The sequence below is a fragment of the Chelonia mydas genome, chromosome 5, assembly GCF_015237465.2.
Source record: "Chelonia mydas isolate rCheMyd1 chromosome 5, rCheMyd1.pri.v2, whole genome shotgun sequence".
In the NCBI taxonomy this organism is placed as follows: Eukaryota; Metazoa; Chordata; order Testudines; family Cheloniidae; genus Chelonia; species Chelonia mydas.
Genome location: NC_051245.2, coordinates 53704184 through 53992541, shown reverse-complemented (window position 1 = coordinate 53992541; position 288358 = coordinate 53704184). Strand labels below are relative to the sequence as shown.

Sequence of the window (288358 nt, the reverse complement as noted above, 5' to 3'; positions counted from 1 at the left end):
CAGTATAACATTTACTTCTGTCCTATCAGCATTAAAAAAAACCCTTTTGAATGTTGCCTTATGTATGAAGTTAGAAAATTTTCATTCAAAGGTGAATATCACAACAATTTATATGTCAATTCTGCTGCCAAAGTAATTGCATTGTATTTAATATTTCACTGAGTGTCCAGAATATCTCAGGTTAGTAACGGAAACAATGATACTAGGGCCTGGTCTACACTAAAATATTAGGTTGATGCAGCTATATCACTCAGCGGTGTGATAAAGCCATCCCCTAACCACCATAGATAAGTCGATCTAACCCTCAGTGTACATAGGACTAGGTTGTTGGAAGAATTGTTCCAACAACCTAGCTACCACCTCTTGTGGAGGTGGGTTATCTACTCTGATGGGAGAAGCCCTCCCGTCAGAGTAGTTAGTGTCCTCACTGAAGCGCTAAAGTGCCACAGCTACAGATGTGCCTTTGCAGTGTTTCAGGTATAGACAAGCCCTAAGTAGACAGAATAGAGTCTCTTTTGGGCATATCCAATGATACCTTTAATTGTCACTTGGCATTAGGGCTTGTCTGCATGAGGATTTCAGAGTGAAGCTAGAGTGTGAATTTAAAGCACAATTGCTATTCTGCACTACCTTCCTTAGTGGAGACTCCTATTCCACACTAAATGTCTTTTTGCAAGCTAGGTTAATTTACTCCAAAAGTGCATTAGCCTAACCTGCACAAAAGCACAATGTGGAATAAGTGTCCATATGGGGAGCTAATGCAGAATAGCTACATCTGAGTAGGTATTCCACATTAGCTATTCTAGGGTTTTTCGCTGTATAGACAAGCTCTTGGATATTACAGTTACAGGAGCCTTAGAAATACTGATAGTGGTTTTTTGCCCCAGTTTAGTGTCTGAGACATTTCAGACTCTTATATGATTTATAGACACACTGTAGTGGCTGCAGAAGTAAAGACGTGGTCTTCAATGTTGATTTTTGACCACCTATCCCAATTCACTAAAACAACCATTCTGCCTGCAAATTGAGAGTTCTCTGTCGGGGTAGAAATTTTCTGAAAAGCGTAGAGCAAGTCAGACAAGGAGTTTCCAAATATGAAGATTTTAATAAAAGGACTTCCTTTGTGAAAAGTATTTTTTGTTTGTGTTTGTTTTCCTCCCTCAGTGTTAATATGGCTTGAGCTAGAAACCTCAGTTGTTTTGCTGTGCTAGCCTTGCTAAGAATTGTCTTTTGCAATTTTTTTTTTTGTGGTGGTGAATTCTATTTTTTTAAGTGGGCTAATAAATAATTCAGAGTACACATATGGACTCCAGCCCAGCTTCAAGCTTGACCAACCTCTAGAGCAACCCAGTCTGAGCCACCATATCATGGACAATTTAGGATATCCACATCCAACCCCACCTGGAATTTTCCATGCCAGTAATCTCTTTGGGGCAGGAATGTCTGTTTGGTTTGTGTTTTATACAGTGGGACCTTATGGATAAATGGTAGTGCCTAGGCACTACTACAATTCAAATAATTATAATACACGCCTTAAGATATTTGCAGCTACAGGCATCAAAGTTTCACAATAATGGTCCTCCATATTAATTGTTTATTCTCTTATGTTCTGTTAACTAATTCTAATTTATTCTGACACCATTGGTGCACAGTTGTCCAGATCAAAAAGCCACATGCATTCTTGCAAAACTTATTTAAAAATGTAAGGAAATTTTCTGGCAAATAACTTTATTACACCAGAGTTAAGGTGGAACATATTTGTTAGTTTGCAAGAGAAAATACACTCAAGAAATTTCTCAAAATACCAATATTAGAATGTCTGTAAACACAAAGGTAGGATTACACAAAATCACAAACATTAGACAGAACAAAAATCACAATTAATGGTACCCAAACAACCTTCACTCAGTTCCTGTATCATTAAGATCAATTCCTCAAAATTTAGGAAATATCAAGAGTTAAGGTTGCTCCAGTAACAGTATTCGGACTCTTTCCATTGACTTCAGTGGGTGTTGGCTCAGGACATTGGGGTTTGTCAATGATTTTATGATTACTGATGCAGTATTTTCTGTTTCAAGTTTACAGTTAAATGTAAAGATTTGTTTTCATTGTGTGTTTATAGTTAGTATAGTATAAATATATATGGATATATGTGTATAAACACTGAAAAGTGAATGTTCATGATCCCTGCTGTCTTATTGGTTAAAATGTACCAGGTAAATCAGTGATATATTGTTGTAACAACTATAAATAGTAGCTCAAAATGACAAAACTAATATTTACTAATAAAATTCCTTTTACTTTGGTCATATAGTGGACCACAATATCTGTTAACAATTGGAGATAGCACATATTGCATAAAAGCCATGGCATGCTTTTTTAAAAGAACAAATACATGATTTTGACAGACTACAGGTATGTTAAAATTACTGAGTGTATTTGTTTTAACTATACACTTTTAGTCATACATCTGGCAATGTTAAAGTGCAAACTTCACTTTGCCAAATCGTGGATAGACAGCTCTTTAAAATAGCTACACAGTTATTACCCTTTCATAATAACTAATTCTAGTCTAACATTTTAATGAGATAAAAAAGGAATATTGACCCAAACTGGCTAGACCAATGCAGTTACTGTGAGATGATGGATTGCTTTCCCTTTGTTATTACATTTGTATGTGTTGTGTGTGTTATTTCAGATGGACTAATGTGGCAGATAAAAAGTAAATCCTTGTTTTGAAGAGACAAATGAAGTACATATAAAATATAAAGCTGATCAGCTCAACATTGTACTTGAATGTACTTCATATGGCAGTTTAGTTCAATCAGAGCTTCAATAAATGGTGATAGAGGCCCTACCTTCAAAATGTCAGGAAGGGAGTTACCTACCTGTTCCCAGCTCTGCACCCACACAGGTAGAATTCTCTGGGATAAAGAGACAATGACTGACCGCAAGCGGGAGCTATAGGTCTACACCAGGAAGTCCTATAAGAATTTCTCATTTGGTAGATGGGAAGAGAACTGAAGATACTAGAGAGCAGCCTAATATGCAAGGAATTATGGGGACACAAACTGTTATGTTCAGTTATAGGTGACTTATTTTTCTTGTCGACTGTGAATGATCTTTTTTAGTTAGTGGTTATTTAAAGCTTCTTGTGGCTGAGGGTTTTTTGACAATTCATGGTCTTGACCATAAAGGCTTGGGAGAAAATCTTTCTTAAAGATTTTTACTGTTAGTTAATGGTCAATGTTTAAAGCAGGGGGTTTTTATATGCTTCACAAGGCTTTATATTTGAGTCCAGTAATTAAAAAGTTATCAGTTTGCAGACATGGAATAGTTATGTTGAAATCCATGCTAGCTGTTGTCCTAAAAATGTACCTGGAATGGTAAGGTGATACTTATAGTTTAAAGTAATGTGGTATAGATCAAGATAATATAATGATTACAATGGCATGAGTAAGTGAAATGAATCCACTATCCTAGAGGGAATGATAGACAAAGGAGAAACTCACTGTCTCCTCAAATTAAGTTTAACTACACCACCATACAATAACAAAAATCTCAAATCCATTTAACTCCAATCCTTTGAATATGTAAACTATTGTAGCACTTGAGTGGTGTTTTTTCTATCCTCTACTGACTTTCCACTGGAAGACCAGAAATATTGATTATCTCTGCATTTAATATAATCTGATTTAATTTCCCTAGTACTACTATATATTTTGAAAGAGAGTAAATAATTGAAACATGGGGGAAATATTTTTTTTCACTTTTTTCTTGTATCAAAAGTAATTTTTTCTACAAATTTTATAGAAACCTTATAAATTGCAATAATACAGGTAAGTCCTCTAATAGCGTCAAGCTGGTTGAAGCTCCCTGTTGGTAAGATTGTGCTAGCTTCATTTGCATTTTTGTTACTCACGGTTCCACATAAAGTCTTTGTTTCGGTACAATTTGATTAAGTTTTGAATGTGGGGGAAACACTAAACAATTATCCTTGCCGTATAACAGAATCATAGAAATGTAGGGCTGGAAGGGACCTTGGTCATCAAGTCCAGCCCCCCTGTGCTATGGCAGGACCAAGTGAACATAGACCATCCCTGACACGTCTGTCCAACTTATTTTTTAAAAGTTTCTAATGATGGGGACTTCATGACCCCCCTTGGAAGTCTATTCCAGAGCTTAACTACCCTTATAGTTGGAAAGATTTTCCTAATATTAACCTAAACCTCAATTGCTGCAGATTAAGCCCATGACTTCTTGTCCTACCTTCAGTGAACATGGAGAACAATTGATCATCGTCCTCTTTGTAACAGCCCTGGAAGACCCTTTATCAGGTCACCCATCACTCATCTTTTCTCAAGAATAAACTTTCCCAGTTTTTTCAACCTTTCCTCATAGTCAAGGTCATGTTTTCTATACCTTTTATCATTTTTGTTGCTCTCCTCTGGACTCTTTCTAATTTGTCCACATCTTTCCTAAATTGTGGTGCCCACAATTGGACAAAATACTCCAGCTGGGTCCTCCAGCTGAGTAGAGGACAGTTACCTCCTTTTTAACATACAACCTTCCTATTAATCTTTTTTTGCAGCTGCATCCCATTGAAAACTCATATTCAGTTTGTGATTCACTATATTCGCCAGATCCTTTTCAGCAGTACTACAACCTAGACAGTTCCCCATTTTGTAGTCGTGCATTTGATTTTTTTTTCCTTCCTAAGTGAAATACTCTGTACTTGTCTTTATATAATTTCATCTTATCAAATTCAGACCAATTCTCCAATCTCTCAAGATCATTTTGAATTTGTAACTTGTCCTCTAAAGTGTTTGCAATCCCTCCCAGGTTGGTATCATCTGCAATTTTTATAGGCATACTGTCTACTCCATTATCCAAGTCATTAATGAAAATATTGAAGAGTACAAAACCCAGGACTGACCCCAGCAAGACTCCCACTAGATAAATGCTCCCAATTTGACAGAAAAACATTGATATCTACTCTTTCAGTATTGTCTTTCAACCAGTTGTGCACCCATCTTATAGTAAATTCATCTAGACAATAATTTCCTAGTTTGCTTATAAGAATGTCATGCGGAACTGTGTCAAAAACCTTACTAAAATGAAGGTATATCACATCTACTGCTTCCTCCCCCACCTACTAGGTCAGCAAGCCTATCAAAGAAGGAAATTAAGTTGGTTTGGTGTGATTTGTTCTTGACAAACCCATGGTGACTTTTCCTTATAACCTTATTATCCTCCAGGTGCTTATAAATTGATTGTTAACTTGTTCCACTATCTTTACAGGTGTTGAAGTTAGGCTGACTAGTCTCTAATTCCATGGGTCCTCCTTGTTCCGATTTATAAAGATAGGTACTATGTTTGCCTTCTCAAGTCTTCTAGGACCTCTCCCATCCTTCAGGAGTTCTCAAAGATAGTTGCTAATGATTCCGAGATTGCTTCAGCTATTTAGTTAAGTACCCTGGGATGAATTTCTGCTAACTTGAAAACATCTAACTTATCTAAATATTCTTAACCTGTCCTTTTCCTGTTTTGGCTTGCATTCCTTCCCTTTGGTTGCCAATATTAATTGTGTTGAGTATCTGGTCATCATTATCCTTTTTAGTGAAGACTGAAGCAAAATAAGCATTAAGCACCTCAACTTTATTGATGTAATCAGTTATTAGCTCTCCTTCCTAAGAAGAGGACCTACACTTTACTTCATGTTTCTTTTGCTCCTACTATATTTAAAGAACCTCTTCTTATTGCCTTTTATATCCATTGCCAGGTGTAATTCATTTTATGCCTTAGCTTTTCTGATTTTGTCCCTATATACTCATGCTCTTCTTTCATACTCCTCCTTAGCAATTTGACAATCTTTCCACTTTTTTGTAGGATTTCCTTTTGATTTTTTTTCAGGTTATTAAACAGCTTCTGATGGAGCCATATTGGCCTCTTACTGTTCTTCCTATCTTTCCTTTGCATTGGAATAGTTTGCAATTGTGCCTTTAATATTGTCTCCTTGAAGAATTGCCAGCTCTCCTGAACTCGTTTTTTCCCTTAGTTTTTCTTCCCATGGGATCTTACCTACCAGTTCTCTGGGTTTGTTAAAGTCTGCTTTGTTTGAAGTCTGTTATCCTTATTCTGCTGCTCTCACTCCTTCCTTTTGTTAGAATAATGAAATAATCATTTCATGAACATTGTCACCCAAACTACTTGAAGCCATGGGGCTTAAGAACTGTGTTAAATATTCCCTGGGTGTAGATCACCCTAACCAAGATTTCTGTCTTGTATGGCTAATAAATTTATCAACTTTGATAAAATGTGTAGTCCAATTGCTTGACCAATTTTGATTAATTATGAAATATACTTAAGAGACCAAATAGCCAATATCAGTGAGGTTTATTGTTATAAGCCAATAATAATACAGTACAGGGAAAAAGGTCCTATACAATACCAGTTTCCGGAAGCAGTCTCATGCAGCATTGTTATAGTCACTTATGTTATAGTCACCTTATTCTCCCAAAGTTATACGTCAGTTATATTATTTATATGATGATGTTACTAGTTACACATCTCTTTACACATCACAAAAATCCTGTTTATCCCAAACTTGTTCTGTTCCTTCCTTACCTTGTTCTGGATACTAGCTTTTCAGGTACTGGTCTGTGATGGTACTTCCCTACTTTGTACTAAGATATAGAATAAATATATCTTGATTTTTGACACGTTTCTTGTCTACTTATGTCAAAGCTTACTTCCTATAATGCAAGGTTCTATAAGATACTTAGCACAAGAAAACAGCATTATAGTAAAGGTATAAGCCAATTTAGCCTCTATAACTGCTATATTATTTTTGATTAATGCATACTAATGTGTATATATGGTGCAAATAATACAAATTATTAATCTGATAGCAATATGATAGCCAGCACATATTGGTTTTCAAGGTATTCTCTTCCCCTCCTCCTGCCAATTTAAAAGCGATGGGGGCTGGTGGTTAAAGCATTCTATGAGGATCTGTTGGTTCTTAAAAAGGCTTCCCCATCTGCCTGAAATAGCTTAAGTTATCACTCTTCGGGGCAGGTTGCAAGGGTATCTTGTTCACCATAGGCTACCACCGAGGTAGGGGTTGAGGAAATAGGATTTGGGGGACAAAGAGGAGCCTGGTGTTCTGTGAGTGGCTTGACAATGATATTGAGACTTATACCAAGGGCACCTAGACTCTTAAATGCACCATTTTATTCCAGAATAGTATTTATATAAATCTAAATAAAGCAAATGGGGTTCCACTTACTTACACCATCTGATAATTTGGACCATTTATATCTGTTTGAGCACAATTTTCCAGAGATTAACTCAACATAAAACTAGTGTGGTATCTACATAAATTCATACATACTGTACAACAGAGCAGAGAGAAAGTCTTAATGTACAGGAAATAAATAAGTTGATAGAGAGAGATTGCTGTATAACATTTGTCTAACATGGTTGAAAGCATATAGAGTTGCAGTTTCAAAAAGCAAAATATACTCAACTCTGATACCCCATGGAACAGCCACATCTCCCTGTCGCAGCTCTCGTGATAGGTCCATGTGCCTTCAGGTGTCTTCAGATGGAACTGTGTCATGTTTGAGTGGCTGATGAAATCTTTGCATACCCACTGACCTGTCTCCTCCCTTTCCTAGAAAGAGTTATGAGAATTTTACTGACCTCTTGGCTAGCTCAAACTTGCTGGTCACTTCAGAATAAATCACCTTCCAGGTTAAGTCAGATTGACGTCAACCGGTGCCCTTTTACGATACTCTTGCTCTCTGTGTGAAGATGACACCACAGTGACATCTCACAAGGAGAGGGGAGTCTTTCCCCATATGCTGACATGAATTGCTGCCGGCCAGTCAGAATATTAGTTGTCTCTTGCTGTTTGTTGGGAAAAGATTTCTATTCTGTCATTCCCCTCTGTGTATTTGCCTAAATTCCTGCCCAATTAGAGGTGAAAATGAATTTTTTTAGTTTGAGAAAGTGGAATGTATATTTCTATATCTGTAAATGATGTGCAAGCAGTATGACATTTTTGAAGTGATTTCTTTTCTCTTCCTCTCCCCCCTTAAGAATAGACAGCTTTTTCACCAACCTCTCCACCTTAGCCCATAAATCTGTGATCAAATAATGAATTGCTTGTCAAAAAAAGGTACAGAGTGGAGGGAGGGGGGAGAATAGAATTCATTCATCCACAACTACAATGTGTGTGTCTGTTCACGATATAGTTCAGTAAACTCTTCTGGTGGAAAAAATTATTCACTTTACATGTGGAACCAATATGATCTGAAGTGCAAATTGAAGGACAAAAGTGTCATTTGAAATGTTCTGCGTGGCTTGGATAATCAGACGAGAATGGTACCACTGCAGTGTGTGTGTGATATATACTTTCTAATTAGGACGTAGCACATCAAGCAATTACTAGTATTACATTATGAAAAGATAGGATAAAACTACAGAGTAGGCCCACTTAAACATTTGTGGCTAGATCCTTTAGTAAGTTTTGGACCCTTTGCACCACTCAATAGTTCAAAGTCGGTATAAACTTGGCTTAAATAATCAGCAGAGAACTCTTCTGTCAAAGGAGAACTTGCGGGAACATATATGCTGGATCCAGGTGCTGTGCTTCTGTCTGCTCCATGCCTGGTGAGGAGGGTGTCTGGGGTGTACTGAGGGCAGGGAAGGGGCCTGAAGATGGTGTTCCACTTTGCTATGTTTATCTGCCATTGGTATAGTGTCCATTAAAGGACCTTACAACAGTGAGATATCTCAAACAGCCCAGCTACTGCTTCAATCACAAAGTCACATCCAGGTTAGGACTGGGCTCAGGATCAGGGCAGACACCAACATGTGCTCACACACTTCCTGTACTGAGTAATGCTCTGACAGGAGAAAATCTTGGCTTTATTCTTCAGCAGTACAATTTCCATGGAAATGTATAAATCTTTGTCTCTCTGCTCTAATCAATTAAACCCTTTCCCTGCTAATATGCAACCATGCATATATCTGTAGGGGAAAGCATGCACAAGCCTCAGATGTCTAAAGACTATCTACAGCACAGCCAAAAGGGTTGTGAGGAGACTTGACACTATGTAGAGACAGTTACAAAGGGCATATCTAGACTAGCCAGAATGGCTTTTTTCAGATGTGATCAAAAGTTTATGTTGAAAAAAAAAGTTTCAGTGGAAAATGACTCTCAAAAAAATTGCAGGAAAATGTTTACTAATCCAAAAAATATTTCAAGGGACAGTCAGAAAAAAAAGTGTTTGAAAATTCCCCCATGAAAAAGACCTCTTCCATCCTGTCCTAATTGTGTCCACACTAGACACCATGTCCTGTTGAAAATCGTGTTATCTAAAACATGTTGGCTAACAAAAAGAAAAGAAGTACTTGTGGCACCTTAGAGACTAACAAATTTGTTTGAGCATAAGCTTTCGTGAGCTACAGCTCACTTCATCGGATGCATAAACATGGGGAAATGGTTTTACTTTGTGTAATGACAAAGACATGTCATTACACAAAGTAACACTATCTCCCCATGTTTATTTCCCCCCCACCACTGTTCCTCACACTTTCTTGTCAACTGCTGGAAATGGCCCACCTTGATTATCACTACAAAAGGGTTTTTTTCTCTCCTGCTGGTAATGGCTCACCTTACCTGATCACTCTCCTTACAGTGTGTATGGTAACACCCATTGTTTCATGTTCTCTGTGTATATAAAATCTCCCCACTGTATTTTCCACTGCGTGCATCCGATGAAGTGAGCTGTAGCTCACAAAAGCTTATGCCCAAATAAATTTGTTAGTCTCTAAGGTGCCACAAGTCCTCCTTTTCTTTTTGTGGACACAGACTAACCCGGCTGCTACTCTGAAACCTGTCATGTTGGCTAACATAAATCATTGTTTCCAGTCTAAATATTGTCTAAGTCAGTCCTGAATGGACATGATCAAATTATTGCTGGAAGATTGGACTGTCTGAGAAAAGATTCTTGCTTTTCAAATGAAGATATAACTCTTGCTGTAATGTTTGTGCTCTGAATCAGGAATGAAAAAAAAACCCTCCACACATTTTGAACTAGCATTTGCAAGGCAGCTAATGATCCTTTTGTGGTCTTGCTAGGCATACTTAGTGAGAAGAGGAGAGAGAGAGAGAGCGAGCTGTAAGGTCTGAATTGATTCAGCATTAACTGAGGCCTCTTTATTATACAGCTGTTATCACTGCGGGGGGGAGGGGGGACACACGGCATCACTGCTACATAAAAAGGACTCTGTCCTCTGACTGTGGCTAAGAGAAGGATGCATACCCAACAGAGACCTGAGTTCTGTGCAGATGCTCTGCTGGGGATAAAAGATCCTAGAAGTCTGTATTCATTCCACTGAAAGGACCTTTTTAGTGATAAGAAGAGCCACAAAGGCTCTGTTGGAGCATCAGGGTCTTAGCTGTTCATAGGCCTTTATAGCACCATTTATTTTTACTAATAATCCACCATAGAACTCTACAAGGTGACTTATGGATCTGATCAGTGTTCCTGCAATCAGTTCCTTTTATTTCATGTGTGCTGCAACTGTCCAAATGTAATTCTTCATCTGGTGCCTCAAAAATTCGGTCAAATCTGGAAACTGCAAGAACAAAAGACATGTACTATCCATCATAGCAGCAACATAATCTGCCAGTTTAATGTGTTGAAGGGAACGGTGTACCTAGGGTGGAGTCTGAAGCTTAAAAAATATTAGGAGTTCTGTGGTTGGGGGTCATTGTATGGGGGAAAATGATCATTAACTAATCTGTAATATGACTGAGGCATCAAATTAATATATTCTAGTGTCAACTAATTATTGACTTTGCCAACCTCAGAAAAATCTATGGCTTAAAAACCTTATGTCTGTATCACTTTAGCCTCAAAAGGCAGCATCTCATGAAATGAATGATCCATATTTTGAAACAAAAAGTGTGTTAGTACAAGTTTCAGGATTACATTCACATATATGAAAATAGAGACTTTTTAAAAACCTTCATCTATTACTATGGGACAGATCTTATGATTGGTATACAGACCCCAAACATGAAGCTTCAAAGAGACCTTTAGCCATGCCAAAATCCCTTTCACCCTATTGGAGAAATGACTTGATTGCTTTACATGGGCTTATTGTTTTCAGTGCATGTATATGCTGGATATGTCTAAAGATAGTATATGAAGAATTTACTGAGGGAAGGCTAAATTGAAGGGATGAGTTTTGCAGTAGCTTGTGAATTCTTATTCTGCCCGCGAATACCATAATCTTGGTCTAGCTGCTGTGAAATCTCCTTCTCCTCTGCTCAGGGTCATGCCCTGTTGGTAAACACTTTCATGCTGTTCATACACACAGTGAAATATAGCTGTCATGGATGGTTATGGTTCCAGAGGGAGAAGTAATCTCTCACACAGCTTGGAGCAGTTCCACAGTGGGCTTTGAATATCATAGCAGAGACATCAAATAGGACTCTATATTCACTGGGAAAATCAGTACAGAGAGCGGAGCACAGGGATCATGGGTTCACAGCAGTCTGTGTTTTTAAGAAAAGGATACCGCACTTTGGGTATGTCTACACTACAAAATTAGGTTGATTTTATAGAAGTCAATTTTTAGAAATTGATTTTATACAGTCGATTGAGTATGTCCCCACTAGGCGCATTAAGTCTGCGGAGTGCATCCTCACTACCATGGCTAGCATCGACTTACAGAGCAGTGCACTGTGGGTAGCTATCCCAAAGTTCCCACAGTCTGTGCCGCCCACTGGAATTCTGGGTTAAGCTCCCAATGCCTGATGGGGCAAAAACATTGTCATGGGTGGTTTTGGGGACATGTTGTCAGTTGCCCCTCCCTCTGTGAAAGCAACGGCAGACAATCGTTTTGTGCCTTTTTTCTGTGCAGACACCATACAATGGCAAGCATGGAGCCCGCTCAGCTCAGCTCAGCTCACCGTCACTGCTGCTGTTGTGTCCTGGGTACTGCTGTCAGCAGACGGTGCAGTAGGACTGCTAACCATCATCATCCACTGCAACTCTGCTCTCCTCCACTTGTAAATGAGTTCAGTCTCAATAGCAAATTTCTCCATGTTGTCATCATCCACCACTTCCGCTGCAACTTTGCTCTCCTGCTGCCATGGATCCACCTCGCAGATCCTCTCGTCGTTCTGTATAGATATCTATTCTCATGGCATCCATCGTCATCCACCGCTTCCACTGTAACTCTGCTCTCCTGCAGACGCCATACCACGGCAAGCATGGAGCCCGCTCAGCTCACCGCTGCTGTTGTGAGCATTGTAAACACCCTGCGCATTATCCTGCAGTATGTGCAGAACCTGCAAAAAGCAGGCGAGGAGGCGACGACAGCGTGATCACGATAGTGATGAGGACATGGACACAGACTTCTCTCAAAGCACAGGCCCTGGCAGTTTGGACATCATGGTGGTAACGGGGCAGGTTCCTGCCATCGAACACTGATTCTGGGCCTGGGAAACAAGCACAGACTGGTGGGACCGCACAGTGTTGCAGGTCTGGGATGATTCCCAGTGGCTGCAAAACTTTCCCATGCATAAGGGCACTTTCATGGAACTTTGTGACTTGCTTTCCCCTGCCCTGAAGCACAAGAATACCAAGATGAGAGCAGCCCTCACAGTTCACAAGCAAGTGGCAATAGCCCTGTGGAAGCTTGCAATGCCAGACAGCTACCAGTCAGTCAGGAATCAATTTGGAGTGGGTAAATCTACTGTGGGAGCTTCTGTGATCCAAGTAGCCAACGCAATCACTGAGCTGCTGCTATCAAGGGTACTGACCCTGGGAAATGTGCAGGTCACAGTGGATGGCTTTGCTGCAATGGGGTTCCCTAACTGCGGTGGGGCAATAGACAGAACGCATATCCCTATCTTGGGATCGGACCACCTTGGCAGCCAATACGTAAATCGCAAGGGGTACTTTTCAATGGTGCTGCAAGCACTGGTGGATCACAAGGGATGTTTCACCAACATCAACGTGGGATGGCCGGGAAAGGTGCATGACGCTCGCATCTTCAGGAACTCTGGTCTGTTTGAACAGCTGCAGGAAGGAACTTACTTCCTAGAGCAGAAAATTACCATTGCGGATGTTGAAATGCCTACAGTTATCCTTGGGGACTCAGCCTACCCCTTAATGCCATAGCTCATGAAGCCATACACAGGCACCCTGGACAGTAGTAAGGAGCAGTTCAATTATAGGCTGAGCAAGTGCAGAATGATGGTAGAATGTGCATTTGAACATTTAAAAGCTCGCTGGTGCTGTCCCTGTATGCCAGTGCAGTAGTATAAAAGGGCCATAGTTAGAGAGAAATTCTCCAAGTCTAACTAGTGACTCTATTCCTGGATATGATGAGTTGTAATGATCAAGCCTGTAGGACATGACCAAAGTGATTCATACGTTCCCTTTAGTATCTGAAAGGATGGGGCACAATTCTATAACAGTTTGTAGATAGTGAGTACTTTTTGCTACTGTGGTTTTCTAGTTGAATTGAGGAGTCCAAAAGGAGCTATATATGCAATCTCTCCCTAGAACCATCCAATTCAGGCACTGAAGAGAATTGACTTTTGAAGTGTAATACACTCCAGGAAGCTAACTCTGATAAAATATACAAGGAGAAAAGAGATCTGCCTCCTTTTATATGTCTGAGGAAAAACTAGTCATCCCTTCGTGTAAGGTCATTCCACTGAGTCTTATTAAACAACTGTGCATACATACAAAATTTTACCACATCCTTTCCTGTGCTTGTGAAGAACTTTGAATGCTGGGTAAACAGAATAATGTAGAGAATGTTCTGGAGTCTGAATGCAGTATAATACTTAAATACCATATCAGAGGGTGCTCATAATTGCTTTAAAACCTCTTCACTAGCCATGTTTGAAAAGAATGTGCCATTTAGAGGTAGTTATTACCGATGGCTTCTTGAGTCTCATTCTACAACAGTGATTCAAATCTGATGTGACATGATAAATAGAGTCATCTAACTTTTTAATATTTGCTGCAAAGGCCAAGATTCTGTTAGATGTGTATGGGAAACAGGATTATTTGTTCAGCTATATAGCAGACTGCCTGTTGAGAGAGCTAAGATTTTATTATTTGAACAGATCCTTTATATTTAGAACAATGCCAAATTTGGTTCCTTTGTGAGTGAAATGACATTGAAGCATTCTGTAGGTAATGTATACTTGTATTTTGTGACTTTCTTTGCAGCATATTCCTTCTGTCCATTCCGATTTGGAGATTTTTTTTTCCAGAGGCTTCTCAGTTAAATCTTCTTAATGAAAAGAAAGGGGGGAAACGTAGAGAGAAAGTATGTTGTAATGACTAGTAATCACATATTGCAAGCTTTGGCAAATAGTTGGTTGTTTATAGATTTTTCTGGCAATTCTTTTTTAAAGCAGATGGATTGGGGCTCAACGTCCTTTTTTCTTAGGTTTAATGTATCATCATAAAACCTAATGGAACAAAGTTACATATAAAATATAGGTTACTAAAATAGCTAGTGTGCAAGAGTCAATGTCACAGCGTCTCTTTAGGACAAATCATATAAAACCCAAAATAGTTAAAATGTTGTAGTAGTCGAAGTATGGTAGCATGTAGAGATCCAACAGAGATTAGGGTCCCATTGTGCAATATGCACAAAATAAGACACTCACTGCCTCAATAGCTTTCAATCTTAATAGACAAGGAAAAGTGTGGGAGGGGAAACAGCGGCACAGAGGTGAAATGCCCAATGTCACAGCAAGTCAGAGGCAAGGCCACGTAGCGGAGTTGCCCTGGAGATGCAAACCCTGTGAATCTGTCCCAGAACCTCCAGGCTTCCACCTCTGCATCAGTGAGCCTGGTAGCCCGTGAAGCCCTGGCTTAGCAGGGATGATTCAGAGCTGCAGTCAGTGGAAGCACAAGGGGTCCCCTGCCCCTAAGCTGCAGAGCAGGGAACCTACCAGCTCTGCAGGCACAGCTTCAGGGCCTGCAGGATGTATGCTATGGAGCTGGGACCCAACCAGTCCTTAGAAACCCATGATTAGCCAGTGTCTGGAGGGTGTCTGGCTCCCTGCTATGGCGCTGTGGACTTTAGAATGCCACTAGGTTTCCAATGAAAATCTGCCTGTGTTCTGGCAAAAGTTTTGTCAAATCTACAATAAAATTGGCGAAACACCTCGGTCCAGTGAATTGGCATTTTTTGACAAAACTAAGGGTTTTTTTTCAGAAAACTTCCAACCAGCTCTATATGTTTTCTTTCTATGCATTCAATTAGCATGATTGCTCAAGCAAATAATAAGTTAATTAGCCATTTGCTTATACAGTTAGCTCTTCCCACAGCAAGTAGGCACATGGTCACACGTTTTGCGCACACACACTTCCCATATTGGACTCTTCACAGTCAAAATCAACAACACAAATTGGCTTCTATTCAAATTATGATTCAGCAAAATGACATCAAGCTGAATCAAAGGAAGCTAAAGAGTGAGGTTTATTACTCTGTTCTTTAGCACATAACATATTAGTGATTATAGTAATACACATTGCAGAATAACATATAGGATAAATAGGAACCTTGTATTAACCATATTTGATAGGCCTTTCATCCTAAAACGTGACAGTAGGGGTGCTGGAACAATTTCTATAGTGGGGGTGCTAAGAGCCATTGAACCAAACTGTAAACCTTGTATATAATGGAAACCACTTCAAGCCAGGGGGTGCGGCAGCACCCCTAGTTCCAGCACCAAACCATGAAAGTTATTACTGATGAGATTGCTTAGAAGAATAGTTATACAGAGAGATCTTATTGCTATTAGAACTTGAGTTAAATGCATATTTTTCATCCAGGACTGACTTTTCCATTTCTTCTTCTAGTTACAGGGGCGCTCCCTATACATAGTTGATTAGATGCCAGTGAAAAATATTTACCATAATTCCTGGGTTTTACAGGACTAAAAATTTCCTGTGCACTGCAAATGGCTTCTTGTGTACAACTTTTTGCACGCACTATAACTTGACACTTCCTGTCTCTTGCATTCTACATGAATATCTTCCTGTGTCAAAGAGCCGAAAAAGGTTTTCATGTAAAATACTTTGTCATAATATTTACGACAAGATGGCTGCAAAAATACACTGAAATCCACTGAAGAGAATCTTTCCATTTAAAGCTAGCAGATGTTTCATTAAAAAAAAATCTGGATTTTTTTTTAAATCCCAATCCTATGTCTTTTTGGGTCCAGCAAACACCAGAAGCCAGAACAGGAGCAAAAAAGCTGGCAAAGTTTAGACAGAATATGTACAACTGGACTCGTGGAACACTGTTAGCAATAGATAAGCAAGTCTATTCCCCACCAGGAGCCCACAGAGAACCCAAAACATTCTTATGACCTCTACACTGCACAGAGCCAGTCATAGAAGTGATGATGATCCATAAAGGATATAATAAAATAAACTCAGCAGGAACAGCCGTCAGACCTTCTGTCCTGATCCCTGACTGGAATCCTTTCCCTTTCTTGTTAATGTGTAGCAAAAGCATTACTGAATCTGAACTGTAAACCTACAGATAGTCATTACTTGCACTGAGCACACTTTCTGAGTATACACAAGGGATCCAGGAAGCTCACGTACTGTACTCCACACAGCCACTGTGTTAATGCTAGCTTCAACTCTCCCCTATTCACCTATGAATTCCAAATTGAAGGCATAATCTCACTGTCCTTTTAATAATAGTTGCCTTGCTTTTAGTATTAAGAGAGAAAATAAAACATGCATATCATATTAACTGCAGTGTGTAAGGTTATATCAGTCTTGGCTATGCGGCTTCTAGTTTTCTGAGGCAAGGAGTGCAATAATCCTTCATTAAAAGGTTTATTTTTAAGAGAGAACTAAAAAGTGGCAGATGCTGCATTCGGTATCCATAAAGTGTTCCAGTCCTTGTATCAGAAACATTAAAGGCAAGAGCAGAGCACTGGTTAACATCATATCAAGGGTACTAAAAATAGAAAATGACTAGTGTAATCATGCACTGTCATTATTAAAATTAGGGGGGATAGCTGCAGCAATGCACTAATAGCACCAAAAGCAGCTATATAGTTACTGCAGTTTCTTTATTATCCAACAGCTAATTCTTCTGTCTCAGTGTTCTCAGAATCCAGTCCTTCTGCTAGCCTGAGCATAGGCAGTTATTTTGGAGCAAGTACATTAAGGTTGTATTTATGTATGTCTCTGCCTTGAAGAGTGGTTTTGTAAACGTGTCATGACAGGATTTCATATTACTAGATTTTAAGACAAGAAGAGACCACTGATCATGTAGTCTGACCTCCTGTAAACCAGAAGCCATAGGACGTTTCTGAATTAATGCTTTTAGAAAGACATCCAATCTTGATCAAAACACTTTCAGTGATGGACAGTCCCGCACAGCCCTTTGTATGATGTCCCCATGATTAATTACAATCACTGTTTGAAAATTTGCACCTTTATTTCTCATTTGAATTAGTCTAATTTCAATTTCCACCCTTGGATCTTGTTATACCTCTGTCTCCTAGACTGAGTGTAGACCCGACACTATTCCAATTTCTATTCCCCATGTAGGTGTCTCAGTGCCGGGGAACTGCATCTGCATTTTCCCGCATTGTGGCCCAGCAAGGGAAACCCATTTAGGATCCCGTCTCGTCAGCAGTCTCCTCTCTTGGGGAAGACTTATGTCTTTCTCCCTCCCAATCAGGATATTTCCAGACTGCACAGTTGTCTGCCTACACTGTGACCTTCCAGCAAAGTCAGGCTGCCTAAACTGGCCTGCTTTAAATTACATTTCTCCTAAGTGAGAGGAAATCAGTGTAATTGCCATAGTTAAGTTATCACACAGCTTTTTCTAAACAAGCATATTTCTTTTTAAGGTAAAAGCATTACAAAAATACTAAAAAACAACCTCCCGACCCCCCCCCCCCCACATGCTAATAAGCTTATAAGAGTTCAACAAGGGCTCTGACTAGTGAATGTTCCTTTGAACCCCACCCATGGGTTTTCCTGTGGTTTCCATTTCATCACTCCTTTGATTCAAAACATGAACACTCATAAGTAAGCCAGTTACTCCTTTTATACAGTTTTTCTGAACTGTCCTCATGAACAGGTGATCAGGAGACAAAAAGTCCCGCCTCCCCTTCAGGGCAAAGCTTCAAAGGTTGAGTCCATGGATGGGAATTTCACTTCAGTCATTGTCCCAAAAATTCATTCATGTCTGTTGTGTTGTTCAGTGCAGTCTTTTGAAACTCACAGTACCTCCTAGAGGTTGCATTAATCCTCTCTTCCTCTTAAAGAAATTTTATCCAATCCCAAACATTTGCATAAGGTTTGTCCAGGAAATTGCCATAACTGTCAGCTCATTACAGAATCAGGACCTCAGTCATACTTCTGTTGACATTTGCAATGTAGACATATAAAAAGGGGCTAACATTGGAGAGAAGACAGAAATGATTAATTCACCCTTGCTGCACTAAATTATAAAGGCATAAAAAGGAGATGAATTATAGGTCCCATATTGTGAATCAGCATCTTCAATAGAATAGCAAGAAGTTTGTTTGTTTTGTAGCAGAAGTCAGGGTGGTGATTACTTACTGAACTAAACAGGCAATTAAAGTGTGTAAAGCGAAAAAGTCCAATTTCTATTTAATGGAAATGAGACAAAGAGATCAGGACCCATATGATTATGCATTTGCAGACTTGCCCCCCTCCCCCCCCCAAAAAAACACAAAAAAACGTGAAACCTACTATGTTAGGTACTAAATCTACACTAGGGCTGTGGCTGTGGGCAAAAAATATTAATGAGATGAAAAAATGCTAAACATTCCAGTGCTCTGAGACAACTCCAAACTCCCAAAGCAGATGGGTCATCAATGTAAAGATTAAAGTCTTGGACTATCAAACAGTTCTCAAAAGACCATCTCAAAGTTGTCAAGAGATCAGAGAATTCTGTACTAAATGATCCAAGTGACTTCAGGGTATAATAAACATTAAGTAGTAAAACAGAAACATCAGTCATTCACACTGCAATCAAGATGCCCAGACATTTAAAAAAGTGACAGGGCACTGATTGACCAAACAGGTGTAAAATAAACATATTATAAGACAAGCTTATATAAAAATATAAAAACCAACAATCCTTACATTCAAAGCTAGGGTTAATAGGCACAAGTCAAGATTTCAAATCCTTACATCACATCTACCTCCTGCATGCAGTACGGGAGGGAAAAATATCGCAGGAATAATTGTTACATTTCTCTGCCGCCCCTCCTTCCTGCTATGCTGAAGTTATTTTAATTTAATTATGAATTAAACAATTACTTTGAACAATTACTGGATTTGACATGCAGGACTCATCTGCTCACACTGAAATCTATGTATTTAATTTATTTAATTGACTTAATTTTAATGTTAAAAGCTTCAATAAGTATTGATTCCTTATTCTAGGCACCTTTATGTAATTTTAAAATTCAGACTAACATACCCATCATATTATAAAGTACTCATTGTCCTTTAAGAAATACCTGCATCACAGACCAAACACTGCACCATAATGACAAGTCATAACACTAACTAATAACAATAATATTCCTCTCTTCACACTCCTGCTCCAAGTGGCTAAGAGAAGACTTCATCTTATATCTGGAATGTTAATAACTCTGGGTTCTAGTGGATCAGTTGGAGAGCCTTTTACACCTTGGATACCTGTATGGGAAGCCATCCTAATTACCAGTATTTCAGCACTCATTGTCAGGATTATGTAAATCTAGTAATGCCTCTTGTGCTAGATACCCCAGGGAAGGCAGATGTTAGGGATTTGTGTCCATCCCCATTGTGTACTGGCCAGCACAGATGTTTGTCACCATGGGGAGAATATAGCCCCTTGTCAAATGTCACTATACATCTCCTGGGAGTCAATAAGAGTGAGCAAGGAGTCCATAAGAGTGGCTTCAGGGAATCCCACTGTTGTGACTCCCAGTTCCTCCCATCATGGGCTATATAGCACCCAAATGTAAATTCTTTATGTATATGTGTGTGTTACAACCTTCAATGGCTATGCATAATCCAAATGTTTGGAGTGGATCTGATAACAAGGAAGGCCATATTACACAATGAATAGGACATTGTGCTGGGAATCAGAAGTCCTATTCCCAATTCTGCCACTGACCTTGTCAAGGTTCCTTCCCCACTCTGAACTCTAGGATACGGATTTGGGGACCTGCATGAAAGATTCCCTAAGCTTATTCTTACCAGCTTAGGTTAAAAGCTGCCACAACCAAAGTGTGACACAAGGAACAGGGGAAGTGCCCACTTGGAAACATCTCCCCCCCAAAATATCTCCCCAAGCCCTACACCCCCTTTCCTGGGGAAGTCTTGATAAAAATCCTCACCAATTTGCACAGGTGAACACAGACCCAAACTCTTGGATCTTAAGAACAATGAAAAAAGCAATCAGGTTCTTAAAAGAAGAATTTTAATTAAAGAAAAAGTAAAAGAATCACCTCTGTAAAATCAGGGTGGTAAATACCTTAAAGGGTAATCAGATTCAAAACATAGAGAATCCCTCTAGGCAAAACCTTAAGTTACAAAAAGACACAAAAACAGGAATATACATTCAATCCAGCACAGCTTATTTTATCAGCCATTTAAACAAAACAGAATCTAATGCATATCTAACTAAATTGCTTACTAACTCTTTACAGGAGTTCTGACCTGCATGCCTGCTCTGGTCCCGGCAAAACCATCACAAAGACAGAGAGGACCCTTTGTTTCCCCACCCCCTCCAGCTTTGAAAGTATCTTGTCTCCTCATTGGTCATTTTGGTCAGGTGCCAGCGAGATTATCTTAGCTTCTTAACCCTTTACAGGTGAAAGGGTTTTTCCTCTGGCCAGGAGAGACTTAAAAGTGTTTACCCTTCCCTTTATATTTATGACAGACCTGTTGGGTGACCATTGGGGGAAAAATATGATAGTCTCATCCTCACTTCACAGCAAAAATTCCTATTGGCCTCAATGATGCAATTTCTAACCCTCAAACACAGAAGATTCCAACCTGTAAGGTGCTGTGTGGAGCTGATTCAAGTATTTCTTTTCTTTTTTTCACTGAAAAATGCCTTTTGCTACCAAAAATAAAATAAAATAAAATAAATTCCCAACCTTTTTGCTGGAAAAAAAAATCCTCCTTTCACTCTTTAACTCTGCCCCTCAACCCTGCTTTCACTTCCCCACTGCCAAAAGAGGGAAACAAATGTAAGAGGTGGGGTGAGGGGGAAGCTTTCTCTCACTTTTTGACTTTTTCCACTTGGACAAGGAGGAGCGAATAGAAAATAAGTTCACTGTCACTTTTTACTCCCCCTCTCCCTGTTTCTCCAGTGGGATGGAAAGAAAATAGGAAGAGAATTTTTTTCTTGTGCCCCACCAAATGCAGGTCAAAAATTCATGAGACATTTTAATCAAATTGAAAAGGGGTGGGGTATTCTTCCGCTGACCCCGAAAAGCACCAAAGTCAAAGGAATTACTCACATGCTTACATTCAAGCACAAGTTTAAGTGTTTTGCAGGATTGAGGCCAGAGTGCTCAGGCCCTTGCTGGATGAAGTCCAGAATGATACATTACAGTGTAGTTACCGGTATACAACTAACTGGTGGCATAAATCATTAAAAATAACCAAACTATACTCTTGAAAATAAATGAACAAAGTAGTATGGGGAATTACAAGATTCTCAGTTATACTAATCAGGAGCATTTTTAAAATCTTGTTAATTCATGTAGGGTCATATTTTAAAGATCTCTAGTTGCCTAAAGATGTATATACATACCTAGTCAGATTATGTAAAGTATCTAGGTGCTAACTCCTGTAAATCAGTGGGAGTTAGGCATGTAGGTGCTTTCAAAAATCCCACTGGAAGTCAGATTTACAAAGGTGTTTAGTCAAGCTGGTCAGAGAATTTTTGACTAAACCGTTTTCTGCTGGAAAATTAAGTTTTGACAAAATTGAAGTTTCTCAAAGGCACACTGGTTTGGATCAAATTTTCAACAGAAATGTTTCAGGGGAAAAAAGAGGGTTTTTTTGTTTGTTTTTTGGCTTCACTGTTTTGTTTCATTCCAACTTTAGAATTTCATTTCAAGTTTCCTCTTCCATTTTGACTTAATGCTAAAAAATTTGATTCACCATAATGTGTCAGTCACTCTTGTTACACGTTGTCCTGGGTGCTGTTTCACTGGATGAGTGCATGTTGCTTCAGAATGGTTCAGTTTACCCCTGTGAGGTGACAGTGTGACCTGCTGCAGCCTCTGGTCTCTTTGTCTCTGCATGATTGAGGGTGTGTTTGCTCGAACCAGCCAATTTAGGCATCTTATTGTTTGTTTGATCACAAAATGTAGCTGGGTCAGGAGAGGATATCTACAGCATAACAGCTACTGTCTGCCCCCCCTCTTCACCCTGTACTGCTGGTTTCTCTGCCTCCATGCACTCTCTTACCTTCTGCAAGATGAAAAGGGACTTGAAGACAACAGCTGTCTGAAGGATGGAGGGGAGGAAATTCTGAGGCTGTGCCTAAGACAAGAAGCAACAAACTTGCTGCATTCCACCCAGAGCCCAATGAGCATTCTTCCATGGGGAAATTTAGAGTGGAAAAATGAGACCATCTCTGGATTGCACAGTGGATAATCAGGTGTGGAAACTCTGCAGCGTGAGCCCCTGGAAGAGAAGGGAGAGGAATCAGAATTGCACAGTAAGGAAAGGATCAGGCAGCATCTACTTTGCCTAAGGATGGCAGCCAGAGATGACTCACATCTGCTGATAGTGAGGGGAGCGGTTTCAGATTTTACTGTGCATACTCAGTCCATGTGTGCATTCTTAATACAAGTCAAGCAGCAACTCTGAGGGGACACATGCACACTTCCCCTCCCATCCTCCCATGCATCACCTCTGAAACAGCTCCTCTGGGAAGGACTGTTTTCCTGGGGCACAATCAACCAGTCAGTGTGCTGGAGGAGGAGATCGTTAGTGCAGCTCAAGTTTCTCTAGCGCCACGTGAAGTTGCTTTTGTTCTTCAAAGGGTCACTGTGACCTAGTCTGAGCTGCTATGTAATACAACTTCAGCAAAATAATTGCTAGAGCTTATCTCTTAGAAAAACATCTGTTTATTTAAACATTGACAATGATGGAGAATCCACTACAACTCTAGGCACATTGTTCCAAATAGTTAGTTACCCTCACTGTCAAAAAATTACACCTTATTTCCAGCCTACACTTGTCTAGCTTACACTTCCAACCATTAGATCATGTTATACCTTTCTCTGCTAGATTGAAAAGCCCATTATTAAATATTTGTCCCCCATGTAAGAGGAACTGTATAGACTATAATCAAAGAGCTTAACAAGGAGGTTAAACTACGTAGCTTGAACTTGTTGAGTCTACCACTATACTGCATGCCTTCTAATCCTTTAGTCATTTCATGGTTCTTTTCCTAATCCAATTTATCCATACCCTTTTTGAACTGTGGACACCAGAACTGGACACAGTATCCAGCAGTGGTCACACCAGTGCCAAATACAGAGGTAAAATAACCTGCCTACTCCTTCTTGAGATTCCCCTATTTATGCATCCCAGGATCACAGTAGCTCTCTTGACCAGCATCATATCGGTAGCTCATATTCAGATGATTATCTACCATGACCCTCAAATCTTTTCAGAGTCACTCCTTCCCAGGATAGTGTCCTATCCTGTAAATATGACCTATGTTCTTTATTCCTACACGTATATATGTTCATTTAGCTGTATTAAAACACATTGTTTGCTTGTACCCAGTTTTCTAAGTGATCCAGATTGCTCTGAATCAGTGACCTGTCCCCTTCCTTATTTACCATTCCCGCAATTTTGGGGTTATTTTCAAACTTTATCAGTGATTTTATGTTTTCTTCAAGGTCTATGATTAAAAATTGTTAGGTCCAAGAACCAATCCCTATGGTATCACACAGGAAACAGACTTGCTTGATTCCACATTTACAATTACATTTTGAAACCTATCATTCAGTTTTAAATCCATTAATGTGTGGCATGTTAATATCATTTAATTTTTTCAATCCAAATGTCATGCTGACCCTAGCAGGCTAATGTCCAGAGAAAATCAGCTACCATTCCCTCTCAAATTTTCCTCCATTATTACTTCAGTTTTGGAAAGGAAATGGTTGTTAGTCACTTCACGCTCCAAGGTCATGGGGATGGGGTGGGGAGAGGTCCCTGCCTTTTCATCTCTGATGGACATGGTTTTGATAAAACCAAGTGGGAGAAAGCAATGCTCCCACACTGCATTTAACTCAGCAGCAACTGTCACCAGTTAAGTCTCCCAACCCTGTCTTGCAAAATGCAAACAGGCAGACCTCTGGGTTTGGAACCATTTCAGTCTTGATGCTAGGGATAATAGCACTGCCATTTGCCTGCCTCACAGATGTAGAGTCAATCTGTGCCAGGACTCTAAATAGCATGCTAAAAAGACAGGAAATGCAATCACAGCACAAAAGTGCCAGAATAGGTTAGTTCAAAAGATAAGCAAATAGACAAGTGGTCTACTTCAGAGCGGAGCTTACCACCACCAATGCTCTCCACAATTTGCCAGCTCAGTCCAGCATCATCAATCAACAGACCCTACCATAGTCGTTATCAGAAGGGGGGCAAAAATATGATCAGACACCTGAGTGCTGTGAAGCTGGTCACAGAATGTACAAAGATTCTGGCTGTGGATATACTTCCTTTCTCCCTGGTGGAGGGTTACGGCTTCAAATCATTTGTGGCAACAGCTGCTCACAGATGACAGATAAGTAGCTGGTCCTATTTTGCAAAAAAGGCAGTGCTATATTTGTGTGATCTTGTGGGATTTTTTCAGTACAGGATGACCTGAGTAACTGAGAATATTAGAGGGTGCCCTTAACCCTGACATGTGAATTAATGGTCAGACAATACATAACATGTCCTTTTCAGCCCACCTGGAAAGCAGCAGAATGACTAGCAGCAGCACTGGCCACATGTACGCCCTCACGGCACACCTTACTGTCTGTGTGGATCTGAAAAAAGAGCACACCTCCACAGACATCTTAGAGAAACTGTATGTTGCCATGGAGGACATTGCTGCTAAATAGTATATTTAATTGCTTGAGCACTCCCTTGGTTCAGTATGAAATATATTCAAGAGACCAAATAACCACTGTCAGGTTTATTGCTAAAAGTAAATAACATAGTGCAGGAAGAAAGGTTCAATATACAGTACCAGTTTTTGAGATGCCATCTTGTGCAGCGGTAAATTCACCTTACACAGAAGGTGTGCTCCCGAAGTTACACTCCTAAAGCTATTCTTTTTATGTCCATCCTCTTTACAAGCAAAAAGGTACCGCGTGCATCATTTTGAAACTAGATTTAACCAAGTTTTCTACCTTGTTTTTCTGGTACCATGGTGTACCCTTTATCTCTTGACATCTGGAATACATGTGTTCAGAAAAAAGGGGCATGAAAGCATCTCCTTTGTTTGTACTAGGGAAGAACGATCATATCTCTTTGATTAGGACATTCCAATTTTCACCTCTGAGGGTCACTCCCTATCTGTTGCTCTCGCCCCTACTTCCATGTCCTGAAATACGTTCCTATCTACTTAAGCCAAAGCTTAGTGCAGCTCATGCAAGGTGTTATGGGCCATTTGACATGGGTGAACAGAATTCTGGGGAGAATAAAATGACCTCCTGCACAACGCAGGCCACAGAATCTCACCTACCCACTCCTGCGAAAAACCTCTCACCTATGTCTGTGCTATTGAAGTCCTCAAATCGTGGTTTAAAGACTTCAAGGAGCAGAGAATCCTCCAGCAAGTGACCTGTGCCCCATGCTACAGAGGAAGGCAAAAAACCTCCAGGGCCTCTTCCAATCTGCCCTGGAGGAAAATTCCTTCCCAACCCCAAATATGGCGATTAGCTAAACCCTGAGCATATGGGCAAGATTCACCAGCCAGATACTACAGAAAATTCTTTCCTGGGTAACTCAGATCCCACCCCATCTAACATCCCATCACAGGCCATTAGGCCTATTTACCATGACTATTTAAAGATCAATTAATTACCAAAATCATGTTATCCCATCATACCACCTCCTCCATAAACTTATCGAGTTTAATCTCAAAGCCAGATAGATCTTTTGCCCCACTGCTTCCTTTAGAAGGCTATTCCAAAACTTCACTCCTCTGATGGTTAGAAACCTTCGTCTAATTTCAAGTCTAAACTTCCCAATGACCAGTTTATATCCATTTGTTCTTGTGTCCACATTGGTACTGAGCTTAAATAATTCCTCTCCCTCTTCGGAACTTATCCCTCTGATATATTTATAGAGAGTAATCATATCTCCCCTCAACCTTCTTTTAGTTAGGCTAAACAAGCCAAGCTCCTTCAGTCTCCTTTCATAAGACAAGTTTTCCATTCCTCGGATCATCCTAGTAGCCCTTCTCTGTACCTGTTCCAGTTTGAATTCATCCTTCTTAAACATGGGAGACCAGAACTGCACACAGTATTCCAGGTGAGGTCTCACCAGTGCCTTGTATAACGGTACTAAAACCTCCTTATCCTACTGGAAATTCCTCTCCTGATGCATTCCAAGACCGCATTAGCTTTTTTCACGGCCATATCACATTGGCGGCTCATAGTCATCCTATGATCAACCAATACTCCAAGGTCCTTTTCCTCTTCCGTTACTTCTAATTGATGCGTCCCTAGCTTATAACTAAAATTCTTGTTATTAATCCCTAAATGCATGACCTTACACTTCTCACTATTAAATTTCATCCTATTACTATTACTCCAGTTTACAAGGTCATCCAGATCCTCCTGTATGATATCTCGGTCCTTCTCTAAATTGGCAATACCTCCCAGCTTTGTATCATCGGCAAATTTTATTAGCACACTCCCACTTTTTGTGCCGAGGTCAGTAATAAAAAGATTAAATAAGATTGGTCCCAAAACTGATCCTTGAGGAACTCCACTGGTAACCTCCCTCCAGCCTGACAGCCTGACAATTCACCTTTCAGTAGGACCCGTTGTAGTCTCCCCTTTAACCAATTCCTTATCCACCTTTCAATTTTCATATTGATCCCCATCTTTTCCAATTTAACTAATAATTTTCCATGTGGCACGGTATCAAACGCCTTACTGAAATCTAGGTAAATTAGATCCACTGCGTTTCCTTTGTCTAAAAAATCTGTTACTTTCTCAAAGAAGGAGATCAGGTTGGTTTGGCACGATCTACCTTTTGTAAAACCATGTTGTATTTTGTCCCATTTACCGTTGACTTCAATGTCCTTAACTACTTTCTCCTTCAAAATTTTTTCTAAGACCTTGCATACTACAGATGTCAAACTAACAGGCCTGTAGTTACCCGGATCACTTTTTCCCCTTCTTAAACATAGGAACTATGTTAGCAAAGAGTGTCTGTCCATCTGGGTGTATTGTTTAGATTATCGAAAAGTACAAAATCTGATTTAAAAGTCACAAAATACTTATCGTACATAATCTGCAATAACTCAAATTTAGGTGAATAAATTTACCAATACAATTTAAATATTACAATCCAAATACTCGGGTACATCACACATGAAAAGTTATACAGAGGGTTGGTTGTAGAAAGTAAATATAGGAATGAGTGTAGATTATCCCTCAGTAATTGAGCATTTAGGATAGGTTGTCTTTTAGTGGGTATAATCCATCAGAGAAATATTTCAGTTACTTTCCGATTTCAGTTCTCATCAGCATTCCAGCTCATCTCTCCTGGTATTGCCAATGTCCGGTGATGTGTTCTAAGTAGCTGTCCCTCAACCACCTGATGGCATCTGACACCATGAGTTGCCACATGACCCTAGTGTAATGCTGACCAATTCTGCATTCTCACAACAGTGTATCGTTACTGGGGTCCCATGCACCGAGGGCAGTGACAATCAGAGTGTGAGTTTGAACCTGGTAACTCCTAGCTCTCAGTGTGTTGGCCAGAGGGATGTATTTCTCCAGCTTTTGAGATTGGGTGTCACGGAAGGCCGGGGTCCTGTTTTCAAAGGGAACTGTGACATCACTCAGATCACCCATACAAGGGATGTTGGTGCCGCCTCGCCTGTGCGAGATTTACATCAGTTCATTGCTGGCTCTCTCAGGAAGAAACATCAATTTCTTCATTATCTGACTGATTATGTTGTCTACCTTCTTAAGAGGTACCTTTGCAATAGAAGATTCGCTCAGGATGAAAGAAATATGGGGGATCAGGAAGATGTTAAAGGCATTGATCTTCTACCATGGTGCCAGTAGGGCGGAGTCGATCCTGGCCACATCTTGTAGGATCTCCACAATGGTATCCTCAGCTGTCTGCTGGATGTGGAAACCCGTGGGCATGCTGAGATGTTGGTAAGCTTGCCTATCCTCAAGGAAGATCATGGGTTCACCCTGGATCTGAAATGGTGTCACCTGGACCAAGTCCCTTCAACTGGTATTGATATGCAGGGATGTACACTTTCTGGCATTGAAGCGGAGTCCCATCCAGTTGGCAGCCTGGCTCATAACATCGAGTATTTGTTGGTGACTTAGGGCTGTCTGCAATCAGGACCCGATTGTCTGCGTAGGCCAGGATATTCACTCTGTTGCCAAACAGATCAAAACTGCCCAGACTGTTGGAGATCAGGGCTCGGGGGCAGCTTTGCTTCAAGCTGCTACAGATAGGAATTTCAGGCGTCTCTCCTTCCATGGAGTGGATGGTGATAGTGCAGCCTTCATAAAGGTCCCGGACCAGTTGGAGAAAGTTTTCAGCCATCCTGAACTCTCACAGCCTGGCAAAAATGTGCTGGTGGGGCATTGATCCAAAAGCATTAGCCAGGTAACCATGCTATGGTACATTGCCTCCATGCCCTCCTGACCATGTGGATCGCAGTCTGAAGGACAAAATTGGGTTCATAACAGCCTTCACATGACATGAAGCCTTTCTGGATGGAGCTGATGGCTCTTCCGTTCATCGACCAGTCTGTGATCCTAGCGAGGCAGCTGACATACAGTTTCTACATGGTGGAACAGAGAGAGATGGGTCTCCAGTTGCTGGGGTTGTCTCACTCACCTTTCTTGTAGATGAGCATTGTCATAGTCTTCTTTCAGAAACTGGAGTACAGCAGAACTGTTTGCATTTGTTGAAAATGGCAGTTCATAGAATCATAAAATATTAGGGTTGGAAGGGACCTCAGGTGGTCATCTAATCCAACCCCCTACTTAAAGCAGGACGAATCCTCAATTTTTGCCCCAGATCCCTAAATGGCCCCCTCAAGGATTGAGCTCATAACCCTGGGTTTAGCAGGCCAAAGCTCAAACAACTGAGCTATCCCTCCCCCTCTGATATCAGTTAATACCAGGCAACCGGGGTCTTATTGTTTCAGGAAGTTATAGCGAATGCCACCACCAGAAAACATTTCCACGAGTGACAGCAGTGCCTGGAACTGCAAGGGGTTCCTGCTTCCTCCTCCACCTCATCAGCCATATATAAATATATATATATATATATATATATATATATATATATATATATATATATATATAAACTGTTTTAGCCCCTCTCTCTCACTTTTCCATGTCCTGACTAACCCACACCATGATAATTCAAATCAAAATGGCCACCAATGCATTTCCTCCTGTGGGTCAAAAATGTTGACACTCTTCAATTATTTCAAAACAAGCATTTTTTGGCATTCCAAACCTTTAAATTTTTTCAAAATTTTGCTGTTTTGTCCTGATTAGGGTTGAAAAACTATTTCAAAATCCCAGGGTTTTTTTTTTTTTTTTTTTGGAAAGAAATTCCATTTTCCAGCTAGCGCTAGCATTTGGGTACCAAACGAGTCATATGGGCACCTAGTGCAATTTAAAAAAAGTGTCTAAGCAGGTTAGTGATGTAACTCCCAAAGAAATCAGTGGAATTTAAGCATTTTTGATAATCCCATCATCTGCATCTTTGGGCACCTAAATACCTTACTCACTAATTCCAAAAGAATAAAGTAGCCAAATAGAGGAGTGATAATAGGTTATCTGCATTATTGGTTAAAATGTTACATTAAGTTTGACTATGTTCTAGTTTATAAGTTCTTGTTCACTTGAAATCTAACTTTGTTTCAAATAACCAATGCTGAATCTAATCAATCTTTTCCACTATGAAAACTGTAGTCACAAGCTAAAGTGATTAATAGCCTGTATGAGAGAGAACAAGCTTTTATCTGAAAGGCTTTTGCTGGGAAGCATTTTGAGATACTTCTAACAAATAAATACAACTAATTTTCCATGAGCCGCAGTCTTTAAATCCCCACAGAGAGTAGCTTTTGACATCTGCAAAATGTAGACAAGCTGACCTAGAGTCTTATTTAAATTAAATTGTTCTGAAAGGACTTTCAAGGCCACCAGTACAAGTGCAGCCTCCAGGAAAATCCATATATTTGTCACACGTGAAAATGATAATATTTGAGGTGATTTTTGCCAGCTTATGTAATGTAGTCTTATTTTATTAAAAGTTAGTGATATTTTTTCAGAGTGATCTGTAAAATCCACTTCTGCTTCAATATTTTGAGCTTTCACAGTTTAACGGTGATAGAGTATGTACCCCACATAGACTTTGAAAAGGTTAATGTGGGCCTTAAAAGGCAATTATGCTACTTTGCTGCACCGAGAGGATGGGCCTGGCTTAATTAAAATGAGTCCCAGCAGGGAGAGTAGCTGTGTGTTCGTAGTTTAAACAAAGGAAGTTAGTTTAAACAAAGGAAACTTAGAGCAGAAAGGGGCTGCAGGGAGAGAATTAGGAACTAACTCTGCAGTCATGATGTAGGACTAGAAATTGGAGAGTCTGGGTTGGTCAAGGATGCAGCACAGAGAGAGAATTGGGCCCGGGATTTTCTGGAGTAGGGAAAAGCCTCTTTGAAGTAGGTGAGAGGCTAAGACTGCTTATAGCCACAAGGGTAGAACAGGTTCTGATGTCAAGCCTTGAGAATAGGGAGGATCTGGACTTCCAGAGAGACAACTGGGGGAGGCATTCAGTTGGGAATGAAAGGTCAAGTCTGAGGAGGGCAGAAGTTGTTTTTAAGTTTATGCTTTTGGTCTGAGATTTTGTTGAGGGATTCTAAGCCCTGGTCTACACTAGGACTTTAGGTCGAATTTAGCAGCTTTAAATCGATGTAAACCTGCACCTGTCCACACGATGAAGCTCTTTATTTCGACTTAAAGGGCTCTTAAAATCGATTTCCTTACTCCACCCCTGACAAGTGGATTAGCGCTTAAATCGGCCCTGCCGGGTCGAATTTGGGGTACTGTGGACACAATTCAACGGTATTGGCCTCCGGGAGCTATCCCAGAGTGCTCCATTGTGACTGCTCTGGACAGCACTCTCAACTCAGATGCACGATTGTTTGCCGTTGCTCTGACGCAGGGAGGGGCGACTGACGACACGGCTTACAGGGCTGGCTTACAGGGAGCTAAAATCAACAAAGGGGGTGGTTTTACATCAAGGAGTATTTCAGGCAGGACTTCACGGAGGGTTCCAATAAGAAATGGTGCACCTAAGTTATTGTTCTTATTGGAACAAGGAGGTTAGTCTGGCCTCTGATTGATACATGGCTAGATTCACCTCGCTGCACCTTCTCTGTGAGTGACTGCAGTGTGACCTAGAGGAATGAGTCCCCTAGACGGGGGGCGGGGTTTGCAAATGAGTACAAAACAAATCTGGTCTATTTCTTGTTTTGATACACTCCATCTATCTTTTACATCTTTGGCTGGCAGCAGACGGTGCAGAAGGACTGCATGCCATCCACATCTCATGGCTGCTCGGCAGAAGATGGTACAATAGGACTGCTAGCCATCCTCATCTCTTGCCTGCCTGGCAGAAGATGATGCAATAGGACTGCTAGCAATCTGTATCACCTGCCTGCTCACCATAAGATGGTTCAATAGGACTGACTGCAGGACTAAAGAGAATGACTTGATCAAGTCACTCCAAATTTAGTCCCTGCGCCCATGTCTGCCCAGGCGCTCCTGATCGACCTCACACAGGCGACCAGGAGCACCTCGGACATGACAATGACGGCTACCAGTCCTATTGCACCGTCTGCTGCCACAAGGCAATGGGTTGCTGCTGCTGTGTAGCAATGCAGAACCGCGTCTTCCAGCACCCAGGAGACATACGGTGACAGTGAGCTGAGCGGGCTCAGTGCTTGCCGTGGTATGGCGTCTGCACAGGTAACTCAGGAAAAAAGGCGCGAAACGATTGTCTGCTGCTGCTTTCACGGAGGGAGGGAGGGAACGGAGGCCTGACGATATGTACCCAGAACCACCCGCGACAATGTTTTAGCCCCATCAGGCATTGGGATCTCAACCCAGAATTCCAATGGGCAGTGGACACTGCGGGAACTGTGGGATAGCTACCTACAGTGCAACGCTCCAGAAGTCGACTCTAGCCTCGGTACTGTGGAAGCACTCCGCCGAGTTAATGCACTTAATGCACTGAGAGCATTTTCTGTGGGGACACACACACTCGAATATATAAAACCGATTTCTAAAAAACCGACTTCTATAAATTCGACCTAATTTCGTAGTGTAGACATACCCTAAGGGAGAGACCCGAGTCTTGTCCCTGAGACAAGGGTGAACATAGAGTGGTTGAGGGGAGAAAGCGTGGAAAAAAGGCCATGTTAGGAAGAAGCAAAGGGAGATAGCCGTGGCAGTTCTGAATAGACCTTGCCTGCTCACTATAGGGTTCCTGGACTGGAACTTAGGAGTGGGAAGGTGTTCCCCTGCCAACTGCCAAGAAAGGTGACATGAAGCCCCCTGATAAAGAAAATAATACTGCAAAGCCTTTAGCCAAGGGCTATTGGGCCCAGAGTTGGGGCCAAAGACTTGACGTAAAGACACTTTATTTTATTTGTTGGGACTCTGAAACTCTGGTAGAGGTGAACTAAAATGTGTCGTGGCTGGAGGGCTGAGAAGAAAGAGCCAGAGTGACCAGTTGTAGGGGGTATGACCGGGGAAATAGCTTGCTATATCATACCTAGCTGCAAGGGGACACTTTAGCAATGAGTCCACTCTTCTACATTAACAAATTTGAATATTTAATCGGAAATATCATGTCAGCCATCTTTCTTATTTTAGGCTCATGAAGGAAACCAGAGAGGAATATAATTAAGAGAGCAGTCACAGCTATAGCCATAATATTAAATAGGACACTCAGTAGGTCAGATGGGAGATGAATCATACATGCTTTATTCATTCCAGTTCTGCCTCCAAAAGTACCACACACATTTATAACAGGATCTCCACCTCAAAATCTCACAATGTGTCAGGTTTCATGGTGCTGAAGTAAGAGAAAACTGAACTGAATGGTTTTAGATCCAACTAACTTCACAAAAAAGTAGGACTGGAAGAGACCTCATTCATTAAATCCAGCCCTGTGACCAGAGGCAGGAGCAAGTAAACCTAGACCATTACTGACAGATGTTTGTTTAACATACTTTTTTTTCAAAGGAAACCTCCAATGATGGGGATTCCACAGCCTCCTTGGAAACCTATTCCAGAGCTTAGCTATCCTTATAGTTAGAAAGTTTTTCTTAAATCTTACCTAAATCTCCCTTGTTGCAGTTTAAGCCCTTAGTTGTTGAAGACTTATCAGGTTCCCCCATCATTTGTATTTTCTCAAGACTAAACACGTCCAGTTGTTTAAAAACATTTCCTCATAGGTCAGGTTTTCTAAACCTGTATTCATTTCTGTTGCTGTTCTCTGGACTATCTCCAATTTATCCACATCTTTCCTAAAGTTTAGAGCCCAAAACTGGACACACTACTCCAGCTGAGAACAAACTAGTGTCAAGTAGAATGGGACAATTTCATTCCTGTGTCTTATTTATAAACAATCCTAACTAAACGATATTAGCCTTTTTCACAACTGCATCATTGTTGACTCATTCAGTTTGTGATCCACTATGACCCCGAGATCCTTTTCTGCATTACTACTGCCTAGCCAGTTATTCCCCATTTTTTAATTGTGCATCTGATTTTTTTTTCCCCTCCAAAGTGCAAAGTACTTCACTTATCTGTATTGAATTTTGTCTTGTTGAATTCAGACCAACTCTCCAGCACGTCAAGGGCACTTTGCATTCTAATCCTGTCTTCCAAACTACTTGTAAATCCTCCCATCTGCAAATTTTGAGTATACTCCCAACTCTGTTATCCAAGTCGTTAATGAAAATATTGACTAGTACTGGATCGAGGACTAACCCTTGTGGGACCCCAGTAGATACACCTTCGTGGTTTGAGTGTGAACCATTGATAACTATTCTGAATATGGTCTTTCAACCATTGTGTGCCCACTTTATGGTAATTTCATCTAGACTACATTTCCCTTGTTTGCTTATGATAATGTCATATTGAACTGCGTCAAAAGCCTTACTGAAATCACGGTATATCATGTCTACTTCCCCCCTATCCAGTAGGCTAGTAACTCTGCCAAATTAAAAAATAGGTTGGTTTGGCATAATTTATTCTTATGGCATAAATCCATTCTGGCTATTCCTTTATAACCTTATTATTCTCTAGGTTTACAAATTGATTGTTTTATATTTTGTTCCAGAGTCTTTCCAGGTATTGAAGTTAGGCTGACTGCTCTATAATTCCCCAGGACCTCTGTTCCCATTTTTAAAGATAGGTATTGTATTTGCCATTCTTCAGTCCTCTGGGACCTCCTCACCCATTCTGACTGTTGCTAATGGTTATGAGATTCATTCCTTAATTTCCCTAGGATGAGTTTCATCAGGACCTGTAACTTGAATATACCTCGTTTATCTAAACATTCTTTAACCTGTTCTATCTCTTTTTGGCTTGCATTCCTTCCCCTTTGTTAATATTAATTATGTATCTTGTCACCATTAACCTTTTGACTGAAGCAAAATAGGCATTAAACACCTCAGCCTTCCTGATGTTGTCAACTATTAGCCCTCCTTTGCTAAGTAGAATACTTACTCTTTAAATACACTAGAAGCAAGAGATACAAATTAAAGAAACTCTTCTTATTGTCTTTTATGTCCATTGCTAGGTATAACTCATTTTGTGCCTTAGCCTTTCTGATTTTTGTCCTTACATGCATGTACTGTTTTGGTACTCCTTCTTAGCAATTTGTCAATGTTGCCACTTTTTGTAGGATTCCTTTTTGATTTTCAGATTAAAGAGCTCCTGATGGAGCCATATTGGCTTCATATTAGTCTTCCTCTTTTTCCTTTGCATCAGGGACAGTTTGTGGTTGTGTTTTTAATATTGTCTGTTAGAGAATAGCCTCTTCTATCCTTAGGTAAGGTCCCAGGAGAAGAAAAATTACCAGTTCTCTGAGCTCACTCTTTCCTTTCCTCAGAATAATGATCAATTTCATGATCAATTTCACCCAGATTGCCTTCCCCCTTCAGATTTTCTACCAATTCCTCCCTGTTACTACCAAGTCTAAAATGATGTCCTCCTGGCTACTTCCTCCACTTTCTGAAAGAAAACGTTGTTCCCAAAAGATTCCAAGAACTTATTGGAATATTTTGTGTTTTGCCATATTACTTTTCCTCTCACATCCTCAGAACAAGTGTGTGTAAACTTGATGTATGATGCAATACTGCCTTTTTATCCTGCCTGTCTTTCCTGACCAATATTCCCATCATGAGACTTATCCCACAATGTCTCTGTGATGTCATTCAAGTCATAATTTATCTTATGGACTAATACTTCCAGTTATTCCTGTTGATTCCCCATACTCCCTCTATTTTTGTATAGACATGTAAGATGTTGAGCAGATTTTACCTACAGATTTCCATCTTGTTGCTCCTATGACCCCACTGAAATTTTTCATGTCCTCCCCCACCCCATCTAGTTCTCTGTTCTATGGGAGTTGCAAAGATACTCAACACTTCTAAATATCAGGCCATTTATTTTGAAGCCTAAATACAGATGTAGCAGCCTAACTTCAGTTACCCAGTTTTTAAAATATTGGCCTAAGTTTGCACACTGTAACTAATTATCAACTGAGACATTCACAAAATGCTGTGCACAGCTTAGTAAGAGTATTAGGCAAAAAAGCAGAACTGGACTGTGATGTAACACTTGAGAGCTAGACCATGTACAGTATTGATTATTGCCCCAGGGATCATGGATATCTTGACAGTGTGGTCAGGCTCATTAGCAGCCCTTACTGAAAGTAAGCAGGTGGGACATAGTGACAGTTTTAGAGAAGCCATAAGGTAGGTCTTATGTGTTTCTTCAACATACCACAGCAGGAATTACTTGGAACTCACTGAAGAGTCAGCACTACTGTTGGTCAGGAATTTTATTTTATTTTTTCATTGAAAAATAGAAGATTTGTCATAACTGAAGCTTCTTGTTGGAACATGTTGGTTTCAACAAACTGTTTGGTGAGAAATGTCAAAATGCGATGGTTCAACATTTTTGGAACAAAATGCTCCAATTTTTTATTCCAGGTGACTTTCAGAACTTTAACGTTTAGATTCTTTTAAATATTAAATGTTCAAAATTGAAACAAATCCAAAGTTTATTGAAATGTTTTGATTGACTCAAGCGAATTATTTTGGGATTTCTGTTCACAAACAGTGGAGGCTTTTAGACTTATTGCATGAACTGGGATGGCAAACTTTTTTGAACTTTCAGAGTCCCATGGGATGCTGGCCTAGTTCAAGCCAGCTCCCTATGCTATAACAGAAATTGGTTCTGGAGTATCTGAAGCAAGACAGGCCTCTTCTCCATGCCCCACAGCCAAAGAAAACAGTTTAGTTTAAAAAATGGTAAGTCTCTCCATTTTTATTAGACATCATGCACAATTTAGACTTTTGTATGATATGTAGGCATGGGTCATTAGTAATGTGCATTTTCTTGCTAAAATTGATTTTTAATTAATTATTTTCTTTAGATTTGTACAAATGCTAAAAAGTTTGTCTGTCAACATACTTTCAATGACATTGGCACAACTCATTAGTACATCAAATTCTCCAAGAGCAGGCTTTGCAAATATGGTTATCTTTGGCCCAGGTAGGCCAATACTGAACATTAGATCTGAGAAAAAAATAATAAAAAGAAGAATACTGAACACAGCACAGGACAATTCTGGTTATCCTGACTTGACTTGTGGTTCTTGACTTTAAATATGCTACCAATCACTGATTCCAGGACTGGAAAAAGGTATTGCAATGGAGAATAACTTCTAAATGGTGGTACTGGTTGATGGGGACATAAAAATAAGACTTTTGGAATAGACTGATATTTATTTTTTTTTTCTGTTCTGAATGAAAAAATTACTACTTAAGTTAACTTTGTATCTGCAGCAGATAAAATTCAGATGACATGGACGTAAATAATCTGTGAATAAACATACATTGTGGCAAATATAAGCCTGAACTTTCACCTCCCAAAATACTGAGCTAATCTTTTGCCATAAATCATTAGTGGTTTTATACTCTAATCAAATCACAAGATCACTTTTGTGAATTTCTACCAAAAATATAAATCCTCAGATTCCAACGTTTTCAAATGTGGTTGTAATCACTTCACCAGTCTGTTGCTAAATTAATTGTCCTGATGTTTAACTTGAAGTGTTCTTACCTTTCTTAGGTCCTGATCTTGCAAACTTATTCTATTTGTTCTTAACTTTCCTAACAGGAAATTTTATTAAATTGAAGTTAAGCACTTAAGTAAGCGTCTATCTACAAGTTTGGGGCCTTAGTTTTAAATCAGGTATCTCAGGTGAATGAATTCAGAAATGTCAATAGTGGATCTCTAAGCAGAAAACTGAACATCCATTCTGTTAATTATTCAGTAGCTGAAAATACTTCATGAAAGCAGGAGACAGAGAAATATTTCCTGGGCTCAAGATTATCCCATAATTTGTAAATGTACCAAAATTATTGATGATTATGATATGGGGTAGCCAGGCTTAAAAACAGGCACAAATAGAATTATACTCATCTAAAATGGTACAATCTTCTGGACTTTTTTCATTCGATGGCTTTTCAAAAAATGAAAAATTTCATGGAAAACTATTGTCTTTAAAAGTTTCATTTTTCCTTGAATTTTGTGACTCTTATTTAAACTTTTATCAGAACTGCTATTGAAGATTTTTGCTTACCCAAACTTGATTTTCAGTAAACCAATATCTATTCTGATAACTGATAAAATCTTCTATAAACTTTTTGATTAAACAGTTTTAAGAAAATGAAAAATGGGTTCATTTCAAATGCAAAGAAAAGCAAACAATATTTAAAAATTTCAATTGTTTACAAAATGTTTAGAAATAGCTTTATCAGCTCTGCATACACCTGTTAGACTTTCATTCAAAGAAAACCCAAAATAAACACCCCTTGCATTTTTTGCAAAATATCGGTTAATATTATTTATACATTTGTTTTAGGGGGGTGGAGAGTTATGATTCTTCATATAACTGTCTAAAGCCACAAGTAAAAACTTTAAGGCTGGGTTTTATAAAACATTCAGCAGTGGCCTAATACTTCTCTCATCCATTGACTGTAATGGGAGCAGAGTTAGGGACTGTGAAAATCCTACTCTAAAGCTACAACTGAAGCCCTAATCCTGCAAACACTTATACATGTGCTTACTTTTACCAAGAGTAGTGCCATGGATATCAGTGCCTGGCACACTGATTCTGTAATCTGATACCTGTGATTCATCCCCTACACCCATAAGGAATATAACTCTTTTCATTGGGACTTTGCATAGGCATAAGAGAACACCCATGCGGATCAGACTGTAGAATCGGGGTTGATCTTTAATAAATCACTTTGGAATCACATAATATGTACCTCTTTAACTTGTGATCATATAAATCTTTCTATATAGCATGAGTTTTTTCCAGCTATTTTGTACTACAGTAAATGCTAACCTTATTTCTAAGAACTTAAAATGCTCCCAAAACAATTATTTTGCTGTCACCCTTTTATAGAAGGAGAAAACCTAGTAATAAAAAAGTCTATAAAAAACATGTATCTCTGGTCCTATGAAAGAATTCACTAATTGAAGATGTATGCAGATATATGTAGCAGTGTATCCCAGAATATTAGAGAAACAAGGTGGGTGAGGTAATATTTTATTGGACCAACTTCTGGGGAGCTTGAAAGCTTGCCTCTCTCACCAACAGAAGTTGAGCCAATAAAAGATATTGGCTCACCCACCTTGTCTCTAACTGAAGCTGTGGTAGACAGTTTTGCAAGTCACAGAGCTTTTATTGCTTTTTGTGCTACGATAAACAGTATTAAATGAGATCTTTTGTTATTTGAAACTTCTCTCCTGGAATATTTTTCACCAGATTATTATAATCTGTCATCCAGAGGAATGGACAATAGTTTGTACATTTAACTAATAATTAGTGTACAGTTATCTGTAAAGCATAGGCAAAACTGACATTTCACAGGTTAATCACAAAGAGGAAAAATATCCAGTAAAGTCTCTTACCAAAGTCTAATACAAAGTTTATGTTACAATTGCATAAGGTGGGTGTGGGACAGCTCTCAGCTGGTATAAATAATCATAGTTCTATTGACTTCAATGAAGCTACGCCAGTTTATACCAGCTGAGGAGCTGCCCCTCTCTTCAGTTATTGAATGAATGAAAAGCAAGGATCAGTATACATTTTGCAAAATGTAGGACGTTTGAATACTATCCTGGAACCTGTACTATCTTAATTCTTGATACCAGTAAAAACAGTCATGCTGAAAAAAATCTTCACACTATGCCAAACATTATAAAACCTTCAAATGTTGAATGATCCTTCTTTATATATACACGTTCTGGAACTATGATCAAAATGGCGTTTTATTGTTAAGGTAAATACAAAATACAAATGAAACCCAGGTGTCCATTTGTGTGAAGTAGTTAACTATTTTTTTTTTTTACACTGTCACACTGGAGCCACACTTCAATCCAATACTCAAATAGCAGAGAAGACTGTGTACGTGTAAACTGTTGAGTTTTCTCAATCCCCATTCATAGTTTAGTGATGAGGTATACATGCTCATCCTCACGAAAATCCATGTATCATCAGTGGACTCACGGACTCCTTACCTGAAAATAAAGGCAAGTGGATCTTTCTGACGTACATTGACGTAACCATTGTAAGTTTCATTAGAGTGTCTGCTGGTTGCGGTCATTGTTGTTTGTTTATATTGCAAACAACATTCAGGCCCAAGTTAAAGATCATGACCCCTCAGTAGAAAGGATTTCGGATCCTGCAATGTGTAGCACATGAGTACCCATGCTACATATTGCAAGAGCGAGGCCTTAGTTAATTATAAGACACAATAGGCATACGAAACAATGGGTTTTATTGGTGTGGGGGCAGTGATGATATCAATAGGAGTCCATTTGTTTGAGTGATACCACTTTACTCTGTTAATGCTACATGAAAATATGCAATTGAGCTATAGAATGGAGAAATAATAGCAGTCATCAACTGGAGCTCAGAGTATAATAGATGCATTTTGTAGAGTTACAACTTTACATACATAGAGTTACAACTTTAGTAGGGAAAGCATTCAAGAGACACTAATTTTTGAAGTGACACTATAATTAGATAAAGAAAATGAAGAAACTTTTAGAGAACAAATGACTTGTGGTTCACATAATTTTACATAAACATCCTTTTTGATTTTTACTGTAATGGGTTTTATCATTATAAGCAAAACTATATAATTTCATTTTGATCTCTAATTGCTTTTGGCAGCTTCTCTGGTTATTGCTAAGAGAGCAGAGCTGAATCTTAATGTAAATTGTCACAAAGGTCTGGAAATCCAGGTCATAAATACCTGCTGACTACACTCTATAAGAATGAGCATATGTTAGGTGTCTGATAATGAGAGAAAGTGTGCTCAAATTTGACTACAACTTACGTTCAGAAAAATGCTTTCTTAACTTAGGTGCACTTGTGTGAAATCTGAGGAAAAGGCATACAAGATGATGATGAGGATGAGGGGAAAGCAGTGGACGTGTTATTCCTTGACTTTAGCAAAGCTTTTGACACAGTCTCCCACAGTATTCTTGCCAGCAAGTTAAAGAAGTATGGGCTGGATGAATGGACTATAAGGTGAATAGAAAGCTGGCTAGATTGTTGGGCTCAACGGGTAGTGATCAATGGCTCCATGTCTAGTTGGCAGCCGGTATCAAACAGAGTGCCCTAAGGGTCGGTCCTCGGGCCAGTTTTGTTCAATATCTTCATTAATGATCTGGAGGATGGCATGGATTGCACCCTCAGCAAGTTTGCAGATGACACTAAACTGGGAGGAGAGGTAAATACGCTGGAGGGTAGGGATAGGATACAGAGGGACCTAGACAAATTAGAGGATTGGGCCAAAAGAAACCTGATGAGGTTCAACAAGGACAAGTGCAGAGTCCTGCACTTAGGATGGAAGAATCCTATGCACCGCTACAGACTTGGGACCGAATGGCTCGGCAGCAGTTCTGCAGAAAAGGACCTAGGGGTTACAGTGGATGAGAAGTTGGATATGAGTCAAAAGTGTGCCCTTGTTGCCAAGAAGGCCAATGGGATGTATAAGTGGGGGCATTGCCAACCGATTGAGGGACGTGATCATTCCCCTCTATTTGACATTGCTGAGGCCTCATCTGGAGTACTGTGTCCAGTTTTGGGCCCCACACTACAAGAAGGATGTGAAAAAATTGGAAAACATCCAGCGGAGGGCAAAAAAAATGATTAGGGGACTGGAACACATGACTTATGCGGAGAGGCTGAGGAAACTGGGATTGTTTAGTCTGCGGAAGAGAAGAATGAGGGGGGATTTGATAGCTGCTTTCAACTACCTGAAAGGAGGTTCCAAAGAGGATGGATCTACACTGTTCTCAGTGGTAGCAGATGACAGACGAGGAGTAATGGACTCAAGTTGCAGTGGGGGAGGTTTAGGTTGGATATTAGGAAAAACTTTTTCACTAGGAGGGTGGTGAAACACTGGAATGCGTTACCTAGGGAGGTGGTGGAATCTCCTTCCTTAGAAGTTTTTAAGGTCAGGCTTGACAAAGCCCTGGCTGGGATGATTTAATTGGGGATCGGTCCTTCTTTGAGCAGGAGGTTGGACTAGATGACCTCCTGAGGTCCCTTCCAACCCTGATTCTATGATTCTAAGATCTTTGTCAGAAAAAGTTCTCACTAGTAATGACCCTTCTTCATATCTGTAGCTATCTAAGCCAGTCTCTTAAAGGCACAAGTGAGCACTGATTTGGGAGTAAATTTAAGTATATGTAAAGCTCATGGTCTTAAGACAGTCTCCATCTGGATCAGAACTTTATTAGGGCTTTAATATATTATAGAGATTACTTTAATACATTATGTAGCTGCAGAGTTCAAATTTGACTCTGGCATAATGCAAAATAAAGGTTCTCAGGGCAAAGACATTGTTTATATGCTTGTAAAGCATCATGATCATCTATGCATCTGTGCATGGAAATGTAATGACCTATTCTAAGTCTACTCTTATTAGCACTTTTAGCAACAGTTTTTATATTAATGGCTATACTGGGATCAGGATATGTCATGTCGTATAATGTTTTCCCACACTTCACAGTGTGGTTACTGGAAGAGCAAGTAGATATATTGCTACTAGTACTATGGACCTTTTTATCTCAGGATTTCAAATCAGTTTACTAAGATGGTAAGTATTAATATCCATATTTGACATATGGGGAAAATACCAGACTTTAAGGCTCTGATCCAGCAAAGTACTTAAGCACATGCATAACTCTAATATGTAAATAGCCCCATTGAAGTCAATAAGAGAATTTGTGTGATTAAGAAAAGGAGTACTTGTGGCACCTTAGAGACTACCCAATTTATTTATTTATCACTTCGAAAGCTCATGCTCAAATAAATTGGTTAGTCTCTAAGGTGCCACAAGTACTCCTTTTCTTTTTGCGAATACAGACTAACACGGCTGTTACTCTGAAACCTGTGTGATTAAGGTTTCGTACTTAAGATGCTCCAAGTGGGTTGGGGCCTAAGTAACTTACCATAATCAAGGTCATACCATAAGTAGGTGGCAAAATTGGGAATACAGATGCTGATTCAGGAAAGCACTTAAACATGTGCTTAAGTCCATCCTAAAAGCACAGACTGAAGTGCTTTTTCTGAAAAGGGATGCTTTTCTTCATTGGGCCATATGTTTAGAGCACTAGACCACTCTGACACACATCTTTATCCCACATTCCAGGAAAAAAAGGGAGATGAAAGCACGTCTTTTTGCTTAACAGTAGAAAATGACTGCCATGTTAAGACGCTTGGATATATTAACCAAACATGCATCTCTCAATAGTCTTTTTTTCTTTTAAACTTGTTGAATGTCTGACATTTTACTACTTTATAGACTTAGGCAGTAAAGTGAAAACATATCCACTGAAAGGGCTCTTCAGTCAAGTCAGAGGAAAGGGCATAGGTTCGGTTTTGTTAATTAGTATTGTCAAAACCAAACAAAGCAAAACACCTTGGCAGATTTGTCTGCTTACTAATAGAATGGTTATTTGTTAATTCCACACCCAGTGAAGGAATGATGGTCAGGAAAGGTGTTTGTTTATAAAATGTCATGAACATTTATTAAAATTCCTGAAAAAGCATATTACCATATATCGAAAATGGGACTTGCAGTGTTCATAAGCAGCTCATGAATACTGAAAAAGTCTTCAGAAATATTTCATACCATATACAGAAAATTAATGATTATGAATAGTTCATAAACTTCCAAAAATTGTTAAAAGAACACACACTTGCACAAAGGGCTGGATATTTCAGAAATACTGAGTACCCTGCTGCTCTGATTGACTTCCATCTAACAGCAGATGTATATTCAATTACGATCACAATCTAATTCATATTATTGTTAGTTACACAAGTAACTTTTTTTTTCCTGACTGGCTGACCTATGCAACCAATAATGGAAGTTTCCAGTTGTATAGGATGGAAATATTTGCAATGTATGATTTGCATTTTGCAGTTTTATTAATTGTATAAATCCTGTAATCAGAGTAAACAATATTAACTTATTTACCTAATCACCAATTGCAAATATTCAAGAATGAGCCACAGATCAAGTATTATATGCTGAAGAAATACCTGATTAATAGATCACAAGATTCTCTAAATTATATGTGCATGATCTGTAATATGCTACCAAAGAAGACGTAGGGTCTTTTGCTATCTAGGGACATAATCCATAAAAAAAAAAAGGATTTAAGTTTCTCATTTTAAAACTCACATGATTGAAAATTGGGCCATTTACAATTAGTTTTATAAAACCAAATTTCAGTGTCAATCCTCATGCATTTATTTGACATATGATAACTGTGGGGCAGATTTCTTTTTCTTCCTCAGCTAGACATGGATGTGAAAAAGTCACAAAAGCTATGTTACTATATAAGCCATAGTAGGTAAAGTTTAAGGTATGTTCACATGTGGTGATCAGGAGAGAAGGTAGCTAGAGAGTCTAGTGATGAAGAGGAAGAGCCTGGCCGCAAAGAAACTTCCAGGATTAGAACTCTCATTAAAAAAACAGAACCACCAAAATAGCTATAGGAGCTATTGTTCAGGAGCATGAAAAGGTCCAAAAGAGTGCAGTCAAGGAGAAGGAGACATCAGCACCAGAAAATCTCATTAACTAGAGGGGACCAATTTTCATATCACCAGGACAAAACCCCAATAAAAATTACTCAAGGGTATTCTTTTGTGAGAAGTGATTTCAGAGAAAATAAAACACTAGTTTCTCAAGCAGACTGCTGAGAAAGGGCGTGTGAGAGATGGAACAGCAAGATAAATTGTCTACAAGGTCAAGAGAGCTTTTTGCAAAAGAATTGCAATTCTGTAAGTTGTATCTCACTCCATTCTTTCCTCTTTTATCACTTTTATAACATCAAAATATCCAAAATGGAAAAAGCAGGTGAATCATGGAAAATATTACTGTTAGGAAAAAAGAGACGAAAAATAGCTGTTAACAATGGTGGTAATGTAGGGAGAAAGGTCAAACATGGAAGGGGAAAGGTGTTGGAGAGAGAGTTTTCTTAGGAAACTGGACAATGTCAGGAAGATCCAGAGGATGTGAGTGTGAAGGGAGGCATTGGATTGGAGGTGCTGTTGCAGCAAAGTAGGAAAATGTTAGAAGTAAGTTCATTCCTCATGTCCGAGTTGGAAAATACAAGGGGGTGAAGAGAAGGATGATAGTAGGGAGAAGGCTGCAAAGATGTTACTATTATTGATCCCTTGGGCTACAAGACAGAAGAACAGGGAAAGTATGACAATGCAGGGTTAAAAGTAAATGAAATATTAATAAACACTTAATAGATTCATATAATATGTTTGGGGATGTGTGAATCCAGGTATTTCTCCAAAGACAAGAGTAAGTGGCTGCATTCAAACTGCAGGGTTACTATGGAGGAAATGATTAAAAGAATACAATCTGCTGAGCTCTGAGGCAACCATCTTGGGAACAAGAGAGATTAGAGGACATTAGTGAAGGATTATAAATATCTAATAATACTAAACTAGACTGTAATTACCACTATGGGAGTTAAAGAATTAGTAAGGATAAAATAAATAAAATACCACCTTCTTTTCATATATAAGCAGCTCAGAAAAATAAACCCAGAGGTAAACATATTTGTTTGTTTGGCTTTAATACAATTTCTGTTATAAATTGTTTCCCTTCAGGCTATTTCACTAGCTTGTTTTTCTAATTCAACTACTTTTTAGTTAAAACTTTATATGGAGAGAGCTGACAATTCATATAGTTGGTAAATCGCTGAGTCACTTTTGAATCTTACCTCCTCACTTGAGGCCTAATTGTCCAATCAGTCTGAAAGAAGATAATGTGACTATTTAAGTAAGAATTGCTGATTTAAGCATTTGTCTTTCATCTGTCAAATTGATTTTATTTTGATTTCCTTAGCCACAGGAATGGCAGATACAGGATCCAATACGATACTCTGTCTGTTCTTGAGTCTACGCCAGGGTCACAAACCTGACACAACATACAGGATACAAGACAGTTTACTTGAACGTCAGAAAAGTAATGTCTCCTGGAGAAAAAACAAACAAACAAACCCTACAGCTAGTTGGCATTCTACCTGGTACAAATTTAAAAAAAAACAACCTATCCAGAGGTATTTGTCTTTTGACCTAAGTGGCTTGTAAAGTCTGCGGTCCTGTGGGTTTTCCAGTTGGGAGTGGAAAGTGGTGGTAGTCCATGCATGTCTTTGATACAGCGTTGGCTGTTTACTAAGAGTTTACAAAGTCCTGTGTTTCTGAATGCAGAAGGAATCAAACAGCAAGAAACAGCTTCTTTTACTCACAGCACCAAGAGCACTCTAATCAGCTTGCACCCCTGACCCCAAAACCTCTCCCCAGGGTCAGCCTCATGCTTTCAGCTATTCTTCATGTTCATATCTCTCACTCAGACCTTGTCTATGCTACAGGTTACTTCACTATAATTTATGTCACTCAGGGGTGTGAATAATATACACCCGCGTGATGTAAATTATACCAACCTAAGCGCTGTTGGCTTAGAGAGTATCCACTACAAGCATTACAGTGGTGCAGCTGTGCCACTGTTAAGTTCTGTAATGTAGATGTAGCCCCAGTCATTTTTGTCTGTCCTCAGTTTCTTTGTGTTCTGCCTTCGTGTACACCACCCATACTCAAAACAATACCCAGTAAAAAGTCCTACTCCTTTCATATTGGGTGGGGCTTAAACTTGCTGTTGGGTGTGAACTCACCTTTCAATTAATATATCAATTTCAATCCCTAACTAGGTTTCACTCTGCTCCTAATGCCACCATCTGTAAGTGGAGCTTTTGCTTCCAGATGATAAATATTTATACTAAGTTAAGGTCTCAGGGAAATTTGAAAGGAACAAATAATTTAGTCCCCATATTTAGGTTGCTTATTAAAGATTTTGCCAAAGCTAATATCAATAGATATATTTATAAAATAATAAAACAACCTCTGAAAAATGGTATTTAAGCTTTGTACATTATAAGAATGTGCTCAGCACAGCTGAACATGGTCAGGCTTTGTCAGGTCAACAGGGAAAAGGGAACAGGTTCCATTATGAGGCAGGGGCTTACCTGAGCAGAGCTAAGGGGGAACAGGACATGGACAAGAGGTAAAAGTACTAACCCACCATGTATCATGAGGGCTGGAATTTATACCTCAGGAATTTCAGGCAGAGCATACACCTCTCCCTCTCTCACACATATATCTCAATCAGCAGCACCCACCTATGGGGTCAGAGTAGGACTGGGTTTTATGATCTGCACTGTGTTTTCACAACTCACCCTTTTTCTTTTGGGGCAGGAAAGGAATTTTCCCTCACCTTCAGATTGGCCAACATGGGGTGTGTTTTCTGCCTTCCCCACAGCAGGTTGTGGAGCTGCTGAGGTAGGTAAAGAGGTTAGGTCAAGCTGTCACAGCCTAGTCGGCATCAAGTGTGGTAGGTGTCCAGTGCGGGTACTTATTACAGAGGGTCTATGGTTCCCTGATAAACAGAAGTTTAAAGTGGATTTAAAGGAAGACATCTCCTAAGGAAAAGGAGAGGCTTGGGGCTCCTAATCTCAAGTATGACAGGGAGACACCCCACTCTAACAGGCCACACACCCTCCAGGCAAGCCAGGAAGGGGTTAGTGAGCTACTAAAGGCCCAATTAGTCCAAGTTGAGTCACCTGGAGCAGAAAGCAGGCTTCTAGGGAAGGGCTTAAAAAGAAGAGACCTGCTTACATAAAGCCCTGTAGGAAGAAAGAGTAGACAGGGGCTTTTGATATGGACTGGATGGTCAGGAATTAGGGAGAATTCAACCTAGCAGATTTCCTGGAGGAAAGAGAAGAGTAAGTTTATGTTGCTACATACTTATTTTGGGCCCTGAGTGCTCCGTAAGGAACTAGCAGGAGGTCTAAGTCTTTGTAACCCAGAAAGCTTTGGGGGCTTGGGAAGAGTAGCAGAAGAACAGATGGGGAAACTGACTGAGGCTGCTACAATTCATAGTGCTACAAGGAGGCGCCCTTGTCAGGTCCTCTTTCTTTTCTATCCCCCTCAGCATCAGGCTGGGACCATGTTAAGAAGGGGAGAGAGGTGATAGCAGCTGTCCCATAGGTGGAAAAGATTAAGGAAAGAATTGACCTGCACTATAGGATTTATTGCTGGGTATTTCTAAAGACCTTAAGTCAGTAGTGTTCAATCTTATTACACAGGAGGGCCACATTAAACCTAAGTACAACCTTGTATGGGCCAAAAAGATTCTACATATTTTAATAAGATTTAAAGTCACCAGTATTGATCTATATTTTAAATTCAGCTTGTTTTGTATGTACTTAGGTTGTTTCTCTTTACACATTTGTGTAAACTAAAATGATGTAAACTTGATTAAAAAAAGTGCTAATGAATCAGCTGTTAGTATATTGTGTTGAAGCAGGCCACAGACCTCATAAAATGTTTTGGTGTGCTGTGTGGGCTGTAGGTTGGGCACCCTTGCATTAAGTGAATAAGATTGTGGCCTAACGAGACTACATCCATTGTTTGTTGTCTGTCTTCCTGGTGGCAAGGCCAAACAATAATAACATTATGCTAGTGCAGGAAACTAGAAAACCGAGTGAAACTGTCTAATCTAGTTTTGTTCTCAGACCTGAGTAAAATGCTGACACTGAGATGTGTGGGAGTTTATCATGTCAGATGACTAGGTCCAAGCTGAAAGGGAACTTTTTTTTTTTTATTATTGAGTTATTGTTAGCATTTGGTTTAGGACACTTCATTCAAATATATGATTTCTGTCTTTATGGTCTCCTTTGAAACATAGATTCTTTCAATTTTTTATGCTCTACTTTCAGTGCATTGAGTTCACTAATATTCTCCATCATAAAATAGTTCTTTTTTTTTAAACCTGATAGAGAATCTTCGTTCAAAATTTTTGCTAAATTGCGTATTGCTTTTGCAGCAAGATCCTTTTTCAAGAAAAGTAAAATGGAGGCTGATGTGATGTTTGCAGGAGATAGTCGGAGGTAGTTGAAAATTAGAACACATTGCGCTAAATTCTCTGTTGGTGCAACTCTCCTGGATTCTTATGTTGTTCCAGGGATGGAAACGGGGCACAAGTTAAATATGTGCTCTTGACTCAAAGAACCAGACTACGTTTTAAGTTATTTATTTTAGTTTAGGATCTAAAGAACAACTTTCCTACTTTAACGTACTTACATGTCTCCCATTACCATAGTTTGAGAGTCCCATAATCTTTATTCGTAACTTCCCCAAGAGGCAGAGTAGCACTATTATCCCCATGTTACAAATGCAGAACTGAATTACAGAGCTGCTCAGTAACTTGCCCAAGATGTCACAGGATCTCTGTGGCAGAGCTGTGAACTGAACCTAGCTTTCCAGAGTCCCAAGTATTGCACCCTAACCACTAGATCAGTGGTTCTCAACCTGTGTCCCATGGGCCACTTGCGGTCCAATCAGCACACAGCTGCAGCCCATGTGATCTCCTCAGGACCATAAAGGATAGAGAGATATAGATATATAATATGTGGCTGCAGCCCACATAACACAGGGAGAGCTGCATATGCTCCCCACAATGGTAAATAGGTTGAGAACCATTGCACTAGACCATACTTTCTCTAACTTCACTCTTTGTTTGGGTCTATGATTTTATTCCTTGAATACAAAACTAAAATTCACACACACATGCCAGATGATCAGATAATAGTAATGGGTGAACCATTAGTAGGTGTGGCCTTACCCAGCATTGAGCTAAACCTCTTAAACTAGACCAAAGGTCCCCAATCTGTGGGGCTCACCCCAAGACGGGGGAATGGAGGAATGTTCAGGGGGGCATGGCTGGGGCATGGGCCAGCCCTCACAGGGGCAGGGAGGGAGTGCGATCCAGCTCTGTTCCTGGCCAGGGGATCTGGCTGCCAGCCCTGCATCTGAGAATCTGGCTGTGGCTGCCAGCTGTGCATACAGGGTCCCGGCTGCCAGACCTGCTTCCAGTGCTTTGCTCCCAGTTCCACTCCTGCCCCCAGCTATGGCACCAGCCTCATCCCCCTTACCCTTGTCTGCATTCTCCTCTGCTCCCAGACCCCTGGCCCGGGCTCCAGGGAGTGAGTGTGAGTGTGAGTGTGTGTGTGTGTGTGCGCGCGCGCAAGGTGGGGAGAGTAAAAAGTTTGGGGACCACTGAACTAGACATTCAGAATAGGCTTTCTATTTGTGATTTGCAAAACTTCTTGTTTTTATATGCCTGTATTGCTTTATTTCTACATATTTGTCTCCACTTTATTCCCCCTGAAATCATTAGGAAAACTGATTCATTTCTGTAGAAGGATGTGATAATTATAATGATGTACAGTGAGTACAGTAAAAATAGCAATCAATGATTACAGGAGAATTTTAAACTCTTTGAGGCAGGAATCTGAACATCCTTTGCCTTTATCATGTCCAGCATAAAGGTGCACAGATCCTGATTGGGGCTTGGGGATACTAACATAAAGATATTACTCCTAATAAAACTCTGTCCAAAAATGAATGGCTGTAACTATTGATTTAAAGTCTTCTGTTCTATTAGAAATGAAGTGGGAATGAAACATCAATGAACTGTCAAAACAAAAGCAAAGAAAAATCAGTATACAATTTAAAAGCTTCATTAAGTCCTAATTTTATATTCACTGGCTCGCTGTGTTAAATGAGCTATTTCATTTTATCAGCAAAGCGTGATGTTAAAATTATTTACCTGTTAAAAGCACTTTTTGGTTTTTGTAATTAAGATAATGAGGCTCCTACATTATGTTCCCTTAGAGGAAATTGCTAAGTTTTTTATTGTGAGCTTCATGGCACAGTATCAACACATAAATTGTGAGCAGGCCATGCTTCCCACTTCCTCCAGTTTATTTCCTCCGTAAAAAGAGAGCAATATTCAAACGGTACTTTTATGTTTGGATATAGTCACACACAGAGGTGGGAAGAAAGCAATTGTAAACCTATTTGAAAACTCAAGGGTTTTAATAGAATGAAGTTACCACTGCTCTCCTATATTGCACACTCAAATTACAATCCTGGAAGTAAGGAGCAAATCTTGCACACAAAGGTTTTGCTTGCATGGAACTGTACTAAAACACAGCAATGCTGAGTGACATCCTCTTAGGAATTGCTTTTTAGGCAGTGGCTACATGTGAAGTTTGCCAACTACTGCCTGGTATTCAAGGGCGCCTTCTGCTCCCCTCCTGCGTTGGCTTTATGAATTCACTGTGTGCAGACCCAATAGCTTAGCACAATGCATCCGAGAGTGCTAAAGGAGTTGACGGATGTGATTGCAGAGCCACTGGCCATTATCTTTGAAAACTCATGGCGATCGGGGGAGGTCCCGGACGACTGGAAAAAGGCTAATGTAGTGCCCATCTTTAAAAAAGGGGAGGAGGAGGATCCTGGGAACTACAGGCCAGTCAGCCTCACCTCAGTCCCTGGAAAAATCATGGAGCAGGTCCTCAAGGAATCAATTCTGAAGCACTTAGAGGAGAAGAAAGTGATCAGGAACAGTCAGCATGGGTTCACCAAGGGGAAGTCATGCCTGACTAATCTAATTGCCTTCTATGACGAGATAACTGGCACTGTGGATGAGGGGAAAGCAGTGGACGTGTTGTTCCTTGACTTTTAGCAAAGCTTTTGACCTGGTCTCCCACAGTATTCTTGCCAGCAAGTTAAAGAAGTATGAGCTGGATGAATGGACTATAAGGTGGATAGAGAGTTGGCTAGATTGTTGGGCTCAACAGGTAGTGATCAATGGCTCCATGTCTAGTTGGCAGCCGGTATCAAGTGGAGTGCCAAGAAGTTGGTCCTGGGGCCAGTTTTGTTCAATATCTTCATTAATGATCTGGAGGATGGCGCGGATTGCACCCTCAGCAAGTTTGCAGATGACACTAAACTGGGAGGAGAAGTAAATACACTGGAGGGTAGGAATAAGATACAGAAGGACCTAGACAAATTAGAGAATTGGGCCAAAAGAAATCTGATGACGTTCAACAAGGACAAGTGCAGAGTCCTGCACTTAGGACGGAAGAATCCTGTGCACCACTACAGACTAGGGACCGAATGGCTAGGCAGCAGTTCTGCAGAAAAGGACCTGGGGGTTACAGTGGATGAGAAGCTGGATATGAGTCAAGAGTGTGCCCTTGTTGCCAAGAAGGCCAATGGCATTTTGGGATGTATAAGTAGGGGCATTGCCAGCAGATCGAGGGACGTGATCATTCCCCTCTATTCAACATTGGTGAGGCCTCATCTGGAGTACATCCAGCGGAGGGCAACAAAAATGATTAGGGGACTGGAACACATGACTTATGAGGAGAGGCTGAGGGAACTGGGATTGTTTAGTCTGCAGAAGAGAAGAATGAGGGGGGATTTGATAGCTGCTTTCAACTACCTGAAAGGGGATTCCAAAGAGGATGGATCTCGACTGTTCTCAGTGGTAGCAGATGACAGAACAAGGAGTGATGGTCTCAAGTTGCAGTGGGGGAGGTTTAGGTTGGATATTAGGAAAAACTTTTTCACTAGGAGGGTGGTGAAACACTGGAATGCATTACCTAGGGAGGTGGTGGAATCTCCTTCCTTAGAAGTTTTTAAGGTCAGGCTTGACAAAGCCCTGGCTGGGATGATTTATTTGGGGATTGGCCCTGCTTTGAGCAGGGGGTTGGACTAGATGACCTCCCGAGGTCCCTTCCAACCCTGATATTCTATGATTCTAATGCCAAATACAGCTGGGACGAAATCTTGTTGAGGTTTCCTGGCACTATTGGAATACAAATAATAGACACAGACTGGTCATAGCCCTCTTTGCGGGTGACCTACCCACTATGCCACACCATCTTTTCCTGTTACTGGGACCACCTGAAGCCAGTATGTGAGTGGCCTGAATAGGGGTAGTGTCTACCTTCATTATATTCCATTCCATTTCCCACCACTTCCACAGTTTGGGGCCTTTGCTTAAACCTTAGCAAGATTTGGCCTCATTTTGAAAGTGAATGTTAGATTGTTTGCTGTTTTAAAAGTTCAACATAGTGCCTAACAGTGAGCATTTTTCTGTTGTACCATTCAGAAACCTCGCTTGAGCCTCGATCTGGCTGTTAGTGCTATATGCATCTGTCAGTCAGAGTGCCAGTTATAGGGGAGGCAACGAAGAGAAGGCCATGAGTGCTAAGGAAAAAAAGTAACATTTAAAAGGTCTTTTGGCCCAAGTTCTTCCTCTGACATAAGGACACTGCTCTTATAAATGGCAGTTGGGGAGATGCTCACTGCAGACTTAATAGGTTTGTGCTCAGAAGATGGAATGACTCCCTCAGCATTGTTCCCTTCCCTGGGAACCTTAGAATTCTCTCCTTTAGTGTACTATGAAAGACAGGAACCACAAATGTGAGGCACTGTAGTGTGGGAGATAACAGGCGTCAGTCATTCTCAGTGGTATTTTGCCTGGCTGGCCCAGTGGCTATTCAGTCTAGATTTAATGCGGACTTAAGCAGAATCTATTCTGGCAGGTGCTACTGGGCAGCAGTGAAAGATTCTCATGCCTGCAACCTCTGGAGGAGCAACCAGTTGGAGGGCAGAGTAGCATTGCCTAGAGCGCCATATTCTTGCCTCCATACATAGGCAGATTCTGTTCTCTGTGAATCCCAAAATCTGTGGTTGGAAGACCACAACTTTTGCCCATTGGCATTTAGGCTCAAACAACTTCATAAAGACTAATTGAGTTGTTGTAACTGGAAAACCAGCACCGATAGCCAATTAATGTGTGGGAGGGTGAAGAAGCTACATTTAGCATCTCCTTGAAAAAAGAAATGGGACAGGCTATTAAGAATGCTAAAGTCACCACCTTTTCTTCATTGTGAGCATCTTTTGCAAAAGATCTAATTTTAACAAGCTTTTTGCAGCCACTTTGTGTTCTAAATTCTTTTAAATATGGGTCAGAAATTTTTCATGTTCTCTCTCTCATCCTTAAGAGCATAACCAGACCCAAAACAGATACTGCAGTACTTGCTTGTATGATCCAAATTGTAGGATTTGTTGTTCATTCTTCCTCCCAGTTGCCAAAGGCTTTCAGTGTTTGCCTTGTTCAATTCTGGTGGCAAAACCAAAAATGTTCACCCAACTCTCTCATACACATAAACAGAGCTGTGATGAAGGAATGACTGAGAACTCTGAGACTGAAATTCTTACTGACATGTTGCATTTTATGGGATGATAATCCAGTTCACCTGGCGCCTCTCAGGTTCTAATGGGTATTTGTCCAAAGTGATTGTTAACACTTATGATGGATTATTCACAATGAGTTTGTCTGCAGCTAATTAACCATATTGTATAAAACCTAGATCTATTTTAAATACAAAAATTTGAATTATGTTTTTTTGTAAAAATGGATGGGGAGTGTGAGTGGAATATAGAAATGAAGAAACCAGAAGAAAACTACTGAAAGTGACTTGGATGGGCCAAAGAGTGGAAGAAGTGAAAGTGTCTCACTGAGGTACAGGGAAAAACAATGGGAGTCTTCATTCACAAACAACTTATTTTCTTGGGAGGAGGGTACTCAATACCAAGAGAAATGACAAAATAAACTTAAAGGATGGCTTCAGTTTATACAACATCTGAAAAGAAATATTGACAGGCTTGTTCATGCTTATCATTAGCCAATTAAAAGGTAATAACAGGAAGAAGTCACAGTGCTCACTTGAGCGGTGGTGTGTGTGTGCGGTGCACATGCATGTGCACGCACATTTTTTTAGAAAATTAATGACCTTAAAGCACCATTCTTGTGACTGATTATTAAGTAACCAGCAGGCATATTGCAGCTTTTTACCTTCACAGATCTGATTGCCATTTAGAGAAGGCTTTGTTATATCATCTTTTTGGTTCCATTTGCATTATCAGTGGGAAAACTGGGTTAGAAAACATCTTGGATTTGTGTGATGGCTTATATGTGCACTATTATTTATGGCTTTTCTGTGTCAATGAGCTCAGAGCCATCTTAAATGTCAAAAAGACACAGTGGAATTCTGATGCTTTTTCTACCCCAAACTACCTCTCATTGTGGCTGCAGTATAAATAGCTGCCATTTTATTTAATGCTTTGCAGCGAGGCACAGTAATGACATGCAACTACATAGACTGAATTTTTGCAGTCATTAAAGTATTATCTTCGGCTATCTGCCTGGGTCTTGTTGGCTTTTTTGCCACTTGAAAATTTTAGTAGACAAGAAAAGTCACAAATGTTCTTTATAAATGGCCACTAGCACCACAAACAATGGTTAAGCAGCCAGTGTTCTTTGAATTATGCTGAGAGCTACAGCAAATGATTGAAAAGAGCAACTTTCTGAAAAGAACTGTTAAATGCCTTACCCACAGAGTGCTCAAATGATTTCCTGCTGTTCTTTCCTGAGACTTATTTTAGCAAAGCTTTTAATACAGTCTCCCACAGTATTCTGTCCAGCAAGTTTAAAAAAGTATGGATTGGATGAATGAACTATAAAGTGGATAGAAAGCTGGCTAGATCGTCAGGCTCAATGGGTAGTGATCAAAGCTCAAGGTCTAGTTGGCAGCTGGTATCAAGCGGAGTGCCTCATTGGTCAGTCCCGGGGATGGTTTTGTTCAACATCTTCATTAAGGATCTGGATGATGGGATGGTTTGCACCCTCAGCAAGTTCGCAGATGACATTAAGCTGGGGGGAGATGTAGATACACTGGAAGGTAGGGATAGGGTCCAGAGTGACCTAAACAAATTGGAGAATTGGGCTAAAAGAAATCTGATGAGGCTCTACAAGGACAAGTGCAGAGTCCTGCACTTAGGATGGAAGAATCCCTTGTACTGCTACAGGCTGAGGACCAACTGCCTAAGTGGCAGTTCTGCAGAAAAGCATGTGGGGATAACAGGGGACAAGAAGCTGGATATGAGTCAGCAGTGTGCCCTTGTTGCCAAGAAGGCTAATGGCATATTAGGCTGCATTAGTAGGAGCATTGCCAGCAGATTGACAGAAATGATTATTCTCCTCTATGCAGCACTGGTGGGGCCACATCTGGAGTACTGTGTCCAGTTTGCGCGCCCCCCCCCCACTAGAAAAAGGATGTGGACAAATTGGAGCGAGTCCAGCAGAGGGCAATGGAAATCATTAGGGGGCTGGGGCACATGACTTACAACAAGAGGCTGAGAGAACTGGGCTTATTTAGTCTGCAGAAGAGAAGAGTGAGGGCGGATTTGATGATAGCCTTCAACTACCTGAAGAGGGTTTCCAAAGAGGATGGAACTAGGCTGTTCAGTGGTGGCAGATGACAGAACAAGAAGTAATGGTCTCAAGTTGCAGTCGGGGAGGTGTAGGTTGGATATTAGGAAACACTATTTCACTAGGAGGGTGGTGAAGCACTGGAATGGGTTACCTAGGGAGGTGGTGAAATCTCCAACTTCAGAGGTTTTTAAGGCTGAGCTTGACAAAACTCTGGCTGGGATGATTTACTTGGTGTTGGTCCCGCTTTGAGCAGGCGGTTAGACTAGGTGACCTCCTGCAGTCTCTTCCAACCCTAATCTTCTATGATTCTATGAAAAATTCAGACACACACAATATAAAAATATTGCATTTGTATTTTGTTTGTGCCTTGATCAACAGGCTAGTCTCCTCTCCCTCCCCCCAATTACTTTTCAGACTTGTTGGCTGCCTTTCAGAAGCCTGTTCCTGAGGGCAATGCTGTTGCTGATTTGCAGCAGGGTTGTTACTAGCCTCTTTCCTGCCCCCCCAGAGATCCCTCTACTGCCTGCCTAGACTTAATGCAGCTCAAGTTAGTGGGGCCACCTCTGAATGTAGATCTGCTCTTTTGGCAGAGGTGTGGCAATGCATCACTCTTGCCAGAAACAATTATTCTGATGGCACATGGCACCAGCATATTTCCACATATTCTGACCAACTGATGTTTAGTCCATTTCCTCTATTATTTCTCTTTCCAATTACTGTATATCTACTTCTATTTATCTAATAGAATCGGACTGAGTACAGCGTGTGGTACTGACCCTTATTTTATGATGATTCCTTCACTATATCCCAGTGGTAAGGGTGATTTGTTTCCATTAACATCCTTAATGTGCTAGACTGAGAGGCATTTTTAGCAACCAGCCAGGTGCTCAAGTCCCTGCCAATTATTGGGATGGAATATCGATTATTTTGCTCATTGCCAAGAGGCACCTTCGTACCAGTCTTAGCATCACTAAGGTAAAAGCTGGGAGGGAGGGGTGATCATGAGGAGTGAGCCCAATTCTATGTCCTCTCTGATATGCTGGAGTAAGCATCTGTGAAAAACAGGAAGTCTATCTCTATTTGACTTCTGGTGTATGTGTCGGGGCCCATGAGACTGCAGACTCTGCAAAAACACATCTGTATAACTAATGGCTTAAAAAGTGCTTGTGTCATAAATATAAAGGGAAGGATAAACACCTTTAAAATCCCTCCTGGCCAGAGGAAAAATCCTTTCACCTGTAAAGGGTTAAGAAGCTAGAATAACCTCACTGGCACCTGACCAAAATGACCAGTGAGGAGACAAGATACTTTCAAAAGCTGGGAGGAGGGAGAAAACCAAAGCGTCTGTGTGATGCTTTTGCCAGGGACAGAACAGGAATGGAGTCTTAGAACTTAGTAAGTAATCTAGCTAGATATGTGTTAAATAATGATTTCTTTAAATGGCTGAGAAATTAAGTTGTGCTGAATAGGATGAATATTCCTGTCCGTGTGTCTTTTTGTAACTTAAGGTTTTGCCTAGAGGGATTCTCTGTTTTGAATCTAATTACCCTGTAAGGTATTTACCATCCTGATTTTACAGGGGTGATTCTTTTTTACTTTTTACTTCTTCTATTAAAATCCTTCTTTTCAAGAACCTGATTGCTTTTTCATTGTTCTTAAGATCCAAGGGTTTGGGTTTGTGGTTACCTATGCAAATTGGTGAGGATTTTTACCAAACCTTCCCCAGGAAGTGGGGTGCAAGGGTTGGGAGGATTTTTGGGGGGAAAGCCGTTTCCAAACAATGCTTTCCTAATAAAAATAAACCCAGATAAACGTTTGGTGGTGGCAGTGGAAGTCCAAGGGCAAAGGGTAAACTAGTCTGTACCTTCGGGAAGTTTTAATATAAGCTGGTAAAAGTAAGCTTAGGAGGTTTTCATGCAGGTCCCCACATCTGTACCCTAGAGTTCAGAGTGGGGAAGGAACCTTGACAGCTTGTTTAATGATTTTTCTTTGACATGTTTGTAATTGTAGCAGTTACTAACAGAAATGGGGTGAACAGATCTGAGGAATTTGGATTTGACCTTCTGGACACCACTTGAAATCCCCAGCCAGAGGCGCATAGCTGTCCACTTGAACTTTATCGTTTGACCACTCGAGACTCCTTCATGCTGTGGGTAACTGTTGTTTGGGGGCGTTTGTGTGTGCTTGAAACTAAATAAAGCAGAGACTTTGAGAAAAGGCATTCTTGTGAGTGCTGGAGACTAATCAAGTGAAGGCTTTAAGTAAAAGCACTTGATTTTGTGTATGCTAGATGGTTGCCATAAATCAGATGGATGTGCTGTGTCTCCATGGATTTATTTCCTGATACTGCATTGCAGAGAGTAAAGTGTCTGTCTGAGAGCACTGGGTTTCAGGTAACAAGGGACTCTGAAAGCACTAAAGGCCACTGCCTTCTTGGGCTAATCTTTTGGCTCTGATCCTGCAATAAGCTTCTCATGAACAGACTTCTGTTCCCACCTAGAATTTCAATAAAAACAGGAGAGCTCCATGCAAGTGCAGGGATCTGCTCACATATTACCTATTGCAGAAACTGGGCCATTGGCCTCCTCTACATTATATTAAAAAAAATAAATCTATATTCTATCAACTACCACCAAGATACAATGGTAACAATGCCAGAGTCCTGTCTACTCTGAGCATTCTTTGCAGTGATTGTGGAAGTTGCTATAATTGGAGCTCATTCTGGTGCAGAGAAGGCCTTATATTTTAGCAAAGTATATTACTCCTTAATTTTATCTTAGTTTTGTCATGTGAGGAAGAAAAATGAACACGGTCCATAGTTAGAAGGCTCTGAATAGTGTGTTCATACTGCGCATGAACTGTGTGGAATTTCCTATAGTGCCCTTATTCTGCAGAAGAATGGCCATTAATGTTCTCAGCTAGAATGTTGAAAGTCATGAGTATGAGTCTCACTTAATCTCACCCTGAAACACCATTTCTAGTTTCCCCCAGCTGCAGAACCATTACCTTATCAATTGGGTTAGGGATGTCAAAGGTGATAGGACATGATGCTGGCGACGTCACTCCCACGTGTACTATTAGCTATGAAACTAATGTGCCTTAAGCCCATCAATCTGATGAGCCATTGCTTGGTGGCACTTTGACATGCTTGTGATGTTTAGTAATCACTTCAAACTTCATGTCCCTGCAAGAACTATGCTTGATTCAGTGTCTGGTTCCAAGTGGCTATGTGTAACAACAAGAGCTTCATAATACACTGCCCAGACTCTCTCTGTGGCTTCTGATACCACAATGCTAAATATTGACATTAGTAAGCTTTGCTGGCTCTTTAAAACAAGAAATGGGCTAAACCGGATCAGATCACTTTGGGTACCTCCAGAAGGGCTTGGCCTGAGCATTTTTTATTTATTTATTTATTTATTTTGTGCCACACCTGCAAGACATTATGCCAGCAGACTGGCCAACAGAAGTAGATGTTGGTCAAATGAATTGGTGATCCTTGGATGGAAGCTGCTAAATAAAGGATTTGTATAAGTAGTATTAATCAGGTAACAATCTAATAAAGAAAAGGGCATGGGTCCTAAATAGAAGCTTGTATGGCCTATAAAGCTTTTTGGTTCAATCAAAATATTTTTCTCTCTTGAAGGCTATTTCCCCCTCATCATGCTATATTAATGGTGCTGTTTTTTGTTTTTAAACTACTTTTGAGCTTTTGATTAGTTATAACCTAGTGAGTCAAGTCAGAACCAATTACTCAGGTAAATACATCCTTAAGTTTCAGTTCTCACCCACTCTGAGTTAAAATGGAAATACCACCAAAAGTGAATAGAAGTTGTGATATGAAAGCAATATATTCTGGAAGATTTCATTTTCAAGCTATTCTTAATATGTTACTGTTATGCTGTCTTAGAAATGGTTTTTTAAATTGTTCATATCACTTATCAAATGACTTTACAGCTGCTGACTATATTAAAGAAACAGTCTAACACCATGCCTCTGCATAAAACCGTGCAGTAAAATGTTATTGAACATTTCACAGATGAAAATAAAACTTAAAATCTACATGAAAATTGTGATCTTTGTAGACATAAAATATAGAGATCGTATTTTTAAATTACAATTTGTGTATTTAATCTGAAAAATGTTATCTGGTGGAATTCAGGTATCTGCATCTGTATCTAAGTATTGGTGTATATAATGCCTAGTAAAATATTACTATTAATATCTGTGGCAGAAGGTTAGAATAATGTCTGAGCTCATATATGCACAGCATTTTTGTTTCTAGATTTCATACCATCAGTCAGATTCCATCAATTTTGTTCCTAATGTTACCCGTGAACATGCAGTGCTTGGAGTTCAATCATTCCCTCTCAGGTTAATGGCCTTTTAGGAGGAAATTTGCATGAGGATTCTCTTGGGGTGGGAGGTTCCCACACATCTTCCTGGCTTAAGAGATGGTTGTTCTGGTGGACAGGGATGCAGAGCCCTCTATCTTTGAACTGATCCTGGTGTTGCCCTGGTTCCCTGGCAGCTTGGCTCCACTGGAGTCATGCTAACATGATTTCTCCCCCACCCCCAGCCATAGAGGCTCCCAGGATCTCAGGTAGCTGTGCAGAAAAGGTGGTGGTGGTTGTTTTGTTTTTTTGCAGGCAAAATCTGCATCAACATAAAAAGGCTGTTTTCTATTCTGGCTCCATTGTGGGCCCACCTACTCATCTCTTGTATATCTTCCTGAATAGACCCTGGGTATTTTAGAGAAGGACCTGCCAGGTCTAGAAAGACAGGTGGAGGGTACCAAGGAGATGACTGAACCTCTCATCTGAGGGGGATGTATATCCATGAATGCAATAGAGGGGTATACAGTCCAGTCTAACAGATGGGACAATTACATGATCCTACAGGATAAATGTACCACATTCCTAGAGATTTTGGGCCCCAATGTAATCAGGAGTAGCTCTACTGAAGTTAAAGGAGTTACACCACAAACAGTGAGATAAGAATCAGACCCTTTAAGTTCATCTTTTTAAAAAAAACCTGCACAGAAATGCAGTATTTGTGTGTCTCAGACTAATGCATGGTAGCTAAATCAGGTTTATTATTATAAGCATTTATATTACACTATAATCCAAGCATTCACTGGGTGATGAGGTGGAGGGGGGCCCATTATGGTAGGCACTGTACAAATAGTCAGTCACTACCCTAGAGCACATAATCCAAAGGACACAAGATGCCCATGAGCTAATGTTAATGTTGATTTATAGTAATATTTTCACAAGTCATAGTCGTAACTCAGATCTATTCATATATTCTAGTACAAAGCTTACCTTACTGACAATACCTATGACTTCTTTTCTCATGTTTACTTCAACTGTAAATATCTCAAATGGGAAATAGACTAGCTGGAAAAAGTGACCATTTCATTTCCCCTGGAGATTGTGTACGCTGTTCTTTATAACCAAAGAAAAAGGCTTCAACTGTGTAGAACCTTTCATGACACAAATCCCAAGGCACAACAAGCTGAGAGCTTGTTTGTAGTGAATATGGCCATTTCAAAAAATGGGAGAAATAAGCAGAAATTTGCAAACTATGGTAGTAGCACATCTCAGAACAGGAAGTGGATTCAAAAGCTAAATAGCATATAGCTAAAAAGCTATCTACCTGTACAAGTACAGGTGTTCCCCTCTCATCGCCATCACTTAGTATTTGAGTGCTGGTAGCTTCTGGCTTTTTGTTTTATTAAAAGCAAACTCCTAATGCTCTAAAGCATGATCTGTGTAAGACAATAAGAACAGCCAAGTGGTACATCTACTGCAGTCTCCCGTGGCTGACAGTGACCAAGGTGAGACGCTTCAGAAAAAGGCACAAGAAACTCAAACTCCATATCTCAAAATGCAATTATGGCATAACTTGATCACAGGTGGAAACTCAACACCTGTGAGTTACTGGCTGCCTTATGCCCTGAAGTATAGTGTATAAGGGTGCAGTCCAAAGCCTACTGAAGTGAGTGAGTCAATTGATTGCAATAGATTTTGGATTAGGTCTTAAAAGCATTATGTTTGTTATAAAAATAGATATTTATATGTTTTTGCCTCCTCCTAAGCTCTTGGCCTTCATGATATCTTGTGATAATTGGTTCCACAGGTTAATTATGCATCGTTTAAAAAGAAGTCAGTTTTAAATTATTGCCTTCCAATTTTTGTAGAATTTCTATTTGTTCTTTTACTAGGAGAAGGTCCCTGTATATTCCAGAATTCTGCAGGATTTACTGTAGAATGCACTTCCTTATGGCAAAACTGTGCTCCAAAAATCTGACCTTTTTGTTCAATGTAGTCCCTACTCCTTATTGTTGCAGAAAACTTTCATGTGAAAAGAGAGTAAGTCAATGTAGTATCATCTGCCTGTGTGTGAAGAACACCTGAAATGATAGCTCTGAGAAATGTAACCTGTCTTATTCATCTCAGTCAGGGGCCAGGGCTTCCATTACACTGCAGCTGCATAATTTTGCATTTTCACAGGATGCCATGGAATCCAGTTTTTTTGCAACAGATGATGAGACAGCACAAATTAGGACTTTAAAATACCATACATTATTTTGTAAAGTGTTGCACTCAAGTTCCTTTGCTGATGAAATACAGAGTGCCTACGCCACTCCAGAGAATCAGGCCCAAGAAATCTAAAGATAATGGAGAGAAACCAAGTCAGGTTAATGGAAGCCTGACAAGTTAGAACTACAATAATATAAAATATATTTGGAAATTTTAATTGGGAACTAGTGCAAAGACAATGGGCCAGAGCCTAGCTGATTTTAAAATATTGCATAACTCCATTAAAACGTTAATCTATTGAAAGCTCAATAAGAGGAACTACCCTTTCCTTAGTAAAAACAAAAATGATATTTATTGTCAAAGTATTTCACAGGAAAGCAGACTGTTAAATGATGTGCCAAACTGATAGTTTGAAACCCATGACAACTCCTCTGCCTTTAAATCCCATGAATCATTACCAGCCAATCAACATTCTCTATGCTCATAAGTACAGATTGCAATTAAGGGCATATTGACTAGCTAAAAGTAGAATTTAGCTGAATATAACATTAGTGGAACTGGCGTTCGCCTAAAAACAACTTAGAAATCAAACAGTGGATACAGAAATAAATGTTAGTCTCTTGAATTATATCTGAGCACCTGCTGCAGCTGAGTTACTATTGAGAATCTACACAATGTTAGCTTCATAACTTCAAAAAACAGAAATTGGTAAGAAATAATGTATATACTTTTTTGTAAAGTGGTTTGGTAAGCATTTTCTATAAAACTTCAAAAGAAACAAAATTCCATTTTAAATGTATACCTTTTTTAACAGTAAAAATTGTTTTTCCATTGTTTAGGTTTAATTTTCTCAGGGAAGAAAAAACTAAAATTGGACAATTTTTCTGTAAAAGGTCTTTTCATTTAAAAATAAGACATTTTCACCAGATCTAGTATTTTGTTAGTGTATCCGTACAGCGATTGTAATGGTTAAGGAACTGGGACAAGGGATGTATGTAAATCTGAACTAATGCTGTAGAAACTTTTGTGAGATTAAACAAGTGTTCAGGGATTTCAAAACCATATTCTTACACATACCTATATTGTGAATGTTCACTGGCTTATAGCATTAGGGGTGTGTGTGTGTGTGTAACATAGGATATTTTATAGCAATTGAATGAACTATAGCTTCTAGGTGATTAAAGGTCAGAGTTTGACATACTTTAAGTACTTGTAGTAATATACTCTGTAAATCGTTTCATTGGTTTCAGTGATGTACTAATGGAGTAAGATATTTAATGTGACTTATGATCATAAAATCTGTCCTTTCGTCTACATCAAGCTTGATCATTCTTCATCCTCCACACCCACCCCACAGTGATAGGACTAAGGAAAAATTTACTTGCCCTGAGCATGGATTACTCAGATTTTAGATCTGGATATACAGGAATTAACTAGGCACTTTGTGCCTGCTACTTAACCAAAGAAGGTGGATGGGGCAGGAAAATGGGAAGGCTTTGGCTTCACCTATTCTCTTGTTGCCCCACCACCACCAAATGACCAGACAGTGGTCTCTGGGCAACTGCAATCAGGCACATTTTCTGGTAGCACAATTCTAATGGTTCTGAGCTGCCAGGATTGAATGGCCTTAGGAACTGGGGCTAGTGCAGAGGCACATGACCTCCATATGGGGGAGGGGGGGTAACTGGCCTCCCATTGGTCACCCATAATCCAAATGGATCCCTAGGGATCTACCAATTTTATGCTAGGACTTGGGGTCTCTTCTGTTAGAGGGTTTAGCTCCAGTCCTTCAATAAAATCTTTATGAAAGGGTCCACATAGAGATTTCCTCCCCCTAAGCTTCCTGTCATGAATTTTACCATGGGCAGGGATGATCCAGCCACATGAGATCAACAGCAGTCACCTTCATGGTACTTGGACGGGAAGGAATCTTAAGCAGGTATATAGGACAATACACCAAGGAAGATTATGAATGTTCAGTGAAAGTGGCAAAATCCTTACGTGGAATTCTGCTTTGGAAATAACTGCAGGATAGTGACCTTTTGGTACCATGCCTTCTGCAACTGCAAAGCTATCTGAAGGTCTGAAATCTTTGACTGCCCCTTCTGGAATAGAGGATGTTTTAATATGTTCTTCTAATAGCCCTTACGTTGCAGTATTTTAATTATATTTTAGAAATATATTTTGATATCTTATTGTAGTTTTACAGGCTGCACCCACATAGTACAGAACCCTAAATTGATTATAGCATTCTAATTGTCATAAAATATATAGCTTCAACAGTTAGTGATTTTACATTATCTATTTAACTGCAGTTTTATTATCATAACTCAGCTATATTTGCAGTTCACCCAAAGCTGCCACACACCCCAAAAAAAAAAAATAAAAATAAAAACAGTTGCTTTAGTCAGATTCCATTCTTTTCACTTCTAGATGAACCATATTAACCAGCTCTGGAAAATCTGTAGAAGGAGTAGTAAATATATAGTGGACACTCTTAGTTTTCATTCTAGTTCTAGGTATATCTGTTATAGCAGTATTCCTTATTTTAAATATAAGGAATATATCTAAAATTTTTATCTCTAAAATGACAATTAACATTAATTGAATCCACTGTACACATTTATATAGCAAATCAGTGGAGTAGACCTGATCCTGCAAAGACAAAAACTTCCTTATTTTTACATATAATAAAAATTGAAGTCAGGCTGGTCTACACCACAAAGTTTGGTCGGCTTCACTACAACACTCAGGGCTATAAAAAGTTTCACTCCTTGTGCAATGTAATTAAATTAACCTACGCCCCAGTGTAGACACTTCTAGGTCAATGGAAGAATTCTTCCCTTGTCCCTATAATAATTGTCTACACTAAAGAGGTGCAGTTGAAGCACTACAGTTGTGCTGCTATTATGTTTCTAGAGTAGACCTACTTTGCATAAAGTTAAGCCAAGTCTTGATCCTGCTTCTGTTCAAGTCAAAGAGAAATTTTTCATTGACTTGAACAGTGCAGGCACAAGCCTTTGCTTTCGTCTTTGCCGGAGCAAGGCCGTAAGTGAGCAACTGCATTTACGTATATACTTTTGGCTCCCTCACTTGCCCTCTGGTCACTAATCCATTCCTCCCCTGCATTTATTCTAACATTCTCAATGTCAGCAGCTTCAAGAGGCCGACATTTTTTTTTTAAAAAATAGTCAACCTGTGAGAAAAATGGGTTATTGTATCTAGTAACAGTTGTAAGTAGTGGAAATGCAGCACAATCACTTCCCAGTCCATGTACGGAAAGTCTTGATCTGCTAATGTTGCATATTTTGACGTATGTATTTGGCAAATCATCAAGTACTGGATAATTTGTGAACTATAGAATAGTTTGTTTGCATTAGAACTCAATCTTCATGCTCAGCTGATACAGCTCTGAAATGTGAAGTCTGTAACAGTTTTGAGCCTTAAGCTTTGTATTTTTATCCTTTGGCTAGAAATTATAGATTTTATTGGTATACTATTCTTCACATGCAAACCTGAACATGAGATCAAATGAAAAATTATTTACACTTTTAGAAAGATACAAAATAACCAATATGTATCCAAATGGATACAACACTTGTGACATGGTCCCCCACTAAATATACCCAACCTACAGCAGAGGGAAGAATTACATTGTATTATATTTGCATCCTTGTTTTAACATTTTATGTTGCAGTGGCACCTAGAGGCCTGCATCAGGCTGCGCCATATTTGATTAGCATTGTACAAGTCTTATAGAAAAGGACTGTCCCTGCCTCAAAACTTAATCTAAAAGATAGATTGGGTAATTTAAAAATAATTGAAAGTGCACAATTCTTATTCAGTAAGGAGAAATACCCACAACTTGCCATTGTCTAGCGGTTAACAGAACAACAATGCATTCAGTAGAGATCTGTGATATATGAAGGCTTCATTTCTCAGCTGTTATATGGAAGCTGCCTTTTTTTTTTTTTTTTCCTGTGGGATTGTCCTCCCCTTGAGTTTCATCTTGCAAGATAGATTTGAATGAAGGAGGATGTACTGGAAATCTCCCAAGAAAGCTTGTTGCAAATAGGAATGCATACCTGTCCAGAGCTTGAGGAGTCCTTGACTATTTTGAATATTAATATCTATTACAAATTAAACCATAATGATTAAATATGCTTGGAAATATTTTCCCCTATTGTGAAAGTTTGTCAAAAAACTGAAAAGTGACATTTAGGATAAAGTCTTGATTTTTGACAGAAAAAAAATGTTTGGTACTTGTTATATCAATAATTGACTCTTTCATGGAAAACAGTCACCATGAGAATGTTCCTTCAGTCAAATTTCAGTCCAAAAGGTTTTGATGGAAGTTTCTTTGAACAGATGTAATGATATTTTGGCCCAGGGTAGCTTGGATGGGAAAGGGAAAAGTAGGAGCAGGGAAACATGCATCTCCTCATATCACACTCCTAGCATTCACCATCTTCAGCATTTTCTTCCCTTCTCAATAAATCCATTGGCCTTATCAGCCTGCTCAACCAGTCTAATGGCGTTTGAGCATGGTGGAACAGCAGAGAGGAGAAGGCTGTTCTGCAGCCCAACACCCTGCCCCCAGGTTGAAGGAATGGAAGTTACTTCTCTTGTTTCACTTGTAAACAGCCTAATTACTCCCCATGGAATCCAGTATGCACACTCCTTTAGTGGATCACTTTAATGATCCACTTCTCTAGGAGCTGGAACAACTTATCTAGGACTGTGGAGGATTCTCCTTCACATGCCATCTTAAAACCAAAAATGGATGCCTTTCTAAAATACATGTTATAGCTCAAACAGACGTTGTAGGCTTAATTCAGTTACTGGCTGAGATTCTTTGGCCAGCGTTATGAAGGAGGTCAGACTAGGTGATCATAATGGTTTCTTCTGGCCTCAAAATCAACTTACATAAATCTTAGTGCATGCGCAATTCCAGATAAATCAACAAAAGCAATTTGAATTTCTTTACAATTTTAACAAAAAAAAAAAAGAATCTTCTCTGTATAAAGCTAAAAATGTGTTAACACAATTTAAACTAAATTAAAGAAAGTGCAAGTAGCAATAATTAAATATGCAATCTTATGTAAAATGCATTTTAACAGTAGGCTTATTGCTGTACTTCTAAAGAGCGAGTGGTGTCAACAAACACATAACTGTATGTAATCTTGATACACAGAGAAGAAAATGTGATTGTTAGTGTTATATTTGAAATGGTACAGAGTGAATAAGTAGCACCAGTATGCTACAAACAAAAACTTGTTCAAATTAAAAGGGTTCTATACATTTTTTTTAAAAAAAATTAAAACAGCAGCAGAACAGGTTGGCAGCCTTCAAGCCCACATCATGTAATTTGAATGAGATGAAAACAGTGTCTGTGTACATGAAATAACAAGTAGGTATTTGGAAAGGTAGGATTGTAACTGAACAAATAAATAAATGACTGAACTCTTAGTGACTTCAGTGGGACTACTTGCAGATTAATGTAAAATTCAATGTAAGGATGCCAGAATTGGCCCCTAATGCTTTGGGCCTGCAAACACTTAAGCAGATGCTTTAAGTGTAAACATGTGAGCAGTCCCATTAACTTCATTCAAGATTCAGCCATGGTCTGAAGTGTTTGAAGGATCGGGACTTAAATAAGTAAGGTGAAGACAGCACAAGCAAACTAAAGGAGATTTGTAGTGATCTATTTTAAAATACTTTTTTCTTTATAGAGTTCTAATTATATCTGAATAGACTACAGGGACTCTTAGTACAGTATTAATGAATGTTATCTCTGAAGAGTTAGAGGCTGTAAAATGCAGTATCTGTGTAATTTACAGTTCTAGCTTCAGATCTGACACTTACTTCAATGTTGAACTTCAGATCTTGTCGACACTGAGAATTTGTCCTGATGACAGCCAATTGATGACCTGTGGCCTCCTACTGGTGTAGCTGCACTAGTGCAAGGCTTGGTGTAAACAGGCAAAGTCACTATTTGAACCAGTTGAGCTTACTCCTGTTTGAAAACTCCTCTAGAGCCTTTGTCTGTTCTCCTTAAAACTTGCACTGGTGCAGCTAAGTCAGCAGTTGCCCTCTAATGGCTAAAATCAGGGAAAATTTCCAATGTGCAAAACTCCTTATTCTTACAAAGACTGGAAAATGTACCAGGTGTGGCTTGGTTCTAGAATGTAGACCTGTCACAACTTGATTGACTTTGCTTCTTGCAGGTTTGTCTGTTACTTCTTGAGTTGACATACATGCAGATTACATAGTTCACTGTATCAAGAATGAATTGTTCCATTTACTCTACTTCCTTGTGGGAAGTGTTGTGCTGGAAAGCTTGGCTCATCCCCACCTTATCCATGAATGATAGCTAAGAGAATTTTTGAGATTACTACAAGAAGGTGGTGGTTTCTTAGCACGGATCATATCACTGCATGTTTTAGGGTTTCTGGTATCACATCCACCCTCGGGGAGGTATTGGTGATCTGTCACTGGTAACCTAAGGCACACTATTCTTTTGTTTACTAACTAGGTCATATTTCCGTATATTTCCCACAGTGCTTTTAGTACTGATATTTCAGAATGGCTGGAATTCAGCCAAGGCAGGTGATAACCAAACTAGAAGAAGCAGGCTCTGCTAGTCAATGGTGCCAGAGAACTTGGGTCAGGGAGTAATACCGAGTAGACACTAGGCTGATACAGATAAATTTTTATGGACAAATTTCTACTTTTTGAGTTCCTTTTCTGACTAATATCTATCTTCCTCCATCCATCTTCCCAATATTTCTGCCTTTGCCAACCTAATCCCACACCTGTATCTTTCTCTTCCCAGTCTTTCCAAGAATCTTCAACTCTTTTGCTCTGACATCTCCCAGCTCCCAACAGGGTCTATATTTTATATGACTTGGTAGTATGAAGGTAGTGGTGAGTGATCTGCATTGATCTACTCTACTCAAAACTTTCTGCTCCAGAATTCACGATTGTCCTCTAACAGCAAAATCTTGAAATCGGAAAATGGCAGTTGACCAGCTCCTTTCAGAAATTGTCCTACCTATTGAAACCAAAGATGGGTTCTTATCTTGGCTGAAATCTATTAAGAGGCCAGGTAGAGGGATAATTTTTATTGCAGGTTTGGAAAAGTTAGGATTCAGTTTGAGGCTCTGTTTCAGCCCAGTTCTTATTCTTCCTTGTTAACTTTCCCATCCCTCCTTGGAGATGTCAGTTTGCTAGATATTCTACTTACTAACATTCTATAAAGCCAGGTTTAATTTGGTAAGTTGTTATGCTTTGAGAAACAGACATAATTACTTTGTTGTTCTTTGTAATATCCCATGGAGTTAATTTGGCTGTCAAAGTAAAATTTGTTAAAAGATGACACACAAAAAAAGCAAGCCTAATTTTCTTAGATTAATGCCAAAGTACGTGGATGGCAGTGCAATCTCATCATACAAAAAAATCCAGAAATATTTTCCAATGCTTGCTTAATTGAACAGAGAATACTAATAAAATGAGCCATTATCCAATTGGACATCCCCTCTTTTCACATCAAACGTAATCATACTTTTGCATTTACAAGATTTCCTGCAGTTAAGATATAACTCCTCTTGCTTTATTATAAGTGACAGAAGGCAGATTTAAAACTGAAGTAGCTAAGCAAGATTTCCTTTATTAAAATTTTATTTTGTTGTGGTTATTCTCCATTGTAGAACATCAGTTTCTGTATATTTAAGAGTTATGGATAATTACTGGAATAAGCACTTAATATATGCATTCCTGTCTTTTGCACTCAGACTTTCCTCCTCTACCATCATGTAACTTGGCATTTTTCCTTCCAGCCTAGATTTGCAACTCTTCAGTTTTGTGTTTGCCAATAGAAGGAGCTCCTGTGTTAGGCAAGAAGCTACCATTCCCAGGAGAATAGTTCTCAGGAGACACAGACAGACATTCTGGCCTTCATAATGAATGATATACAAAAATTTTAAATTACAGTTTTTTGGTAGAAACTAGCCAGTCATATGGAAAACAAAATCCCTTAAGATTATTTCAAGATAAAAACATATTACTGTTCAGACGTAAAGCCTATTGAAAGAAATCTGAGCTAGGCTTCTGTTTACCTTTTTAAGATGTCCTAAGTTGCAGTACCTTGAAGCTACAATGTACAGAGCTGCATGTTTAAAACCCTCAACCTAGAATGCAGTTGTAAGCTAAGACAGTCAAATATCTACTGGCAGCCTAACATATGCAGTTCAGTTGCACAAGATTTTGTGAGTTCTTGGAGGGGCTTTGCTGGGGTTCCTTGAATTTTGAAGAGCACAAAGCTCAGTTCCAGACAAATTCACTGTCTGTGCTCAGAAGGTGGGTGGAAGCAGGGGTGGGGGCAGAATAACAGAATCGCATGTGCGAGGCCAGCAGGGACTACTTCATTCTAAAGGCTGTAAAAGCAGCTAGAGAGCAGCGTGCTCCAGGGCCAGTGATTTGAGATTTCTGCTTGGGTGGTGGGCTGATTTCTTCTTTGCTTGAGCATATTATTATGGAAAAAATGTTTGGAGCAGAGTTTAAACTAGGGATTTAAAAAAAAATTTAAAATCAATCCCAATTAATCTGGTTTTAAACACACTGTCAAACATTTTTGGATCCTTCTTTCTTTTGTGCTGCTTCTGGAGCTTGTGGTGCCTGGCGCTTGGCCTGTGGCTCAAAGTGGGCTGCATGCTGTTACATGGGGCTGCATCTTGCCAGAGTCCACAGTCATTCCACAGCCCTCTGGCTGCTCCTTGCTCACCAGGGGCACCATTTCAGATTTAGGTTTGGAGAGAGAGAACATACATACCTATGTTGGAGGAGTGCTGTCTCTTTAAGTAGGGTACTCAGGAGTCTGAAAGTGTTTTCAGCCAACCAGTCGCATTCCTGAGCCAGCAGCAGACAGGCTCCCCGCTGTTCCCCAACCCCAGCTCAGGGGCGAATTGGTACACATGCTGAAGGAGAGAGAAACCCTGATATCAGCCCCCCTCAACCTCCCAGTGCAGCAGACAGGCTCCCAGTCCAGAGCATCTTGGCTGGGGGCAGCTCCGTGGGGGGAGAGATAGAGATGGGAAGGAGGTGAGAGCAGCAGTGGAGCAGGGCAATGGGAGAAGGGGCACCCTGGCACTGGATGCACACAGCAGCACCCCCCTGAACACTGTGCCCTGGCCCTCCTCGCCCACCCCTAAGGCCAGCCAGGTCTCCCTGTAAGGCCACTACTGAGTTCCATGTCCAGTGGTGTGCAATTAACACTAGTTAAAAACATGTTAATTTGTTTTGAGTTAATCACATGTATTAACTGCAATTAATTGACCGCCCTAGTTTAAACTTATATTTTTAACTTGCTGAACAACCAGGAGAGCATGCTACAATTACTTCCCTTTGCCTGTGGAGTTCCCTGCACTAGTTTATTTATATACAGGAGTTAAATAAAGGGATAGTGGTGGAAAGTGCAGCTCCCCTTTATATGCTGAAAAAGAGGGAGGGTTCCCTTTCCCTATTTCTTGCTTGGAGACGCAATATCCACAGCTACTCTTCCTACCTGACTTCCTGGTTTAATCTACCTTATCCATCTAGCTTATACCCATTGTAGTGCTGCCCAAAATGGGTCCACTGGCACTATATCAATAAAAAGGAAGTCTGAAAATGAACCAGTTATTTCATAACTGCTCACTACAGCAGTTCTTTACTCTGAAGCAACTGGTACTGGCTAATCTCGGATGCAGTGTGGCATTCTTGTGTTCCTATGACTAATCCCTTATTAGTTTGGAAATTTTTCCAAAATTTATCAAGTTTTAGGGGCCTAATAAGATTAGATTTTTACAGACAAGTCAGTAAGAAAGCAGTTAAGGTGGTAATGACTTATGATATAGAAATTCTCAGGACTTAAATCCTTTACCATGAGCAAATTCTCCAAATAAGCAGAGGATCAAGATTGTAAAATATATTGAATGTTTTTCTAAAATCTAAATATTGTACATCTACTGCACTTTCTATATCTACTTATTCTGTAATTCATCTATTTACCCCCCCCCCCCAAAAAAAAAAAAAAAAAAAAAAAAACCCAAACAAAACTTGTCTGGCAATTCTTTATTATGAAGGTCTTTAATTCCTCATGTTACCATTATAAACATTTTTGATTCCCCCCCACCCTAAACTTTTGTTCCATTGTTTTGCTGAAGATGGAAGTGAGGATCACATTTACTGAATATTTTTAGGCTTGATTTTCTGTTCTCCCAGTTTCCCAACAAAAGTGAGTGGTTGAGGAGCCTAACAGCTAATTCCATCAAACCCCTAGAATTAATCTCTTATGTGACCAGCTGAGCTCTGTATGTTCAAAACTTCTGGGTTCTATCTTACCTCTTTGTTATGAAGTGCACTCACCCTTAGAACACCACCTGGTGTCAGTGTGTAATGTCACCAGTATCCTCAGCTCTAGCACTTCCTGCAGGCTCTTTGCCTCTTGCCAGGCCTTCCATAATTCAGTCCTCCAGACAAGTCACCTAAAGTTTTAACCCAGTTGACATTAACAGGCCATTCATCCCTCCTATGCTCAATTCAGTTCTTTCTCACTCTGATCAGAGAGCTGAATCACCAGGCTTTTCTCACTGAGAGTCCAACTCAATGTCTGCAGCAGAAAGGCACATATTTGTCTTTTCTTCTTCTATTACTCATTTCCTGTACCTAACTCAGGCTGCCTCATAGAAGCCTACCATGATCCCTGTGGATCTCTTTCCCTTTTTGGGACACCAGGCCCAGGACTGCTTCCCCAGACACCTGTCCCCTTGTTTCAGGGATCCACTACAAAACTTAGCTCTGTTCCTGTGGCTCAGCTGTCTAGTCAGTCAGCCCCAAACTATTGGTTCTCTCCAAGGGCACACACTAGCTCTTTTCCCCTACACTAACAACTAAAGGTCTCCTATTTGCCTTCCCCAGGGCTCTTCTAGTTACTTCTAAACCCTAACTCAGAGTTCCTCTCCTACAGGAGACTGCCATCCTTCTTTTGGGTTGCTGTAGTCCTAGGCTTGCCTTTCCCTCAGGCAGCAGCTTCTTACTTATACTGTGCAGGTAGTCTTCTTATAGAACTCAGCTGTTCTTCTGCTAATTGACTAAGAGCCAGCAGCTACCTACTCTCCTTAATACTTTACAGGGTCATCATGAGCCAATTAGGCTCCGATTCTCCTTGAACGACTACTGGCTTTTTAAAAGAGCAAGTAGAGGTTTTCCCCTAATATATTTGTTAAAATACCTTTTATTACTCTTAAACACTCTGGATAGTTTAATTTATTCTGTATTTATCACTTCCCTTAACTTTCTTTTTTCCCTGTAAGCTTTAACCAGCTTTCTGATTTATCTAAATGATACATATTTAGCAAATACAGCCACCCAGCAGTTACGGGTAATTTTAAAATCCATAATGAGTCAGTGACTATACCTAGAGATTTGAAACAGGGATCTATTTATTTTTATGCTCCTGGTATTGCAAAACTCACTGTCATTTTGCTTTGCTTTTGTTTGTTCATTATTTCCTTACTCAAAGAATTTCCCCCTCTTCTTCAGAGAGTGAGTTTCATATGGCACCCTGCCGACATAAGAGTGAGTGAACTCTTTTACTGAAACACTGACAAAAATTGAACTGTCAGGGAAAAAAACCTGTCATATTTGCTTGCTTCCAGACTTGTACTGAACTGGAACCATCACTTGGCCTTAGGCTCCATAACGTACAGTTACTGCTTTTACTACCAGTAGATTAGAAATAGAAGAGACAATACAGACTATTGCACCATTCTTGATGAGCTAGTGGGGCCTTTTTCTCTTTGGTCCCAAATCAGCTGACGCTTGTATGAAGCAATGAAGACTCTCACTTACACTACCTCATTTCAGTTTGTATTGATTTCATTTATGTCCTTATGGGGTTTTTTTATTTCTAAATGTCTAAAACCCCCTTTAAGAACACTTAAAATATTGCAGCTTATAACTAGCAAGACAGCACAGTTACGGGCAAATCTTTAACTAGTGCGAATTGTCATAGCTCTATTGATTTCAACTGAAGTCAATAAAGCTATAAAATTTCACACTCCTTAGAACATGCACGGCCAGATTCTATAGAGAGTTTACACCATTCAAACAGCATAACTGGGCTGCAAATGCCCATCATAGTATTCCCCTGGTGTAGGGAAACTCTGCTGTGCATTGCTGGTTCAGATCTGGACCTGTATCTCTGCCTCTTACCTTCCTCCTGAGAGGCTGGGGAAAAGCTGTGGGGTAGTTTTGGCTCTGACCATCTACCACAAATTTATGAGCTCCATTTCACCATGTCTAAACATCTCTCCATAGTTAATGTTTTTTATCGTCACAACACCCGTATGATATAGGAATGTAGTAGTATCCCCTTTTGTGGATGGAGAATTAAGACACAGAGGGACAAGGTGACAACCCAAATGCATTTCTTTAAAAATGCATCTGAAAGTGCCCATCCAGTGCTCTGGTTGCTGATCCCATAAACTGGAAATTACAGCCTAAGCCTGAACACTTACACTACAATTTTATAGTCCCGCAGCTTAAGCCCTGCAAGCCCAAGTCAGCTGACATAGGCCAGCTGGGATATTTTGCTGCAGTTCAGACATACTGTGTTGTTCTCGGTTCTGTGCTTGTCCCTCTAGATCTACCTTTGTGTGCCCTCATGAGAACATATGGGTTTAACTACCACCCCTCTACAATAATTAATTTAGAACACCGCAATGTGTGTAGAAGAGGACCAAATTATTCTTACCTGTTTCAATCACCTTGCATTGTCAACATTGAATTTTATCAGTGATCATGTTGTCTGTGCACTTAGCTTTGTTGGGTCCCTATGAAATTCCCCATAGTCTTGACTAACCTAAACATTTTTTTATCCACAGATTTTGCCATCTCTGTGTTTTAATCTTTTTTTTAACCACTCTTACATATTTGAAGTCACCATGGTTTCTGTAAAGGGAGATCATGTCACTAATCTATTACAGTTCTTTGAGGGGGATCAAGAAACATGTGGACAAGGGGGATCCAGTGGACATAGTGCACTTAGATTTCCAGAAAGCCTTTGACAAGGTTCCTCACCAAAGGCTCTTATGTAAATTAAGTTGTCATGGGATAAGAGGGAAGATCCTTTCATGGATTGGTAACTGGTTAAAAGACAGGGGATAAAGGGTAGGAATAAATGGTAAATTTTCAGAATGGAGAGAGATAACTAGTGGTGGTCCCCAAGGGTCAGTCCTAGGACCAATCCTATTCAATTTAGTCATAAATGATCTGGAGAAAGGGGTAAACAGTGAGGTGGCAAAGTTTGCAGATGATACTAAACTGCTCAAGATAGTTAAGACCAAAGCAGACTGAAGAACTTCAGAAAGATCTCACAAAACCAAGTAATTGGGCAACAAAATGGCAAATGAAATTTCATGTGGATAAATGTAAAATAATGCACATTGGAAAAAAAATAACCCCACCTATACATACCATATGATGTGGAGCTAATTTAGCGACAGGTAATCAGGAGAAAGATCTTGGAGTCATCATGGATAGTTCTCTGAAGACGTCCACGCAGTGTGCAGCGGCAGTCAAAAAAGCAAACTGGATGTATGGAATCATTAAAAAAGGGATAGAGAATAAGATGGAGAATATCTTATTGACCTTATATAAACCCATGCTACGCCCACGTCTTGAATACTGCATACAAATGTGGTCCCCTCATCTCAAAAAAGATACACTGGCATTAGAAAATGTTCAGAAAAGGGCAAGTAAAATGATTGGGGGTTTGGAACGGGTCCTATATGAGGAGAGATTAAAGAGGTTAGGACTTTTCAGCTTGGAAAAGAGGAGATTAAGGGGGGATATGATAGAGGTATATAAAATCATGAGTGGTGTGGAGAAAGTGAATAAGGAAAAGTTATTTACTTGTTCCCATAATATAAGAATTAGGGGCCACCAAATGAAATTAATGGGTAGCAGGTTTAAAACAAACAAAAGGAAGTTCTTCTTCACTCAGTGCACAATCAACCTGTGGAATTCCTTGCCTGAGGAGGTTGTGAAGGCTCAGACTATAACAGGTTTTAAAAGAGAACTGGATAAATTCATGGAGGTTAAGTCCATTAATGGCTATTAGCCAGGATGGGTAAGGAATGGTGTCCCTAGCCTCTGTTTGTCAGAGGGTGGAGATGGATGGCAGGAGAGAAATCACTTGATAATTACCTGTTAGGTTCACTCCTTCTGGGGCACCTGGCATTGGCCACTGTCGACAGACAGGATACTGGGCTGGATGGACCTTTGGTCTGACCTAGTATGGCCATTCTTACGTTATGACACATTTGATGTTGACCATTCATTCCTCTTGTTTTATCTCCATGAAAGTTTGTAATCCATGGTTGAACTTCATAACCCACAACAACCTAGTTTTCTTAATTGTATAGACTGCTGTCTTTCAACGTCCAAATTTTTAGTTCTTTTAAGATTAATATGATGTAAACTTGTGAACTCATCAATTTTAAATGAGTTGAATGAATGCATCCATTTCTAGATTAAAATGTTTCATGACTTTGAGGAACATAATTAGTATCCTTGACTATATTCAGAAACCTACATCATCAAATATTTAGTATGTCATTGTGATTAAAACATGCTCCAGAGGAACTGAATTACTTAGGGGACTGATAATGAGCTGTTCATTTCTAGGTAAATTTAAATTTACTCAAGTCAGTAGTGAATAAAAGCTGCTGCCATCTAATTGCTTCGGTGAAATGAGTTTGGTTTTTTTGTTTTTTTTGTTTTTTTTTCAGTCCAGTTCCCGGTGGATAAGTGTCCACATCACTATATTGTGGTGGAAAATTAACCACGCGTTGTGTCTGGATCAGAACAAACCTGAGGCTCCTTTATTCAAGCATGTGCATACAGGGAGAGTCAGCCGGAGCTGCTCTGGCGTAAACAGAAATCCTGGAGCTTATATTGCTGAAAACCACAGTTTGTCAAACCCACTTCCTTTAACAGCATTTTCCTTATTTGGCATATAGTGCAAGCTTCAACAGTAGCTTTGCCTTACTTGGAGTTTAGCCAGGACAAGCTTTACCTGTTATTGACAGGCGTTTCCTTTGCGGTTAACGGTTTTTTCTAACTTCTAGCAGTAATGGTTACATTTCTTAATCTGTGCTGTTGCAATTGTCCCTCAATGGAATTTTCCTCACTCTCTTCTTATGCTTCATATACACAGTTAACTTCACAAAGGTTTTAGGCCTATTAGTTTAGGCCTACTAGATTTTTTCCTTCACAATATCTACTATCACAAATGGTACTAATCAGCAAACGTCACAAATTCTGCAGGGCAGGGGGGGGGTGTCAAAGAATTAATGTTCAGAGAGATTGAAGCTGCTGTGAAATTTGACTCTGAACATGTATTTGGCTGAATTCTGGCCAAAAATTGAGAGATGACTCCAGATCTTCCCTTTTGCTGTTCAAAGCCAAACAGCTAGGTAGAGTTGCTCTGTGGTATCTGTGAATGGCTGGCTCATCACTTTCTTTTCTCCTCCTCTTCTTATGGATGCCAGACAAGTAACGGGCAAGAAGAAGGGATAAGGAGGTTCCTCTCACTTTTGTGCCCTCCCTGCGGTCCTCAACCTTTTTCTTCTCTCTTCCTATTTATTCTCAATACACACCTGTCTCTCCCACTGCCACTTGCCTCCTGACCCTTTCTCTAGAATATCACTTGCATTTAGGAGTGAATACAAGAAACCTGGCAGCAGGTCTGGTCAGAATTTTTTCAGTGAAAAAGTGGTTTTATTTCCCCTCAAGAATAAGGCTTGGTCAAAAGTGAAACTTTTCAACTCTTCTTCCCCCTCCCCCCCCCCCCCCCAAAAAAAGTCACTTTGGACAACCTGTTTTGGGAAACATTTCTGAATGGAACATTTTGATTTAAAGACAATATTCTAATTTGTTTCAAAATAGTGGGGAAACATCCATTTTCTTTTCTTTTTTTCTCCTTCCCTTGGAAGAAAAAGTGGGAGATATAAGGGAGATTCTCAATTTTACTATTTTCCACTGAGGAAGAAAGGGTAGAGCTTATTTATTCATTCATTTATTTATTTTTACTCTTTTTACAGTGTTGGGAAGGAGGAAACTAAAAAAATCCAGTTTTTGTTTAAGTGAAACACTTTTTTAAAATGAAACTTTTGTCCCATTTGGGAAAAAAAAGTTTGGTGTTCTGTTTACCATTTTATTGCAGGAGTTTATTGCGGGGGGGGGGGGGGGGGAGTTTTCATTTTTCATAACATTTCATCCTTCATTTACTTTGGGGGGAAAAAAATTGCTTGAAACAAGCAAACACAAAATTTTGCCCAACTCTACTTGGCAGACAGTGGCTTTGAGATGCCTGTAAGTTCTTAGTCTAAATTTCTCATTCCTCATACGTACAATCAGTATCTTAAATTTTTCATTTTCCTACTCTTAGTCAATTTTTGCTTCAAAAGCAAAGGCATTCATATGATGATGTAGGTCAAAAATAAAATAAATAAAATAAAAGCAGGCTATCACTCCAAGTAAGTGTTAACCTTCCCAGATTGCATTAGCTCACTGTGTGTGTGAATATTGCCAAAACAACTGACTGAAATAGCTTGTAAGACAAGTTTGGAAAGATCTCTGTAATCACTGTAGCATGACTTCTTTTTGAAGAAATCTACTCTGCCTTCCTTTGCTTCTCCAGAGACCATAAGAACAGGGGTATCATTTGCTGTGGAGCAGTTGCTCCCCCAGCCCTTGGTTTGTGACCCCCCTCACTACCCAGACTTCTAGGCTCCTGCCTTGACTTCTTGTGCAGCATGCTTTGCCTGTTGTAAATTGTCATGTAAGTTTACAAACACTTGTATCAAAATGGTTACACTCAGATTTCTGAGCAATTTCAGGCTCTTGGATATTTTCACTGGGCAAAATTTTGCATTGAACAAAATTGGATTTTTCACACAGTTCCATTATGAACATTTTTTACTGTATAATTACAAAAGGAAATATAAATTAATAAAATGTGAGTCATGCTACAGTTACCATACAAGGAACAGCATGATAGGCAGATGACTTTTTCACTAAATCCAATAGATGATTCTTGAGAAGTGATATTTAGGAATGACTGTTTTAAAGATGGCTAATCTTTGAAATAAGCTGGTTCACTTTTGGAATTGTTACACACAAGCTGTCACACTTTACTGAATGTGCCCTTTACTTCAAGGAGATAAGGAGACTGATGTTTTGGATTTATAGCTTTGTTTTTAGATTAATCAAAGAGAATGTATTGGCTTCCTTCCAAAATGTGCAGCTGAACAGAGAATTGTTACTGGAGTTTGTGCTCATTCATTCCAACTACATGTATTTACTGAGTATGAGTTCTGTCAGATTATATAAATGGGATCACACTTCCAACTTTTTAAATGTGTTTTAGTAAGATGTCATATGTGCCATCATGTGACAGGTAGTTTCTTATATTTGATCTATTTCCTTCTGCTTAATTATAAGCACTGTGGGTGAGATTTTCAAAAGTGGCCAGTGTTGGATAAATATGTTGCCATTTTCTTAGATGGTAAAACTCCCATTAAATTAATACTAACTGTGAGTGACTTTAAAAATCCCACCCAACATAAGTTGTGACAGAACAGTCTGCTAGCCAGGAAGAGAAATGCCAGTAGGACTTTGAAAGTTAAGCAAGAATTGTAATGGAATGCAAAAACTGTATTATAAACTGTTCAGCCTTAAGGTAACACCATATGCATCATACTATCTTGAACTATAAATGTCCAACACATTGTGGCTATGGGGGCCAAATCAAGAAATTGCCTTCAAAAAGGTAAAATAAATGACCACAGCAACTCCATTTCTTAAATAGTATGATGTGAACAAACTCACAATGGTCTGTTTAGATGCAAGCAATTATGGCCTACCTGATGTTTTGATGTAGATACAGCAGCAAAATGAGGACATTAGGGAGGGCTGCTACCCACACTCTCCTGTACCAGAAATATAACAGATTTTAATGGGGGGGGGGCGTTATAGGGCTCCTTACCATATAACCTGTAACTGGCACCAAAGTTATAGGCTCCTTAGCATATATCTCATAATGCAGGGGCAGGCTCCTCTCGGTCTACCCTCCAGGACTCAGCTGTCTCTGCATCCTAGCACCCTACCTGCCACAAGGGAGACAGAGGATGAGGCAGGGTGAGGACTTCGGCCTGTGAGGGCCACAAGGTCTGAAGCCAGCCTATGCAGGCCACAAGGTCTCACCCCATCAGCCCAAGGCCAATCACCAAAATCCCAGGTCTTCTACCTCTGGGAAACATTCATTTTATTCTCTTAACCTCACTGGAAACTGGCCACAGGGGGTTCCACTGACTAACTTGGTAGCTTCCCCCACCCAGCCACACTGCCTGATATCACAATTATATCCATTCCCTCATGGCCTGTTTAAACATGTCAGCACCTCCATCTGAAACATGTACACCATCCTCCCTGAAAACTTCTGGCCAGTTGTAATGGATGTCCCTATGCTGTATCAGCAAATACCCTATGTCTAGGAATATTTTGGTGGCCTCCCTATTCAATGTGGGCTGGGTGCACTGCTCCCTGCCAGACCTACCTTGTGAGTATTTCTGACCATATTAACCTCACCTTTGGCCATGATAGCCTATTTAAGCTAATATCCCACTGAATTCTGTCCCTTAAATTAATTCCTGTATAGGCTGCAAGACCTCTCTCCCCAACCTGAATAACCAGCATGTAAGGTGAGTCTGCATTGCTTGTCAGTGACTGAAGAAGTGGCACGAGATGATCTAGCTGCCATCCTGTCTGCCCTCTTGAGGGCTCAATGCACTATAGAGCGCCTGCAAATTCAGATATTGCATATGCTCTGTGTAGCTTCTGAAGGAAACAAGCACATGGGGTTAGTTATGTTTTTCTGTTGCTTGCCGTGTTTTTCTTGGTGCGGACATAAATTCTGTAATGCTTTTATTCCCAGCACCCTATTGCCTGAACCTCGGTGGGCCAAAAACCGCTGCAGCCATTGATGCTGTTACCCTGATCCTGAAAAAATGAGTACAACATTGGTAGTTTGACTGGAAGCTGCCATCACTGTGTATTAACTGATGTCCCTGCTGCATGTCCCAGCTTTTTTTTTTTTTTTTTTTTTTTTTTGGCAAGGCTCTTTTTGCCTTTATAATGCACAAGTGCCCATCTGCACATTCCTTCAACACCACATAACCCCCTTTTCCTTCTTGGTCTGTATTTGAGTACCTTAAAGGCAGGGACACTGCCCCTGCAAATAGTTACATGTCAGTTACATTTAATGTGCTCCACAATCTGTTTTCAGCTGCCATAGGTACCAACTCACTTGCTCCAAAAGCACCAAAGAAGGAAACAACAAATGCTGCCTTAAATAAAATGACCTCCCTCCCACAGCTGCAGACCACAGAACCTGTACTCATTCTCTCAGGGTTTCCCATGTTGTGGGTACCCCATTGTCCCTCCAGTACCTGCTCATCCTGAACCTCCCTTCTAAGAGTTTCTGCACTATAAAATGCTTGCATAGGTCTGGAAAACCCATCCATCTACTCCAGTAGGACAAGCCTGCTAGCTAGACAGGGATAGTGGAGGGAGCCAAACCACCGTGGGTCAAAAATGCCACATACAATATCATGCCACCTGGTGTGTTGGTATAGGCCGCCTATGGTGAAGCCTTTCCTGTGCCCTAAATTCTGTGAACTCTGAAAGGCTGGCCTTTACATGCCTTCAGAGTCTGCAAGGCAACCGAATCTTCTATTAATCCCACAGACAAGGTTTCAGAGTTGTTGGGGCATAGGCCCTGGGTCCTTGCTGGCCTTGTCTCCTGCAATCTGTTGTCCACTCCTGGGACATGCATGGCATGAAAAAGGATGGTAAACTGCAGCCAGTGTAAGTTTTGTTCAGGAATCTGGATTTGTTAAGATGCAACTTTAAAAATATAACTTAAAAGTAAAAGTACCAATTGATGTGGACGCTGAAACAATGAAATACAGACACCATCATCTGGTTAAATGCAGAGGCCACAACTTTATTTAAAATTGTTACCTAACTTGGATAACTACCTGGAACTCCCCAGCAGTATTGTTCCAGTGAAGCTCTAACTGGCATCAAGGACCTGGTGGAATCTAACCTGAGGGTGAGTGTGAAGGCCATTTTAGAGCTGATTGGAGGGGAAAATTACACCAAAAAACTGATTTTTTTTTTTAAAGAAATTTGAAAACCAAAAAGTTAAACAACAAAAAAGTGATTTGGAATTGATACTTTGCAACATGAGAGTTTTATTTTGGGTGTCTCAGGCTCCCTTCTCCTCTACAAGCTACACATCCTGGTTGGACTACATCTTCCATGATCTCTATCTTGGAGAAGGGAGGTGTCCCTGACATTGGTGCACCTTGGAAGATGTAGTCCAACAGATTTTGAGCATAAATATTTTAGTTTTCAGCCAAAAACCAGCTTTGACAAAAAGAAAAAAAAAATTCAACTAGCCCTTGACCATGCTCCACCTATGCCCACAGGCGTCACCCATTGCCCAGGGACCCTGACTGGAAGCCAGAGTCCCAGGCTGATTCCCTCCTCTGTGCCAAGGGTAGGAGAGAGAAGAGAATCCACAAGCTGTGTGAGATAGAGGCACACCTCATCACATTGCAATGCTATACTTGGCACTAATGCCTAGGCTGCCCACTGAGTTACAGGAAACTCAAATTGGACCCTTTCTAACCTTGACCACATTAGAACATGCCAAAGTTGCAACAATAGTAATTTAATACCTTCCCCTCTATTCTCCCCTCCCCCCGGGATGTCCTGGACGCCGGGTAAGAGGAGGAAAAAAACACACAGAAGTTGCCAATTTTGCCATAGAAGAAAAATCCTTTCTGGTCCCCCAAACTGACAACCAGCTAAGTACCTGGCTTCACCAGATATTCAGCAACCTGGTCAAGAGTAGGGCTGATATAGAGTGCTTGCAATGCTGAGCTTGCCCAGGCAACCAACCCCTTACCACCAGACTGTAGCCAATCACTCCACTCTGCATCACCCCCACCCCCAAAGCAGTGAGCAGGAAAAGCATCAGAGCCCAGGCCTAAATGCAGCATGTGAACCTCACCCTGTCTTCCATTCCCATTTCCCTGCAGCAGGGAGAGGAAGGAGGGAGAGGGACAAGAAGCAGCCCTCATGTACTAAAATTAACGACAGGGGAGAGAAATGGGAAAGGAGGGGGGCACATGGAGCACTGCCACAGCTGCTCCCTGGGATAATTGCTGCCCGCCAATGGGGGTGTGTGTGGGGGGGAAGTGAGGGCAGCCAGCTTCAGCAGTGTTACTGAGCATGCTCAGTCCATGCGAGCATGCTTAGTTCAAGCCAAGGAGCAAATCTGGGGTGGGCATGTGACCCCACATTCTCTTCCCCCCCCACCACCACGCATCGCCTTTGCTTCCATTTGAGATCCTGGTCCTGGAAGCAGTGCAGACAAAGCCACACGCAAGCTAGTGAGGTGAGAATTTGTTTTCTAAACATCCTGAATGGTCTTCTTCCATTCTTTGAATGAGCTTGGGCAGCAAACTCATGGTTCTCATGCCACATCAAAACTGTGACACAGGTTTTACCAGTACATACTCTGAAAAAATTTGGAGCAATAATCAGACCCATATGTAGTTTTGTATTTATTTTGAGTTGATAAAGTTGCATTTTGTTGAGCTGCTCATAGGAAATCTGTCTTGGCTCAAATTATAAGGACTCAAAGTACCTCTTATTCATCAGTATGTGTAACGACTTTGTATTGCAGAACTGCTGTATGTACCCCAACCGTGCTTCTCAGGCAGAAGAATTTGCAGCACCAGCCAGTCAGAGTTTCTACCTCTGCAATGTCATTGCTGGATTTACCACTTTTGGCATTGGTGTTCACAATAGATCAATGCATAGTCATTCAATGGGGAATATCAGAGGCTAGCCTATTACCACAAAGCCATTATTCTGGTACATTATTTAAATGATATGCAGTATAATGGATGGTTAACAAGGTTGTTTGATTGTGGATGTATTTTTTATTTACAAGGGTTACTTTGTAACTTATAAGGGGTGGAAACATTGCATTCTATAATACAACATATACAATAAGCAAAAACCAGCCAAGTCAGAAAAAGAAAAGATTATCTGTACAAAGAGATCTACAAAAGAATCATGTAACAGATGGCCAATACACTTTAAATGACTCTCTAAATTACCCAGCTTCCTGCCATATACATTTCACTTGTATGAGTAGAAACCCTTAGAAGAGGCACAATACATTTTAATCATGTCTTGTTTCATGATGGAGAAAGCTGAAGACATTTGATTTTGATAAGAATCCAAAGTCAGAAATTTATTTACCACCATACAAATAGTTTATAGAAAAAAGTGCGTGATGCAAAATACATACAACCCCTCACCTCCGTTTTCATTTGTTAATTAAAGTACCAGAAGGAACTCAAAAATCCCATCCATATATTGGAATGAGTAACAACTAAACAAAACAACTATGTTTAAGTCCTAAGAACTTCAAATGGTAATTCAATATATCGTATTGAATATGTACTGTATCCAAAATATCATGAAAACCAAACATAACTTGATACAATGTTTGGTTTGCTCAACAAAACAAAGGTTGGAGCTCAAAAGAGAGAGCCTCTTTTTGCTATGCACTGCTCTATAAATAGTTCATTAAGTAGAGCTACTTTTAATACAAAAGTGCAAGTATGTCTGTGTGACGTGGTATTGAATATGGGAGACACTTTATTATATTATGGATACCAATATTATAGAATTGCAATGAGTCTTACAAGATATGGTATGTCAGGTATCAGTGGAAAAGTTATGATTGGCTAAATATGATAATCTTGTTTATATGTTTGTATCACCTTTGTATTATGAGTTAGAGATATGTATGGTATATCTCTATTTCAAAACTTGTGCTGTGTTTGTGGGTAACACTCCCAGACAGAATGGCATGAGCACTAAGTCTGCTTGATGGCTCATCAAGGGACATCAACTGTACAATGAACCCATTGAAAAAGCCACAGGCTACAGCATATGAGTCAGCAAGATATTTAGGGGCACAACTTGAGGGCATGGCTACACTTGCAGATGTAGAGCGCTGGGAGTTAAATCAGCCTGCGGAGACCGCAGCAGGGAAAATGCTGCCCTGGGATTACACTGTCAGCTGGAAGCGCATTGGCGTGGCCACATTAGCAGCTTTTGGAACTCCACAAAGAGCAGTGCCTTGTGGTAGCTATCATAGCATGCAAGTGGCTGCAACGTGCTTTTCAAATGGGGCAGAGGGGTAGAGTGTGACAGGGAGTGTGTTGTGTGTATGTGGGGGGAGAGACAATGTGTTTTGGGGTGCAGAGAGCGTGTCAGCATGCAGTCTTATAAGTTCAGGCAGCAGCAGACCCTCCTCCGCCCCCAGCCTCTCTCTCTCACACACAGTATTCCACAGTAATGGTTTGCTTTGTCCCGGAGCAGATAAGCATGCTGGCTATCAGAAATGGAGCTTTGAAAGGGGATATCCACATTCCTGCAGATTTCAAAACAATGAGAAGCGTGGCCACTTGACTTCAGGGGTTTATGAGACATTTCCAGAGGCCAATCACAGTGCAGTAATGCAACACCTCATTCACACTGACTCCTGGGCATTTCAGCCAGGGTGCAGCAAGCTTTATGCGTCTCGTGGAGGTGGATTACCAGGGGCACTCCAGCTGCAGAGCCCAGGCGCTCTACGTGCCTTGCCAGTGTGAACGTCAGGGGTTAGGGCACCCAGGGTTGCTTTAATGCACTCTAACTTGCAAGTGTAGCCAAGCCCTAAGACTTTTCCATGCTATGTGCTGCAAAGCTTGTGTTTGAGCCAAAGGAAGTACAAGCCATATGGCAAAGGATATAAAAAGGGAGCTACATCTTCTCCATTTTATCTTCAATCCTGCTTCTTACCTCTGGAGCAATTTTTCTACACCGGAAGCTCTGAACAAAGGACTGAATAACCCATCCAAGCTGTGGATGTGCTCCAAAGGGACTTTCAAGCCAGCAAACTCACCAATACTGCAAAGACCCTGATATATGGGCTGTGATACATGAAGGTGGGGGGCTCCCTTTGATGGACACCCAGCCAGCCAGTTAGCTATAAAATCCCTCTTGGTCTATTCTCTGCTTGCTTTACCTGTAAAGGGTTAACAAGCCCACAGGTGAAAGAAACTGAGTGGGCACCTGACCAAAAGAGCCAATGGGAAGGTAGAACTTTTTAAAATTGGGAAAGAAACTTTCCCTTGGTCTATTGTAATCTGGGCTGCAGGGACATGGAGCAATAATGCTGTAATCAGCTTTAAGACAGGTATGATTATCAATAGATTATCAATTCATACCTCTAACCTACTTATCTGGACCATCAAATATGTAAGTAAAATTAGGGAATGTCTAAAAAGACGTGATTAGGGTTATTTCTTTTATTTCTTATTGGCTTGTGGACTCCTCTGTGCTAACCCGAGATGCCTTTGTTTGCTTGTAACCTTTAAGCTGAACCCCCAAGAAAGCTTAATCAAGCTTGGGTGCTTGATTTTTGGAATTGCTCTTTTAAAATCTAGCAAGAGCCTAAGTTCCAGATGTATTTTCTTTCTTTTTGTTTTTAATAAAATTTACCTTTTTTTAAGAACAGGATTGGATTTTTGGTATCCTCAGAGGTTTGTGCATGTTGTTTGTTTAGCTGGTAGCCACAGCTAATTGCCTTTGTTTTCTTTCTCAGCTCTTCCCCGGGGGTGTGTGTGTGAAAGGCCTTGAGGGTACCCCACAGGGAGGAATTCCCAAGTGCTCCTTCCTGGGTTCAAAGGGTTTTTTTTTTTTTTTTCCGTTTGGATAATGGTAGCATTTACCAAGCCAAGGTCAGAGAAAAGCTGTAACCTTGGGAGTGTAATACAAGCCTGGAGTAGCAAGTTTTAATTTTTAAAATCCTTGCGGGCCTCCACTTCTGCACTTGGAGTGACAGAGTGGGGATTCAGCTTTGACATGGGCTTTGAAGTCTTATGTATGTATCTGATTGCTTTACTGTTTACCAACTCTCTTCTTGTTCTTTCCCTTCTCTTTATAATAAACCTTTAGTTTTAGACACTAAATGTTTGGCTGGCAGCATGATATTTTGGGTAAGATCCAAATTAAAATTGACCTGGCAATGTGGCTGACCCTTTGGGGTTCAGAAGAACATGTTTTATAGTGAGCAGAGTTTTTAAGTAACTTCTCTCTTTACTGGACATATATGCTGATTGGGAGCCAGAGAACTGGAATGCGATAACAGTGGGGCAGGGGTGATTTATTTTTTAGCTTCTTGATAACCAGCATACGGGATCAGGAACACAGTTGGTGATTGGTTGGTGAGTCTAACTTCAGTGTTAGCCACCAGTTTTGGGGAGAATCTGCTCTCCTTTTTGCAGCCAGCCCAGACCTTGGCATTTCAACTGAGGGCTACCCTTGGGACCTATGGGTCACAGTCTTCATGAAAATCCAATCCAATCAATCAATAAAGATATATAGATAGATCCAAGACTTGGTATTGTCATGGCAATATTGCAGATTACCCATCAAGTCTGCTTTTCCCCCATGACAATGCTACTGGCCTGGTCTCTACACCAAGCTTGAGATCAGGCCAGTATAGAACAGCCTCAGAATAGGGCAGCAGCAAATAACTATTTTATGCCCTACCCTTTCCTTTCTCTATGCTACCCTTAGCTTATTTTGGGTGCAGTAATGAACAAGGGCTGTTATCTAGACACAGCAACTTTAAATGGAATAAAATCCTCGTATTGGTGTCATTTTAGGTTCTATTCAGTGCAGACTGTTACAAAGAAATTGTGCACATTCTCATTAATCTTTCTCATTCTTTCATGATTCTTAGTCTGAAATAAAGGTGTAACAGGGTGGCTTGCCTGTAAACTGGAGAGTCAGGGGCTAAACTCACCCGATTACAAGATGAGACACATCTGGGTTCAATCAGGTGATCACAGGATAAAAAGAGCAGGAAGTTGTAGTAGAGCAGGAAGTCCAGGAGGTTGTGGCTATGTTTAGAGATGCTATGGGGAACAATAAGACTTCTACAGAGCCCTGAGTCAGCAGGGGAAAAGCTGAAGAAGCTGTAGAGTGTGGGAGAAAACTCTCCGGGCAGGGAGGTGTGGAGCAGACCCTGTCTAAGCAGGTGAGGGATTAAAAGCCAGCTGTGATGATTATTGTGCGTTTGGTTTTTGAGTTTTGTTTTGGATTAATCAGAAGAGAGATGCTGAACTGGGATTGAAGCCTAGAGAGCCAAAGTTTACCAGAGAACTCAATGAAATGGATCCCAAGAGGGGATTGGTTTGAATTATCTGTGGACAGTGACTTCTGAAAGGTGGGAGGGGAGAAACAAAGGCAGGGTGTTCTAGAATGACCTCTGGCCATGATGGAGTGCTTGGGAGGGGGCTGGCCCTGTTCCAAAAGGCTATTCTGACTGAAAACACCTGGCTGTTCTTCATACAGGGACATATATATAACGCTACTGATTTAAATTAGAGTAGGATTAGATGCTTAATTACAGAAGCAAGTGCTATAACTCTCTTTAGCCAGACTGTATCCCCAAAGCATTGGGAACTAAATTCCTCAAAGTGGTCCATTAGTTACAAGAGTGATTTTAGTATAGTATGTGAAGAGGAAACTTTGTTGAGAATTGTTCATAAAGGAGCTGTAAAAATTGAGGTGGATATGGAGTATGGTTTCTCAAGTATATTTATATTATAGGAAAAGTAACATCTTAATCTTTTCAGAAATATGAATGTAATCTAAGTTTTCAGCTGCACTTTAAAAAAAAGGAAATAATCAAACTTAAATTCTATTCTAAACAATGTGCCAGTTTTGGAGACGTGGAAAAACAGGAGTACTATTATAAGTGTGAATATCACCTACTGTATGCAAGTTCATTTTTGAGCAGTGAACTTGTAGGAGCTTGTCACAGATACTGCACTTGTATTTTAGATTTAATTAAGGATTAGATCTTAATTATCTTTTTAACATCTCTTATCTTAATCACATGCTTAACACATTTGATATTAGATTTTTAGGGCTCCCCTCAGACACTTCTGTATTTTTCATTCTGCTTTTTAATTAAGATTCACCCCCCAAATCCCACCCCCTGCAGTTAGTCAACTTCTATGAGAAGTCTGATTTATCTTTTTTAATCCTGCAAATGAGAATCTCAAAGATTCTATTGAAACATGTTTCAATAAATGGATTTGTTAAACAGTCATTAACTTCAAAGATTAAAAACTTTCAGGTTGATAAAAAGTCTAATTTTTTTTCTTTCACATTCATGGAGCATGTAAATTTTCCTTTTGGAACATGAATAAAGTTATTAGAGGCAGCAGCAGATATTTTATCACTGTCATCAGCAGGCAGAGGATTAATTGCTGTCACTGTTCATACTATGGCACTTTGTGGGGTACAAATTACATTTTTCTAACCTCAGGACCTTAATCAAAAACCACGCTATTGGAGCTCATATTAATCTACTGCAGCCAGCAGCAGCCTTTCTGTTGCAACGAATGCAAGGTCAGCAGTGTGGACCTCTGAAAAGGAGGGTGCACGCTTATCGGGATATACACATGGTGAGATACTGATGCAGTGACAATGTGAAAATCAAGCTAACACCCAGTGAGAAGGTTCACACGTTGCTGTGCTGTTGCCTGCCTATCAGTTTGCTAGAAGCTGAATTAAAACTGTGGGATTTTTTTTTAAACATACAGAGGCACTTTGGAATTTATGGGCTGGAAAAAAAAATGAACTTCCATTAAATTAGCAGTTGCAACACAAAGCATACTGTAAATAGCAGCTGTCTGAAAGCACTCTTCCCTTTACAAACAAAACTGAATTGTAAACATATTGTCTTTTATATACAGTGTTGTTGTGTGTACTTCAAGCTTCAAAATACACAACTGTATGTACTTTAAAAAAAATCTTTGTGCAAGTGAAAGGCATGATCTCATGGAAAAGGTAAAGGAAGACTTCAGTAAAAGTGATCAGGTGTAACTCGGGCTATATTTGTTGTAGAACAGTTCAATTTCAAGATTACGCTGTGAATAAACTCCCTCCGCTGGACTGTTGAGGAAAATGATTCAACTATGAACTTGTCTGTTTTTTTTTGTTTTGTTTTGTTTTTTTTAAGGGAGAATTGTTGGTAAAACATTCTTTCAGGATGACCAGTATTCTAGGGTCTCTGGACAGTGAAACAGAGTGTCCTTTCAACTGGTATTATCTTTAGATCCATTTGAAAAAGCACAGTTGACTTACTATCAAGCTAACCATGTCAGGCAGAATAGTGTAATGGCTTGAGAGGTCAATTAATCATAAAATGTGTGGAGTTACCATGAAGGACACAAGATAAAGCAATGCAATGTGAAACCATGTAATACACTAGTGCCCACAAGTGCTGATACTCTGTTGAAGGACAGTAGCCAAATTTTCAAATTAGACTGCCTGAAGTTAGGCATCTTTATTTGGGCATTTAAATGTATGGCCTGGTGCCTGTGTGCTCAGATATGGTGCACCCACAGCTCTCGCTATTTTACTCAGAACTGTGGGTGCTCAGACCATAGGCATCCAAATATATGCTATTGTTTGTATAAGTTTAGGATGAGAGAGACAAGGTGGATCACGTAATATCTCTTATTGGACCAACTTTAGTTGGTGAGAGAGACAAGATTTAAACCAAGTTTAGGATGCCAAGGATGAAAATATTAGTCTGAGTGTTTCATTACAATCCTATTTTTGAATGGTTATAATTCAACTGTGGAATCAGGCGCAAGAAAACTGCCTTCGTAAACAGAAACAGTCAGTTTTAGAGGTAGTTTAGAGTATGGTTGGCTAGCTGGAATGCTTGTGACTACATTGGAGCTGTTCACTTTAGCTTTCCTATAGACTGTCCAAATGTCTCTAGAATACACTCTTGCAAGAGGAAGGGATTATAAGAAAGCATTGGTTATGTTAGCTTTGAGAACGTTAATGATATGTTTGTAAAGGCCTCAATCAAGTCATAAACTGTAATATCACTGAGCTGCTGGAACAACTAGTTCACATGAGCATCTAGTTAGCTTTTTTTCTCATTAGATGATGATGATGTTGGAATTTAAGTTCTCATTTATCTAACCAGACTAGCAGCATGCTCTCCTTGAAATAATAGACCATTTTTGTCTGTTTATAAAACACCAAAAACAACAGTGGCCCCACCAAAATTGGGGGGCCCATGTGGTGGTGATCTGCAAATATTGATATCTATAACCGGTGAGTGCTGGTGTAATTCAAGTCAATGGGAAAACTAAGCGTAAAGAAAAACCTCAGTCCATCTGAGCTAAGATCTCAATCCCTCTGCGGTTTAACATAAATTATACAGGAACACTCAAGATCACCTAGAAAACTTTTGATTTAGGCAACTGAAATTATTGCCATCAAGCCACAACTGTAAATTACAAGAGCTACTTAATACTGAAAGGGGTGCGATACGTCCGTGTTCAGAATTCAGCATTGCGCTCATGATGCAATTAGCTATTTGCAATTTAAATAGCAGGTTTAGAAATATATAAGCGGCTAAATACATACAGGACTTCTAAAACCCCATTTATAAAGGGGGAGACTGTTTTAAAAAAGACTTGTAAGTTGGTAAGGAAAGGTGAACTTGCCATGAGAAGAAAGCATAAGCATTCCAGGAGGTATAGAACTGGTGTGTAAAGCCCTCCTGTGAGGAATGGATTTCCTGATTCGATTGAGACAGAACACTCCTAAATCCTGCTGGAATGTTTCCCAGGAAACATTTACTAAATGCTCCTGGACCAGCCGGATAACTTCACAGTGCAGCACTATTAAAGTTCTTGTTGATTTGTTTCTTCAGCTGACTTCAGTTGAGCCTTGTGGCATAATACCGATGTCAAAGTAAAAAGCTTTACAGAGAGACACTTACTTATTTAGGGAGTGCTAATTATGCAGGTCATATTTCTGACTTGTATAGTGCAGACTCAACAAAGTCCCTGAGACATACATATATAATATGTCTCATTTTTCTTCCCTCCCCAGTGTTCAGTGAATTCCTTATGATATGTGGGTGCCAGGTTGTACAAGCTTTAGAGAAGCCAAGGCCACTCATTTAGTGGTTGCTGACTATGGGGATATTGGTTCAATAACCTTTCTAGTCTACTTTTATCAAGCAGCTGATGTTGTAATGTGAATTTGAAACCATGTGTGTTGCTACTCTTGCTGTTTCCCTGATTAAAAATTAACAAGGGCTCATAAGGCAGGCTGTTACAGGAATATAATCAAAGTCTTAAATTTGCAATGAAAGATGTCCATCATGCAGCCATACGAATTCTTAACTCCACAAAAATTGCAGCTACATCAATCTATGCAGAATAATATGTGATTACTGTTGGGTGACAGACTCTAAAAAAGAGGCTCCTCTCCAAGGGAACTAATATGCTCTCGTGGAGGATTGGACAGCACAGCACCGATAGAGGAATACATTGATTTTCGTATGATTACATCACTGACTAGTATACTGGATTTTTTTTCTCTTGATAGAAAGTAAACTGAGCCTTAACTCACATGGCAGCTTTAGTAAAACCTTTATTTATATAAAGGTTTTACTAAAGCTGCCATGTGAGTATATATATTTTTAAAAAATGCGTTCCTATTTTTAAAAAATAAATATATATATGCGTTCCTATTTTTAAAATATATATATTTTTTAAAAATGCATTCCTATTTTTAAACAGTGGCATTTCTTAGACTCATGTATTGATAATTTCAAAGCCTTCTTGGGCAACTTCATCTATATAATCTATCCTTGTGCCTTCACACTTTATACTTAAGGGTGGTAACTATGTTCTAATATTGTAGAGGCTTGGCTATGTTCGATAACTATATTTGGATTCTGTAAAATGTTGACATATCTGGTTGTAAACAGATGCCTGAATCTACTCTGGCATTGAAATGCTAAATTATTTGGAGGCTGTATAAATATTATTCAAGATGTTATCTGGATTCTTTGGGCTTTTTAAACTTGACAATAGTACTGGAAAAATGATAGAATGTCAGTAAAAATATTGTCCTTTTAAGGTTCTGGGGTTGGGGGAGGGAAGCTCAGTCTTTCAACACTGCATCAGCCATAACATAGCCTTCTGACTGGTGTCTCTAAAAGAATAAAAGTCTACCTTTTTAAATTGCTTTATCTCAGTGTCTTATTTAAAAAAAAAAAAAAATCTACTGAAGATCTGGTAAATGCAATTGTCTGAGGTACTGAGGCCAAGATAGCCATTAGCTTCTGGGCACACAAGGTTCAGGGAGGAGGAGGAGCAGGACAACTAGCTTTTCCATTTTGTGCACAAGCGTTACAAGGATTGCAGTTGTAGTTGGCACCAATTTTTCATTATTTCTCTCGGCACCCGTGAATGTGCTAGGTGCCTCACCAAACAGAGAAGAGGATCCCCATTCATAGGCATGACAATGATGTGAACTCCTATTTTAGGACTAGACAGTTGCTTGGATGGGATTGACAAGGGTACTTAGATGTATGAAGTGGCATTAGATGCCTATGGTCAGCACTTGGTATTCACAAAACCCCTGCTCAGCTGCTGCCTAAAGTCCCTCGGCACTTAAGGCTTGTCTACACTGGCAATGTTAAAGCGCTGCCATGGCAGCACTTTAACGTGGCTTGTGTAGTCTCCCAGCGCTCTTAAAAAACCCACCTCCGCAAGGGGAGTAGCTACCTGTGCTGGTGCACTGTCTACACTGGCACTTTAAAGCACTGCAACTTTCTTGCTCAGGGGTGTAAAAACACACCTCCCTGAACACAGCAAATTTCAGCGCTGTAAAGTGCCAGTGTAGACAAGCCCTAAATGCTCACTGTTAAAGTCCCTGAGATGCCTAAATTTCAGCAGATGGCTAGGCACAAAGCCACCTTCGTCCTGATAACATCCCGCAACTTAGCACCTAGCTCACAACAAAGCCTCAGTAGGATTCACGTGCATTTTGTCTTGGATAGGCTGGTAGCTGATCACTTCCCCCTTGGAACAACAGGGGAGCCGGAGAGGCAATTGTCCTATCTCACAGGCACAGCTCCCTTTTGAGGCTGGTGCTGGCCCCACGTAGCAACATGGCACTCCTTAATCGAGCCTGGTGATTAAAATCATAATCTAAGCTCTTAGTTTATAACAAAGCAGTAGGGAGAATTTAGAGTAAAATGACTGAGGATCAGCATAATTCAGCACTGGCTTGTGTATCACATGATACAATGCGCGAAGGGTTCTCAGTTCTGGTCAAACTCCTATTGTGTGAATAACAAACGTTCTTTCTTTGTTTCCTTTCAGAGATTTTCCTGGAGAAAATTGCAGTTACATCAATTTATGCAGAATAATATGGGATTACTGCTGTGTGTGACAGACTCTAAAAAAGAGGCTCCTTTCCAAGGGAACTAATAGGAAACTTTAAAAACATTTCAATGAAATACAAAAATATCCCTGTGTAATCATTGCATTGTGTTAGATAGCTTAAGTGTGAAAACGAATAGATTTCATGAAATACCTTGATCAATTTTCACTTAACAAACTAAACAGCTGTTACCAAATTGATGCATTCACAATTCCTTTTATTGCTAGGGATGGCTGGATTTCTATGACTCTGCACACAGTTGGAGATTACACACCCTTGCATGGAATTTAACAATAATAGTATCACCTGTTGTGTGTATTCATGCTGTGAACATATTTCCTGTTTGTACAGTCTCCCTCTAGGTGTCTCAGGCCTTGTTAAGCCTGGCAAAACTATTTGTACTTAGCAACCATTTTAGCTATTATGTTCATGTGTTAACACTTTCAAACACCACTTGGCACTGGTGTTCCATGTCCAGTTCACATGTTTTAAACACCGCTTCCTCTACACTAGTGACAGTAAGTAGTGTTTTGAAAGCTTGTTAATTAACATCTGCTAGCTAATGCATTTGTTAAACATATCATATACACAGTGCCCTATGGATGCTTTCACTGATTGTACGCTAAAACCATGAGCAGCGAGATAGAAGTTTTCTTTGAAATCTGTTTCTTGTGGCTTAGTGCACGGAAGCAATTATGGCTGGCAATTTCTCAGTAGAATTGGTCCTTTTGTGTTGGAAATAGGCTCTAATTATTGGGTCCATCTGGACATCTCTGCAGGTGGCTGTTATTTTAATGATCCACTTCTGGAATCTGCCACTTAAGGATTCCCCCGCTGGTGCAGTGTGTGGAGTTGGGGAGAGACAAGCACAGGGAGAGGGGAGAACTGCCATTTCTAGAGAAACTTTTCAAAGTCTCAACTTGTTTTTTTTTTTTCCCCCCACTAGTTCTTGCACATTAAAATGCTACCATTTCTCCTCACTAAGGACAAACTTGGGCTGTGTTAAGTTGTACCACAGGCTTGGCTGGGCCCGGAATTGGAAAGGAGGGGGAAGATAAAGGGGATATAAAGACAGCTTCTGCCTCCCCCTTTTTGGTTCCGGTGCCCAGCACAGCTTGAGGATTGGAGTTGGTGAGTCAAACTAGGATCACAATTACATGCATATAGCCACTTCGAATTGAATGTGGTTGCACATATCAAGTAATGAAAGTCCTGTATAACCCTTTCCAATCAGTGTGTCTGTGGTGAATCCGGGTGCAAAATTTTCTACTACTGCAGGTCAGGCTGCCTCAGTGTCTCTGAATCTATCTGTTGGCTTATTAGTTCAATTTCCCCTTTGTGTCTACAGAAACCATCGAAATCTCATATTTATGTTGGCTTTTTAAAAGCAGTCTTATTAGAGACTGTCACTTTTACTTTTGTTAATGAATTTTCATACACAGTCTGATGTCACAGGGAATGTAAATTGTGGTAGGTTTTGAAGAGCCCACTCATCTTTGTGCAATGTATTTCCCTTCAAAATTTGTTTGATTAAAATTCAGCTTTGAGTCAAGACCAGATGAGTGATATAAAAAGGCTATTTTCTTAGTTGTCCATCTAGATTAATGTAGTCATTTTTGAGCTTTATTATATGGATGGGTGAGTGTCATAAATATAAAGGGAAGGGTAAACCCCTGTAAAATCCCTCCTGGCCAGAGGAAATCTCCTCTCACCTGTAAAGGGTTAAGAAGCTAAAGGTAACCTCGCTGGCACCTGACCAAAATGACCAATGAGGAGACAAGATAATTTCAAAAGCTGGGAGGAGGGAGAGAAACAAAGGGTATGTGTGTCTGTCTATAGTTTGTCTTTGCCGGGGATAGACCAGGAATGAAGCCTTAGAACTTTTAGTAAGTAATCTAGCTAGGTACGTGTTAGATTATGATTTCTTTAAATGGCTGAGAAAAGAATTGTGCTGAATAGAATAACTATTTCTGTCTGTGTATCTTTTTTGTAACTTAAGGTTTTGCCTAGAGGGGTTCTCTATGTTTTGAATCTAATTACCCTGTAAAGTATTTACCATCCTGATTTTACAGGGGGGATTTTTTTTTATTTCTATTTACTTCTATTTCTATTAAAAGTCTTCTTGTAAGAAAACTGAATGCTTTTTCATTGTTCTCAGATCCAAGGGTTTGGGTCTGTGGTCACCTATGCAAATTGGTGAGGCTTTTTATCCAACATTTCCCTGGAAAGGGGGGGTGCAAGTGTTGGGAGGATTGTTCATTGTTCTTAAGATCCAAGGGTCTGGGTCTGTAGTCACCTAGGCAAATTGGTGAGGCTTTTTACCAAACCTTGTCCAGGAAGTGGGGTGCAAGGTTTTGGGAAGTATTTTGGGGGGAAAGACGTGTCCAAACAGCTCTTCCCCAGTAACCAGTATTTGTTTGGTGGTGGTAGCGGCCAATCCAAGGACAAAGGGTGGAATATTTTGTACCTTGGGGAAGTTTTGACCTAAGCTGGTAAAGATAAGCTTAGGAGGTTTTTTTCATGCAGGTCCCCACATCTGTACCCTAGAGTTCAGAGTGGGGGAGGAACCTTGACATGGTGGCAGAGTGGTGGGATTAACCTGAAATCATTTTGAGATCCAGTTGAGATTTTGTTGAACTAGAAATACAGATTTTTAAAAAGGAAGTCCAGAAGCAGCTGAAACTGAAAGCAGCTTGTTTTTTTCTCTGCTTTGTGGCCAAGCAGAGACAAAAGGGGATTATCTTTGTGAATTGCAGGTTTTCTTTGCCTGGAGGCAGGGTACTTAACTCCTGCAGGGAAATTCACAGTCTTCCAACCCAGAGTTTTTTTTTCCCTAAAAGTAAATAGAAGGGGGGGTGTTCTACCCATTTGCCTGGAGACAAAAGGGGCAGGGTTGTTTTTTTTTTTGGATTTTGATTTTTTACAAGGAGCACAAGTTTAAAAAGGAAACTTGGTTTTTCTTTGGGCTGGGTAAACAGGTTTCAAAGTAGCTGGAAGTTTTTGCTTTGATTTGGGCCCAGAGCAGAGACAAGGGAATTGTTTTTTTTTTTTTTTTTTTTGTAGGCTGACAATCACTATCAGAGAATAGGTATTCTATTCCAGCACAGCAAAATTTTACAGCCAAGTTTTTTTTTGTTTATTTCTAAACCTCGGGTGTAAAGTTAGTTAAAAACAGAGAGGTTAGAATGACAATATCTGCGGCTCGACTACGGCTGGAATTAGCCAGATTTCAGGCTGAGGAAAGACAAAGGGAACATGAAAGACAGATAGAACTCATGCGGCTGAAGAAGGAGGAGAAGGAACAAGAAAGGGAGGCAGCGAAAGAGGCAGCGAAAGAGGCAGAACAACACCAAGCGGCTGCTCACAGGAGAGCTATGGAAGCAAGGGACAAAGAGCTGGAGGAGAAGGAAAAAGAGAGGAAGTATGTGGAGGAGATAGAGAAGATAAAGGCTCAGGAGAATATCCCAACAAACCCTAGCTATCCTTCTCCAAGTACCACTTCCCATCCCAGAAAGTTCCCCACCTACAAAGCAGGCGATGATACTGAGGCCTTCCTAGAAAACTTCGAAAGGGCCTGCCTTGGGTACAACATCTCTACTGACCAATACATGGTAGAGCTGAGGCCGCAGCTCAGTGGACCCTTAGCTGAGGTGGCAGCTGAAATGCCTAAAGAACACATGAACAAGTATGAACTGTTTAAATCCAAGGCGAGAGTCAGAATGGGGATAACACCCGAGCAGTCTCGTCGGAGGTTCAGAGCCCTAAGGTGGAAACCAGATGTGTCATTTACCCGACATGCCTACCACATTGTGAAGCATTGGGAGGCCTGGATATCCGGAGCAAGTGTTGAATCTCCAGTAAATTTGCCCTTCCTAATGCAAATGGAACAATTCTTAGAGGGTGTTCCTGAGGAAATAGAAAGATACATCCTAGATGGGAAGCCCAAAACTGTAATCGAGGCAGGAGAGATTGGAGCCAGATGGGTGGAGGTGGCAGAGAAGAAGAAAACTGGTCGCAGTTGGAGCGGAGACCAGAAGGGACAACCCCAGACCACACCCTATTACCGGGGGCCGCCCAAAGCCCCACCTACCTCCCAAAGAACCCTCCAGACCCCTTATCGTCCCTCCACCCCGTTCTCCAGCAACCCTCCTCGCCCCAGTGACCAGTCAGCTGGACGATGTTTTAAATGTAACGAGCTGGGGCATGTAAAGGCCAACTGCCCCAAGAACCCCAACAGATTACAGTTCATTGCACCGGAATCGCACCAGAGGTCCACAGGCCCAGATACCTCCCAGATACCCTTGGAGCGGAGGGAAACTGTGAGTGTGGGCGGGAAGAAGGTCACCGCGTGGAGGGACACCGGAGCACAAGTGTCAGCTATCCATGCTTCCTTAGTGGACCCCAATTTAATCAACCCAGAGATCCAAGTGACGATTCAACCCTTCAAGTCCAACTCTTTCGATTTGCCTACAGCCAAGTTGCCTGTCCAGTACAAGGGCTGGTCCGGAACGTGGACTTTTGCAGTCTATGATGATTATCCCATCCCCATGCTGTTGGGGGAAGACTTGGCCAATCATGTGAAGCAGGCCAAGAGGGTGGGAACGGTCACCCGCAGCCAGGCTAACCAAGCCGTGAGGCCTAGCTCTGTTCCGGAAACTTCTATCAGGACCCGGTCAGAGGTGATGGATCCGGACCCCAGACCAATGTCTGCAACAGCAGTAGTGGATCCAGTCCCAGAGACCCAGACGGAACCAGTCCCAGAACCGGAACCAGCCGAACAACCAACACCAGACCTATTGCCAGCACTGAATCCAGTACTTGCAACCTCAACACCAGAGGGCCCCACCGACCCTGAACCGACAGCAGCCGATAACCCGACACAAGAGGCTCAGCCGGAGCCTGAATCCCAACATAGTTCACCAGCGGAGAGCGGTTCACAGTCAACAGAAACAGCCCCATCCCCTATATCGCTTCCAGAGGGACCAAGCCTAGGTCCACAATCCAATAAGGAACTGATGTCTCCAGCATCAAGGGAACAGTTCCAGACCGAACAGGAAGCAGATGAAAGCCTCCAGAGAGCTTGGACGGCGGCACGGAGCCACCCACCGCCTCTCAGCTCTTCTAATCGATCCAGGTTTGTTGTAGAAAGAGGACTTTTATACAAGGAAACTCTTTCTGGTGGACACCAGGAAGACTGGCATCCTCAGAGACAGTTGGTAGTTCCAACTAAATACCGGGCCAAGCTCTTGAGCTTGGCCCACGATCATCCTAGTGGCCATGCTGGGGTGAACAGGACCAAAGACCGTTTGGGGGGGTCATTCCACTGGGAGGGAATGGGCAAGGATGTTTCTACCTATGTCCAGTCTTGTGAGGTGTGCCAAAGAGTGGGAAAGCCCCAAGACCAGGTCAAAGCCCCTCTCCAGCCACTCCCCATCATTGAAGTTCCATTTCAGCGAGTAGCTGTGGATATTCTGGGTCCTTTTCCGAAAAAGACACCCAGAGGAAAGCAGTACATACTGACTTTCATGGATTTTGCCACCCGATGGCCGGAAGCAGTAGCTCTAAGCAACACCAGGGCTAAAAGTGTGTGCCAGGCACTAGCAGACATTTTTGCCAGGGTAGGTTGGCCCTCCGACATCCTCACAGATGCAGGGACTAATTTCCTGGCAGGAACTATGAAAAACCTTTGGGAAGCTCATGGGGTAAATCACTTGGTTGCCACTCCTTACCACCATCAAACAAATGGCATGGTGGAGAAGTTTAATGGAACTTTGGGGGCCATGATACGTAAATTCGTAAATGAGCACTCCAATGATTGGGACCTAGTGTTGCAGCAGTTGCTCTTTGCCTACAGAGCTGTACCACACCCCAGTTTAGGGTTTTCCCCATTTGAACTTGTATATGGCCGTGAGGTTAAGGGGCCATTGCAGTTGGTGAAGCAGCAATGGGAGGGATTTACACCTTCTCCAGGAACTAACATTCTGGACTTTGTAACCAACCTACAAAACACCCTCCGAACCTCTTTAGCCCTTGCTAAAGAAAACTTACAGGATGCTCAAAAAGAGCAAAAAGCCTGGTATGATAAACATGCCAGAGAGCGTTCCTTCAAAGTAGGGGACCAGGTCATGGTCTTAAAGGCGCTCCAGGCCCATAAAATGGAAGCATCGTGGGAAGGGCCATTCACGGTCCAGGAGCGCCTGGGAGCTGTTAATTATCTCATAGCATTCCCCACCTCCAACCGAAAGCCTAAGGTGTACCATATTAATTCTCTAAAGCCCTTTTATTCCAGAGAATTAAAGGTTTGTCAGTTTACAGCCCAGGGAGGAGACGACGCTGAGTGGCCTGAAGGTGTCTACTACGAAGGGAAATGTGCTGGTGGTGTGGAAGAGGTGAACCTCTCCATGACCCTTGGGCGTATGCAGCGACAGCAGATCCAGGAGCTGTGCACTAGCTACGCGCCAACGTTCTCAGCCACCCCAGGACTGACTGAACGGGCATACCACTCCATTGACACAGGTAATGCTCGCCCAATTAGAGTCCAACCTTACCGGGTGTCTCCTCAAGCTAAAACTGCTATAGAACGGGAGATCCGGGATATGTTACAGATGGGTGTAATCCGCCCCTCTGAAAGTGCATGGGCATCTCCAGTGGTTCTAGTTCCCAAACCAGATGGGGAAATACGTTTTTGCGTGGACTACCGTAAGCTAAATGCTGTAACTCGCCCAGACAACTATCCAATGCCACGCACAGATGAACTATTAGAGAAACTGGGACGGGCCCAGTTCATCTCTACCTTGGACTTAACCAAGGGGTACTGGCAGGTACCGCTAGATGAATCTGCCAAGGAAAGGTCAGCCTTCACCACACATCTCGGGCTGTATGAATTTAATGTACTCCCTTTCGGGCTGCGAAATGCCCCCGCCACCTTCCAAAGACTTGTAGATGGTCTCCTAGCGGGATTAGGAGAATATGCAGTCGCCTACCTTGACGATGTGGCCATATTTTCGGATTCCTGGGCAGACCACCTGGAACATCTACAAAAAGTCCTTGAGCGCATAAGGGAGGCAGGACTAACTGTTAAGGCTAAGAAGTGTCAAATAGGCCTAAACAGAGTGACTTACCTTGGACACCAGGTGGGTCAAGGAACTATCAGCCCCCTACAGGCCAAAGTGGATGCTATCCAAAAGTGGCCTGTCCCAAAGTCAAAGAAACAGGTTCAATCCTTCTTAGGCTTGGCCGGTTATTACAGACGATTTGTACCGCACTACAGCCAAATCGCCGCCCCACTGACAGACCTAACCAAAAAGAAACAGCCAAATGCGGTTCAGTGGACCGAAAAGTGTCAGAAGGCCTTTAACAAGCTTAAAGCGACACTCATGTCTGACCCTGTACTAAGGGCCCCAGACTTTGACAAACCGTTCCTAGTAACCACAGATGCGTCCGAGCGTGGTGTGGGAGCAGTTTTAATGCAGAAAGGACCTGATCAAGAATTCCACCCTGTAGTGTTTCTCAGCAAAAAACTGTCTGAGAGGGAAAGCCACTGGTCAGTCACTGAAAAAGAATGTTACGCCATTGTCTACGCTCTGGAAAAGCTACGCCCATATGTTTGGGGACGGCGTTTCCACCTGCAAACCGACCATGCTGCACTGAAGTGGCTTCACACGGTCAAAGAAAATAGCAAAAAACTTCTTCGGTGGAGTTTAGCTCTCCAAGATTTTGATTTTGACATCCAACACATCTCAGGAGCTTCTAACAAAGTGGCTGATGCACTCTCCCGTGAAAGTTTCCCAGAATCAACTGGTTAAAATCGTCCTTGAGATGTAGAAAATATTGTTAGTCTTTATGTACTTGGTAGTATATTTAGAGATGCATGTGTCTTATTAACTCTGTTTTTCCTAGAGCTCCAGGAAGAAATCCCAGCCAGTGTTTCACCCTAGCTGAGATTTGGGGGGCGTGTCATAAATATAAAGGGAAGGGTAAACCCCTGTAAAATCCCTCCTGGCCAGAGGAAATCTCCTCTCACCTGTAAAGGGTTAAGAAGCTAAAGGTAACCTCGCTGGCACCTGACCAAAATGACCAATGAGGAGACAAGATAATTTCAAAAGCTGGGAGGAGGGAGAGAAACAAAGGGTATGTGTGTCTGTCTATAGTTTGTCTTTGCCGGGGATAGACCAGGAATGAAGCCTTAGAACTTTTAGTAAGTAATCTAGCTAGGTACGTGTTAGATTATGATTTCTTTAAATGGCTGAGAAAAGAATTGTGCTGAATAGAATAACTATTTCTGTCTGTGTATCTTTTTTGTAACTTAAGGTTTTGCCTAGAGGGGTTCTCTATGTTTTGAATCTAATTACCCTGTAAAGTATTTACCATCCTGATTTTACAGGGGGGATTTTTTTTTATTTCTATTTACTTCTATTTCTATTAAAAGTCTTCTTGTAAGAAAACTGAATGCTTTTTCATTGTTCTCAGATCCAAGGGTTTGGGTCTGTGGTCACCTATGCAAATTGGTGAGGCTTTTTATCCAACATTTCCCTGGAAAGGGGGGGTGCAAGTGTTGGGAGGATTGTTCATTGTTCTTAAGATCCAAGGGTCTGGGTCTGTAGTCACCTAGGCAAATTGGTGAGGCTTTTTACCAAACCTTGTCCAGGAAGTGGGGTGCAAGGTTTTGGGAAGTATTTTGGGGGGAAAGACGTGTCCAAACAGCTCTTCCCCAGTAACCAGTATTTGTTTGGTGGTGGTAGCGGCCAATCCAAGGACAAAGGGTGGAATATTTTGTACCTTGGGGAAGTTTTGACCTAAGCTGGTAAAGATAAGCTTAGGAGGTTTTTTTCATGCAGGTCCCCACATCTGTACCCTAGAGTTCAGAGTGGGGGAGGAACCTTGACAGTGAGTCAGCTCAGATAAAACCAAAACCATGATCCTTCTGCCAAAACTGGAAATGAACCAGAACCAAAACACTTATTAGGATTTTTTAAAATGATTTTTGCAAGCACCTTTACTTCATAGTTTAGCTCAAACTAGATTTCTGTTTCAGAGTCACTACAGGAAAGTCTTTTTTCGCTAGAGAAGTGATTAAACTAACCTGATTCAAAAATAGTAGGACTGGATATCCCTTATGAGAACATCTTGTGAGCTTCCAAGTCCAATATTACAAACACATGAGGCTTGAAAAAGTTCAGACAAGCATCCAGATTTCTCATCTGCACTGAATAACAAATGGTTTGAGGTTCCTTGATCCCCATTCTACATGTATGTTCTTAGAATGGATAAAATGAATCAACACATAGTGAGAGGTTTGTCTGGCCTTAGATTGCTTACACACCTGTGCATGCATGTTATGTCATGTATATCTCACACACACACACACACACACACACACAAAGTGAAAGCCATGGTCTGAAAACCATATGTTTGTACGTACCATAGTAGTACACTTTGCAGGCTAAATTGTCTTTTTAGTCACAGCCCTGAGGAAGTGGTACTAACTCTGAAGAAGCCTAAATGTCATTGTGAATAAAGACACTTCTCTGAGGCACACTATTCAAAGAAGATTAGGGTTGGAAGAGACCGCATGAGATCATCTAGTCCAATCTCCTCCTCAAAGCAGGAGCAACCCCAAATAAATCATCCCAGCCAGGGCTTTGTCAAGCCAGGTCTTAAAAACCTCTAAAGGATGGAGATTCCACCACCTCCCTAGATAACCCATTCCAGTGCTTCACCACCCTCCTTGTGAAATAGTGTTTCCTAATATTCAAGCTAGACCTCCCCCACTGCAACTTGAGACCATTGCTGCTTCTGTCATCTGCCACCACTGAGAACAGCCGAGCTCCATCCTCTTTGGAACCCCCACTTCAGGTAGTTGAAGGCTGCTATCAAATCCACCCCCCCCGCCATTCTTCTGCAGACTAAACAAGTACAGTTCCCTCAGCCTCTCCTCATAAGTCAGGTGCTCCAGCCCCCTGATCATTTTTGTTGCCCTCTGCTGGACGCTCTCCAATTTGCCCACATCCTTTCTGTAGTGGGGGGCCCAAAAAAGGACACAGTACTCCAGATGTGGCCTCACCAGTGCTGAATAGAGGGAAATAATCACTTCCCTTGATCTGCTGGCAATGCTCCTTCTAATGCAGCACAATATGCTGTTGGCCTTCTTGGCAACAAGGGCACACTGCTGACACATATCCAGCTTCTCATCCATTGTAATCCCCAGGTCCTCTTTAGCAGAACTGCTGCTTAGCCAGTCAGTCCCCAGCCTGTACCAGTGCATGGGATTCTTTCATCCTAAGTGCAGGACTCTGCACTTGTCCTTGTTGAACCTCATCAGATTTCTTTTGGCCCAATCCTCCAATTTGTCCAGGTCACTCTGGACCCCATCCCTAGCCTCCAGCACATCTATCTCTTCCCCCAGCTTAGTGTCATCTGAAAACTTGCTGAGGCTGCAATCCATGCCATCACCCAGATCATTAATGAAAGTGTTGAACAAAATTGACCCCTGGGGCTCTCAGCTTGATACCAGCTGCTAACTAGACTTCAAGCCATTTATCACTACCCATTGAGCCCGATGATCTAGCCTACTTTCTATCCACTTTATAGTCCATTCATCCAATCCATACTTGTTGGCAAGAATACTGTGGGAGACCGTATCAAAAGCTTTGCTAAAGTCAAGATATATCATGTTCATTGCTTTCCCCATATCTATCGAGCCAGTTATCTCATCATAAAAGGCAGTCAGTCAGGTTGGTCAGGCATGACTTGCCCTTGGTGAATCCATGTTGACTGTTCCTGATCACCTTCCTCTCCTCCAAGTGCTTCAAAATGGTTTCCTTGAGGACCTGCTTCATGATTTTTTTTTTTTTTTCCAGAGACTGAGGTGAGGCTGACTGGTCTGTAGTTCCCCAGGTTCTTCTCCTTCCCTTTTTTTAAGGATGAGCACTGTATTTGCCTTTTTCCAATTGGCCAGGACCTCCCCCGGTTGCCACGAGTTTTCAAAGATAATGGCCAATAGCTCTGCAATCACATCAGCCAATTTCCTCAGCACCCTTGGATGCATTAGATCTGGACCCATGGACTTGTGCGTGTCCAGCTTTTCTAAATAGTCCTTAACCTGTTCTTTCACCACTGAGGGCTGCTCACCTCCTCCCCATACTGTGTTGCCCAGGACAGTAGTGTGGGAGTTGATCTGGTCTGTGAAGACAGAGGCAAAAAAAGCATCGAGTACTTCAGCTTTTTCCACATTGTCTGTCACTAGGTTTTTTTCCTCCATTCATTAAGGGTCCCACACTTTCCCTGACCTTTTCCTTGTTGCTAATATACCTGTAGAAACTTTTGTTACCCTTCACATCCTTTGCTAGCTGCAACTCCAGTTGTGTTTTGGCCTTACTGATTATACCCCTGCATGCCCAAGCAATATTTTTATACTCCCTAGTCCTCTCTCTCCAAGTTTCCACTTCTTATAAGCTTCCTTTTTTTGTTTTTTAAGCTCACCAAAGATTTCACTGTTAAGCCAAGCTGGCTGCCTTCCATATTTGCTACTCTTTCTGCACATTGGGATAATTTGTTCCTGAGCCCTCAATAAGGCTTCTTTAAAAAACAGCCAGCTTTCCGGGACTTTTCCCCCTCATATTAGCCTCCCAGGGGATCCTGCCCATCTGTTCCCTAACGGAGTCCCTAAGGATTTCCTGAAGTCCAGGGTCTGTATTTTGCTACTTTCCTTTCTTCCTTTTGTGAGTAACCTGAACTCAACCATCTCATGGTCACTGCTGCTCAGGTTGCCACCCACTTCTTTCCCTACCCATTCTTCCCTGCTTGCGCCAGTTGCATATCAATTGGCTGCAGGCTGATACCACAAGCAAATTGTGTACCCATATTGCCTTGCTCCAATTTAATGACACTCTCCCTTTCTGCCTGCTCTACGGAAGGAGATAGTAGGAAGGCACTGCACAACACCAACATTCTCATGTGTGGGCATGTCAGACAGGATAGCAGACTAGAGGGACCATGGGCCTGATCCATTATGCCAAGTCATATCTCTCTTAAAAAAAAAAATAGATCTTATCAAAAAATGTTCATCCTATGAGAAAATACTCTATTTTAACATTAGTTTTAATCCTGAATTAGAATTTAAAACTAGTTGAAATAATATTGTGGAACAAAAAGTTCCAAAAAACTTCCATTTGGAAATTAAGATTTGTTTCAATATCTTCAGTCAAACTCTCAACATGTCTGGACTGAAAAGCTTGTTGTTTTGGGTTAGGTCAACATTAATCTCGGCATCCTCAGGAGCTGCCACAAAGCCTCACAGGAGTAGTCTTGAGTCCCTCATCTCCAATGAAGCACTTGCAGCCTCTCCTATGGATGAGCTGTTGTGGTGCCTAATGGCCCTAGAAATCACCACAAAATGGCTCAGACACAGAGAAAAACTATGGTCTGCATCATGGGAGAGATGTACTCCAGCCAGAGATTAGGAAGAATGTGTGTATGAGTGACTTGGAACTACAGCTAACAGAGGCATTGTGGCAGCCCAGACAAAGGCAGTGATTGTCAACCTGAAATGAAATGCTGTGTTTCGAGTTTAACATCTTTACCCATAGAAAAACTTTGATTAATTAAACCAAATTTTCTGATGGGGAAATATTTAATTTTTCTTTTTTAACCAGCCCTAGTGAGAAACAATCTAGCTGTAAACATAGTTATCATAAACAGTGTAAGAAAATTCTGGAGAAACATTTTAAAATCTCTCCTAGCATTTTTTGACTAGCGGGGTGGGTGGTGGTTTTAATTTAAAATTATTTTTATTTTAATTTTTTTTAAAGCCAAAAAACCCACAAAACCCTACCATTTTGCTCAAGAAAAGACACTTGGAAAGCATTTTCAGCTATTTGAAATTGTTACATGAATGCACTTGAGTTCAAGATTTTTCTCTCAGCTTCCAGACTGCATTAGATTTTGTTGCTTTGTTCTGAACACCTGGAAACAAACATGAACATCTGAGATCTCCTTCTAGCTTTCATTAACTAATGATTTTTTTGAGGCCAGTGAGAAAACATTTCTCTTGTGTCTTTCAGAATGAGGTCAAATAATAGCTGTGCAACAAACATTACAACAATGAGAAGTTACTTTCTTAAATTATTCCAAGCAACAGAGTTTTTGTACTAACTGCAGAAGCTCCTGTCCTTTGACACACTTGCCCTATACTGATATTCTGAGTTCCCATCCACCTTCTGTCTGTAAATATATGCCTGTTTTTCTGGGATCTGATCCTTTGCTTTTCCCTCAGCTCTTGAAATTGACTGACCTGTAATAAATTATTTCCTTTTAGTGATCATAAGTACCACACTTCAAAATAATTCCCAGGAAACTAAGATCTGAATTGTAATTGCATTAATCTACAAAACCTAGATATACTGCAAAATGGAACACTCAGTCAAACTTTACCTAAATTTAATATACATATTTGTATTTGTCTTCTCTTCTCTTGGGGCTACACTAAATTTAAATGGCATTTTTGTTCCATTTGAGCCTGTTTCTGACTTCACTTAAACAGGTTTTACAAGAGCATAATTCCACTGATTTAAGAGGAGTTGCTCACTGTGTACATTGGCAAGTGTGGGATTAGAATAAGGGTCTTCCTTGTCTGGATTTCATAATAGTGTAAAAACTGAGACAAATGATTTTTAATTGTCTAAAGCAGCCTCACTTCCAGTTCATTTTAAGTAGGTCCCACATACAGTTATGCCAGGGCTAAATTTGGCCTTTGATACTTTTGTCTAATCAACCAACTGCTTGTTTTCTTAGTGGTCTGAGTCCTACAACTCTGAGGTATTGAAAGTGCATGATTTGGTGACATCTCAGGCATGTCCCACAAAGAGACGCATCTTATAATGTAAGACAGCTTGACCGAAAAATGCCCAAATTAATTGGTTAATAAATTCAATTAATAATTACAAATACAAACTTTGCCCTGATTATGAAACCCTTACTTTCACTGGTGAGCAATTACTCACGTGAGTAGTCCCACTGACCTCAGTGGCACTCATGTTGACAGGAGGATGGTCCAGTGTTTAGGGCAGGGGTGGGCAAACACTGGCCTGCATCAAGGCTTTGGATCTGACCCACGGGATTGCCACCCCTGTGGCACCATGGGTCCTGTGCCGCTACTGGAAGTGGCTAGTACCACGTCCCTGCAGTCCCTGGTGGGGCAGAGGGCTCCGCGCATTGCCCTTGCCTGCAGGCACCGCCCCCTGCAGCTCCCATTGGCTGGGAACAGGAAACTGCCCTCGCCTGTGGGTACTTCCTCTGTGGCCAATGGGAGCTTCGATGTGCAGAGCCCTCTGCCCCCGCCCCGACCAGGGGCCGCAGGGACATGGTGCTGGCCACTTCTGGGAGTAGCGCGGCACCAGGGCAGGCAGGCAGGCAAACTTCCCTGGCCCTCGTGCACACTGCTGCCACCCCAGAGCTGCTCCAGGTAAGCGGCGCCAGGCCATACCCTGAACCCCTCCTGCACCCCAACCCCTGGCCCTGAGCCCTTTCCTGCACGCCGCAGCCCTACATCTGTATCCCTGCATGCATTTTCCCCACCCAGATGTGGCCCTTGGGCCAAAAAGTTTTCCCAACTCTGGTTTAGGGGGCTCTAATGTTTTCAGTTCCCTGCTCCACTATATACTAGCTGCATGACATTGGCCACGTCATTAGGGCCAGTGTTTTAAAGGTATTTGGGCATCTATTTCCTAAAATCTGACACTTAGGCTATGCCTAAACTATGAGCTAGGAGGCTGATTTTCCCCTGCTCCCATCAAGCTAGTCTGAACATAAATAGAAGTGTAGCAGAGATGGGACTGAGCTGTGCCAAGTACATACCCACCATTTCAGGTGGGTGTGTATTTGATATGGCTCAGCCATGTGTATCCAGCCACTACCTGTGCTGCTGCATCTACACTGCTATTTATACTCACTCTAGCTCATTGAGCAGCGGGGAAATCACACTCTACATTCATAATGTAGATATAGCCTTTGTTTCTGTGTGCTTCATTTCCCTATCTGTATAATGAGGATAATAGTACTTCCCTACCTCATAAGGGTGTTGTGATAATACGTTCAAAGATTGCGAGGTGGTTAGATAAAACAGAAATGGGGGGACATCTAATACAGACAGATAGTAAGTGCTCACCAGTGTGAACAACGGCATCCCCATAAGGTTCACTTGAATTACATGACAGAAGTTAATATTTCCGGGAGTGAACTTGTAATTTTGCTACAGTGATATTTTTTCCATGCGCACAGTGAAAACTATTTGTTGGTGGGAATAGTAAAATAGCCTGGATAAGATGGAGGGAGGAGTGGGGGGGGGGAAGCTCTTCTATTGGCAAAAATTTCACTAGTCCCTTCCTTATAAATACTTGTAAAATGAAAATAGTCATTTGTGTAGATCTGTGCAGGAAATCACTTGAGATCTCACTAGCACCTATGCACAATCTGCATTGGTTGCTGAGAGGCAGGGGCTGATGTTGCAAAAGTAACAGCAGGTGTTTTACAAGTATCATCTGCATTAGAACAGCAGTCAGTGAACCAAAGCCAACAGGTTTCATTTGATAACAGATCACACCTCACAACCCTAAACACCTGTTATACACAATTAGCATGCATGCACAAATTCAAGTGTGGGGTTTTTGGGGCATATTAAAAACAAATGTTCCTGTGTACCCTGTAGGCATCTTATCCACTGTGGAGGTGCAGGGTTTTGCAAATGTGGGCCTCAATAGTAAAATATCATATAGGACAGTTTAATTTTAAAATTCTGATGATAGCACAACACATCTAAGAGGAGAAATTAATGTGAAACCTAAGATTTTTGTGCTATATGCAATTGCAACTTTTGTTTCCTGATCAGATTCCAGCAGTAACATACGGTACTTGGACAAGTGTTTTGTGCTTAAAGAATATTTATTAGCAGTAATGAGATTTTCTATAGTTGAACATCTCCCTTTTGGTTTAAGTCTAGTGATACCAATCATCATACAATTCTTCCTCCATAATGTTTTGCTTGCAGTGGAAATCTTACTTACCCTGTCTTATGAGCCACACTTCCCCCCCTCCCCCCCCATCTAATCATTTATTGTAGATTTCATCATTTTTCTGCTTCCTACAGTGTGACTTCTATTTCTAACATCTTTCTGTTTTCCACTAGCAGTGAAATGCTGCCGAGACTAGAGAATAACTGGTAAAACTTGGGAAATTAATTTAAATATGGTCCAAGCTGTGAAGTGTTAATCTTGACTTTGAACACTATGAAGTGTGGGGTTATTGGGACTCAGAATTTTGGTTTCAGAGTAACAGCCGTGTTAGTCTGTATTCGCAAAAAGAAAAGGAGGACTTGCGGCACCTTAGAGACTAACCAATTTATTTGAGCATGAGCTTTCGTGAGCTACAGCTCACTTCATCGGATGCATACTGTGGAAATCGCGGAAGACATTATATACACAGACACCATGAAACAATACCTCCTCCCACCCCACTCTCCTGCTGGTAATAGCTTATCTAAAGTGATCATCAAGTTGGGCCATTTCCAGCACAAATCCAGGTTTTCTCACCCTCCGCCCCCCCACAGACAAACTCACTCTCTTGCTGGTAATAGCCCATCCAAAGTGACCACTGTCTTCACAATGTGTATGATAATCAAGGTGGGCCATTTCCTGCAGAAATCCAGGTTCTCTCACCCCCTCAACCCCCCTCCAAAAACCACACACACAAACTCACTCTCCTGCTGGTAATAGCCTATCCAAAGTGACCACTCTCCTTACAACCTGCATGAAAATCAAAGTGGGCCATTTCCAGCACAAATCCAGGTTTTCTCACTCCCCCACCCCCATACACACACAAACTCACTCTCCTGCTGGTAATAGCTCATCCGAAGTGACCACTCCCCCTACAATGTGCATGATAATCAAGGTGGGCCATTTCCAGCACAAATCCAGGTTATCATGCACATTGTAGGGGGAGTGGTCACTTCGGATGAGCTATTACCAGCAGGAGAGTGAGTGTGTGTGTGTATGGGGGTGGGGGAGTGAGAAAACCTGGATTTGTGCTGGAAATGGCCCACTTTGATTTTCATGCAGGTTGTAAGGAGAGTGGTCACTTTGGATAGGCTATTACCAGCAGGAGAGTGAGTTTGTGTGTGTGGTTTTTGGAGGGGGGTTGAGGGGGTGAGAGAACCTGGATTTCTGCAGGAAATGGCCCACCTTGATTATCATACACATTGTGAAGACAGTGGTCACTTTGGATGGGCTATTACCAGCAAGAGAGTGAGTTTGTCTGTGGGGGGGGGCGGAGGGTGAGAGAACCTGGATTTGTGCTGGAAATGGCCCAACTTGATGATCACTTTAGATAAGCTATTACCAGCAGGAGAGTGGGGTGGGAGGAGGTATTGTTTCATGGTGTCTGTGTATATAATGTCTTCCGCGATTTCCACAGTATGCATCCAATGAAGTGAGCTGTAGCTCACGAAAGCTCATGCTCAAATAAATTGGTTAGTCTCTAAGGTGCCACAAGTCCTCCTTTTCTTTTTTCAGAATTTTGGGTTAGCTTACTGTAAAGGTTATTTGCATAATTTGGAGCCCAGTCCAAATTCAGGTTTCAGAACATCCAATATTCACAGGAGTCAAACAGCCCTATTCTGAGCTGGGTTCAGCTATTGTAAATATCAGCAATATGGAGAAGAAAAGTTGAGAGATGTGCTATAGCAGGTAAGGTGTAAGGTAGAATACAGTCCTATATATGCATATATAGACACTTTTTTATAATTGTGTAGGAGCATGCATTTCTCTTGATCAGTATGTTCCTATGCAATTTGGTAGCAAATATGGACCTGTAATCACCTGATATATACTGATGTAGCTCCATTAAAATAAGACTCCATATCAGTGGATTTACTCCAGTTTACAGGAGCTGAGGATCTGACCCTATCCACTGTCTGTGGATAAACTCATGGTCTGGGCTATGTTTAATAACTGGAGAAAATTGATTTTTTTCTCCTACGCTAAAGCCCACAGTACATTAACAGACAATATAATGTAATCATAGTGGAATAGTCAGGAATGAGCAATAAAAACCTATTAGAAGGGGAAGGCCAATGCAAACAGAGTGTATGTCAGCCACACACACACAATGCAGTCATCAACTGATCATTCAGAAAAATGGTTAAGGTATTTCTAGTTGTAGATGACAATGAAAATATGGCTTCTTCAAAAAAGAAATATGCTATTTAAAAAGAAGCTGTGCCCCCAAATCTCCCACTTACATGAGAGAGACTTCCATGTAATTTAAATGCAGTAAGCGTTTAAAAGATCAAACCCCTAGATTGAAGAGACATTCAAGGTAGTCTTTAATAGAATATAATTTAGATCAGAAGAAATAAAGTGGAATAAGTACATTTTGGGAAGTTTATAATCTTTGAACATCATGGAGTGAAGTGGCTTATCTAGATGCACATCACTTATTAAAAAAAACATGGAATGGCATTATAAACTTGAAGATATAAGTAAATGCACGCTCCCTTGAATTCCATAGGCTTTAGTTTTGGCTAGGTAATAATTGCTATATTGGCCCAGTTCCAAACTCTCTCTGCATTGCTCCAGGTGGAGGTGGTACAGAGTCATCTCTGCTGTGGGGTTGGGGGGCTGATATGACTGCTGTTATCTCTCTCTCTGATCCACAGGCCCTTCAATGATAGATTAATTTCAACAGTTAGGCAAGTGGACTGGACTGATAAACACATGGATCTGAACATGGAGGAGTCTTGGAACACTTTTATAGTTGCAGAAGCTATCTGAAGCCTGCATCCCAAGGTGGGGGGAAAAATCATAGGGAAGGGTTGTGGACCTAATTAGATGAGCAAACATCTCAAACACATTATTAATAGAAATTGGAAAGCATACAAGGAATGGAAGATGAGAGAGATCAGAAACGAAAGCTAACTCTTGGAGGTCAGAAAGTGTAGGGAAAAAGTGAACTGCCAAAACCCAATCAGAGTTGGACCTTGCAAAGAAAATTAAAACCAAAATAGAAAGATTCTACAGCCATATAAATAAAAAGGGGAAAACAAAGAAAGTGGGACTACTAAACACTGAGGATAGGGTGAAGATTAAAGATAATCTAGGCCTGGTCCAACACCTACATGAATACTTTGTCTCCATTTTTAGTAAGGGTAATGAGGCGCTTTGGAGGGTGGCTAACAGAAATTTGTATATGTAAGTAGAAATTACTACATCCAATGTGGAAGTCAAATATCTTAATGAGACCAAGTGTGTGCGCGCGCGGGGGGGAAGGGGGAGAGATGATCTCCATCCAAGAATATTAAGGAACTGGCACATGAAATGGTAAGCACAATACCAAGGATTTTTTAAATGAATCCATAAACTTGGAGGTCATACCCTATGACTGGAAAATTGCTAATATTGTTTTGTTTTTTAAGAAAGGGGGTGGGGGAACTTAAATAGGAAACTACAGGCCCATTAGTTTGATCTCAATTGTATGCCAAGGTCTTAGAACAAATTCTGAAAGAAAGTAGCTAAGGACATAGAAGTAAATGCTAATTGGGATTAAAATACAACATGATTTTACAAAAGGTAGATCATGCCAGACCAACCTGATTTCTTTCTTTGAGAGGCCAACCAATTCTTTAGATCTACCTTTTTTTTTTTATTAAATAATCTACCTGGGTGTCACTAAGGCATTTGATACAGTTCCACGTGGGAAATTTAGTTAAATTAGAGAATGTGGGAATTAATGAAAGAAGTGAAAGGTGGATAAGGAGCTGGCTGAAGGGGAGACTACAGCAGGTCATACTGAAAGGTGAACTGTAAGACTGGAGGAAGGTTACTGGTGGTATTCCTCAGGGAGCACTCTTGGGACTAGTGTTTAACATTTCCATTTTTTGTGCCAAGGTCATTAATGAAAGTTCACAAAATGTGTTAATACAAAGTTAGGAGGTATTGCCTATATGGAGGAGTATTGAACTCTCTTGTAAGAGAGTCTGGATGATCTCAAAAACTGAAGTAATAGAAATGGGTAGCCGTTTAATAGAGCAAAGTGCCAGGTCATGCACTTAAGAACTAACAACAAGAAATGTTGCTAGAAGTTGCAGACATATTAGTTGGAAGTGACAGGGGAGGAGGAAAAACCTGGGTGTAATGGTCAATCCTAGGATGACTGAATTGCCAACGTAATGCATCCATGAAAAAGGCTAATGCAATCCTAGGATGCATTAGGCAAGGTAGAGGAGTCCTTGTGGCACGTTAGAGATTAAGAAATTTATTTGGGCATAAGCTTTCATGGGCTAAAACAAAAATAAATAAATTTTTGTTAGTCTAAGGTGCCACAAGGACTCCTTGTTGTTTTTGCTGATACAGACTAACACGGCTAACTCTCTGAAACCTGAGGATTGTTATTATAGAAGGCACTGGTGAGACCTCATGTGGAATACCGTGTGCAATTCAAACTAGAGCAGTTGTAGGGAAGGGCTACTAGGATGTTCAGAAGAATGGAAAACCTGCTTTACAAGAGGAGACAATGAGTTTGCTTGTTAAAGCTGAACAAAAGAAGGCTGAGGAGATATGATTGCTCTCCATAAATACATCACAGGGATAAATACCAGGGGTGAAGAGGCATTTATTTAAGTTAAGCATCAATGTTGACACAACCACAAACTGGCCATCAACAAGTTTAGGCTTGAAACTAGACAGAGATTTCTAACCATCAAAGGAATGAAGTTCTGGAACAACGTTCCAAGGGAAGCACTGGAGGCAAAATACTAACTGGCTTCAAGACTGAGCTTGACAAGTTTATGGAGGTATGGTCTGATAATACTGCCTAGTAAGGTATATAGCCCATCTGTGACTGCTAATAGCAAATATCCACAATGGCCCGAGATGGGACACTAGATGGAGTCACTACAGATAAATCTTTCCCAGGTGTCTGGTTAGCAGGCTTTGCTGACATGCTCAGAGTCTAACTGATCACCATATTTAGGTCAGGAAGGAATTTTCCCCCAGGTCAGAGTGGCAGAGACCTTTGGGATTTTTCACATTCCTCTGCAGTGTGGGGCACAAATCTCTTGAAGGTTTAAACTAGAGTAAATGGTGGATTCTCTGTAACTTGAACTTTTTTTTATACACTTTATAACTTAAGGACATCAGCCAGAGGTTATGGATCTATTATAAGAGTGGGAGAGTGAGGTTCTGTGACCTGCCATGTGCAAGAAGTCAGAGTAGATCATGATGGTCCCTTCTGGCCTTAAAGTTTGAGTCTTTGCACATATGAATTATATATGCCATAACAAATCCATATTTTACTATGGGGCTGATTCTTCTCTTTTGCACCTTGCACAATTATCAATTATCCTTGTGCCACATAAATATTTTATATTAGGGTAAAGTAATCAATGGTGGATGTAAAATGTTAGCAGACTAGAATGGTAGCATTTTACACTCACTCCGCACAGGTGTAACTGACTGCACAAGGTTCAAAGTGAATAACAAATCAGGCTACATATAAATTTGCTTCTATTCTATATTTGGGTATCATTGACTTATGTAGTACAATGTTTACAGTGTCTTGGTACTCAAAACTTCTGTCTTATTAATGTGACTGTTTGGAGCTTGGGGAATAACTCAGAAAGGAAAAAAAAAGTCAATGGAAACTTTTTCCTAATAAAACCTGAAATCTCTTCAATTTTTTTTGTTTTTTTTTTCTCTACAATAGACCTTTACTGGCAAAAGTGTTCAAGCAATTAGTGAATATTGTATATATTACTCAGTAAAAAAATAATAAATTCAAGATTAAAATAAGATGCTGCTAGGTCTAACAAACTACAGGTAGGTAATTTTGGAGCAGTGGTTTTCATACTGGGATAGGGGTGCCGGTATGTGAGCTCTCGTCAAGGGGTATGCAAGAAAAATCCTGTAATGGCAGTTCATGCATTTTCTTTATGACCAGATTGCCAAGTCTTACTAGGTATATCCTGTATATACTAGGGGGTATGTGGTAGACTACATTTGGAAATTAGTACACAGCCTAAAAAGTTTTGAAAACCACTTACTGGGGTACTTCAGTACAACTGGAATCAGAGTTGATCTTTAGCTTAGACTACCCAATATAACACAACCAAAACCTGGTTGGATGACACTGTGAGCCCTGAGCTAGCCCACCTTATTCCCCCAGGATTGTTACACTAATACAAGATCCTGTTGGTATCATTTTTAAGAGGGACAAAGCAAAATGCCACATTTATTGTAAATACAACAAAATATTACTATATGCAATTTCTATATAAATCCATTCTCTCTCTCTCACACTCACACTCACACACACACACACACACACACACACACACACACAGGTTCTGCAAAAAGGTTGTTATAGTTACCAGCCTAGACGTTGCTCGTGCCAAATCACTGGCCAGGTGGCCAGGACACGAGAGTGGAGCCGAGTCATTGTCAGATGCTCTTGGAGGGTGGTCGTAGAACCAGACTGAAAGAACACAGTCCCTGGACCCAATTTTTATAGGTCTCTGGTTCAATACAAGTCTATGGAAGTTGCTTCATCATGCTGAATTTACAACTGAGATGACCATCAATCGGCTCATTCAGCAGTTGGTACATCCATGACGGCTCCATGATGGCTAGGTGTTATCTTGTTCTTCCTTGATGCGTTTTGGGTGGATTCCAGTTCATCCTCAGGGGTCATCCGGTTATCTCCACTTTGCATATTCTTCGGCCCATCGATACCAAATTCTTAGGATTAGGCTGGCACCATTTACTAATCAATTATTTCCCTGCTTCAGGCTCTCAATTCCATGTACTCATTCATTCATTCTTTTACTTAACAACACAATCTATGACTCTTGACTCATTTAACAAGTTTTATCCCACTATCTATTTTTCCCTCTTTGGATACCAAGATTTACATAGGCATGACAAGGGGCCCCTGCGGGGGAAGAGCATCAGGGTGTTGTTTTAAAGAACAGCATTGTTTTCTCAAAGTTCTTATCATTTTCCAGCACAGACTCTTTATCCTGTACTGGCCTGAAATAATTAGCACTTTGGCCTTGCATTTGTTACAGAGTGAAATTCAACAGCATGGAACTGATGTTCATACCCTTTTACAATACCTATATACTCTTTTGTCTATCTTTATTTCTACTACTACATAATTATAATTCTATCATACTTATATAATTTTGAGGGCAACCCAACAGGATAATCAGTACTTCAGACCTAGACAGGTGCCTCTATTAACGTTAAAGGCAAGAGATCTCTGTTAAGACAACTTAATTTGAATTAATTCTTCTGACAGTAGAAACGAGAGCCAAAGGTAACACAAATGTTATGCTTTTCCCTGTCTGCCACACACTAAAGGATTCATAAAGATGCTCACTGATCCCTTGTTCATATCAGTGGTGAAACAGCCCAGGCTTATTGAGATTGACAACACTGCCACCCAGGCATTGTCTTAGACAGCCCCTTTTTCCCCTTCCATTAAGACAGTGATCAGAGACATCCTGCCTCTGAGGTAATAAAGACCAGTGATCCAGATTTCACCGTGAAGATTCATGTACTACAACAATTCCAAAGTCTGCTAATGGACAACCACGCAACCCCCGCCCTCCAAGATGAGGAGTCAAAGACCTAGTGACTCATTACTATCCCCATATTGGCCTTGCCCATCAGCATGCTGGACACCAAATGGCTCCTTCCTTCCCTCTTTCCCTTGCAGCTCTCGTTGGTGTTCTGACATCTTGTGCCAGATGGAGGGAGATATGTGGAAGCTTGAGTGCTGATGATGGGGAAAACAAAGGTTGCTAGAAATCCTTCAAAGCCTATTCTGAGGCACTGTTACATGTCTAGAGAACCTTCCTATTCGCCTTCACTGAAGATGAAAGAGCTATGCAGGGTGGTAAGCGGCTTGATTGTTCCTGAGTGCCTACAACCTGCATCAGAACCGAATGCCAACCCATACAAAGAACTAGTATTCTACTTTTCCAAAACTATCAGTATGCATACACTCCTCCTTTAGCCACCAATCAACAGACCACCTGCATTCCTGGAATTCAGTACCTTCATTTGCTATGAAGTTCTGAAGATTCCACAGGAGTCTTGACCCAAGACTTGTGAATCTAATCCATGCCCTTCCTGGCTTGTGAAAGTCATAAACAACTGCTGCTATTGCTGACCAAAATAGGAAAGATTCCTTCTCTGAAGGATGTATTAGCTTTTTCCTTCAAACATGCAGTAGAGTGACCAATACTAAAGAAATCCACCCTAAGTACATCAGTTGTAGCCAAATACCAGCCAGTGTCAAACATTCTCGGGGTCAGTCCAAGACTGGAATGAACTCCCCCAGGAACTAAGGACAGTCCCAAACTTAGACAGCTCCCCAACCTGAAGCAAATACTCACCAGCAACTACATACCACACCACAGAAACACTAACCCAGGAACCAATCCCTGTAACAAACCTCATTGCTTACTCTGTCCCCATATCTACTCTAGCAACACCATCAGAGGACCCAGTCACATCAGCCATATAGCCATGTAATGGCTGGCTCACTACAAAAGAAATTTTTCCCTCTCTTGGTATTGACACCTCCTCATCAATTATTGGGAGTGGACCACATCCACCCTGACTGAAGTGGCCTTGTTAACACTGGTCCTCCACTTGTAAGGTAACTCCCTTCTCTTCATGTGTCAGTATATTTATGCCTGCATCTGTAATTTTCACTCCATGCATCTGAAGAAGTGGGGTTGTTTACTCTCAAAAGCTTATGCCCAAATAAATCTGTTAGTCTTTAAGGTGCCACCGGACTCCTCGTTTTAGCATATTACAAGTATATCATACCAGTATTTAAGTAGCTAGTAAGAGACATGTTGATTACTTTAGCTATAAAGTTAGCAAACATTCTCCAAAAAAGGATTATTCTTCTTCTCATTTTTCCCCCATATGAAACATCAGAAATGCAGTAAATAGAAGTACTACCCAAAAGTTATACTTTTCAAGGCCACCAAATATTGTTTCCTGAGATGGCCAGAGAAATACAGGTGAGCAGACAAACATGAATTTTAAGGAAGCTTTGCATGCCTTAGCACATTTGAGATAAGAGTGAAAGACTAATAAAAATTAATGGATAATGGGAGGAATTTTTCAGCTTTAAAATTAATTGTTTTGGGATTTATGCAACAAATTGATGGATTAGATGAAGAATTAGAATTTACTAATTCTTGCCTCCCTATATATATTATGAATAAGAGACTTGTGGGAAATTTTAGAAGGTCTAATAACTTTAGCCACAATTTTCAGGCTTCCATGTATAAAGTTAGGCACCTATAGTCATACGAGAATTAAAATAAAAATCAAACTTTTTATGGGGGAATGTGTCACCATTAACACACAGAAATTTAAAGCCTATGAGATCTCAGAAGCAAACATTATGTTGACATTTCCCCAACAAAACATGCAGAAACCATGATTGATAAATGCAGAGCTATTCCTGCATAAAATTTCATATTACCCCTGTTCCAAATAGATATGCCAGATTCAGAAAGTCTTGAAATGTAACCCAATAATTCCATCTAGATTGGAGTCTCCTATTTATGAAAGATACCAGACTGCAGAATATAGTCATCACTATTTTCAGCTGGCTCTGTTGCAGCTATTGGAAAATGATGATGTGACTGCTGCTGCTGCAGAAATGTCCTTTTCTCTGCCTCTTTTAAACTGAGAAGAGAGTTCAAAGGGCAGGTAGCGGCCAAAGCCTCTTCTACTAAATTCTATCCTTCCCTTCTTTGTCCTGGACAAAGTTGTTCAATATCTTATGCCCCGATCACATCACCTTCTACAAGGCTCTCTTGGAGGGCGGGGGTGGAGGTCAACCAGCATGTGGACAAGGGGGATCTGGTGGATATAGTGTACTTAGATTTTCAGAAAGCCTTTGACAAGTTCCCTCACCAAAGGGTCTTAAGCAAAGTAAGCTGTCATGGGATAAGAGGGAAGGTCCTCTTATAAATCAGTAACTTGTAACAAGATAGAAAACAAAGGATAGGGGGAAACTGTTAGTTTTCAGAATGGAGAGAGGTAAATAGTGGTGTCCTGCAGGGGTCTGTACTGGGACCAGTCCTATTCAACATATTCATAAATGATCTGGAAAAAGGGGTAAACAGTGAGGTGGCCAAATTTATAGATGATACAAAGCTACTCAATACAGTTCAGTCCAAAGCAGACTCAGAAGAGCTATAAAGGGATCTCACAAAACTGGGTGACCGGGCAACAAAATGGCAGATGAAATTCAATGTTGATGATAAATGCAAAGTAATGCACACTGAAAAACATAATCTCAACTATAAATATAAAATGATGGGGTCTAAATTAGTCATTGTGGGTAGTTCTCTGAAAACATCCACTCAATGTTCAACGGCAGTCAAAAAAAAAAAAAAAAAAGCTAACAATGTTGGGAATCATTAGTAAAAAGATAGGTAATAAGACAGAAAATATATTGCCTCAATATAAATCCATGGTATGCCCACATCTTCAATACTGCTTGCAGATGTGATCACTCCATCTCAAAAAAACATATTCGAATTGGAAAGGGTACAGAAAAGGCAACAACAATGATGAGGGGTATGGAACAGCTTCCGTTTGAGGAAAGAATAAAACTGGGACTTTTCAGCTTGGAAAAGAGATGACTAAGAGGGGATATGATTGAGGTCTATAAAATTATGACTGGTGTGGAGAAAGTAAATAAGGAAGTGTTATTTACTCCTTCTCATAACACAAGAACTAAGGGTCACCAAATGAAATTAATAGGCAGCAGGTTTAAAAACAAACAAAATGAAATATTTCTTCACACAATGCACAATCAATCCATGAAACTCCTTGTCAGAGGATGTTGTGAAGGCCAAGGCGATAACTGGGTTCAAAAAGGAACTAGATAAATTCATGGAGGACAGGTCCATCAATGGCTATTACCCAGGATGGGCAGGGATGGTGTCCCTACCCTCTGTTTGGATCACTTAATGATTACCTATTCTGTTCATTCCCTTTGGGGTACCTGGCATTGGCCACTGTCAGATGGGATACTGGGCTAGATGGACCTTTAGCCATACTGGGTCAGGCCATTCTTATGTTCTATGTTCTTATGTAATAAAAAGGGTAAGAACCCTGCACATATGTTCCTCATAGGCACACAATTTTAAGAGGTTTCAGAGTAACAGCCGTGTTAGTCTGTATTCGCAAAAAGAAAAGGAGTACTTGTGGCACCTTAGAGACTAACCAATTGATTATCATACACATTGTAAGGAGAGTGATCACTTTAGATAAGCTATTACCAGCAGGAGAGTGGGGTGGGGGGAGAGAAAACCTTTTGTAGTGGTAAACACCCATTTTTTCATGGTTTGTATGTATAAAAACACCTTCTGTATTTTCCACAGTATGCATCCGATGAAGTGAGCTGTAGCTCACGAAAGCTTATGCTCAGATAAATTGGTTAGTCTCTAAGGTGCCACAAGTCCTCCTTTTCTTTTTACACAATTTTAAGTAATTTGTTATTTTCCCATTCAAACATTTCTACCTCACTGTTCCCCCAAATCAATAGGAACACTCATGTGTTTAAGTTAAGCCCTATTGCTCAGATCCTTAAAGTTGTTTAGTTGCCTAACTCCTATTGAACTCAGTGGGATCTGAACACCCAATACTTTTGAGGATCTGGGCCCATTTATCAGTACTTTGCTGAATCTAGGGCTTAACTCTCTAAATCACTCTCATTTTGGACACTGGAAGTGTTAGGTCATGATGCAACTAAAAAGCATGTCACAAACACTCAGCAAGCATGCTTTGACTTTCAAGTCTCCCAGCCTCTAACCCATTTATTTTTTAATGATTCACAGAAGACAATGGATTCATAGGGAACACTTTTGTGGAAAATGAGTAAAATGATAAATTAGTTTCCAACTGGTACACTCTACTTTGTATTAATATCCAAGTCCCTCCTTGTTGCCAGATGCTTTACGCAGTGGCCTGAAATGCCTAACACACTAAATGAGGCAGTTGCTCTGAACATATTCTATAAAGACTGAGGTAGAGGTTGCCTTAGCAACAGAAGTAAAGTTCAGAGAACAAGTTCTCCTCCACCCATGTTTTCCTTCATTACCTCTCTGAAGGTTTAACTAACTGCTGTAGAATGGAAATCTACTATATTAATCTAAGTTTTGTTAGCAATATAAGATGGCCTGAAGTAGATTCAAATGAAATACAGTTCATGAAGAGCAGATACCAGCTGAAATGGCTGACCAGCTGCCAGGAGCACTAATGAGATTTCTGTTTGTGCCACTCTTCCCTTTGAGAATGTGACAAATAAATGCATCACTTTATCTGATTAACACCAAGAACAAGCTACAAAATTACAAAGGTATTACACGTTTAAAAGTAATAATGCTAGAGTTCTGAAATAAGAACCCTAAATACAAAACATATTTCAATCCTAATAGACAGCTTCCTTGACTCATGATTTTTATTACATCAAGTAACTTTCAAGAGCACTGTATTGACTAGTCTTATTAGGTAGGATTTCCCCAAGTTCTCTATTGAGACATCTATTGAAGCTTATTTTAGATATGGTAAATATGACTTACAGTTTGCTATTCTAACTATGGGACTTGTAATCTTATTACTTCAGGAAAACCATTTCACAGTGCATTAATAACATTTATGTTGGAATCAAGTGGAGTGCAGCGTCTGACCAAACCATGGATGCATGCAGATTGATATGCATATAGTTTAGGACATAATGAATTCCTTAGTCAGTAAGGTTTCATAATCAAATTTCCCAACTAAGCTTGTAGCGGTGCTAACTCACCACCGCAGTGCCTCCTGGCTTCAGAAACAAACTGCAGTCTGGATTTAGGCCACTCTCCTCATTGGCAAGTAGAGGTAAAAGGAAGGAAGGGGGAAGAACATAGGCCCACCCGCTCTCTGGGTCCTGGCCCAGGGACCCAACAGCTGGCAGCCACTTGCCTTCTCCTATTCCCACTGCCTACTTTCCCTGGGCCACTTCCCCCATAGCCCAAGCACCTTCCCTGCCCTTGCTTCAGGGCCCCAGTCTGGCCATGATCGGCCAAGAGCTCCCCTAATCGGTGCAGTGCGGGAAGAGACAGCCTTTGCTCTGCTGAGCAGCCCTTTGTATATGGGCTGCTCCAGCAAGCCTTCTCTTGATTGGCTCTCTCAATGAGCCTTTTCCTGATTGGCTGTGTTCTGCGTAGCCTCTCTACCCTTCTCCTGCTGGTGTGGGGTAGGCACCCCACCAAAAGCTATATGACATCCATTTGGCTCTCATTTCTTTTAAGAGAGAGTAAAAGTTCAACACTCATCTTACTACAACTTTTTGAATCCTCTTTCCACAGTTTACTTGGGACACTCTCTATATGGGACTTTGCAGGAGCTTGGGCCTTCTCTGGGATACTCTTTTATATAATGTGAAAACATTAGAACTGTCAACAGGAAGTTATTTACACATTTGACAGGTTTTTTTAGAGTAAGTGTGTCAGAATATCTAATATGTTTGTTTTTAAAGAATGAGCTCTGTATGTATAAAAACTACATCCATACTTACATTAGCTGGCAAAAAAAAGGGGTACCCTGCCATCTTGTTGCTGGCTCTGTGGTGATTATCAGCCAAGACCAGAGAGCTTTCCATCCAAGGTAAAACATCATACAAATGAAGGGGAATTTTATGCTTCCTCTTCCCCCAGATTTACTCTGAAACATCTGGAATAAGTGAATTTAGCTAGAGATAGATACACAAAGTATTCCTATAATATCCTAACATACACTGCAAAATTCTTCCATTTTATTTCATTGTCTTCTGTTTTATTGATTTATAGCTTTTTGCTTTGTGGTGATTTCTCTATGCTTGGATTGTCTGTGTTGACTTAGTTACCGCTTTGACAGTATGACACAAGTCTATGGTTGAGATTCTTGGGTAAAGTCAACTACCACACTGTTCAAGCAGAGTAGGAAAGAGGAGTTCAAAGGTGGCAGAAAACTCACTTTTGTATTCCCCTGCACTGGAGAATCTGCCCCTCTAACTCTCACTGATGAGACAGAGAGAATGTGATTTATACATGCTGTATATAGACTGTGTGGTACTCAGTGGTATTGAGTTCCCTCAGTTCCCGTTGAAGTTAATGTGAATTGAGGCAGTTTAGCATCTCAGAGGACTGAGGTCATGATTATGATGTCCTACTAAGGAATATTAACAAAATAATGTTGGCCATGAAGCTGGTATAAAAGGTGAATTTAGGTGTTCATCCAATGTACCTTTGAAGTCTGAGCTGGAAACTGGTCAGAGGGTGATAAAAATTCTTAGTGAAGTATTTATTAAAATAGCATTTTAAAAGTGTGAGTATAAAAGCAAAGTCTGCAGTATCAAGTTAAGAGAGATTAAATATTAAAAAGACTTTGCATAGATAAATCAAAGAAAATCAACAACAGCCTAAGAAAATAAACAACTAGATGTTTAAATTTTGTTCTAAATCAGTTGCTGCAGTGGATGTTCAAATAACAATGGCAAGAAGAGATTTGATGCTGCAAGAGATGGACTCCAGAAAAAATCAGAAGTGGAATATAAAAGAAAGTTAAGGGTTTCTAAAGCAAAGAAAATGATTAGATGTTAATGAATGGAGATTGTTTGTTTTATGGGGAGAAGAAATAATTCAGTTGGTAGTTAAAATGAGTATTTGGCTAGAAAATTGTGCTTAAATGGTTGAATTATAGACAATATTGAGACAAATTTAGGAATTAAAAAAACAATAGGATGTCTGATTTTTGGGGCAATATGAGTATACTATAGGAAGAACCTTGAGGAATACTGCTGAAATAGCTTTCTTACATATCCCCTAAAAAACTAAATCAAACAGACTTCCTACATCTCGTTTAAACAGATACGCAATGTTTAGATGGATCGTTACCTGTCACACAAACAATTCTATGTGATATACTGTAGACTAAGGAGGAATTGATAGTCCTTTGATCCTGATATATAAAAGTATTAGGATTTATTGGTGTCAAAATAAAGCTTGTGCACAAAATATCAAGGGAGTCAAGAAGAAAAAAAAAAAGCCCATCACTAGTACTAAAATCATTTAGTTTCTATTGAGCACATGTGTACAGAGCATATTATTCACCAGTTGTTCTGGACTCTTCTTGCTCCAGTCTCCTCATAGGACCTTGATCCAATCTCCTATAACAAAACTTTTCCCACTGATGTGCTGTTTACAGTACTGTTACTTTGTGAGAGGTATTAAACTGGATGCGAAATGGAAGGGGTGCAGTGAAGAAATCCTTGCTATTCCTCAGAAGCTGAAAAGTATGGCTGAGCTACAATAAACCTGTATGCCCCTTGATTTTATACACTCTCTCTCAAACGATGGGCCTGATTATCATTTCAGCCAAGATTTCTCTACAGTATTCTGGCAGGTTCACACTCATTTTACACTTGTGCTCACTTTAAGACCCATTTGCTCTGCCAGAGTGCTGTAAAGGGGCCTCAGTGTAAATAAGAATCACGGTCTATGCATTTGAAGTGCTTGAGAAATACACAATTTTGGATTTATATCAGTGTGAAATGCAACATAATTCATCCTAATGGGAGCTTTTTCCTCCTCTAAGACAGCAAATTTGGTTCTGAGAAACAAACAATCCAGATTCTCAGCTTGTGTAAGTCAATGTAGTACTCTTGGTGTCAAGTGAAGATTTGACTCAAATGAGTTCTGGTACTGTTAGACAAAGCTTTTTCATTCTACAATAGTTTGATGTTTAATAAATAGGAATAAATATGTATTTATGTGGGCTGTATGAGGCTCCTGGCTCTTAGAAAGTTAAGGATTAATCAATCCCAACCACCTATTTACATTTTGAAACTATTTTAGGTAAAAGATGTAGTTAATGTTCTATGGAGGTAAAAAAGCTGGTTGGAAAAATGGGCCGGGGGACCAGACAAACAAAACATAAGAATGTTCACAGATGTTTTCATCAACTTTGGTTCCTCAGAAAACATCCAACCAGTTCTAATAGGAAGAAAAAAAAAACTAAAGCAAGGTCAATTGTATGTTAAAGGAACATGTGCTTATCTCAGTTACTGGGTGCTCTGAGAAAATTGTGAGTAATGAAGAGCCCTACCTCATTGGGCTAAAATCTGCCCTCAGATGCATGCTCACTGTTTCCACTGACATCTAAGGTCAGAATTTAGCTTTAATATGTGGTAACAATAGGAAGATTGGTATGTTATATACTTAATGAATTTTCAAGGTATTGGATAGGGTTTGTCTAGGAGCTCTGGAGTTTAAGGCAAGAAGAATCCCCAGATCCATTATTCTCAACCTCCAGCCCATGGGATGCTTGCGGCCCAATCAACACACAGGTATGGCCCCTATGACATCCTCAGGGCCATACAGGTAGTATTGGATGTGTTGCCCTGGATTTGAGGGGTGTGTATACCCTAGAATGTGATCAAGTTAATTGCAACCATATTAGGTGCATTCAGCCACTCCGAAGTAATGAAATGGATACCACATAGTTATGGATTAATTTGGAGCTAGGCTTTCAAAAGCAAGGTCATATCTAGCTGGCAGTTTCTGCTAATCAGAATGGGAGGAGGGGACAAACAAGTAGACAACTGAGACTGAAAACCTTTATGGTTGGAAAACTGAGTCTAGATGCCTCTGATATTAAAAGTTTATTGAACGTTAGAAAAATGATAATCCAGTAGGGATCATTGTTACCTATGTGTTTGGTAGATGTCAATTATAAAGGATTAACTAATAGAGTGCACTTTGAAGCAGACCTCTGAAGCCACCTTGAGAGACATTTTTCCTGACACCCTTTCTCCCTGGTGGGTGAGCAACTGGTCACTGCGAACCTGCTGTTAATTACTCAGTACTGTTCCAGATGTTAGGTAAATATCTGGGGTGTTCTAAACCTATTGCTTATGTTTGTGTGGGCTTAAATCAAATAAACTGGAGTGTTAGACAAAAGCATGCTGACTTGCATTTAATCCTTGATCAGACAGAATCGCTGAGTTCCTGTTGATTTATTCCTTACGCTGCCTGGAGTGAAATAGTTAAGTTGCCCCTGTTGTGGGTTCTGAAAACCCCATGTAACAGATGTGGCCCATGTAACACATTATGGGCCACAAATGCAGCTCACAATGGTAAATAGGTCAAGAACCACTGTGTCATGTAGTCTGATTTCCTTCATATCGCAGGCCACCAGCACCCACACACTGGTCTTATTTTGGTTATTGAGCTTAAAGTCTTCTGAAGCCCATGGCAGTATTTCTGGGAATAAAATGACTCTCAGCTTTGTAAATGTATCCATAGTTTCATGGGTTTGTAAAATGAGTCTCAAAAGACCATTTTGTTTATTATAAATCCTTTTTTATGAGTCAATAGCACCTATGAATAACAAGCAAAAAGACATAGACATAGCACCAAAACCACATCCTTATAGTTTGTTTGCTACTGTTTCATGGAAAAATTATTTGTGGCTATGAAAATAATGAACATGCTGTGTATGGTCTTATAACCTTATGATCTATAGCAATATCAGGTAAGTTAATTTTGGCATTGTCTAAACAATTTGTTTTTAAAAGTTTGATTAATCAAAGAGAACCACAATTCAATTGGATTTTTTTACCAAAACAATTTACAGTATATGCTACATTTTAAGAAACTGAAGCATTTCATTTGAGGCAAAACAGCATGTGAACTGAAAGTGACATGAGTTGAGATCCACAGTAGCAGCAGACTTATTATTCATACCCACTGCTTTTAAAAATGTCTCCTTCAATTATCTGCACAAGAAATGAGATGATCTAAGACTTTTCTTCTGTTGTGCCATTTTAAATGTTGATGCTTTGGTAGCTTGGCAGAGTGTATTGAATTATAAATCTGAACCTTATAATTCTATTGTATTCTGGCCTTGTCTAACAATTCAGTCAAATATCTAACAAGAACAGTCTCAAAATGTAATGAGGAAGAACATAGTGAGAACAATCCCAGCAGTGTGATGTTCCTTTCACCCTACCCCCAAGCCTCAACAGGGATTTGGAGGTCTGTTTATTGAAGAAACTATTGAAGATTACTATATTCATCTTAGGCTGAAAATGACATCCTGAGCTAGTGGGGCAGCGGGAATGGTGATCACTCATATCTGACCTGGAGCAGAAAGTGATCTAGAAGCTTGGTCATCATAACCAATATTATTAGGCCCTTACCTCCTTGTGGTGACTACCCCTGCTGTGGGTGGCAATGAGAGGGGGAGAGTAGGCACCAGAGAGATGCTCTATTGCCCCCCTTCCTCATGCAGATGAACAGGAGAGGTCAGAGTGGGCAAAGCTTTTGTTACTATAGCTATGCTGGAGCACTGGGAAGTATGATGCATCAGGTAGAGTCCTTGTGTAAGACAGTTTCCCTGCAGAGCACAGAGAGACCGGGAGTCCGATTTTGCTCCCTGATCTGCTCCAGGGGAAATGCATTTTCGTTTGGGCCTTGACTGAGGATAAAATCACAACTGAACCCTCAATGACTAATCATGGCCAGATCAGAGGCTAAATTCACTGATTACCTTGTTTGCAATGGGATCTTTACTCAGCTGTATAGATGAGCAATCTCTCCCATTACATAAAATAGTCAAAATTAAATTAATAATCTCTCTCTTCTGTGAAAGAAGCTATTACCAAAACAGATGGATGACAAATTAATAATAAAAAGCACACACATATTTTCCCACTGGTGTCGTTTGTACCCTTTCACCCTGTATGTTCACTGCACATAATCTAGTTTGCGATATTTTATGGCCAGTTTGTGGCTGACCCTGTGCAAATAGACAAGAAGAGTGAGTGCCCAAGGAATGTGCTCCCTCTCCTACCCCAAGTTCATTGGACAGATGCAGTTTTGGTGGTGAATACAAGTATTGGACAAAGCTAATGCTGCTGTGGAGGAAAGATGTAGAATGAGTGAGGTGCTATGATTCTAACTGCTGTTCCTCCCAACAAAATTAGATTACTATGTGTGGAGAGGAATACCCCCTCTATCCTGGAAAGGGACAGCAGAGTTCCCATTCCAGAGGTTACCTCCCCAGTGCCACCATGGACTTCTGCTGTAGCACAAGCACCACAAGCCATAAGCCAGTGGGGTAAAGCCGTGATCTGGTCCTTGGAATATACATATAATCATGTTCTCCTTGAAAAAGCTGATTCATCTTATTTTTGTCTGCGGGAGTTATTCTCAAAACTTTAAGGTAATGATTTTGATTCCAGAACTTCAATATTACTCCTTAAATCTACTTTAATATAAGTGACTTAACATCTTTGATTGCTGGGTACAAAGTAAGCAAGTTACAAAGCATAACATCATTTAGTTTCACACTTCTGATGTAATGTATACACAATGTACTGAAAATCACCTATGTAAAGCCCTTGAGACAGAAAATCAGACTGCTCTGAAAATTTTCTAACTTCCCTCAAGTCTCTCTAGAGGGATATTTCATTCTGCCAGTTGAGGCTATTCAGAGGCTAAGAGTAGTATTGCGCAGTAGACTCCTTCAATTATTCACAAATCCAGCCAGAAAACCTAGAGCAGCTAATATCCTTACAAAAACAGCACTGTGATAATGTATTGTCTGATCTTAAATTGTTTTATCTGGTGGAGCCATTCTGATTTCTTAAAATAGTTAAATTATTTGGGACAATGTTTCTACATTCCTTGTATGCTGGCTCCTTCAATTTTCCTCAACAGAGAAGGTTGACTGTGACAATATCTCCCTTCAGTTTTATCTATTTTCAAAATCACTGATAAACTAAAACAGCATAGAAAGAGCATACCCATATTTCAGAATAGCATACCCATATTTCAGCTCTGTGCTAGTTGAAAATCTAGATAACTCTGCTAACAGTGGTCACTGTAATCCATAAGCAAAAGACTCTTCACAATTAGAAATTTGGCAAATTGTTTTCATTCTTGTAAAGGCTATGAGCTGTTCTTATATAGATCTCATAGTTCTGCACAGTGATTGTCTTTAAGAGCTGTACCAAATATGCTAATAGCAAGAAAATGCCAGAACAGCATAAATGATCTTGCAGGAAGAAGTTATTTTTTGCATTCCTTTAAACTCTTCTATAAATGACAGGTCAAGAAGGAGAAAAAGTTTTTAAAACTTTAACGTATATTACAGCAATTACATATCCAGAGTTTCTCATTGTGAAACTACAACTAATAAGGTTTTCCTTTGTCTTTCTTAGTTACATTCCTCCCCTTACCAGAACAGATTTTTATGATTAATTATATGTTTAGTGAATGGAGAAATTGCAAGTGAATGTGTGTTTAAGGTTTGAACCTCTCGGAAATATAATTACCTCTCCTGAACAATACTTCTATTGATATCATTAGCAGAGATATTAATTTGTCTTATTAAAACAAACCTATGGTCAGTATTCTCTGGGGTAAGTCTACATTGCAATGTAAGCCCAGGGTCTGAACTCGGGCTAAAGCCTAACCCACTTCTGTCTTCACACAAATTGTGTGAAGACAGGGCTCAGACCTGGAGTCCCAGGAGTATTTGAGTGGCCCGTTATATGAAGTGATCTACTGCTCTGGTGGAGTCTCTTTGTTTGGTGAAGGTAGTTTTAAGTATGTTAAACTGTATATCCCAGACTTTCTCCTTGGAATATATCTTGTGGTATCTGAGTGTCTGGGTGTGTGCTTGGGGTAGTCACTTAATCTATGAAGGTAGGTGTCGTGATCAATGGGTTTCTTTTCTGTAGTATTCAATTGTGGTGACTAGAAAGTTGATGCTAGTGTGTTCCAGTGGTGTTAGTTTGCTCATTATTAGTTTCTTCCCATTACTCCTTTGTTTCTGCGTTCTGCCGTAAATTCCCCTTACTGCTTAGAGCTTATACTTTCCTGATAGTTGTACACTGTTATACTGTTTCCTCACTCAGCTGTCATTTAGCCAACCTATACGTATTATCTTTTATTACTTCCTCACATGCCAATCGCTGCAGCTCCATGATCATTTTTGTTGTTGTTCTCTGAATTCTCCCTAGATTTTCACTGTTTTAGTAATGTTTTGCCTAGACTGAACACAGTATATAGATATGGTTACCTATATAATCTCTGTCCATTAATTTCATATTCTGTTTTTAACTTTAATATATATGAACTTTCCATCCAAGTATTAAGAAATGTTATTCATAACCTGTATTTTTTACTTTTTAAAAGAGACTCACTTGGTTGATTTCCTACTGGGCTAATGGGATCTAGAGAGCCTGGGAGCCCTGGGTTCTTAGCTCCCAGGCTTCCCCGCACAGTGCCAAGTGGGCTGCTGAAGCACAGAGCTCCTGAGCTTCTAGGCTCTTAGTTCCCGTTCAGGCCTCCAAGCCAGCTCCAAGGCTTGCAACCCTTCAGCTGCCAGTCTCCCAGGGATTCCAGAATTCATGGCTCTGTATCAGCTTGCCACATGAACTGCGCCTAAGCTGGGAACCAGAAGGCTTCCAGGTCCATGGCCCCAGAGCAGTCAGCCATTTGTACTGCCCCAGAGTTGTGGGGCCCAAGTCTTTCCCTTTCGCAAACAATTTCAAAAATGTAAGTTCCCAATTGGAATTAAACTATTTTTAAATATCAAAATCATCTATGAAACTTAATTACCTTTCTCAGCACAGCTCTAGTAATTGTGTTATCAATGGATCCTCGCTCGTGTAAATAAGCTCCTTTGAACTGTAATCTAATAGAACCTTATCTATTCTCTGAGTAGCCTAACTTTAGTTATCTTGAAAATTCTATTTATTTATTTCCTCCCAAATTCCATTATCTTAAAGCATTCTCACTATAGATGCAGAAAGGTCACTATTTCTCCACATACCAAATACTTTTTTTACCCAGAGGTATTAGTCATTATTTCCTTAAACTGAATCTCATTTAGTGTTTTTCTTGCCGTATCTCTAATCTCTAGATTTAGTGCATTATTACTGTGCCGTAACTTATGTTCACAACACCTCCCCTTTTGGTATTCTCTGCAAATGTAATGAATCTGTTCTTTACTCCCTCTTTTAGCTCATCAGGGAGGATGGTTCTTGCAGTATCCTAGCAACTTGATACATTGCTATGTATCATAACTTTCTGTTTGTTTTTTTCTCTAGTTTTAAATCCTCAAGAAGTATTCCTGGCCAAGGAATATTTTTTTTAATTAAGATTTCCTGAGAGAGACAGTTATTTAACAAAATCCTAGTGTGTTACAACTACGTTCTTCTATTTTCCCCCACACATTTTGTAACTCTATTGGAAAAAAAAACAAAACAAAACACCACGTTGATCAGCACATTTACAAAGAACGTCTTTCTGCCTGAACAAGTTGCCCATATTCCCAGTAATAACTGGAAGGATAAACTGAGAATTCCAGAATAGATGATATCTGAAAATAGAAGATTATATTCATGCCAGCTAGTTCAGTATATCAGAAGTGGAGGCCTTTATGAGTAAGAGACAGATAAGTGGCACAGACGTATTGTGAAGAGAATTTATGAGGTCAAACCGTGTATTAATCTTTTATTCTGCAAGTTATTGCATTTTTGAGGTATTGTAGAGCTGTTGTGGGTTTACTATATTCTATAGGGCATTTGTGATTAAGTCATAGAATTTGGGAGAAAAAATAGGTTTAATTTTTAATTAAATTGCATTTCTGTCAAGTGGGAACTATTGCTGAAAGAAATAAAAAGGTAAACAAATAGATGCAAAATTAGTGTGTGTGTTTCTATGAGGTACTTTTTATACACTATATGAGCTGCCCTTTAAGAGGTATAAAAACCTCATTTTCTATTAATACAAAATGGCCTAAATGACTACAAGCATACCCAGGCCTTTGGAGATGCTAGGGCTTAAATCTGGGTAAAAAAAATAACGCCTTTTATATCATAGAAATGGAGTGCTGGAAGGAATCCTGAGAGAAGGCATCTAGTTCAACCCCAGTGTGCTGAGGCACGGCCAAGTATACGTAGATCAACCGCTGTTAGCCTAACCTGTTCTTAAAAACCTCCATTGGTGGGAATAGCATCACCTTCCTTGGAACCCTGTTCCAGAACTTAACTATCCTCATGATTAGAAAGTTTTTCCTAATATGTAACTAAATCTCCTTTGCTGTACATTAAGCCCATTACTTCTTGTCCTACCTTCAGTGGATGTGGAGATCAACTGATCACCATCCTCTTTGTAGCAGCCCTTAACACAGTGATTCTCAAAGGTTTGTATTGGTGACCCCTTTCACATAGGAAGCCTCTGAGTGAACCCGCCCCCCCATAAATTGAAAACACTTTTTTAATATATTTAACACCATTATAAATGCTGGAGGCAAAGTGGCGTTTTGGGTGGAAGCTGACAGCTCACAACCCCCCACGTAACCTCACAACCCGCTGAGAGGTCCCAACCCCCCATTTGAGAACCCCTGCCATAACATGTTTGAACACTATTATCTGGTCTCCCCTTTTGCTCCCCTCCCCATCAGTCTTTGTTCAAAACTAAACTTGCCAAGTTTTTTTTAACCTTCCTCATAGGTCCAGTTTTCTAAAATTTGTATAATTTTTTGTAGTTCTACTGTGGACTCTTTCAAATTTGTCCATATCTTTCTGAATGTATCACACAAAACCTAACATAATACTCCAGCTGAGTGCTCACCAATATTGAATAGAGTGGGAGAATTACTGCCTATGTCTCACATATAATGCTCTTTTTAATAAAAGCAAGAGTGATATTAGCCTTTTTCTGAACTGCATCATCTTGTTGGTTCATATTCAATTTGTGATTTGTTATAACCCCCAGATCCTTTTCTGAAGTACTACTGCCTAGCCAGTTATTCTCCATTTTGTAATTGTGTGTTTTGATATTTCCTTCCTAAGTGTAGTACTTGTCTTCATTGAATACCATCTTGTTGATTTCAGAACAATTTTCCAGCTTAGCATAGCCAGCACCTCCTCGCTTGGTAGCATCCACATATTTTGTAAGTATACTCTCCATTCCATCATCCAAGTCATTAATGAAACTGTTGAATAGTATTGGACCCAGGACAACCCATAAGAATGTCCATACTGGGTCATACCAATGGTCCATCTAGTTCAGTATCTTGTCTTCTGATAGTGGCCAATGCCAGATGCTTCAGAAGGAATGAACAGGAAAAAGGTCATTATTGAATGATCCATCTTGTCATCCAGTCCCAGCATCTGGCAGTCAGAGGCTTAAGGACAGAGCATGGGGCTTCATCCCTGATCATCTTGGCTAATAGTCATTGATGAACCTATCCTCCATGAACTTATCTAATTCTTTTTTTAACCTAGCTATACTTTTGGCCTTCACAACATTCCCTGGCAATGAGTTCCACAGGTTGGCTGTGCATTGTGTAAAGAAGTACTTCCTTTTGTTTGTTTTAAACCTGCTGCCTGTTAATTTAATCAGGCATGCCTTGGTTCTTGTGTTATGTGAAGGGGTAAATAACACTTCCTTATTCACTTTCTACATTCCATTCATAAACCTCTATGATATTCCCCAATAGTTGTCTCCTTTCCGAGATGAACTGTTCCAGTCTTTTTAATTTCTCCTCATATGGAAGATGTTCCATAGTCCTAATAATTTTTGCTGTCCTTCTCAGTACCTTTCCCATTTCTAAAATACCTTGTTTGAGATGAGGTGACCAGAACTGCATGTAATATTCAAGATGTGGGATAACATAGATTTATATAGTGACATTATGCTAATTTTCTGTCCTATTATCTATCCTTTTCCTAATGGTTCCTAACTTTCTGTAAGCTTTTTTGACAGCCATTTCATATTGATGGATGTTTTCAGAGAATTCTTCTTTCACTTGTTATCACTTTAAAATGACCCCTTTGCCCCACCATTCAAACTTCTCCCACTTGTTTGCCTTCTCTAGACTGCCTGTTGTTTCTGGAACTCATTCTTATCCCAGTGCAAGAAGCAGCCACTCTCTCATTTAAATCTGTCCTTAAAACTGCCTTCTTCAATGCGTTCCATTGCTATCCCCGCTCAGTAAAAGTGTTACCTCCCAATTACAAAACTTACAACTTTGATAAGACAGAACCATCCTCTGGGTCATCTATAGCAGTTTGTGACTGATTCAGCTGCTTGCCTATTTAGATTGTAATCTCCCAGGTCAGGAATACGGATCCATATCTTCAGCTGGTGTAAATAGGCATCAATTAATTGAAGTTAATGGAACTACGTTGTTTTATGCCAGCTGAGAGTCTGGCCCATCTCTGTCTTTGTGTCTTGTATGGGACTCCGTGCACTTGAACTCAAAATCTCTACATTTTTTTCTTCATTTATAGCAGCTTAATATCAGCTTTCAGTTTTCTTATGGCCAATTTTTCATGCTGAGTAATTTTCTTATATTTACTCGAACTTATCATGGGTCTGTTCATAGATGGAAGTTGAAAATAATTATTGCAAACACTTATTAACTGCATTATAAGAGCTATGTAATGCTAGCTGTAAAGGGGGATTGGAGATGGAAGTGGGGATATTATTTGAAATCCTGTGGAGGCAAAGCACCATAAAATTAATGATTGAACATTGTGGATTCAACATTATCCATAATTTTGTAGTATCAAGGTATGTATTAGGTATTTAGGCCAGTTGAAAATTGGGTTTTTGACAAAATTTTGTAAAACCAGTGCCTTACGTTCCATGACCCACTACTGGTCACGACCCACAGTCTGAAAACCACTGTGATAATTCATCTGATTTTGTTGACAGCTGGCTGAGGCATCAGTTGCCTTTGTCTCTGAGGAACTGGTTTGGACTGCTTCCCCAGATTTGAAATATGTTTTATAACATCATACAATAAAATCTTATATTGAATTAGCTTTATAATTATAATATAATATAATTATAATATTATATATTATCTTATATAGAATCTTATCTTAACAGATATTGTCGCTACACATTTTATCAGGACAAAAATGATCAGTGAATTATATGTTTTCAAATGATACCCTACAAGGCATACTTTGTTCAAAATGTATCATAGTTTTGTAAAAATGGTGAACATAGGGGTACAGTCTGTCACTACAGTACAATCAGAAAAAACAATATGGTCCTTGCCTCAGAGTTTGCCTTTTAAATTTTAGATAGTGGGGAACAACAATTACTGAAGAGAGGACAAGATGAGAAGGTCCAAGGTTATACCAAAAGATTCGCAAGTTTGCATAGTAGGTATGTGCATATCTTAGTGATTTAGGTGACATTTCTAAAGTGTGTTTTATTATTTATATAATTGTCATTATGGCTTCACTCTTGTAGGTATTTAATAGCTTTAAAAAAAAGAGTAAAGCTCTGATCCTCACAGTTTTGAAAGAAGTACTTAGTGTTTCTTTAAATCTGTATCAGTAAGTCAGACAGGTTGGGCCTGTGAAGATTCTAGGCAGAAGCTCTACAATGACGTAGGAAGAATGAGATAGAAAAGGTTTAGGGGCAATATTGTTTTCTTTATTCCAATTCCTTCTTCATCGTTGGAAAGAAAGCATCTCTCGCTTCTGCTCCTTTGCCAGTATGATATGACAATAGCCAAATATACTAAAATATTGAGATTTTTAATTGTTATTTCAGAGATCTTTCATGGACATGTAACATTAATAGTTACAATAATTTCTCTTGTTTCGGTTGTTGAACAAGGCTATTGTACCAGTCTACATGCTTCAGCAATAACAGAGGAGGTATAAACTTCTAATCCTCATTTTGTCTGAGAGTAATATCTTTAAATAGATGAGAATTATTTATTTTTTGTTTTAGAAAAACCATGTGTGGGTTATTTCATAGCAGGAAAGTGTTCCCTAGTTGCTAACATTGTGTTGGCATCCACACTGTGCCATATTGCAGGGTATATCACATAAGAGGCATTCACATTTCCCACTGCCAGGAAGCTGACATCTGGTTCATAATTTTCAGCATAGTTAGTGTGTCTCTTGGTATAACATCAATACAGCAAATCAAGCACTACAAAAGCTCAGACTAGGAGATCAAAGGGAGACACGCTGAAATGTCAAACCTATTTTCTGTGTCATTAATTTCTAATTGTGTATTAAGAAAAAATTAACTGTTTTTACAACAGGGTATATAAGTTCAAACTGAGAACTAATGATCTAAAAAGAAATGGCAATTTTTGAACAGTAAAACATTATTCCCATGTGAGTGTTTTCCCCAGTCATTGAGGTAATCTCTAGTACTGCCTGAATGTTAAAAAACCATAGTAAACTTTAGAAACTCCTATTACTATGTGAAATGAATATTAATTAAAGAAAACCATTGCTCTTGACTAAAATATGTGAACTGCCTGTCAGCATAATGAGGCTTGACCAAGCACGACAGGCATTTATGTTCTAACCAAAGCTTGTCCAATTGCCTTATGTCATCCCTATCAAAATATTTTTGAAACATTTTTTTCCAAAGAAACTGAGAGGCAGTAACTGCCCTTGAAGGTGTAAGCCCTGTAATCCACCTCACAATGGACTTCAGCTTCAATTCCCTAAATACTGATCTTTCCCTGAGAGATCTAGTGGGCTTCTTCAAGCTTTTCTCTGTATTTTAAGAGCTATGATCATCCCATCAGGGAATCGTGAATAATTTGACCAGTTAGGGAAGGAAAAAAACATAGCTCAAATTTTCAATGTTAGCTCTGCATGTTGTTTGCCCTGAACTCTTTGGGATCACTCAAGAATGACTAAAACTCAATTTGAGTAAGGGCGTCAGAGGCTGGATCCAGATAAATTCTAAGGAATACTTTTCAGATACATTTCAAAAGCAGAGAGTTGCTAAGTTAGTCAAATCAGTTATTCACTGTAAATTCTAGACTTGGCTGTATTTATGGCTTACAGTTGATCTAGCTAGTTCATTTACGGCCCATTCTGCAACCCTTGTATGTTGATCTCAAAGAGACTACTCACATAAGTAAGTACAACTCGGCATGAGTAAGGGTTGCAGAATCAGGACCTAAAATAACATAGAGTGATTATTAAAAAAAATTATACCTAGATGTTCTGTGTTCCAGGGGCAACGTGTCATGAATGATGTGTAAAAGAAGGTGTCCACCAATAGTTTGGACATATACTTTGTCTTATGGATGATTGCTGGTACAGAAATGGGCTGGTTATCTCCTCCTCAGTCCACCACTGCAGCGCTTCAGGAAATGTAATGTTCTTAGAACTACTAAAGAATTAAAATGCTGTCCACACAATGGGGGGGAAAGCTTCTTCCACCCTTCCTTCAGCCTACATAAGGAACAGGCACGATGTGGCCCACTAGTTTTTGGTGAGTCAGTCAATCTCTGTGTGCCTTTTTCCAATCTGTAAAATGGGAATAATAGTATTTATCTGTCTCATGGGGTTATAACAAGGCTTAATTATTTGTAAATCCTTGGCAGGAGGGCTTACACCAGTTCCATGTATTAGTATTCATTTGAACAGAAAGCGAGTGAGTATGAACTGCCTTAATCAAAGCAACGGAACATTTCCTTAAAACTCAACTCATGAGTTTTCCTGGTAGCAGGGGATTTTTTTAAAATGACATATGGTAACAGAAATGGTTTCCTATGTATTTCCACTTTATCAGTCCTGCTGAAACTGCTCAAAGCATCTTTTGACGGCACTAGTTGTCTTTCCTCTTACGATTTCAGTGGGCCACCCCACAAAAAATAGGGAATGTTTATTTTCTTTTTAAGATGCATTTACAGCTTGCCAAAAATGAGAAAACAATCATTTTAAAAAATATATCTTTCTGTGCCATTATCTTATTGCTTTATACAGCGGATGAGGTAATTGAACTTTCATTCAGCAGTTCAACTAACAAAATGACTCCTCATATTTTACTCTAGTAACCAATGAAAATATTGGGTAAGCTATTCTTTATTATAATGTTCATTTTCCTTGTACTGCACTGCCCCTGGCCTTGGCATATTTCTTATGAGCTGTTGCTGGAAAATTCTCTGTGCTTGGCAGAAGGCAAAAATTTATGATATGCCTCTGAGCAGTACCGAGGCAAACAGAAAAAAACTTTTATCCTTAGTGCACTTTTGCAAGGCTCTCTCTTAAAATGTGCATCTGATCTGAAATTCCTGCTTTGTGAGTCAATATTGTTTTGACATTGCTTCACTAGCAAAAAACCTGCCCAGTGTAGAATTCAGAAGCTGCATAATCCCATAAAACACAGATCAAATGTTTCTTATCTGCAAGGCATTCTAAAACAAGTCAGAAAACAAGAATGAATTACCCTTGGCCTTGTTAAGCCAGATTGTGATGTGTGGTATAAACGTGGACCTTCATTACTATGCTGACTTTGGATAAGATGAGGACTTGTGCTTTAGAATCAATGACAACCTTGGTTTCTGGGTAAAGTCATAAGTTTATGGTGTGAATAAATACCTGGGATGTCTGCTAAATAATTCATCACATAAAATAACACATTAAGGGTGACTTTCTTGGGAATATCATTTATGTAAATGTATTTTTGAGTGAATGCAAGTTAGTTGCAGCTGGAAATACTCTAGGATGTCTGTCTTCACCTTTCCACCTGCCATGGGCCTTTTTGTTGTTGTTTATGTGGTTGGCTTGGTTTCCATCAGGCATAATTCTGTTACATCGAATAGTGTTCTGTGCAATATGCCTGTGTGAATGGAGAATTGGACCCTAAATCTCAATTGATTATAGCAAAGTTTTCTTTGGCTATCCAATGTCAAGGTTAACTTAAAAATTCAGATCACACAATATGAAAGCATGTGGTCCAGCACTGCTATATGACAGTAACTAAGGTATTGTCTAATTTCACCACAATGGCCCATCTTGGAAAATGTTCACTCAATATTTCTATCCACAAATGAGTACCATCTGAGTTATATCTCCATCAGCTGAGGCTTAAGAACAAAACTACATGATCACATATAAGGAACATAAGAACAACCAAAGGTCCATCTAGCCCAGTATCTTGTTTTCTGACAGTGGCCAGTGCCAGGTGCCCCAGAGGGAATGAACAGAACAGGTAATCATCAAGTGATCCATTCCCAGCTTCTGGCAACAGAGGCTAGGAACACAATCCCTGCCCATCCTGGCTAATAGGACCATCAATGGCTATCTTCTATTAATGTATCTAGTTCTTTTTTGAACCCTGTTTATAGTCTTGGCCTTCAGAACAGCCTCTGGCAAAGAGTTCCACAGGTTGAGACAGCAAAAGAGAGTAAAAAAAGTTCTCAAAGAGGGGCTGTCTTGAGAACACACTGAGCGAGACCTCTAATTATGCTCATTTAATATTCCAGTGGAGGAAAACGAAGAAACAGTGTCATTTGTGACCAGTAACAGCAGCAGTCCTTTTAAGAGCATTCACAAAAGTGTATTCCCACTATTTAAAAACATTAACTGTTTAAACACTAAACTTTTGTTGAGGGAATGCAAATCTCCAAACTTTTCCATCTTCCCACAGTCAGATTAACAGCATCCGAATATAACCGGCTCGAGGAGAAACATTGTAAAAGAGATGGGGAGATCGATGAATACAGTTTCCAAGATCGTGGATTTGATTATAAAACAGGACTGGGGAGAGCACAAACTGAGTGCTAAAGGCTGCCAAATTCAGCACTCGGTATCTATACAGTGGAGCTGGTGGTGTAATTTCCAGACTGAGTAAACATATATGTGCTAACTCTGATTGAGCAGGAGTACTAACAATAGAAATATAGCTGTGGTGGCGCAAGCAGTTAGCTGATTCAAGTGTGATCCCATCTGAGACCACACATATGTATTTGGGGTGGCTAGCCCCTCCCATACCTTGCACATCCATGACTACACTTCTATTTTTAGCACTCTAGCTCGATCAGAACTAACATGGGTATGTCTACCTAAGCTGGAAATTACCTCTGCAGCTCCAGTGTACCCTCAGTTTAACACACACACACAAATATTGAAGTCATTTGGAATGATATGTGTAAATACTATGGGAGGCTTTAGGCCAGATCCTCAGCATCAGTGTTGCTCTATTGACATCAATGAACACAAGCTGAGGATCTGATCTTTTGGCTGTAACAACAACAAAATCTCTTGGCAAAAGATCTGAAAAACAAAGAGGAAATCAGATGGACTGAGTGTGGAGAAGCCTCCAAAACAGCCTTTTTAAGTAAGTATGTAGTAGTATCTTAAAGTACCAAGAAAGAGAACAAGAAGAGAATCTCCAAAATGTAGTCTGAAGCGTTTGTCTCTTGTACTGTGTATAAGTCTGCCCAGGCTCACTTGGTGAATTTTGACATCTTTTTAAGAGATACCTCCCCAGTTCTAGGGGGGAAAAAAGCAACAACAAAAAGAATCCCAACCCCCACAACTTGACACTGTATATCCTTTAGAGCCAATGGAAAGACTCTCATTTACTTTGCTGAGCTTTTGGTTCAGACCTTTAAATCTGATTTTTGTATGAGAATCTGATCCAAATTTTGTGTTATAGTTTTGAATGTTAAATTATTTGTTACAGCTCCTACCACAGTTCACTGAGTGCTTAAATTACTTTCTATTGCTGTGGTATATCTCTAAAAGCAGACAGATTTTATCAATAAACACATTTTTGTTGACAGCAGTTGTCCATTCTTTTATTCAATGTTATTTTTATGGGTTTTTCTGTTGCTTCCAGATGACTATATATCACAATACACTGGTTTTCAATAATTATGTACTGGTTTACAATAGGCAAAAATCCAAATGAAATATCTAATTTTCAATGACTGATCTTGAGTGGCAGAATAATTGCAGAGTCCATGAACAAGACTCCGAAGCTTAAACCATCAAAACATTATTAAGAGAAAAAAACTTAAAAGTACGTGGCCCAGTAGTGTTTTGTATTTATTACATTTATGTGCTAACATGTGCTGCCTTCTTATATCATTGAGAGTCATATTCTGATATCCTTAGTTCAGCGTATCACCTTACTCTGAGTCTAGTTTCATTTCTGTTTTCAATGCTTTTGAAAGATTTTTTTCAATGTTCTTCATGATTGCCTCTGCTCCATTTTTTCATCCCTCTGTTATAATCATTCTAGTGGCAAACAGGTTGATTTTGCTCTCTAATGAACTCATCTGCCTTGATGTATATCTATTTTGCTGGGCAGTAACTTCATAAACTCTTAGAGCCAGAATCTGATACATCTACCCATATTGAATATAATCTTACTACACAGATAATCCCATTGAATTCAGTGGAACTAGTGAAGGAGTAAGGTATTACTCAGTGTACATAAGGGTATTGGCCATTGAATAACTTTCATAGATTTTCTGAGCTGAAGGGAGATACGCACTTGGAGTCATAATCTTGTCGCAAGCATGGATAGTTTTTCATAAATGAAGTAATGCTCGTTGGAAAATGTCATGCTTGTACTATTTGCTTTTAGCTTTTGAACTGAATTCACCTTATCTCTTCAATGTAGTTAATGTTAGCAGGGCCTAAAGGAGCTCTCCCCTGACAGCTTGCCATGCACTAGGGGAAAAGACTTCAGAAGCAGACCATATTTACATAGACATACCTACTCTGCCTAGGTGTTCAGCAGACAGACCTGTTTTGCCGAAGTGATCAGTTTTGGCAGGTTTGGGGTTACAACTTTAGTATGGAATGTATGGATAATGAAATGTTATCCTTATTGTAGGGCAGCAGAACTGTACTGAGCATGCCCTGATTGAGGGTGTTACCCTAAACTGAACCTCACTTGCTAAGCAGGGGGTAGCAATGTTCAATCCCAGTGAAGATAAGAGGGAATGGAGACAGCAGATGGATTCTGATGGGATGGATTCTGCCTAAGGAGTCCTAGACATCATTTGATCCTACCCTCTCCAGTGTTTAGAGACAGAGTTGATTAGACTCAACTGGGAGTTCTTTTTTCTATTCGGTGATTCCTAGAGCTGAAATCTGTGATGATGAGGTCTGGGCGCTAAGTCTTAAATCTGGGAGAGCATTGGAGGGAAAGACAATGAAGAGGTGGTAGCACAGAGGTTTCCCCACTATCCAATGAAATCACTAAGAGCTGGGCTAACTGTGGGGACTTCAGAATGCAGCACTGCAGAAGTGGCAGTGAGTGGTGGTAGAAAGAGTGGCAGCAGCAGTGAGCCAGTTGCAGAGGCATTACTTGGAACCCCCTATTCAGGGGTGGGAGTTGGACCTACATGCATGTACCTATGAATAAGGTTATGATTTAGTCATGGAGAGTGTGGAAGTCAGAGAATCTGGCCAAAGCTCTACTCCTAACTTTCTAAGGTTCACTGGTTTGGCCTACCGTACATTGAAGAATGAGGGAAAATTCAGTCCAGTGGAGTCACTGAGCCATCAGAAAACTAAGTACTTCAGGTAAAAAGTACCTCAGAAACACATTCGGTTACCACTGAGAATGAGATCAGTGTAACATTATTTATTGTTGCAAGCAGCCATGTTTGGGAGTATCGAGGAAATGAGAGAGACCTGAATATCAGAAAATGGAATTGGGCACATGGATAATGCAACAATGTATTTGAAATAGATTAAATAAACAGTTCATAAAATGATCTCCCCAATCCATAAATAATTCAATATTTACTGAGAGTTATTTCCTCTCTTTATAAAACTGAAGCTGTGGTACTAATGCAGAAGAAAAGAATCCTACCCTTCTGAATACTTATTGCCCAGGCTGATAGACAATATGTGGGGTTAAGGTGAGGGGGAGCTGTGCATCCCCTCTTCTGCTAGATCAGAGGCAATGCTGCCCCTTCTCTCCTTGGTTTGGGAAATAGTAGTCCCCTCATTGTAACCCTCTTCTGGCTTGGTTTAGTGAGAATTCGCACACCTGTTTCAATCTACTTTAACCACTAACTATACTACAGCATCAATTTTGAATAAACAAATATCCTACCGTTCAGCTACCCTGACTTCTAAAGCTCTCTTTTCTCTCAAATAACCCAAGAGTTATCACCTAAAACAGACTATGCTCAGGTTTGGCATCTGCAACTGATTGTTTCACACGTGCAGGAACCAAACTCGCTAAAAGTTGTTAAGACTGCAAATAAAATGTACACTAATTTTTTTCATACCATACATATACAGAAGTTAGATAAATCCATAAAATGCTTTCACAATGTAATACTACTTTCTTTCAATTCCAAATACAAATCCAGATCCCCAAAACAGAAACAGGCAAAGCAGGCTGGCACAATTCATCCCAGGCTTCCTCTTTCCAGACTGACTGATTCCATCATATGGTTCCCTGCAGAGCCCCTTAGCTATGGGCAGGACTAGGAACTCTCCCTCTCCCCACACACTCTTAAAGTGGTAGCTTGCAGTTTCAACACAGTTCTCAATTCACCAGATTTTCAGTTCATAATTCAAAACAAATCCTAATATTGTGTTCCTATTGCCTCGGCCAAGGGAAATAGACAGACAGCAAATCCATCATAGTGAATACCTCTTACTAACATGTTTTAAAGGAAATAGTATCTCACATAACCAGAGCTGGTAATTACTACAAAAATATCATACGGAAAGATTTTCAAAAACACCTTCCTCAGACTTGTGCTCCTAAATCCCTTAGAGCCTTTGAAATCATCCTCCACAATGATTCTGCTTCTGGGTACAGAACTTCTCTGGGAGTAAGTGCACATGGCTCTGCAGCATATAACCAGAGCCCATACTTAGACTCAGATGGATGCAATGTTCAACTTCTGGAAACATCCAGATACACAGTGCAGTGTGTATTCCAGTGATATCAAAGAAGTCAAGCTGAGACAGGGTTTTAATTAGATCCCAAAAGATTGGCAACAGCTTTAAGCTGTTTTTTTTTTAATTAGTAAAAATTTATAATTGATCACTTCTGTCTTTTCTTTTTCTTCAGAAGCAAATAAAAATAAAAATAGAAATGTTTACATTATAAATAAATACTGTGGGAAGCTGATAACATCTAAAAGTAGGTAGGCAGACCTGACATGCCCATTCTCTAGTGTGCAGAGGGGAAGATTCCCTCCCTCATGCTCCTCCCTGTGGATTAGAATGATCATTCCTTCTTACCGTGCCTTCTGGAACTCTCAGTATTTTTTCTGGGTAACAGGCAGCTTGGGTTCCACTGATTCCTGAGTAGTAGAAATTCCCAGTACCATAGGAAACTATCATGTATTGTGTGGGTATACATCCACCCAAATAAATGGTGCTTTTCCCAGCAAGCAGCATCATTAGCAAACTTAAACACAGCTGTTACTCTGAAACCTTAAATATAGTAAATCCTGTTTTTCTCTGTCTGCATTAGACTTCCAACCCCACCTGAAGCTCAAGAATAAAAGACTGGATGCCTTTCACTTCTAGTTTACTGGTTTTGAATGGTTTGAAAAGAAGCAGAATGCAAATTATCTGGCAATTATTTTATTTCCTCTGTAAAATGAATTGGTGGGTTCTGGTTGTTCCTCCCACAGTAGAGGAGACTGGTGATTCTGTAAAGATTATTCTTCCCCACCCCACGCCTTTTTAATGCAAAATAAGTCAGTTAAATATGAATGTTCTTCCTCCAAATCTGTGCCCTGTGCATAATGATTTGATCATGGCATATATAACTTAGTTAAACTTGGCAGTTTGGGAGCAAATTAATGTTTTGCACACCTATGGAAAAAATAGTTAGGGCCAGATTTGTGATTAACCTTTATATATTTCAGTCTTTGCTGATTTGAGTTAAACTTGCCATAGACTTACTAGCTTTGCAAGCTTTTCAAAAAGAAGGAAATGAGGCTTTGATCTCATGCTGTTCTAATTTTAAAATGATATATTAATGTATATTGTAGATTTACTATTACCCACTAGAGACACATCCATTTTTATAATGGAGAACCTGGTGATTACATTTAAACAATATTTCCCAATGATTAAATTTTGACTACCTATTTATGTGAACTAGGAAATGTTTATGGAAATTATCATTTGTTACTACTAATTTATAAGATTAGTTTTTCATGTTCTGTGTTTAGCTATACTTATGGAAAGCAATCATATCCCTACAGCTCAGCAGCAATATACAAATACACCTCTACCCCGATATAACACAAATTTGGATATAACACAGTAAAGCAGCGCGCTGGGGGGCGGGGTGTGGATAGGGGTTGGGGCCGTCAGGGGACAGGGAGCAGGGGGGTTAGGTAGGGGGTGGGGTCCTGGGGATGATTAGGGATGGGGGGGTCTCTGGAGGGGGTAGTCAGGGGACAAGGAGCGGGGGGGGGTTGGATGGATCAGGGGTTCTGAGCGGGTCAGTGAGGAGGTGGGAAGTAGGTGGGGGTCGGATGGGGGCGGGGCCAGGCTGTTTGGGGAGGCACAGCCTTCCCTATCGGGCAAGTTCTCTATAACACGGTTTCACCTATAACGCAGTAAGATTTTTTTGGCTCCCAAGGACCGTGTTCTATCAGGGTAGAGGTGTGCGTATATAATTAGATTAAACAGTTCATAAAACTGTGTGAGCATATGTGTATAAAATCTCCTTCCATTATAGCTTCTTTGGTAGTGGTAGTGGTTGGAAAGACAGTGGCATGAGAGCATGTTTGTGTATTTGCCAAGTGGGAAATATCTGTAAATGGAATATTCATTTTACAGAGCTAGTGTCTATAGTGTTTCCCTTCTGATTAATTCTATAGCACCAAATGATGAACAAATAGATCGGTATCTCTCATACATTTTTTTATGTAATAGAACTTCACATACTAATCGCTGGCAGACACTGGTCATGTTAACGTATTACTGTGCACACCTTTCAAGCTGTTTGGAGTTCCTTCTGGGGAAGTCTTCTGTCTCATGAGAAAAAACAAGCTTAATTGTACATGTGATAAAATGAATCTGGGTATTTAATCCAGATAGTTTAGAATTTTTTGTTTAATACAAATTTTTTTAACAGAAATACTTTAAAGATACGCTGAAGCTTATACATTTTTATATGTAAAATCAGAGGCTGTCCAGTATCAGTGCAATTCCTTCTTCATACTGTATTAAGCGAATATCTGTCTTTTAAACACACAGCCTGCTGGATGATAGTCAGAGATTTCTTGTAACAAAATATTGTTAAAATCAATGCAGAGCTCAGCTTGCAAAACAGTTTGGGATAGCAGCAGCTGTTTTTAATAGTAGGATTATTTCTCTTCAGATATAATGCAGCTATCTGTCTCCTTTACAAAATCAATAGCTTATCCATTTACAGCTAATACGATTCTCAAGACAGGCTACAAAGGCCATACAATTACACTCCAACACAAAATTTCTTTCTCCTGTACCAGTGCTTGCAGATGCTCAGAGTAAGTGATAGTGGGATTAGAAGCCTGTTCTCTTATCTGATATTCATTTTTAGTGTCTTAATTGCTACCAAAAAAGGTGGGACGGAGAGGTATGGCTGTCCTTCTTAGAATTTTTCCTGCCATATATCTAGTTGAGGTGCAAATTAAGCCTCTATTTTATACATTCATTCATTTATTTATTTAGGAAGATGGAGGAAAAGGAAAATTAACTGTGTCTCCCTTATCCACCTGTAAGTGTGCCTTGCTTGATACTTACCTGAAGTCATGCATAATAGAGCTAGGGTGGGGGTGTGGATGCCCAGCCCCATCAGTTCTGGCCAGCCTTAATTTTAACCTCATTATGGTCTTTTTCTTTCTTCCCCCACTCTTGCCGTGATTCAGTGAGGACTTTTTTTATTTCCCAGCTTGGGGGAGGAGGTGTTGTCTCTTCCTCTTTCAAGTACTGCTTACTAATAGGCAAAAGTGCTCCATGTATTAATCACTAAGGAGTGCATGAGGGAAATAGCTGGCTGGTGTGTGGCGATGAAGGAAGAAGAGATGATTACTTGAGCTCAGATGACTAGTTAAAATTATCTGCCCGCCATGATTTCCCAACCCCTTCCCCCGCTGAGCCACTGGCCCATCTCTTCCCTGCTTTTTCAAAGGAGCACTGAGAGTGAAGGGAGAAGTGGCTCCTGGGAGTCTTCTAGTTTGAGCTGTTGAAGAAGAAAATTTGAACATTTATGTGCATGTCTTCACTCTTCTATCGCTTTTCTTTTGACCTCCCCCTTCCATCCAGGTGTATTTGACCTGTTCCAAATTCCCAACCAGACATTTTGAGACCTGACCAAGGAAGTGGTTTTTCATACATTCTCTCTCCAGGGTTGTTCAGGAGGGCATTAGTGAAAATTAATGAGAATAAAGGAAGTGACAATAGAATAATCAGGTATAGATGCCTTGTGGTTCATAGGGCCTGTATAACTGAATGTTCTATTGTCAATGTCTTTACTCTCATTAGTGTTACATGAATGCTCCCTGAACCACACGCAGGTGGTGGTGGTCATTGTTTGAAGTCAGAATTAGCAGATGGAAATAAGAGTTCTGTTAGCTACTGTGTCCTTTCACTATACTTAATCAAATCAGCAATCATCATTCTATCCAGTCTACTTATACTTAATAGAGTATTTTTAATGAGGAATCACTAAACCCTAGAGATCACCATTGTCTTTCCTTCAAAATATCATGAGGAGACTTTGTGCCAAAGAGAGAGGCTGGATATGTAAAGTACTTTGATCATTCTTCCCTGAAGTTCAGGGTTAGAGAGCGGGTGGGGGAAAGATCCAGGGAACAGAAAGAAGTTTTCATGTAAATGAAAGAAACCAATCAGAATCTTAGTGAAGATTTTTGTTTCATCCATAAATAAGAGTTTGTGGTTTGGCCCAGTTCTTATTTTATAAGGATCATCCTTCCTCTAAGTCCAATTTAACACCAAGATCCCAAATGAAGTGTATTTTTAAAATCTATTTATAAAGCTATCAACTCTATCAATCCTTTTGTAATGATAGGTCCTTCTAAGACTTCTCTTCTTTCTCTGGTATAATTTTCATAATGGCACAAGGTGTAGTGTAGGGGTTTGTTTGTTTGTTTTGTTTTTTGTTTTTAACTAAGCAAATGAAGTCAACCTAATAATCAAGGCACAAAGGGTATTTTAAGTTTGTGTTTGATCTAGTAATAGCTATGCTTTTTCCATAACTGCCCTCACATGTATTGAAAATTTCCAATGTGTCATTATTTGGCCTATAAATGTGTGAATATATACACTTGCCTGTTCATTTACATCTGATATACATAGATTAATTCTAGGTTTCAGAGTAGCAGTCGTGTTAGTCTGTATTCGCAAAAAGCTTATGCTCAAATAAATTTGTTAGTCTACAAGTATTCCTTTTCTTTTTATAGATTAATTCTGTATGTGTTTGTATGTTCAAACATCTGTTTGCTTTCTCATTTCCCATTACAGGCATGCATAGTTTTTGAAAAATTAGCCTGAAACAACCAAGTCTTAAGTAGTGTGTATGGATAATAAACCGCTTCAAATTTAACTGTATCATGTCTTTTGAACTATATACCTAACCTGGTTTCATCACACTTAATTGCTAAAACCCTGTCATTACCAAAAGTGTTTGACTTCTCTCCATTTTATTTTGCCAATGACATTATTGTTACTATCAATTTTAATATTTTAAACAATGCTTTTAGTTAAAATAAGGTGATTCACTCACTCACTCACTCACTCATTGACTATGGGGCATCTAAAATGGATTGAAATGAATGTCTAAATTATGATTGGTGGTTTTAATTCAAGTGCTGAGTTTCCTAATATCTCAAATGTGAGCAGTTTATATGTGAGTCTGAACTGTTCACTATATATCATATGGTCTTTCCTCACAGATGATTACATTCCACAGATTGTTTGTTTGAAATCAATTAGTTTGATTGCTAGTCTGTTTTATTTGAAAGACCATTAAAAACTTAGTAAACACACAGTGCACCTCTTAATATTTGAAACTAGTTCCCGAAGTGTATGTTCATTTTACCTGTCATATCAACATAGAAGAAGAGGAAGATAGCATAAGATTTGTAAATTCTCTTCCCCCCCGCAAAATATGAATCAGTCCATTTGATATTGTGTTTGTCTACTACTGGTAGGTGCAGTAGAAATGCCATAGCTAGACTGGATTCATTAGGTACATATGTAAGACCTGTTCACTGGGCCAATTAAGGGCTTAAATGACACTCATCATTTTGCGGAAAATGAAGGTCCTCCCTTTTGGTGTCTGCAAGGAAGTCCATGTAAATATTGGTGCATCTCGAAACTAAACGGGGAAATGGAAGCACCTGTGTGCACACTAATAACTTTTTAATAATTTTCATATTGCACTAAGGGAAATTGGACGTCTGTTTATTGTTGCTTCTTCCCATTTTCTTCTTCTGTTGGTCACAGCACTCTCATTTGTTCCTGCCGAGTTAAAATGGGACTTGAATTGCCCTCTGTTGTGTATCCCAGAGCCCTCTAAGTCCGTGCTGCTGGTTAGCTCAAAAGAGGTCTCCACCTTGAGTTTATGAAATGTCATAAAGATTTCTTTAATTCTTTCCAGTATTGGAAGCAAAGGGTCAATGCATGAAATACTTTCTTTTTTTGTGGATTGAACATAATGCTTTTTACTCTAGCATAAAAAATAATTTTAATGAGATCATCATCATTGACAACCATGTTTCATTTCCATAATTATTATGAAATGTACCTAAACATGTAAAAGAATTAACCGTGATGGAAGCTATTATTTTGCCAGAAATCCTTACAACTTTTAAAGCAAAAAATTCCCCCATGAAACTGAGAAATCATTATGACAGGCACTTTTTATTCAGCTTTACTTGATGGTGGAATATGAATTCAACCTACCTTGTGATCATGGCTTATCATGAACTCAAAGTAATAGTCTATGTACAGTAGAGGAATCACAAAGGGCATGAGAGCATGAATATGCAGGTGACCTCTGATCACAGTCAGGTCATTATATATTTGATTGCTAAATGCCCTGGGTCATGCCACAAAGTTCTTATTATGTGAAAAAATCAGCAGAGCATGAATTGGAGAAGCGAGCAGGAGAGCACGGTCACCCAATATTGAAGGAGGCTGAAAGGTTTTCTGGTGGTCTTCCCAGCTAAGGATGGAAGGATCAGGGAAAATTGGTTGTGGGTCTGATTCAGGCTCTGCTCTAGGCCAAAAATGTCTGAGGGGGATGGGGAGTCATAAATAGCTATGTTGTCTACAATGATTTGTGCTATTAATAGAAGAAAAGTAACTATTAGATTTTTTTCCTATTTAGTTAATAATGTGTATATCCTGCTTTGTCCCAACCCCTGGAAGTGATGCCTCAGTCTCCCAATGTGGGCTGATCCAAAGCCCTTTGATTTCAATAGAAACCACTACCACTGTCTTCACTGGACTTTGGACGAGCCCCTCTGTTTGTGCGTTTCTTCGTGATGAAAGTAGGTGAAGTGGAAGGTAATGAAGCTAGAAGTAACAGCATTTTGCATCCCTTTCAAGCAAATGGCACTTGACTGACTGCTGCCAGCACTAGAGGCTTTGTCATACCATTTCTCTGTTCTGCTGGTGTTCACAGTATTACTAGTTACTAACACAAGTGTCTGCAAAACAAGACAGGCTTTGCAGTATGCCCTCGAGGTGAATAGTTTCAGGGTAATTTGATCCAAAGGGGGGAGTGGATTCCAAAGCTGAAGGCCCCTCATGGAAAATGCTTTTCCAATAGCTCTCTTGCATGTAGAGTGAGAGGGCTTCACTGATCACATTTGTGACAGTATCATACAGACACAAATGACAGTGGCTGCTTAACACTAGCACTGGTTGTTTTTCATTGAAAAAGGGGGCAAATGCTCAACTTTTTTCCCTGTGGTTTCTGACTGTTCTCATATCTTCTAATATAATGCTATATGGTGGTGCATTCATCCCTAGAGCTTTGTGAATAATGGATTTATCTGTTCACTGAAAATTCTGGGGGGAAAAAATCTTGTTTAACTGAAAGTGAAATTTTTGACCAAATCAAAAAGTTGGAAAAAAACTCATTGCTAGTCAAACAAAACGTATCACTTCAACCATATCAAAATACTCCATTTTTATTGTGATCATTTAATTTTTTAATAATAAGGTTAAAGGACATTTCACAACTGAAGTTATTTTGATTTTTTTTTTTGTTAAAACATTGCATTTTGATATTTTTGAAATGATGCTTTGAGATTGTATCTTCAGATTTATTTTAGTTTTTTTGTTTGTTTGTTTTGTGTGTGTTTTTTTTCTGACCAAAAATATTTGGGGAAACTGACATCAGTTCATGAAACATTTTGATGTTGCTGAATCTGCATTTTTCACCAATAGAAAATTTCAGCCAAAAAATTTCACCCAATTTTACTCAGATTCATAGATTCCAAGGCCAGAAGGGACCCTTGTGATAATCTAGCCTGATCTCCTGTATAGCATAGGCCACAGAACTTTCCTAAAATAATTCATAGAGCTTATCTTTTAGAAAAATATCCAATTGACAGTGATGGAGAATCTACCATGACTCTTGGTAAATTGTTCTGATGGTTAATTACCCTCAATGCTTCCCATCTGGATGATAGAAGAGCCCATTATTAAATATTTGTTCCCTATTTAGATATTTATAGACTGTAATCAAGTTACTTTTCTGCATTATTATTGATAATTCTACCATTTTCATCTAGTAATAGACCATTGTTAGGATTCTTTTTGTCGCTAATGTACTTTAAAACTCCTCTTTATTGTCCTTAGCTTTTCTGTCCATAGATTTCTCCTTGCGTCCCTTTTGCTTTACTTATCAATTTTCTAGGTTCTGATTTATATTAATTACTATCAACTTCCCATTTCTTCCATTTGCTATATATATAGCTGTCATCACTTCCCCTATAAATCAGGTCAGTTTTTTTTATCCACTACAGCCTTCTTCCTCAATTGTTTTTTTTTGGGGGGGGGGGCATCTATTAAAGTGTTCTTAAACAATTCCGCTTTTTTGTGATTAAATTCTTCCTCCCCGATTATTTGGCTCATAATTGATTTCAGCTTCATTAAACTAGCCCTTTTAACTCACTTTCCATCCCTTTGTTGTCTCTTCCCCCCAGCAACTAATCATCCAACCAGCACCTTTCTCTCTCTTTCCCATGCCCTCCCCTTTCTGAGCTTGGAACAATTGAACCACCTGTCAGAAATAAGACATTAGGGAGTGGGTTTACAATACAGCTGGGAAACTGCACGTCAGCATGAAAGGTAGAATGGCAAAAAGTCTTCTAGAGTAGAGATGTGATCAGATGATTGCTGGTTTTAGGGCTATGCATTCTTACTGTGGTCTCGCCAGGTAATTTGATGACCTGAGTATCTGGAGGGAGCCAGTGAAAGTTCCTATAAGAGGTGCCTATTTATAAAGTTAATTCTGAGTTCTGGATGCTGTATGCCCATCTGGATGTAGCAGCATATGCCTTTTTTTTTCTGTATTCATTGCTCATCCTATGACCTGAATGAGGCAGAGGATCTCGTAGAACAAATAGTATGTAAGCGTGCTATTAAAACTGTATTATAAAGTATGTCCACAAGGAGGAAAAGCTAAGGTTGGACAGGCAGCTGTAACTCTAGAAAATCTTAAATTCTGAGTGCTGTGCTTTGCAACCTTAACATTCCTTTAATATTTTTTGTAATTTCCTAGGCTTTTTTCTTTTTCTTTTTTAAAGCAAAATAGGAAAAGGAGTCCGTTCTCCCTCCTCCCCGAACAGCAGCAGTTCCATCATGTGGACCCACCATAGGTCAGTAGCAGTGTTGGAGCGCAGGCTTTTTGCATCCACAGCACAGAGTTCTACCACATAGACTAAAAGAGGAACTGGTAGCACTAGTAAGCTGTGCTCTTATCTGTTAATAGCCACTAGAGAGGGAAGTGATGCACACTTTGCCAGTGACTTACACAACTACTTGCTAGACAATGGGAATCACAATTTCATTTTCTATTTCTGTCTCTTGAGATGAATATGGCCTTATGGTTACAGGCAGCAGAGCCAAACCGAGTCATGCTGCCTTTTGGAATTAATGTGCCAATTCTAAGTGGATGAGATTCAACAGGTTAGAGACCTGAGTTCTATTCCCAGCTCTGCCCATGAAATAACCCTGTTTAGCCTCTTAGTTGCCTGATTTGTAAAGCAAGTGAATGATATTTGCCTGCTTTTTGGTAGGAGTTTGAGGCATTGCTCAATCATAAGAGCTGTGAAGAGTTGCACAAAATTAACATTGATCAAGGAACAGCTGAGGTGAAATGTTATGGTCTTTTCATGGCTTCCAAACCAGTGAACTTGTTCATTGGTTAGAGCTGAAGATGCCTGTTAATGATGAATCCCCTTATCCAGAGTTAGATCACTGTGTGTGCTGTGTAGGTCAGTGAAGACTGGGAGTCTCAGTGCTGTTTGCATGTAGGGAGATCTACAGAACATGCTCAGAGCAGGCTCAGTGTTCAGAGATTTTAGCAGCAAGCCTCTAACAAACTTTACTGAGTATGTGTAATTGATAATTTTCAGAGACCTATAATTCAGCCAAATCTCAGTGGATTTTCACAGGGACTGCAAAAGGCATCTCTATTCCTGAGGCAGAAAGTAAGCCTGGTAACTTTGTTCTGAATAGTTATAAGTAAATAAAAACATGGACTAAGTAAATAAATACATGGACTAAGAATAGAAAGTGCTAGGGCAACCTGAATATAGGTATTGCTACCAGTTCACCCATTATATACTATTTTATCTTTTCAATATAAACAAATGGGCAGAAAATTTACACTGTCTAGATTTACCATGCAAAATGTCTAACTCAAATTAGAAGTTTTTTTGGTGTTTCTAGTTTTATAGTGTAAATGTTTACCGCTGTAAGGCTGTAGCCCATGTTTTCACAATTTATAGTTGAAATAGAAGAATGGTTATTTTCCTGACAGTACTGGGTTTGAAAAAAAAGTTGCCAATTATTTTTATTCTAAATCTATACTGACATTTCTAACAGCATGTCACACTGCAACTTTCCTAACCATGAGAGAACGAATGTTTAACACAATAAGGTGACAAAATGAAAAACAATGATCTATGCAGAAACAAAGATTTCAACCTGCTAAAACATAAAATTTTGGAGAAAGCTGGCATACACAATGGTATTCAATGTGAATATCTGGGTTAGCTGAGGTCAAGTAACACAATATTAACAACATAACGCTTTTCTCTCCTGTAGCACCAGTTTAAAACAGAGAGGCTGATGAAGGGCTGCTCACAGTGAGAGGCTTCAACTTTGGAATATCCTTCTCCCATCTTCATCTAATAGCCTGATTTAGTGACCTTCAGGGTTTGTTGGAATTCTCCTCTATTTTCCTGGCCTTTTCTAAGGCATGAAGATAGGGCTTGAATAAGGCTTTGTAAGATAGCAAGGGGAGAATTTCCTTTGGATCAAGAAGTCTTTCTAATGGACACTTTACCTAATTTAATTTTTCTTTGTGTTTATAATAATAGCTTTGTACTTATAGCCAAGAATGGAAACTTGTTATAAATGTCAGATTGTCTGTAATATTTTTAAATATCCGTATTTCACCCAGCTAATTGAGCAAGTTTCCTATTTCTTTTGAACCAAACACAAATATATTAATTTCAGTGTAATTTGTAAGGTCCAAATCTTCCTTCTCCCCACAGAAAGCATGGGCTTTATGCAGGAAATGCAAGAAGGGTTTGGGGGGAAGAAACCTTCTCTAGTAACCCTATGCAGAGCAGCTGCACTACTGTTGGCTGCTGTTCTGAGCATGGGCTGAAGTATTAGCTGAGGTTCCCCCCATGCTCCTTTCATGAGAGGTTTCTGAAAAAAGAATGTCCTTTTTACAATTGATTCCCTAATAAAAATAATCTGAGTAGATATATATGTTGATGTAATTGCCTGTAACCATATATCAGGCACAGCGAGTCTCACTTCATTGTTATCTTTATCTCAGAGATATCAAGGATTACAACTGACTCTGTGAGGCAGATCCTGCTTTCTCTTCTCTGTGTCCAGATGACCTGACTGCAGTATAGCTGGTGAGTTTCTGTTGGGCGGGGATTTCCAAATGGTTCAATTTGGTAAAAGACACCTGTAACACTTCATGACATGGAACCCCTGGGGAAGTTTTGTGCTTAAGCAATTAGGGCCTGATTCTGCAAGTTCTCACTGAGGCAGTCTCCTGAGAGATTATGATCACACTCAGTGGGAGCTGAGTTTGCTCAGCACTTTGCAGGATCAGCTCCATTTCACTGTCTCAGAAGGCTCCATGCCAGGTTGAACTAGACATGCATACAGATTACCAAACAAAACTGTGTTTATATGACTAGACTGAACAGCAAATACCATCTCTTCACATTAAATATCCTCCTTCTGTTTTGTTTTTATGTATAGGGAAAAGTTAAATGTAAATCAATAGTGTGCAATACCTCTCAGGACATGGAAGCACTGGGAGTGTTATCTAATTAAAGATCACAATACTGTAAAAATTACCCCAAGGGATAAAGGTCACAAAATCTGTCATAGCCGGCATTGGAACTCCTAAGCTATGACTAATATGTAGCCTTTTAGCCTATCTAGGCTTATTAGAAACAAGCAGCATTTACTGTATTCCATAGGCTTCCACTATAAACCCATCTTTCATGACAAGTTAATGTGTGCATTCCATTGAAATTGACATAGTAGCTTCTGAAGTTGACTGGACACTCATCAAGATGTCGGGAGATGCTCAACATCTTGCAGGATTGGACAGTGTTTGGGAAAAAAATCTGGTCACTGATAAAATACTTAAGGTTTGCAGTTAAAACGGGGGACCTAAATATTTTGAACCAGCTAAACTGTGCTTGACATCTAAGCTACCTTTACATTCCCTGAATCTTGGGCCACCAGGTGCTTGACAGATTTCCAGCATGAAATAGAGCAGCCTGCCAGTGGACCATGAGGACTGTTATTGCAGCTGTCGATTGAGCAGACACATGCCCTGTTTTCCTTTGCACACCCCATACACTAGGATGTGGGAAGAGAATGACCTGCCACAGCAGCCTTACAGCCACTGGATCTTTCCCTGGCAGGGGTTGTCCTGGACTGGCCATTTAAACTGAGTTTAAAGCTGATTTGCATAACCAGAAAAAACAGGAATGTTCGTTCGGGGGTGGGTGGGAGGGGCTGAATTAACTGGAGATGCCAGAAGACAATTTTCCCCCTGTGCAGGGGACTTAAAGCTGGTGGAGGGGCATAGCTACCTCCTAGGCCAGGCACAGTCACTGGCCTACTGTATGAAGTGATAAAGGCAGTGGAGTATAATCCTGATTCTCCTGTGGCATTAAGCAATGACATAAATTAGACATATTCCTATGCAGTTTTAATTCACTCTGGAGGCAGATGGCTCCAAATAAGGGAGCCATGACCGGCTGTCTGTGGTCACTATTTCTACTCTATTAATGCATAATGGGGGAAAAAAGAAATAGGGAAGGTGATCAATATTGTGGAGGTGGATTTTCCATACATCTATGTATACAAGGTGACAGCTTCTGATTGGAAGAATATTTAGTCAAGAAAGACCGCATGAAGGAATATTGAATTAGTGCTGGAAAAGATCATTTGAAGACCTTGAGAGGAGAGAACTCCACCCGCATATGGGGAAGGTCTGGTTTGCCTTACTGAAATTGCGTATCACAGGGTATGTCTACTCTCTAAGCTGGTGTGTGATTCCCAGCTCATGCAGACGTACTCACACTAGCTCCCATTGTGCCTGGCATTTATTTGCATAAAAAAATGTCTGTGTGTAACAAAGAGCTAGGGAGAATTTTTAGGGTCAGTTCACTAATGACTTGCTAACAGAAAAAATGGGCTAAAGTCTTTGGACAGTTTGTTAACAATGTATAATTTGATCAGCTGTAGAAGATATGGAGCCTGATCTTCCTTTCGCTTGCACCAGATATTTTCAGGAAAACAATAATAAAATAGGTGAAGCTATACTGCTGTAAAACTGTTGTTAGTTCAAAATCAAGCCTATATTTTGTGTATATTACAGAAAATTATATTTAAGAAAGTATCTTTGATAGCTGAAAAATACAACCTGGAACAACGTGGAATTGACTATGTTGACAATATAGAGTAATAAGCGCACTTATGCATATAATGTGTTACTATGATACTTGAATTTTTCTTCCATTTGCTGTCTGACACATTTCTCTGAGAGACTGCAGTTGCTGTTCTCAAATAGCTGGCTGAACCCTCAGAAGGAGAAATCTGTAGTTACTAAAAAAACCAGGTTTCCTCCAGTTGTTTGCATTTGCTGAGGAACATCTAGTTTGATCATGACCTTGAGCAACAAATGCTATAAAAAATAACAAAGTACCATGCATAACTATATATGGGCAGACATTGATGAATGTGCTATTTGGCGTTGGAGAATCTGAGAGAATAATAGGCTGCCAGCGTTTTGTTTTTAAAGACAGTGGCACATAGAAAAGTGATTGATCACAGTGGAGAGAATCGCATAATCCAGTGTCCTGCAGACTAGATAAATGTATTAAAAAGTCTGAGAAAGACCTAGGGGTGATAGATAGCAAACTAAATATGAGCTCACAGTAAGGGGACATTGGGGAAAAAAAAAGTCATGCTATTCTTGGATGTTTACATATAGAAGATCACATGGAAGTGTAGGGAAATGGTAGTAGTGTTCTATATAGACCTGGTGTGAATTCACCAGAATATCGTTATTATTTATATTGTAGGATCCCTGGTCACAGATCATGTGCTAGGTGCTGATCTACAAACACAGGGGAAAAAATGGTCCCTGCCCTAAATAACTTGGATTATAAGTATAAAACAAGAGACAACAGGTGAATACAGACAGACAGGAACACAAGGAAACATTGAGACAAATGGCAATGTGATAGGCAATGTTAACAGTTGGGCTGTGGGTGTGCTCTGGTCAAGTTTTTGTAGGCATTGTGGCAAAGGACAGGTTTTTTTTTTTTAAGGAGGGATTTGAAGGAGGACAATGAGGTGGTTTTGCAGATGTTTGTGGAAAACTATTCCCAAGCACGAATGAGCAGCATAGGAGAAAGCTCAGAGTTGATAGTTTGAAAATTTAACAAGAGATCTATGAAGGCTGGCATCATTGGCTGATCAGATGACACTTTAATAGTGAATAGAGATGATAGGTAGCATAGGATAAGCTGCGAAGGGTCTTCAAAACCAACACGAGAATCCATCATTCCTAGAGTAGCCCTTGGAGGACCACTCATGGAGATAAGCACTACTCAATGTAAGTAAGGGTATCACAGGCTGTCTCTAAATGAGGAACATAAATCTAAATGATCTGGACCAATGCTTACTTCCATCTCTCTCACTCTGGTGATTCATCCCACAGTTGTGAATGTTGCACTTTCCTCCACATTTTCTGCTGCTTGATTTCTTCCATATCAAGAGCAAATAGAAATGACCAACAATCCATCTCTTCAAGCAATTTCAGAAAACAAGAATCTTTGTAATTCAATCCCAACTCATAAGAATGGAATTGCATTATCACAACAAGTGCAGCCCCTCAAGTTGTCATTGGTGGGCTCGCCTATTTTGAAGTGCTGGGATTTAAATAGTGTTGGTGATTTGTATTGAGAGTTGATTTTCTCCGCCCCCAAATAACCACCCCCCAATATTAGGGGTCTTAAAAGTAAAATAATTTAAAAGTAGTAAATAAAGACTGTCAATGTTCACAATACTCCTCTAATATCTGTTTTACAATTACTAACTGAAAAACAGGATGTAAATCAGAGGGATGGAATTGGCAGGGTTTGTTTTTTGTTTTTTAAACCAAGCTATTTTGGGTTTTTTTGAACACACTTCACTTGTGAAATGCATTTTTGTTTTCAAATTACCTACCTCTAAATCAGATATTGGACAACTATGCAGAACAGCTAAAGGCTGCATTCATTTAAGGCCTTTTAAAAAAAAAAGTTACCCTTTTCACAGAGATCATTAAAACACACACACGCAAACAACCAAGGTCCCTGCTATAGATTGAAATGCAGACAGTCCAAAAGTAATGGTAAACAAATAAAAATTACACTGTTTGCTGGAGCCTTCATTGTAGCTTCAGCAGGCTGCCCGCTGTTCCATCTTCGAGCAGAATTAAATTAACGCTTTTTTATATTATTGTTGATAATTACACATCAGAAACAGATTGAGAGGGACAGTGGATGCTGTGATAGAAATTCAAGGGTTAAGAAGACCCTTGTTTGATTATGTATCCCAATTGCTCCACATTCCGGGACTCCATCAGTATATTTGTCTTGTTACCACTAGTTTAAATTGTCCACATTTTGCTATTACAGTTGAAAGCCCTGGAGGCCCTCCAGCTGACCTCACCCAGAGACTTTAATCCAAGAAGATCATGAACTGATACCTTCCTTTAACTTCTTTTTAAAAAGAAGCAGAGCCTTTGTGCACTGCTCTTAGTTCAACTTTTTTCTAACCCAAACTCAGGAGAGAGAGTGTATTGGCCTGGAGGAAACTGCTCTGAGAGCAGATTTTAAAGGGGAGAAAATACCACCAATTCCTGGCTACCACTGTCCTCCACTACCTCCAACAGTGTTTACCTGGCAATCTGCACTCTTAGACCCCGATTCTTTGTGATTCTACTCCTGCATTCAGCACAGGAACAGAGGGGGAAAGGGGGAGCAAAGGAGACTTCAAGCTGCCTTTGTCACTCTCATATTTTGGGACCATTCTAGGGCCTGTCCTCCCCACACCAGGGACCATTGAGCCTTTAGAAGTGATTGTGGATGGTAAATAGGGCATTTGTGGTCTAGAATAGCAGCAAAATACTTCAGTACAATTTTTGGCCACTTAGGCAGAGGCCTCTGCATGTCACGAAGAAAAGAATAGTCCCCCTCTCTGTGGTGATGGCACAACTGCATATGGGTTATTTGTGTTCATTTCTGGTCACCAAACTTCAAAAAAAAAATGCAATAACCAATTAGGTATTGGGAGCTAAGGGCAAAAAGTTTTAGTGACTGAAGTGACTGTCTTGTGAGGAAAGATTAAGGGCTACTTTTGAGGGGTAGAAGCTGGTAGGAAGGGTGGCCTGTGGAGTGGACTGGGACCAGACTGTCTTGTCTTGTTCCTGCCCCTTTCTGAGTGAGTTGCCTCCTGACAGCTCTTCCCTATGCCACAAGATCAGAAGATAGTCTAGCACTAAGAGAACTAAATAGGTATTGCTTGGCTAAGAGATCACTGAGATGGGACATAATAACAAAATGCAACTGTTATAAAGAGTGTAAAGATCAAGGGGGAAACCAATTATTTGTTAGTACCAGAGACTCTAACTTGGAATAATGGGGTGATATTGAGAGAGAGAGAGAAAGAGAAGATAAATAGATTATTAGGAAAACTCCAACAATAAAGTCTAAGTGAGATCATCTTCTGTATAGTAGTCTCCCTAGGAAAGAGATGAAATGTGTGCCTTAGAGAAAAGATGACCTTCTGGTCCAGGCACTGGTCTCGGACTCAGACGATCTGGGCTCAGTGTTTGCAATGCTCTGCCACAGAATTGCTTTATTTCCTTGAGCAAGTAATTTATTCATCTGTGCCCTAGTTCCCCAGTGGTAAAGCATAGCTAATAACACTTTCTTTCTCCCACCATTTGCCTGTCTTGTCTATTTAAACTGTAAGCTCTTTGAGGCAAGGGCTGTCTCTGTCTAGGACAACAGGGCTCTGATCTTTGTTGTGGGCTTTTTATCTACTAGGGTAAGATAAATAACAATTGTCAACAATCTGAAACACTTAAAACTGGATTGGGTCAAAGAGTAGAAATGAGCTGCAGGGAGCAACCTGGGCGTTGAGCTCGCAAACCCATCCTTATAGGGATAATTTTCACATGAGAAGTCTTATTCGATCTACTCATGGAATTTAAGGGTGAACGATCAGGATGACCTGACTCATCTAGGTGTTTTCTTCAATAATTACTATGATCATATGAGAATAAATACAGTTTCTCTAACACATTCACTTTATTTTGAGGTTTGTATTTCAAATTCAAGAACAGGCTTCTTTATTCTGGAAGGGCATTTTAATGTCTTCCAAGAACTGGTGTTTTTTTTTTTTTTATCTTATTATTCTGAGTTTGTGGTAACTTTTTATACATGTCTGTTTTTTTGTTTTTAAAAACAATAGCACTTGAGAAACATTTTAATGTCTGAGTGAACAATATAAGAAATCTACCTATTCCAGTCACTTGCATATGGTACAAGCCAAATTCCAATACTGGCCTCTTTGGGTGTATAGAAGAAATGAAAATGATATTGAATGGCTTGATTGCCAGTAAACAGAATATCCTCCATGAGTACAGAGGTCTTATAAAGTGAGGTTTAATAAATACATTCTTCTGCTCAATTAAAAGTAAAGATGCACTGGAATATCGGGAGAATTGTTCTCTGCTGGTTATAAAGGAACCATTCAGTTAATTTGTAAGTATGTGTGAATGTGCTTTTCCTAAATTTTAACACTCAAGGCTTGACAAAATGTAAGCTACAGAACCTCCTGGCTGGAAACCTTCCAGGTAGTTGGGATGGACTAGGACAGCTAATAGGTCTTGTCCATCTATAATTTCTATAAACACCGGGATTGCTTCTTATACATGAAGCATTTCACCATGATGCGGTCTGTTTCTGTTCTCTTTAAAAATCAAATGGCAAAACTGTCTTGGAAATTAATGGGAGAAGGATTGCAACCATAGCAAACAAAGTGTTATGCACACAATCCTATTTAACAAGAAAATATTCACCTTGTAAATTTTGTGAAATATATGCATCACTTATCAATAAAAATGAACAGCAATCTTATATGTCAAATAATTCTTGACTACCAAAGCCCATAACAGATATAATTATTCAGAACAATGGTGAGTGAAAAATAACCAGAATGGTGAATGGAAAATAAACAGGGCTTGTTGTGAGATAATAGACCACATTTAATCATGGTTATATTCTGATGAAGATTGCATGTATTCCAGGAAGTGTTCGGTCTATGCATGTATGCTTCTGTATTTATAGCATCTCTATTGCTTCTGAATTGAGATATTAAGAGCAAGATGTACTATATAAACAGTGAACTTTAAGCTACATGTTACAAATATTAAAATTAGCTTAGGGTAACTGCTTGGCTATGGGAATGAGGTCCTATTTTCATTACTGATACTGTTGCACTTCTCTCTGAGCAGTAGCCCAAATTTAGGACCTTGCAGGGAGGCTTCCATTTGGATAAGAAATCAATGACATGGAGCCAGGTAAATTCTTGATGTAATTTTTGTGAACAAACAAGATATGTGCCAAGTCCTGTTTCCCTGAACAGAAGTAGGAACAAAAAGGCAACTTCCCTGCTCAGAAATCCCTGTGCCCAAGAAGTATCCTGTCTCATTGTTTCCTTCCAGGATTACACACACGTTACAACTGTTTAAACACACACAGCCTTGTTATAGCCCCTAGCCCCTCTATTTGCAACCTGAGAAAACCCACTAGCTCCATGATGATCAGTTCTAGCTGCACAGCTTTGTTAGCTTAGGCTTTAGTGCCCCCCTACTTTTTTTTTTCTGCACCTGATTTTTACCACACAGAGGTACCACACAAATTGTTTCTCCTGTTGCATCAAGTACATGGAATGCCCACAGCAGGGCCTTCACATCCAGATCCTCTAATGGCGGTCCATTAACACTTTGTATATAGCATTATTAATTTATGTAGAGTGATTTTTTTTTCACATTCCATTGTGTTCCAAGGGAAAGTTAAGAGTAGAGAGAGTTCCAAACTGGGCGCACTGGGGGTCTGCTCATTTTGGCAACCATTTGGAAAAACACTCAACACTACGCTGGTAAATAAGAAAGTCAGTCAGGCCAGGGAAAGCTGATCCAAGAAGAAGAAAAATAAAAATGAGATTCAGGTGCTAGAGCTAGTGCCTCACCTCCCCGTAATCAATCTTTCTGGCCAACAAGTCCTTGTCTCCTCCTACAGCTGATTTTCTCCCTGTAGCCCATGGCTGAAGCATGCCCAAATGCTCTGTGGGGATGGCACATGCAGAGTGGATGTAGCCTCTGAATTCAATGGGTGCTCTATGTTAAACTGCTGAGGGGGCACTGGCCACCTGCAGCAGCAGTTTCTGGCCCAGCACCACAACCCTCATCTTGGCCCAGTGCAGAGGGGAGGGCCTTAACCCACAGCAATGGCTTCTGTCCCAAAGGTCAGGGCCTGGGTCCAGGAGTTGCAACCTGGAACATGGGGTCGCAGTGCTACTCAGATTTAATCCAGCTGCCCCTCCATCTTGGCAGAGGAGTGGCCGAGCCACATTTAAGTGAATGGTTTTGCAACCCAATGCATAGGATTGCAGTACCACTTAGGTTTGGCCCAGTCCTCCCTCAGATTGCAATGCCAAAAGCAAGAAGCTGGGCCCTTCCCCACGGGACAGGAGCCACTGCAATCTCCTCCCCACTTGGGGCCTCCCCTCTGCACTGGCCCAGGAGAAGTTCCTGTTTGCATGTTTTTGCACCCTTGGTTTCCTGATGGGTACAATTGAACCTATGAACCCATGTCCAAGATGCCCCTGGTTGCATGCACAGTCTGGTTAGTTCTATTACCTCTGAGGGGTTAGCACATGCCCAATGAGGACAGAATCTTCTTACAGTCCAACAGCTAAAATCTCCAAAGTTTCTACTGATCATCTGCAAAATAAGATTTTTCTGAAGGTTTATAACTTCACCAGATACGGGTTGATTTTCACAGAAGCAGCAAAAGGCATATCCTTGTCACAAAGGCCACTTGTGCCAAATTTCAAGTCCCTGTGCCAAAGTAGGCAGGCACTGGAACTTTTCAACAAAAGGTCGCCAGAATTGTTATAACTGGCAAAACAATGTGTTTTACCCTAATCTTATTCTTGGAAATGACTGAACCGTTTTGGCTGAAACTTTCCAAAAACATTCAGCCCGAGCTAGACGAACAGAATGAAAAATTTCAACCCAAACAGTTCAGTTATTTTTAGAAATCTTGGCGCATTGATTTTTAGAATCTTTTTATGCATCACATTTAGTTGCTTCAGCTTTCTCCTGTGTGTGGCTTCTTTGTATTTGATCAAAACAACTACTGCCTTTCTACTTGTAGTTATATTAAAAACTGCCCCCAGAGCAGAGCTGGTTGAAAATTTTTCAATGAAACATTTTTCCACTGGAAAATATTTCATTGAAATAACTTTTGGCAGGAATATGTCAATTCTGGTGACATTTCATTTAGAAAAAAATGAAAACAAAGTGTTTTTGATAATCTCAGAACATTTTGGGTTTATATTTTCACAATGGAACACGTCAATTTTTCGTTTCAAAATTACTTTTTTTTTAAAATGCAGTATACATTATAATATAAAATCAAATGTCAAAGTCTAAATGTTTGGCCCAAAGGACAGTTTGGAAAATTAAAAATGTTTCATGAGGAATTTTGAAAATTTTGTGCCAATTCAGGAGCAAATAAAAGTTTAAAACATGGTAGATTTGCTGTGATGTAGAAATTACATTTGACACTGAATGGCTACTTGAACCCTGAAGTTGACCCATCTAACCAATGAACTTGGAAGTATTGTTTCAGAGTAACAGCCGTGTTAGTCTGTATTCGCAAAAAGAAAAGGAGTACTTGTGGCACCTTAGAGACTAACCAATTTATTTGAGCATAAGTTTCGTGAGCTACAGCTCACTTCATCAGATGCAATATTGTATGCAACTTAATCAAATTACAATAGGTATTTATTTTATTTCTGCATAATGCATAGAAATATTCTTCTAATAGTTTATGATTTTCTGCCATTGACAGAAGGTGGGCTGTTGTTGTTTGACATACTGCGGTATCTCCTCCTACCATTAAACAATCAAATGTGCATTTAGATGTGGCTTGTTATTTTATCTAATAGTGTGTGTAATAATGAAAGCCTACTGCACCTCAAGACAGGGACACAAGAAGGCACTCACCCGTGAAAAAGGAGAAGGCTAATATTCAGAGTCAGAAACTGGAAAGGAGGAGACTCTTGAGAGTTAGGTGGTTTCACTGTTTGCATGTACAGTGTTTTTCTGTGTTCTTTATACAGGAAAACTGAAACAATTAAAAAGAGATAACTCATCTTTGTCTGAACGAATGTTAATAGGTCTCTGAAATGAAAGCAAAAGGCTGTTTCCCTCGTGGGACTGCATAAAAAGTGGGCGGGCAGAATTTACAAACATACAGAATACAACTAGTATTAAAGCTGTGCAAAGCAGTGTGGCTGCCGACTGCTATCTCTTGTACTTGTACTTGTTCACAAGATGGATTGGTAAATTAAAATCCCATTATCTGAGTTGCATTATATAGCCTTATTATGTATAATTATCAAAGTCAATTTGCTGCTGTAACTTGATGACCAAATTTTAAGAGAACTTCTTCAAAATGCAAGTAATTGCTAGCAACACTATAAGCTTTCATGGTACAGACAATGTGAAATTTGCTAGTCAGTATGCTGTTATTCTTAAATGTGTGTGCTGCATTCTTAACTTTTCAGTCATGACTGACTAGCTAAAATAACACAACTAATAGCTATACTCTGCTATCATATTTGATCTATGTACAATATCTCAGACTTGAGTAACACACATAGGAGCAGAGAAAGAAGTAGCTGTTTAAACAAACAGTATTCTGGTAGGAGAAAGGATGAATATTTGGGGCCATTTTTTTTCATTTATACCCATTTTTAGTTGCAGTTGTCAGTTACACTAAGGCTCCTTTACAATGCTGGCTAAAATGACTTTAGTGTAACTGACAATTGGTGCCTTAAAAACAAAAAAACCTGTCCCTTCTAGAAAGGGACCTGAATGGGATTCCAAACAAATGAGTCATTGATAATGGATTTCAATGCAAGCATGGGACCTTGGACAGCTAATGTCACTGCTGTTCAACGTAGAGGTCAATGGCTATTCAAGTGTATTACTGGCATGTAGTATTACACAGAATGATGAAAACATCTCATCTTAATGCAATATGCTTCAAAAAAAAAACCCTTCCATTTATCCATGGAATAAAATCAATATTAAAACTTTTTTTTCAGAATCATAGAATCGTAGAACTGGAAGGGACATCAAGAGGTCATCTAGTCCAGTCCCTTGCACTCGTGGCAGGACTAATTATCTAGACCATCCCTGACACGTGTTTGTCTCACCGGCTCTTAAAAATCTCCAATGATGGAGATTCCACAACCTTCTTAGGCAATTTATTCCAGTGCTTAACCACCCTGAAAGTTAGGAAGTTTTTCTTAATGTCCAACCTAAACCTCTCTTGCTGCAATTTAAGCCCATTGCTTCTTGTCCTATCCTCAGAGGTTAAGAAGAACAATTTTTCTTCCTCGTTTTTGGAACAACCTTTTACGTACTTGAAAACTGTTATTATGTCCCCTCTCAGTCTTCTCTGTTCCAGATTAAACAAACCCAATTTTTTCATCTTCCATCATAGGTCATTTTTTCTAGACTTTTAATCATTTTTGTTGCTCTTCTCTGGACTCTTTCCAGTTTGTCTACATCCTTCCTGAAATGTGGTGCCAAGAACTGGAAACAACACTCCAGCTGAGTCTTAATCAAAGCGGAGTAAAGCAGGAGAATTACTTCTTGTGTCTTGCTTACAACACTCCTGCTAATACATCCCAGAATAATGTTTGCTTTTTTTCAGCAGTGTTACATTGTTGACTCATATTTAGCTTGTGGTCCCCTATGACCCCCAGATCCCTTTCTGCAGTACTCCTTCCTAGGCAGCCATTTCCCAATTTGTATGTGTGCAACTGATTGTTCCTTCCTAAGTGGAGTACTTTGCATTTGTCCTTATTGAATTTCATCCTATTTACTTTAGACCATTTCTCCAGTTTGTCCAGATTGTTTTGAATGTTAATCCTATCCTCCAGACCACTTGCAACCCCTCCCAGCTTGGTATCATTCACAAATTGTATAAGAGTACTCTGTATGCCATTATCAAAAATCATTGATGAAGATATTGAACAGAACCGGACCCAGAACTGATTCCTGCAGGACCCCACTCATTATGCCCTTCCAGCATGACTGTGAACCACTGATGACTACACTCTGGGAACGGCTTTCCAATCACTTTTGCACCCAGCTTATAGTAGCTCCATCTAGGCTGTATTTCCTTCCTGAGGTTTTTTTTTATGAGAAGGTTATGCGGGACAGTTTCAAAAACTTTACTAAAATCAAGATATACCATCTCTACCGCTTCCCCTGCTTCCTCAAAACTTGTTACCCTGTCAAAAAAAGCTATCAGGTTGGTTTGACCCTATTTGTTTTTGATAAATCCATGCTGACTGTTATCTTCTAGATCAGTGGTTTTCAAACTGTGGGTCGTGACCCAGTACTGGGTCACGGAAAGTAAGGCACTGGGTCGCGGCAGCTCTGGTCAGCAGCACTAACCAGGCCGTTAAAAGTCCCATTGGCACTGCTGCCCAGCTAAAACAGGCTAATTCCTACTTGTTCTGACACCGTGCTGCGCCCCGGAAGCACCCAGCAGGAGGTCTGGCTCCTAGATGGGGGGAGGGGGGGCACAGGGCTCCACGCACTGCCCCTGCCCTGAGCACTGGAGTTCCCAGCCAATGGGAGCTGGGGGCGGGGCGGTGCCTGTGGGTGAGAGCTGCGCGGAGCTGCTTGCACATCTCTGGCTAGGAGTCAGACCTGCTGCTGGCTGCTTCCAGGGCACAGCACGGTCTGCAGCGCCAGGACAGGCAGGAAGCCTGCCTTAGCACCCCCATGGAGCTGCTGACTGGGAGCCACCCGAGATAACCTTGCACCCCAATCCCCTGCAGCCTCCTGCACCCCAAAACCCTCATCCCCAGCCCCACCTCAGAGCCTGAACCCCCAGCCCAGAGCCCTGATCCCCTCCCACACCATAAAACCCCTCATCTGCAGCTCCGCTGGGTCACGGGCATCAACAATTTTCTTCAACTGGGTCATCAGAAAAAAAGTTTGAAAACCACTGTTATAGATGTTATCAAATTGATTGCTTAATTATTTGCTCCATTATCTTTCCAGCGTTTAGAAGACATGTTAAACTTCACTACTCAATCACTTTCATTTCTGTTCTGTCCCTTTACCTGCCCTTCATTTGTACGTTGTCCATTAAAATTATGAGCCCTCCAGAACAGGGAATATGTCTCTTTATTTGTTTGAGTAGTATCTTTCCTACTGCATGACCAATGTAAACTAATTAATTAGTCATTAGAAAATGATAGTTTCTCATGCATGGAACCTTACAGAAACACACTGAAGTGTGTTACTAATTAAAATTTTAAAGACTTTTAAAAACAATAAATGTTAAAAATTTAATCAAGCCACAACGTACTCAGAGATAAATCCCTATTTTCCATGTCAGATAATATGCAACTTCAGGATGAAATTTCAGTATAAATAGCCAACTTAACCAATTCTAACAAATCACTCAGTTGCTCTTGAAATGTCACCTCTTTCTCCTAGGTTTGTTTCCCCTCTCAGCTGCTAGACAGGGTGGCATGCAGTTTAAGTAGATTCCAGTCTCATTCTGCCATGGAGGTCACACTCAGTACTGACATTAGGAAACAGCTCCTCAGCCCAAGGTTGGGTATGAACAATTGTTGAACTCATAAACTCTGTCCATTGCGCTTATACACTTTCTCAGCTTTGTCACTGTTATGTTAATTGCTTTTTAAAGGGCCTTGAGAAACTTGACTATGAAAGGGGCTGGAAAAAAAATTTTTTTCTTCAACTCTTTTCTAGATGAGTTTGTTCATTAGGAATTATGGAAGCACAGATAAGAAGCGTAGGATTTACATTGTTAGTTTTCTGTACAAAAGGTTAGGAGAAATAATTATCTTGTCTTTGTCACTCTAATCCATAGTTTTATTTGCAGTGCAGAGGATGGAAGCAAATGTGAGAGCTATATTAGTTATTTAGATATGTGATGGGGTGGACTGGCCCTGCACTGGAGCGGAAGGGGTTAAGGCAGCGCTCTTAGCAGCAGAAGCCATGCCCCCTCGGCCCTGCTGGGCATGTTCCAACAGCTGCTGCAGCATAAAAGGTAACAGCATAGCTCAGTCTGGGCTGACTGCGAAGGAGGAAGGATGCTTGGTAGAGGCTTCAGCTCTTTATTTGTGTGAATTTCCCTTGTTTTTTGTTTGTTGATTACCCTGGAAGACGAGAGTCTGTAAAGTGACCTGGCTTGAGGTCCAATTCACTGCAGGCTCAAAGTGGCCATCAGCAAAAAGTATCTGATGGGGAGAGAGCTGCTATGCTATGCCTGACCATCAGGAAGCACTCACGGTGAGAAAAGTTGTGAAAGGGTTGAAACAGCTTTTCTGTACATAAAAAATCCACAGTGTAAAAGTACAATATCTTACCACATTGCTGGGCTTGAAACAAAGGTTTACATCTTCAGTAGGGGTAGAACTTGAATATAGTGGAGCCTGAACACTGCCCATATGCACAGGAGGGCTTAGGGGAGACTGAGCCGCAGTTCTGCAAGCACATGTATGCCTAACTTCACACACATGAGTAGTCCCATTGAACTAGGGTGACCAGTTGTCCCGATTTTTATAGGGACACTCCTGATATTTGAGGCTTTGTCTTGTGTAGGCACCTATTACCCCCACACTCCCTATCCCAATTTTTCACACTTGCTGTCTGGTCACCCTATACTGAACTCCATGTGTATACCTGTTTGCAGGACCGAGGCCTGAGGCACAATACTCTGCTGAGCTCCCCAGCAATGGCTCTATGTTGCCCCAGCATGGGCTGAATTCTATTGGCACAATGGAGTCCACAGTGAATATATATTATAATAGGAAACTTATGTTACACATGTGAAACCCAAATGAAATTATGTATGTAACTGAGAACAGAAATGGGCCAATTTTCTGTAAATACAACATGAATTATTATGGGAACTATTACTAATGTAATTCTGTGATTGCTTCACAAAAATATAGCTTCAAATTGTACCTATAATTACATTATTTTTGTTCATCCTATATATAACTCATTACTACCTACAGTTCCTAGTTAAAATTAGTATTCTATTATTTTTAACCCTTGGTCATTAAACAGATACAAATTGTACTGATGCATGGAAAAGTACATCTACCATTTTGCAGTGACCTTATTAAGAACTATTGGAAGAATAGCTGTACTAATACTGAATTACAAAGCTTACATTTTATATCATTAAATAGCCCTTTTTACTGTAAAACTGAGGCAGAAGAAAACTGAGGCAGAAGAATACTGAAATGCAATTTTGGCAATATCTACTAGTGCATTGTTGATGAAGGGATGAACACTGCACTGTATGGAAATTTATGTGCAATACAATATATGCAGACTTGCTTCTTGCTTAGTGAGAACAAAGTGGGAGGGGAGAAAAGGGGAAAATCTTCAAGCAAAAGGTTGAACTGAAAAGCTGACTTTCACACACTGGTATTACACTAGTGGAGCTTCATTGAATTTTGTGGAATTACTCCTTTGTCACCGAAAGGAGAATCAGGCTCTTTGTTTCCTGTGTTATATATTCATGGTCTTAAATCAGACACATTCACATTCAAGGGTAGAAGCCAGTGTTGCAACTAGAGATGACATGCGCCTGACCGTTTGTGGGTGAGAAGCCTGGGAAGGTTAAAGGAGCATAGGCCCACTCTTTTTGCAATCTCCACATGCTTTGCTAAACAATTGTATGTACGTGACATTATAAACCAAACATTTTTTATATAGGCCTCATGATATTTAGTATGACCTAATATGGCACTGTACTTATTTTGACTATTTAAATGGAACATTTGACAAAATGAAATTTTGTCAAAATACGCTGTTTTGTTCAAGAAAAAATGTTTCATGTAGATGGATGTGTTTTGATGAAGATTTCATTGTGAAGGTTTTTGAGAGACAGACACTGGGCTGACTGACTTCCTCTCACTCTATAACAGTGGTGGGCAACCTGTGGCCCGTGGGCCTTACATGGCCCATCAGAGTTATCTGCTGGTGGGCTGCCAGACAGTTTGTTTACATTTGCATGGCTGCCAACAGCTCCCAGTGGCCACAGTTTGTCATTCCCAGCCAATGGGACCTCTGGGAAGCGGCGGCCAGCACGTCCCTGTGGTTCATGCCACTTCCCGCAGCTCCCATTGGCCGGGAATGGCGAACCACGGTCACTAGGAGCTGCGGGCAGCTTTGCAAATGTAAACAAACTGACTGGCCGCTGGCCAGCAGATTATCCTGATGGGCTGTGTGTGTGGCCTGCGGGCTGCAGGGTGCCCACCACTGCTCTATAATCTGGTGGTTAGGACTTTGGTCTGGGATGTGGGAGATCCAGGTTCAGATTCATTGGTCTGACCCAGTATGGTCATTATTATGTAAGTCCCTGCTCCGCCTGATCTGGGGTGAAAAGCTTTGCACTGAATCAGATAAAAGAGAGATATGAATCTTGGGCAATGCTGCACCCTACATCTCTTCTTGAAAAATCCAGAAATGGACATTTTGACACCATTATTGTTTATATGAAAACATTTACAAGGTTTTCTTCCAATACGGAATAATACCAAATTTTGAAATCTCCAAAGTTGCAATGAAATGGAATTGTTATCTTCTAGGTAGCTCTAGGTCAAAGCTTCCAAGAAAAACAGTCAACTCTTAGCTACAAAGACTTCTTGAGACAAAACATTCTCACAAACTGAGATCTATCTGAGATAAGCAATTTTATTTTCTTGACTTACATAGTTTCGAGAGCTTCTGCTGTTCTGCCAATGCCAAATCAGTCTCTGGCAATGGCAGGCAGGCTAAGAATGTGTTCAGATCCCCAAATGCATGTTCTGAAGTGAATGAAGTTTTGCCTAAACCCATACTTTCATCTTCTTTCCCTGTAAAACTTATGGTACTGCCCCAATTCTGACAGAGTAGATCAAGGAAGATACAGTGCCAAAGGTCTTAGAAGTGGTACAAAATGGAAACATTCCAGAGGAATTAATAAATTATATATTCATGGTTGTGGGGTCATTGATGTTTTCCAGTCAGTTCACAGATTTTTTTTTTTTTTTAAGGCTAGCAGGGCCCATTATGATCATCTAGTTGGACTATCTACATAGCACAGGCTATAGATTTTCACCAAGTTACTTCTGCATCAAGGAACCATCTATTTGAGCTATAGCATATGTTTTAGAAAGGCATGCAACCTTGAATTAAAGACTTTGATTGATGGAGAACCCCCCACATCCCTAACATAAGTAGTTCCAGTGTTCAATTAACCTCACTTTAAACTTTTGGACTCTAGCCTCAGTATGTTTAGCATCAGTTCACAGCCACTGGATCTCATCATACCTTTGTTTGCTAAATTAAATATCCCTCTATTAAATGTTACTCCTTAAATTTTCTACCAACGCTCAACTCTTTCACAGACAGTGTGAAAGGCTGAAAAATGGCTACACAGAGGATTCCCTGTACACTGAGGATGCCTTTACCAAAATAGACCTAAAAGAAGTTATTCTCAGTAGATTTATTTTTGTAGCGTGGGTGAATGGGAATACTAAGATCCAGGAAATCAATTTTGTTGAAATAGAAGGTTGTGACTTTTGCCTTCTGTCTAAAATTTGGAATGCCCACATGGCCCAGATAAATGAGCCCAGGGATACGAGCCCAGGACATGTTCAGCATCTGTTAATCCTAGGAATAGGGTTGACAGAGAAGGGGTGTGGCAGCAGTGGGGCCTCAGGGAAGGGGCAAAGCAGGGGGCAGGGCAAGGGTGTTTGGTTTTGTGCAATTAGAAAGTTGCCAATCCTACCTGCACCCCAATCCTCTGCCCCAGCCCTGAGCCCCCTCCTACACCCCAAACCCCTCATCCCCAGCCCCACTCCAGAGCCCACACCCCAACTGTCTGCCCCAGCCCTTCAAAGTGAGTGAGGGTGAGGTAAGTGAGCAGGCAGTGGGGGGCTTGGAGAAGGGGTGAGGCCTCAGGGAAGAGATGGGGTAGGGGGCTGAGCAAAGGTGCTCAGTTTTTTTGTGATTAGAAAGTTGCCAACCCTACCTGGGAATAGCCTGTTGCAGAATGGGACTGACAATTCTATCACTCAGTCTTTCAAACACATTTCATGGTCTGTACCTTCTAAGCATTTGCCATCATCGTGTTTTATATTTTTGTGAATTTTCTTGTCTTTGGAGTTAGGTAGGTTCTTCTGGATATGTCAGTTCCTTATCTCCATCTTCTTCACATTGTTCACTCAGTTTCTAGATTTAAAAATTTACACAGAAGTCAAAAATACCAATGAGAAATGGGAACTACAAGGCACGGGAGACCAGAACATTTCAAGCAATAAGTAAATAAATTTATTCTATCCCGAGACACATTACATAGCTTCTGAGACATATATTTATAGTACCTAAGTTATGGACACTGTGCAATTTAGACTGTTTTGACATTAATTGAGTTTGATTCATAAACAGTCACTGACTTCCCCAAAAGATAGGGTTTTTTGTTTTTATTTTTGTATAAATAAATGCTCATTTTATTCTGTCGGTTCTGCTATAGTAAATGTTAAAATTGACTTGATTGTTTAATAAAGAACTAACCAGAGATGTCAGTTTCATAGCTCCCCACATCTTTATCTGACATCTGTATCCATGCAAAAGCCCTAACTGAATAGCTGATATTCATCTACCAGATCAGAGTTGAAGCTTAAATGGTGACATTCAATTTGTGAAGCTAGAATGTCCTGCAGCTAAATTATCCTTTTAGTGCTGTCATTTGATTTGTCACCTAACTTTTTAATTCACAGCTCCAGCTGATCACTTGTCTCCTGAAGATATTACTTAGTGTCATTTAGATTCTTGGTGCCTGTGTATTTTATCTAACTCTCTGTGTGTGTGCTTGCGTAAAGTATTACAAGAAGGATCTCAAAATCATCAATGTTTTGAAAACTACAAATTAAGAGTTCCCAGTTCCTATTGTTGAGTAGCAAAATCTCTAATATGAATACCAAATAACTATAAAAAAGCTGACTGCAGTGACTATAGATTTAGGTGACTGAAAGCTGAAGCCCATTTCACAATTAAAATCTGACTTATGCAATATTGCTTCATAGCTCATCCTCAGTGCTTGTCTAGAACAAAGTATTGGTCTGATGACATGGATAATCATTCCATGCTTACAAACACGGTGTAATAATTCAGAATGCATATGAATTGCATGAACTAGTATCTGATTTACATTCCTGTTAACTGAAGTTTGCCAGATTTGATTTTATGAATAGGATAGTTTTAGGTAATCAGGCTTTGTTCTTTCATTTTGCATTAGAAATCAATGCAATATAGTCTTTAAAAACTTGCAAAACATATGAAGCACTGTTATTTTTCTCAGTTTATTTTGGTGTTCTTTGTAAAGATTTGATGAGTTATTTTGATGTCAGTGAAGAAGAAATAGCATTCTGCTGGGGGTTTACCAGTGTAAGTCTAAGGAGAACTTCCATTCTTTGTGCCTTCCAAAACAATTGCTTCCCTTTGCTTTCCATCCACCTAAATTGTGCCCATCTGAGGTGAGCAAGTGGGCGGAGAGTCCCTCCCAACCCCCTTATCCCCAGCCCTAGCCCTGAGCCCCCACATCCCTAGCCTCACCCCCCCACACCCCCTCCCACATTGTGCAATATAGGGGAACTGTTAAACACTTATGGTTTCCAGTCCATTTTTATATTATTTTAAAAAATAGAGAGAGACTTACAAAGCAGGTTGCGGGCGGGACTTGGACCCGTTCTGGGCATTACCAAAAATTATACAAATCTGCTGCTCCTCAGACATACTCTGCTAGGACTGCTTTAGCAATTATGTCAATTTGTCAGCTCTGAATTCCAGACTTTGGGGATAAAGTATGGTTTCAAGCATTTAACTTCTAGCCTCCACTACCCACAGGGAATGGAGTGGCAGAAAACAGTAAAGATTGCTAATATTCTACCAAAAAATGTTTTCTCTCATTGCTGAACTGGTCAGTTGAACAAGATGGCTTAGTTGTTCAGATCAGATCAGTACTGCCAACCTTATAGGTAAATCTTCATCTAAGACAGCCCTGCCTATAGAATGTGAAGCTAAGATGCTAAATCTAAGAGTAAGTGAGCGACAAAGTATCTTTTATTAGACCACTGAAAACAGTATTATCCCTAAATTTCCTTCTTCATTCTTAGAAGTCACTCTTTCTCTGGTTCTTTGCTATACTCACATTACAGAGATTGCAGAATTATCATCAAAACATTACATAGTTGATGGGCCTATAGTCAGCTTCTTGTCCTACCTGAATAGGGTAATCCTGAATGAGTCAAAAATAACAGATAAGTAGTAGTAGTCAGTCCACAAGGAACAGCTTTTCTTCCCCCCAGAAGGCCAAGATGCTCCCTTCTCTTTTATTGTGTCTGTAATGACAAACTTCATCTCTGCATTTCCAAAGAGTAGGCAGCTGGTCTCCTCTGCTCTAGATCCATGAGAAGTTGATCTTCAGTGGAGCAGGTGTTCTGCCTCCTTTCAGTTCTGTCAGCTCTTGCAATTTTTTTTCTTGAGTCTCACAATATTTGATGTTTTACTTAAAGTCCCAGTTCCTGAAGACACATGATTATGGTAGAATCTCAGCTCTTCCTTCCTTCCTTCCTTTCTGTCTTTCTGTCTTTCTGTCTTTCTTCCTTCCTTCCTTCCTTCCTTCCTTCCTTCCTTCCTGTTTGTAGAGAAAAGCAGATGAGAGCTCATAGGCTCAAAAGACAGAGTCAACCCCCCACCCCCAACTTTGCTTTCAATCTCACATATTTTAAGCTAGTTTAATAGTTTTTTTTCAGATATTTACCCATCATAGTAAACATTTAGATAAATCTGGTCTGAATTTTGAGCTTTTAAGCAAGTTCAAAACCTTGGATTTTGGTTTCATTGCGGATATTTTACACAGCTGTAATTGTTTCCCTTGAGTGCACGTGTGCACATGTGTGTGTGTTTACAGCAGTGCTAATTATCATGAACAAAATTTGAAAGTATTTGTCTACCACAAACATCAACTTCACTTGTCATCACGTGCATTTTTTGTCATTTTTTAAATTGTGCTCCGTAGCTCAAGTCAAACATACGCCTGTGGCACCAGAGCCCCGCAGGGTAATGAAATATAGCAAAAATATTATTGAGATGATTGAAACTGTGGTTTTTTTATTAAATAATAAGGATGCAAAGTCAGGGTGTCCTTACTTCAAATAATGCATCTAGTACTGTAATTACATGTGAAGAAAAGCATTACCAGCTTATATGAATTTTTCTACTCTGCTTATGTATGTATAGGTATTTTGTCTGGGGGAAAACTAGCTTTATGGTAATAATGCCCACAATTTGATTTAGGTTCACTGACTGGCTAGAATTACAGTAGTCAAAGGAAAATATTTTGTTCAGTGATCTGTAATAACCACACTTTTTGCTGAAATTACTCTCCAGGCATTGTGCGTTGTTTCAATACTCTTTTCAGAAGAACGCAAAGCTAAGAGGGTAATATTTCGCAATGGAATGAGTGTTAGAAACTGGCCACAAAGAAATCATTAGTTGCAAGGGTATTATTGCAGAATGCTGATTTACCTTTTTCACTGGAGGCTTGTGTTTACAGTATATTTGAACAGAACTGTATTCACTGGAGGAAAGAAATATGTTTTAATTTTAGAGCCTAAAGTTTTGCCAAGCTGTGCCATCCCACAGCATGCTAAGCAAAGCAACTGTGCTTGTATTATAAGCTTGAGAAATGTCCAAAAATGCAGTTGCACCACTACAGCATTTCAATTATTCTACATAATGATTAATTTTAGCCAGCCCTCTTTTAATGTTTTGTCAGCACTTGAGAGAGACTAACAATGCACAGCCTTAGAAATATGATGGTTAGATTTAAGTGAAAATATCTAGACCTCAGTTTAGGAAGCTGTCATAAATATAAAGGGAAGGGTAAACACCTTTAAATCCCTCCTGGCCAGAGGAAAAACCCTTTCACCTGTAAAGGGTTAAGAAGCTAAGACAACCTCGCTGGCACCTGACCAAAATGACCAATGAGGAGACAAGATACTTTCAAAGCTGGAGGGGTGGGGGGAAACAAAGGGTTCTCTCTGTCTGTGTGATGCTTTTGCCTGGACCAGAGCAGGAATGCAGGTCAGAACTCTTGTAAAAAGTCAGTAAGCAATCTAGTTAGATATGCGTTAGATTCTGTTTTGTTTAAATGGCTGATAAAATAAGTTGTGCTGAATGGAATGTATAATGTTTTTGTATCTTTTTGTAACTTAAGGTTTTGCCTGGAGGGATTCTCTATGTTTTGAATATGATTACCCTGTAAGGTATTTACCACCCTGATTTTACAGAGGTGATTCTTTTACTTTTTCTTTAATTAAAATTCTTCTTTTAAGAACCTGATTGCTTTTTCCTTGTTCTTAAGATCCAAGGGTTTGAGTCTGTGTTCACCTGTGCAAATTGGTGAGGATTTTTATTTTTATCAAGCCTTCCCCAGGAAAGGGGTTGTAGTGCTTGGGGGGGGGGGGGGATGTTTCCAAGTGGGCACTTCGCCTGTTCTTTGTGTAACACTTTGGTGGTGGCAGTGTTTAACCTAAGCTGGTAAGAATAAGCTTAGGGGGTCTTTCATGCAGGTTCCCACATCTGTACCCTAGAGTTCAGAGTGGGGAAGGAACCTTGACAGAAGCAGTCTCAACTGAGACTCAAGTCATGTAATTTAAATTAAATTTCAATCAATTCCATGTAGGATGTTTTCTCATTGCTATTTAAAATAAACAAAATAAGAAAGTCTAGCACTTCATTTATGGATTTTAAATGTTTGACATACTATGGTCATGGCACCAGCTGTGGACAGCTAAATTATAAAATTCAAAGTTCATTCTAAAATTCCATCCTTGCTGTCCTTTGGCATGTGGCATAATTGAAATTTCACCTTCTTTAGTACTAAAGATTAAATCTTTTAATGAGAGAATACCTGTGTACCCTTTCTACAATATCTGTGTAAAATGGGAAGTACTATGATTCAGTTTTAACTTGGAATTTGTTGGCTTTGTCTCACTAAAACAGCTAGATAATAGATGATAACATGACCTTAAGAGTCCCTTCAAGGTTGACAGGTAAGAACACAAACTTACCTGGAAGACAAATATTCTTGTTTTTAATGACATGTTAATAAAGGGAAAAACAAAAAAAGAGAAAAAAACATTCAGTACTCCAAAAGGAGCATTCTGTTTGGTGGTCAGTATCCTTCCTGAGTAACTTGTGTTTAACAATGGGTCAGTAAGGAAAGTTTTTGTTTTTATTGTTAGAGCAGGTTGAATTCTGGTCCTGTTAACCTTTGGCGTGATCCTTTTAAATACAGGTGCTTCAGTGCAACCAGAATTTGGAAGTATGTTCTTAAAATAGATTAAGTCTCTTTCCAATTCTCCCATATAGTCCAGTGACCATGCTTGTTAAATTGTTCCCATTGGTGAGTAGGGATTATGGTCATAACAGCACATACCATATGTCCTCAGGCTCTATTTAACCCACTCCAGTGTCTATCTGCCATAGCCATACTGCAAAACACTCTGTGTCTAAATATGTTTGAAAAGGAGACTGATTCACATGTTTGTCTGAGTAGCCAGCTTGCAGAGCTTTGTGTTCATGGACACATTGACTGGTTGAGCTGTCATGCAAAGTCACATCGGCAACCCATATCATGTGCCACACCTATTTCTTCCTCATCCTTATTAATCTTTTTAATCTGGGTTTGAAATACATAAAATAAGAATCAGACCAAACAGTAATCCAAAACACAAATAATCCAAAATTCACTTTGAGCATCAAAGAAGTTCTCTATTTTTTCTTTATGTAAATACAGTATGTGTGCCTCTGGGCCTTGGACTACAAGAGAAAATAGTGAAGTACCATGATAGTGGCAACACTTGTGGAATTTCCAGATCCACTAAACCAAGAACAGGTAGTTGAAATTTTATGGAATCTTTTCCCTTTTGGTTGGTCTATTTTGGTTCTTCATGGGTCTTCCCTACCAGGAGTGCACACCAGAAATTGAGTGGTCAGGTCGGGGAGTGAACTTCCCTCATCTGATGTAGGAGAGGGGGGTTCAAAGCAGGTCTCACTGAGGTGCTAGAGGGAGGTCGATGCAAAGAGAAAATGGGCCTCCAAGCATTTTCCCAGCACTAGTTTCTCCAAATCCACGTTAGAGACAGAGACAGAAATGCCTGCGAGTTCAGTGTTTGTTCTAACTTTGCTTGGCCATTAAAATGAAACAACTGGTTGTTGAAATACTTGCTTTTCACACTCCGGGGAGTTGGTAATCAGTATAATATAAAAATAATTTTAAAATATTTTATAGTATAATATTTCAAAATAAAGTCATTTTGAAATGAAAAATCAAAATGTCCTATTCTGATATGATCAAAACCGAATATTTCAATCTTTAAAAATATCAAAACTAAACATTTATTTAACAAAATTAGCAGGCTACCTTTTTTTGCAATGTGTTGTCAGAAAGTTTTTGACCAGCTCTAGTAAAAATGTCAGTCTGTCTGAAGTAATCCATCTGTATGATTTCTATTAGCAACTGTTGTCCCTGCATTCTGATTTAATATGACTTACTAGGTGGCCATATTGCGACTGTGAGAAAACGAGAGTGGAAAAACAGACTTCTTAACAAAGTAATTCCTTAAACAAGAAACAGAAAATACACTCTTCTAAGATAAATCTCTTTTTTCCAAATTACCTTCCAAACTGTGTCTTTATAGTAAGCTCTCTAGCAACGCATACCAAAGTGCTGTGCTGCAATTCCCCTGGAAGGATGCTACGGGAGCAAACTAAAAGGTTCATTCTTTGCATGAATGGAGTCCTATTTGAAGAGGACTAAAGGCTTATCTTCATGGGGGTTTTAAACTGGATCAGATGGAGTTAACATGATTTGAAAAAGCTTGTGTACACTCAGTGCAATCCATCACTGCTCAATAACTGCACATTTATTGGAAACTCGGGCGCCCTCTGGGAACATGGACTAGGTTTGCTTTGAATTAATTCGTTTGGTGTTTTGTTCTCATGTAGACAATTGCTGTACACCATTTTTTGCATGCTTCCAATGGCTATCCCACAGTACTTTGCAGGTCAACCATTACTGAACCATCTGTTTCCTTGTGTGCCCTTCCTGTCTTCATGTCACATTTCCAGGATGACCTTTCCCCATTTTAAAACCTGGTACAGAGCCAGATTTTGTCCATTTGCTCTTGGATCCCAGTGTATTGTTAATTGGGTGATACAATTGCTATACTACTCAAGAAGCCTCTCAGTGTGCCTTGTGAAGTTGCTTGGAGTCATGCTGAAACTTTGAATCTTATCTCCATCTGAGGGAGACATGTCAGTTCAGGACCTGTTGTGGCCAGCCACAGGAATAAGGACCTTTTTGTGGACATTGCAAACCAGATCTCATGAGGAGGAATGACTGGGATACTGACCAGTGTTGGATAAAGAGCAAGTCACTCAGGAGAAAATGTATTGAAACAATGGATAAAAGGAGACAATCTTGTAGAAGACATGTCACCTGTCAATTTTTTGAGGAACTGGACGCAATTCTACATAATTATAGAATGATCCATCCCAGGCTCTATTTAGAACCTGATACTTACACTCTCCCCACCTCTCACCAAGGGCAACCAGCTTGACCCATTGGAGGATGAGCAGAAGCATGACAGAGAGGAGCTGGCCCCTGTGAGCCAGGATCCTTTTGTGTGTCAGTGCCCACAATGGCTGGCTGGAAAGACAGTCCCAGTTCTGCCCTGCTGCAACAGCCCCAGATTTCTGTCCTGTATTTGCTGAGCATGGAATCACAGCTGGAAATCCAGGCCGAGACCGAAGAGTCAGATCCCTGGAGGGCACTGCTGCATGTAAGTACCTATTTTTACAACTTATTATTATTTGTGGCTGTGCGTTTGGACCCTCCATCTCTCACCCCACTTATGCTGCTTCAAAATGGCACCCACCATGGCATGGCACAGTTATTCTTACTGTTGCATTTTAATTTCTGTTTATACTGTTGCAGTAATGAAAGGTTTGTGTATAGTTGGTTACTTAACAAGATTGGTTAGTTAAATATATTTCCAAATACAAAGATATTTTCCCACTGGTTTGATTAAACCTTTATAATCGTCCTTTCACAATGTATCCATTATGAGTCATCATTTCATTCAACATAGAAAATCCCTGACATAAAGCTAAATAATTCATACAGTTTTACAAAAGCAAATAAGGAAAGTTTTTAAACTTCAATCACCCTCATGTAATACCCCAGTGTTTGCAATGTTTACATCCCAGTACCCCACTTCCATACCTCCATACCCCCCCCCCCCCCGCGCGCACACACCCCAGCTAACATGTGCATGCTAGTGACTCAAAATACAAACTGTAGGCAACCCTGATTGCATTCCCACAGGTGTGTGTTCTCTGTTGAATGCCATGCTAGATGCTCAAACCTCTGAGCAACTTTCCACACCTCAGACTCCCACCTATCCATACAGCCTTCTCCTTTGCTCTCACAACTATGATGCAAACCACAACATGCAGTAATAATGGCTGTAGCACTTTTTTTTCTGATGCTTCCAGCTTGTGCCCTACACAGCTCCATCTCCAGCTGCCTTTCACGTGGCCAAATGCACACTTGGAATACTCATTCTGGGGCTGCTCAGGCAGTAGTTTAAATCTTCTTTCCTTTTGCCCAGTGGCCTGTATATGGCTTCATTAGCTAGGGCATCAGGGGATAAGCCAGGTCCCCAGAATAACCAGACCAAACTTCACACCATTTACGTCCTCAGAGGTCCTGGGGCAAAGAGTCCTTTCTTCATTAATCTAAATATGACTCAGTTCCAAAAGATCCTATCATCATGGACCCACGCAGAATGTTTGTCTTTAAATTTCTCATGGAGGTCCACTATCCTTGGAGTACCATGGACAAATACCCATTTCTGATTATAAATTCTGCACCCTGGCAGGGAGATAAATGATGGGCACATGGGTTTAATCAATTACCCAAATGTACTTTGGGAAACCCATGAATGCAAACCCATCAATAATCTCCTGAACATTACCCAGTTATGGGACTTGGTTAGAAAGCAACTTGTCAATGGCGTAGTAGACCTACATGAGAATGGCCCCTACAATCAATATCTCTGTGACAAACCAGTAATACTCAGTACATTGGGACCAAAATAAGCTTCCAGCTAAGCAATGGTTGCTGGTGAGTTTAACCTCAAAGATCTCGGAGTTTGAAGTACAGGTCTGAAAGATTGTCTATACCTCTTCAGACTTCCAAACTGGCACTACATTATGTCCTAGATGTCACCATGAATTCCTTTCAGGTATTTCAAAGTAGTGCTTGCTAGTGAGTCCACTATACCACCTTTGAAAAGGGTGCAGCTGGCCAGTGTAGGGGTGAGAAAAAGCTTTAAGAAGGAGCAGGATTTGTCCAATATGATTCTCATGGTCTTCTAGCACCCACCCCTTTTGCTAACACAGGGCTTATCCAGAATATATCCCCTAAACTGGAAATTTTGTGAGTATTTTTCTTGTGGAATTCTTGAACTTCCCACTCCAGATCCAGGCCAAATTTTGTAGTATACAGAGGCATGAAAAAGGGGGGAAACAAATATTAAGTACCATAGGTGTGGTATAAAATAACTTCTGAACTGTCAAAGGTACATGAAGGGCTCATATTTTATCAGTCAGTTCACTCAGCCTGAAATTGTTTTTGATGCATACACAATGTCTGCTTTCATATTAATTATTGTAATTAATCACTTGTGCAGTATATGGCATTGCACCTCTTCAAACTATTGTGCAAATAATTTTCTGTTGAGATATAGTGTGTAAGACAAGAGAAGTGGAGTGCATGTTACGTTTGTAATCCAATATCTGTACCGTGCTTAATGTCATTCAGTTGAGAAAGTAAATACAGAGTATAAAATATAGTGTTTTGCATCCAAGCTGTCATTTTTTGAGTGTGGTCATATTATGAGTAATTATGCTAAACACTCTAATCACTTTTTACAGTTTCTAAATCTTTTAATTCTGTTCAATTGCTATTTTTAAACAAGGCATTCTGATATTATATTCTGCTGAGTATTAATGATTCACAGATGCAGAAACAGCCAGGACAGTCAAACAATATCCTGCTGTCGACTTGAGACAAGCCGATTATAACTAGTTTGGGAGCTACTCTACTCCTAAATATATCCTATGAATGCTTAGATGTATGGGATTTTACTTAAGCAAGAAATATTTCTCTTCTTAAATTATGATTGAATCAAAATCTGCCCTTGGAAAATATGCATGCAAGATGAGAACTATTGGCAATATGCAAAAGGACATGCAAATTATGAAATGGGGAATCATGAGTGGAAAAAGAAGATAGCTTGGGTAGCTAAGCCATTTTGCCAATTTGGGGCCAAGATGAGGGGTCTTTTGAAGATGGACATTTGACTATGTCTAGTTGATTGTGTTGCCTCCATCCAGTGGTGAACTGGAGCCGGTTCGCACCGGTTCACTAGAACCGGTTGTTAAATTTAAAAGCCCTTTTAGAACTAGTTGTTCCGTGAGGGACAACCGGTTCTAAAAGGGCTTCTAAATTTAACTGGCCAAAAGTGGCAACTTAGGCGCTGACTCCATGGGTGCTCCAGCCCTGGAGCACCCAAGGTTAAAATTTGGTGGGTGCAGAGCATCCACCGGCAGCTCCCTGCCCCACCCCCGGCCCCAGCTAACCTCCGCTCCGCCTCCGGCTCCTCCCCTGAACGCGCCGCCCCGCTCTGCTTCTCCGCCCCCCCAGGCTTCCCGCGAATCAGCTGTTTGCGCAGGAAGCTGGGGCAGGCTGAGAAGCAGACCGCAGCTTCCCACTCATTCCCAGGGAGGTGGAGGTGAGCTGAGGTGGGGTGGGGGGTCACGAGGAGGGCCGCCTGCGCTGCAGCAGGTAAGCCGGGGCGGGAGGGCCGCACAGGGGAACCGCTCCTCACCACAGCTCCCCTCCGCCACCCTCGGCCTGAGTGTAAAGCCGTGGCCTGCTTCTCAGCCTTCCCAGGCTTCCCGCCAAACAGCTGATTCATGGGAAGCCGGGGGAGGAGGTGGAGAAGCAGAGTGGGGCAGTGCATTCAGCGGAGGAGGCAGAGCGGAGGTGAGGTGATCTGGGGCTGGGTATGGGTTGGGGAGCTGCTGGTGGGTGCTCTGCACCCACCAAATTTTCCCCATGGGTGCTCCAGCCCCAGAGCACCCAGGGAGTCGGTGCCTAAGGCGCCATTTTTGATGTGATCAGTGGGGAAGCGGCCGATCCCCTTGCTCCCCCCCAGCTACATTCCCCTGCCCCTAGGAGCCAGAGGGACCTGCCAGATGCTTCCTGGGAGCTGCCCCAGATAAGCACCTCCGGGACTCCCCACCTCACCCCCCAGCAGTTCCCTTTGGCTCTTAGGGGTGGGGTGGGCACCCACTATGGTGGCCCACGAGACCCTACTGCCCAGTTCTGGGGGCAGTCAGGGGACAGAGGAGGGGGATGGATGGGGAAGGGGTCCTGGGGGGAGTATCAAGGAACGCAGGGGGTTGGATGGGGCAGGAGTCCCAGGGGGCAGGGGTGAGCAACGACCCCCTCGAGGGGTGAGGAGGGAACCCGTTGTTAAGATTTTGGCAGCTCATCACTGCCTCCATCTGTTCTTATACTGCTCTTGCAATTTATTAGGCCAGAATAATCTGAGATTATGTGTACACTAGCACTTTTGTCAGTATGATTTATGTCGTGTAAAGATGTGAAAAAAACACCTGCCTGAGCGACATAAGTTACACCGACAGAAGCGCCGGTGTAGACAGTGCTATGTCGGCAGGAGATGCTCTCCCACTGACATAGCTATCGGCGTTCATTGGGGGTGGTTTAGTTATGTCATTGGGAGAGCTCTCTGCTGTCAGCATAGAGCTGCTACATAGGAGATCTTACAGTGGCACAGCTGCAGCGGTATAGCTGTGCTGCTGTAAACTCTCTAGTGTAGACATGGCCTAAGTAACTTAAGTCTGTCAGCAAATACAGTGCATAATTCTGCAGTCCTTTAGTCCAATGAGAGTTTTCCTGAGTAAGAATTACAGTAGTAGATTATGTATTGTTATCAGTGGCTCTGCTCCTAGAGTATGTGATTGATACCCGTCTTGGTGCTGAGTAGCACAGAGTCTTGCCCTAAAGTAGGTCTAACTTGGGATGTTACAAGGGAGCAATTGCCTCCATTCCTAATAAAGCCTTAAAAGGTCAGCTCTGTTCTTCATTGTGGACATTCTAGTGATAAAATAAATCCCACACATTCAGCCTAAGGCCATATGCTGTGCTCATTCTTCATGTTAACTGGATTCATTCATGCAAACAGAAGACAATATGCTCCTAAATAGAAGCTCCTCACGTCTGGTGGAAAAGGATAAGGAAACTGTTGATATCAATGCTAGATGGCAAGATGAAATATTAAAGAATTTGCCTGGAAAACAGGGGTTCCAAAGTATGTATTCTGCATGACTTCTAAGTACACATTAGAATTTCTTTTTGTACTTTTTTTACAATCCCGCATTAATTTCTGGTCTTTGTGACCCAGGATGCCTGGGGCAGCCCGCACTGGAAATGCCAAAGTCAGGGCAGATTGCAAAGTGAGAGCAGATACTCCCAAGACTGGTGGGTAACACTGAAGTTAAACTCCCCAACCAGTCTCAAACTGTGCTTCCACACACTGGTTATCAAGAAGCAAAAAAGAAAATCACACAGCTCCCTTTATTGCATTCCAGTTCTCTGGCTCCCAATCAGCACCTAGGGCCAGTACTGTGAAGTTATTTTAAAACTCTGCTCACATATACAAAATATTCTTCTGACCCCAAAGGGCCCGCCATGTTGTCAGGTCAGTATAGATTTGGATTTTATGCAAAATGCCATGCTGCCAGCCAATCCTTTAGTGCCTAAAACTAAAGGTTTATTGTAAAGAAAAAAGAAGAAGAGAGCTGTTAAATGGCAAACCAATCACAATACATACAAAGATTCAGAGTCCATGTATCAGGTTTTTGGCAGTATTGGTGAGTTTGGTGGCTTGAAAGTCCCTCTGCAGCACATCCACAACTTGGATAGGTCATTCAGTCCTTTGTTCAGAGCTTCAGTTTGTAGAATAGTTCCTCTAGAGCAGTGTTTCCCAAACTTGGGATGCTGCTTGTTCAGGGAAAGCCCCTGGTGGTCCCGGCCGGTTTGTTTACCTACTGCGTCCGCAGGTTTGGCTGATCGCGGCTCCCACTGGCCGCAGTTTGCTGTGCCCAGCCAAGGGGGGCTGTGGGAAGTAGCAGCCAGTACACTATTAGATATTTTTGCCTGATTTTTCTGCTACCTTTGATCTTGTGTAATTTATTTTATGTTTGTTAGCATTTTACACCTCATTTGCAATAACTTTTCATGAGTGCAAATGAAAACTTGAGGTCCAAGACCAGGGGTAATTGGGCCCATTTGTTTTCATTGAAGCATAAGGCCTGATTCTACATGCTGTAACTCTGCTTTTACAAGACGGAATTACACTAGCCTAAAATAGTTATAATATAATCAGATCCATATAGGCTGTCTACAAAGTCCAATCATTGAAATGTCTGGCAGGCAAATCAGTTTGTGGATTTTTTAAAAAAAAAAAATCTTTTTTTTTCTTCCTTTGATGTAATCCTGGGCCTTACATCCTAAACATTCAGGACTCTATCCTTCTCTCAGTGAAGTCAAAAGAGATTTTTCCATTGACTTCAATGGGAGCATGTGTGGGCACTCAGGGCTGGTCTACACTAACCCTTTAAGTTGTTCTAAGTAACGCTAGTTCAGTTATGTAAGTTATGTACCTGAAGTTGACGTAATTTCGGTCGACTTACAGTGGTGTCTACACTGTGCTATGTCCACAGGAGATGATCTCCCATCAATATAGCTTCCGCTTCTCAGGGCGTTGGAGTACAGACATCGCTGGGAGAGCACTCTGCCATCAACTTAGTTCTGGATTACACCAGGAGTTTAGGTCGAATTTAGCAGCATTAGATCGATTTAACCCTGCACCCGTCCACACGACAAAGCCATTTTTGTCGACTTAAAGGATTCTTAAAATCTATTTCTGTACTCCGCCCCGATAAGGGAATTAGCATGGGAATCAACATCGCCAGGTTGAATTTGGGATAGTGTGGACGCAATTCGATGGTATTGGCCTTCGGGAGCTATCCCAGAGTGCTCCATTTTGACCACTCTGGACAGCACTTTCAACTCAGATGCACTAGCCAGGTACACAGGAAAAGCCCCGGGAACTTTTGAATTTCATTTCCTGTTTGACCAGCGTGGCAAGCTCATCAGCACAGGTGACCATGCAATCCCAGAATTGCAAAAGAGCTCCAGCATGGACCGAACGGGAGGTCCTGGATCTGATCGCTGTATAGGGAGACTAAATCGTGCCCTCGGAACTCCATTCCAAAAGACAAAATGCCAAAATATTTGAAAAAATCTCCAAGGGCATGATGGACAGAGGCTACAACAGGGACCCGCAGCAGTGCCATATGAAAATTAAGGAGCTCAGGCAAGCCTACCAAAGAGGCAAATGGCCAATCTGGGTCAGAGCCCCAGACATGCTACTTCTATGATGAGCTGCATGCAATTCTAGGGGGGGCCCACCACTACCCCACCCCTGTCCATGGATACCTGCAAGGGGGGAGTCTCATGCAACAGGGATGAGGATTTTGGGGACGAGGAAGATGAGGAGGAGGATGGCACAGAGCAGGCAAGAGGAGAAACCGTTCTCCCTGACAGCCAGGAACTGTTTATCACCCTGGAGCCAATACCCTCCCAACCCTCCCAAGGAGGGCTCCCGGACCATGAAGCCGGAGAAGGCACCTCTGGTGAGTGTACCTTTGTAAATATAACATGTGGTTTAAAAGCAAGTGTGTTTAATGATTAATTTGCCCTGAAGACTTGGGATGCATTCACGGCCAGTACAGCTACTGGAAAAGTCTGTTAACGTGTCTGGGGATGGAGCGGAAATCCTCCAGGGACATTTCTATGAAGCTCTCCTGGAGGTACTCCCAAAGCCTTTGCAAAAGGTTTCTGGGGAGGGCAGCCTTATTCCATCCCCCATGGTAGGACACTTTACCACGCCAGGCCAGTAGCACATACTCTGGAATCCTTGCATAACAAAGCATGGCAGCGTATGGTCCCGGTGTTTGCTGGCATTCAAGCAACATCCGTTCTTTATCTCTCTCTGTTATCCTCAGGACAGTGATCATCCCAGAGAATTGTGTGTGTGTGTGTGGGGGTGGGGGGGGTTAGTTGGGTTTGTGCTACATGTTAACCCGAAAACCGCAGCCCCTCCTTTTAAATGGCCAACCCAGTGGGTGCTTAGTATGGGAAAGGAGGGCGCTGCTGTTTGAAATCATTCCCACATGTTATGAAGGCTGAAGAAGCCGAAAGACTGTGGCTTAGCATGGCTGCCTGCAAGCCAAATTCTGTTGCCCAGCCCTGCATGTGTGATCTCTCACACCAAACTGGCAGGCCCTCAATATAAGAGGCAAAATGCGACCTTGTACCAAAAGCACATGTGCTATGTAATGTTAATAGCTTGATTCACCATGAAAGAGTCTACCCATTGCTTTCTAAAATGTGTCTTTTAAATACTACTCTCCCTTTTTTTTTCCTTCCTCAGCTGCAAATGTTTCAACGCTCCCCCTATCCTCTCCGTCCCAGAGGCTAGCGCAGATAAGAAGGTGAAAAAAATGCAGTTGCAATGAAATGTTCTCTGAGCTCATGCAGTTCTCCCGCACTGAAAGAGCTCAGTAGAATGCATGGAGGCAAGCAATGTCAGAGTCCAGGAAAGCAGAAAATGAACACAAGGACAGGAGGGACGAGCAAGATGAGAGGTGGCTGCAGCGCGATGAGAGGAGGCAGGATGCAATGCTGAGGCTACTGAGGGATCAAAATGATATGCTCCAGCATCTGGTGGAGCTGCAGGAAAGGCAGCAGAAGCACAGACCGCTGCTCAGCCCCTGTGTAACCGCCCACCCTCCTCCCCAAGTTCCACAGCCTCCTTACCCAGACGCCCAAGAACGTGGGCGGGGGGCCTCTGGGCACCCAACCACTCCATCCCAGAGGACTGCCCAAGCAACAGAAGGCTGGCATTCAATAAGTTTTTTGAAGTGCAGTGTGGCCTTGTCCTTCCCTCCTCCCCTCATCCACCACCCCATCCAGTGCTTCCCAATTCACCCACCCCTCTGGGGCTACCTTGGCAGTTATCCCCCTATTTGTGTGATGAATTAATAAAAATGCATGATTTTGAAACAACAATAACTTTATTGCCTCTGCAAGAGGTGATGAAAGGGGGGAGGGTGGTTGGCTTACAGGGAAGTAGAGTGAACCAAGGGGGCGGGTTTTCATCAAGGAGAAACACACAAATGTCACACTGTAGCCTGGCCAGTCATGAAACTGGTTTTCAAAGCTTCTCTGATGAACAGCGCACCCTGATGAACAGCTCTTCTAATTGCCCTGGTGTCTGGCTGCGTGTAATCAGTGGCCAGGCCATTTGCCACAACCTCCCACCCCACCATAAACATCTCCCCCTTACTCTCACAGAGATTGTGGAGCACACAGCAAGCAGCAATAACAATGGGAATATTGGTTTCGCTGAGGTCTAACTGAGTCAGTAAACTGCGCCAGAGCACTTTTAAATGTCCAAATGCACATTCTACCACCATTCTGCACTTGCTCAGCCTATAGTTGAACAGCTCCTTACTACTGTCCAGGGTGCCTGTGTATGGCTTCATCAGCCATGGCATTAAAGAGTAGGCTGAGTCCCCAAGGATAACTATAGGCATTTCAACATCCCCAACAGTTATTTTCTGGTTTGGGAAGGAAGTCCCTTCCTGCAACTGTTCAAACAGACCAGAGTTCCTGAAGACGCGAGCGTCATTGTACCTTTCCCGGCCATCCCACGCTGATGTCGGTGAAACATCTCTTGTGATCCACCGGTACTTAAAGTGTCTTCACCAGACCTGTAGCGGTGCCAATTTAGCCAGTAGTGTAGACATGGCCTCAGTCTATGAGATGATCAATTTCAGCAGTTTTATCCTGAGAAAAAAATGCTAGATTGAAAGGAAGTAGATGAGAAGTAGAATTTTAACTAACAAACATCAGTAGTTCAGAAGACTATGCTGACTGTGTGGATTTTCTTTCATTTTGTTGAATGGAGGCACCAACCTGAAGATGCCCTTAGCTTGAGCTGATATTTTATCTGCATCTTTAATTGCACTAAGTCTGAAGGGGATCTCAGAAATTGTGAAGTGCATGTTCAGAGCCTATGTTCTGCAAAACTGTGACTCTTTTTAAGTCTATCGTTATGCCTTAGCTCTGCTTTTTTTAAGCATTTCAGCCTTAAGCCGCTTTTTTTTCTCTCATACTCTGATCAGTCTCAAAAAAATCATATTCTCCAGATCTTGCCGTAAAGCTTAGTAACACTTCCAAACACGCTACCTGTGATGCGGGCTTAAAACTAAAAGACAACTGGGAAATAGCAAGACTTGAGGAGAGCTATTAAAATAAAGCTGCTTAAAAAATAATAATAATACCAGAATGGCTGCAAAAGGGATGCAAGACAAAGGCAACACCCCCTGCCCCCACCTCAACCCCCTGGGAAAAATAGGAAACAATATACAAGCCAGAAAGGTAATTTGTGTGAGGACAAGGCAAACATGAAAAAATCAGAAATAACATAAAGTAATAATAAAAAGGAATAACATAGTACAGGATTACTCTAAAATATCAACTAAGAAAAGAACATCTGTCTAAGGCATTGATACATTATTCATATCATTCTGTGTCCCCTTCAGAAGAGTAGACATCCCTAAGGGATTGGCAGTATGAAGAGGAAAATAGGATATTATGCTCAAAAGAAGAGAGTGGATTATGTTGTCATACTATATGAGAGAAAATGAAACTTAAACCTTGAGTCGTTAACAATAAATTGCATGACAGTCTGAGAGATTTCAAAGTTATGCCAGAGAACTTATAGTGAACATACATTCAATTTACAGTAACTGGCTTCCTGCTGCAAAATTATGTACCGTAGAACTCTGACAACCTGACCAGATGATTCTGTGAATTCAACTCTTTCTAAGATATGTAGTGTGGAAAAGCTATTTGGCACATTTACTGCACTTAATAAGATATTCCGTTCTCTAGAATGATGGGCAAATACTATTGTTAGGAAAAAGTTCTAAAATAAATTGGGTGGAGGGGAGAATAAATGACACATTTTAATTCATTAACATGTCATCAGAATGAAGTGGTAGCCAAATGGTCCTTTATCTAAAAAAGAACACAATGTTTTGTCTGTATACATGGTATTTTATATACAGAAGAGCACTCTATTTTGTCTTGCTTATCTTGCTTATCAGAAGTGTTACAAAGTAATGAACCATTCTGGAGACTTTTTTGTGTTTCCAGTCTAGAAAATCAGTAAACAGATTTTTTGGTATGTTGAATGGAATTGGGATGGTGCAGGCTGTGTTGTCTGTCTGAGATTGATACATTTTTCCCTTTAAATGCTGATGGATTAAGGATCTATATTCCTAATTGGCCTTGTGTGTTAGTATTAAATTCCATGGACCTTGTTATTACACCAATAATAGTTTCAAGCTATTGTTCTGACTCTCACTTCAGTATAGGAATATTACTGTACTAAATATATATACATATGCCTGTAATTGAGCACTTGATATTATGTAAGAGAAAAAAGGAATGATATCTTGAACAATGCTGCTAACCAATGTTGTTGCTAATTAGAGTATTGCTCGCTTCTCCAATTAATTGAAATTCTTTTTGCAGATTGTTTTGCATTAAAGTCTTCCACACAAAACACTTGTGCTTTTATTAGGATAGCTTGTGTTTTAAAGCCAAGCTGTGGCTTATTGACATTACTTAAAATAGATTAAGGGTGAAATCCTGGCTCCATTGAAGTCAATGGAAATGTTGCCATTGACTTAATGGAGCCAAGGTGATTACGTACAACATGGACTCTATGTTCATTATTGTTAGTTGATGAATTAGTTAAGTGGTACTTACAGGTTAAATACAAGTAGCAGTAGAGTAGAAGGAAGAATGGAGAACATGAGAGGAGAGAAAAGGAACAGAGAAAGTAGAAAAAAGAGTGGAAAGAAGAAAGGGTAGAAAAGAGAAAAGGTGGTAATTAGAGAGATGTAAAGAGGTGAAGTAGCTTTGTCTTGTATAAGATTTGTGTTTTTATTGTGTAATTCCAACCTACAATTAGAGGCAGGCACATAAAAATGGAATTAAATACATGAAATAAATAGGGCTGTCAATTAATCACAGTTAACTCACGTGATTAACTCAAAAAAATTAACTGATTTAAAAAAATTACGATTAGTTGCACTGTTAAACAATAGAATACCAAGTGAAATTTATTAAATATTCTTGGATGTTTTTCTACCTTTTCAACTATATTGATTTCTATTATAATACAGAATACAAAGTGTACAGTGCTCACTTGATATTGTTTTTTATAACAAATACTTTCACTGTAAAATGATAAACATAAGAAATAGTATTTTTCAATTCACCTCATACAAGTATTGTAGTACAATCTCTTTATCGTGGAGGCGTAACTTACAAATGTAATTTTTTTTGTTTTTTTGTTTTAACTGCACTACAAACCAAAACAATGTAAATCTTTAGAGCCTACAAGTCCACTCAGTCCTACTTCTTAATCAGCCAATCACTAAGACCAACAAGTTTGTTTACATTTACGGGAGATACTGCTGACTGCTTCTTATTTACAATGTCACCTGAAAGCGAGGTGTTTGCATGCACTTTTGTAGCTGGCGTTGCAAGGTATTTACATGCCAGATATGCTAAACATTCATATGCCCCTTCATGCTTCAGCCACCATTCCAGAGGACATGCTTCCATGTTGATGATGCTCATTTAAAAAAAAAAGTGCTAATTAAATTTGTAATTGAACTCCTTGGGGAAGAATTGTATGTCTCCTGCTCTGTTTTACCTGCATTCTGCCATATATTTCATGTTCTAGCAGTCTTGGATGATGACCCAGCACATGTTCGTTTTAAGAACACTTTCACAGCAGATTTGACAAAACACAAAGAAGGTACTAATGTGAGGTTTCTAAGGATAGATACAGCACTTGACCTAAGGTTTAAGAATCTGAAGTGCCTTCCAAAATCAGAGAGAGACAAGATGTAGAGAATGCTTTCAGATTTCTTAAAAGAGCAACACTCCAATGTGGAAACTACAGAACCTGAACCACCAAAAAAGAAAATCAACCTTCTGCTGGTGGAGTCTGACTCAGATGATGAAAATGAACATGCATCGGTCAGTCCGCTCTGCTTTGGATTGTTATCGAGCAAAACCTGTCATCAGCATGGATGCATGTCTTCTGGAATGATGACTGAAGCATGACAGGACATATGAATCTTTAGCACATCTGGCATGTAAATATCTTGCGATGCCAGCTACAACAGTGCCATGCGAACTCCTGTTCTCACTTTCAGGTGACATTGTAAACAAGACATTGGTAGCATTATCTCCTGCAAATTGTAACCAAACTTGTTTGTCTGAGCGATTGACTGAAGTAGGACTGAGTGGACTTGTAGGTTTTAAAGTTTTACATTTTTATTTTTGAATGCAGTTATTTTTTGTACATAATTCCACATTTCTAAGTTCAACTTTCATGATAAAAAGATTGCACTGCAGTACTTGTATTAGGTGAATTGAAATATACTATTTCTTTTGTTTTTTACAGTGCAAGTATTTGTAATTAAAATAAAGTGGGCACTGTATAGTTTGTATTCTGTGTTGTAATTGAAATCAATATATTTGAAAATGTAGAAAACATCCAAAAATATTTAAATAAATGGAATTCTATTATTAACAGTGCGATTAATTGTGATTAATTGTTTTGATCGCTTGACAGATGTAGAAATAAATAATAAAATTACTGCATATTGACATTTGAAAAATCATAATTAGAACTGCCAAATATTGCCAAAAGTATCTGAATATTTTTCAGATTTTAAAATGGGATCACTTTGACTTTGTTAATGTCCCCTTTCTGTACATTAATGCCCCAATCCTGAAATTGATAGGACAGAGTGGACTGTGGTGCCTGTACTATCAGTTGCAGAATTGGAGCCTGAAATAACAAATTTTCAGTGAATATTGAGTGACAGCTACCATTTTAGTTAGCACTCATGATTGAAATGGGAACTTCCAAAGCTGAAAGCAGGACCCTGTACAGCTTGAGCTAAAGAGCCAACTTCTGAATCTGACACACATAACAAATTCATGTATCTGCTGTGGAACAGGCAGAAATGGGGACATGTAAATCATATTGACAAATGGGTTACATTTGAAAAATGCACACATTTCAAGAAACAGATTCATCAATATGCTCCAGATTCTTCCCACAAGTCTGGTGACCCACAGGAAGCATAAACCCTGTTTAACTAACCAGCTAAATCCAGCTAATTAAACAGAACGGAGTGATAATTGCATGATGGTGTATATATTAGCTAAGGTAACCACAGAGAAAATGTTTCCCTTGCACTTTGTAATTGAAATGGACCCATAGGTAATATATAGGATTTTGTAGTAAATACATGTTACAAAAAAATAGTGTAACTATTATATTTGTATGAGATTTGCAAAATCAGACTCATTTATGGACGATGAGAGGTTTGAAAATACCTGAACTCTAGCGCATTTGTCCTTTGCTACATTTAATTATTTGAAAATAGATAAGCTTGCTATAACAAAACATATGTCCTAAGAAAGGTACAAAAATACAAGGTATAAATTCATAGTATGCAGGTATAAAACAGGATTAATTAAGTAAAATATACAGGAGAGGATGTGGCAATATTTTTTTTATGGATTTGTTTTAACTTCATGTTAAAAGTTTACACTCTATTCACAAACAAAAAAAGTAATTTTTGTTGTTTACTTGTAGTGTTAACAAATGTTTCTTCTTTGAAGTCAGTTCATTTAGGGGAAAAATCAGCCATGAAGAGTAACACACACAGACACATTCTGAAATGTTCCTCTAGCCAGAAGTCTTTTTAAAATGGCTCTTACTCAAAACATCAGGATCCTTAAACCTTCCAGAAATGACATTTCACAAAGGGACACAAGACCCGTTTTAATTTATTCCAGAAAACCTTCAAAGTATCTTATTTCCTTTCATCAAATGTGATCATAGAATCATAGAATATCAGGTTTGGAAGGGACCTCAGGACCAATCCAAAGCAGGACCAATCCCCAACCAAATCATCCCAGCCAGGGCTTTGTCAAGCCTGACCTTAAAAATATCTAAGGAAGGAGATTCCATCACCTCCCTAGGTAACGCATTCCAGTGTTTCACCACCCTCATAGTGAAAAAGGTTTTCCTAATATCCAACCTAAACCTCCCCCACTGCAACTTGAGACCATTACTCCTCGTTCTGTCATCAGCTACCACTGAGAACAGTCTAGATCCATCCTCTTTGGAACCCCCTTTCAGGTAGTTGAAAGCAGCTATCAAATCCCCCCTCATTCTTCTCTTCCGCAGACTAAACAATCCCAGTTCCCTCAGCCTCTCCTCATAAGTCATGTGTTCCAGTCACCTAATCATTTTTGTTGCCCTCTGCTGAACGTTTTCCAATTTTTCCACATCTTTCTTGTAGTGTGGAGCCCAAAACTGGACACAGTACTCCAGATGAGGCCTCACCAATGTTAAATAGAGGGGAACAATCACGTCCCTCGATCTGCTGGCAATGCCCCTACTTATACATCCCAAAAATGCCATTGGCCTTCTTGGCAACAAGGGCACATTGACTCATATCCAGCTTCTCGTCCACTGTAACCCCTAGGTCCTTTTCTGCAGAACTGCTGCCGAGCCATTCGGTCCTTAGTCTGTAGAGGTGCATGGGATTCTTCCGTCCTAAGTGCAGGACTCTGCACTTGTCCTTGTTGAACCTCATCAGATTTCTTTTGGCCCAATCCTCTAATTTGTCAAGGGCCCTCTGTATCCTATCCCTACCCTCCAGTGTATCTACCTCTCCTCCCAGTTTAGTGTCATCTGCAAACTTGCTGAGGGTGCAATCCACACCATCCTCCAGATCATTTATGAAGATATTGAACAAAACCGGCCCAAGGACCGAGTGCCCTTGGGGCACTACACTTGATACTGGCTGCCAACTAAACATGGAGCCATTGATCACTACCTGTTGAGCTCGACAATCTAGCCAACTCTCTATCCAGCTTGTAGTGCATCCAGCCCATACTTCTTTAACTTGCTGGCAAGAATACTGTGGGAGACCATGTCAAAAGCTTTGCTAAAGTCAAGGAACAACACATCCACCGCTTTCCCCTCATCCACAGAGCCAGTTATCTTGTCATAGGAGGCAATTAGATTAGTCAGGCATGACTTGCCCTTGGTGAATCCATGCTGACTGTTCCTGATCACTTTCCTCTCCTCTAAGTGCTTCAGAATTGATTCCTTGAGGACCTGCTCCATGATTTTTCCAGGGACTGAGGTGAGGCTGACTGGCCTGTAGTTCCCAGGATCCTCCTCCTTCCCTTTTTTTAAAGATGGGCACTACATTAGCCTTTTTCCAGTCGTCCGGGACTTCCCCGGATCGCCATGAGTTTTCAAAGATAATGGACAATGGCTCTGCAATCACATCCGCCTACTCCTTTAGCACTCTAGGATGCAGCGCATCCGGTCCCATGGACTTGTGCTCTTCCAGCTTTTCTAAATAGTCCCGAACCACTTCTTTCTCCACAGAGGGCTGGTCACCTCCTCCCCATGCTGTGCTGCCCAGTGCAGTAGTCTGGGAGCTGACCTTGTCCGTGAAGACGGAGGCAAAAAAAGTATTGAGTACATTAGCTTTTTCCACATCCTCGGTCACTAGGTTGTCTCCCTCATTCAGTAAGGGGACTTTCTTCTTGTTGCTAACATACCTGAAGAAACCCTTCTTGTTACTCGTAACATCTCTTGCTAGCTGCAACTCCAGGTGTGATTTGGCCTTCCTGATTTCACTCCTGCATCCCCCTGCAATATTTGTATTCCCTGGTCATTTGTCCAAATTCCACTTCTTGTAAGTTTCTTGTAAGATCATGCCATTGGCACTGAAGAGATCCAGACTGGATACATATTACCACGAATGGTGGCAGAGAACGGTGATACACCCTTCATTTTTATTTCAGTTCTGATCTTTTATAGAGTCACTTAGAATGTATAACAAATTAAGGCTCTGTGCTGATGCTGGCTGGGCAAAAACAAAATCTAGCTGTACTTTAGCATTGTCATTGTGGTGGACAATATCCTAGGAACTGAAGGTATGCTGTTAAAGTTCCTTAAACTTCACCTGGAATAAATCTAAAGGAAGTATAAAAGCCTACAATTGCCACAAAAGCCCCTTCAACCTTGAAGGCTGACAATCATTTCTCCCCAAAGACCTCTGTTTTCCCAGAGATTCATAACTTGTTTTGCTCAGTGTGTGATTTGTAGGCTTATGATATGCATGATAACTCGCAGGTTTTTGAAACAAGCTTGAATAGTGGTAACATGGCTCTGCAGTAGAACTATATTCCCCTCATGTTTAGTTCCTGAAACAAATCATGGGCTCATTGACCTGTTTTTCCCTGATTCTGAGAACAACAATACATGTTGGGCTTCCTTTCAAGGTTGTTTTCTTATTTGAAAGTCACCAGAACTTCTGTGTGGAGGCATAGGTGCTGAAACTAGGGGTGTTGGGGATCCAGCAGCACCCCATGGCTTAAAGTGCTTTCCATCTTATACAGGGTTTACAGTTTGGTTCAATGGCTCTCAGAAATCCCACTATATGAACTGTTCCAGCACCACTGTGTAGAGTATCCAAATTTGTTATTTTTACACATTAGATTATGAGCATCTTTGAAAGGATAGAGCTAACAAGAAATTGGAGATCGATAGTATTACTATCCCTGTTCTTAGATGTCACATTCACTTTTTATAGTCTTGTAGTGTTATTACACCATTTCTACCAACTAAACAGGCATGAGGATTGTTCTGCAGAGAATAGCTTTCCAGGGGCCAAACTGATCTATGATGTAGCTACAGTCAGGTTGGTGAAACTACACCATAGATAATATTGGCCCAAGTGTTCCGATATTAGCCTGCATTAAAGGGATGGAAAATAGAGAGGAGTATAAAAAGTAATAACAGAATTTGAAAAGCTCTGTAGACATTACTACACTTATTTGCATTGGATTTTTCTCCCGTTGAAGAAAGCAGTTGTTGCTTTTGTTTTGTTTTGTTTCAGCTTTGAGAAATCCAAACCAGTAAAAATAAGCATATTTTACAATTCAAGCCTGTCATTTTTTTAAAGGCAGAATCTTAGTCTGTTAAATGAGACACATCTGCTTTGCTTCAGTTACCGTCAATGGAGGAACATATTCAAAAGTCATTCATTTCTACTAATGGTTTTGTCAAAAATAAAAATAAATAAATAAAAAGGAGAATATGGAGTAGAAAAACAAAAACAAAATAGATGTATCAAATAGAAAATCTGAGCTGGACAATCTTCCTGGCTTCACCTCCTTTGTATATGCAGTGTTGTGACGGGACTGAGGGAAAAAAAAGATCTCTTCACAAAAATCTCTGGAAATTAAGAATCGTGATTTCAAATTATCCTTGCTCAGGAAAATATTCCATTGATTTCAACAACTAACGTAAACTTTTATTGCTAATTGCAAATTACTATGTGTATTAAAATTGGTAGGTCTTTGTATACAACTTGCTACTGTAATGTAAGCTAAAAATTGAAACTCTCATTCGTAGTTCGATGTATAGATTGCTTGGAGGATCAGGACTAGGGATGGGTAAATAGCTGATTTTCCAATTCACTGGCACTTCTGGAAAATGGGAAAAATAGTTTGGGGCCAAACTGAATCTGAAAACTGGAAAATTACAATAATTCAAAAAAAGCTATTTTGAGTCAAATGTCCCATGTTTGAATTTGGGTCTCCCCATTGCAGGTGAGGATATCGTGGTCTGGTTCTCTCTGTCTCTCCTGTTGAAGGTGTTTGACTGTGGATAAATAAACATTCATTGGAGAAGGGACTTGACCCAGGTCTCTCACATCCCGAGTGAGTGCCCTACTCAGTGCGCTATTGGATACTCTGGGCACATGAGTATTCTCTCCACTCCTCCTTTCCAGCTGTCCATTGTTTGGGGACCAAGCCTGTACACAAACTCTGAGAATGCCTACGGGATGAGGCCCCATTGGCAATATAAGCAGGGGAGCATGTAATCTGAAAATCCACTTCAGGGCTGCTGGCACTCTGACTTGTGAAAGGGTTCAGGATAGCTTGATAGCTGTGGGATGACAGTTGGGCTTAGGTGGTTTTGTGTATGCCCATGGGAGGAAATATAGGCACCTAGGGGGTTAGGCAGGAACTTAATAGTGATTTAAAATATATCAGTGGTGCCTCAGTATTGGACTTAAGCATCTAAAGAAGTAGTTAGGCATCTAAGTAAGTTTATGAATGGGGCCTTAGGTGGCTTAGGTTCCTAAGTCCCATTTTCAGAAGTGATGTAGGCACTTACGGTGAGATTCTGTTCTATGTCTCTAAGAGACACAGCAGAGAACTTAGTATCAGAGGAGTAGCCGTGTTAGTCTGTATCCACAAAAACAACTAGGAGCCCTGTGGCACCTTAAAGACTAACACATTTATTTGGGCATAAAGATGAAGAAGTGGGCTTTTTACGCACAAAAGCTTATGCCCAAATAAATCTGTTAGTCTTTAAGGTGCCACTGGACGCCTCATTGTTTTAGCAGAGAACTTGAAACTCTGTAGGACCATTTAAGTTACATTAGTCTCCCTGGGGTTGTCCTATGGGCCTCAATGACTCCTGGAATCTTTGTAGCATTGCACAACCTGCCTTCTGTAGTCCCAGATAGAATTTCTTCCAAAGGAGTTCTTGGAATGTAGACTTACAGCAGTCTTACAAAGTGCCTGCAAGAGGAGAATCCTTCCCTAGATAGAACTGGGGCTTTGAGAGCTTCTTTACACCACTCCAGCCCTTTTACGTTGCATAAAGTGCTAGGGTGGCATGAGGAATGAGACAACATTTTAAAAAGTGCCATAGTGATTTAGGCCCCAAGACCCTTTAAAATAGTAATTTAGGCACTTTAGAACCCAATGACTAGATTTTCAAAGGTATTTAGACCCCTAAAGTTGCAGACAGGCTCCTAGTGGAATTTTTAAAAGCACCTAACTCCCATTTTAAATCAATGCAAATTAGGCACCTATCTGTATTTTTAGGTACCTACATTACTTGAAAACCTGGTCCTTAGGATCATAAATCTGATGGAAAGGCCCATTTATGCACTTTTGAAAATATTACCCGTTTTCAATGAGATGGTCAAAGCCTTCAGTGGTTTCTGGAATGAAGACTACATTTTTCTGTCTTTGGAGGCATACTGTATCTGCCTGCAATCTGAAGTATTTCTTAGCCGAGGCTTTCTGCACCAGCTCCTCAGCCACTTTAAGTTAGTATAGATACATTGACTTTAATAGAGCTATTCTTATTTACACCAAGTGAGGATCTGGCCCTACATGTTTTTTTGCTTTAGATTACTGTTGAAGTTGTTAAGATGCTTGCCTTCTACTTAACATCTAACTCTTCTCAATTCTGTGGATTAAATAGTGAAGCTGGTGGAGTGATCTTGGAATGATAACATAGCATGAGAAGAAACTGATTGACTAATGTCATAAACTGGTTCAATGTGTCCTTTCTTTTTAAAAATAACATTGAGACAATATGTATTTGCCTCTAGATTTATAACTCAATTTTGGCCTCAAAAAGTTGCAAGCTGGACATCGATATGTGATCTTGATGGAGATCCAGCGACATAAATTTAACATTGCAACATCACTTTAATGGATGTGCATTGGGATTGTTTTCATTTTATTTTGATTCAATATTCATAATATCACCACAGACTTGCAGTGACATTGGATTGTTTTGACTTTATTACAGAATTTACATAAAGTCATCAGACAATAGCTGAGACCCCCAGGCAATCACTGTTTATCATCTGAAGTCTCACCTATGCTAAAAAAAAGTCTACAAAGTTTCATCCTAATGCAATTTGAAATGTCTGAGCCTGTAAATCAAGGCTGTAAAAGGAAATAAAGCTGAATTTTAATTTCTGAAACATATCTTATATATTCTGTGCAATTTGTATAGATATAGTCCCCACCCTGCTCTGAAGAGAATATATACACAGAATGTATATAGCTCAAACCTATCCTTCCTGAAGTTTGCCTTTATTGGTAATCCAAATAACAACCTAATATAAACCTTAGCTTAAATTTTCTCCTCAAGTTTGGCTGTTCTAGGTGTTTCCCCTGGAGCCCTGTTAGAAGCTCTAATATTTTTTATCCGTGGTTGGAGCTAACAAAATCAACCAGCTTAATAATGATTACACTACATTGTCATAAAGACCCTGTTCAATGGGACTGGTTATGTGCTTGAAGTTAGGCACGTGCTTAATATCTTGCTGCGTTGGGGCTCTACTGTTCAAGGATCTGTAAATAAGATGGCTCAACACAGGAGCCATGTTAATGGCTTATACTGCCACATTATGAAGGTAGAAATTGGACCTATATTGGTCAAGATGAACAAGAAATAAATGAACAACATAAATATTTTACAATATTTTCATTGTATTAACATCAGTAGTACAAGTAAGCTTCAGGTACACCATACCATTAAGGCATTTATTGCTGGTACACCATACCGGAAAGACACATTCGGTATCTGCTGAACACCGCTGGGCTCTCCCAGGAACCACAGGGGGGGAAGAAGCAGAATGTGGGGCCACCCCCTCCCCTAGCCCTTTCATGCTTCTGTGTCTGCTGTCTGGGGTCTGTACATCCCTGCTGGAGGACAGGGCTAGGGCTGGGGCTGAGGCCATGCTAGAGAAGCTGCTGGTGCAGGAGGCTGCCTTCTGGCAGCAGTGACCCCACATTTTGCTCCTTATACCACTGTGATTCCCAGAAAAGCCCTGCGGTTTCACGGATAACGATTTATATCTGCGGATATCCACATCCATGGGTATAAATTTGTATCCACACAGGGCTCTATGTATAGTCACACAACTATAATGCGGAAAAATTCAAAGCAATCACTATGATCTTGCCAGTTCGCTATTTTACCCCTTTTTCCAGGTCATTTATGAATATGATATAAATGAAAATGAATAACTCCTGCTATTTACCCCTCGCCCTTGTGAAAACTGACCATTTATTCGTACCCTTTGTTTCCTATCTTCTATTGTTGATCTGAATTTGATGGGTTAGTTATTATGGCTCGCATCCGACCAGAAGATTTATAGGTTCTTGTCCAATTCAGGCTACAGAGTTTAAGAACTCAGAGAGTTCTATATTGGGAGAGGATTCTTGGGGTGCTTGGCAAGAACAAGTACACTGAGGACGATACCAAATTGATAAAACCTTTATTGAAATTAACATAAAAATAAGAAATGCAATGAAACTTAGAACTGCAAAAGAGTAAAAGAATTCCAGAACTCCTGGTGGTACCATTTCTATTATACCTTAACCTAATATACTCACACCCTTCCTTGAGGACCCAGTAATAGGAGGTGAAGCACCAGCCTCACTCCTTGCATGCCCGATTATGCGATGGTGCTGGCTTCCCCAATGGTTAGGAGTGTTGAGTAGTTGTACTATACTACACAAGCTGAGCTGATAGCGTGACAGAAAATAGAATAGCACTTAGAACTTATAAGAGCTAAATTTAGCAGAACTAAACTACACTAAAGTGAACTAACCGAATTACTAAGAGCTCTCTTTCAAGGTATTTTATAGGATCCTGACATATGTAGTTCAGGCCCAACCTACTATACCCAAATCTTATTTCCGTACCCTAAGGAATTTATGAGTACCCTTCTCCTATAGGTTAGTGGATTATGACACTTACTTTCAAAATATGTTGTTAAGAATTATCTCATTCCAAAACTGCCAACCTAGGCTCTTTTGATGACCTCCAAGTTGTGGTGTGCCCTGCGGTTACCAACCAGTTGTAAAAGCCGGATAAACCTATGATGTGATGTGGATAGTTCCTCCCTTTGGTTCCCCAAAGTTCAGGGACCATTCTTATCTGTGCCAAAGCTTGTCAGCTTTTATGCTGACATATTTATAACTGATTTTACTTTTTGCTACATAGCAGATCTTACCAGATCTTACAGGCCGGTAGGCTTCTTGCATTTCAGCAAAACTTATTATTAGGAAACACATGCCTCAACACACCCTAAATTTCAAGGAATTAATACTGATAAAATATAAGAATAAAATGGATTAATTTCAGAAAAGAAACATATTAATTGATACTGCTGGCTGGATTAGTAGGATATAATAGATAGCAAAATAATCCTGTGGGCTACACTATCCACTTATTGATCCATGAGAGAACCTTCCCTCTTATCCCATGACAACTTAGTTTGATGAAGAGTCTTTGGTGAGGGACCTCGTCAAAGACTTTCTGAAAGTCCAAGCACACTATATCCACTGGATCACCCTTGTCCACATGTTTGTTGACCCCCTCAAAGAATTCTAATAGATTTGAGAGTCATGATTTCTCTTAAAAAGTCATGTTGACTCTTCCCCAACAAATGGTGTTCATTTATATGTCTGATAATTATGTTCTTTACTGTAGGTTCAACCAACTTGATTAGTACTGAAATTAGGTTTATCAACCTGTAATTTCCAGGATTGGCCCTGGACCCTTTTAAAAAATTTCGGTGTTACAATAGCTCAGGGGTTGGCAACCTTCAGCACACGGCCCTTCAGGGTAATCTGCTGGCAGGCCACAAGACATTTTGTTTACATTAAAAAAAGGAGTACTTGTGGCACCTTAGAATTTTATATTATAATATTATAAATTTGTTAGTCTCTAAGGTGCCACAAGTACTCCTTTTCTTTTTGTGAATACAGACTAACACGGCTGCTACTCTGAAACTTTTGTTTACATTGACCATCTGCAGGCAAGGTCCCCACAGCTCCCAGTGGCTGCAGTTCACCGTTCCTAACTTAGTAGATCTGCGGTTAGTAGTTCTGCAGTTTCCTATCTGAGTTCCTTCACATCTGGTCCTGGTGATTTATTACTGTTTAATTTATCAATTTGTTCCTAAACCTCCTCTATCCACACCTCAGTCTAGGATAGTTCCTCAGATTTGTCACCTACAAAGAATGGCTCAGGTGTGAGAATCTCCCTCACATCCTATGCAGTGAAGCCTGAACATAGAATTTGTTTAGCTTCTCTGCAATGCCCTTGTCTTCCTGGAGTGCTCCAGTAGCACTTTGATCAGATAGTGGCCCCACTGATGGTTTGGCAGGCTTCCTGCGTCTGATGTACTTTAAAAAAATGCTGTTAGTTCTTGAATCTTTTGCTAGTTGCTTGTCACATTCTTTTTTGGCCTGTCTAATTATACTTTTACACTCGACTTGCCAGAGTTTATGCTCCTTTCTATTTTCTTCAGTAGGATTTCACTTCCAATGTTTATGGGATGCCCATTCACCTTTAACCACCTCTCTTATTTTACAAACTATTGATCCTGAAAGCTGTTGACCCCAGCTTTGTGTTTCCATAGTGCCTAACACAAAAGGGCCCTAGTCCATGATGGGAGCGCCTAGGCTTTACTATAACATAATGCAGCAAGAGAGAGAGCACTGAGCATTCTGAGTTTGTTCTGTGCCTGTCAAGAGAGGTTGCCACATAGTATGGACAGGTGTGTAAAGTGTTGAGCAATCTGAGCAAATTCTATGCTTGCATTAAACTGAGCATTATGGAGTAGGGGGAAAATGGGGGACTAACAATAGAGCGTGGCTACAGCATCGGTGCTTAAGTGCAATCAAGTCAATATAAAAATTCACTTTTAGTCATTTTAAAGATTTTTTTTTCAGTTACCCCTGCTACCAAATAGAAGTAGTGGCTACACTCAAACATGCTTAAGAGCAGCACCTAGAACAGTCTGAAAGATGGGAAAATGGGGGGGGTCATGTGAACCGGCCACTTACACAGAAATGTGTCCAAGTATTCTAGGAAAATAGTATTTATCATTCCTCACGATGCATGCTGGGTGCAGTGTTCTGCCCCTCATACAATCTGCAGCACTTGCTCATGTCAGCCTATTTTACCTTAATAGCTCGTGTACGTGGCTCAGTGCTGCTCTCTCAGTTCCCTGTTTTATGCCTGTGTAGGATCAAGACCTTTGTAGGTTTTGAATTTTTTATAGGCTTTTTCAAAATATTTTCAGAATGATCTACTATTTAAACTATTACATGTTCATAGAGACATCAGCCCCTCCTCTGCGTATGCCCATGTTCTCAGCACCTGCATATGTTGTATGTAAGCTATGATGGGGCATCTGCCCCACTACTGGCAGAGAAGGGGTTAAAAAGCAGCCTAGGGAGGCTGTGCAGGGAGCAGTCAATAGGAGAAGGGCTGTGAGGAGTGGCCAATCAGGGCCCAGCAGGCCCATACAAAAAGATCCTCATTGCAGAGCAGAGTTAGTCACTGCCTGGAGACTGAGGAATGATGACTGTGTCTCTAATAGGTAGAGAGAACTGTGGCATCTTGGACAGAGAGGTACTGCTGGCAGGGACTGGGAGATCAAGAGGAGCTCCTGGCTGGCCGCCAAGATTGGGTAGTTGCTGGCCCTGAGGAAAGGTGAAGAAGGTTCTAGGGCCATGGGGAAGTGGCCCAGGCTGCGATCCACAGGGTCCCTGCACTGGGACCCGGGGTGGACCCACATCCACTACTCCACTTGCTACTGGGGAAGTGGCAGGACAAGTGACTGCAGTTGCCTCTGGGGAAGTGGCTGGACTACTGAAGAGCCAAACCTCCTCTGGAAGGGAGGAACATGGACAGTGACATGGCCAGAGGGGGCCGACCCATGAAGAGAACACTGCGGTTCTGGAGCTGAGAGAGGAGCTGTGCATGGGGGCAGTGACAGAGAGATGGAGTGCAGACCGCGGATGTGGACATCAGCCTCAGAGTGAGCAGGAGAAGGTGTCAATCAGGCGGTGAGTGGTGCACCCATGACATAAGCATTAACAGTTGATTGGGTAGCTGGTGAATTCTAATGCTCCAGATACATGTGATATACATATACATGCACAATATTAAATGTGATGGTGTTAAGTGGCACTCTTGTGTTAATGTTTAAGAGTGGATGTGTATGTGCAAAATTTCAAAAACACTGCAATGGAGGCTACTTTTTGAGAATTCAACCCCAAATATATCACATTTCCATGGGAACATCTTAAATGATGCTGTTTACCTCTAAATACAATATCATTTCAATTCACTATACATGGGGTTACACCTTAAAACCATTTTGAGACTGAAGCTGATGCAGAATGCACTGGCTCACATATGGAACAGGGCATTTTTCTGGGACCATATGCCACCTGTGCTCTGGGATCTCCCACGGACTGCCTATTGGTTTAACATGTTGGTTATGATCTATCAAGTCTTAAATGGTGTAGAACCACCCTATGTGTGGGACCACCTCTCTCCTCAGGCCATACTGCCACGGGTGCAGTCAGCAGAAGCACTTGACCTAGGTTACCCTCATTATAGAATAGAGGGGTGGCTGGCGCAGGGCCATTTCGGTGAGGGCTCTAGGACTCTGGAACTTGTTCGTCCACTTGGCTGATATAGTCTGAATAAGGTGACTTTCTGGGTGAACTGCAAAAGGCATCTGCTTCAGAGGATTAGATGTATGCTCCTAGCTGAGGGAAGGGTTGCTGGCTGGCAGAGTTTCTGTGGAACTGATTATTTTAATGCAGCTGAGATATAATTTAACAGTATTTATTGTATAATCAATTGTTAGATGTCTATCCAATGCTTTAGGCACCTTTCATTTAAAATCTAAATTAAAAAAAAATAATAATAAAAACTCAACTGGTGCAGCCTAGCTAGTTTATTCATTCTCCAGAGAGTGTACAGAAATTTGTAACAACCATCATTTATGTTATTAAAAATGTGAAATGGTCATAGCTAAAAATACTTTTTTCTGTTAAGAAATTATTTTGCCTCTTTAGTGAAAATGTCATCTGTGGCGGTCAGCCACATACTCAATTCAAAGAGCTTCCTTTTGTGATAACTTTTAGCTTCAAGATATTTAAATGTAAATCTAAAGCAGTGGCCATGCATAGATATCACCATCAAATTAGACTTCATGCTATCATGGAGGCCATTTACAAGGTTTGCCCTTAGAGCAACTTTTTAGATGTCCTGAAAATTTATACTAACTGTATCCTAATGGCAATTGTGAATGAAATATTTCATTTAGAAAGCTAGCAAATTGCAACTTTGAAATGAGTATAATATAATCATAATACGTTATTTTCAACAATGTATAATCACAATTTGGTATGAAACACAGAGGATTTAGTTATTAAAATATTCCAATGGAATGAGATTTTATTTAACATTTTACTGATTTTAAAAAAGACAAACATAACATACAAACAAAAAAGGATGTTAATCTTAATAGAAAACATTGTACTTATAGGTATGGCTGGTAGCACCGATTACTAAGATTGCCTGGCACTTCCCATTATTAGACCCTGTTTTCAGTTGCTTATAACTTTGCAAAATTTTAATAATTTAAGGTGAAATTTTCCATGCTGGGTGTCTGCCTCTTGCTGAATTTCTTTTTATTTATTGTGAAATTTCAGCCAAAACAATTTAGCTATTTCAGCAAATGAGGCTAGGAAGAAATACATGATTTTGCCCATGTTAAATTCTGGTGATCTTTAAGAAGATCTAACATCTGCATACTTTGGAGAAAGGCCATAACATTTGGCTCAGGGAAGGCTTTTGTGTCAGGTATCCTTTAGCATCCTTTGTAAAAGTCCACTCGAATCTGCACAGGTTATAAGTCTCTGAAAAATCTATATCAGTAGAAATTTGCTAAACCTTCACAGCTAAAATCTCCAAAGATTCTGTCCACACTGAGCATGCTGGAGCATGAGGCTGAGGAGGATTTTCCCTGTAATTGCCACTCTGGACTGCTGTGGGCCATGCTGGTCCGGGAACTAGAACTTGTTTTAAATCGGTATATGACCATGTAATTAAGGACTGCATTGGCACAAGAGGGCTGAATTAAAGTTGCACAGCCTCAGCACTCTGAAGTGCTGGACTTTGGAACTTTTAATAATATTCTTTTAACATAAGTATTTGTGTATAATCATTAAGTGTGATATCAGTTATTATTTCTATTAGACTATAGCCTACAGGCCCCAGTCAACATGAGAGCCCATTCTTACAGCTGCTGTGTACACTGACTATAAATTATCTATTGACTATAAACTTTCCCAACCCCAAGAGTTTATAGTCTAAAGAGGCTAAACTATTTTTACTCCATTTTAAGAATGGGGGACTGAGGTAGAAAAGGATTAAGTGACTTGCCTAAGGTGATACCAGAAGTTCATAGCATAGTCAGAAACTGAATCCACAACTTCCAAATCTCAGTCCACAGCTTTAACCACAACCCCATGTTTCCCCTCAAGTGTTGTTAAAAATGACATAGGGTGGGCTAACTTTCAAAACTGAAGCCTAAATAGTGCATGGATATGAATGTTTGCACCTATAAAACAAGCATTATCAAATGAATGGCTTCCCTCTGCAAAAGTGTTAATGAGGACTGTGACAGAGAACTGCTGGGCAACCATTAGTGTTGCTTGTCAAGCAAACTGATGCAAACTGAGATTTCAGCAGTCATCCCAGGCTGATGGGCCAGCAACAATACTATGGCCAACGTACATCTTCAAGCATTGTGCAACTGGCTGTGACAGATAACATTTAGTTGGAATCTTTGGAAGCATTTCTCTCAGTGGCTCTCCCTTGTGACTCTCCCTGCCCTCATTTTCTTCTGAGTGCAGCCATATTCAAGTATATACTACTCCTCTTCAGAATAGGGCTGATGGAAAATCCTAAACATGGATGTGACTTGTATTTACTGGATTGCATTTAAGAGCTATTCCCAGGCCTCAGTTTGACTTTTGCCATTGTTGTGCTCACTCTTCCTCCTCAAGCGTGCTCAACTCAGTTGAGAAGTGGAAGGTTGATCACACCGCTGAATACTGCACAGATTTTACGCACTAGTCAAGTGCCTTTCAGCACATGCGCCAGCAAATTCAGAGGGCCTTGAAGTCAATGGAAGAGAGTTTTGTTTATCCATTCTTAATATTACCTTTCTGTAGGATTGATTCCAGAAATTGTGCAACTAAATTTCCATTTGAACACACACAGGTGGAATTTTGTCACTTAATTTTTCACTGTAATTTAGTCAGCTTTGAGTCTTTGATCTGTATAGAACAGGAACCACTTCAAGTGTCCTTTAAATGCAATATACAACAAGGTTGCATCAGATACACGGGGAAGTATGTGAACTTTGGTTCATAAAGTTTCTTGAGTAGCTAGCCATGATGCAGTTAATGATATAGCTATATATTGTAATCACAATTGTTAATTTAAAGAGAGCTGATTGCTTCCAATTTATCTTTCAGTTGGAAGTTCACACTTTAAAGAGCAACCAGACTGCCCACTGCTGCAATGCAGTCAGCTCTTGTGGGTAGAGAAGGAGATTTCCATCTCTATACTATTCATTTTGTGTGTGTGCTATCATTGATGCGGTGCATAACTATTTCCCTTTATCACCATCTAAGCCATTTAAGATGGAAATGTTTCCTAATAGATACCCAGCAGGATAATTTGAGGAGATGAAATGAGAGATCAGTCATATTCTAATAAATGTGGTGATGTGTAATCCCAGAGCATATGCAGCAGAGTTTCTATCCCATATTCCCATAATCTATATTTATTTTTCTGCCAGCTGTTTCCAAAAACTAAATTTTAAACTAAATTCATTTGCATGTATAATTTGCTGATCATCTTTATTTTTTCCTAAAGAAGGTAAAAACTATGGATAATCATAACAATTTTTTAATATATTTGGCATTTCGAATGCCATCATCTGAATGCTAAGGTCTGTTATTTGTGTTTAAATGGACAAGCCTGCAAACTGAATGGACTTGGAGTTGGGGCCTTGTGGTATTCTTGACTCTTGATTTACTGCATTAATTTTGGGCAATTTGTTTAGCCTCCCTCCTCCTGGGTTTATCTACCTATATAATGGGTATAATATTTGTTCCTTCACAAGACCTTTATGAGATTTAATTAATTATTATTGACCAGATTCAAGATCCTTGGATGAAGAGGTGTTATATCTCCCTTCCTTTCTCTATCTCTCTTTCATATAGTGAAAGTAAGGATAAGGGTGTGTGAGGCAGAGAAAGGGTTGGAGAGAAGGAGAAGAAAACTGAAAGGGAGAGTGCAGTGAAGAGGAAGCAATAATGAATGTGAGATATAGAATAGAGTTGGTGGCAGAGAGAGAAAGGAGAATATACTTACAATCTCTGCCCTGAAGAGCTTACAAACTTTTTGTAATGTGATTGTGTAGTGCCTAGAGGACAGGGGCACCAGCTGCTATCTCAGTACCAATAGTAGTAGTAATAATGAGGGAATGGGAGCAGGACACAAGCTTTAAAGATGAATGCAGGCAGTCATTAACTTCATACCACAGACTTCCAATGCAATGGAGTTTTTTTTAAAAAAGGGTGTTTCCCTACTCCTGTGAAAAATGACAAAAAAAACCCAAAGAAATTTATATATATTGAAATTTTTCACAGAAAAAAATGGGGGCAAAAAACTATTCCCCAAAAAATATCCAGCCAAAAACTGAAAACTCAGCTGAAAACCAGGAAGTTTTGATTCAATATTGTTGCCATGGGAGAGTAATAGGAGTTGTTGTTTGACTGCTGCTTACCCCTATTCTCATTTGTAGACCAGGCTTCCTGGGCAGACTACATCTCCCATGGTCTCCACTCTTGTTGAGTTGCTCCAGTGCCTAATGGGAATCCTATTTCCATAGTGCAACACAGGAAATGTAGTCAGCGTAGAAGAGAAAGTGGGGACAACAAGTATCTAAACTAGAATTCCTGAGAAACACCAGTGTGGCAGTTCTAAATTGAAATTTTAGTTTCCAACTCAAAAGTGTTTGTTTTTGTCTGTTTGTTTGACAAACAACTGACAACTTTACATTTCTCAAATGTTTAGTTTTCAGGTGAAAAATCAAAATTCTTCATGGAAAGCAGGCACTTTCTGAAAAGAATTTTGTTTGGTTGAAACCCAAATTTTCTGTTTAAAAAAATACCAGTTTTTACAAACTTTTTACAACTGCTGGTACTTAGTCCTTCTGAGAATTAAGCCTAGTTCTGAAACTGCAAAGTAAACAAATGAGAGCCCCCCAAAATAATGGACACTTCTGAAAATGTCAGTGTAAAATATCCAATTTTTAATAGCACCTACTGTATCACAAAGCAGTAAGAGAATACTTACAATGCTGAAGTAGCCTGCACTAATACATAAGAAAGGCAATTCAAATCACTATAGAGATATAATCTTCAGAAAGCATGAAGTGCTTTATTTTATTTATCTAGTAGTTGAACTTCATTTAATTAAACAATGGCATTTGAAATATTATTTTTTTCATTTTTGCCTTACTACTGTATGGCTAATACTGCCCAATTTTTTAACTGACTTGAAAAGAAAGCTGCCTTGTGTCTGTATAATATATATTTATATATATGCAATACATAAAAAGCTTTCCTACTGTATAATCCTGGCAAACCCATAGAGATAACATTTCTAAATAACAAATAAAACAATAGTCATGCACTTCTTAGAAATTATTAACAATTAGAGGAAGAAAAAGTATGTTAGGTAAACTGATCTATACTTCTGTTCCTTGTTCCTACAGTGTATTTGTAAGTCTGTGGTCAAGTCTATTGTCATTTTAAATTATTCAGGTGATGCAGTTTCCAGCCCTTCCTTTGAGAAATGATTCCGCAGTTGAACTGAGGTCTCTGACAGGACATTTCTTAATATTCAGCCTAAGTTTTCCTTTCTTATTCGTCAAATCAATGTTAGTTACACAGACTTTGGACCAATCTAAACAATTCATTTTTTCTCCTTTGTAATTCAGGTCTTATCCAAAGCCTATGGAGTCAGTGGGAGCCATTACATTGACTCCAGTGGATTTTAAATCAGGCCTGTATGCCATTTAAAATATTGTACATGAATAGTTATGTATGTTCCCCTATCCACCATCACTTGGCAATGTAGGCACGGTTTTATTTTGTGACTCCACTTTGTGTGTACTTTAGCCAGTCACCAGCTCAATGAAAGCAGAGGGATGGCTGTATGGTCTTTTTCTGCAGACAAATCTAGTTTTAAAATGGAAAACTAGAACTATATATATTGTAAAGAATTGATGTTTTCCCCTTTTTATTCTGAAAAATGCCAAGAAATTTTCAAATCAATATCAATCAATGTAGAAGAGAATACGAAACAGAAGAAACCGATATAGCCCTTGTTTCCTCATCTTTCCAAACGAGGACCGAAGATATCTGTCTGGTATCAAAGACATTAAAAATTCGAACTCCAGATGTTTCTGACAATTAAAATATAGTTCTGTAAGTATGTGCCACATAGGCTAAAATGGAACAGGAAAATTGAGTTGAACATTTAATTTACTAGACAAAGATTAAAAAGAATAAAAAAGATCAGCGGAGTTGTGTTGCCCTATTGTGATTAGGGTAATCAGTGAAGCTCTGCTCTTCACTGGTTTGAACTGGCAGTGGTTAACAATTAAGAAATTGTATGGTCAGCAGTTAGGTGCAAAATGTGATCTGTCATTGTATGCCTTGCAGTACAGTGCAAAAGAATTTCAATATCTGATCAAAGTAGAGTCCATCATTAAAAAAAACATTTCATTTGTATTCATCCATTATTAGAGAAAGTGTTTTAACGTATTTATATTATACAAAGTACTGCTATTTTTTGACAGTCCCAGATTTTTCTTAATCCATTCCCTTACATATTTCTTAGCAAAAGAGCTGTACAAAGCATAGCACTTCTTAGCAGGAACCCAATGCTATTCAAGTCTCAGTGGACATAGTTCTGTAATTAAAGTGACCATGCAAGAGATGTAGACCACATTGTGATGTTATTGACTTGAACTGTGATAGATTGTTGTTGCAACCAAGGTCCTGTAGTTGCACCAAATCTTGTACAATGGAGGTTAAGTAAGGTGTCTGTAGAAAGATTGTTATTTGCTGGTTATGATTATGCTGTCTGTATGTGTATCATTTTTGTATTTGAAGTTATGAATACTGGCTATGTACTTGTATCTCAATATGTTTGATTCTAAGTAGCCTCAGTGAAGCATTTGGTCAGCTTCTTGGAAAAGGACTATTCTCAGTAAGTGGCCTATCAAACACTTAACTGACAATGGACTTTGGGAGACACCAATCCCACAACATTTCCTGGGAACGTTCAAACTAACATGTAAACAATGGTGCCAGCCTGCAAAAAGCTGAATCATTCATGGACATGCGACTAGCCCAGGTGGCTACAAACTCCATCTTGTTGCTGTGACTTTGCACAGAAGAACAAAGGGGTTTCTGCCCACAAGAGAGAATATAAAAATCCCTGGAACCTCCTCCATTTTGTCTTTAGCTGGCTTAAGAGATGGCCTCTCCACCCCAAAGAGATGCCTAAAAGAAACTGGAACAAAGGACAGTCACTACAGGGGTTTGAGTGATTGCTGGACCCAGACTAGGAAGGAGTTCAGTCTGTGAAAGAAGCTTATTGGAACATCTGTGGGGGTGAGATTTCATCTGTAATCAGTATCTTAATGTATTAGGCTTAGACTTGCATGTTTTGTTTTATTTTGCTTGGTAACTTACTTTGTTCTGTCTGTTATTACTTGGAACCACATAAATCCCACTTTTTATACTTAATAAAATCACTTTTGCTTATTAATTAACCCAGAGTAATACCTGGGAGATCAAACAGATGTGCATCTCTCTCTATTAGTGTTATAGAGGGCAGACGATTTATGACTTTACCCTGTATACGCTTTATACAGAGTAAAACTGATTCATTTGGGGTTTGGATCCCATTGGGAGCTGGGTGTCTGGGTGCTAAGGACAGGAGCACTTGCTAAGCCATTTTCGGTTAAGACTGCAGCTTTGGGGGCGTAGGTCAGACCTTGGGTCTGTGTTACAGCAGATTAGCATATCTGGCTCAACAAGACAGGGTTCTGGAGGCTCAAACTGACAGAGAAAATGGGCTCAAAGGTAGTCTGAGCACATCAGCTAACAGTCCCAAGGGGGTCTTTGTGACCGACCCCGTAACACACACATTATGGCATTTAACCACTGGCATGACTAGTGTGGTTATTCCACTGAAAACTATGTTAAACACAGCGTCGCATACATTTGTTTTATTGTGTTTTGATGAGAGCATGTAACATCTTGTAAGTACATGTGGAGTATCAGACTTTTGAACAACATGTGCCCCAACTATGTAAGCAATCACATCTGTTCACATATCTAACATGTGGTATTACTTGTTTTGTGGCTCAGTTGCCTTGTTTGTTGATGAAGTCACACTACATAGGTTGATCAAGTGCTCATTTTGGGTGTCATTTTTTTCTGGAAGGTTAAGTCACAGGTTCATGTTTTAGAGTTGACCAAAAAATATTTCTGGAAGTTTCAGTTCTTCTTCTTGGACATGGACCTCAAAATTGTTTTCCACACTTTATGGCTTATAGACTGGATTGCTGTATTATGCTTTATTTGAGACTTCTGTGAAAAGCCACTGGAAGCTTTAAGAATTTAAGAATGCTCAATGATCTTTACTCACAAGAATGTTCTGTCTTCCATGATTTGCTCAGTCTGCTTAATGTTTAGTGACTGATTTTACAGTTGTACTTTTAAAATATTTCTTAAATATAGGACCTGTCTACCTCACGGATCATCAGTCACCACATTTTCCATCATGTCAGCCATAGTCTATAGGACTAGAATAGAGAACTGTTCCAACATGCAATTTTGAAAGTGTAAGGCCTTTTCCACTGAGGATCTGTGTTATGAGATTGTCCCCCATTGAATTTATTCTAAGCACCATCTGTGGCATTCTTCAGGGCAAAGCTCAACAGAATTGTTTCCTTTTCAGCCATTTGTGTGGTGAGAGAGAGATGGGAATATTGGTTTATTTTCTTTCTTCCATTATATGGTTTGAAAATGTGACCTCTTTGGAAAACACTATCTTAATTACTTTTGTTGAGGCACCAGAGACTTTCAGATATGGGGAGACCAAATAATTGTTTAATCAATTGTTAGTGAGTAAATATACAAAACTTCCTTCTATCATTCATGGATGCAGAACCTGACAATGCTTTTATATGGGAGAGTTGGAATGGGTTATGCACAATGGGAATAATTGCTTCCTGTAGTAGTCTTGGTCTGGAGTATACATGGCAAACAGGAGCCATTCATCATCTTAGCATGACAATTTATTGTGCATGAAATGCATACAAAATAGTTGAACTTTTCATTACCTAGTATAGTGATATTGTGATATGAAAGACACAAGCAGCTTAATACAGTCAAGTATTTCACCTTATTTGACAGAAAAAAAGCTATAAAGATGTCTTTTTGGCTCTCTTTCCAACATGAGTGGTTCTTTTCTAGATATAAAAGTATAAACAGTGGGCATAATGTTCTGGTTACAGTAAATTATTATCTGCAAGGAAATATATTATTTTATTTTGCTATTTTTGGTGACTGCTCAGATTCCTGGTTTATAACCATTTCTAAATTACAGCAGCAATGTGTTGGGCCCCAAGAAGAAACCTACATTACACTGACAATCTCAGAAAGAAAATATACAGTGCATAATATCTGAGAAACACTGAACACGTGAACCTGCATAGTCTCCAAAAGGAGACTCTGGTCTACAGGGTCTTTGTTTGGAAAGTTTTCTCCCCATGGGGTGGGGAGGAGAAAGTAGTTTGTGGGTTTGCAGTATGTTGTCCTAAACTCTGAGCCAAAAGGGAATAAGCATACCTAAGAGAGCTATTTTTGTCAGATGGTAATTCTTTACTATTATTGACCCCAATCTATATTTTTATTTTAATGCCAACGCTAGCATTTAATACTTGGATTTAAATTTTAAGCTGTTTAATGGAGCTGTTTTACCATTGACTTCATTGGGGATGTAGTTAGGCCAATGCTGAGTGCTTTTGAAACCCGCGTTTTCACTAAAGTAAGCAGATATGACCTTGAAAACACACAGGCTGAAGATCTGCTGAGAAAGAAAGTGCCATGTTAATAAACCATAAATAAATCCTGTTCCAGAGCTGCTATAGTTCTCCCAGCTAACCATCAGAATAAAAGGCTTCACACAGAATGATCCTGATATAACAACCTTTCCTGCTTCAAAATTATTTAAACATAAAATGTTTAGAGGGGCTGGGGTTGTCAAATTGTCCAGTGTACTTTGGAATGGCAGCATACCCTGATTGGTTAAGGAGGCTGACAGATACAGAAGCTTCATTTAATTTGGTTATAATTTGAATATTTATTAAGAAAACAATTTATCATAGAATTGGGGGGAAAGAGTAACTTTAGGTGAGGTTTCCTTCCCTAGTACAATAACCTGAGATTACCAAATTACCTTCTGGAAATTTTGATTTATTTTTATTAGAGAACAGAAACTATTAGAATTAAGTGTGGCTTTAACCAGAAGGTGATAGTCTTTTTATCATTGCCATGTTTCAATAGTTTGGTGGCAGCAACTGGAAAGGACTTTAAGAATGACACTAAAAATGAAACCTTACTGTTTACATAGTTTTAAGCAGGAGGAATGCATGGATACACTCTTACTAGGATCATGCTCCAGACCGTATCATTTTTGATACCCTCAAAGTGCCAGCTTCCAATTTTTTTTCATTGCTGCTACCACTACCCTACCCTTGGGCAATCAGACAGAAGTCTTTGATCCTGAGTCTCCTCTACCCTGCATCTTATGTAATCATTTACACCCTGGCAACATCAGTGTGATGTGGGTGTGAAGTGCTACAAAATTACCCTTTGCATGAGGTGAATAGCAATGAAAAGCCAGAGCTTTTATTCTGTAGAGACAACTAAGGGGGCATATGATAGAGGTCTATAAAATCATGACTGGTGTGGAGAAAGTAAATAATGAAGTGCTATTTACTCCTCCTCATACCACAAGAAGTAGGGGTCATCAAATGAAATTAATAGGCACAGATTTAAAACAAACAAAAGGAAGTATTTTTTCACACAATGCAGTCAGCCTGGGGAATTCTTTGCCAAGATGACAACAGGGTACAAAAAAGAACTAGATAAATTCATGGAAGATAGGTCCATCAATGGCTATTAGCCAGGATGGGCAGGGATGATGTTCCTAGCTTCTGTTTTCCAGAAGCTGGGAATGGGCGACAGAGGAATGGATCATTTGATGATTACCAGTTCTGTTCATTCCTTTTGGGGCCCCTGGCATTGGCCACTGTCAAAGACGGTATACTGTCAGATGGACATTTGATTTGACTCAGTATGGCATATTTTAAGCTTCACTCTTTTGCCATTGAGTACTAGGAAATGTTGCATTCTTTTTTAAAGTTTATAGATAAAAGTTCTACCCACCTAGATATTAGTCCAAAATGGTTATTATGAGTCTCCTTTCTAATTAAATGTTACACAGCCAGGACACTTATGCTGCCATGTGGAAAATATATGGAGGAAGCCATATGGAATATACATGGAAGAGAGATGTGCATATTAATGAAAAACATAAGCCTGAATGAGAGTTGAGGCTTTATAATCAGATACCTACAGTAGGAGACATTTTTAAACCCTGCTTTGTTAATTATGCAAATGTTCTGTAAGAGAACCAAAGGTTAATTTTAATTATGTATTTACACTTCAACTAATCCCTTATAATTAAAATCTGAATGCCGTTAGTCTGTTTCACTGTAGAGCAGATGCTGTACACTACCATAAAAATAAAAATAAAAAAAAAACCCAGCTAATTTATTACAATGGCATTTGAAATGTATTAGTGTTACCACAGGTTGACACCTTTTGCATGTCATTTGATTGATAAGGAGGGAAAGATAACCCATGACACAGCCAATTAATATTGATTTACTGATTTACTCCAGACAGGCAATTATAATTCACAAAAGCTCTAGAATTAAGAGATCACATGAGAACCCCATGAACTGTATTGTTGGAAAGAATAAGACTTGAATGTCTTTTCATCTTCTTGTTAAGTGTTACTGACAGTTATGACCACCTCTTTAGAGATTAGTGGCAAGAAATAATGCATTTTCCTTCACTTTTATTGTTTAATGGTGTAAACATGAATGGGGGAAATTCATTATTGGGTTGTGTATATTATCTTCCTTCAAGGTATGAGAGTAAAAAAATATCTAGGGGAAGACACAATTATGTCATTTTATTAAGGGGGGAAAAAAAGCCTAAAAAACATGCCACATAAAATATATTTTCTGAGCTGCTACAACCTCTTGTAATTTTTTTTGTCTTTTTAAAAATAATACTGCACAGAGCCATTCATATTTGACCAGAATCTGGTACTGCTATGTTATCCTATCCAGTAGAGGTCTTAAAAGTGAGCAAACAGCTGATGGAAGATCTGAAAACTTGGTAGTAAGTTGGCAATTCAGTGGGCAGCATATTTTCAATGGGCCAGTCCCAATCCACTGAAGCCAATGAGAGTCAAAATTTCAAAGGGGTTTCGACCAGCCCCATATGACTTATACCATCCCCTGTGCCATATATTTAAATATTTTAAGCACTGAAAATTTATATATAACCTGGTCCTACAAAATCATAACCTTTTAACAGAAGCTGAGCATTCACCCTTCCCCCTTGATAAAACAAGGAAACTGACGGAATTTAAAGCCTGACCCACCACTCATTGAAGTGAATGGCAAAGCTTCTGTTGATTTCAATGGTGCAGGATTAGATCATTAGTAACAGTGAGGAGTTCAGCACCCTGCAGAATTGGGCTATTATACAAATATTCACTAGGGTCCGTCTTATGTTTGTCCATCTTTGAATCGCCTGTAAAACAGAGATCCTAACTAGAGCTGGGACAAATGTTTTGGACAACTACTTTATTCACTGAAAAATGTTTTTGTTGCCCCAAAACATTTCTCATATTTAACACAAATTTGTCACATAGATTTGTCAAAAAAGTTTTTGGGTGAGAGGCTAGATTCATAAGGGAACTTAAGCACTGTTTACAAAATGGCCACAGGAGGAGAAGGGGCCCTTAACTTTTAACCCACGGGTCAGAAGTTTCCCATGGGTTAAATGTTTTTAATGCCCAGTTTGGAAAGGGATTTGAACGAAGGTGTCCCACCTCCTCTGCAAATGCCCTAACACTTGGGCTATAGGCGTGTGTGTGTGTGTGTTTTCTCAATCTCTCCCGTTGGATCTGTTCCATTTTGGGTAAATAATTATTCATCAGCACCAGAGGACCAGACGCAGGTCTCCCCACTTCCAGATGAGTGCTCTAGCCCAATGAGTGATTGAAAAGCTCATTCATAACCAATCTATAGATTTTTCTCCTTCTGGAGCCAAGTGTGAATATGTAGGTAGTTGTCTATGCAATTGCTGTTATGATTCAAGCAGCCAAAAGCAAGAACTTTAACAATTCAGAGAGGTATCTATTTTTTTTCAGAATGTTTATGCCCTTATGGGGCTTTGTTTTTATTTAGGATAATGCCAGCTTAATTCTTAACCTTTCCCCATGTGCAGTACAATGCAGCCATTAAAGAACACTGGTGACTGCCATTAAACAACACCGTGACTCCACAGTCTCTGAAGACACCATCAAATTCATTCCACAACACTCAGCAATGAAACATCTTGCTGATCCCCCATCTTCTGACGAAATCCAGCATGCCACCACACAGACAAAAAATCACAAGGCACCAGGCCCAGATGGCAACCCAGCTGAGGTTTTTAAAGCGGTAGAACAGCTTTACCAGCACAAAGTTTACAAACTAAATGACAAAGAAGAAATTCCACCTGACTTTAAGAATTGTTACAATATTCAAGAAAAAAGAAAAGGAGTACTAGTGGCACCTTAGAGACTAACCAATTTATTTGGTTAGTCTCTAAAGTGCCACTATTACTCCTTTTCTTTTTGCGAATACAGACTAACACAGCTGCTACTCTGAAATATTCAAGAAAGGGGACAAATCTTTGTGCAGGAACTATAGAGGTATTGCCCTCCATCACAGAGAAGATCCTTGCCCGGATCCTATTAAACAGTCTCCTTCCCCTTGCTGAGGAACTTCTCCCTGAATCACAGTGTGACTTCAGGCCATCCTGAGGCACAACCAACATGATCTTCATGGCATGACAGATTCAGGAGAAGTGCAGACAGCAACACCAGAAACTGTTTATGGCAATTATCAACCTAACCAAGGCTTTGGCTCTATCAATCATGATGCCCTATGGAAGGTGCTATGTAGGTTTGGCTGTCCACAGAAATTCATTTCCATCATGAGACTGCTCTATGATTGGATGACTGCCACCTTTTTGTGCAATGGCTCAGAGACCGAACCATTCATCATTGGCACTGGTGTCAGAAAGTCCAACACTCTTTTTCATTTACCTTGCCGTGATCCTGATTCTCCATCAACAACCACCTTCCTGACAGAATTGGGATTGAGTATCATATGAATGGCCAACTCCTCAATCTCCAACATCTCCAAACAAAATCTAAGATCATGTGAATTGGCATTACTGACCTTCAGTATGCAGATGATTGCGTCATCCTTGCACATACAGAGGCTGAACTGCAAACTGCCCTAAATCTTTTTGCAGATGCCTATTACAGCCTGGGTCTCTCTCTCAACATCGGGAAAACCAAGGTACTTTACTAGCCCTCACCTGCACAAACTACTCTTCATACTGCACAAATCACCATTGGTGGAGCAGCTCTGGAAAACGTGGACCATTTTCCATGCCTTGGCAGCCACCTCTCCCAAACAGCCAGCATTTACACAGAAATTGAATACAGGATCCACTGTGCCAGTCATCCTTTGGAAGACTACTCAAATGAGCCTTCAATCATAGGCACACAAGCATCAAGATCTTGGTTTACAAGGCAGTTGTCATCCCCACCCTTCTCTGTGGGTGTGAGACCTGGGTGACCTACAGATGACATCTCAAGTGGCTGGAGTGGTTCCAGCAGTGTTGCCTCAGGAGGATTCTCAGGATCAGCTGGGAAGACTGACGCATTAACACCAGCCTTCTCTCTGCAGCCAACATCAGCAGTGTAGAAGCACAGGTCATGAAACATCAGTTCTGCTGGGCTGGTCACTGTGTCTGTATGCCTGACACTCACCTCCCAAATCAAGTATTCTTCTCTTGGTTTAGTCAAGGAAGAAGGGCTTGCGGAGGCCAGCAGAAGTGCTTCAAAGACATACTGAAAGTACACCTTTAAAAAGGGAGTCATCGACTCAACAAACTGGGAGGACTTGGCATGGAACAGAACCCAGTGGTGCCGCACCATAGACCAAGTCACAGCCCACTTTGAGGAGAATAGATATGCTCAAGAGATAGAGAAGTGATAAAGGAGGACATAAAGGGCACAAGTCTCCATCCATCAACTATGTCTCCTTTAAGCTCACGCCTATCACTTCTGTGGAAAAATTTGCAGGGCATGAATTGGGCTCCTGAGCTGCCTAAAAAACCCATCAATGAACCCCTTTGACAGACATCATCCTTGCACTGAGGGATAGCCAAAGAAGGAAGGATATGTCCAGTAACATAAAATTCACGTACCTTACAAAGACAAATGAAAATGAGAAACACCTTTACTCCTGGGCTACTTACACTAAGAAAAAAATCCTTTAGAACTTTAATCACATCACCTGTAAGGGTCAGGACATTAAAAAAAATAAACCCTCATCATGACTCTTAGCATTTTCTGACGAGATCTGCAGGAACCTGATAGTCTAACAATTAACTTGCAAAGTGGTTTTAATGAAGTGAAGTATCATTACTGGAAAACTATTTTACTCCCCCTTCCTACATAGTCACATACTGTGGAACTTTCCTTTGAAATGACACGTATATTGCTCCATTGCAGCAGGAAGACGTGGTGAAGATAAGTGTTGCCACCTCTCTCTGTCTCTGTCAGATGCTCTTATTTGTTATTTCAGACCTGTTATCAGTGAATATTCACAGTCTAAATCTGCAGGTGATCAGAATCTCCAGTTATCACTTCCTTCCTTCGTAAAGTGCCAGTTTGTACCCTTAAGATGTAGCCTCATTTACAATTTTAGTCTATGAATGGAAATGGAATTAAATATTTAACAGAGATACATGATATAGTTCATCACAGATTTAAACAGTGATAAAAATCACCTTTCTCTCCTTAAGTCTCAGGTTTCCTTATGCCAATTAAAAAGGTGAAAATAATGTTGCCAAAATGTAGGGCAATAGGAGTCAGTCAAATTTCCACAAAGGGGTTGTGAAAGATTTACATATACTATTCCCAACCAAATCAATGGGAGTATTGGGGTTAAATCCTCTGGATTCCTTACTAATGCTGACGAGTCCCATTCCCTCTCTCCCTTTTCCCCTAGTTTTTCCCATATGTTGCACTACCTGGGTGAAGAGAGAGAAAAACAAATGAAATGGCTGCCTTTCAGTGTGACAGGACTAGATCCCCCACCTGTCTTGCTTAGGCAAGGAGAAGGGAAAGCCTTCCTCACCATCTATTTGGGGGGAAAAGAAACCCTCTGTCTGCTACGGAGGGCAAATGGGGGAAGATACTGCTGGAAAGGAAGAGAGAGAAGAATGCTTGACCCTGAAAAATGAATCTGCAATGTGACTGGCTGTGACACAGGATCAGGATCAACTGTAGCATTTTGGGGACAGGCCTACAAAACAAATTTTGCCATCCCCACTCCTTAGAGCTGACCAGGGTGAGGGTGTTCAGGTCTAGTATTGGAAGTAAGAGTTCAGCCTGCCTGTTAGAGCTGGGTCCTCAGTGGGCAGAGTCCATGTAACAAGCCAAGTGTCAGTACCAAAGAGATGGAAGCCAAGTGTCCAAACTGGAGGGTAAGCCACGGTTGTGAGTTAGTCAGGGATCAAAGCCAGAAGTCTGAAGCCAGGTGGAAATAGGGCTGGAACAAAGCAAGAGCTGGAACAGACTGGAGTAGGGACTGAAACCAGGGCAAGCACAGCTGCAGACATGATGCACATTGAGCAGCCTCTGATCTACTGCGAGGGACAGGCTTATAAGACAGGCTTCTAAACCAGCAGTCAGTTGGGGGCTGTGGCCATTCTGTCAGTGCCAAGGCAGTGCAATTGAGCTCACTGGTTGCAGAGCAGCAACGTTAGTGAGGGAATAGGCCAGCAGCTGGTCCAGTCCATGACACTTCTTTCAAAATATAATTGATTCCTCTCCAACATCCCCATCCTAGTATACACAGTTGGTCTAGGCTTTTTGGAAAGATTAGCAGGATGATTCTTTGGGGTACATGCCAAAGGTAACCAGCTAATTTTATACATAGAAAGTGTGTATATTCAGAGAAGGTTCTGTATCTGTTATATAGTGTATATACTCCAGAAAGTGTGGAGATGCCATATTTCCTATAAACTTTAGTTGTAGTCTTTGGTTTCCTGTGACACCCTTCCTGCTGGGGCATAAACAAAGGTTACCAGTAGAGTTCTTCAAGGATGGGTCTTGGGGCCAATCTTATTAACATTTTCATTAGTGACTTTGGCACAGAAAGTGGGAGTGTGTAGATGATAAACAGTTGGGAGGTATCACCAATACAGAAAAGGACTGGAACATCACACAAGGTGGGATGATCATGAAAACAGGAGTAATAGAAGTGGGAGAAATTTATTAGTGCAAAGTGCAACGTCATGCACTTAGGGACCAAGATTTTTTCCAATAAGCAGCAGACTTACCAATAGGAAGAAACAGAGGAGAAGAAAGATCTGGGTGCATCACCAGTATGAAGCAGCTGTAAAAAGGCTAATGTAATTCTAGGATGCATTAGGGGAGGTATTTCCAGTGGAGATAGGGAAGTGTTATTAACATTGTACAAGGCACTGGTGAGACCTCATGTGGAATTCAGCTTGCAATTCTGATGTCTTATGTTTAAGAAAGATGAATTCAAACTGGAATAGATGTGAACAAAGGCTTCTAAGATCTATGGAACCTACCTTATGACAGGAGACAATGAGCTTGCTTTGATTAGCCTGACAAAACAAAGGCTGAGGAGAGATGATAGGTCTTTATAAATACATCTGTCAGGACGGAGTTGGAGATGGCCTGTGGGAATAAAGTGAGCTGCTCAATATCAGGGTTAAAGAGTAAAAGGTCAACCAAGGGCCAGGTCAGGTTAAAACCACAATTCAGAGTCTGTTGCCAAATGGAAAGCATGAGGGTAGAATCAGGGCCAGACAAGCTGAAATCTTGCACTGGGGTTAACAATCGTCCTAAGCCAAAGATAGTAAACTAAGATCAGGATTGGGAGCCAGGCCAAGGTCAAGAGCCAAGAGTCTGGGCTCCAGATGAGTTGCATGAGGAGCAGTGAGACAGGGTCTAGGGAAAAGGCACACCAGATGTATGTGTTCTTCAGACAACTACCAGAAATGGCTTTCTGGTTTATATGGGGAGTGCCAGCCAATCAGGGAGTCACAGAGAGCTGCCACTTCATGCCCCTTAGGGTGGGACTTCCTGCAGGGCCTCTCAGTACTACTTGGTGAAAAGTTTGTCTGGGTCCCTGGAGGCAATGAGGAAGCAGTGCTTACCTCAGATCCAACAGTCCCTGGTTCTAGGTCTGTGGCTTCTTATAACCTGAGAGGGATAAACACCAGGGAGGGCGTGGAGGTATTTACATTGATGGCCAGTTTATGTCCATTTGTTATTGTAACTGAAAATTTAGGCTTGAAATTAGACAAAGGTTTCTAACCATCAGAAGAGTGAAGTTATGAGATAGCCTTCTGAGTGTGTGTGTGTGGTGGGGAAACCTAACTTCTCTCAAGACTGAGCTTGATAAGTTTATGGAGAGGATGGTGATGAGATAGCAATCTCCATCGTTGGCAATTAGGAAATATCTCCACTGGCCAGAGATGTGACACTAGAGGGAGAGGGGTCTGAGTTACTACAGAGAATTCTTTCCCAGGTTTCTGGCTGGTGGGTCTGTTCCACATGCTCAGGGTCTAACTGATCACCATATTTGGGGTTGGGAAGGAATCTTCCTTAGGTCAGATTGGCAGAAAAACTAGGTTTTTTTCACCTTACTTTGCAGCATGGGAGATGCCAATTTGAACTACAGTAAATGGTGGATTCTCAGTAATCTGAAGTCTTTAAATCAAGATTTGTGGACTTCAGTAATTTAGCCAGAGGTTATGAGTTTATTGCAGGAGTGGGTGGGTGAGGTTCTGTGGCTTGCAATGTGCAGGAGGTCAGACTAGATGATTGTGATGGTCCCTTCTGGCCTTAAAGTTTATAAGTCTAAAAGAGCCTAGGACTGGGCAGTCACAGCTGCAGCTACACAGAGAAGTAGGGAGTTTTGTTAGCTGTACACAGGTGTGTTCATAATAAAGCATTGAAGTTGACACTGGTCTCTGCCATCAGGAAGATACAAATGGTACCAGGAGTGAGGCACAATGTGAAAGAAGTAACATTGAAATGGCTACTACAGAGCCTGTGCAACTGCATGTAACACACCCCCAGCATTCCGAGAATCAGAGGGAAATGCTGAATGAACCTGAAAAAGGTTCGAACAGCAATTTGAGCTCTATATGAAAGTCACAGGGGCAAATAACCTGTAGGATGAGCAAACTATTGTTCTGCTCTTAACAGTGGCATGCACAAAAGCAGGAGCTTGTCACAGATATAAAGCTAAATAATCAGTCCTGTGATAAGGGAATATTAAAAGACTCTCTCATTATTATTACACTCCAGTACTATCTGATCTTTAAAGTCTGAATGGTTACTAAGGGAGATGACTCTGATACTAGAAAGGTCAATATGTATACGCCAAGCAGCAGAACAAATACAAATAAAAAAACCTAGAGAAAGGCACAGAGCATGTGACTGAGAGTACTATACCTAAACCAGCAAGAAAAAATTCACAGCAATTAAATTGGCCAGTGACAGAAACATGGAAATCAGGGAACAATGCCAGCAATGTGTACAGGAAATGTCCAGCATTCAGGCAAATATGCAGAAACTGTCATAAGCTCAACCATTACGCTAAACTGTGCAGAGAAAACAGGGAAGTGCATGTATGAAGTGCAGAAAGGGTTTCTTCACATGGAAAGGGAGAGCTGTGCTTAATCACAAAACTGGAGGAGGCTGAAAACTCAAACAATTGGTAATTAAAGCGTGAACAAATGGTACACATGACATACATGATAGACACGGGGGCACAAGTAAATGTAATAACAAAAACTGGAAGAGAGAGTGCAATGCAACGAGCACATAAACGTGGAATAGTCAAAAGTGTCTGTGAAAGACTTCTAGTGTTTGGAGTGTGCACACTGACACTTAATACAAAGGAAGACTGATAAAATACGTTTTTGTGGTAGTACACAGAGGAAAGCAAACAGACTTGGGACTACACAGATGTAAGATGATTGATCTCATTAAGAGAATTTATGTGTGACATTACCCAGGACACAGCTTACCGGATTGCTTCATCCTGAACCCCTCCTCCCTCCCAATTCAATGATGCTTTCTTTGTCTTTCAAATGTTGTAGCTGCCATGAGTAGATAAGAGGGGAGAGGGGTAATTTGTCTTGTGTGTGTTCTCTATTCTTATGCTCCCCTCTTTGAGGATTATCTCCAGCTGTGGTTCAGGTGACAGCCAGTCTGTTTATATGGGACCTCAAGCTGTTTCCACTGCTAATATGTAAAGCTTTCACTCACACCTTTCTTCCTGCCAAAAAATAGCTGCTTAGCTAGGTGATAGCCTGTGATAATCCATTTAATTATGCTGATACCTGGCTGGAGCGTCAGTGGGTCTTTTGTCTCTGAAGAACTGGTTTGGGCCTGCCTTTCTAACTATGGAACATGTTACAGCTATGTTATACAGTAGACTCTTATATCTTTACATACAATGTTTATACACACGTTTTACCAGGACAATAGTGTTCAGCAGATTGAGTTTTCAAATGATACCTCACAGGACATACTTTGTTAAATAAATAAATAAATCATAGTCTTGTAAAAAGAATGAACATAACAGTACAGTCTATCACTGTATTCCATAAAGAAACAGACACACACAGAACCAGGCATGAAAATATTCTCAGGAAATGGGTACCTTCCAATAACATACAAGATATAGCTAAGAGAAGATGCAGAAAATGCTATATGCTTAATAAGGAGGCTAGAAGAAGCGCTGCAAAACATGACAGCAAATAGTGTCATTCAGAGAATAGAAGAACCAACAGACTGGGTTCACTCCTTAGTAATTGTAGAGAAAACCCATGGAACCCGTGAAGTGGGACAGAAACATAAAAATAGAACACTTTCACATGACCACAGGAAAGTGAACTATTGTCTGAGATAGCAGGAACCAAGTTCTTCAGCAAATTAGATGCATCCGCTAGATTTTGGCATATTCCCTTTGGCACTGAGGGCTCCAAGATCATCACTTTCAACACACCATTTGGCAGTTACTGCTTTCTAAGATTTTCTTTCATAATATATTCAGCTTCAGAAGTATTTTGCCATATGAGTCAACTGCTAGAGGGTATAGCAGGTGTTATAGTAGTATAGTAGTTATAGTATTGCATTGATGATATCATTTGATAAAGCACTGCCACTGAACATCAGGAGCAACTGAGGAGAACGCTGAACATTGCTAGAGCTAATAACCTTAAAATAAATAAGGTCAAATGTCAAACAACGGAAATAACATACTTAGGAGAGAGACTGACCTACAAGGGAATCTTGCACAGTGAATCAAAGATTCAAGCAACACTGAAAACGCCAAGACCTGAAGATAAAACGTGAATTCAAAGGCTGCTAGACATGTTGAATAATGTCAGAAAATTCATACTTAACTATACAGTTTTGTACAACTCACCTAAGACATCCCCTCCACAAGTCAGAATTGGCATGGATGACAGAGCATGAAAGATAGTTGAATAATTTAAAGCATATTCTGACATAAGCTCCTGTGCTGCAATTTCTGACCCACTGAAAGACTTCAAAGTTTCCACAGATGCTTTAAAATAGGGCTGGAAGCAGTAGTATTCCAGTGTCATGGAAATTATTACTTGCCAGTCTCATATGCATCTAGGTCTATGACAGATACACATAGGGTGTATGCACAAATTGAAAAAGAGACACTGGGTCTGATGAATGGATGTACAAATTTCTATGATTTTCTCTATTGTTGTAGCTTCAAAAGAGAAACTGATCACAAACCACTGATTGCAATACAAAAAAAAAAGGGACTTGGAGAAGAACCACAAAGGTTTATTTTTGAAAATAAAGAAGTATGATGTGACCGTAGAGTTACAACATGAATGCCACTTAATAATGACAGACACTCTCTCAACAGCATATGCTCCATCTGTCAGTACACAACCTGATGATCTGGAACAAGCAGTAAACATACAAATGAACCTGATTTTTAGATTCCAAGGCCAGAGAGGACCATTGTGATCATCTAATCTGAACTCATGCATTACACAGGCCACAGGACTTCCCCAAAACAATTTCTAGAGCAGATCTTTTAGAAAAGCATCCAATCTTGAGTTAAAAATTGTCAGTGATGGAGAATCTTTGGTAAATTGTTCCAGTGGTTAATTACGCTTACTGTTCAAAATGTGTACCTTATTTCCAAGATTAGTTTGTCAACTTCAGTAGTGTTATACCCTCCTTTATTACATTAAAAGTCCGTTATTAAATATTTGTTCCCCATTTAGGTACTTATAGTCTGTAGTTGTCACCCGTTAACTTTCTCTTTGTTTAGCTAAATAGATTGAACTCCTTGAGTCTTTCGTTATAATGCAAGTTTTCTAATCTGTTAGTTCTTCTCTGAACTATCTCCAATTTATCAATATATTTCTTGAATTCTGGACACCATAAATGGACATAATATTCCAGCAGTTGTTGCAGTAGTGCCAAATACAAAGGTGAAATAAACTCTGTACTCCTATTCAAGATTAACCTGTCCCAGTCGAGGATTGCATTAATCCTTGTGACCACAGAATCTCACAGGGTGCTCATGTTCAACTGATTATCTAGCATGATCCCTAAATCTTTTTTTCAGAGTCACTGCTTCCCAGCATTCTCTGGTCTAGATGTATACATCTACATTTAGCCATACTAAAATGCATATTGTTTGCTTGAGTCCAGAGCAATCAAGATAGCTCTGTTCAGTGACCTGTCCTCTTCATTATTTATTCCTCCCTGAATTTTTGTGTCATCTACAACAACTTTATCAGTGATGACTTTGTTTCTTTCCAGTCTCTAATAAAAATGTTAAATAGTACAGGGACAAGAATTGATCCCTGCGAGACCTCCCCTAGAAACATACTTCCTTGATAATGATTCTCATTTACAATTACATTTTTGAGACCTATCAGTTAGCCAGCTTTTAATCAATTTAATGTGTGCTGTTTTTATTTTCTATCTTTATAGTGTTATAATCAAAATGTCATGCCTTACAGAAATCTAATAACATTACATATTGTCTTTATAAAAAAAACTTGTAATCTCATTAAAAAACACCTTTGTTGATTGGAATTGATTATATTATCCTTCTTTAATTTTTTTGTTATTCAAATTCCATATCAGTTGCTCCATTATCTTGCCTGGGACTGATATCAGGCAGACAGGTTTATAGTTAGCTGGGTTGTCCTGTTTACCCTTTTTATATATTGACATAACTTTAGCTTTTTTTCCCCCAGTTTCTGGAACTTCCGCAGTGTTCTAAGACTTATTTAAAATCAACATTAATGGTCCAGTAAGCTCCTCAGCCAGCACTTTTGAAACTCTTTTTAATGCAAATTATCTGGACCTGCTGTTATAAAAATGTCTGACTTTAACAGCTACTGTTTAACACCTTCCTTAGACACTAGTGGAATGGAAAGAGTGTTGTTTTAAGATCTGACCACATCATCTGTTTTTTCCCCCAGATGCAGAATAAAAATTTGAAATATAAATGATAAAATTATAAAAGTTTTGTGTGCTGTATCTCTAGGCATATGGGATGAACTTGAGACAGAAACAGCTAAAGATGAAATTCTGCAGGCAGTAACACAAGTGATAATTAATGGAGGGGAAAAAAATCTATACTTTCCACCTGCATGTTCTCACTATAAAAATGAGCTTCCAGTGGTCTCAGGAGTGCCTTTGAAGGAGACACAGATCATGGTTCCCACAGTAACAAGAAGGAAAATATTGGAATGAATACACAAAAGGCATATGGGAATGACTAAATCGAAAAGGAGAGCTATAGAAGGCGTGTTCTGACCACTGATGAAGAAATGGTGAGCAGGTGTGTTAATGTCACAAGTACACAGATTTTCAGCAGAAAGAACCATTGATACCACATGAAAAACTCACAATTCTATGGGACAAAGTTGGAATTGACATGTTCAACTGGGAAGACATGATCACATGGTAACAATGGTCTAATTTACCAATTTCCCAGACGAAACCATGGAAGCAACAGTTGTCAGACACATTAAATCTGTATTTACATGTTATGGAATTCCAAGAACAGTAATAACTGACAACAGCCTATAGTTCAAGAATAGGGAATTCCTGGACTTTCCTAAAATGTCAATGTTTTATAATGAGACATCTAATCCTAGATGTCCTCAAGCCAATGGATTTGCCAAGTAAATAGTACACAAACTGAAGAATTTGCTCAAGAAAGCAATGGAGGCAAAAGAAGAGCTATATTTAAGACTACTCAACTATGAACCTACACTAGGTGCAGTGTGAGAAGTAACATGCTGAACGCCTATACAAAAGAAGTATAAATACTTGAATACCCGTAAGGTACAAAAACAAAGGATGACTAAGGAGTTTGTAATAGTGAGGGAAAATATGGGAATTACAATCAGAGAAAATATTTCAATAAAGGAGCAAGACCTCTTCCACATTTAAAAACAAAGACTTGTTTGTTCTAAACTTGTGAACCCAGGCAGAAGAATCATCCCTCCAACCCATCCAGAAGGACTATCAAAATCAGATGGGCCATCAAGGAACATTGCAATACAAAAGATTGGTTAATGGCCTTATCACAGTTTGTAAAAGCTGAGGTGCAAGGAAGCTCATCCTGTGGACTTGGAAGCTGAATGAAAGAAAAAAACAAAGTCACATTTTCCATCTCTTTGCTGTTTGAACTCTGACAGAGCTAGAGACACCAAACCGAAGCAAGAGATCAACAGGGGTTACCTCTGGATCTGCCCTAAAAACACTTTGAATTAACAGATCAGTACAAGTCTGCCATTCATAGTATTTTGATTGCAACTCATTTGTGTGTGTGTGTGTGTTTGCTTCATTTAACCTGTAAATAACTCTAATTTATTTTTCCCAGTTAATAAACCTTTAGATAGTGTATTATAGAATTGGATACAGGCATTGTTTTTGATGTAAGATCTAGGGTAGCAGTAGGCCAAGTGATTAGTCTCTTGGAACTGGAAGCAACCTGAATATGATGTGATTTTTGGGGTAAGTAACCATTTATCACTAAGTCCAGTTTGTCTGAGTGGCAAGATAGATGGGAGAATCTAAGGGGACATTGGCGACTCCATGGAAAGACTCTTATAGTGATCCAGGAGTACACATTTGGAACTGGGTTGGTGAAATCTAGTTATACAACACAACACTCATTTGGGGTATCTGTCCTGTTTTTGACAGTCTACCCTGATGTAGGCACTTTCAGTCGTGAGCTCCTCCAGACAGTGTGACAATGGCCAATACTACCAGCTTGGTTTTTTTTTTTTTTTTTTTTTTGCTTAGTAAAATTTGAGTCATCATCATTTCTTGTGACCTTTAATAATCTGAGGGCCAGATTGTTAACCCCTTACTACCATTGGTGAGAAGTTGTTTCATGTATAGGCCCATTGACTTCAGTGGGATTGTTACTCATCAGTGTGAATGAGGGAACCACAATCTGTCTTTCAATGAATTGTGGGGAACATATATTTGTGAATATTTAGCAAACTATTAATCATTTTATGGTTTAGTAATGTTCACACCTTGTGTTGTTTGCTTATTTGTGTGAATGGGTTTTGGGTTATGCAAATGTTAGGGGAATGACTGTTATACATGCAAATATCTGTTTTCACATATAAGCAAAGCAAAAATACATATTTTCAGTATTCTCTTTATGTGCTGGAAGAGTTCACCCCCTGTTAATAAAGTTTCAGTCTAGAGAATAGAAACTGTATTATGTGCATTAGATAACCACTGATAAATCATGAATAACAAATAGTGAATAGTAGAGAACATAATCAAAGTAAATAGTCTCCACACAAATTATAAGCAGAAATATCTTCATAGTAGGGGTCAAACTGCCCCATCTCATGGCAGCTGGGAAACCTGGACTTTTTTCGGTGTGTGGAGGTGGGCGGCGGGGTAGGTGAGGGAAGCAGCTATCTTGTGCCCCAGAATCTCAGCTTTCATACAAAAAGAAATCATTTGCCAGCCTTCACGAATGTACAGAAAACTTTCACTTGTGAACCAGTTGTAAATGGGTTTGCAGAAAGCCTGAAACAATCAATATCTCTGACAGGTGTAAATTTCCTCTATTCTCACTAATGCAGAGTTAATGCTGAAGTCCAGTGACATTAATTGGAATGTCCTCATTGTAGATTATTGGTTTCTTGAACGAAGCATACAAGAAAGACGCATGGCACTTGTAGGGGCAAGGTTGCGGAAGATTGGCGAGGAGCTAAGTAGTGGACTGAGTACATGACTGGATGAGAGTACATGAGAGGATGCAAGCAGTTTCAATGAACTTTGTCCGGCAGACCCTGCCATAAGATATTGTAGCACAGCTCAGCATATTTTTGCCTGTAAACAAGTTAGTTTATGTAATAAGCATAAATCATACATATAAGAATGTAACCAGCTGTTGACCCCATGTAACCCTGAGATAAGCGCAGAGAATATAGCGCTGCAGAGGACTCCCCACCAGCGGAGTCCTGCCTGGTCAGCTGTCCCAAACGGCCAGAGTCCCCTGCAGCCCCTCCGCACATCCTAGGGGCTCCCCGCACAGATTGGAGCGTAAGTTCTTCCTTCCTTCAATAAAGCATAGTTTACTATTCTTAGGCCTGAGTATCCTCCTTTCACTGGTATCTCCCCCCCAGGCCTTGCAGGCCCAATTGTCGTCATGAACAGCATACCAGTGGAGGGATGCCTCTTTGGGGAAGGAAGGATAAGGAGGAGGGAGAGAGCCGCATCCCTGAGTGGCCCTCCACGGGATGGTGGGCACCGGTGGCTCACAAGCTGGTGGGGTTGGTTGCCCCTGCCGCATGGCCGGAGCTAGAGCAGGAGCCGGTGGTTACCCCAGTTAGGCTGGAGGAATTGATATCCAATCTCCAGCTGGACAAAGTAGGACCCGCGGAGCGCAAAGCGGTGGGGGACCTAGGATGGGTCTTCCTGACCGTGCTCTACGTGGTGGACGAGGCGCTGCTCGTTCAGCGCCAGAGGATAGGAAGATTAGAGGCTGATTTGCAGCAAGCAAACGAGGTCTGTTCACTAACCCAAGAAGTCATCACTAGTACGGCCGAACGGGCCAAGCGGTTAGAACACCGATGCGCAGTTATGGCGGCTTGTGAGGCGAAAGGGAGGACGGCGAGATGTGCATCCCCTTGCTGTACATGCACTGGTGCACAAAAGTGACTGGGATCCAGAGACCTGGGATGGGGACATTTGGGAGACAAACGAGAACAAGTCTCCCGGGGAGGGTGACAGCGGGATGGCGAGGCTGTACCCACAACTGCGGCCCATTGTCGAGACACGATACGAGGGACTGCACTGGGAGAATGATCAAATGGTAGGAAGTGATTTTATCTGGGAATATAAATCCTCCGAGATACAGGATTTCGTGCAGCGTTTCAAACAGCATCCCACGGAACTGCTGCTGGCCTGGCTGCTATGGTTGTGGGATGATGGAGCGGATGTGATTATCCTTACCCCCGCTGAGCTAGGCAGGATGGGCTCACTCAACACAGACCCCCTCCTTCATAGGAGTCTCAAGATAGGGGCCAACTTGGAGGCGAATTATCCGTATCCGCAGAAGCCAGGTGCAGATGGTGCCCAGTATTGATGGGGGTGTGGGTCCCCCTTGCCCTCCGCCCTGGAGGTAAGGCGCTATGTAGTGGTGGACCACCGCCGTTATGTCCCAGTAGAGATCTACTGGCCTAGCAGGGGGCGACAACAAATAATGGCCCTTGTGGATACAGAAGCAGAGCATAGTGCATGGCACTCCGCCCCGTCGGGGCCGGTCGGTAACGGTGAGCAGCTTCGGAGGTGCGGACGTTCGGGCCGCACCGATGCAGTTACGGCTGGCCATCAGGAAGGCCCGCCCCATACGAGTCACCATTTTAATCGCCCCCATTCATTAATACATATTGGGTATAGGCCTCCTCTGAGGGCAGACCATAGATACCCAGTGGGGACCCTTTTCCTTTGGGCGCCCGCTGTATGTCTGAGCGGTTGTAACCATGCTGCGGGGGCATCTGCAGTGGGACCCCATGGTGCTTCCGACCCCCACCACAGTGGTCAACACCAAACAGTATCGGATACCTGGTGGGCATGAGGAAATAACTGTTACTGTTAAAGGTCTGCTCCAGGAGGACATCATTCGCCCCACCATGAGTGCATTTAACAGCCCAATTTGGCCAGTCCATAAAAAGGACGGAACCTGGTGCATGACAGTAGACTACCGCAACCTGAATAGGGTCACCCCAATCCTGACAGCTGCAGTTCCTGACATGGTCTCCATCATGGAGCGCCTCGCGACACGAGTAGGGCAGTGGCATATCGTGGTGGACTTGGCAAATGCCTTCTTCTCCATTGCCATTGCCCCACAGAGCCAGGATCAATTTGTCTTTACATGGGAGGATCGACAGTACACGTTCACTGTGTTGCCTCAGAGCTACAAGCATAGCCCTACCATCTGCCACCAGTTGGTTAGTCGAGACCTGGAGCAGGTGACTCTTCCAGAGGGAGTGGTACTACAGCACTATACTGATGATGTCCTGCTGAGCAGGCCCCATGAGGCGGCACTCTCCGAGGCCAATAACAATGTGTTGCAGGCTCTGGCGGCCAGGGGATGGGCTGTCAACCCTAGTAATATCCAGGGGCCCAGCCAGGAGGTGATCTTCTTGGGAATACTTTGGTCGGAGCCTCAACGTAAGATCCCACAAAAAGCCATTGAAACAATTACCCACTTCCCAGAGCCCACTAGCGTAAGCCAAGCCCAAACTGTTTTGGGCCTCCTTGGGTATTGGCACACATTTATTCACCATCTGGAGTACATCTTGCAGCCCATACAAGCAGTAGTCTGGAAGAAAGCTACGTTTAGTTGGGGGAAGGGCAAGCAGCATGCCGCATTCCGGCAGGCTAAAGAGGCGGTCAGCCAACATGCAGTGCTGATCGCAGGCAGACGAGGCACCCCCTTCGAACTCGAGGTAACGGTGGTTGACCACTTGGCTTCATGGGGGCTGTGGCAGCAAGCTTCATCTCGAAAGGAACCCATAGGGTATTAGTCACAATCCCTACGAGGCTTGGCTGAGCGTTATACACCCCTTGAACAGCAGCTGCTCCTATGCCTCCTTAACCAAACAACAAGAGGTTGCGTGATTCACTGATGGATGGACTTTGTACAGGGGGGCAGAACAATAGTGGCGAGTGGCCGCATATAATCCCTGCCTTGAGGAAATACTGTTTGAAACTGGCCCTGGCCTGTCTAGCCAGTGGGCTGAGCTACAGGCAGTGTTCATGACCATCACAGAGAACCCAGGGTCCCTTTATCTGTATACGGATAGCTGGGCAGTCTACAAAGGCATGACACAATGGATGGCCATCTGGCATGCGGCTGGCTAGAAGGTGCATGACAAACCCCTTTGGAGTTATGACATGTGGCCTGCCATTTGGGATGCCTGTAGCCAGAGGCCCGTTGCTATTTGTCATGTAGACGCCCACCTGACGGGGGAATCAGAGGTGGCCCAGTTCAACAGAGAGGTAGATGACATAGTCACAGTATATGTAGTAGCTGCCCCCGGCCTGGCCAAGTGGATACATCAAAAGAGTGGTCATCTGGGAGGGGAAAAAGCAATGAAATGGAAGACACCCCAATTTATGTGCCCTCTAAGCATCTTTCTTCCAGGCAACCATAACTGCCGCACTGCAGTTTGTGCAGGTCCATGGAGTGTCCTGGTTGTGCCACCCGAAGGCCGACACCTGTGATGGCCCTACGACGTTTTCTGTACGGCATAATCCTCAAACTAATTTTAGCTGCAATAGGTGCCCAAACCACATGGCACCACAACTTGGCCATCCAGTGGATGCAATTGGTGGCACTAGCAGGTAACAAGTTGGACTGTTGGTACTGTGCACATGCCCTCCAATTGGCAAGCACTGGCATTCCATGGGCCGCAGTGCTATGGAATGAATCCTGGGCCCTTAACGACACCACCTTTCTCACTAAGTATAATGTAACACCCCCTTACCGGCTCCAAGGGACACCGGTAGTGATACTGGGGGATGCATATTGGTGTGTTCAGTGGCCTTCAGTGACAGACACCGCTCATCCTGTCAAAAAACTTCCCCTTTCCTCGTGCGCAGTGATAGCAGAATACCTGCCAGACACCGGGCAATTTAACGTTACTGCTGGCCCACCGGAAATGCGCAGTGGGTGGATGGCTGGAGAGGCGTGGGTCTCGAGGGACAATTGCTCCAGTTCCTCCGAAACCAATTTGACTTATACCAATGGCACCACTCTCTGCCATCGGTGGTGGCATTGGGGTGAGTGGGGGCTACATACCTGTGGTTTTCTGTATTCCTACATTGCCAGTGCCCCCGTATGGAGAACGTCCCTCAGCACAGTTAAGCATGGGTAAACCCCGCGTGCACATTACTGGTCTCAGTGTAACCAAAGCTCCGATAGTTGGTGTCGCAACGCCTCAGATAGCACATGGCTCCCCACGGCAGGAGTGCCGGGGCTGTACTGGCCATGCGGCAGTTGAGCATATAAAACCCTAGCCAACCAATGGTGTGGATGGTGCACGTTGGGATGGCTCCTCCCCTATACGTATGGAATGCAAACCATGCATGCTCATGCAGTGCATAATTACATATTGGTGGCACGTCCTCGATGGAGCCCAAACCCCATTGTGCAGAGACCCACAGGCTTCTGTCAGTTTGTCGGTGCTTTCCTCCCCGGCTAGGGGTGGCCGAACTGGAGTGGGCTATTGTAAATATTTCATCCACATTAGAGGTTATAGAGAACAATACCATGGATGCAATCCAAGCCCTGCAATTAGAAGTAGCTTCTTAGTCGCAAGTTGTATTACAGAATTGTATGGCGTTGGACTACTTATTAGCTGCTCAAGGAGGCATTTGTGTCTTGATTAATGAAAGCTGTTGTTTTTACTCAAGTCAGGATAAGTGCATCGAGACTGATGTTCATAATATGATGGACCACTTGAAGGTGATGCATGATGTGGGCTCTGAGACTTCTGTATGTGATGACCCTTGGCGGTGGCTAACCTCCGGGCTTCTGGATCTCGGCGCCTGGGGGAGACGCATAGGGCTCCTGCTATTGATTGGACTACTGGACTTTGTATGTGTGTTTGTCATTTTTCAATGCTGCATCAATTGCTCCTCCGCCCTCCTGGCCCGACTGGCAACGCCCAAACCAGTGCCCACACTCGCCATGTGCAGGTGGCAGTAACTAATACACCTCAGTCCGCCAAGGGGTGGAGTGTAGGGGCAAGGCTGCGGAAGATTGGCGAGGAGCTAAGTAGTGGACTGAGTACGTGACTGGATGTAAGTGGAGGATGCAGGCAGTTTCAATGAACTTTGTCCAACAGACCCTGCCAAAAGATATTGTAGCACAGCTCAGCATATTTTTGCCTGTAAACAAGTTAGTTTATGTAATAAGCATAAATCATACATATAAGAATGTAACCAGCTGTTGACCCCATGTAACCCCGAGATAAGCGCAGAGAATATAGCGCCGCAGAGGACTCCCCCCCAGCGGAGTCCTGCCTGGTCAGCTGTCCCAAACGGCCAGAGTCCCCTGCAGCCCCTCCACGCATCCTAGTCCTTCCTTCCTTCCTTCAATAAAGCATAGCTTACTATTCTTAGGCCTGAGTGTCCTCCTTTCGCGAGTATCTCCCCCCCAGCTCTTGCGGGCACAGCACTCAATGTATGGCACTGCATACAGAATATATAGGAAAGAAGAAGGACAATCATATTATCGAGATCTGCACAATCTGCTGTAACTAACATCTAATTTTATCATCTTCTTGTCTCTCATTAACGTGGCTTGATTTTGGGATAGTATCTCTACTCCCCTTCCCCCAAAATGTTGGTTAGCTCAAATTATTCATCAGATAACTAATAACAAAAAGATTTGTAAAATTCAAAGTCCATTCACAGACAATGTACAAACAGAAATAAGGGTTTATTTTATCAGATAAATTTTTGCTCTGAATAATTCTCCAAGTTGTAATTATTACTCTTTGAGTGATCTATGCAGTTACAGCAACTGCCACTGTCAGAAAAAAATAGCAAATATTAACTTTTTTAATGTGATGTAAACTAATATTGATTCTGTCTGATTAACTTAAAGTCTAGAAGTTTGCCTCATAGAAGGTTTAAATTTAGGAGTATATAAATACTACTAGGGTTATAAATTCAACATCTGCAGTAATGTCAGTTCTCTAATATCCTTTATATTCAGCTCATGTCCTGGCTTTTGTTTAAAGAAGGAAGAATTTGGATAGTATAGCAATACTGGTGCTTAGATACTATGGTGATTGGTATTTTAGATTGATACATTAGATTTTAAGTCCTGTTTTCAAAAGTGTCAACAGGAATTTAGGTGCCTCATTGAAAGTCAGTGGGACTTAGGCCTTCTAAATATCTGTCACTTTTGAAAATGGGGCTTATACTTCTAAGTTAGTTATCTGCTTTTTGAAATGTTATCCTTTGTTTTATAGAATGTTCTGAAGTTACAGAATGCAGAGAGCATGTAAAATCAAATTCCCAGTGCAGCAGACAGAAGTTCAATGTCAGTGCCTTACAAGCAGATTCCTGTCAGCAAAATAATGAAGCAGAACCATGTTTGAAGAGATCAGGAGATATAATGTATATAATGATGTACTTTAAAGATTCATGAGTCATCTTATTTTAGTCATTAGCATAAGAAGGAACAAAAATCCAATTTCTCTTTTAGCAGGTTCAAATACATGTTTATTTAAAACAAATCTATCAGGAAGATATTTGTATTTGTTTTGGAAACAACCAATTAAGCAAAAAGGAAATTGAAAAGATATTGAATATAACAGTACAAAAGCTTAGTGCAGGTAAAGGAAAGCTGTCTGTTGGTTTCCATGTGGAATTTAAGATTTTGGTTTTGGCCTATAAACCTTAATGGCTTGAGGCTTCCCATGTCAGAAACTGCCTCTTCCCTATGTCACACTGCCATAGTTTTGATTACCCCACACTTAAGCGTAAGCCCCTTTATTTTTAAAATGGAGAGAACTGTTGGCACAGCATTCTCTGCCGGTATTCATGTACCATTTGTTGGGTAATAAAATGAAAGGACTCCATGCTTGTGAAACTATCCATGTGCACACAGACTGACGTCCTGGTGCCTCCTCCAAACTCCTTCATCCTTCAACCTGTGCTCCTCCCTCCAAGTTCTGGGCAGGTTGCTATCATGGGGAACTGTGACTTTTCAATTTGCTTCCCCATAATCCAAAATAACTCAAATCTGTTGATTTTCAGGGCATGCTGAAGAACTTATCTTTTTCCTCCAGCTTTTGAGGAGAAGAAGTCTATACTAAGAGTTGGTATTTTGCATTGAGATGGTGAGTCCTCAGTTCTGCTCTGTGAATGGGACTTAAAATTGCAGTTAAGGATTACCCCAATGCAAGGGAGTCTTCTGCTAACATAAATCAAACATAGTCAGCTTTATGCCACTTGCTTCTTACAAGTGTAGAGAACATGTTGGGGTGGAGAGGGGTTATGTCAGGAAGTAGGAAGGGGTGGGGCCAGAGTACCCACGATGTTCCAGTTAATTCTCAGTCAGCTGAGTGGTTTATGGGAAGCACCTCTAGTCGGCATAAATTAGAACAGCCCCAGCTTGTCCAAAGATTGTAGGGGACACAAAGGAGCATAACCCCACCTTTGCCTTCCCACTCGTTAGATTTGATGAGCTGAGGAACAGATTAATGTCTAATTCTGGCAAATATATATAAGCTTGGGCTTACTGTAATACCAGGAAGCCTTTTTTGAGGCACTCTGCTTAACGAGATGAAAACGTTTGCTTACATGGCCTTCCAAAGAGATATTATGGCTAGAGCCAAACCTTTACTTCTTGCAATGCCCCCCAAGAGCAGTGAAGAAAAGGAAGCAGAAAAGTAGCAAAGTTAGAGCTGATCATACCTTTACCGTTCACACATGAGAGCACAACACATAATGGTTTGCTTATTGAATTTTTCTGGGTACCTTCAAGACATACTGGTAAAGCATGTTAGGAGACAGATTTGTCATATGGATGGCATCTAGGTCTCATGTTGGAAATATGCACACAGTGGAACCTGTATGCATTCAGATGTATACTGTTTGGAGTTTAGGAATGTGTAGTTCAGTGTGGGGTCACTGTCTCCATTACAGAAGCCCCTGAGTGAATCAAACATCTGTTAAGGATATAGTTCCTCTTCACTTTACTTCAGTACTGGCTTTATAAAGGTGAATGTAACCATACGCTGTACTTCCAGAAACACATTCACCAGTGAAAATAACAATCTTCTATGACAGATAGACACAGGATAAACAGTTGAATCTGTACACATGCATATTGGAATCAGCTGAGGTTTTTTTTGCTTTCCTCAGTTCTTCTTCCTCAGTTATGGGTTATTATCTCTCATGAGTTTCTAGACTGCATTTCCATTATTCACTCACCTTACAGAGTTGGTAGCATCTGTCTAATTGCTTCAATCGGTACTCTCAGCTCCCACACCCTCTGAGCCATGCATAATAGAGACCTTTCACAAAGGACCTATTGCTATGGTGACAGACAATCTACTGTGTTCTTATAGCATTTGGATAAACATTTCCTCTGCGTTACATGGAGTATGTGCCTTCATTGAAACCACATGTTGTTTTCTGCTTATATTGTAGGTTTGTGTAGATTAGATCTGGCTGGAAATTCTCTGATGGAATAAAGAACCTTTGATTTTAATGAAGGTCAAGCAGAATAAAGACAGGGCTTCAATGGAATCCTGCCTGCCAGTCAGGTTACTCTTGGAAACCTACCTGGTTTCCTGCCAGCATGCCCACCCAACTCTTCACCAGCCTGCCTGGCAGACTGACAGGCAGCCAAGACCCTGGAAGCCCTGGAAGTTCTGGTTCCCATACTCTGAGGCTCCTGGCTGAGTCGGCACTTCCAGGCTTCAGGATACCTTTTACTAGCCTGTTACGTGGGCTGAAAGGAAGTCCAGAGTTTGAAAGCCCTGGCTGAGCCCACCACATCAAATGTTGTTTTGAAATGATTGAAATGAACCATTTCTTTTCAAAAGGAAACTTTATGGGGAATATTCTGTTCCTTGGAGAATTTCAGCATGTTTTGTTTTCATTTCAGATCAGAACAAATCAAAAGTTCAAAACTGAAAATCCTCCTCAGAACAGAAATACCGCTCTCCCCAAATCTTCACTATGGATTTGATGAGCTAGTTAATTTTCTATTTGGGGATGATTTTTGGAGTGTCTTATTCCTTTTTTCCTTTTTTTAAACTCCAGAAGTGATGAATGGCCCCACAAGTTTATATTCAAGACAGTACATGAGGAACTTAGAGTACTAGAGGGAGACAGAGAGATTAGAAAAGGAGCAGAAGTTAAAAAAGCTGTCTGTCTGTAATGTAGTACTAATGTACCATTGGCTAATAAATCATTCCTTCATCAAATGCAAAATGCCTCGGAATAAACAGCATCTTTTCCAATTTTATAACCTGAATGGATCTTTCCCTACTCGTAATCTTTCAGACTTGAAAAGCTTAATTTCACACTGTTTCTGAAAGGAAGGAATGGGTGGTGTATGGATAGTTCATTTTAAAGTCCAGAGGGCTTGTTATGTTGTCTGAGGAAAAAAAAATCAAGTGCTGCTAAATCTGGAATAAAGTTTTATAATGTAATACATCCGTGTCATAGCATTTCATCAACACGAGCAGGTTTTGATCCTGCTTTCTAACAGATGGAGACAGGAACCAATCAAATTTGTGATCATGCCACACCCATCATAGAAAGAACTAGCTAGCTGCTAATGTTCAGTTGTTTCCTGTCTTCAGTATGTAGCTGTTTCTCTGGCTGGCTGCTAGGTTTTAGCAGCCTATGGCTCAGGCTGTTTTATGCTTTTTTGATTAGCTTTATCTTGTGTTTCCTTTGCACCTCTCTAGGATGAAGAAAAGGCAGAAGGAACAATTCATGTGCCAGTCAGCAGCATTCACTGCTTATCTGAAAAGCTCCCACTCAGCATGCACATAGCCCAATTACAAGTCATTAGGTCCCTTTTTATTTACCTCTGCAACCCATACCTGTAAATCTTTTCCTGTAGCTTTCAGGGCCAAGATAAGGTGGGGAAGCTGCTTCTCTGCAGAGACACTATTTTGTTCTCTGTCGAGCAGTTCAGACTGGGTTTGTCAACATCATCCTTCTTTGCCTGGATATTAGTCCAAGTCACTCCCACCAGAGTGATGGAGAACAAATCAAGGATAAAATCAAATCCTTTTACAGTGCAGGCTATGAGGGACCAACCCAGGTCTGTGTTGCAAAGCCATTCTACCATGGTTTTGTGGAGGAAGATGCCCAGCTTCCCTCAATGTGGTCTCTATCTCCAGAAGAGCTGCCAGCTAGCAAGATGAAGCAGGAACCTCCTGCTTCTATAGACAGAGCATATGAAGAACTTGTGGCAGGATCTTCAGCTCAACAAACAATGCACCCTTTGGTTCTTTGAGTCGAAGTTTTCACATTTGGACCTTATCACAGGAATCTCAATTCAAGGGGAAAAGGGTCTCATTTACACAAGCCTCAAGCATACAGAACACTGGGATGTGTGGGACCTAGAATACTCGACCTCACCTCTTAATTCATTCACTGAGTTTAATATTCAGTACGGGTCGGGGAGAATCGGGGTATGTCTACATGGGTATAAAAGTCCTGTGGCACAGCTGTGGCTGACCCAGGTCAGCTGACTTGGCCTCATGGGGCTCAGGGTGAGGGGCTAAACATTGCTTTGTGTATCCCAGAGCTTGGGCTTCACCCTGAGCCCAACTGTCTACATAGTGCTATTAGAGCCTTGTAGCCCAAGCTCCATGAGCCCAAGTTAGCTGACTTGGGCCAGCCACTGGTGTTTAATTGCTGCATAGAAACACCCTCACCATCTTCCTCTATGACTCAAAACAGTGCTCTCACCATAATGCACTGGGAGCTGCGGGCGGTCAATGTAAACAAACTGTCTCGTGGCCCGCCAGAGGATTACCCTGATGGGCCCCGTGGGCCACAGGTTGCCCACCACTGACCTACGTAAATGAAATAGGAAGCTATGCTAGATAAATGTCACTGCCTAATTTCCTTTTGTAACATGCTGCTGTTAGGTTTTTGTTTGTTTGTTTGTGTTTGTTTCATTGGTAAAGTTTCATACTTTATCTACAAATTATTGATCTGAGTTTTGATTTGGCTTATTTTTATCTTTTTTTCCCCTTCCTTGCGCCTAGACTGTCTTAAGGTCACCAGTGTTTTCTGTTCATATTTGTTGTTGTCATGTATCAGGCAATCGTAGCATTAGAATGGAGAGAGAATGACTTTTGTGAGGTGTTGCTGAATATTTCTGTTAGTTATAGGAATCTATGTAAGCTTAAGTATAAAAACGCAAAGAAAATCTTTCAAATATGGGTGGTTACCTAAGTTCCCTCTAAGCTGAGTTGCTGGAGACATGGATAGAGACCTCTTTAATGTTTTTAATGAAGTAAATACTAATGGGAATTGTGTGATTATGGGAGACTTTAGCTTCCCAGATATAGATTGGAGGACAAGTGCTAGTAATAATAATAGGGCTCAGATTTTCCTGGATGTGATAGCTGATGGATTCCTTCGCCAAGTAGTTGCTGAACCAACAAGAGGGGATGTCATTTTAGATTTGGTTTTGATGAGTTAGTGAGGACCTCATCGAAGAAATGGTTGTAGGGGTCAACCTTGGTTTGAGCGATCATGAGCTAATTCCGTTCAAATTAAATGGAAGGATAAACAAAAAGAGATCTGTGACTAGGGTTGTTGATTTCAAAAGAGCTAACTTTAAAAAATTAAGGAAATTAGTTAGGGAAGTGGATTGGACTGAAGAACTTGTAGATCTAAAGGCAGAGGAGGCCTGGAGTTACTTCAAGTCAAAGTTGCAGAAACTATCAGAAGCCTGCATCCCAAGAAAGGGGAAAAAATTCATAGGCAGGAGCTGTAGACTAACCTGGATGAGCAAGCACCTTAGAGAGGTGATTAAGAAAAAGAAGAAAGCCTGCAAGGAGTGAAAGATGGGTGGGATTAGCAAGGAAAGCTACCTTACTGATGTCAGAATGGGTAGGGATAAAGTTAGAAAGGCCAAAAGCCATGTAGAGTTGGACCTTGCAAAGGGAATTAAAACCAACAGTAAAAGCTTCTATAGCCATATAAATAAGAAGTAAACAAAGAAAGATGAAGTGGGACTGAGGATGGAGTGGAGGTTAAGGATAATCTAGGGATGGCCCAATATCTAAACAAATACTTTGCCTCAGTCTTTAATGAGGCTAATGAGGAGCTTAGGGATAATGGTAGGACAACAAATGGGAAGGAGCATATGGAGGTAGATATTACCACATCCGAGGTAGAAGCCAAACTTGAACAGTTTAATGGGACTAAATTGGGGGGCCCAGATAATCTTCATCCAAGAATATTAAAGGAACTGGTACATGAAATTGCAGCCCATTAGCAAAAAATTTTAATCAATCTGTAAACTCAGAGGTTGTAGCGTATGACTGGAGAATTGCTAACACAGTTCCTATTTTTAAGAAAGGTTAAAAAAGGTGATCCGCGTAACTACAGGCCTGTTAGTTTGACATCTCTAGTATGCAAAGTCTTGGGAAAAAAAAATTGAAGGAGAAAGTAGTTAAGGACATTGAGGTCAATGGTAATTGGGACAAAATACAACATGGTTTTACAAAAGGTAGATCATGTCAAACCAACCTGATCTCCTTCTTTGAAAATTTAACAGATTTTTTAGACAAAGGAAACGCAGTGGATTTAATTTACCTTGATTTCAGTAAGGTATTTGATACGGTTCCACATGGGAAATTATTAGCTAAATTGGAAAAGATGGGGATAAATATGAAAATTGAAAAGTGGATATGGAACTGGTTAAAGGGGAGACTACAACGGGTCACACTGAAAGGTGAACTGTCAGGCTGGAAGGAGGTTACTAGTGGAGTTCCTCAGGGATCAGTTTTGGGACCAAACTTATTTAATCTTTTTATTACTGACCTTGGCACAAAAAGTGGGAATATGCTAATAAAGTTTGCGGATGACATGAAGCTGGGAGGTATTGCCAATACAGAGAAGGACCAGGATATCATACAGGAAGATCTGGATGATCTTGTAAACTGGACTAATAGTAATAGGATGAAATTTAATAGTGAAAAGCACAAGGTCATGCATTTAGGCATTAATAACAAGAATTTTTGTTATAAACTGGGGACGCATCACTTAGAAGTAACAGAGGAGGAGAAGGACCTTGGAGTGTTGGTTGATCACAGGATGACTATGAGCCGCCAATGTGATATGGCCATGAAAAAAGCTAATGTGGTCTTGGGATGCATCAGGCGAGGTAGAGATTTCCAGTAGAGATAAGGAGATGTTAGTACTGTTTATACAAGGCACTGGTGAGACCTCACCTGGAATACTGTGTGCAGTTCTGGTCTCCCATGTTTAAAAAAGATGAATTCAAACTGGAACAGGTACAGAGAAGGGCTACTAGGATGATCCGAGGAACGGAAAATCTGTCTTATGAAAGGACACTCAAAGAGCTTGGCTTGTTTAGCTTAACCAAAAGAAGGCTGAGGGGAGATGTGATTGCTCTCTATAAATATATCAGAGGGATAAATACCATGGCGGGAGAAGAATTATTTAAGCTCAGTACCAATGTGGACACAAGAGCAAATGGATATAAACGGCCATCACAAAGTTTAGACTTGAAATTAGCTGAAGGTTTCTTATCATCAGAGGAGTGAAGTTCTAGAACAATCTTCTAAGAGAAGCAGTGAGGGCAAAAGACCTATCTGGCTTCAAGACTAAGCTTGATAAGTTTATGGAAGGGATGATATGATGGGATAGCCTAATTCTGGCAATTAATTGATCTTTAACTATTCATGGTAAATAGGCCCAATGGCCTGTGATGGGATGTTAGATGGGATGGGATCTGAGTTACTAAAGACTTTCCTGGGTGTCTGGCTGGTGAGTCTTGGCCACATGCTCAGGGTTTAGCTGATCGCTATATTTGGGGTCGGTAAGGAATTTTCCTCCAGGGAAGATTGGAAGAGGCCCTGGGGGGGTTTCGCCTTCCTCTGCAGCGTGGAGCACAGGTCACTTGCTGGAGGATTCTCTACACCTCAAAGTCTTTAAACCATGATTTGAGGACTTCAATAGCTCAGGTATATGTTAGAGGTTTGTTACAGGGGTGGGTGGGTGAGATTCTGTGGCCTGCATTGTGCAGGAGGTCAGACTAGATGATCATAATGGTCCCTTCTGACCTTAAAGTCTATGATTCTATGAAGTACAGAACACCGCTCTAATAATTTTATTAAATATTGGAGTATTTATTTCTATTTTTGCTAAATACCCAACACATTACTTATATACATGGTTTATATTTTCAGAGTGCTTGTCAAGAAATGTACTGTTCTCTACAGAGATTTCAGTTTTGCAACGTATTTTAATCAGGAAATTTTTATTTTTCCACCAGAAATCACTGTTTCTTAGACGGTGAACCTTTGGTGTACCTACCACATTTTTTTCCTAATTACTACACAAGCTAGAACAAACCAATTTGTTTTGTTGGAAGCACTTTGTGATTATCTTCCACTGGCACGCAGGTGAACACAGCCAGGCTACACAAAGGCTGATAAATGAGCCATTTATTTGATACAGTAATAATCAGATTTATCAGAGGCCTGCATATTGGCTGACTTACAGATACATTAATCAGAAGGCTTTAGCTGAACTTCCTCAAGGTGACAACTAGCTAAGTCGTCCTGATAGCCTATTTTCTGGTGTTCTATGTTTAATACTTTGAAGTTTGTAATTTCTAGTGTACATCATTTGAGCCTCCTTGAAAATAGTTTACTTACTACCTTCAGTGGCTTAAGCAACGTTCAGTAATTCTTTGTTTCTCTCTCTAAGTATCTCCTCAGCATGGGCTATAGCAAACTGATTCTGAAGAGAAATGTAGATTTCACTATTTGCCCTCTCAATCTTTCCTTGATTTTTTTAAAAAAATAAAGCAATTTTCATATGGAAAATATTAAAATAAATACAGTAGCCTGTAGAAACTGTTCTACTGGGAGATTGATTGGCTCCTTGCCTTAATAGTTATTATGAAACACACAAACACATCATAAAACAAGACAGATTTTTGAGAGAACGACAGCAAGCTGTTCGTTAAAATTATAAAACTTGTGCTCAGAAAATCACTGCCATTTGCCCATCTAGGCTGGAGATGAAAAGCTAGCTTGTAAACTGGCAATATCTGATTCAGGGGCACGGCTGGGGATAGAGAGTGAGAGGAATGATTAGAGCAGGGGTTCCCAATGCGGTGCCCGCGGGTGCCATGGCGCCCCCCGGGGCATTTTTTTGTGCCCGCAGGACACCCTGCTGCCGAAATGCCACCAAGAAGCGTTGCTGTTTTTCGGCGGCAATGCTTCTTGCTGCTGCCGCTTCTCGGTGGCGGCATTTCAGCGGCGACGTGTCCGGCACCTGCCACAGGCTTCTGGGAATAGCAATATGTTATTCCCACAAGAAAGGTTGGGGACCACTGGATTAGAGAGTTGTTTTTCCTGTCCCTCCAAGCTCTTTGCTAACCCACCAATAGTCCAGTGAAAGAAAATATACACAGCACTGCTAAAATGTCCTGGTAAGTGGTCAATAGTCCACAAGTTGGTCATATTTTTCAGTTGGTTTTCATGTGTCTGATGCCAAACGGGGAGAAAGATTTTCTTATCCTTCTAAAATAGTTGGAAATATCTGTCTGTCATGCAATTCAAGCTCAAAGTATTCTCCAGAGTTAAGACCCTCAAAAAAAAATATATATATATAGGTTTGAAACGACAGGAAAGATGTGGACAAACTGCAGAAAGTCCAGAGAAGAGCAACTAAAATGATTAAAGGTGTAGAAAACATGATGGATGAGGGAAGATTGAAAAAAAATGGGTTTGTTTAATTTAGAAAAGAAAAGACTGAGAGGGGACATAACAGTTTCCAAGTACATAAAAGGTCATTACAAGAAGGAGGGAGAAAAATTGTTTTCTTAGCCTCTGAGAATAGGACAAGAAGCAATGGGCTTTAATTGCAGCAAGGGAGGTTTAGGTTGGACTTTAAAAAACTTCCTGTCAGGGTGGGTAAGGACTGGAATAAATTGCCGAGGGAAGTTGTTGAATCTCCATCACTGGAGATGTTTAAGAGCAGGTTAGACAAACACCTGTCAGGGATGGTCTAGATAATGCTTAGTCCTGCCATGAGTGTAGGGGACTGGACTAGATGACCTCTCGAGGTCCCTTCCAGTCCTATGCTTCTATGATAAATAAGAAACCAGGTTCAGATTCAGTCATTTCTTACTCCTTTATTATTGCTGTTTGCTAACTAACATTCATACAACAAAAGTTATATTCAGATGAATGTTCACAAGAAGCACATTTCAGGCTTAAAGTCAAGATATCAAATTTGTTATGTGATAAAATAAAAAAGTGTAGATTATAAATAGAGCTGGCCAGGAATTTTCTGTCAATTATTTTTTGAAGGAAAATGCAATTTCTTCAGAAATGAAAATTTCCTTGAGAAAACTTTGATTTTTGCCAAAAATGTTTTAATTTTCCATTGGGAAAACCAAAATAAAATATTTCCTTTTGAGCAGAAATATTTTGTTTTTTTAAACTGACTGGAAATATTTCACTTTGAGTCAGTTCAACATTCAACTGCATTTTTTTATGGTCTTACATTTTCTCATGAGACTAGTAGTTTGGATGATTGATGTGCCCATTCTCTCCTAGGGGCCAGGCTCCCAGGCAAGACTACATTTGCCATGATGCAATGCAGTCTTCCCTCTGACTGAGCAGTGTGCTGGATCATGGGAGTCACATCCTGCCAGTGCATTACAGAAGATGTCTAGCCAGACAGTCAAGCCCATTGGAGAAAATGGAGACATCAGGAACTCTAACTACAGTCTGAAGGTTGAGTCATTATAGAAAAATGTAGCTTAATTTCAGACCCACTCAAAAAAAAAATCCATTTTCGGTCAGTTCAACAAACTCAAATGAAACACTTTAATTCAAGAATATCAACATTTTTTGTTTTGATAAAAAATGACAATGAAATATTGCCATTTCTGAATCAAATGTTTAAAGAACGTTTTACTCTGAAATATTCTGATATTTCAACTTTTCATTCCAAATTCAGACAAAATAAAATGTTGAAATATTAGATTTCAGAGTAACAGCCATGTTAGTCTGTAGTCGCAAAAGAAAAGGAGCACTTGTGGCTTAGCCTTAGCTATTACCAGCAGGAGAGTGGGGTGGGGGGAGGTATTTTTTCATGCTTTGTGTGTATAAAAAGATCTTCTACACTTTCCACAGTATGCATCCGATGAAGTGAGCTGTAGCTCACGAAAGCTTATGCCCAAATAAATTGGTTAGTCTCTAAGGTGCCACTAGTACTCCTTTTCTTTTTGAAATATTAGAATTTCCTGCAGGAAGGAATCATAGAATATCGGGGTTGGAAGGGACCTCAGGAGGTCATCTAGTTCAACCCCCTGCTCAAAGCAGGACCAATCCCCAACTAAATCATCCCAGCCAGGGCTTTTTCAAGCCTGACCTTAAAAATTTCTAAGGAAGGAGATTCCACCACCTCCATAGGTAATGCATTCCAGTGCTTTACCACCCTCCTAGTGAAAAAGTTTTTCCTAATATGCAACCTAAACCTCCCCCACTGCAACTTGAGACCATTACTCCTTGTCCTGTCATCTTCTACCACTGAGAATAGTTTAGATCCATCCTCTTTGGAATCACTTCTCAGGTAGTTGAAAGCAGCTATCAAATCCCCCCTCATTCTTCTCTTCTGCAGACTAAACAATCCCAGTTCCCTCAGCCTCTCCTCATAAGTCATGTGTTCCAGACCCCTAATCATTTTTGTTGCCCTTCGCTGGACTCTCTCCAATTTTTCCACATCCTTCTTGTAGTGTGGGGCCCAAAACTGGACACAGTACTCCAGATGAGGCCTCACCAATGTCGAATAGAGGTGAACAATCATGTCCCTCGATCTGCTGGTAATGCCCCTACTTATACATCCCAAAATGCCATTGGCCTTCTTGGCAACAAGGGCACACTGACTGATATCTAGCTTCTCGTCCACTGTAACCCCTAGGTCCTTTTCTGCAGAACTACTGCCGAGCCATTCGGTCCCTAGTCTGTAGCGGTGCATGGGATTCTTCCATCCTAAGTGCAGGACTCTGCACTTGTCCTTGTTGAACCTCATCAGGTTTCTTTTGGCCCAATCCTCTAATTTGTCAAGGGCCCTCTGTATTCTATCCCTACCCTCCAGCGTATCTACCTCTCCTCCCAGTTTAGTGTCGTCTGCAAACTTGCTGAGGGTGCAATCCACACCATCCTCCAGATCATTAATGAAGATATTGAACAAAACCGGCCCAAGGACCAACCGTTGGGGCACTCCACTTGATACCAGCTGCCAACCAGACATGGAGCCATTGATCACTACCCGCTGAGCCCAACAATCTAGCCAGCTTTCTATTCACCTTATAGTCCATTCATCCAGCCCATACTGCTTTAATACGTCCATTGCTTTCCCCTCATCCACAGAGCCAGTTATCTCATCATAGAAGGCAATTAGATTAGTCAGGCACGACTTGCCCTTGGTGAATCCTTGCTAACTATTCCTGATCACTTTCCTCTCCTCTAAGTGCTTCTGAATTGATTCCTTGAGGACCTGCTCCATGATTTTTCCAGGGACTGAGGTGAGGCTGACTGGCCTGTAGTTCCCAGGATCCTCCTTCTTCTTTTGTTTAAAGATGGGCACTACATTAGCCTTTTTCCAGTCGTCCAGGACTTCCCTGGATCGCCATGAGTTTTCAAAGGCTCTGCAATCAGATCCGCCAACTCCTTTAGCACTCTCGGATACAGCGCATCCGGCCCCATGGACCTGTGCTCGTCCAGCTTTTCTAAATAGTCCTGAACCACTTCTTTCTCCACAGAGGGCTGGTCACCTCCTCCCCATGCTGTGCTGCCCAGTGCAGTAGTCTGGGAGCTGACCTTGTTCGTGAAGACAGAGGAAAAAAAGCATTGAGTACATTAGCTTTTTCCACATCCTCTGTCACTAGGTTTCCTCCCTCATTCAGTAAGGGGCCCACACTTTCCTTGACTTTCTTCTTGTTGCTAACATACCTGAAGAAACCCTTCTTGTTACTCTTAACATCTCTTGCAAGCTGCAACTCCAGGTGTGATTTGGCCTTCCTGATTTCACTCATGCATGCCTGAGCAATATTTTTATACTCTTCCGTGGTCATTTGTCCAATATTCCACTTCTTGTAAGCTTCTTTTTTGTGTTTAAGATTAGCAAGGATTTCACTCTTAAGCCAAGCTGGTTGCCTGCTATATTTACCATTCTTTCTACACATTGGGATGGTTTGTCCCTGTAATCTCAATAAGGATTCTTTAAAATACAGCCAGCTCTCCTGGACTCCTTTCCCCCTCATGTTATTCTCCCAGGGGGTCCTGCCCATCAGTTCCCTGAGGGAGTCAAAGTCTGCCTTTCTGAAGTCCAGGGTCCATATTCTGCTGCTCTCCTTTCTTCCTTGTGTCAGGATCCTGAACTCGACCATCTCATGGTCACTGCCTCCCAGGTTCCCATCCACTTTTGCTTCTCCTACTAATTCTTCCCGGTTTGTGAGCAGCAGGTCAAGAAGAGGTCTGCCCCTAGTTGGTTCCTCCAGCACTTGCACCAGGAAATTGTCCCCTACACTTTCCAAAAACTTCCTGGATTGTCTGTGCACCACTGTACTGCTCTCCCAGAAGATATCAGGGTGATTGAAGTCTCACATGAGAACAGGACCTGCGATCTAGTAACTTCCGTTAGTTGCCGGAAGTTACTAGATCGCAGGTCCTGGTTTTTACACAGCTCTATTTATAAAGGATAGGTCATCCAGTCAAGGTACAGAAATGAAAGTGTGTGACTTAGTTGGCCAGAGCTTGCATTGTAAATCCTAAATATTCAATAATCAACTGAATACTCTGTCAGCTATTTGCAAACAGACTCTAGCTCAAATATGTTAATCGAAACCATTAGTCAATTCTGGACAAACACATATATAAAAATCATGATCTGTTAATATTAAGTCTGTGAAGATTAAAAGATCTAAATTTAAATATATTTGTTCACAATGAAAAACCTAACTAGCTCTGTGCAAAATGTTGTTGTTGTTGCACTCATTTATATTCATATTTCCCTGATCTTAATGATAGCTAATAATAAAAAATGCTGTCACAAATATTAGCTAATTTATTTTTAAACTCATAGCTCAGAGCTAATCTACTCTTTAAAAGTAGCTCTGATCTATTATACGTTTTTGAGTGGCTATAGAAAAAAATCCTTGTTACTTGTTTATCATTTTAGTTTTCTTTATTCCAGTGTTTTGCTTTGAGACTATGGGACAGATCTTAAGTTCGGTACACAATAGCATAGCTTCACTGAAATCAATGGAGTTACTGCAATATGAGCCAGCTGAGGATCTAACAATTTCTCCTAGCAATATGCCAATTAGGTTAGCAAAAATGTTTGTGTGTCAGTAGTGGGAAAGCAAATCTATTATCTAAGTCTGTGTATGTATTTTATTAAAAAAACAAAAACCTTTTAAAGTAGATGTACACTAAATATTAAATTTCCATCCAATGGAATAAAAAGAAACCCTGCAGTGTTAATGTAATAGTCACCTTAAAAGCTTTATTCTATTACTTAGGAGATTTTTTATAGCTAGGGATAGGTGAGGCAAACTATCCTGAACTTTCACCACTGTCCAAAGTGAGAGACAAACCATTTTTTCAGGCTTAATTAATTTAGATAAGGGCCCTTCCTTGTCTTTTCCCGATCCCTCAACATGATCACAGCTGTCTCCAAGCAATAATTTAAAATGTCTCATGGCCCCTTTTTTCCTTGAAGGGCTTCAGTGGTTTTCCCATGCTGCTTCACATCTTTGGCTCTGATGGTATTTGAGAGATAGCTTAAAGGAAGAATTACTAAAAATATCAAGAAAAGACTTGAACCTCTGAAATTTTCAGTCAGATTTCTAACCATTGAGGTTATATGAAATTCAGAAACACTCCTGGTAAACATCCACATTTTAGGATGCTTATGCAAATTGGACTAATATTTTGAACCCTCTCAAGTTCAGTTGCCACTAATGAAAATAACTGACTATGCAGCCTTGTCTCTATTCTTGATTACTTGATGTAATTACTTCCACATAGCTTAAAGTGTATCTAGTAATGATGGGTATAAAGTAACAACAACAATTTACATTGGGGGATTAAAAACTACAATAATATTGTAAGAGTATTCTTCTGTGAATTATTGTAAAACTAAAAGTAAAATTACTTTAAAATAAATATGAGCCAATATCTTGTAAATTGGCAATTAAAGATGTGTGAAGTCAAATATCCACCCTAATTCCATCTGCTGTTGCCTCATATGGCTAGTTGTCTTAAATTAACAGGTGTTATCTAAAAATACACTTCACCAAATGTCTTTCGGTATGTCAAGAAAAGATAAAACACAATGTCCTCAGAATTGTATCTTGGGGAAAACTTTTCATTTGCTCTTGTAGTTGACCTTCATATAAGCGTGTGATGGATCTAGCCAACCTTCCATATTTGATCAAACAAACAATAATTTGAGACTCTGTCTCTCAGTGCAGTAACTGTAAAACCTACAATTTGTCTGTAAGAGACTGGCTGCCCTTTTATTTCAAAGATGAGCCTGGAATACAGGCAAGGAATGTGAAAATGTCACATCAAGTTGCAGCAAAAAAGCAATGCAAAAGTTTTCTGTTATGATGGGCCGGATGTCATTACACTAAAATCTCATGCTGCTGAGTAAATGAGATATGAAGGAGGAGATTTCTCTCTAGAATTCACACTTCATTAGTTACATGCAGGGCTCTCCAATGATACGACTGTTATTTAGCTTCTCTGGTACCCAAGAAAAACCACAGAAAGGAAGAATACATTCAACCGAGTTTATTAAATGCAATTCCAAGTTTAAGGGGCAAATTTTGAACAGACTTAATAGATGTGGCTCATTGTGCAAATATACCTTACTGTATTTGCTTAAATGCTTGTTGTGCTTCTTTAGTGCCTACTGAATTGAAATTTGGCTCCAAACTTGAATTAATTTGAACATTCTAAAGAAAAGTACACTAACTAGAGCTGGTTAGGAATTTTTCACCAAAAGAGATTGTTCATTGGAAAATGCCAGTTCATCAAAAATTCCCAATTTTATCAAACGGTTGTAAACCATCACATGGTGCCAAGAGGCAATGCATAACCCAATGGGAATATTCCTGTGTTTAAAGACATACTCAAGTTTAAGAGCTTTTGCAGGATCAGGGTCCTAGCAAGTATATGTTATCTCATGAATTTATTGCTTTTACCTTCATAATCCCTTTCCAACAGAGGCTGCATCTACGCTGATAATTTTAGAGACGTTTACCCTGTTCTTTAAAAAATATAGTAGATTAGATAGATTTCTTAAAAGGACTAAGAGCAATTGCTTATTGAGTCCTTAATATACACTGTAATATTACATACTGATTGGATTTTCCATTAGATTTGTGCATTGAACCTTATTTCCTGACATTATCTGCTTCAGTTACAACAAAAAATCTTTGGTTTATGCATGTATCCTCTTTATCTCTTAATAAAAAAACCCACTCAGTTTTAATACATTTTACTAGACCCAGTTGCTCATGCACTTTCTTGCCATTGTACAGCATTGGGTGAGCCATATTGATCTAGGCAGAATTTCACAGCCATCTCCCACATGCACTATTTAAAGACTGCTATTTTTGTTCTGAAGCCCTAAAATTTCACATTAGAAAATAATCAAAGTAATTATCAAACAATGGTCACATACTCATTTTTCAAACTTGCTGTGCAAGCTACTTTCATTCAAATCAGAGTATTGATCAACAATTTGTGTTACTCATTAGATGTGTTAAGAACTTGAAAACAAGACAATACTATTTCTTCACTATCAAATACATTTGAAAAATTCTTTTCTCTTGGACTCTGCACTGTCCTTGAAACAACCTCATACATGCTCCCAGGAAATTGTCATTAGTGACCACACCTTAATCTTTTTTCAATTATTCTAAATTGATAAGCTTCTGTACTGTACAGCTTTTCAAGTACCTAATACTGTTATTCAACTGAATAAGATGCATTTAAGTCATATAATGGTCTGACTGAAACTACAATAAACATAGATATTCAAAGTTAAAGTTGAGATCTGAGGTTACCAAGGAACAGGCAAAAGAAAATCTTGTGGTTAATATAAAAGAATCTGCTCATATTTTCATAATTAGTTCTGAATTTCTTTGCTGATTTGTATTTTAAAATCAGGCTCTTTAGGCTAAATTTTCAAAGCTAGAAATGCATGCCCATGAAAATAAAAATGAAAGCAAAACATATTTTAGTTAATACAATATAGGTATTAGAGTGTACAAGTTCCCAGTGTGCATGTGCCAATGACTATGTTGAGTATTTAATTATTAATTTGTATCTGCATATTTAAGATATATATGAAGCAAAACATGATTTACTTGGTCAGATTTTAGGTACTCAGCTAATATTTAACTGGACCAAGTATTCATCCTTCACCTCCCTTGTGCAGTTTTGCTATTTTTCCTTTTCTTCCCGAGGTCTCCGGGAGAGAACTTTTAAATCTAAAGATCTAGCTTCATGGAAATGAGAGAAGAATAAGTAATGTTTTACATGTGTATCCTGCAAGGTGTTGAGCACTTTGATCCCCATGCAGTAAAAGCTTAAATATGTGCTTAATTTGAAGGACATGAATAGTCCAATTGAAGTCAATGGAAAGTTAAATAAGGTTTGTGGGTGTGAATTATAACATTTGTGTTAGAATTGTTGAGGTACGCACACTGGTATTTGCACCCACAAAGTATGTACGGGTATAATTATCTGTGTGCACAAAAGGAGGCGGGGAGAAGACTGAATTAAAAATATAAAAAAGTCCTAACTCCTGGTTTTAGTTAAGAGACAAGGTGGGTGAGGTAATATCTTTTATGGGTGATACAGTAATGCTTTTGAGCTTTACTGAGTAAAGTACGTTTTTAGTGCAATCATGTTTTGCCATCCCTTTTCTTCAGAATTTATGGAAAATTCAGCCAGGAAAATTACAATAAAATACATCTATTCAGATTCTTAATTCCAACCCACACACACACACACACACACACACACACACACATTATTTTGCTTGTTCACCACCTCAACAGTCTTTCTGGGTCTGGCTTAATGGGATACTGCATAGTTTAATGGGGTGTTTTTTGGAGAATACTTGTACATCTTGTATAATTAGTGCTGACTGCTTCTTTACACTGAACTACTACAGTCTTCGTCTAGCCCTTTATGTATACATACAACTAATCTGAAACAGGGACCAGTGAAATTACAAAAAAGTATAGAAAAATGAATAAGTAAAACATGTCACCAGTTGTGTGTCTTCAGTTTTTTTCTCTACCTTTATCCAATTTAATCCATTTCTTTTTCTGTTCCACCTTAGATTTATATTCTCTTTCCCTCTTCTTATTCCCATTTCTGTGTAATGTTTTCTCTGTTATTTCTTCTTTTCTCCTTTTCTAGTTCATCTTTCCTCTATTTTTAAAATGTATCATCTCCATTCCTCGGTATTATTCCCCTTTAATATTTGTCCTTTTGCACTGCCCTGCCAGCACCTTGCTTACTTCCATGTTATGTTGTCACCCTCTCTCCCCCCACCCCTTTTTTCCCCCCTTTTCTCTTTAGCTTGCAACTTTAGCTTCTCCCTTGCAACTTCCTTATGTTCCTTCTGTCTTCCTGCCTTTTTCACGCCCCTGGTTTCTTCTTCAATTCATCTCTACCATACTTATACTTTGTCTTCTGCCCCACACCTTCTTGCCTTATTTTTGTTTCCTTGCTACCTTTCATAGCTTTCCTTGTCTTCCCAATATATTATTATTTATTGTATTTTATTTCATGATTAAACATTTATAATGTGGTAACACCGAGAGGCCTCAATCAACTCAGGCTTCCAGTCCAAAAGATAGTCCATGCTTTCTCCCTACAGACCACCACATTTGCCCTTCTTTATCCTCCATTCTAAGCCACAAAATTTCTTCTCCCACAACCTCTGATTGCTCCCTACTCTTCCCCTATACCAGTTCCTGCCGTCGCTCTAGCATGAGATATGCAATCATGTTTCATTCATGGGTGGGTTTACTCTTACCTGGGGAACAGCCTCAAACCACATAGATCACTTGGGACTTATAAACATCGGAGAGGATCAGCAGGAATCCAGGGCCATCCCCAGGTCCCATGCCGTTGTGCATATATTGACAGTGCACTTGCAGCTGCCATTTCCCAGTAACCACCTTTAATGGAGATTTCTACCGCACACAAGGGCACTGAAAGATAATTTAATGCACTCTGAGGTTCAAAAGGCTGGTTTGGGCTGGGGTGGTTGTAGGGAAAGTGATATGCATGTGCATCCTCCTAGGCATGCTACTTCTCTCTTCTACTATGCAGACTCCAGGACCAGCAGAGTACTTCCTGTAAGGCCTAGGAAAGGGGTGAAAGGATGGCATGCAAGCTGGTGAGAGAGATTCCTTTATACATGTATAGCAAAGATCCAATTAGGAGGTTCCTTTCTGAGATCTAGGTACTGAATAAAGCACAAAATTTTAGCAGTGAGTGTAATTAACTTTTGAAACAACTTACCAAGGATGTGGTGGACCTATAAATGAAGAATGGACATTTTTCTTGAAGGTATTCTATAGCTCAGCCAGAAGCTATGGGCTTGATGCAGGAAATACAGGGTGATATTCTATGCTCTTTTATTCAGGAGGTCAGACTAGGTGATCATAATGGTTCCTGCTGCCCTTAAAATCTATGAATACAAGAGAAACAGTTGGATTCACATTAGAGATAAATAGATTTTTTTTTTTAAATGGAAAAAATATTTATTTGAAACTGAAACTGATTTGGGGTTTTCTTGCCAAAACAAAACAAAAAACTTTGTTCAGATTGAAGAAAAGCTTTTGAATGCCTGTCAAATCAAATGAAAATGTTGATCCAAAACAAAATGTTGAATTTTCGGACTATACCAGAGTAACATTTCAGTTTAAGTAGTAGTTACTTGGTGCAAGCTTGTTGAAACCATATGCGCTGAAACATGGCCCACTTCTTGCTTTAAAATAAATAAATAAATTCCCTTGCCATGCTCAGTCATTGCACAGAAAAGACCTGGTATGATTCTGTTAATTTATATATTAAAAAAAGTTTTGACTCAGAAGATGTTAATTGCTAGGGTGTAGAACAGGAAAACCTTCTCACCAGCTAGTAAACCACTTTCCAGCCACATTCTATAAATATTCATGCAGAGAATGTAACTGTAAGATCAGAAATCAGATGATTTATGAAGCTTACTTTTTAATTCTAAATAGCGTATCTTGGAAGCTGACAGTAATATGCTGAGACTGCTATGCATTATTGTTTTTTAAAGTCAAGTCATACATTTTTAGTATTTTTATTTATTTATTTAATGAACTGTAGGAGAATACAATGAAAAAAGATACCCTTAATATTCTTTCCTATAGCAATTTCCCTACCCCCAGGCATGGTTAGTGAGTTTATTTTACATCATTACAATTGTTCTCCATTGGATAAAATCTCTTTTAAAACCTGTCTGTGGGAAGAAGAAAAGTCAGGTAGAATCAATGTCAAATTCAAAATGACTGGTTTAATGAAACTCTGGACTCTAGAATACCAGTGACTTTGCCACCTCACAACAAAATTCACAAAAGTTTTATTGCCATGGATGATAAACTTGCATCTTTCTAATATTGTTTATTACTTGCTGTTGGTGTAAGAAGGGATTATTTGCAGCTTTCTATCAGAAATGACTCTTGGTCAAGAATAATAGCATATTCTATTAGAGAGCTTGCTAAAAAAAAGAACAAAATTATATTGCATGTAAATCAGATTTTGTCTGTCAATTTAGTTATTCAAATAATGTCATGACTTTATGAAAACAAATACATTGGAATAAAGATATTAATCCTTCTGCATATAACTTTACTGTGATTAGCTGAAATGTCATCAGCAAATAATGTCCAAAGCTACCTCATTCTACTTATAGTTTCGTTCACCCTCCATCACCAACACAGCATAAATTAGCAAAGCACAGCATCTAATATATTTATTTTGTCTTTTTGGCATCTGTCATGACCAACGTATCGGAACCATACAGAAGGACAGACGCCACTCCTGCCTGGTAGATACACATCATAGTCCGAGTTGATACATGATGTTGATGCCACAGAGGCAAACCAAACAGCATGCATAACACCTGTAGCCTTGCTGATTTGATATTTTGTGTCAGCAAGGCAACCTCCCTCCTTGGTGATAATGGAGCAAAGATTCTCAAATGACTTGAAAAATTCAATTATTCAATCAATTTATTGATTACAATGAGTAGGGGTAGAAGTCCATCTTTCACTTTCATCAGTTTGGACTTCTTCTAGTTGAACTGAATACCACGTTTACTTGCTTCTTCCATAAATATATCCAGTGCATTGATGAAATTAGTTCATGAGACTTTGAATATATCATGTCATCCACATATCCCAGGTCTGTTATACAGAAGTCGTGTAGTGCCATCCTCACTGTGCAGCTAGTGATGGCCTCCATCATTCAGTCCATAACAGTGTTGAACAGATCAAGGCAGCCACGCACCCTTGATGGACACCACTGTTGTCCTTGAACCAGCTGGATATGCTAGTGTCTAAGCAGACACAGATCTCACTTTGTCTTTGCATTTCTACAAGAATGTTGATGAGCTTACTAGGCAGAGACAAAGTGATTGATGATTAAAGAGCCAAAGGCAGATTTTAAATCAATAAAAGCGACATACACCTCATCCTTCCTGTACCAAAACTCTTGGGCTTTTTCAATAATTTGTCTAAAGGTAAAATTCTCCATAGTTGATCTACCGGGCATAAACCTGTGCTGTAGATGGTGCAGATTCTTTATGGCAAGCTTAATGTGCTTAAGAAGAACCAGTGTAAACAGTTTGCTTGGAATGGAAATCAACATGATGTCTCCTTGATCAGAGCACACCAGAACATTGCCTTTCCCTTCCAAAATGGGACAATAATCAAATGGAGCCAGTCATCAGGTAGTTTCTCCATGACTCCATACTTTTGACAACTCCAAAGATAGAATACCCATTATGCTTGATCAGCTCAGTATCTATACCACAAATACTTGTCGCACAGCCATTTTGTGACTGAGCTTTGAACCATCTCAACTTAAAGGAGGTAAGTATCTTTATACCCTCTTTACAGATGGGGAAACTGAGGCACACTGAGGTCGTTTCATAGATTTTAATAGAACTGCTCATATGAGTGAGATGTGCATGGGCTGAAATTGCTCAAAAGCAGCATCACTTGCCCCATAACCTCAGCCGTGCAGAGCACAATGCCATCCACAGCATCAGAAACAACTCTGACATCATAATCAAAAAGGCTGACAAAGGAGGTGCTGTCGTCAACATGAATAGGTCAGAATATGAACGAGAGGCTGCTAGGCAGCTCTCCAACACCACGTTCTACAAGCTATTATCCTCTGACCCCACTGAGGGTTACCAAAAGAAACTACACCATCTGCTCAAGAAACTCCCTTAAAAGCACAAGAACAAATCTGCACAGACACACCCCTAGAACCCCGACCAGGTGTATTCTACCTGCTATCCAAGAACCATAAACCTGGAAATCCTGGACGCCCCATCATCTCAGGCATTGGCACCCTGACAGCAGGATTGTCTGGCTATGTAGACTCCCTCCTCAGGCCCTATGCTACCAGCACTCCCAGATATCTTCGAGACACCACTGACTTCCTGAGGAAACTACAATCCATCGGTGATCTTCTTGAAAACACCATCCTAGCCACTATGGATGTAGAAGCCCTCTACACCAACATTCCACACAAAGATGGACTACAAGCCATCAGGAACAGTATCCCCGATAATGTCACGGCAAACCTGGTGGCTGAACTTTGTGACTTTGTCCTCACCCATAACTATTTTACAGTTGGGGACAATATATACCTTCAAATCAGCGGCACTGCTATGGGTACCCACATGGCCCCACAGTATGCCAACATTTTTATGGTGGACTTAGAACAACGCTTCCTCAGCTCTCGTCTCCTGATGCCCCTACTCTCCTTGCGCTACATTGATGAATTCTTCATCATCTGGACCCACGGAAAAGAAGCCCTTGAGGAATTCCACCACGATTTCAACAATTTCCATCCCACCATCAACCTCAGCCTGGACCAGTCCACACAAGAGATCCACTTCCTGGACACTACAGTGCTAATAAGCAATGATCACATAAACACCACCCTATACCGGAAACCTACTGACCGTTATACTTACCTACATGCCTCCAGCTTTCATCCAGACCACACCACACGATCCATTGTCTACAGCCAAGCTCTATGATACAACCGCATTTCGCCAACCCCTCAGACAGAGACAAACACCGACAAGATCTCTATCAAGCATTCTTACAACTACAATACCCACCTGCTGAAATGAAGAAACAGATTGACAGAGCCAGAAGAGTACCCAGAAGTTACCTACTACAGGAGAGGCCCAACAAAGAAAATAACAGAACGCCATGAGCCATCACCTTCAGCCCCCAACTAAAACCTCTCCAACGTATCTTCAAGGATCTACAACCTATCCTGAAGGATGACCCATCACTTTCACAGCTCTTGGGAGACAGGCCAGTCCTTGCTTACAGACAGCCCACCCAACCTGAAGCAAATACTCACCAGTAACCACACACCACACAACAAAAACCACTAACCCAGGAACCTATCCTTGCAACAAAGCCTGTTGCCAACTGGGTCCACATATCTATTCAGGGGACACCATCATAGGGCCTAATCACATCAGCCATACGATCAGAGGCTCATTCACCTGCACATCTACCAATGTGATATATGCCATCATGTGCCAGCAATGCCCCATCTGGCATGTACATTGGCCAAACCGGACAGTCGCTACACAAAAGAATAAATGGACACAAATCAGATGTCAAGAATTAGAACATTCAAAAACCAGTCAGAGAACACTTCAATCTCTCTGGTCACTTGATTACAGACCTAAAAGTGGCAATTCTTCCACAAAAAAACCCTTCAAAAACAGACTCCAACAAGAGACTGCTGAATTGGAATTAATTTGCAAACTGGACACCATTAACTTAGGCTTGAATAAAGACTGGGAGTGGATGTGTCATTACACAAAGTAAAACTATTTCCCCATGTTTATTCACCTCCCCCCCCCCCCCCCACTGTTCCTCACATATTTTTCTCAACTGCTGGAAATGGCCCACCTTAATCATCACTACAAAAGGTTCCCTCCCCCCGCCCCCCTGCTCTCTTGCTGGTAATAGCTCACCTTACCTGATCACTCTTGTTACAGTGTGTATGGTAACAACCCATTGTTTCATGTTCTCTGTGTATATAAAATCTCCCCACTGTATTTTCCACTGCATGCATCCGATGAAGTGAGCTGTAGCTCACAAAAGCTTACGCTCAGATAGATTTGTTAGTCTCTAAGGTGCCACAAGTACTCCTTTTCTTTTTGTGGATACAGACTAACACGGCTGCTACTCTGAAAAGTGTATTTAGGTAACTAATAAGAGTTAGGCACCTAAATATCTGTGATCTGGGCCAAAGTGATTTAGGGGCCTAATCCCATTTTCAAAAGAGCCTTAGACACTTTTAGTGGAATTTTCAAAATGCTTAACCCTAGGAAATATATGGAGCTTTGGCACCTAAATCACATAGGATTTTCAAACATGCCTATTAGGCTCCTAAATCTCACTGAAAGTTAGTTGGGCTTAGGACCCTAAGTGATTTATGTGCTTTTGAAAAATGTATCTATAGTCTATCTGTAGTAGCTAGAAACATATATGGGTATGCAATTACCCAGCCCTTATTAAAATCCAGCTGGTGAATTTATTTTTATGACTCATTAGCAGCAAATTCAAGAGGGACTGACTGTGCCTTTTTTGGAGGATAGGAGCATAACAGTGGATATTCAATTAGGTATAAAACCTCCTTTCACAGTATACTAATAAAGCCAAGTTTCTTTGAACAATACAAAAAAAAAGTTGTCTGTGGCCATAAATATTGCTATAACATAGTGTGTTTTAATGTGCTTTTTAGAGCAAAAAGAATATACTGTACAAAAAATGGTGATATCAGAAAAATGGTGATAGCCACCAGAATACACACACACATTCTCCCTCTTTCTTTGAAGCAACCAGGAGAAAACCTATCTTAATATATTTCTTCTTCTAATAGGTACAATTTTAACAAAGCAAAGCAGTTGTCTGAATATTCACTGCAGTGAGTCAGGACATGACATTTTTGCCCCCTTTGAGTAATGAAGATTTCTTAAAATAGGGATGACCTATCATTTTACAGCTTCTGTGTAAGATTAGCATATCATTTTACAACTGCTTTGAAGTGCTAGAGCATTGAATATAACTCTTAAACTGACTAGTTGCATATTATGTCTTATATAGCCTTCATTGACGTATGAATTCATGAATGAAATTGTTACAATAAAAATAGAGAGTTCAGAAAATAACTTTTGTGAGTCATCTTTCTCTTGCTGTGGTTACACACCAGTGGAGTAGCACAGTACTTTTAAAAATCAGACAATTTCACATGAATATCAGGGCCACTGAGATCAGGAGAAAAGGCATAAAAATAGACTATTATTATTTTTTATTAAAAATATGTCCTGGCTGGCTGGCAAGTTACAGAATATCTTTGTTATTCCTAAACCCCACAGTCAATTACCGTCATTACTGGAGAGCTCCTTTTACGGTCATAAACATGACCTGCAGTATATTCTTTTGGAAAAAGTTCATGGAGTCTCTATCTTTGGGCTGGACTGTGTGATAACAATTAGAGTTTTAAAATAATTTTACACAGTTTAAATAATTTTTGAGGAGCTGTACTTGAAAATCTAGCAATATAGGATTACACTTGAATGAACCAATACATTTGTATCAATTGAGCAGCTCATTTTTTAAAAAAATTAAATAAAACTAGTGAGAGATGAGATTCCTACCTGAAGCATTCTGTATTACTGTTAAAAGGACACCATGGAGCAGATCCTCAACTGATGTAAACTATTTTAGGCCCACTGAAAGTAGTTTACACCATCAGAGAATCTGCTTCCACCTGTTTAAAAGTCACACTTGTATCTGAAGATTGTATCTAGTGGTGTTTCTTGCTCTAAAGTAATATAAATGAAAAGAGCAAAGGGGGGGAAATCTGTAATTTTACATTTTGTTTACTTTGTGCATTGCACAGCAATCTGAACTGTCAGTTCTACTGTTTTCCCATATACTTAGTCAGTTTACCTTCTTGTTTCTCTGGGTCTGTCTTACATTTTTAAAAAGTGGGAAAATGTGGTTTAAAAAAACCACAGACGGCTACATATTATATGAATGCTATACATGGCTCAGTGTTTGTTTATGATGGGTTACTTGCTATGGAGTTAGCACAAAAAGGGTTGTTAAAGAAACCAAGCAGGAAAAGTAAAATGGTGGCCTTGATAAGGAGCATCGCAACAAACATTCAAATGTAACAACCAGGTTTATAGCAGTGAATAGGTGACTCTTTGAACCCAAATTGGTAACGTAGCTCTTTTGCCTGGAGATGAACAGACACCAATCTCTTGAAAAGGGGTGGAAAAGTTGTCAGCTGCTGCAGGGTGCCACAGACTAACTAAAAGTAAGAGTCTCTAGCAAGGAAGCTGCACCTTGTCCCAGAGACCAAGCCATGTTTATCTAGGGGCTTGATACCTGTAGGTAAGACAGTATTCATAGAGAAATCTCTTGGTTGTTATAAATCCATTTCTCCAAGTGCTGTGCACCTTTTGGGCAAATAAATCTTGTTTTGTTTTGAAGAAGCTGCTTATGTGTCACTTGTATACTATTACAGTCCACTGTCTCTCAAAGGAGAAATTCAGCAGATGCCAAACCCATTAGGTACCATGATTGGTAACCAGAGGGTATATCCCAGTGCCCCAGTCAGACAGTGGGAGGCATGGGTCTGCAGCTTGAAAGGGGTACATGCAGGAGACTGGAAAAAGGGTCTCAGAAGGGTCAGCCAACCCAGGGACTATGGCACCTACCATTTCCCCATTGAGAAGGCAGACACCAAGGAGAGTGTCAGGTGACCATAATAAGGGCAGTCTACCTCATGGTCAGAGCAGGAGTCAGGCCTAGTGATCAGAGACAGCATTGGGAACGAAGAACTAGGGTCAGAGCCAAAGTGAGTAGTCAGAAGCCAGAGCCTTGGGTCAAGCCAGAGATCAAGAAGGAACACGCAATGCAGCAGGCAAGGAGAGGTAAACATTAAAGGCAGGAGCAGCAGGAACAAGATAACATGGGAGAAGGCATAGTGGCAGGAATGAGCATTGAGCAGCCAGTGAGCTGCTGCAGCTGGTTTAAGAGCAGGCCTGCCAGTCCCTGCAGCCAATCAGGTGGGATGGCCAATCAGGAAGCTGCTGCAGGCCAGATGTACTGATGAGGCTTCCTGGAAATTAGCTCTGCTGCAGGCCCAAATTCCTGATAGAGGGTGAGTTAATACTGCAAAGAACACAAGAACACAGTCACCTTATACAATTATTTGCTGCATACAGTATGAGATTTGGTATAGGACTATGCTTCACAGAGGACTATTCTGTACCTGCCATTCTCTCTCAAAATTGGATTTTGAAATGTGTTGAATTTCTATGGCCATACCTCTGGGAGGGTGAAATTATAGTCTGGATTGCAAAATTTTACTTCAGGATAAAACATACCTAAGCTTTGCAGAGGTCTAGGCCTCTTTTGGGGACATCAGTGGTGTACAGGCCTTATGCAACAATTGATTCTAGTTTGAGGAAGTGAAGTTATGCAATCAAACACTGTAAAGGATTTATTTCAGCTCTGGGCCTGAAAACAAACATACAAGTAAATATTTAACAATAGAATCTCTAAATCTTTATATCAGCAAATCTAGTAAGGATTTATGCGCCACAGATCTTGGCAGCAGTTGAAGTAGTTGCTGCTTTAGGCAATGTGAAATCAAAAGAGACTCTTACCTCTCTGGGATTCCTCAGTTCTGATAGCTAGAAGGCTGGACTCTACCTGGTAAGTTATTTGACACATTATATCAGATCTCTGCTGGCTTTTAGTATTGATGTGACTTTTTTTGTTCACGATGTCTTTCCCCTTAATTATGTAGGTGTTACCTCTTGAAACATATTGGTGAGAGGAAATTCCCTTTTCTTTGTAGACAATGTCCTTCCGACATGAGATCCTGTCTTCCAGAGTTGCCTTGATAGGTTGATATCAGACTGAGATTAAACCCTTCAAGGTTCAGTGCTTCAGTGGCTGCTACAAAAATATGTTTCACTTTTCCACTTTTAATTCTGAATACTGAAGAATATTTTAGATCAGCACAGTTATCTTGCGTATGAAATATTCAGTTTTGTTTTCCAGATCTCTTTGCCCAAATGTAGCATAGTTACTATGCTACATGTCTCATTTTTCACAGTCATATTTCTTTAACTCCGCCTTACTTTCCTTTTATTTCTGCCATTGAAATTTAATATTTTATAGTGAAGAAGAAAGTACCAGCTTAAACCAAAGGGCTATTTTTTCAGGGTGATGTGTGGCTACAGATATTAATGAGTGTTGTGTGGCAAAAGATTTGCACACTGCTTTGAAAATGTAGTCCTTCCATCCCGTGTCACATTTGTCATGGTCTTAGATCTTTCTTACTTAAATGTATTATTCCTTAATATTTTCCTGTAAATTGGCATTTATTTGGCATTCTTGAGCAAGGCAGATGGGTGAAAAAACAATCCAGTCTGTGGAAGCCCATTTCTTCTTTAAGCCTATTCTTATCCAAGGGTTCAAAAGAACTTTTAAAATTCGTATTACTTGTTTCTCTGCCCTTCAAGCCCTTTATGTTTGCTTATTACAGCATAAACATAGTAAATACTCAAATTGTCGTATGCCAGAGTTGTAAAATCTGTCACTTGTGGAACTGCAAATATTTAGATAAACCAATATCCAAACCTCAGGGGTCTCCTGTTCCTTCAAAGACAAAAATATTCAATACTGGGCAGTCTTTGATATCTCCTTTATTTTCTTTTCTTGTTAGGTATAAGGTGAGTGAGGTAATATCTTTTAATGAGCCAACTTCTGTTGGTGAGAGAGACAAATTTTCAAGCTTACACAGAGCTCTTCTTCAGATCTGGGAAACTTAGTGCCACAGCTAAATAGAGGGTAGAACAGATTGTTTAGTATAAGTAGTTAATACATATTTCAAGATAAAGTGGCCTGTCAGCCTTGAATGGTCCCTTGGAGTGTGTTAACTACTTATGCTAAACAATCTGTTCTATCTTGTCCCATCCACCTTGCCTCACTAATATCCTGGAACTGACATGGCTACAACAACTCTGCATATAAGGGGGGAATGGGAGGGAAGCTTTTAGCCAGTCACTATATACATATATATAATCCTAACTTTGTTGGATTCAAGTTGGAATCACAAACAATATGCATCTTCTAGAGGAAAACTTTCCCTTCTCTTTCTCTGAGATGCCAATGGTTTTGCAAGGAAATCCAGCTAGCAAAGAAGGAGGAACTTCTTGTGCCAATTTTAAAGTCTGAAAAGTGACCAGTGAGAGATGAAATCAGGATAGCGGCTGCTGAGGAAGGAATGAGTTCAATAGTGCAAAACCCTTGAGGCTGACAGTTTTATATGTTGCCTTTAGGTAGTTTTATTGACTTTATAGAACTTTTTAATGTGCTGTACTGGAACGACTTTCCCATTTGAACCTTACATTAGTATCAAGCCTAAAACTGATTTTCGTCTCCTCCTAACTATCTTTGCAGCCTTCCTGTCTTGCCTTCTAGTAAGAGGAGGGATGGTAGTGTGGTTAAGGCATTAGACTGGGCATCAGGAAATTTGGATTCATGTCTTAGCTCTACCACAGACTTCCTAAGCAATGTGTGCAAATCATTTAATTTCTCTCTGCTTTCTCCCCCTCCCCCCCCCCACCGCTTTGTATGTGTTTACTTTTTATGAAAAAAGAAAAGGAGGACTTGTGGCACCTTAGAGACTAACCAATTTATTTGAGCATGAGCTTTCGTGAGCCACAGCTCACTTCATCGGATGCATACTGTGGAAATTGCAGAAGACATTATATACACAGACACCATGAAACAATACCTCCTCCCACCCCACTTTCCTGCTGGTAATAGCTTATCTAAAGTGATCATCAAGTTGGGCCATTTCCAGCACAAATCCAGGTTTTCTCACCCTCCTCCCCCCACAGACAAACTCACTCTCTTGCTGGTAATAGCCCATTAAAAGTGACCACTGTCTTCACAATGTGTATGATAATCAAGGTAGGCCATTTCCTGCAGAAATCCAGGTTCTCTCACCCCCTCACCCCCCTCCAAAAACCACACACACAAACTCACTCTCCTGCTGGTAATAGCCTATCCAAAGTGACCACTCTCCTTACAACCTGCATGAAAATCAAAGTGGGCCATTTCCAGCACAAATCCAGGTTTTCTCACTCCCCAGTGAGCAAGCGGGAGAGTGAGTTTGTGTGTGTGTGGGGGGGGGGGGGGGGGGGGGAGTGAGAAAACCTGGATTTGTGCTGGAAATGGCCCACCTTGATTATCATGCACATTGTAGGGGGAGTGGTCACTTCCCATGAGCTATTACCAGCAGGAGAGTGAGTTTGTGTGTGTATGGGGGTGGGGGAGTGAGAAAACCTGGATTTGTGCTGGAGATGGCCCACCTTGATTATCATGCACATTGTAGGGGGAGTGGTCACTTCCCATGAGCTATTACCAGCAGGAGAGTGAGTTTGTGTGTGTATGGGGGTGGGGGAGTGAGAAAACCTGGATTTGTGCTGGAGATGGCCCACCTTGATTATCATGCACATTGTAGGGGGAGTGGTCACTTCCCATGAGCTATTACCAGCAGGAGAGTGAGTTTGTGTGTGTATGGGGGTGGGGGAGTGAGAAAACCTGGATTTGTGCTGGAAATGGCCCAACTTGATGATCACTTTAGATAAGCTATTACCAGCAGGAAAGTGGGGTGGGAGGAGGTATTGTTTCATGGTGTCTGTGTATATAATGTCTTCTGCAATTTCCACAGTATGCATCCGATGAAGTGAGCTGTGGCTCACGAAAGCTCATGCTCAAATAAATTGGTTAGTCTCTAAGGTGCCACAAGTCCTCCTTTTCTTTTTGCGAATACAGACTAACACGGCTGTTACTCTGAAACCTTTACTTTTTATATGTAATATCTTAGGGAGGATGAACTGCCTCTTACTATGAGTATATATACACCTAACATATAGGGCACCAGTCTCAACTTGGGCTTTGCTCCGTGGGGCTCATCACGTCCCCCATATAGTTCTCAATAACCAGTATCTTGATTTCATGTCTCATTGTTCCCTTTTCAGTGTTAAAATTGTCACTTTCTCACATAAGCTTGTTTTAATATTAGACATTCATAAACAATTTACCTAAAAATGAAAGCTTTAAAAGCAGCCATTGGACTTGCTCCTAGCAGCCTTCTTGAATTCTCTGTTATCGCAACTTCATTTTCATCTTTAATTTCAGAATGCTGAAATATGAAATTAAAACAAAGCTTTTAAGCTACAGATGCAAATAGAGATGAAAGAATTGAAGATGAGTCCCTGGTGACACCTAAAACTCCAACAAGTCTGCCACATTTTTCAAATGGCAACCCTATATCATAGCCTTGCACAATTAGAATGAACATTTAGTCGTCCGTCTCCCCCACCCCTCACAAAAACTTCTCACCCAGCCATTACCATATTTATTACAGAAAAACTTTTATTCACACACTTTACAAAAAATGTGTTCACCTCGAGTGAGTACAATTAAGCAAGGCTGTATTATCATGTAGCAAATTGTAAGTAGAGTGCAAAGAAAATAAGACTTTCAGTATCAAAACAGAGCAAATGCTTTTTTAGTCTGGTCTCTTATACTTGATGTTTTTCAGTGGGAGATAAAATCCCCATAATGCAGTGGTTCTCAACCAGGGTACGTGTACCTCTCGGGGTACGCAGAGGTATTCTAGTAGGTACTTCAACTCATTGAGATGTAAGCAGTGTCAGGATGAGCTCCACCCTGACATCTGGTGGTGAGGTGTGGCAGGTTGTGGGAAAGAACTTCAGGGACCGATCTCATTTGCATAGGCACACCCACCCTGCCTAGAATGAGGCCATAGCTGCCCAAATGGTCACTTTGGCTGCTGTGGGATCCCCAGTGTCTCTGTTATTGGGGCAGGAAGAATAAATTGTTACTACCCTGATTATGGGAACTGTGCTTGGAACTGTACTTGGCCTTTTGTTATGATGGAGGGACTCACCATCAACTAAGTAGCACTCGCTAGGCAAGGGTCATGGGTTCCAAAACTCTGTGAATGGAGAGAGGCTGGGGACAAGTATTAATACTTAGTGGCATGGGCCCCTTGGTGAGGGCCTTACGTGCTAATTGCACTTCCTCCTCTCTCCACTGTGGAATATCAGAGCTAATTTTGATTTCATTAGAAGTCTAGTTACAGGCTGCTGAGCTCACTTTGGGCTAATAGTGCACCAGCACTGAGGCTCCCCTACTACAAGCTGAATTCACCTAAGAGCTGAAATCACTGAGTGTTGTGTTAAGTAGTGGGGGAGCCTGAAGATATATTGTGGAGCAGTTTGCGGGTCGGCTGGAGTGCCTTGTGGACAGGCTGGTGGAGCAGTTCACAGGATGGCGGGAGCCGCTGGTGGGACGCGGAGCAGTTCGTGGATCAGCTGATGGAGCAGTTTGTGGGATGGCGGGAGCTGCGTGTGGGCCGCAGAGCGGAGCTGAGCGAAGCAGTTTGTGGGGCGGCTGGCGGAGCGGAGCGAAGGCCTATGGAGCTGTGGGGCGGTCAGCTTCAGATCATGTAAGGTGCCTCTTACCTCCGCCCCCATCTCCACCCAGGTTGGAAGGTAAAGCTCTGTAGATAAACTTTTGAACTCTGGGGCTGGCCTGACCAGGGACAGAGACTTTTGGGTCATTGGACTTTGGGACTTTGGGTGATTTGGGGTTGCTGGACTCAAGAACAAAAGGGAAAGGGCATGCCCCAATTTGCTTGGGGTGGGTTTTTTGCTAATGGGTTGTGTTATGAATCCTGTTGGTGGTGTTTCCCCAACATAATGCTACATTGTTTCTCTCTGTTATTAAAAGACTTTTTGCTACACTCAGACTAGGTGCTTGCGAGAGGGGAAGTATTGCCTCTTGGAGGCGCCCAGCGGGGGTGGTATATATTTGTCCCAGTCACTGGGTGGGGGCTCGAGCTGGTTTGCATTGTGTTATTGGAATGGATCCCCTAGATATTGAACCCGGCCCTTGTTGCTGCCAACTCTGACGGGCAGAAGGGTTACATATATATTAGCCTAGTCTTACAACAGGCTACATAAAAAGCACTAGTGAAGTCAGTGCAAACTAAAATTTCATACAGTGACTTGTTTTGTACTGCTCTATATACTTTACACTGAAATGGAAATACAATATTTATATTCCAATTAATTTGTTCATAATTATATGGTAAAAATAAGAAAGCAAGCAAATTTTCAGTAACAGTGTGCTGTGACATTTCGGTATTTCTAGGTCTGATTTTATAAGCAAGTCGTTTTTAAATCAGGTGAAGCTTGGGAGTACACAAGTCAAATCAGACTCCTGAAAGGGGTACAGTAGTCTGGAAATGTTGAGAGCCACTGCCATAATGCATCTGGCTGCCTGTACTCTGTTATTGCACTAATAAGGGGTAATTCTAACTTGATCCCAGCAAGTGATTGTTATCAGCAGAAGCAAATAAAGGGATAGATCTTGTAATTTTCATTATGCAAGAGTTTATTTAAATATCAAGGGGAAAATAATAGTTCATGGTGGAGGAATAAATATGGAGTAATGGGGCAAGCTGGCTCTTTAAGAGGGGTCTGAGTCCAGCTGTATCTGTGACAGCTGTATCTTTGGGAAGGATCTAGTGCCTAAATCAGGTAATAGTCTAAGGAGCACGTGTTACTTATAAAAATCTACAAAGAGCTCAGTTGAAGGGGGGGGGGGAGGATTGGGGAGGAGATGAGTGGAGCAGAGAGATGTCACATATTCATGACCCCTCTTAGGGACCCCAGAGAGAGCAGCCCTGAAAGTCTGTGCTCTATATAAGAGTGGGAGATGCTCATCGGTGCTCAAGATATTCTTTGGGGGTTTGTTTGGACTTTAACACCCCGGAAGGGGTGGACTCTTACATGCCTCAGCTGGAGGGCTATGTCACTTCAGCAGCTGAAGGAGCTGAAAACTGTATGGGTCCCTGAAGGAGAGAAACCTGAGGCAGGGTGCCTGCAGTAGCATGTCATGCCACAAGACTGTGTGCTCATGTTGCACAGTGTCACAGGAATCAAACTGTTCAAAGGAAAACTAAGGTTGAATAGTGGGGAAAGCAGTGCTAAAATAGAGATCTATGTACTCTGTTATATAGTCCAAGAAAAGTACAAGAAGCCTGGGGGCTTGAGTAGTTTTAAAATTAGATTGGACATAGCACTGAAGAACACACTGCAGAGAACAAGTCTCCATTGACAAATGGATTGACCAAATGACTTAAATCTTTTTCTGTTTATGATTTCTTTGTTTCTGTCACTGCATGAAACTCACAAGTACACACAAGTAAATGTAAACACTGGTGGCAATATGAACTTGATGTGTGGGTGTGTGACTGTTTCAAATCACAGCTTCAGGGCACATGTCGTAAATGCAGATTATTGCTTTTTCAAAAATTTGAGTTTTGTAATGTTCATATCAACTTCAGATGAATCCTTAAACTGACAGATTACAAAATGTAATTTACATAATAATGTAAACTGATTCAAATACTTATCTTGCACATACGTACAGTTTACAAATACAAAAAAAACAAATTAAATGAAAATTGCACAAGGTATAGTATTTTTTCATGCAGTGTATGATATTGTGTGTGTGTGTGTGTGTATATAGGTATGTGTGGTACAATTCTAGGTATTATTCTTACACAGCTAACTATTGAAGACTAGTACTAATCTCCAAAGGAGGATGATGAGTTATATAGTAGAACCTCAAAGTTACGAGCACTAGAGTTACGAACTGACCGGTCAACCACACACCTCACTTGGAACTGCCAGCATATACTCAGGCAGCGGCAGAGACAAAAAATTAAAAAATACAGTACAGTACTGTGTTAAAAGTAAACTACTGAAAACAAAGGGAAAGTTAAAAAAAAATTTTGACACGGTAAGGAAACTATTTCTGTGCTTGTTTCATTTAAATTAAGATGGTTAAAGGAAGCATTTTTCTTCTTCTTAGTAAAATTTCAAAGTTGTATTAAATCAATGTTCAGTTGTAAACTTTTACAAGAACAACCATAGCATTTTGTTCAGTTACGAACAATTTCAGAGTTACAATCAACCTCCATTCCCAAGGTGTTCATAACTCTGAGATTCTACTGTACTGTCGTTCCCCTTATATGTATAACTATTTCTTTGCTGAGTACATCCAGAATTACTAGCACATTATGACCTATTAACTGGAGCATTTTGGCTAGTGATGGAGTTAACCAAACAATTATTGTGCTATAGGTTAATTGGCTTGTATTGCCCATCACTGGTACCATGAGGTGCAGACCATACTGAGCATGAGGGCATTCAGGATACAGGCTGTGGATTTATCCCTTTCAGATATTTTTTTGCAAAATAAACTAATCTTTGTAAGGTCAGACATAAGTGGAGTCAGTGAAGAAAAGCAGGGAGATATTGGGCCAGATTTATTCATGTATTTAGGCTTCTAAAATACCTAGTGGGATTTTCAAAAGCACCTAATAAGTTAGGCCTGTTTTGAAAATCTCACTAGTTGCCTATTTGCATTTTTAGGTGCCTAGAAACCTTTGTAACTCTGGGCCCTCATTCTCTCCTGTGGCTGGATCAAGGACCAAACTGCTGGGTATTTATTCAAACCTAAAATTTTCCCATCCCTAATCTTAAGGATTTCCACCATGTTGTGAAAAGCATTTGCCAGCTTTGTGGGTGAAATATAGACTCCATTGAAATCAATGTGAGTTTTGCCATGGACTTCAGTGGAGGCAGAATTTCACCCTGTATGACAGAAATGACTAATTTTTTTTTCTTGAATTTATTCTCACTTTCTCCATTGCAGAAGAATATATTTTGGCAAAAGGATTACTTATATTTTAACTTGGAAAGGGAAATTACAGTAAGTTTAATCAGGTTAGAGGTACAAGAGAGGTATTTCACCATTCTTTCAAACACAAGTGACACATTGTCAAGTGTATTCCATGTTAATCTGTGAGGATATTATTGGATTGGGGGGCGGAGAACCTCTTAGTTCAAGATCCTAGATTGTACTGATCGCAGATAAAAGATTACTGACAATATAGCCCCTCAATTAAATCAGTGATGAATAGGATGATCAGACTGTCAAATTTTTCCTAGTCTGACTTCAAAATTGGCAATAGGTCTTTAATATTTGTAGGTGTCTTGCTTTTTTAAATTAAATGCTACATATTTTTTCTCCAGTTTCTGGTGGTATTCAAATTTCAATAACAAATTTTAGCCAAACTGATCATCACTCATCCTCACTTTATCTGAAGGCCCTTATTTTAAATTACTGATCACTTTTTAAAAATTATTGTTTTTAGTATTCAGCTTTTCCCTGCATTAAGAATCATTCAGATACCTTGAAAGGTTCTTGTCAAGCTATTTTTCCCTCGGTTCTTTCCCACAGCCTCCACTAATATCTAGCTCTTGGTGATTTGTCAAACTGAGAAATGAATTCATTTTCCCATAAGATATTTTGTTATTTCTGTTGCTTGGTCCTCTATTGTCAGTTGGTTTACAACTGACTAAATGAAGTTATGGTAAATAAGTACAGCAAGCTACTTCTCATCATGCTGAACATGGTACATTGGCAGAAAGATTTTGAAGTAGAACAGTCAGATTTGGCAATGTTTTTTATGACAGTGCTGTCAGGTTCTGTTCTGCGTGAGGGCCTGAAGTTCCATGGTTTAACAGTAAAAAATAATAATAAAAAATGTATTGTTGAGGTATTAAATCATTTGAGTTTCTCAGACTTTTGGAGGTGTATGTGTGTTTTAGCAGAGCATTTGACAGTACGTGTTATGGAATCAAAACTCAGAAATTAATTCAGATTAGTTTGGATAGGAACACTTACATGGAGTGAAAACTACCTATAATACTGTAAACAAAAGGCAGTGATAAATTACAATGTATCTAGTTGGGCAGGGAGATGTTTGTGGAACAGCATAGGGGTTTATGTTAGGATAGGTTTTATATAACATTTCCTTAGAGGTCTTCAAAAAGGATTAAGTATTTAATTAATGAAATTAGCAGATTATAGTAAATTGAGAGGAATTGCAAACAATAGTCATGAAAGAAAACAAACAAACAAGACGACTAAAATCATACGCAGAAAATAATATACATGCCAAAAATATAATTTAATGTACCTGGGGAAAAATAATCTGAAACTCACATACTTAATGAGAGGGCGAAACAGAGATCTGATCATACAAATAAATATACTAATAAAGTAGTAAGGACAGGAGCTAAGAATTTATAATAATCTTCTATATCTCATTCCAGTGCCTTAACCACAAGCTTATCCTTCCTTCTGAAATCATTTCTAATGATGAGTCTATCAGTCTTGTTCAAAAAAACACTTTCTAATGGTATTAGCAATGTTGGGTCTAACCCTCTCTCTAATGTCAAAGGGAATTTTGCCTGAGCAAAGGCTGTAGAATCTCGTCAGGTATCTTTTTTTGGTAACTGGTTGTGACTTTTTTTTTTTTTTAATAATGGTGGAGAGTGGGTTGGGGTGGTCATTTTGGGTTTGTTTGCTTTGCTTAAAACCCATCATAAGGAACTTCCAGTAATTTTCTGGCAACTTCTATAAGGATAATTTTCCAGCAGTTTTCTGTGAACTTTCACAATACTTCCCTCCCCCAACCACATTTTGCCATTTTTGTTTTCATTTCCTTTTATAAAAAGTGTAATGTTAACTGTGCTTAAAACCTAGCATGATATACAAATAGTGTTATCCAATGACATTCTGTGAATCAGCTGATTACTGGGTGAGTTGTGCTATTCTATATACTCACTAGCCCCAAATCGATATTCTTCACCTCTGACACATGCAAAAAACTGAAAATTCTTATCCTTTGCACAGGGCACATTTCATGGTGACAAATCAGACCAAATGATTTGCTATGAAATACTGTACTTTCCATAGACAGAGTCAGTCTGAAATTACTTTTCTCAGTGTTCTATTTTATTCTATGTAGGTTCTTTTACTGCGCTCATCACCATAGGATCTGAGTGCCTCCCAGAAGTGCATTAAGGAAGTGACCAACATGTGTCATATATTGTTGTTCTCTCATCCTCTCCCCAGAGGGAGAAATGCGTGCACTGGAATGTCTTGATTTGGTAGGGTTTATTTTTATATAGCCGTGTGTGTGTGTGTGTGTATTTATGATACAGGAGGCCCAAGGTCAAACCTTGTGTCATGGTTCCTGAGCAGGCGGCTTCTTCCAAGAACTTTTTCCAGTCCTTGTGCCTCCACTTCTCTGTGGGGTCAGGGGGATTGAACAATCCGACCACTCTCAGACTGGCTCTCTGGGTTACATCTAGGGTGACCAGATGGCAAGAATAAAATACCAGGACACATGGCGTGGGGGAGGGGAGGAGCCACAGGTTCATAGTCCCCACCCCACTGGAGCCATGGGGAAAGGGGGATACACAGTCTGAGGAAGCTGAGGGTCAGGGGTGCATGGCCCCGGCTCCAGGCGCAGCCCTGCCGCAGGTCAGGGGTGCATGGTCCCCGCTCCCACTGTGGGTTCACAGACCCCGCTCCAGCCGTGCTGCAAGCCGCAGGTTGGGGGTGCATGGCCTCATTCCCCACCACAAGCACACAGCCCCGGCTCCCGCCCACGACCCCGCCACAAGCCATGGGTGCAGTGCCCCAGCCGCAGCCCCGCCGCTTACCTGTGGGACGGTACCCACACTCTGGGAAGGACATGGCAGGTTCCTCTGGCTCCTAGGGTCAGTGGTTGCCAGCAGACTCTCCACTCCACATGCTGTGCCTGCCACAAGCACTGGCTCTAGCAGCCATTGGCTGGAAGCTGTGGGGGCGGGACTTACTTGGGTGTGTGAGCAGCACTCCATGTCAGGGGTAGCCGGGGGAGGTGTCTGTGCCCTGTCCACGATTGATTGGCAGCGATGGAGCCAGTGCTTGTGGTAGGTGCAGCATGCAGAGACACATACTCTTGGTTAGCCTGTGCCTAGGGGCCACAGGGTCCTGCTGCCTGCCGTTTCCTGGAAGCTGCCCCAAATAAGCACTGCCGGGACCACAGGTGAGCATTCACCAGTGTAATTCTCCAGCCCCGAGCCAAAATATTGGGACAAATGGCATCGTGGGACAAACAACTAAATATCAGGACAGTCCCGATTTTATCGGGATAGCTGGTCACCCTAGTTACATTCCCCCCAGTTTCTAGCCCTGTTTCTTTAGGCTTGGTTCCTGTCACAGTTCTCCTTCAGGAGCCTGTGGTTAGTAACAGAATGCAGTGACACAAACAGTTTCTCCAAAACAAAGTGTGATTTATTTTGCCCAAACTCTACACAAAGTATAAAAAAGTAGATTTAAAAACAGATATCTATATGTCCAGCTTACCCTTGGCATTCCTCTTGAGCTATAGGTGGTCCTCTCTGGGCACCAACCTACAGCTGGCTTGAGGCAGACCATGCCTCCAGCATGCTGACTCTGTCTGTCAACTTCCAACTCAGCTGACCACTCCCCCCTCCCTTTCTGCCAAAGACACCATTTTACTCCCTCAGGTTCTTTTGAACTCAGCTCCAGCCTTGGGAAGAGAAAAACATCTTAATCTGGATGGTGTCAGGGAGGTAGTTTCCTCAACTGGTGGCTCAGCCGTGTTGTCTTAACACCTTTGAAGCTGGATACCTGAAAGACTGTCATATCTGGGTCATTGTTTTACCTTTTCTGGGTTTCTTCAGAGCCACCCCTTTTATAGCTCCTTTGATTTGACTATGCATTCAGGCAGGTTTCAGTACCATATTGAATGGGGAAACAAGGTCATAATACGAACTAATCCAGACATTTTCCCCGATTTGTCCCACCGGAGCAGAAGGTGGCAAGGTTTGTAATGACCCATAATTCCTGGGGGAGTTCATTCTACAATCTTAGATTGGCCCACAGGAAAATTCTCTCTCCCACCCAGACAAGCTTTCTTCTTCTTATAAAAAGAAAAGGAGTACTTGTGGCACCTTAGAGACTAACCAATTTATTTGAGCATAAGCTTTCGTGAGCTACAGCTCACTTCACAAAAGCTTATGCCCAAATAAATTGGTTAGTCTCTAAGGTGCCACAAGTACTCCTTTTCTTTTTGCGAATACAGACTAACACGGCTGCTACTCTGAAACCTTCTTATTATAGAGCATTCCATTTTACTAGAGGAGTATAGTTGTTCACTTCATCTGGGGTTTTAGTCAACCTTTTAGATATGCTTGGCCCAGCCAGGGAGTGCATTAAAGACAAGGACCAATACCATGAGCTTGATTCAAAATTATGTGGGAAGCCAATACAGAGCGTGGAAGATAGGAGTGATGTACTTACAGTTGCCTTTGTTGCTGAGGAGATACTCTTCAACATTCTGTAGTAGTTGGAGTTTCATAAGCATGGAAGTTTTTATGCCTAGTGTAACAGGGCCTGCTTCTCTCTCAGCCAACAAACCATGCAGAGACCTTTATGCTTGTTCAACACCATGTTCAGTTTATTTATAATTGAGTCCCACCACCTTCGCAGCATATCTTGCGCCTTTACGGGGAGGGGAGGGGAGGGGAGGGGAGGGCAATCTCTCTCTCTCTCTCTCCCTCTCCCTCTCACTGCCTACTTTCCCCGTTTTTCACTTCCTTCCTGCGCCTATTTGTGGGCTCTGGCTAATGGCTTAATTCGCCTTTCTGCCCTGCCCCACCCACAAATTAGGCAAACGTCTGCCTTGTCAGCTCCAATCTGCTAAACCTGCTGTGAACAGAGTGCTGACTCAGAGTTTCATACTTAGCACTTTTTCACACCCAGGTATATCACATTGTTGTATTCCAGAAAAGAGGTGACAAAGGCCTGTATAACTGAGGGCAAGTCATCATCTGCCAGGATGGAACAGAGTCCCCGAGATACCAGAGATGTTAGAAAGCATTGCTAGCAGATGCTGCTATGTAAGTTTCCAAGAGTACTCCTAAACTACAGACTGAATTGACCGTTGTGGGTGTATGTATCCTCATACAGTTTGTGAATGCTATATCCTCATAAGACCTGTGTTTTACGCCGTTAAATATATGTAATCTCTTAATGTCTCTGAAGCCTTATTAGTTAAAACCAGTCCACACTTAATCCTTAAAGACAACTGTGGAAAAAAACAATTTATGTTTTGGGGCCAGAGCCTACAAGTCAGCATCTTTACTCATACTCAAAGGCCTTCTACCTGTTTTTAAATGTCAATTTTGGTAAAGTGTAGTTAGTCTGGAGACACAAAATCAAGATTTCTCCAGAGTCTACCCATGCAGTATAATCCATGTAGTGTTATAGAATCAGATTAAGAGGAACCTTCGCACATAAAGGTACAAAGGTAACAAAGCAGTGAAAGCTCATGTGCTTTTACGCATTTGGATGGTGGTTTCTTGGTGAATGAAGATTTATGGCTATAACTGGCAACAAGAATTGGCAATGGTTAGTTAATAACTAGAGTAACTCTAAATATAGCTATTACTTTTTAACAAATAGAAAACTTTGTTTGTAAATAAATTAGCCAATATTTTACTCTTAACTAAGATGTGTCTCTATAGTGGGCATAATACTCACATGATCCGAAAGGCTCTAGTCTGGCATTATTGAAGAGATCAGCTTTCTTGCCAAATTAGAAGGTATAGCTAGTAGGAGAAATGACACTACTTTAGTCTGGGCACTGCTCTGCTAAAAACCATTTTATCTCAAGCCAATGTATCTTTAAAATGCATTTGTAATTTTTCTTGAATCTTATAAGGCTAATTCTTCCACTGTAATCTTCAACATAGAAATGCAATAACTTATTTACAAGCATTTCTACATCTCTTATTACTATAGTTTCCAAGCACCAATATCTACAATATAGAATCTAAGAAATCTCCTCTGTAAGTTTCAATTGCAAAATCTAGAACCAATAATTTACCCTTCTGATTTATTTCTATATGAGCTGATGCAATTTCCTGTACTACATGAAGGTGGAAATACTGAGGAAAGGGCTGTTAGTTTACAGACAGACACGCAGGAAACAGGAAGTCAACCAGGGAAGCAGAAAAAATAGGTGGCTGCAATGCATTTGTTTATCAAAGCGTCAGAGGTTATTCCATGCTATTTCCTTTTAGGCTCTGATTTTCAAAAAGATTTCAAATTGGCCTCCAATTGTTCTCCTCAATATTTACACCACAAATTATTATGGATGCAAGATAGTTGTGGGCACCTTTTGTAGCATTTCAGACATCTAGACTTCTGATTTGCCAGTGCAATGTGGTGTTTGGCTGTGTCGATGCTGTCAATCTTGCCCACAGTTACTTGCAACATAAAACAGAGAATACTGAATATCAGGTCTCTTTAATTTTAAACCACGTTGATTCCCTATTTCCAAGACAAATCAATCTAGTTTGCGCCAACAGATATTTGAAACTCAAATTCTTAAATTTGGTACCTACAGTGTCCCTCATGATTTCAGTCAATGGAACAAAAATATTTTAAAATTAATTAGTCCAACTACTTCAAAGTAGTAGAAAGTATCTTTTCCATGCATAATAAATAATGTTCATTTAGAATTGTTATAGTTTTATTATAGTTCTGTCAGCCAGCTTAGTGCAAACATTTGTAGTGTGTACTTTGGTTATGTACCATTCCTTCCAAGGGCTTTGAGAGTGTGTTCTCAAATCAGACTGAATGATAATTATACATTGCATTCCCATGATGGTGGGTAAAAATTCAGCACATTTAAAACCTTTGCAAAACTGTAATCTTACCAAATTGTAGTCAAATGGTTTTAAAAAATGGATGTGTGGAGGAAAAAGCAAACATTTACAAGATAATGAAATGTTTATGTGAAATTAAACTTGACTCAGATACATGCAGGATTATTTCTCAGAGGAATGGGCTTTTCTCTGGTATTCCATTAGTTTCTGCAAGGGTAAGAGGAAACTGTATTTGACAAGGACAGAGGTGGAGTTAATAGGCCAGATCTTCAGCTAGTGCAAATGGAAAATGCTGATTTACACTAGCTGCAGATCTGGCTAGCGTGACCACTCATGCATTCCCAGCATACCAGACATTCTGGTACTTCTGGGAATGGCATGGTCCTGTCCCCACGAGCGTGACCTCCACACACAGTGCATATGAGGTCACCTCACATGGAGGATGCCGTTTTTGAAGAGCATGCTGCTCCGCCCTGCCACTGTGACCACATAAAATGGCATCCCCTGTCTGCAACTGGGCAAACCACCCAAAAAGAGGACCTTCTGGTTTAAAACCAGATAAATGGCTTGCCTCAATCTGGTTCATTATTTGCAAACCAATAGCCAGATTGCCCTTTCCTACAATGAAATACATGGGAGAGGGCAAAGGTTTGCCTTCCCTCAGAATGAGTTATGGGAAGGGCTAGTTAAAAAAAATTATGTCGAAACTATGTTAAAAAATGGGTTTTCAATTAATGATTTTTTAAAAGAAGTATCTGCTTTTTATAGGAAAAAATGACTTTTTTTTTTATGAAGAAATGGAATAGCCAAAAGCGAAGATATTTTGGCCAAAACCTAAAATATTTTTATTTCAAAGTTCTGTCATGGTGCCTTATGGAATTGTAGTTTTGATTTCCTCATTCCATATTCTCATCTATGGGCTGGGATTGTTGCTTGGACAATGTCTCCTATGATGCACCATGCCCAGAGATTTCCATGGTGTCCTACCTTCCTTTTCCAAGAGGAAATCCTGGGACATATAGTCTGACCAGGAAGTCCAGACTATAGAGGAGAATGGGAGCATGAGATACCCAAACTAAAACTCCCATGCTGCACCATGGCAGCATTGCAAATCAGTTTTTTTTAAACCAGAATATTTTTTGTTTTCTGCTGAAATATTTTGGTATTCATATTTTTCTGAAAATTTGAAATTTTCTATGTTAGTGCTGAGATGGATATTGGTGAGCGAGTCCCCAAGCACAAGGATTTGAGTTACCTTCCCATGTTGTTTTTATAGCACTCTGGAGAGAGAATTGTAATAAATAAGGCTATTGAATCACATCATAGAGGAGAAAAGGAGTACTTGTGGCACCTTAGAGACTAACAAATTTCTTTGAGCATAAGCTTTCGTGAGCTACAGCTCACTTCATCTCAAGAAAGCTTATGCTCAAATAAATTGGTTAAGTCTCTAAGGTGCCACAAGTACTCCTTTTCTTTTTCAGGATACAGACTAACATGGCTGCTACTCTGAAACCTGTCAATAGTAGAGGAGGTGGAATATTGGGGTTTTTAAATCAGTGAGGGAATGCTTGTGGGGAAGAATTTTAGTTATATTCTGGATAAATCTTAAAGATTTGGGGCCAGATCCCCAGCTGGTGTCAAAGAACAGAGTTCCACTGCAGTTCGTGGAGCTATTCTGATTTACACCAGTCATCGATCTGTCCATTTAATTCTCAGATTCATACTTTCAATATTTCTGAATATAGCATTTAAAGAGCCATAAAGAAACTTCAGATAGATTTTTTCCCTCTACAATAGGATGGGCTCACATCAGAACTATCTGGGTTATCTGAAAACTACATGAGCAAAATGACCATGCTTTAAAAAAATACTGCCATAGTAATTTTCATCATGTTCAACTGCAAGGGGAAAGTCTTCCCCATTTGTAATAAATAACCATTGAAAGCCTGAAAATTAGTTCTGTTGCCTTAGTAATTTGTTTCCCATGATTGTATGCGCACACCATCTTGTTAGAAGGTTGCTTTGACATACTGGGCTGCTATTGGAACCAGGAAAATAAATCAGGCAGAAATCCGAATCACCTGCAGTCATGTCTGTCAAACTGAACCTGAAGAGGGGAAGCACAAGTACTTGGACGATTTCTTTCTTTCTTTGTCTTTTAAATGCTCCCCAACAGCTGGATAATGAATAACACTAAACAGTGAATATTCACATGGAAAGAAAGTAAACCTGACCTATAGCCACAATGACCATTTAAAAAAAAAAACAAAAAACCCAAACCCATTGAAAAAGCCATAACAAATTAAATGACCCTAGTAATAAACTAATACTTTTATTTTATTTTTTTTTACATGGAAATTATGCTGGTACAGTCTAAGAATTCCTGATATCACTGCATGGCTTGTAGATAATTTATGGTTAAATGATATACCTAGCACTTCATGAAGACAGCTCATTAGAAACCTACTGACAGTTACCTGTGTCTAAAATCAATCCCGTGATGAACTGACAGCCAGGGAAGACATATGATAGTATGTTGGGGGCTTTTGTTTAGTTTAGTTTTTGGTTTAGTTGTTGTCAATAGCTGAACAGCTGTACTCTGAATTGACTGAAACTGAGCTGAAAGGATTTCAAGTATCCCAGAAAACATTACAGTAGCTAGTGCTTGAAGTGATAGAAGCATGAATGAAATCCGTCTGCATTCTGAGAAGTGAAATATAATCTTAATAATTTGTTGTGCAGGTATAAAGGAAATGCTGATGACACTGGCTCCTGAATACATGCTGACATATAGATTTCTAAATTCCACTACAGTCAAAGTCAATAGGATGCAATTTGGTAGGATTCCATGATAGTCTCATATTTTAAATGCTTTTATTTTAAGTAAGTTTTGTGTAAAAGCACTTGGATACAATATCAGACAAGACTCCAGCTGAATCAATATTAGGATCAAATGATAGAGAAATTTGAGTTTCATCAGCTTAACAATGAAAGCTTACCAATTGTTTGTGAATGTCTTGCCCAGTGGTGACACATAAATTGCAACCAGTAAATAGGCCAGTAAATAGGTAAAAGTCTCCTGCTGACATAAAATGACATCTGCTAGCTAGACAAGAGTAAAATCAATCCAATCACTGTGCTGCCAGCAACAGACTGAAATTCTGGCTCAGTCTAGCATGATGTGATGATCAGCTATATCATTCAGAAGTGGTTCTTAAAGTCAAAGTGCTACCCTGCACATGTTACTGATACAAATGGCATGGTAGGGTGCCACATTTATCATCTCTCAGTTTACCAGAACATGTTTTTTTCTCGCTAACTGCCAGCTCTCAAACCTCACCCTGAAAATGTTACTGTTTTTTTTTTTTTCAGAGCAGGACTGTGAATCCTGTGACATAGGCCACCTATGAATTTGCGGATCTGGAAATTTCAGAGCTAAACTCAGATTCCAATTTAAAAAAAAGGTTTCTAGCCCTTTTCAGTGTAACTAGTGTAACAGTTGAATGTTTGTCATAGAGAGGTTTGTTTTAGATAATGAGCTGTTCACATTCTTCAATAGTGACACCCAGTTCTGGCCTAAGGGGACTATGAAACCCATGGCT

At 40.4% G+C, this 288358-nt stretch overlaps 2 long non-coding RNA genes across 4 annotated transcripts; both read left to right on the top strand.

The window, feature by feature from the left end:
- The first annotated feature begins 47913 nt into the window (after positions 1 to 47913).
- LOC122466035 lies at positions 47914 to 60485 on the top strand. The gene is made up of 3 exons (XR_006291240.1): positions 47914 to 48010; positions 57170 to 57237; positions 58435 to 60485. It is a non-coding gene; the product is annotated as an uncharacterized LOC122466035 (long non-coding RNA).
- Positions 60486 to 87338: 26853 nt separating this feature from the next.
- LOC122465999 lies at positions 87339 to 209226 on the top strand. Of its 3 annotated transcripts, none has more exons than XR_006291178.1 (3): positions 87339 to 87405; positions 157459 to 157543; positions 158394 to 158645. It is a non-coding gene; the product is annotated as an uncharacterized LOC122465999 (long non-coding RNA). The 3 variants fall into 3 exon arrangements; XR_006291179.1 differs by lacking the exons at positions 87339 to 87405; positions 158394 to 158645 and adding exons at positions 89108 to 89253; positions 208279 to 209226; XR_006291180.1 differs by lacking the exon at positions 87339 to 87405 and adding an exon at positions 89108 to 89253.
- The last annotated feature ends 79132 nt before the right edge of the window (positions 209227 to 288358 follow it).